This window comes from Ascaphus truei, chromosome 10 (assembly GCF_040206685.1).
Source record: "Ascaphus truei isolate aAscTru1 chromosome 10, aAscTru1.hap1, whole genome shotgun sequence".
Taxonomy (NCBI): Eukaryota; Metazoa; Chordata; class Amphibia; order Anura; family Ascaphidae; genus Ascaphus; species Ascaphus truei.
In genome coordinates, this window is record NC_134492.1 from 28,428,389 (window position 1) to 28,716,229 (window position 287,841).

At 46.7% G+C, this 287,841-nt stretch overlaps 11 protein-coding genes across 15 annotated transcripts in view; 5 read left to right on the forward strand and 6 right to left on the reverse strand.

Annotated features, from left to right (window-relative positions):
- The window catches only part of RAB3B (RAB3B, member RAS oncogene family), a 62,363-nt gene extending 37,166 nt beyond the window's left edge, over positions 1 to 25,197 (reverse strand). The window contains exons 1-2 of the mRNA XM_075616333.1: positions 24,797 to 25,197; positions 8,729 to 8,956 (exon numbers count right to left, since the gene is read on the reverse strand). Coding sequence (XP_075472448.1) covers positions 8,729 to 8,956 — 228 coding nt within the window. The 5' untranslated portion in view covers positions 24,797 to 25,197. The remainder of the gene's footprint in view (positions 1 to 8,728; positions 8,957 to 24,796) is intronic.
- Positions 25,198 to 40,923: 15,726 nt separating this feature from the next.
- On the reverse strand, positions 40,924 to 57,813 carry TXNDC12 (thioredoxin domain containing 12). Its single transcript, XM_075616334.1, has 7 exons — positions 57,546 to 57,813; positions 56,841 to 56,901; positions 47,724 to 47,776; positions 46,856 to 46,929; positions 46,219 to 46,288; positions 45,713 to 45,796; positions 40,924 to 44,826 (listed from the first exon to the last, which is right to left on the reverse strand). Exons 1-7 carry the CDS (start codon positions 57,649 to 57,651, stop codon positions 44,750 to 44,752), a joined length of 525 nt encoding a protein of 174 aa, XP_075472449.1. The 5' UTR covers positions 57,652 to 57,813; the 3' UTR covers positions 40,924 to 44,749.
- A 4,420-nt stretch (positions 57,814 to 62,233) lies between these two features.
- Positions 62,234 to 74,317, forward strand: BTF3L4 (basic transcription factor 3 like 4). The gene is made up of 6 exons (XM_075616335.1): positions 62,234 to 62,386; positions 65,126 to 65,186; positions 67,856 to 67,969; positions 69,264 to 69,465; positions 70,668 to 70,727; positions 73,946 to 74,317. The coding sequence occupies exons 2-6, from the start codon at positions 65,133 to 65,135 to the stop codon at positions 73,990 to 73,992; spliced, it is 477 nt and encodes a 158-aa protein (XP_075472450.1). The 5' UTR covers positions 62,234 to 62,386; positions 65,126 to 65,132; the 3' UTR covers positions 73,993 to 74,317.
- A 9,478-nt stretch (positions 74,318 to 83,795) lies between these two features.
- ZFYVE9 (zinc finger FYVE-type containing 9) lies at positions 83,796 to 123,237 on the forward strand. Of its 2 annotated transcripts, none has more exons than XM_075616336.1 (18): positions 83,796 to 84,078; positions 96,471 to 96,572; positions 97,558 to 99,497; positions 101,516 to 101,615; positions 105,403 to 105,579; positions 109,388 to 109,551; positions 111,664 to 111,775; positions 112,559 to 112,681; positions 114,036 to 114,191; positions 114,611 to 114,835; positions 115,633 to 115,715; positions 116,926 to 117,030; positions 117,796 to 117,946; positions 118,219 to 118,299; positions 119,025 to 119,187; positions 119,692 to 119,797; positions 120,552 to 120,728; positions 122,277 to 123,237. In XM_075616336.1, the coding sequence occupies exons 2-18, from the start codon at positions 96,503 to 96,505 to the stop codon at positions 122,436 to 122,438; spliced, it is 4,095 nt and encodes a 1,364-aa protein (XP_075472451.1). In that variant the 5' UTR covers positions 83,796 to 84,078; positions 96,471 to 96,502; the 3' UTR covers positions 122,439 to 123,237. The 2 variants fall into 2 exon arrangements, with proteins under 2 accessions (XP_075472451.1, XP_075472452.1); XM_075616337.1 differs by having other exon boundaries at positions 83,797 to 84,078; positions 96,471 to 96,544.
- A 4,407-nt stretch (positions 123,238 to 127,644) lies between these two features.
- Positions 127,645 to 171,626, reverse strand: CC2D1B (coiled-coil and C2 domain containing 1B). The gene is made up of 25 exons (XM_075616338.1): positions 171,545 to 171,626; positions 170,587 to 170,718; positions 169,362 to 169,500; positions 168,648 to 168,754; positions 168,266 to 168,430; positions 163,308 to 163,430; positions 161,281 to 161,569; positions 157,709 to 157,818; positions 154,580 to 154,655; positions 154,411 to 154,497; positions 153,270 to 153,391; positions 149,773 to 149,845; positions 149,322 to 149,434; positions 141,045 to 141,186; positions 140,264 to 140,436; positions 138,683 to 138,808; positions 138,014 to 138,072; positions 135,249 to 135,365; positions 134,783 to 134,856; positions 134,382 to 134,440; positions 133,082 to 133,133; positions 132,712 to 132,811; positions 131,429 to 131,522; positions 129,994 to 130,122; positions 127,645 to 128,936 (listed from the first exon to the last, which is right to left on the reverse strand). The coding sequence occupies exons 2-25, from the start codon at positions 170,653 to 170,655 to the stop codon at positions 128,928 to 128,930; spliced, it is 2,607 nt and encodes an 868-aa protein (XP_075472453.1). The 5' UTR covers positions 170,656 to 170,718; positions 171,545 to 171,626; the 3' UTR covers positions 127,645 to 128,927.
- A 4,023-nt stretch (positions 171,627 to 175,649) lies between these two features.
- ORC1 (origin recognition complex subunit 1) lies at positions 175,650 to 194,550 on the reverse strand. 2 transcript variants are annotated; one of them, XM_075616339.1, is made up of 19 exons: positions 194,434 to 194,549; positions 194,058 to 194,173; positions 193,504 to 193,628; positions 193,139 to 193,317; positions 191,578 to 191,953; positions 190,424 to 190,748; positions 188,951 to 189,046; positions 186,883 to 187,093; positions 186,406 to 186,503; positions 185,423 to 185,518; positions 184,631 to 184,871; positions 183,315 to 183,412; positions 182,526 to 182,627; positions 182,186 to 182,360; positions 181,798 to 181,905; positions 178,883 to 179,032; positions 177,584 to 177,703; positions 177,210 to 177,464; positions 175,650 to 175,996 (listed from the first exon to the last, which is right to left on the reverse strand). In XM_075616339.1, the coding sequence occupies exons 2-19, from the start codon at positions 194,153 to 194,155 to the stop codon at positions 175,802 to 175,804; spliced, it is 3,048 nt and encodes a 1,015-aa protein (XP_075472454.1). In that variant the 5' UTR covers positions 194,156 to 194,173; positions 194,434 to 194,549; the 3' UTR covers positions 175,650 to 175,801. The 2 variants fall into 2 exon arrangements, with proteins under 2 accessions (XP_075472454.1, XP_075472455.1); XM_075616340.1 differs by lacking the exons at positions 184,631 to 184,871; positions 185,423 to 185,518; positions 186,406 to 186,503 and having other exon boundaries at positions 194,434 to 194,550.
- Positions 194,551 to 194,559: 9 nt separating this feature from the next.
- On the forward strand, positions 194,560 to 201,579 carry PRPF38A (pre-mRNA processing factor 38A). Its single transcript, XM_075616342.1, has 10 exons — positions 194,560 to 194,774; positions 196,468 to 196,627; positions 196,760 to 196,881; positions 196,973 to 197,058; positions 197,669 to 197,776; positions 198,444 to 198,547; positions 199,131 to 199,157; positions 200,378 to 200,472; positions 200,765 to 200,813; positions 201,348 to 201,579. The coding sequence occupies exons 1-10, from the start codon at positions 194,645 to 194,647 to the stop codon at positions 201,388 to 201,390; spliced, it is 924 nt and encodes a 307-aa protein (XP_075472457.1). The 5' UTR covers positions 194,560 to 194,644; the 3' UTR covers positions 201,391 to 201,579.
- Positions 201,580 to 205,781: 4,202 nt separating this feature from the next.
- Positions 205,782 to 249,701, reverse strand: TUT4 (terminal uridylyl transferase 4). Of its 2 annotated transcripts, XM_075616344.1 has the most exons (31): positions 249,514 to 249,701; positions 247,736 to 247,776; positions 242,478 to 243,093; positions 239,004 to 239,140; positions 236,892 to 237,008; positions 235,626 to 235,803; positions 233,240 to 233,328; positions 232,200 to 232,251; positions 231,437 to 231,506; positions 231,002 to 231,128; positions 230,218 to 230,337; positions 228,299 to 228,517; positions 226,330 to 226,504; positions 225,258 to 225,964; positions 224,667 to 224,817; positions 223,591 to 223,677; positions 222,592 to 222,695; positions 221,476 to 221,533; positions 221,272 to 221,375; positions 217,454 to 217,543; positions 216,793 to 216,906; positions 216,201 to 216,278; positions 215,787 to 215,964; positions 215,585 to 215,632; positions 215,412 to 215,494; positions 213,244 to 213,359; positions 212,090 to 212,250; positions 211,808 to 211,908; positions 210,682 to 211,177; positions 209,773 to 209,943; positions 205,782 to 206,522 (listed from the first exon to the last, which is right to left on the reverse strand). In XM_075616344.1, exons 3-31 carry the CDS (start codon positions 242,995 to 242,997, stop codon positions 206,431 to 206,433), a joined length of 4,743 nt encoding a protein of 1,580 aa, XP_075472459.1. In that variant the 5' UTR covers positions 242,998 to 243,093; positions 247,736 to 247,776; positions 249,514 to 249,701; the 3' UTR covers positions 205,782 to 206,430. The 2 variants fall into 2 exon arrangements, with proteins under 2 accessions (XP_075472459.1, XP_075472458.1); XM_075616343.1 differs by lacking the exon at positions 247,736 to 247,776.
- A 7,067-nt stretch (positions 249,702 to 256,768) lies between these two features.
- LOC142503719 (uncharacterized) lies at positions 256,769 to 260,806 on the reverse strand. The gene is made up of 2 exons (XM_075616345.1): positions 258,411 to 260,806; positions 256,769 to 258,256 (listed from the first exon to the last, which is right to left on the reverse strand). Exon 1 carries the CDS (start codon positions 260,584 to 260,586, stop codon positions 259,159 to 259,161), a length of 1,428 nt encoding a protein of 475 aa, XP_075472460.1. The 5' UTR covers positions 260,587 to 260,806; the 3' UTR covers positions 256,769 to 258,256; positions 258,411 to 259,158.
- Positions 260,016 to 271,979, forward strand: GPX7 (glutathione peroxidase 7). Of its 2 annotated transcripts, XM_075616347.1 has the most exons (4): positions 260,016 to 260,966; positions 261,094 to 261,274; positions 262,908 to 263,169; positions 269,592 to 271,979. In XM_075616347.1, exons 2-4 carry the CDS (start codon positions 261,146 to 261,148, stop codon positions 269,753 to 269,755), a joined length of 555 nt encoding a protein of 184 aa, XP_075472462.1. In that variant the 5' UTR covers positions 260,016 to 260,966; positions 261,094 to 261,145; the 3' UTR covers positions 269,756 to 271,979. The 2 variants fall into 2 exon arrangements, with proteins under 2 accessions (XP_075472462.1, XP_075472461.1); XM_075616346.1 differs by having other exon boundaries at positions 260,017 to 261,274.
- A 14,774-nt stretch (positions 271,980 to 286,753) lies between these two features.
- Positions 286,754 to 287,841, forward strand: part of SHISAL2A (shisa like 2A) — a 21,773-nt gene continuing 20,685 nt past the window's right edge. Inside the window, 1 exon segment of the mRNA XM_075615511.1 lies at positions 286,754 to 287,125. Coding sequence (XP_075471626.1) covers positions 286,938 to 287,125 — 188 coding nt within the window. The 5' untranslated portion in view covers positions 286,754 to 286,937.

The following is a 287,841-nucleotide window of genomic DNA, read 5'->3' on the forward strand; positions in this document are numbered from 1 at the left end:
TCTCTCCTGGCAAATATACATGAAGCGAATGAACAGACAGTATTTATTATGAATTGCTACGGCTACAGTGAGGATTTCACATATGGATGGGCTGTAATGGTCTAATCTTTATTACTAACTAGCTGATATACCGGTGTTGCCCGGAATTTAATTTTCCCCTCTCTCTCTCACTCCCCATTCACCTCTCTCTCTCCCCCTCTCTGCCTCCCTCTCTGCCTCCCTCTCTCCCCCTCTCTGCCTCCCTCTCTGCCTCCCTCTCTCTTGCTCCCCTGTTCACAGCACTCCGGTCATCGTCCCCTGCACATGAATGCGACCCCCTCCCTTCCCAGCTCCGGTCCCCCCTTCCCTCCCCCCACCCCGTTCACAACTACGCCCCCCCCCTATTCACAGCTGCGCCCCCCCCTTTCAAATCTCCGATCCCCCTGCCTTCACAGCTCCCCTTCATCAGCACAGGGGAGGAGCGGGCAGTACAGTATTTATCAGCGAAGGAGAGGAGCGGGCAGTACAGTATTTATCAGCGAAGGAGAGGAGCGGGCAGTACAGTATTTATCAGCACAGGAGAGGAGCGGGCAGTACAATATTTATCAGCACAGGAGAGGAGCGGGCAGTACTGTATTTATCAGCGCAGGAGAGGAGCGGGCAGTACAGTATTTATCAGCGAAGGAGAGGAGCGGGCAGTACAGTATTTATCAGCACAGGAGATGAGCGGGAAGTACAATATTTATCAGCACAGGAGAGGAGCGGGCAGTACTGTATTTATCAGCGAAGGAGAGGAGCGGGCAGTACAGTATTTATCAGCACAGGAGAGGAGCGGGCAGTACAATATTTATCAGCACAGGAGAGGAGCGGGCAGTACTGTATTTATCAGCGCAGGAGAGGAGCGGGCAGTACTGCATATATCAGCGCAGGAGAGGAGCGGGCAGTACTGTATTTATCAGCGCAGGAGAGGAGCAGGCAGTACTGCATATATCAGCGCAGGAGAGGAGCGGGCAGTACTGTATTTATCAGCGCAGGAGAGGAGCGGGCAGTACTGTATTTATCACACAGGAGAGGAGCGAGCAGTACTGTATATATCAGCGCAGGAGAGGAACGGGCAGTACTGTATTTATCAGCACAGGAGAGGAGCGGGCAGTACTGTATTTATCAGCACAGGAGAGGGGCGGGCAGTACTGTATTTATCCGCGCAGGAGAGGAGCGGGCAGTACTGTATTTATCAGCACAGGAGAGGAGCGGGCAGTACTGTATTTATCAGCGCAGGAGAGGAGCGGGCAGTACTGTATTTATCAGCACAGGAGAGGAGCGGGCAGTGCTGTATTTATCAGCGCAGGAGAGGAGCGGGCAGTACTGTATTTATCAGCACAGGAGAGGACTGGGCAGTACTGTATTTATCAGCGCAGGAGAGGAGCGGGCAGTACTGTATTTATCAGCACAGGAGAGGAGCGGGCAGTACTGTATTTATCAGCACAGGAGAGGAGCGGGCAGTACTGTATTTATCAGGAGAGGAGCGGGCAGTACTGTATGTATCAGCGCATAATGGGAGATATTGGCATGTAAGAATGTATAATATCCAGCGGCAGATTGGAAAATCCGCCGCCCCTGGGCACTTACATGTGTCCTGCTGCCACCTTGGTGCCGCCCTCAACGTGATGGCGCATGGCGTCATTTGACGTCCGTCACGTTGCCGTGGCAACGAGATGCCGTGTGCCGTCACGTTGGGGCGTCTGTGGTGTCATTTGACGCTGGGATTCCAAAGGAGATGGAGGGCAGCAGCAAGGAGACTCCAGGACACATGTAAGTGCCTTCGCATTAGGTCCGATAGGCCACAGAGCGCGGCAAAGGCATATGTGGGTGGACATTTTTGACGCCCCTACATTTTGCTGCCTAGGCCCGGGCCTAATGGGAAATCCACTACTGTGTCCATCACTAAACTCCTCTTTAATTCTCCAGGTTACATTTTCCCAAATCACAAGCTGATTTTCACGGGGACAAAAACTAGCACACATTATCTACACCGAGATACAGGACAAAAATGCCCTTTTAGTGTCCGTCACTCCGCTCCTTTTAGTCTATCTCAGTCCCTCTTTTTATGCTTGGTTGATATACCCGTTAAGGGTTAGAAGTTCAGAACAATGGCTTCAGATAGAATTGTGACTGTGTTTTCATTGTCTGAATACTTCAAAGTCTGATTGTAAACTCAGAGCCAGCAGAGTCTTGGCAGGGTGTCCTTTCTGCACTATGCCTATTATGTACAACATTGTACAATATCTTACCTTGGGACATAGTATTCTGATAATCTTCTCAGTCTTGTTATTTCAGATTTCATTTTGTAACATTGTATAGCCAGAGGACAAATGTGTCTCAGTATTCATTTTTAGGTTGTATACTTATGGTTGCAATCTGTGATATATATATATATATATATATCAGCAGTCTATATCAGCAGTCTATATCAGCGCAGGAGAGGAGGATTTATATATATATATATATATATATATATATATATATACACACACACACATATATATATACAGCTGAACCCCGTTATAACGCGCCTCGCTATACCGCGATTCGGTTATAACGCGGTTTTCCCGTGGCTCCCGTTTAAAAAAAAAAACACACTGCACACACTGCACACACTCACTGCACACACACTGCTCATTGCTCACACTGCACACTGCACACACACTGCACGCACACTGCTCATTGCTCACACTACACACACTGACACACTGCACACACACTGCACACTGCACACACACTGCTCATTGCTCACACTGCACACACTGACACACACTGCACACTGCACACACACTGCTCATTGCTCACACTGCACACACTGACACACTGCTCATTGCTCACACTGTACACACACTGCTCACACTGACACACACTGCACACTGCACACACACTGCTCATTGCTCACACTGCACACACTGACACACTGCTCATTGCTCACACTGCTCACACTGACACACACTGCACACTGCACACACACTGCTCAGTGCTCACACTGCACACACTGACACACTGCTCATTGCTCACACTGCACACACTGACACACTGCTCATTGCTCACACTGCACACACTGCACACTGCACACACACTGCTCACACTGACACACACTACACACACACACACACACACACACACACACACACTACACATATACATAAATCAGCCTTACCTTGGGGATGATTGGTGAGGCATGTGGCTGCAGGGGGGGGGGGCGTGCCGGTGGGGGTGGTGCTGCGGTGGAGGGGGATGATGGCTGCGGGGGCCCCTGATGCTGCGGGGGCTGGTGGGATGGCCCGGTGCAGCGCAGGGGGGCATGGGGGGGGCAGGACGACCCTGCGCTACGGCAGGGCCAGGGGGCCCTGTATTGCGGCGCGAGGGCCCTGTGCTGCGGCGGGGGGGAGCCGGACCGGAGGGGAATCCCCCCTCCCATCTCCTGTCCCGCGGTGACAGGGGAAGCCGAAGCCGGAGGGGCATCCCCCCTCCCATCTCCTGTCCCGCGGTGACAGGGGAAGCTGAAGCCGGAGGGGAATCCCCCCTCCCATCTCCTGTCACGCGGTGACAGGGGGAAGCCGGGACCGCGGGGTAAATATGCACTGATCCGGCGGCCATTTTTTTTTTTAAATTAGCGCGACCCCGTTAGTAACGCGGTGGTCTCGGGGTGGACCCCGAGGACCGCGTTATAACGGGGTTTAGCTGTATCTTTATTTATATAGTGCCATTAATATACATAGCGCTTCACAGTAGTAATACACGTGACAATCCAACGCGTTTCGTCACGATTGTGACTCTCAAGGATAGATGGGAGATAGCTTGCTCCAGTCATGTGGGAGGGGAAGGGGTGTGTTTACCAAAGCTCTGCATTGACTGTAGCAAGCTATCTCCCATCTATCCTTGAGAAAGTTACAATCGTGATGAAACGCGTTGGATGTCGTGACGCGCTGTTTGGAGGCGGGGCCTAGAAAACGGATCGAGGAAGCCTAGTACACACGTGAGCGCTCTACTCTGCATTGTTTGCTTCGCCGGCTTTATTGCGGCTGGAACTGTGGCTGAGACGCCGGCCAGAGCTGACTGTGGTACTACGGAGGAGCATACCCCACTGAGTGACATCTTGAATTGGAGCAGATAAGCTTACCGTTTGAAATCCACTACACAGCAGATGAGTACTCCTTATAATTTTGGCAACCTGGTTCCTCTGGTTTAAATACTGACAGCATTTGACCCGTTCTCCTACTACCAGCACGTGCACACAGATTGTCTCAAACGAATGTGTTTTCACACACTATGTGAGTATATGTCCTGGTGACTACTCTATGTTATAATAAATATTTTTTATCAACAATATTATGCTATGGAGCTCGCGCTTCTTTTCTTTTTTTGTTCTATAGGTCATTTGTGATCAGGCTAGATCACGTAAGAAGCCTACTCCATATGGACTGTTTCCTGAAATTGGACATTTCATCTTCATCATTCTTGTGATTGGTTTGTTATTAATCATCACAATACATCACTGTGTTTTTTTTTTTATTCATTCAATTTGATTCACTTTTTCTATTTTTCACTGGCTATCACACATACAAATTTATACACTATTAGCGCTACTCTTTTTTTGTGTTGTTTATATATATATATATACACACACACACACAATACATATACACACACACCTTCTTCATTCAAATATTAATCGCACTGCCTCAAACTCAAAGTGGCGGAAAGGTGGGAACGGGTGCTCAGGAAGATGTATAGTGGCTCTTCTGTTGGTATGTGTAACCATACTATGAAAGCTTGAACAATAGACCCGGCTAAAGTGGGAAAGGTACTTGCCAATGTGCAATTCAGGCTGGCATGGCAAGTAAGGCCTCAAACCCTAAATATGGAACACACCAAAAAGCAATGGCCCTTATTCTCTGGAAGCTGGATTGTTCCTGGGCTTGGCAACATTCAGGAACAAGGCATGAAGGCCCAGGGTGGTAAGGATCCCAAGGGGTTAAACAAAAGCTGTCATTCAAACCTCAATCTGGCTGCCTACAACTGCCGTATTCTCTACAGTGAAGCAACACTGCAAGGACTGGGAGACAAGCTTAAAAAGATTCAATGGGATATTGTTGGCCTTAGGGAAGTCAGTAGTAAGAAGAAAGAAGAAAAGCGGTCACCAATTACAGAGGTACAGAATATGGAAGAAACAGTGGAGTAGGGTTTATCATTAACAAGAGATAAAGAAACAACATAGTGGAATATGAAAGCTTATTGCAAAGAGCAGCCAAAATCACCACTTAGTTGACAAAGAGATACAGGCTTCAAATAATCCAAAATGTATACCCCAACATCAAGTCCCACAGACAATGAAGGGGAAGACTCCTCAAGGTCATTATGGGAGATTTCAATGCAAAGATTGGTGCCCAGCAGAAAGATGAAGCATCAGTTGGTAAGTATGGTTACGGTAACATGAATGAACATGGAGACAGATTGGTAGAATTTGCAGAAAACTTCCACATAATGAATTTATTCTTCAAGAAGAATCCAAATAGAAAATGGATATGGAATGGACCCAATGCAGTAACAAATGAAATGGACTATATCCTAGCTCAGGGGTGAGCAAACTTTTAATGCCGAGCCCCCCTTTTTATCCATGAAATTTCTCGGGCCCCCCCTGCCTGATGTAATCAAAAATCACATGAAAAAAAAACCTTTATTAAATGGTATACAAGGTAAATACAAATATGTCTAAGGCCACACATATAGTGCCCGCGACGGCACCCGTCGCCGCTAGCGAAAATTGTATTTCGCTTTGCGGCGGCAGCGCGGGCGACCAGGCCATCGATTGGTTCAGGGGCTGTCACATGAGGCGACAGCCCCTGAAAAATCAAATATTAACGGCTTCACAACATCGCGTCGCTACGTCGCGCTTACTATAAGCGCATGCGGCGGCGGCGACAAAGCATTGTTTTCGGGTGACGTCGCATCGCCGGCACTATAAGCGCAACCTAAATACTTACATACTTCAACTTCTCGATCTTGCAAAATTAGGCTGCGTCCACGTTGCCGCGGAGAGCGGTGACATCACCAACTCTCCAAGCATGAGCACAGGGTGTCCTGCATAATTTTGCAAGTACGAGCGGGGAAGTGTTTACACTTTTTTTATTATTATTTCTGTACATTCATAGTATGACTGATATAGTGGCAGCCTACCCTTTAACTTGCAGAGGATCGCAGCGAAGCAGGTTGCCAGCGGAGGAGAGCAGGAACACAGCGCTATTGTAGGACAGAAACCGGAGGGAGGGGTTTTTGACATCATAGCGCTGGGGCGTGCTCCTCCCCCGTACCTCCAAATCACGTGGCGCCACCTGCTCTATTCTGTTCGTCCGCTCGCGCACATCTTCATGGCCACCCACGCACATCTTTTTTGCCTGCGCAACCAGGTTTTGCCGCACGCGCCGCGTCTAAATAATCTTGCGCCCGGGGCGCCCCCCCCCCTCAGTTTGTGCACCGCTGCATCCAATCACAACACCCACACACAATCACAACACACACAACCAACACTCAATCACAACCAACACACACTCAATCACAACATACACACAGACAACCAACAGGCACAGCACACACACACACTCAATCACAACCAACACAGACACAACACACACTCAATCACAACATCCACACACAGCACACACACTCAATCACAACACACACACTCAATCACAACCGACACAGCACATACAACCAACACTCACAACACCCACACACACTCAATCACAACAAACACACAGACAGACAGACAACCAACAGGCACAGCACACACACAACACCCACTCAATCACAACACACACTCAATCACAACCAACGCACACTCAATCACAACCAACACACTCAATCACAACCAAATTATGAAAATTGTGTCAGTGTCCAATTATTTCCGGACCTAACTGTATATACAAATATTTGCGTGGTCAATACAGGGAGCTTTCAAAAGAACTATTTATACCAAGGGCAGTACAAATGACACAGGGTCATCTCCTAAGGTTGGAGGAAAGGAGATTTCACAAGCAACAAAGGAAAGGGCTCTTTACAGTAAGGGCAGTTAAAATGTGTAATGTATTACCCATGGAGACTGTGATGGCAGATACAGTAGTTGTCTTCAAAAGGTTAGACATCTTCTTAGAAAGGAAAGGTATACAGGGATATACCTGTAAGTAAACATGGGAAGGATGTTGATCCAGGGAGAAATCTGATTGCTATTATTTGGAGTCAGGAAGGAATTTATTTCCCCCTCGGGTGTTTTGTTTGCCTTTCTCTGGATCAAAATACCGTAAATACAAATAAATATAGGATAAGTATCTGTCGTCTAAATTTAACATAGGTTGAACTTAATGGACCTATGTAACTATCTAACCCATTGTGTACAGAGGCTTCAGATTTTTCACAGGATTTAAGCTGTTTTCATGCCCGAGTATTAAATAAAAGCCAAATATGTGAGAGTATATAATTAACGTGAGCCAGATGCTGTTTGTGTCAATTGGATCACGCCCCAAAACGTTATTTGTTTAATTCCTCCAAACGTTATTGACGCTGAAAGCAATTGAGGCTACAGCATGAATCTCGCCATGTGCTTATTCCCACACTCACCCCCCTCACATACACCTATCTATACCGGAATTGATTAATTCAGTACATTAACTGATCACACCCATATCATATGTCTTAGCAAGCTCTCACAGCCCAAATCCACTACATTGTATATATATTTGTGTCACTTGGAGTGCTACTGGGTGTGTGACCTAAATAATGTACTCAACAAAAGGCAAGAGACCCTATGCTACATCCAATATGATTGTAATATTGGATATACTGTAGCATTGGGGCGCTTGTCCTTTGTTGAGTACATTAACTGAACAAGAATTCACATTTATTCATTATTTCTGATGGTTTAGTAAGAAACCGACCGCAAGATGAAGCGGAAATTCTTAACCAACTTTGACATGATGCACAGGGAAGTAGCATTAATACATGCCATTATAATATGTGCATCGTGTAACTCTAAGAAGCACACGCACACAGGCAAGGCTCTCTGCTGGATTCATATTTGCAGTATGAAAACGCCCCTCAATTGCTTCAGTGTTTACCATACAGTATAAGCAAAAAAAAAAAAAAAAGATAAGCCATTCCCAGAGCAGGTGTGCAGACAATTCTTCCTGATGAATGCAGATCAGATCAATTATGTCTTAAAAAATTATATTTATTAGATCCACAAAAAGGTTCCACATGCAGATAAACAGGCTCCAAAAACACGCAATGCGTGTACGTTTCCTGAGGGTGTCTTGTGCAGAGGTCAGCATTTTGACGGTGCGCGTGTCACGAGTTTGCTGGCGCGCGTGCGGGGGGCGCACGCGCTGCTTACACAGTGGCGGCTCTATGAAGTTAAATTTAAAAATACGAAAATGTCCCCCAGTCCGTGTGATCACTTTCAACAGTGTTTTTAGGCAACTCAAATTGACCTTCTTATTGATCAGATACACACCAATACGTTCCACACAGACACATCACACAATAGGGAGGAACTAAGGTTAGTCGAATCCCTCCCAAGTTACCATGTTACAAACCAAGTATAAAAAGTCATATGCAAATAGTGATACAAATATCAATCCCCCAAAGCCCTGAAACCCTTAAATACACTGAACGTGAGCCTGTAATCCCCCCATCCCCCATCACTTACCCAGATCTGCAGCTTCACCCTCTTGTCGTTCCGATAAACCGTCTTCACCTTGAAGTCGATGCCCACAGTGCTGACGAAGGCCGACGTGAAGGTGTCATCGGCATATCGGAAGAGGAAAGACGTTTTTCCCACGCTGCTGTTCCCGATGATCAGCAGTTTGAACATGTAGTCAAAGTTCTGGTCAGAAACGTCCCGATGTCCATATCTGGCATCTGTGGCTGAGGCCATCTGAAATAAGAGACAAGCGGTACTATATATCTATTTATAGGTAACATATACGCCAGGGGTGGGCAACTCCAGTCCTTAAGGGCCACCAACCGGGCAGGTCTTAAGCATATCCCTGCTTCAGTACAGGTGGCTCAGTCTTCGACTGATTAAGCCACCTGTGCTGAAACAGGGATATCCTTAATACCTGACCTGTTGGTGGCCCTTGACCACTGGGGTTGCCCACCCCCTGACATACACTGTGTTCAGAAAAAACGGGACCCTTTTAGTTTTTCATCATATCTTGCAGAAAAATCATTACATTTTTCATGAAAATGTAAGCAATTATAGGTCTGTCACAGTAGATTATTACGAGGTGACCAGACGTCCTGGTTAAGCCAGGACAGTCCTGTTTTTTTGCGGTTTGTCCCATGTCCCGACTTTTTTTAAACTGTCCAGGTTTTTTAGCGTTTGCCGGCGGCGCATGCACGATTGGTGCTTGCCAGCGGTGCATGAGCGATCGCGCTTTTCGATGGCGCATGCACAATCGCTGCACATGCACAATCGACGTGTGCTGGCGGCGCATGCGCAATTGGTGCTTGCCGGCAATGAATGCGCGGCCGGAAAGTGCCCGGTGTGCATGCGTGGCCACCACTTGCCAGCCGCTTGTGCCCATGCACGATGGGCTCTTGCTGATCACGCATGTGCGATGGACTCTTGCCGTTTGCGCATGTGGGATGGACTCTTGCCATTTGCGCATGTGCGATGGACTCTTGCCGTTTGCGCATGTGGGATGGACTCTTGCCATTTGCGCATGCGCGCTCGGCGTTCGGATGCGCAACATTTGTCCCGAGAAAAATATGGTCATCCTAATTATCACATTAAATAATTATCTGATAATCTAGTAAATATTCTTTGGCATTGTTGATGGCGTGAGGACTAGTGATGTACCAGGTACCGGGTACTACCCGGCGTTACCCGGTGGCTTTTTAGCTACCCGGAAATTACCCGGACCCGGCAGCTGGAAAGTGGACCCGGCGCTGGGTATCCGGGTAATGTCAGGGCTCCATACTGCACTGTGAGCTGGGACCATGTGACCGGAGCAGGAGAAGAAGCTTGTCCTATTGTGGAGCTCCCGCGCAGGCTCCACACTGACAGCTGATGCTGCCCCCCACACCTCTGCTTACCTGTTTCCTCCACCCCCAGGTAAGTTTTCTCCACCCCCAGGTAAGTGAAAATCCGGGTAGCCGTTACAAGGCGTCAAGTCCTCCGGGTACCCGTTACCCGGTTTAAAAAAAAATGCAGGACCCGGTCCAACACTAGTGAGAACGTCATCAAGTGCATAGTTACAAAAGGCTGTTTAGCGAAGAAGATATGCCCGTTATAAAAGGCTTGTCACAGAGCAAGACTTATGGTCCAAAACGCTGACATAAAATGTTAATGATAAAGGAGGCCGGAAAAAACGAATTAGTAAAATAACGTATCGTTAAGGAGTGGGAGCAGCTGGATCGACGCGTTATCGATTATGCAAATCAGACAGCGGCGTTCTCATCTTCGGGCGCGCGTTTCAGAAGGACGTTTGGAGCACACACTTTGAACTCAAACTTTATAGCAATCATAATGTTTCACATTAGATTACAACAGTTTAACACATTTCCGAGCTACGAAGGAAAAACTCCTATTTTTTGTTTAATGAACATGAACCTCCCGCAGGGTATCCGGTACTTGCTGACATAATACAGTGACATCAATTTAGTTCAACCGTTGAGTTGATGGTCTACATTGTGCTACTTATGTTTGCCCCATGTGCACCCGTTTGTGATTTGGGGAGTGTCCGAGAGAGTTTGGGATTCCCAAAGCATGTTATAATGCGAGGAATCCTTCATTTCTTGCCTTTCTTTTGCACGAACATAATCTGCCTGCCCAAAGGAAAATAATCTGCGTCTGATTAAAAAGCGGAAAGATAAAAATGGCGCAGCACGTCAAAAGTAAACTTGTATTTGCAATAATACACAGACCGCCATGGAAACGAAATTCATATATCCACCCACTGCTATATGTGGAGAAGTGCAATTGTGCAGGGAGATAAAGAATACATTTTCTATATATTTGATTAAAAGCAGCAATCCCCTGAAAATAAATTTAGAGTAACCTGGCGCGGACGTGTTACTCGGTCACTTAGGACACATGGCCCGAATATGAAGATGCTCTTAATATGTTTTCTTTTTGTTTGGTTTGTGTAGTTTTATAGACCCAGTATGAGGGCCGGAGAGGTCACAGACCTGGGAGGTCACAGGCCCAGGGCAGAGGAGGCCACAGCCCTGGGAGGCCACAGGCCCGGGGAGGTCACAGTCCTGGGAGGCCACTGTCTAGGGCAGGGGAGGCCACAGTCCTGGGAGGCCACAGGTCCGGGGCAGAGGAGGCCACAGTCCTGGGAGGCCACAGGCCCATGGCAGGGGAGGACACTGTCTGGGGAGGCCACAGGCCAGGACAGGGGAGGGCACAGTCCGGGGAAGGAGAAAGCACAGTCCGGGACAGGGGAGGGCACAGTGCGGGGAAGGAGAGAGCACAGTCCGGGACAGGGGAGGGCGCAGTCTGGGGAAGGAGAGAGCACAGTCCGGGACAGGGGAGGGCGCAGTCTGGGGAAGGAGAGAGCACAGTCCGGGACAGGGGACAGTCTGGGGAAGGAGAGAGCACAGTCCGGGACAGGGGAGGGCACAGTCCGGGACAGGGGAGGGCACAGTCCGGGGAAGGAGAGAGCACAGTCCGGGACAGGGCAGGGCACAGTCCGGGGAAGGAGAGAGCACAGTCCGGGACAGGGCAGGGCACAGTCCGGGGAAGGAGAGAGCACAGTCCGGGACAGGGTACTGTCCGGGGAAGGCGAGAGCAGAGTCCGGGACAGGGCAGGGCACAGTCCGGGGAAGGAGAGAGCACAGTCCGGGGCAGGAGAGAGCACAATCCGGGGTCAGGGGAGGACACAGTCCGGGGAAGGAGAGAGCACAGTCCAGGACGGGGCAGGGCACAGTCTGGGACAGGGGAGGGCACAGTCCGGGACAGGGGAGGGCACAGTCCGGGACAGGGGAGGGCACAGTCCGGGACAGGGGAGGGCACAGTCCGGGACAGGAGAGAGCACAGTCCGGGGCAGGAGAGAGCACAGTCCGGGACAGGGCAGAACACTGTCCGGGGAAGGAGAGAGCACAGTCCGGGGAAGGAGAGAGCACAGTCCGGGACAGGGCAGGGCACAGTCCGGGGAAGGAGAGAGCACAGTCCGGGACAGGGCAGGGAACAGTCCGGGGAAGGAGAGAGCACAGTCCGGGACAGGGCAGAACACTGTCCGGGGAAGGAGAGAGCACAGTCCGGGACAGGGCAGGGCACAGTCCGGGGAAGGAGAGAGCACAGTCCGGGACAGGGCAGGGCACTGTCCGGGGAAGGAGATAGCAGAGTCCGGGACAGGGGAGGGCACAGTCCGGGGAAGGAGAGAGCACAGTCCGGGGCAGGAGAGAGCACAATCTGGGGTCAGGGGAGGACACAGTCCGGGGAAGGAGAGAGCACAGTCCAGGACGGGGCAGGGCACAGTCTGGGACAGGGGAGGGCACAGTCCGGGACAGGGGAGGGCACAGTCCGGGACAGGGGAGGGCACAGTCCGGGACAGGGGAGGGCACAGTCCGGGACAGGAGAGAGCACAGTCCGGGGCAGGAGAGAGCACAGTCCGGGGACAGGGAGGACACAGTCCGGGGAAGGAGAGAGCACAGTCCGAGACAGGGCAGGGCACAGTCTGGGACAGGGGAGGGCACAGTCCGGGACAGGGGAGGGCACAGTCCGGGACAGGGGAGGGCACAGTCCGGGACAGGGTAGGGCACAGTCCGGGACAGGGGAGGGCACAGTCTGTGACAGGGGAGGGCACAGTCCGGGACAGGGGAGGGCACAGTCCGGGACAGGGGAGGGCACAGTCCGGGACAGGGGAGGGCACAGTCCGGGACAGGGGAGGGCACAGTCCGGGACAGAGGAGGGCACAGCTCAGGATAGGGGAGGGAAGGTCCTGCTTACACTTAGGATGTTGCTGACAGTATACATAGCTCTGTGCATGGGATATGATGAGCATTATGAATGCCAACTCCAAAGACCTTACCATCTAATATTTGATGTGTGATATTTCAGACCCACATGAGACCTCCAAACACCGGCATTCCTATGAAAATGACACTTGTGAGTTCTAAGGAGAATTAATAACAAATCACTTTTCAAATCGCTCTTATTTCCCTTAGCTTGTTTAGGGGCAACTCCACTCTTTCGCCCCCCAACCCCCCTTTATAGAGCAAATCTCTCTGCGAAGCACACATCTGGCGGCTCACGGAGCGAAGGGGTTAATTGATCATGCCCAGGGGCAAAGTAGTAATTTTGCTACCATTTAATCAAAGCCGCAGCTCCATTAATAAGCTCATTACATTTTGGATTATCCGTCTAATGATATTCATGAGCTTCCCAGGGTTTACATATGTAAATAAGGTCTGGGTGACACTGCGCTCATCAAGAGTTATTTATCTGAATTGGAGGAGACTATTTAACTCCTTCCGTGCCACAGGGCCTGACACACAGTGCAGAGCAACGCTCGTCTGCAACCTGCAGAGCAATGCATTGCCCCTCAAGCAGTGAAGGGGTTTAATATATATATATATATATATATATATATACACACACACATACACATACACATATATATATATATATATATAATTGTTTTACAATAAAATACAGGGAATTATAATACAATAAGTGCAACAAACATAAAAGCAGATCATAGGTAAGGGAATTCCTGCCCACAAAGCTTACAATCTAAGTCCCATAATAAAGATGTAAATGCTGTATGTAGATGCTTATGACCAACCTCTCCCATCCCTAAACATTACTACCAATGTCTTTATACACCCCCTGCTGTGCCAGAGACGGCCTTACTTCCCATGCTGTGCCAGACAGGCTTACTTCCCATGCTACGCCAGAGACGGCCTTACTTCCCATGCTGTGCCAGAGACGGCCTTACTTCCCATGCTGTGCCAGACAGGCTTACTTCCCATGCTACGCCAGAGACGGCCTTACTTCCCATGCTGCGCCAGAGACGGCCTTACTTCCCATGCTGTGCCAGAGACGGCCTTACTTCCCATGCTGTGCCAGAGACGGCCTTACTTCCCATGCTGTGCCAGAGACGGCCTTACTTCCCATGCTGTGCCAGAGACGGCCTTACTTCCCATGCTGAGCCAGAGACGGCCTTACTTCCCATGCTGTGCCAGAGACCAACCTCTCCCATCCCTAAACATTACTACCAATGTCTTTATACACCCCCTGCTGTGCCAGTGACGGCCTTACTTCCCATGCTGTGCCAGAGACGGCCTTACTTCCCATGCTACGCCAGAGATGACCTTACTTCCCATGCTGTGCCAGAGACGGCCTTACTTCCCATGCTACGCCAGAGACGGCCTTACTTCCCATGCTACGCCAGAGACGGCCTTACTTCCCATGCTGTGCCAGAGACAGCCTTACTTTCCATGCTTCGCCAGAGACGGCCTTACTTCCCATGCTGTACCAGAGACGGCCTTACTTCCCATGCTGTGCCAGAGACGGCCTTACTTCCCATGCTGTGCCAGAGACAGCCTGACTTCCCATGCTACGCCAGAGACGGCCTTACTTCCCAGGCTGTGCCAGAGAGGGCCTTACTTCCCATGCTGTGCCAGAGACAGCCTTACTTCCCATGCTACGCCAGAGACGGCCTTACTTCCCATGCTGTGCCAGAGACGGCATTACTTCCCATGCTGCGCCAGAGACGGCCTTACTTCCCATGCTGTGCCAGAGATGGCCTTACTTCCCATGCTGCGCCAGAGACGGCCTTACTTCCCATGCTGCGCCAGAGACGGCCTTACTTCCCATGCTGTGCCAGAGACGGCATTACTTCCCATGCTGCGCCAGAGACGGCCTTACTTCCCATGCTGTGCCAGAGACGGCCTTACTTCCCATGCTGTGCCAGAGACGGCATTACTTCCCATGCTGCGCCAGAGACGGCCTTACTTCCATGCAGCGCCAGAGACGGCCTTACTTCCCATGCTACGCCAGAGACGGCCTTACTTCCCAGGCTGTGCCAGAGACAGCCTTACTTCCCATGCTACGCCAGAGACGGCCTTACTTCCCAGGCTGTGCCAGAGAGGGCCTTACTTCCCATGCTGTGCCAGAGACGGCCTTACTTCCCATGCTGTGCCAGAGATGGCCTTACTTCCCATGCTGTGCCAGAGACAGCCTTACTTTCCATGCTTCGCCAGAGATGGCCTTACTTCCCATGCTGTACCAGAGACGGCCTTACTTCCCAGGCTGTGCCAGAGACGGCCTTACTTCCCATGCTACGCCAGAGACGGCCTTACTTCCCATGCTGTGCCAGAGACGGCCTTACTTCCCATGCTGAGCCAGAGACAGCCTTACTTCCCATGCTGCGCCAGAGACAGCCTTACTTCCCAGGCTGTGCCAGAGACGGCCTTACTTCCCATGCTACGCCAGAGACGGCCTTACTTCCCATGCTGTGCCAGAGACGGCCTTACTTCCCATGCTGCGCCAGAGACAGCCTTACTTTCCATGCTTCGCCAGAGACGGCCTTACTTCCCATGCTGTACCAGAGACGGCCTTACTTCCCATGCTGTGCCAGAGACGGCCTTACTTCCCATGCTGTGCCAGAGATGGCCTTACTTCCCATGCTGCGCCAGAGATGGCCTTACTTCCCATGCTGTGCCAGAGATGGCCTTACTTCCCATGCTGTGCCAGAGACGGCCTTACTTCCCATGCTGTGCCAGAGACGGCCTTACTTCCCATGCTGTGCCAGAGACGGCCTTACTTCCCATGCTGCGCCAGAGATGACCTTACTTCCCATGCTGTGCCAGAGACGGCCTTACTTCCCATGCTGTGCCAGAGACGGCCTTACTTCCCATGCTGTGCCAGAGACGGCCTTACTTCCCATGCTGCGCCAGAGACGGCCTTACTTCCATGCAGCGCCAGAGACGGCCTTACTTCCCATGCTGCACCAGAGACAGCCTTACCTCTGCCAGTGGTAATGTGGGAATTTATTTATCAAAATCTCATGGCTGCAAAACATGAGACATAAATAAAATAATGAGATGTTTACTTTTACTCAATCTGTGGCACTTTTTGCACTGATTGACACTTTGAGAGTGGACTGTCCATGGACAGTAGCTGGTAAGTGTTCATTTATGTTGCATACAGCAAGCAAATCTGAGAGTTCTGGCAAGTTCTCACTTCACTAGGATTCACTTGCTTGTGCCAGAATAACACAACCTGCAGAGAGCCTTGTTGTCAATACAGGCAGCTAAGCTGCTCACGTACACAGCTATGGGCCTCACCCACAGCTGCTCTTATCTGTACGATGTGCTGTACAATGTGACTTATGGTCTTAAGCCCAGATCCACAAATAAGTGCTATGCTTTAGCACGTCTTTACTCCCATTCATACGGGAATCTGGGCCTTAGCACCTTGCTGTAGATAAGTGCTTTGCAATGAGCTAAAGCCCTTCTGGCGGTGAAGGTGTTAATATAAATGCACGCGTCTCTCTCTCTCCGACAGGACCCGTCTCATTCACTCGCAGCTTGGAACAAGCACATTATAACAGGGGGCTGCATGACTTTATTACACAGCTGGTGCTGGGGCATTTAATGAATGGTCCCTGTAGTTTGCAAGATGATGTTGTACAACACAGGTTTCAAACTCAGTCCTCAAGGGCCACCAACAGGCCAGGTTTTCAGGAAATCTCTGCTTCAGACAGGCAGCTCAATCAGTCCCTGCTTCAGCACAAGTGGCTCAATCTGTCCCTGCTCCAGCACAGGTGGCTCAATCAATGGCTCAGTCTTTGACTGTGCCACCTGTGCTGAAGCAGGGATTTCCATAAAAGCTGGCCTGTTGGTGGCCCTTGAGGACTGTGTTTGAGCCCCCTGCGGTACAGCGACTCTCCCTGCCATTGGAAGGGGTACGAGCCGCACTGTGAGGTGGCAGGCCCCCAGGTCTGCGGGAGCTGCTTTAGTTTCAGGAGAAGGGTTACAGAGTTAGTGTTGCAGCGTCCGGAAACCCGGTGGGGGAGCAGCGACACGAGGACCGGGAGATTAACACACACAGATATAGGTTAAACACGGCGTTCATTTAGCGACCCCCCCTGCGAGTTAGCAACCCGAGATCTGCAGGAACAACTGCAAAAAAGCTACACAAAAAAGCCTTCCCAAACCTCTAACAGTTCTTCATTTACACTGAATAGAGCTTTCCAAACACAACAGGACTATAGGTGAAGATATGCAGCGTGGGTGCTGAGATGGGCAGCGTGGGTGCTGGGATGGGCAGCGTGGGTGCTGGGATGGGCAGCGTGGGTGCTGGGATGGGCAGCGTGGGTGCTGGGATGGGCAGCGTGGCTGCAGGGATGGGCAGCGTGGGTGCTGGGATGGGCAGCGTGGGTGCAGGGATGGCCAGCGTGGGTGCAGGGATGGGCAGCGTGGCTGCAGGGATGGGCAGCGTGGCTGCAGGGATGGGCAGCGTGGCTGCAGGGATGGGCAGCGTGGCTGCTGGGATGGGCAGTGTGGGTGCTGGGGTGTACTGTTTATGGAGACCAGTTTCTTAAGTGACAAATTTCCAGTTTTATTTCCTTGTGCGGAGATCTCGCCACCAAAGAGCACACCAGGGAGATTTTAAGTGGAAAAGGTGCAGATTTTTAGCAGTGAGACTAGATTGAAATATATGAGACCGACAGAAGATCAGGAAAGGATGACATGTCTGTTTGTGACTTTATTTTAAGCTTGACTCACACCCAAACCAGCATCTTTGTGACTTTGGAAAAGTCACTTACCCACTCTGGCACCAAAAGAATGTGACTGGAAGCTCTTTGTGCAAAGTCTGTCATATTCCACATAGAGAGCCACGGAAATTAGTATTATACAGAATAAAACCGAAGTATGTGTCCCTGGGACATGATACATGTGTATAGTGAATTACACATAAAGTGATATGTATTTTACATTCTAATATTCAAGCTCAACAGAAATGTTTCTTACTAACGCACATTTAGATACACAAGAAAAACATGAATTTATTCTCTATTTTAGTGTTTTGACCTTTTCAAAAACACCCAGTAAGGGTCATGCATCTAAAACAAATTAGCCCATCCGTACCTGTTGTCATACCAACGGTACACACTTTTGCTGTTGCTCATGGTAACATCATTTGACAAACTTCAGACATAGGATATATATATATCACCCAAATCCAGGTCAAATGAAGAAGACTCAGCACTCCAGATTGAAAAAAAAAAAAAAAAAAAATCTGTTCTGATAAGTTTGTTGGGGATAGTCGATGGACGGCAATCTTCAAGTCTCGATATAAATGTTTGATTAGATTCAAGTCAAGACTTTGACTGGGCCACTCAAGAACATCAATTCTCTTCTTGTTCAACCACACCAGTGTGGCTTTGGGTCATTTACCTGCTGAAATATGAATTTCCTCCCCCAGTTTCAGAATCTTCGCTGACTCAAATAGGTTTTCCCTCAAGGATTTGCCCGCACATCGCACCATCCATTCTCCCCTCTATCCTGACAAGCTTCCCCGTCCCTGCTGAAGAGAAGCGTCCCCATAACATGATGTTGCCACCACCATGCTGGACAGTTGGGATGGTGTTAACTGGGTGATGTGCCGTGCTAATTTTGCGCCAGACGTAACGCTTGGATTTGGACCAAAAAGTACATTTTTTTATTTGCGAAAAAACATATAGAGATGATACTGCAGACATGTGAAAAAAGGTTTTGTAGTCAGACGAGACCAAAATTGAACTTTTTGGTCTAAATTCCAAGCGTTACATCTGGCGCAAGAGTAAGGCCTAGGCCATGGTTTCTGCTGGCGAGCGGAGGCGCGCTGAGACTGAGGGAAAGCGGGTGCTTTCCCTGGCCTTAGACAGTGCGCCGTCCGTGGGCGTGTCGGCGGGTGGGCCAGTGACATCACGGAGCTGGTTCACCCTCATTGGGACGAACCGCTCCCGTGACTGGCACTGTGCTCCGGCAAGCGGGAAAATTTAAAATGTTCCTAAGACCTACGCTTCCGCGCGCTTGCGGAAGCGTAAGCGAGCCCCTACTAAAGTCGCTCTCATTGCGGCTGTAGGGGCTCAGTGCCAAGCGGAAGCGCGCCAAGCACTATCCATGGACGCGGCCTAACACGGCACATCTCCCAGTTACCATCATTCCAACTGTAAAGCATGATGGTGGCAACATCATGTTATGGAGACGCTTCTCTTCAAAATAGACAGATTCCCAACAAGCTCGGAGAAACCCCAAACATTACGCTTGTCTTCAGCAGGGACTGGGAAGCTTGTCAGGATAGAGAGGAGAATGGATGGTGGAAAGTACAGGCGAATCCTTGAGGGAAAACCTGCTTGAGTCAGCCATATTTCAGCAGGACAATGACCCAAAGCAGGAAGCCAAAGCCACACTGGAGTGGTGGAACAAGAAGATAATTCATGTTCTTGAGTGGCCCTGCCAAAGTCCTGACTTGAATCCAAATCAAACATTTATGGCGAGACTTGCAGTCCATCGACGGTCCCCAACAAACGTATCAGAACTGGATCAATTTTTCAATGACAAATGGACAAAAATGTCACCATTCTACTGTGCAAAGCTAGTAGAGACCGATCCAAAAAGACTCATAGCAGTAATTGCTGTAAAAGGTGTTTCGACCAAGTACTTAATGAGGCAATCCAAGGCAGTGGATTTTTTGGCGAATTCCTTTTCTTTTTTTTTAAATATAGGGTTGAAACAGGGGGTCTCTGGAGCTGAACCCTGTTAATTTCAGCTCCCGGGACCCCATGCTTCCGGAAATACTTACCTGCGAATTAGGTGTTGCTAGCAGCTCTCCTCGGCTACCAGGGTTCACAAAATGTCCGCTCTTCAGATGTTTCCCGGCCTGCGGGCCAATAGAAAGCCGTGATGTCATCGGTGCGGCTTCCTATTGGCCCATGTGACGCCGGAGCTTGAAAGCTTTACTTGCTGAGCCGGATCAGCTACTGACACTAGTTTGGAGGTAAGTATCTCCAGAAGTAGGGGGTCCCCGAAGCTCAAATTAACAGGGTTCAGCACAGGAGACCCCCTGCTTCAATTTTATTAATAAATTTTTTTTTTTAATTGCCGTCTTTGATTGCACCTTTAAGCAGCTGAATAATTACGCAACCAGTTTTTTTTACTCTTGTTTTTCCTTTGCTGACATTTAACCTCCTCTCCGTTCCACTGCAGCTTTGTAGCTTTGAATAAAAATAATTCGTTAGGAAAAAAATGGGCATACATTATGTGTAATTCAACAACTTGTGACATTATTGGTAGGGGGTGAATATTTCTTCTAACCACTGTATGTCCTGGGCACAACAGTGGGGTGTTCTGTACGAGAAGGAAGTGCGACCGCCTTCTTTATTGAACCATGGGACTGTAAGCAGGTCTCTGGAGGTGGTTCTGAGATAAGTGCTGTGTATAGTGGGCAGCGGCGGGCCCTTAGGCACTTGCCTGTGTCTGCCGCCTGTGTCTGCCACCCTGATTTCTCCTTCAAAATCCAGCGGCAAATTACGCCGCGGATGTCACCAACGTGACGTCGCACGGCAGCGCGTTACCATGGTAACACGGCATCATAACGTCATGTGACGTCGCGTTTGCCATGGCAATGAGACGCCGTGTGACGTCCGCAGCGTCATTTGACGGTCGATTTTGAAGGAGAAGCAGGGCGACAGAACAGAGGCGGCCGGCACAAGCAAGCAAGTAAGTCCTTCCCATTAGGTCCGATAGGCCAGAGAACGCGGAAAATTGGGGCGAACATTTTTGCCAGCCCAAAATGTTGCCGCATTAGGCCCGGGCCTAACGAGAAATCGGACACTGAAAGAGGGTGTGAGAAGCCTGCTCAGATAATTAGGCAACTTGCACAGAAAGTATTTGAAGGTGAGACAGGAAATATGTAGGTTGTGTCTGGACTCAAGGGATAGCCAACCTAGTCCAGTTAACATATCACAAATGTTTGTTACATAGTAAGACAAAAATGGCATATTGAGTTGTAAAGAATGTTACATTTGCTGAGAGGAATTTGGGGTGCTGCACCATACACTATATCCCCATAGCCTATAGATATACAGGCATAACCCCCATTAACGTACGCAATGGGACCGGAGCATGTATGTAAAGTGAAAATGTACTTAAAGTGAAGCACTACCTTTTCCCCACTTATCGATGCATGTACTGTACTGCAATCGTCCTATACGTGCATAACTGATGTAAATAACGCATGTGTAACAGGCTCTATAGTCTCCCCGCTTGTGCACAGCTTCGGTAGAGGTAGGGAGCCAGTATTGCTGTTCAGGACGTGCTGACAGGCGCATGCGTGAGCTGCTGTTTGCCTATTGAGCGAGATGTCCTTACTCGCGAGTGTACTTAAAGTGAGTGTACTTAAACCGGGATATGCCTGTATAGCAATATATGCAGCAAGCTTAAGCCTATTATAGGGGAACCATATTGAATGGTTTTGAAGCAAAAAGTGGCACTGTGTGCTCATTTGCATGTCATTTCCCAGAGTCCCTTGCTGCAGTGGAAGTACTGGGTGATAATGGTGAACGGCGGGGTTGCAGACCTAAGACATGCAAATGAGCATACAGTAATATTTCCATTTGCTATATGCTCTGCTGTAGAGGGTTTTTGTCACTTTTTTTACCCACCATAACGTAACTGTATACATAATATAATATATGTATACACACACACACACACATCTAAAATGGCACTTTATTAGGTTACATGAGGGTGACTTTCATTTCCTTACTGACACACTCTAGAATATTCTTGCAAAACAAGTGATTATTCCATCTTGAAGAGAAATTAGTAACATTTGAGAGTTGCTAAAGAAGCCAGCGCTGTCACCCTGCGTTTTCACAACATCCTCAGATCTCGCACACACAAGGGAAGGGTGTAGGAACTAGAAAACCAACAAAGCAAGGACAGACACCGGGACCCTGGCATTGTTCTGCTGCAGGTGGAATGCAACGGAGAGAAAAGAAACATACTCTGCTCCATATTCTCCTAATCTGCCTGTATCTCTCACGTCTGCATGAACGGCCTCATGTTCCCCATTGGCGGCTTTTTGAAGTAATAACTTTTTCCAATAAAATGTTTATTCCTAAATCTCACTGTTACTGGCTCTATGTGTACAGAGATTTCCAAACCTCACAGGTCTCTTCTTCACATGTACAGAGATTTCCAACCCTCACAGGCCTCTTTTTCACACGCACAGAGCTTTCCAAACCTGTCATCCTATGAGTACCCTCTTGTTTGGGCGACCAAGTCAGAAATTGATTCACTGACAAAAAGGACCAGATCTTGTTTACAGATAAACAAGAAAATTCACGGTGGGGATATAAAATGTTTAGAAATTGGACTGGATGCAGACGGTAGAGAGGTCGAACTTAAAGATTGTATTATTCATTTCTGATTTAAATATGAATTCATTCTTCTTACCCTCTGAGCTCTGGACCCCAGCTCTGGGTTTGTGGTTTAATCTCCTCATCAGACCTTCTCCATCTAGGCAGCGCTTATAGTGCCGGCGACATCGCTTGAAAACAATTGTATGGAAGCCGTCGCGTGCGCTTATAGTGGATGCGATGGCGCTACCAAAATCCTTGTAGTCACTAGAATTAGATTTTTGCAGAGACGGTCTCACCATGTCACTGCCTATAAGTCAATCAGATAGCTTCTACTGCACCCATAGATATTATCCATCACAAACATTTCTCTCATATTCCTTTGACACTCATTGTATAAAGCCATTATTTTTTATTATAGTTTAGAAACTAAATTGGGTAACCAAAACTAGATAGATATTGTCCTGGAACAGGATTGCATATTTTCTGTATATTTTTCTCTGCTTTCCCACTGCCAGCTCTCCCCAGGGAAGTAAGGCTGCGGACATAGTGCCGCAGCCCGTGCGGAGACACGCTGAGGCTGAGGGAAAGCGGGTGCTTTCCCTGGCCATAGTACTCGGGCCGTGGGGGGCGTTCCTGGGGGCGTTTCCAGTGACGTCACGGAGCTGGTTCGCCCTCATTGGGCTGACTGCCCTGTCGCGCAAGAAATCAGTTTTAACTGATTCCTCGCGCACGTGACACGTTCGCCCCGCCTCGACCCAACTCCTGCAGCCAAGGCACAGATCGCTGAGCTGCGGGAGCGCGCAGGGGAGGCGCGCACGGACGCAAGCGTCCATAGCATCTACCCCAAACTCGGTCTAAGAATACAGGTTTGCTGTGTCTGTAACATTGCTATGTGCTGCGTAGCGCACTGCACTGTAATTGTGATGTGATTTGAGTCCCATTGGGAGAAAAGTACTATATGAATGAAAGTTGTTATTATTATTATTAATAATGTCTTAGAGCTAACAAGGTTAAACTGAGCATCAGTCATTGTATAAATGTGTCATTAGTACATTCATACAAATTCTACATTTCTACTACATGTTTGTGGACAAATATTTTCCCATCTCTGAATTTGACTCGTTTTTTTTATTTTTTATTTAATGAGATGCTGTAAATAAAGCTGATAAATCGGGTGCTGAGGTCATTATTACATTTTGTAAAGTGAACAGCACGATGCCTCCTCTGGGTGTTATCTGAAGTGTGAAGATGCAGCTTTCTATCCAATCAATTACTGTACATGTCAGCTCCACCTTAATGATTTGTTATTATCAGATAGTGTTTTTTTACATGCATCAAATAATTGATTTTATTATTATTATTATTATTATTATTATAAGATTATTCCATTGAGTTACAGATTTCATTAGGACATCTAAATGTAGTGACAGTTACTTATACACACCTATTTTACATACGATGCTGTTATACTGTTACAGAAAAATAAATACGTGTTGACACCCAAAATCTGCAAAGCAGAGAATAATTACAAGGAGCCCGGACTAAAGAACTTACAATCTATTCTACATAAGGCACAGATCGTACGTAATACGCCGCGGTCCTGGCACGCCAGAGGCCCTACTGATGTACTACATACGTCATGGCAAAAGTGCTTGCCAATGATCGGACCGACCCCCTCCAAATTCCGTTTATAGCAGCCGGGGGCGGTCAGGTGAGCGCCCCGACCGGAAATGCCACCGGACCTCCAGCAGTGAACGTGGGTGACCCCACCGGTTAAAATCCCAATTCCCAGCTCCCTGTGACTCTCCCTGTGCCTCAGGCACCAAACAATATCAACTCCTCAGGACGGACTGTCCGCACACCTACAGCATTTCTATATACAGAGGAAAATGACATTAACCTCTCGGCACGAAGGGTTAATAGGAGCACCGCTTTGCAACATATTTAGAAATCAGCTGCAAAACCCTAGAGATGAAAATAAATAATATATATATATATATATATATATATATATATATATATATATATATATATTTTAAACCTACCTATTTGCTCTGAGGTCAAAGCAAATCAGGAAAAGACAGAGACAGAGGGGGTAAGACCTCAAAAGAACTGGACCCCTTATCACCTGAGAAGAACAAGCACAAGAGAGACACTGGAAATGGCCAGAGGAGTGATACAAACACATCCCAGCAAACATCCATCTCAATGTGCAGGGCAACGTTCGGGTCAGGTGTGTGATACAGAACTATCCCTGGGTCAGAGCCCGGAACCCTTGCCCTGCACTGGGCTTCTTCTGCAGGTGGATGTTTGGTAGATGTGCTCCTGTGTGAGAGTCTCAGGGGGATGAATCCCACACACAGAGCTTAATATATGGAGCCGTTTGTAAGGTGAATCCTTCTTACCTTGGGTCCTGCAGCTCTCCCAGCTCCGGATCTCAGCTCTCTCTTAGGTCTCAATCACGTCTCTCCCTCTCTCTCAGGTCTCAGTCACTTCTCTCTTTCTCAGGTCTCAGTCACTTATCTCCCTCTCTCTCTCTCTCTCAGGTCTGTCACTTCTCTCCCTCAGGTCTCAGTCACTTCTCTCTGTCTCAGTCACTTCTCCCTCTCTCTCTCTCAGGTCTGTCACTTCTCTCCCTCCCTCGCTCTCAGGTCTCAGTCACTTCCCTCCCTCTCTCTCTCTCTCTCAGGTCTGTCACTTCTCTCCCTCAGGTCTCAGTCACTTCTCTCTGTCTCAGTCACTTCTCCCTCTCTCTCTCTCAGGTCTGTCACTTCTCTCCCTCCCTCTCTCTCAGGTCTGTCACTTCTCTCTCTCAGGTCTCAGTCACTTCTCTCCCTCTCTCTCTCTCAGGTCTGTCACTTCTCTCTCTCAGGTCTCAGTCACTTCTCTCCCTCTCCCTCCCTCTCTCTCAGGTCTCAGTCACTTCTCTCCCTCTCCCTCCCTCTCTCTCAGGTCTCAGTCACTTCTCTCCCTCAGGTCTCAGTCACGTCTCTCTCTCTCAGGTCTCAGTCACGTCTCTCTCTCTCAGGTCTCATTCACTTCTCTCCCTCTCTGTCTCAGGTCACCTCTCTCTCAGGTGTCTGCCGGTTCTCTCTCAAGTCTCAGATCTCTCTCTGTCTCCGGTCTCAGTCAGTTCTCTCTCTCCTCTCCCTCCTCAGTCAGTTCTCTCTCTCCTCTCCCTCCTCAGTCAGTTCTCTCTCTCCTCTCCCTCCTCAGTCAGTTCTCTCTCTCCTCTCCCTCCTCAGTCAGTTCTCTCTCTCCTCTCCCTCCTCAGTCAGTTCTCTCTCTCCTCTCCCCTCAGACCGTTCTCTCTCTCCTCTCCCTCCTCAGTCAGTTCTCTTCATGTCTTGGACACAACTTTCCAGTCTCTGTTTAGACCTGGGAATAATCAGCTCAGGTTATAAGAATAGAAAGTGCTGTAGGGGCGTGGTCTGTGGTAATGACGTCAGAGGGGCTGTCCACCAGCATTGGCTCCGAATCCGGAAGATTAACCCCTTGGTTGCCGGGTTGATCAGAGATTGGATGTGATCTGAGGGAGAGCAACTCATACTGTGCTTTAATAAGCAGTGATACTGTGCTTTAATAAGCAGTGATACTGCGCTTTAATAAGCAGCGATACTGCGCATTAATAAGCAGCGATACTGTGCATTAATAAGCAGTGATACAGCGCTTTAATAAGCAGCGATACTGTGCATTAATAAGCAGTGATACTGCGCTTTAATAAGCAGTGATACTGCGCTTTAATAAGCAGCGATACTGCGCTTTAATAAGCAGCGATACTGCGCTTTAATAAGCAGCGATACTGCGCTTTAATAAGCAGCGATACTGCGCATTAATAAGCAGCGATACTGCGCTTTAATAAGCAGCGATACTGCGCATTAATAAGCAGCGATACTGCGCTTTAATAAGCAGCGATACTGCGCTTTAATAAGCAGCGATACTGCGCTTTAATAAGCAGCGATACTGCGCTTTAATAAGCAGCGATACTGCGCTTTAATAAGCAGCGATACTGCGCTTTAATAAGCAGCGATACTGCGCATTAATAAGCAGCGAGACTGCGCTTTAATAAGCAGCGAGACTGCGCTTTAATAAGCAGCGATACTGTGCTTTAATAAGCAGCGAGACTGCGCTCTAATAAGCAGCGAGACTGCGCTTTAATAAGCAGTTATACTGTGCTTTAATAAGCAGCGATACTGCGCTTTAATAAGCAGTTATACTGCGCTTTAATAAGCAGTGATATTGTGCTTTAATAAGCAGTGATACTGCGCTTTAATAAGCAGTTATATTGTGCTTTAATAAGCAGTTATATTGCGCTTTAATAAGCAGTTATATTGCGCTTTAATAAGCAGTCTTTAATAAGCAGTGATACTGTGCTTTAATAAGCAGTCTTTAATAAGCAGTGATACTGTGCTTTAATAAGCAGTCTTTAATAAGCAGTAATACTGTGCTTTAATAAGCAGTCTTTAATAAACAGTGATACTGTGCTTTAATAAGCAGTCTTTAATAAGCAGTGATACTGTGCTTTAATAAGCAGTCTTTATAAGCAGTAATACTGTGCTTTAATAAGCAGTCTTTAATAAGCAGTGATACTGTGCTTTAATAAGCAGTCTTTAATAAGCAGTGATACTGTGCTTTAATAAGCAGTCTTTAATAAGCAGTAATACTGTGCTTTAATAAGCAGTCTTTAATAAGCAGTAATACTGTGCTTTAATAAGCAGTCTTTAATAAGCAGTGATACTGTGCTTTAATAAGCAGTCTTTAATAAGCAGTAATACTGTGCTTTAATAAGCAGTCTTTAATAAGCAGTGATACTGTGCTTTAATAAGCAGTCTTTAATAAGCAGTACTACTGTGCTTTAATAAGAAGTGATACTGTGCTTTAATAAGCAGTCTAATAAGCAGTTCTACTGTGCTCTAATAAGCAGCGAGACTGCGCTTTAATAAGCAGTGATACTGTGCTTTAATAAGCAGTCTTTATAAGCAGTAATACTGTGCTTTAATAAGCAGTCTTTAATAAGCAGTGATACTGTGCTTTAATAAGCAGTCTTTAATAAGCAGTACTACTGTGCTTTAATAAGAAGTGATACTGTGCTTTAATAAGCAGTCTAATAAGCAGTGATACAGTGCTTTAATAAGCAGTCTTTAATAAGCAGTAATACTGTACTTTAATAAGCAGTCTAATAAGCAGTGATACTGTGCTTTAATAAGCAGTCTTTAATAAGCAGTTATACTGTGCTCTAATAAGCAGCGAGACTGCGCTTTAATAAGCAGTGATACTGTGCTTTAATAAGCAGTCTTTATAAGCAGTAATACTGTGCTTTAATAAGCAATGATACTGTTCTTTAATAAGCAGCGAGATTGCGCTTTAATAAGCAGCGAGACTGGGCTTTAATAAGCAGCGATTTAATAAGCAGCGAGACTGCGCTTTAATAAGCAGCGATACTGCGCTTTAATAAGAAGCGATACTGTGCATTAATAAGCAGTGATACTGCGCTTTAATAAGCAGCGATACTGCGCTTTAATAAGCAGCGATACTGCGCTTTAATAAGCAGCGATACTGTGCATTAATAAGCAGTGATACTGCGCTTTAATAAGCAGCGATACTGCGCTTTAATAAGCAGCGATTTAATAAGCAGCGATACTGCGCTTTAATAAGCAGTTATACTGCGCTTTAATAAGCAGCGATACTGCGCTTTAATAAGCAGTTATACTGCGCTTTAATAAGCAGTCTTTAATAAGCAGTTATACTGTGCTTTAATAAGCAGTCTTTAATAAGCAGTGATACTGTGCTTTAATAAGCAGTCTTTAATAAGCAGTAATACTGTGCTTTAATAAGCAGTCTTTAATAAGCAGCGATACTGCGCTTTAAGAAGCAGTCTTTAATAAGCAGCGATACTGCGCTTTAATAAGCAGTGATACTGCGCTTTAATAAGCAGTTATACTGTGCTTTAATAAGCAGCGATACTGCGCTTTAATAAGCAGCGATACTGCGCTTTAATAAGCAGCGATACTGCGCTTTAATAAGCAGTGATACTGCGCTTTAATAAGCAGTTATACTGTGCTTTAATAAGCAGTGATACTGCGCTTTAATAAGCAGCGATACTGCGCTTTAATAAGCAGCGATACTGCGCTTTAATAAGCAGCGATACTGCGCTTTAATAAGCAGCGATACTGCGCTTTAATAAGCAGCGATACTGCGCTTTAATAAGCAGCGATACTGCGCTTTAATAAGCAGCGATACTGCGCTTTAATAAGCAGTGATACTGTGCTTTAATAAGCAGCGATACTGCGTTTTAATAAACGATGATACTGTGCTTTAATAAGCAGTGATACTGCGCTTTAATAAGCAGCGATACTGCGCTTTAATAAGCAGCGATACTGCGCTTTAATAAGCAGTGATACTGTGCTTTAATAAGCAGCGATACTGCGTTTTAATAAACGATGATACTGTGCTTTAATAAGCAGCGATACTGCGCTTTAATAAGCAGCGATACTGCGCTTTAATAAGCAGCGATACTGCGCTTTAATAAGCAGCGATACTGCGCTTTAATAAGCAGCGATACTGCGCTTTAATAAGCAGCGATACTGCGCTTTAATAAGCAGCGATTTAATAAGCAGCGATACTGCGCTTTAATAAGCAGCGATACTGCGCTTTAATAAGCAGCGATACTGCGCTTTAATAAGCAGCGATTTAATAAGCAGCGATACTGCGCTTTAATAAGCAGTGATACTGCGCTTTAATAAGCAGTGATGCTGCGCTTTAATAAGCAGTCTTTAATAAGCAGTGATACTGTGCTTTAATAAGCAGTTATACTGTGCTTTAATAAGCAGTGATGCTGCGCTTTAATAAGCAGTGATACTGCGCTTTAATAAGCAGTGATACTGCGCTTTAATAAGCAGTGATGCTGCGCTTTAATAAGCAGTGATACTGTGCTTTAATAAGCAGTGATGCTGCGCTTTAATAAGCAGTGATGCTGCGCTTTAATAAGCAGTGATACTGCGCTTTAATAAACGATGATACTGTGCTTTAATAAGCAGCGATAATGTGCTTTAATAAGCAGCGATAATGTGCTTTAATAAGCAGCGATAATGTGCTTTAATAAGCAGCGATACTGTGCTTTAATAAGCAGTGATACTGCGCTTTAATAAGCAGTGATGCTGCGCTTTAATAAGCAGTGATGCTGCGCTTTAATAAGCAGCGATACTGCACTTTAATAAGCAGCGATACTGCGCTTTAATAAGCAGTGATACTGTGCTTTAATAAGCAGCGATACTGCGTTTTAATAAACGATGATACTGTGCTTTAATAAGCAGTGATACTGCGCTTTAATAAGCAGCGATACTGCGCTTTAATAAGCAGCGATACTGCGCTTTAATAAGCAGTGATGCTGTGCTTTAATAAGCAGCGATACTGCGTTTTAATAAACGATGATACTGTGCTTTAATAAGCAGTGATACTGCGCTTTAATAAGCAGCGATACTGCGCTTTAATAAGCAGCGATACTGCGCTTTAATAAGCAGCGATACTGCGCTTTAATAAGCAGCGATACTGCGCTTTAATAAGCAGCGATACTGCGCTTTAATAAGCAGCGATACTGCGCTTTAATAAGCAGCGATACTGCGCTTTAGTAAGCAGCGATACTGCGCTTTACTAAGCAGCGATTTAATAAGCAGCGATACTGCGCTTTAATAAGCAGCGATACTGCGCTTTAATAAGCAGCGATACTGCGCTTTAATAAGCAGCGATTTAATAAGCAGCGATACTGCGCTTTAATAAGCAGCGATACTGCGCTTTAATAAGCAGCGATACTGCGCTTTAATAAGCAGTGATACTGCGCTTTAATAAGCAGTTATACTGTGCTTTAATAAGCAGTGATACTGCGCTTTAATAAGCAGCGATACTGCGTTTTAATAAACGATGATACTGTGCTTTAATAAGCAGCGATACTGCGCTTTAATAAGCAGCGATACTGCGCTTTAATAAGCAGCGATACTGCGCTTTAATAAGCAGCGATACTGCGCTTTAATAAGCAGCGATACTGCGCTTTAATAAGCAGCGATACTGCGCTTTAATAAGCAGCGATTTAATAAGCAGCGATACTGCGCTTTAATAAGCAGCGATACTGCGCTTTAATAAGCAGCGATACTGCGCTTTAATAAGCAGCGATTTAATAAGCAGCGATACTGCGCTTTAATAAGCAGTGATACTGCGCTTTAATAAGCAGTGATGCTGCGCTTTAATAAGCAGTCTTTAATAAGCAGTGATACTGTGCTTTAATAAGCAGTTATACTGTGCTTTAATAAGCAGTGATGCTGCGCTTTAATAAGCAGTGATACTGCGCTTTAATAAGCAGTGATACTGCGCTTTAATAAGCAGTGATGCTGCGCTTTAATAAGCAGTGATACTGTGCTTTAATAAGCAGTGATGCTGCGCTTTAATAAGCAGTGATGCTGCGCTTTAATAAGCAGTGATACTGCGCTTTAATAAACGATGATACTGTGCTTTAATAAGCAGCGATAATGTGCTTTAATAAGCAGCGATAATGTGCTTTAATAAGCAGCGATAATGTGCTTTAATAAGCAGCGATACTGTGCTTTAATAAGCAGTGATACTGCGCTTTAATAAGCAGTGATGCTGCGCTTTAATAAGCAGTGATGCTGCGCTTTAATAAGCAGCGATACTGCACTTTAATAAGCAGCGATACTGCGCTTTAATAAGCAGTGATACTGTGCTTTAATAAGCAGCGATACTGCGTTTTAATAAACGATGATACTGTGCTTTAATAAGCAGTGATACTGCGCTTTAATAAGCAGCGATACTGCGCTTTAATAAGCAGCGATACTGCGCTTTAATAAGCAGTGATGCTGTGCTTTAATAAGCAGCGATACTGCGTTTTAATAAACGATGATACTGTGCTTTAATAAGCAGTGATACTGCGCTTTAATAAGCAGTGATACTGCGCTTTAATAAGCAGTGATGCTGCGCTTTAATAAGCAGTCTTTAATAAGCAGTGATACTGTGCTTTAATAAGCAGTGATACTGTGCTTTAATAAGCAGTGATGCTGCGCTTTAATAAGCATTGATACTGCGCTTTAATAAGCAGTGATGCTGCGCTTTAATAAGCAGTGATACTGTGCTTTAATAAGCAGTGATGCTGCGCTTTAATAAGCAGTGATGCTGAGCTTTAATAAGCAGTGATACTGCGCTTTAATAAACGATGATACTGTGCTTTAATAAGCAGCGATACTGCGCTTTAATAAGGAGCGATAATGTGCTTTAATAAGCAGCGATAATGTGCTTTAATAAGCAGCGATACTGTGCTTTAATAAGCAGTGATACTGCGCTTTAATAAGCAGTGATGCTGCGCTTTAATAAGCAGTGATGCTGCGCTTTAATAAGCAGTGATACTGTGCTTTAATAAACGATGATACTGTGCTTTAATAAGCAGCGATACTGCGCTTTAATAAGCAGCGATAATGTGCTTTAATAAGCAGCGATAATGTGCTTTAATAAGCAGCGATACTGTGCTTTAATAAGCAGTGACACTGCGTTTTAATAAACGATGATACTGTGCTTTAATAAGCAGCGATACTGCGCTTTAATAAGCAGCGATACTGCGCTTTAATAAGCAGCGATACTGCGCTTTAATAAGCAGCGATACTGCGCTTTAATAAGCAGCGATACTGTGCTTTAATAAGCAGTGACACTGCGTTTTAATAAACGATGATACTGTGCTTTAATAAACGATGATACTGTGCTTTAATAAGCAGCGATAATGTGCTTTAATAAGCAGCGATAATGTGCTTTAATAAGCAGCGATAATGTGCTTTAATAAGCAGCGATACTGTGCTTTAATAAGCAGTGACACTGCGTTTTAATAAACGATGATACTGTGCTTTAATAAACGATGATACTGTGCTTTAATAAGCAGCGATAATGTGCTTTAATAAGCAGCGATAATGTGCTTTAATAAGCAGTGATACTGTGCATGGTTTTACTAAATAATACTACAAAGTTATATAATATTTCACAGAAAAAAGTGCACATCATAAAGTATTTTACTCTGGGTCACTCAGTACATAATAAAGTAATATTACTCGGGGTCAGTACGTAATAAAGTAATGTTACTCTGGGTCACTCAGTACATAATAAAGTAATATTACTCTGGGTCAGTACGTAATAAAGTAATGTTACTCTGGGTCAGTACGTAATAAAGTAATGTTACTCTGGGTCACTCAGTACACCATAAAGTAATGTTACTCTGGGTCAGTACATAATAAAGTAATGTTACTCTGGGTCAGAACGTAATAAAATAATGTTACTCTGTGTCACTCAGTACATCATAAAGGAATATTACTCTGGGTCAGTCGGTAATAAAGTAATGTTACTCTGGGTCAGAACGTAATAAAATAATGTTACTCTGTGTCACTCAGTACATCATAAAGTAATATTACTCTGGGTCAGTCGGTAATAAAGTAATGTTACTCTGGGTCACTCAGTACATCATAAAGTAATATTACTCTGGGTCAGTCGGTAATAAAGTACTGTAATGTTACTCTGGGTCAGTACATAATAATGTAATGTTACTCTGGGTCAGAACGTAATAAAATAATGTTACTCTGTGTCACTCAGTATATCATAAAGTAATATTACTCTGGGTCAGTCGGTAATAAAGTACTGTAATGTTACTCTGGGTCACTCAGTACGTAATAAACTAATATTACTCTGGGTCACTACTTCCTCCCATACCTGGCCCTACTACCTCCTTCCACTTTACTGTTGGAAGTACTATCATTCACCCAGTATCCCAAGCACGCTGCCTAGGGGTCACAAGACTCCTCTCTCACATTCGCCCCTCACATTCACATATCTAAAACCTGTCGCTTTTTCCTCTGCAGTATTACAAAGATACGCCCTTTCCTCTGTTGCTCGACTACTAAAACTCTGACACAGGCCCTCGTTCTCTCCCGTCTTGATTACTGTAACCTCCTGCTGTCCGGCCTTCCTGCCTCTCACCTGTCTCCCCTACAATCTATCCTAAACGCTGCGGCCAGAGTCACTCTACCATTTCTGAAATCTGTCTCAGCATCTCCCCTCCTGAAATCCCTCTCCTGGCTTCCGATCAAATCCCGCATCTCACACTCCATTCTCCTCCTCACTTTTAAAGCTTTACACTCTTCTGCCCCTCCTTACATCTCAGCCCTAATTTCTCGCTATGCACCATCCCGACTCTTGCATTCTGCTCAAGGATGTCTTCTCTCTACCCCTTTGTATCTAGAGCTCTCTCCCACCTTAAACCTTTCTCACTGACTGCCCCACACCTCTGGAATGCCCTTCCCCTCAGTACCCGACTAGCACCCTCTCTATCCACCTCAAGACACACTTGCTTAAAGAAGCATATGAATATAAGAAGTATATGAGTAGCACCGTGGCTAATACTATACACCAGCGGTACGCAAACTGGGGGGCGCAAGATTATTTAGGGGGGGCAGGGCTGCGTGCGAGGAAACCTGGGGGCGGGCAGAGCAGTGCACGGGCGGCAAAGAAGCTCCGTGCTGGGGCTGTTTCTGTTCTGCCTTGCAGAGGGGGCGGGGCTTCTCTCTGCACACAGACACGCCCTCCTTCTCTTCCTGTCTGCTTCCCGTCCCAGTTTTCAGCAGCATGGGGGATCGGAGCATGCCCTCCCCCCCCCCCACACAGGTGAAATTGTGTGACTTATGATTATGATTGTGTGGGTGTTGTGTCTGTGTTGGTTGTGATTGAGTGTGTGTTGTGATGAGTGTGTTGTGTCTGTGAGTGTTGTGATTGCGCATGTGTGCTGTGTGGGTGTTGTGTCTGTGTTGCTTGTAAATGTGTGTGTTGTGATTGTGTGTGTGTTGTGTTGGTTGTGATTGTGTTGGTGTTGTGATTGTGTGTGTGTGTTGTGTCTGTGTTGGTTTTGATTGAGTATGTGTGTGTGTGTGTTGGTTCTGATTGAGGTTGTGTGTTTTGTGTGTTGTGTCTATGTTGGTTGTGATTGTGTGTGTGTGTTGTGTTGGTTGTGATTGAGTGTGTGTGTGTGTTGTGTCTGTGTTGGTTGTGATTGAGTGTGTGTTGTGATTGAGTATGTGTGGTGTGATTGTGTGTGTGTTGTGATTGAATGCAGTGGTGCGCAAACTGGGGGGGGGCACAAGATTATTTAGGGGGCTCAACGGCGTGTGTGGGCCGGCAGACGCTGTGCGCAGGAGGGCAAAAAAGCTGTGCGCGGGCAGGCAGCCGAAGATGTGTGCGGGCGGCCGAACAGGATAGTGCTGGTGGTGGCCATGTGATGGTGTGTGCGCACGCGCGGGGGCTTCAGAAGAACGGCGGAGGAGCACGCCCCAGCGCTGTAATGTCAAACGCCCCTCTTTCCGGTATCTGCTCTGCAATAGCGCTGTGTTCCTGCTCTCTGCTGGCAGCCTGCTTCGCTGCGATCCTCTGCAAGGAAAAGGGTAGGCTGCCACTATATCAATCATACTATGAATGTACAAAATGAATTAAACAAAAAGTGAAAACACACCATTGAAAAGAGAAATAAATAATAAATAATTCTGTAGGTAGGAGTTTGGATGACACTGTGGACAGCAAGCCAAAGAGCAGGGAAATAAGGGAGGGAAAGGGGGGGGGGGAGAGAGGGAAGAGAGGTAGTAAAGAAGTGGATGAATGCCCCCCTAAAAGTATTGCCTTTGTGCACGTACGCTCTCCCAAGCTTGGTGCTTGGGGAGACAAACAAAATTGACTTTGAAGCGCGCTCAGCAGCAGTCAATGCACACACACACACACACACAAAAATAGCCCTGATTCATGCCCCCTCCCGCCTCGTGCTTGCAAAATTATGTAGGACACCCTGTGCTCATGCTTGGAGAGTTGGTGATGTCACCGCTCTCAGCGGCAGCGTGGACGCAGCCTAATTTTGCAAGCGCGAGATGTTGAAATATGTAAGTATTTAGACATATTTGTATTTACATTGTATACCGTTTAATAAAGGTTTTTTTTCATGTGATTTTGATTATATCAGGCAGGGGGGGCCCGAGAAATTTCATGGATGCAAAGGGGGGCTCGGCATAAAAAGTTTGCTCACCCCTGCTACACGATACATAAAGCTTGGCCCCCTGCAGACGCACTTACCAGAACGCCCTCCTACTGTCTCTGTACGTTCTCCCTACCTACCAATTAGACTGTAAACTCTTCGGAGCAGGGACTCCTCTTCCACAATGTTACTTTTAAGTGGGCTCAGTACATAATAAAGTAATGTCACTCTGGGTCAGTACATAATAAAGTAATGTTACTCCGGGTCAGCACATAATAAAGTAATGTTACACGGGGTCAGTACATAATAAAGTAATGTTACTCTGGGTCAGTACATAATAAAGTAATGTTACTCTGGGTCACTACATAATAAAGTAATGTTACTCTGGGTCAGTAGGTAATAAAGTAATGTTACTCTGTGTCACTACATAATAAAGTAATGTTACTCTGGGTCAGTACATAATAAAGTAGTGGTCCTCTGAGTCAGTACACAACCCCTGACATTCAGATGTCAAAGTGTGATGGTCATAGGGTATAAAGAGGACCACTACTTTTTTTTATTTATAACCCCGGAGTAAAATAACCTTTTTTTTGTTATAATTTATTTTTTATTATTATTGTGAATCTTTTAAAATTAGTTCAAAATAGCTCTGCTCCATTATTTAACAGGAATTGAATGTATGTCCTGCCTGTGACCAGTGTCCCTGGAGTGTAACCAGTGTCACTGCCTGTGAACCTGCAGTGTGATCAGTGTCCCTGTCTGTGTCCCTGCAGTGGATGACGAAGTCCTTAGTGACAAAACGCGTAGGGCGTTTCCCAAAGCGGCGAGTTTGTGGCTGACATTACTGCACGAACGGAGAGAGTACCTTGGAGCTGTTGCTATTTTGCTTGGGACTGCTGTCGCTTCCGGTTTTGCAGTTGCCTGCTGGTGAGCAGTGAGAGCTGTGGGAGGTGTATCTGGAGGGAGTCTCTGACCGTGTTGCTGATTATTACATCATCTGGCTGCGGTGGCTCCAGTGCACCTTGCTGAACCAACGGATACACCAGAGGTGGCACCAACGTGACAGGCTGATACATTCCCTTCACAGCTTCAAGGCCATTGAATATATCTCATAAATGCTATTATTTTTTTCTCTGTTTGTGAGTGCGCTTTTTATATTTTACAATCCCATAAATACTGTTTTATTCTTTATCACACTAGGAGTGCGCCTGTTTTTTCTTCTTGTTTTCTGCATAAATCCTTGGGATTTGGTGATCCTTATATACGGGCAGCAAAACTCCAGTGGACTAAGTACATTTTTTGGAATTTCAACTGACATCTGTTTTTTATTTTATTTTTTATGTTTTTTATTTTTGCTATACATTCCAGTTGTTTTTATCACAAATTCGCCCTTTTGGGGATTCTTTGGTCAATAGCCTTGTTAACTCTATCTGATTTACACAGCTGATTTATCCTTATCAAGCTTCCTAAGGCGCTACTCCAATTTGTTTGTTGTGTATATATATATATATATATATATATATATATATATATATATATATATATATATTATTACACACACATTTTAAGTTACGGTGGGTGAAAAAACAAAAAAACTCCACCTTTAGCATATAGCCAATAAAGAAATTACTTGTGAGCACATTCACATGTCTTAGACAGGTCTGCAACCCTGCCTTTCAACCATTATCCCACTGCAGCAAGGGATTCTGGGAAATGACATGCAAATGAGTGTACCTCTGCACATGTCTCATAGACTGAGATTTTAGTGGGAGGCTGCAGGGCATGTGCTTGACCGCGTGATGTCACTTGCGCGGTGCGCACACGCGAAACCTGCACTCTAGTGCAAGAGACCTTGGGAGGCGATGGAGGCATGGCGGAGGCATGGTCAGTGACGTCACGCGAACGGTTCGCCATTATTGGCTGAACCGTTCCACGTGATGCTGATGTCACGCGGCCATCACGTCTCAAAACAAAATCTTTTGTAGCCTCAATTTCGTTGGTCCCGTGCGGTCGCACGCACTGTGGGCACCCGCGACGGACTTCAGGTATTTGTTTAGGCACCGTGCGCCATAGCAGTTGACACCACTATAAACTCAGCCTTACAGTGTCCCAGGTATGTGGCCAGTGTTATTGGGCTGAAAGAGGGGCTCACTGAGTAAAGACACTGACTGTAAGCAATGACACAGAGTTTGAATCAGGGGAGCCTGGTTCAATTTCCGGTGTCAGCTTCTTGTGACCTTGGGCAACTCACTGTATCTCCCTGTGCCTCAGGCACCAAACACATAGATTGTAAGCTCATCTGGGCAGGGACTGTGTCTGTAACATTCCTATATGCTGCGTACCGCGCACTATACTGTAATTGTGAAGCACTATAAGAGAAAAGCACTACATGAAATAAAGTTGTTATTATTATAGTGTCCCTGTTGCGTGACCAGCGTCCTGCTGCGTGACCAGTGTCCTGCTGCGTGACCAGTGTCCGGCTGCACTCCCCTTGGCTAAGCACAGTATCAGAGGAGGCTTTCCTTCTGTAACCAGCTCACATTGTGTTTACCTCTCTCTGCAGGTCCCTGTGACCCACAATTCTATAGCATGGAGTGACAGCGAGCGACCGCGTGTCCACCTCTATACACAAAGATGTCTGTCGAATCTCATCCTTTCAGCACGTAAAAGGTGCAGCCTGGGACACTCCAGGAGCACATTAACCCATGCACTGCCAGACACCCATTGCTTTGCAATGATTTTTTTCATTATTTATTTGGGAATAACAATATTTCTGTTAACCCCGTGGTTGCCTAAGGAATGCATTGCTGGACTGTGATACCAAGTACAGTACTTTGCTCTGCAATGTGTTGCTGGCTCCTCTGGCAAGGAAGGAGTTAAGGTGGAGCTGTGTCAAGGGCATTCTTGTGCAAAACTGATGCCGAGACATGTCCATCATTAGCATTGCTGCAGCATGGGGCTGTGCGTGCATCATTTGGGAATCTAGTTTGAAGAGCTTGCACTCTGATTCGTTGGGTGACAGTAGGTCAGGGGTGGGCAACCCCAGCCCTCAAGGGCCACCAACAGGACAGGTTTTCAGGATATCACTGCTCCAGCACAGGTGGCTCAATCAGTGGCTCAGTCTTAGCCACCTGTGCTGAAGCAGGGATATCCGGAAAACCCGACCTGTTGGTGGCCCTTGAGGGCTGGGGTTGGCCACCCCTGTTATAGAGCCTATCCTTCAAACCAATGTACTGTACCATATTATCCAACCAATTCAGTCCTGACTGAACACAGTGACTTCGATTTTTTTTGTTGCATCTTTTCATTGTATATTTCTAACTGGGACTGCACTTTATGGAGAATCCCTGTAAAAGGGGAGAAGACAACAAGTGATACACAAGGTGCCCACACGAGCTGTATCCAAGTCCAGGATTTACTCGCGGTTTTCACACAATATGATGTTCCATAGAATGTGCCTAGTTGGTCCTCTCAAATCCTGGAGCAGGCAAACGCTACCCCCTGCTGTTCAGAGCCCATTCTGCAGCCTTCTTTTGAAACTTCCAAGACAATCTGAATACTTTTGCCCAAGTGTGTAGCTTGGGGTTTGCCAATTAGCTTTTGTACTTTTTGTCATCTTGGCACAGAGTACTTTGCAGTCAAAACTAGGGTTGCCAGTTGACTTCTCGAAAAAAATACTGTACACAATGGTGAAAGGTGCAACATGCTTGAGACATCCCTCCCCTCCCTGCTCCATGCCGTTTCCTCCTCTCCTTGGCCCCACCTCCATGCTCCTTCCACCTCCTGAATGGCTGCTGCAGGCTAATGCAGCCAATCAGGATGGGGAAGCAGCCCAGCCCCATAGCAACAGCCCTGCTCTGGGAAATTTTGCAGCCCACCAAGCCGGTCACTATGTCTAGAGAGGCAATACCGGACACAAACAAGTCCAGTATTACCTCTACTTTTACTGGACAGTGTCCAAATACAGAACAGTCCAGCTCAATACTAGACACCTGGCAACTCTCTATGAAACGGTCCGAGTCATTATCAAGGATATCGAAAACAGACATTAATTACAGAATACACGCTTATGGTCAAAGGAGCCTGTGCGTACCTCACAGAAGACGCCTGTAGGAACACCAATGTTGCAGTGATCAGAGCGGAGACATGAAGTAGAACATTTGCCATCTTTAATGAGTGCTGCAAATATTATTTCCAAAAAATTTTCTTCAAAATCGTCATTATGGCTCAAAGTCATAACAAAATATTCAGCCAGGATTTATATTTATATATATATATATATATATATATAAATAAAAATAACACACCACTTGTAGTGCATTTGCATGTCTCAGATAGGTCTGCAGCCCTGCCTTTCCTTACTATCGCTTAGCATGCAGTGCTTCCACTGCAGCTAGGGATTCTGGGTAATGACATGTAAGTGAGCACAGTGTGTCACTCTTTCCACTTCTTATCCATTTTAACATAGACGCCTATAAAACGCATGCCTGCCGTCAAGTTTGTAATTGAACAGGTTTGAATATCTGGACGGGTCATTTACTGTATGTGCAGGGCAAATGTAAAGCAAATGAGCCCTTCCGGCATGAAATGGGTTAAATCTGCATAAAACCTGCACTTCAAATAGGCACTTTTCCTGCCAGCCAGGTGTTTCCAGCGTTACGTGACCCCAGACGCCGACGCTGTATCACCGACTCACAAACAAGACTATAAATAGTCGGAGCAAAGCCTCTTACCTGCGACCTGCTGTACATGAGCCGTTTGCATTTAATACGGGTTTCTAAGCAACTGATTGGAACTTTATTTATTATTTTTTTTTAAATGTCTCTAGTGAGGTTGGAAAAAAAAGCAAACCCGCCAGAGATCAGAGAAGCACAAACTGCTGAACGCGTGATTATTATTATACAGGCTGCCTTAACCCCTTCCCTGCCAGAGAACCCAGGAATGCAGTTTCTTATTATATTGTTCTGGCAGATAAGGGATTAGTCTGTGATTACTATGTATGGATTAACCCCTTCCATACAGCAGTGTTTTTCAACAGGGGTCCCCTGCAAGTTTCAGATCATTTGAAAATTGGACCAAATACAGAAGAGTTTACAATGTATCTCAGACGCGCTGTTAGAGAGGGTTGGGGTTCCTTACAATGCATCTGATCTCGGACGCGCTATTAGAGAGGGTCGGGGTTCCCGACAATGCATCTGATCTCAGACACGCTATTAGAGAGGGTTGGGGTTCCTTACAATGCATCTGATCTCAGATGCGCTATTAGAGAGGGTCGGGGTTCCTTACAATGCATCAGATCTCGGACGCGCTATTAGAGAGGGTCGGGATTCCTTACAATGCATCTGATCTCAGACGCACTATTAGAGAGGGTTGGGGTTCCGCGGAATTTCACAATATAATTATAGGGTTCCTTAACAAAAAACAGTTAAAAAACACTGTCATAGAGGTCTGCAATGTGATGGGATTAACTTGTGCGCAGTCACATGACACAAAACAGATTTTTATTTTAATAAAACTTTATTTTTTTTAAATTTTTTATCCAAGTCATACCAAAAAATACAGTCCAGTGGTCAGAGCAGTTCAGAAAGCAGGGAGGTGACACCCATCAGAAATCCGGCCCAGACTCCGGTGGTTTAGATCGCATGCAGGGAGCACACGTTCTATAAACGAATAAACAAGCCTCGCCATCATGCACAACATTAAGTGTTAACCCCTCGCTGCTCACTGTTAGACAAAGGGGCTTGTAACGTGTGGTGTTGCTAGGCCCGTCTGGCAACAAAACAGGTTAATAACCAAACTGAGTAATATAAAATACCTCAACTCTATGGAAGGAACTGGCCTCCGGTAACGAAACTCCTGAAGTGCCTTATACTAATATATGTTAAAAAGGTGCAAAATCACTTATTTTTACTACTTGTACTTTGTTTTGTGTGTTTCACGGGAGGGGGAAAGTGTAAAAAAAAATCCCCCCAAAATTAATAAAAGGGCACTTGAATTCTTGTAAAAATACAGACAAATCTTGTGCACCCAACAAAACTGTGCAGCGTGTAACTGTATGACTCACAAACTACAGATCCCACACAGGAATACGAGAGGCTGACCAGATGATCTCGGTTTGTAAGGTCACAGGGGGGAGAGCGGTGTATGTGCAAGTTTCTGAGCTTCTCGACAGATACAAATAAACACATTTCTCAACCTCCTTTCCCTTGTAACAGCTCTTTGTTTGGGAGTGTAATCGCTGAATGTGTATTGCGACTCCGTTTTGATTAAATTAACTAATTTTGAAAGGATTGCAACTTTTAAAATGTGAAAGAAAAAAAAAAAATCAGAGAGACGTGGCATAAATGTATTTAACTCGGAATCCAGAGGTCAGCCAATGGCAGCCTAGAGTGTCCTATATACAGTGCATGTCACTTACTGTACAGAGATGCAAAATCAGAACGTACCATCCCCATGCACACGTTATTACACTGCAGGGATTTGCATCTGCCCGGTCCAGCACAGGAGGAGTAAAAGCTGCCACAACACTAGCACTGAAGCACATACAAAGCAGCATTCATATTTTGGGGGAGGAATCCTCCACCCTGGAGAATGCTACATGTTATAGTTACACGCAGTATCTCTGTACACTTACAGTCTCTGTCCTTAAAAAAAATAATATTTTGCGTAAAACTGGCACTAAAATTGGACCTACAAGATGTGCTAGTTATGTGTAATGTCCACAATCAATTAACTCACTCCCGGTCTTAATAATCTATTAACCCCTTCCCTGCTGGTGGGTCATGCAATGCAATGTGTGGCAAGGAAGTAGATTAATCTCTAATTTGGGAACACAATTTATAGAAAACATTGTTTTTTTTCAAGCATCTTAAAATACTCACACTTTCTTTCTAACTCAAAAATTGATGCCGCATCCATGTCCCGTAATGTGTGCAGCAGCTGCTGCTCTGAAAGCAATTAAACGTATCTGCTCTGCACCTATGTATGATAAAGCTGGAAGTGCAGTTAGGCTCAGGCCCGTCCTCCCAGCAGCACGTGCAGCGACTACAGTCGCAATCGGCGGTCTGTAGGGGAGCGGGGTCATGACGGGGGGGGGGGGGGGGGTGCAGCCATGGCGGGGTATATCTGCCCTGCCAGTGGCTGCGCGCCGCCGTGTGACAGTGTTGCGGCACGGGAAGACATTCTTGTCTTCCCTGCTAGCGTATGCGTCACAGCGCTTTGCGCGCCCACACGGACACTGGGGCCTGCCCCATAGAGGGCTGTGGTGTGTGCGGGACGCACGGCGTTTCGCATACCGCCGTGACCACCGGGGACTCAGCCTTAGGCTGAGTCCAGAGACGCAGCCGTGCGGAGGCGCGGTGAGGCTGAGAGCGCGCGCCGTCCGTGGGCGTGTCTAGGGGCGGGCCAGTGACGTCACGGAGCTTGTTCGCCCTCATGGGGCGAACCGCTCCCGTGAGCGCCGAAACTAAAAATTTGTTAAGACACGCTTCGGCAAGCGTGCGCGAGCCCCTGCTAAAGCCGCTCTCATTGCGGCTGCAGGGGCTCACTGGTAAGCTTGCGCGCGCCTCAGCACGGGTCAGCGCTAACCATGCCCGAGGCCTTATACTCCAAACTACTCTATGATACAGCACGTTTTGTTTCTGTGGGTCGGGATCCCCAGCAACATACAAATAGCCGCTTAAAACACCGACATGGCTTTCACGTTATAGTATACCTTGGCATATATACATAAATATATATATTTATGTAACTATACAAGAATAGTACCGAGCATTTTTTTAAAATGTACAAAATACACGACCTGCGGAAATTACTTTAAAGAAACAAAGTTCCACATTTCTTGCAATATCCCGCGGACCACATCTGGTCATTTTCTGAGTATTAACTGCTTCACTTCCAAAAAGGAGCCTGCAGCCCAGGGGTGGGAAACTCCAGTCCTCAAGGGCCAGCAACAGGTGAGGTTTTCAGGATATCCCTGCTTCAGCACAGGTGGCTCAGAGGCTCAGTCTTTGAGCCACCTGTGCTGAAGCAGGGGTATCCTGAAAACGTGACCGGTTGGCGGCCCTTGAGGACTGCAGTTGACCACGTCCGCTGTAACCCAATGCATAGAAATATTATAACAGATGAATGCATTTCTGCCAGCAAAGGGGTTAAGGGTCATGTTGAACACGCAGGACAGCTGGAATACCAGGTCTTTACTAACCCACTGAGCAGGACATCTTATAAAAAGCAGTGCGAGCGCACATGTTATTTCTGGGCGTTTCAGTACAAAACTGGATTTTAGTGTCATTGCCAGGGCAACGGCCATATATATTACTCCCTGACCCAGAAACAAGGAGGCTACGCAGCATGTCCACGCCCCGTGCAGCTATTTACACCGTGATGTCACGGAGACCAAGATGATGTCACCGTCGCTAGCAGGCTTATAAAAAGCGCAGGCCGGGTACTGGCCCGGGTTGGGGATGATACGGGCCTGGAAATAAAACAAGATTGGAATTGAGGTAGACGGGATATGGGATTCAAAACCGAGCATTTCCCGTTTATCATACAATGTAGCCCGCATGTACTGCAATAAGGCACTCAGGCGTCCATTACCAAAACCTTATCGGGGAAGGGGGGCACCCTCGGCTGGCAAGTATACGTGGGCACTCTCCGCTGATAAAATCCTGCAGAAAGGTGTCAAAATAACAGTTAACCCCTTTGATACCAGAGGGGGTTGCAATGCATTGCTCTGCACGGGGATCCATTTGAGTTTCATGGTATGAGTCCACAGCCCCCCCCCCCCCCCGAAAGCCTCGAAATTTCTAACATGAAGATGAGAATACATTTTTAGTGTTAACACCATTCTTTTGTAGTCCAATTTTTTTTGTAAATGTCTGCAACATTAATGAATGTTGCAATAATATGCCACATTTCTTCCCCCCCCCCCCCCCCCAAGAAGAGGAAACAATAGAAACAAGAGCAGCCATCGTTAAGAAACCCTGCAGAAATAATTAGAGTTTAGATCCACAATTTTCAAACCAGAAAGCTCTGGAGGAGAAAGAGTAACCAGGGAAAGTTAAGGCAGTATTCTTCTAGCCCAGCTACGCCCGAATCTTTAAAAGGGCTTTACACAGAGGGCTTGTCACCCGAGGACACCTGCCTCCCCCTCATGGCTCCCGTCTTCTGCACCCGATTACATTGCTTTGCATTGGGGTTGGAGACCCCTGGCTGTGGGGGGGGGGGGGGAGGTGGAAGTGACCGGTCATATTCCGTGGCAGGTCGGTGTTGTGCGGGGGGGGGGCATGTGTTAGAATGTGGAAGTTGCGAGTTACAGTTCATCTCCAATCAGTTTGCCCAAGGAGTCTCCAGTGAGCTTCTCCTGGGCTTCCTTCATCCCATCGATGACTGGAAAACAAAACGGAATCAGATCAAGCAGAGGAAGGCGGCTGCAGCCGCGTCACGCCTGCACAGGTCAGCGCTCATGGCAGAATTTGGGACATTTGCAGAAATAGGCCAGATAGGGAGGAGTGGCTCAAATCCTGGTGTCAAGCTCCTTGTAACCTTGAGCAAGTCACTTTATGATTTTCGTGACCGAGACACAGGGAGATAGATTGTAAGCTCATCTGGGCAGGGACGGTCTGTATAAGTGCTGCGTACTATTATATTGTAATTGTGAAGCACTTGATCGCATTGGCAGAAAAGTGCTATATGAAAGATATTTTTTATTATTATTATTATTATTATTAGTATATCAGATAAATATCCAAACTGGGTTCCCAGCACTTATAGGTAAATAAAGAATTAATGTCACTTGGGTATGCCACAGAGAATGTTTTTACTTAATGATACAGTCATAACAGACAACACTGAGCAATGCACAGTGAGCGCACAAGATCAGCATATGCAAGCAGATGTGGAGAAGGATCAGACGGAGCAGGGGAGGAGTACAGATAAGGGTCCAAATTGCGACACCGTGTGCAACAGGGAAATACTACACAAGTATAAAACGGACAAAAAGGGGGAGGGAAAATAGGGCTAAGCAAGGGGAAAAAGTGCATTTTTATGTAGATATTTTCGAGGTTTTGGGGCCCCTCTCCTGTTCCCGCTGCACCACTTGCGCTCTGTTGCATAGATTTGTTAACTCTTCCCTATCCTTATTATATCAGATACTTCTTTATAAAAAGACAAATCTGCAGGAGTTCCACATTGTATCTTGGGATCAGGGTGGTACAGAGCGATGAAAGAGGAATCTCTGCATGCTGCAGCTTGCGAGATACAGATACCCACATACCTTGCTCCGCAGTGCTGTAGAAATACTTGTAACTGGGGTTTCCTTTGGAATTTGTAATCTCCGGGTGAACGTCACCCCTGGGATCTGCAATGCGAGGCAGGCAGGGCAGCGTGTTACTCGCAAAACAATTGTTCGTTTAAGAAAACAGAGAGTCTGTGTAGAACTTTATAACACGTGATACGGTGGTCTTGAGTTTGGTCCTGAATTCTGCGATGGCGTATTCATTAAAAAAAGGCTCCATAGCTTTAAATCACGCATACAGGAACAATTCTCAAATAAAAAAATAAATAAAAAAATAAAATGTAAAAGAGAAAGAAACGTTCCAACGAAAACCTGAAAAAGCAGTCCTGCTTTGTTAGGCAATGGTACAAGATTGAGAAATTACAAGGAAGTTAAAGGAGACAAATAACGATGACACACACAGCTTTCTGGTGACCTGGTTTTAACACCTTCTGTGCTGAAGCAGAAAGCAGCAAACTTCCAATAAATAATAATATCTCACCAACCCAGGAAAAGAATTCTAGGGATGTAGCCCCCATCAGGGCTAAAAGCGTCCTCCTTTGGCTCCTCTTCATCCTATTTAACACACACAAAAAAAAAAAAAAAAACACAATCGGCCATCAAAATTATTTACTGCAGAACAAACTCTAACCAGCAAACAATTTCCAAAGCAAAAAGGCAAACACATGAAATCGGCCATCAGGAATCCATTCTGGTGCAAATCCAATATCTGTATTAGTCCAAGAGAAACGTATATTTGTCACAAGTAACTTCTGATACTTTTTATTGGGGATAGATGCAAAGGCCTCTTACCATGTACAGAGTTTTCCAAACCTCGCAGGTCTCTTTTTCACGTGTACAGTTTTCCAAACCTCACGTGCATAGGTTCAGGATAGATCAGTGAGATTTCAAAAGCCCTGTACATTTTTGGTTCATTGAAAGGTATCACAAAATGACCTACGACAAATCTAGAACTCTGCGACCGCAACAAAAAGTAACGGAAGCTGCTGAAGTCCAGCACTACGCCTCCTGTGTAACCGGGTGTATACACAGATTAGAGATAGTGTGTTTATTGCAACATATTTGGTCCAAATGATGGTTGTGGGAACCCCCCCCAAAAAAACTCAGCTGTTCAGTTCTCACCTCCAGATTGACCATGACAAAGTTATGGGACAGCTCGGAGATCTCCTTCGACTCGGCAAACTTTGGCTTTAATGCTGGAGAAGGGGACAGGGGGAAAGGAAGAGGGTCAGAACCTCAGTGTTCTCACTGCCACATCAGAGACTGGAGCGCGGCACTTGTGGGTAACTCCTGACAGGAGAGTGTCCTGAGACCCTGGCTCACACCGGGTCGTGATCTGGTAAAAAGGTTCCAACCAAGGCAGTGATCCCTCAACAAAAATAGTATTCATATTTTAAACTGTTAGAAGTCTGCAATCTGACTGCGGGGGGCTCCCCATGTTGCTCCATCACTCAGAGATAAGGAAATAAGAGCGTTTTGAAGTGGGGCAGGACAAGGGAGAGATAAGGCAGAGGGTAGTGTGGTAAAACCACCAACGTTGCGAGTCCCAATATTTACAAGGTAAATAAATAATAATGGAAAGATTTGGACGGCACATTTAATGGGTAAGAAGAAATGCACTCTTCTAACATCCTTCACTGCCCTAAGGCAAGTTGTATATATCCTTTATTTATTGGGGTTATGTGCAGGGCGCCATAGATATAATATGCGTCACATGAAGGTATTGAAGATGCTGCTGCTGTGTCCAACAAAGTGAAAGCACTCAGTCATGTAACATCTCTATTACTCCTAACAATGATTTTGTAACTTCATATGTTTAACAGCTTACTAAACTTAGACTTGAAATCTGCTGTTGCTAGGAGCACCCAACTAAAATATTGTACAAATGCGGAGAAGCTAAAGCTGCAGGGATTGGTTAAGAGCATTTCCCCCATCATCCTCTGAGCCAGCGTCTGAGGGGTCTCCCCGAGTGAGAAGGTCGCACGGTTACCTTTGCATGCGCCACACCAGGTTTTGTGAATCACAAGCATCAGAGGTAAAGCACTGCAAACAGAGGGAAAGGATTAGCATAACACAGACGCTCTGCAGCCCTCTGCTACTGTAATATCCCTCCGCTCTGCAGCCCTCTGCTACTGTAATATCCCCCCGCTCTGCAGCCCTCGGCTACTGTAATATCCCCCCGCTCTGCAGCCCTCTGCTACTGTAATATCCCTCCCGATCTGCAGCCCTCAGCTACTGTAATATCCCCCCGCTCTGCAGCCCTCTGCTACTGTAATATCCCCCCGCTCTGCAGCCCTCTGCTACTGTAATATCCCCCCCACTCTGCAGCCCTCTGCTACTGTAATATCCCCCCGCTCTGCAGCCCTCTGCTACTGTAATATCCCCCCGCTCTGCAGCCCTCTGCTACTGTAATATCCCCCCGATCTGCAGCCCTCTGCTAGTGTAATATCCCCCCGATCTGCAGCCCTCTGCTACTGTAATATCCCCCCGATCTGCAGCCCTCAGCTACTGTAATATCCCCCCGATCTGCAGCCCTCTGCTACTGTAATATCCCCCCGATCTGCAGCCCTCTGCTACTGTAATATCCCCCCGATCTGCAGCCCTCTACTACTGTAACATCCCCCCGCTCTGCAGCCCTCAGCTACTGTAATATCCCCCGATCTGCAGCCCTCTACTACTGTAATATCCCCCGCTCTGCAGCCCTCTGCTACTGCAATATCCCCTCGCTCTGCAGCCCTCTACTACTGCAATATCCCCCCGCTCTGCAGCCCTCTGCTACTGCAATATCCCCCCTCTCTGCAGCAATCTGCTACTGCAATATCCATCCGCTCTGCAGCCCTCAGCAACTGTAATGTTCCCCCGCTCTGCAGCCCTCTGCTACTGTAATATCCCCCCAATCTGCAGCCCTCTGCTACTGTAATATCCCCCCAATTTGCAGCCCTCTGCTACTGTAATATCCCCCCGATATGCAGCCCTCTGCTACTGTAATATCCCCCCGATATGCAGCCCTCTGCTACTGTAAAATCCCCCTGATCTGCAGCCCTCTGCTACTGTAATATCCCCCCTATCTGCAGCCCTCTGCTACTGTAATATCCCCCCTATCTGCAGCCCTCTGCTACTGTAATATCCCCCCGCTCTGCAGCCCTCTGCTACTGTAATATCCCCCTCACTCTGCAGCCCTCAGCTACTGTAATATCCCCCCGCTCTGCAGCACTCAGCTACTGTAATATCCCCCCGCTCTGCAGCCCTCTGCTACTGCAATATCCCCCCGCTCTGCAGCCCTCTGCTACTGTAATATCCCCCCCGCTCTGCAGCCCTCTGCTACTGCAATATCCCCCCGCTCTGCAGCCCTCTGCAACTGTAATATCCCCCCCGCTCTGCAGCCCTCTGCAACTGTAATATCCCCCCCGCTCTGCAGCCCTCTGCTACTGCAATATCCCCCCGCTCTGCAGCCCTCTGCAACTGTAATATCCCCCCGCTCTGCAGCCCTCTGCTACTGCTATATCCCCCCGCTCTGCAGCCCTCTGCTACTGTAATATCCCCCCGCTCTGCAGCCCTCTGCTACTGCAATATCCCCCCGCTCTGCAGCCCTCTGCTACTGCAATATCCCCCCGCTCTGCAGCCCTCTGCTACTGCAATATCCCCCCGCTCTGCAGCCCTCTGCTACTGCAATATCCCCCTGCTCTGCAGCCCTCTTCTACTGCAATATCCCCTCTGCAGCAATCTGCTACTGCAATATCCCCCCGATATGCAGCCCTGCTACTGTAATATCCCCCCGATATGCAGCCCTCTGCTAGTGTAATATCCCCCCGATCTGCAGCCCTCTGCTACTGTAATATCCCCCCGATCTGCAGCCCTCAGCTACTGTAATATCCCCCTGATCTGCAGCCCTCTGCTACTGTAATATCCCCCCGCTCTGCAGCCCTCTGCTACTGCAATATCCCCCTGCTCTGCAGCCCTCTTCTACTGCAATATCCCCTCTGCAGCAATCTGCTACTGCAATATCCCCCCGATATGCAGCCCTGCTACTGTAATATCCCCCCGATATGCAGCCCTCTGCTAGTGTAATATCCCCCCGATCTGCAGCCCTCAGCTACTGTAATATCCCCCCGATCTGCAGCCCTCTGCTACTGCAATATCCCCCCGATATGCAGCCCTCTGCTACTGTAATATCCCCCCCGATCTGCAGCCCTCAGTTACTGTAATATCCCCCCGATCTGCAGCCCTCTGCTACTGTAATATCCCACCGATATGCAGCCCTGCTACTGTAATATTCCCCCAATATGCAGCCCTGCTACTGTAATATCCCCCCGATATGCAGCCCTCTGCTACTGTAATATCCCCCCGCTCTGCATCCCTCTACTATTGTAATATCCCCCCGCTCTGCAGCCCTCTGCTACTGTAATATCCCCCCCACTCTGCAGCCCTCAGCTACTGTAATATCCCCCCGCTCTGCAGCCCTCAGCTACTGTAATATCCCCCCGCTCTGCAGCCTTCTGCTACTGTAATATCCCCCCGCTCTGCAGCCCTCTGCTACTGTAATATCCCCCCCGCTCTGCAGCCCTCTGCTACTGTAATATCCCCCCGATCTGCAGCCCTCTGCTAGTGTAATATCCCCCCGATCTGCAGCCCTCTACTACTGTAATATCCCCCCGCTCTGCAGCCCTCTGCTACTGTAATATCCCCCCGCTCTGCAGCCCTCTGCAACTGTAATATCCCCCCGATCTGCAGCCCTCAGCTACTGTAATATCCCCCCGATCTGCAGCCCTCTACTACTGTAATATCCCCCCGCTCTGCAGCCCTCTGCTACTGTAATATCCCCCCGCTCTGCAGCCCTCTGCAACTGTAATATCCCTCCGCTCTGCAGCCCTCTGCTACTGTAATATCCCCCCCGCTCTGCAGCCCTCTGCTACTGTAAAATCCCCCCCGCTCTGCAGCCCTCTGCTACTGCAATATCCCCCTGCTCTGCAGCCCTCTGCTACTGCAATATCCCCCCGCTCTGCAGCCCTCTGCAACTGTAATATCCCCCCCGCTCTGCAGCCCTCTGCAACTGTAATATCCCCCCCGCTCTGCAGCCCTCTGCTACTGCAATATCCCCCCGCTCTGCAGCCCTCTGCAACTGTAATATCCCCCCGATCTGCAGCCCTCAGCTACTGTAATATCCCCCCGATCTGCAGCCCTCTGCTACTGTAATATCCCCCCGCTCTGCAGCCCTCTGCTACTGCAATATCCCCCTGCTCTGCAGCCCTCTTCTACTGCAATATCCCCCCTCTGCAGCAATCTGCTACTGCAATATCCCCCCGATATGCAGCCCTCTGCTACTGTAATATCCCCCCCGATCTGCAGCCCTCAGTTACTGTAATATCCCCCCGATCTGCAGCCCTCTGCTACTGTAATATCCCACCGATATGCAGCCCTGCTACTGTAATATTCCCCCAATATGCAGCCCTGCTACTGTAATATCCCCCCGATATGCAGCCCTCTGCTACTGTAATATCCCCCCGCTCTGCATCCCTCTACTATTGTAATATCCCCCCGCTCTGCAGCCCTCTGCTACTGTAATATCCCCCCCACTCTGCAGCCCTCAGCTACTGTAATATCCCCCCGCTCTGCAGCCCTCAGCTACTGTAATATCCCCCCGCTCTGCAGCCTTCTGCTACTGTAATATCCCCCCGCTCTGCAGCCCTCTGCTACTGTAATATCCCCCCCGCTCTGCAGCCCTCTGCTACTGTAATATCCCCCCGATCTGCAGCCCTCTGCTAGTGTAATATCCCCCCGATCTGCAGCCCTCTACTACTGTAATATCCCCCCGCTCTGCAGCCCTCTGCTACTGTAATATCCCCCCGCTCTGCAGCCCTCTGCAACTGTAATATCCCCCCGATCTGCAGCCCTCAGCTACTGTAATATCCCCCCGATCTGCAGCCCTCTACTACTGTAATATCCCCCCGCTCTGCAGCCCTCTGCTACTGTAATATCCCCCCGCTCTGCAGCCCTCTGCAACTGTAATATCCCTCCGCTCTGCAGCCCTCTGCTACTGTAATATCCCCCCCGCTCTGCAGCCCTCTGCTACTGTAAAATCCCCCCCGCTCTGCAGCCCTCTGCTACTGCAATATCCCCCTGCTCTGCAGCCCTCTGCTACTGCAATATCCCCCCGCTCTGCAGCCCTCTGCAACTGTAATATCCCCCCCGCTCTGCAGCCCTCTGCAACTGTAATATCCCCCCCGCTCTGCAGCCCTCTGCTACTGCAATATCCCCCCGCTCTGCAGCCCTCTGCAACTGTAATATCCCCCCGCTCTGCAGCCCTCTGCAACTGTAATATCCCCCCCGCTCTGCAGCCCTCTGCTACTGCAATATCCCCCCGCTCTGCAGCCCTCTGCAACTGTAATATCCCCCCGCTCTGCAGCCCTCTGCTACTGCTATATCCCCCCGCTCTGCAGCCCTCTGCTACTGCAATATCCCCCCGCTCTGCAGCCCTCTGCTACTGCAATATCCCCCTGCTCTGCAGCCCTCTTCTACTGCAATATCGCCTCTGCAGCAATCTGCTACTGCAATATCCCCCCGATATGCAGCCCTGCTACTGTAATATCCCCCCGATATGCAGCCCTCTGCTAGTGTAATATCCCCCCGATCTGCAGCCCTCTGCTACTGTAATATCCCCCCGATCTGCAGCCCTCAGCTACTGTAATATCCCCCCGATCTGCAGCCCTCTGCTACTGTAATATCCCCCCGCTCTGCAGCCCTCTGCTACTGCAATATCCCCCTGCTCTGCAGCCCTCTTCTACTGCAATATCCCCCCTCTGCAGCAATCTGCTACTGCAATATCCCCCCGATATGCAGCCCTCTGCTACTGTAATATCCCCCCCGATCTGCAGCCCTCAGTTACTGTAATATCCCCCCGATCTGCAGCCCTCTGCTACTGTAATATCCCACCGATATGCAGCCCTGCTACTGTAATATTCCCCCAATATGCAGCCCTGCTACTGTAATATCCCCCCGCTCTGCAGCCCTCTGCTACTGTAATATACCCCCGCTCTGCAGCCTTCTGCTACTGTAATATCCCCCCGCTCTGCAGCCCTCTGCTACTGTAATATCCCCCCCGCTCTGCAGCCCTCTGCTACTGTAATATCCCCCCGATCTGCAGCCCTCTGCTAGTGTAATATCCCCCCGATCTGCAGCCCTCAGCTACTGTAATATCCCCCCGATCTGCAGCCCTCTACTACTGTAATATCCCCCCGCTCTGCAGCCCTCTGCTACTGTAATATCCCCCCGATCTGCAGCCCTCTACTGTTATATCCCCCCGATCTGCAGCCCTCTGCTACTGTAATATCCCCCCGATCTGCAGCCCTCTGCTACTGTAATATCCCCCCGATCTGCAGCCCTCTGCTACTGTAATATCCCCCCGATCTGCAGCCCTCTGCTACTGTAATATCCCCCCGATCTGCAGCCCTCTGCTACTGTAATATCCCCCCGATCTGCAGCCCTCTGCTACTGTTATATCCCCCCGATCTGCAGCCCTCTGCTACTGCAATATCCCCCCGCTCTGCAGCCCTCTGCTACAGTAATATCCCCCCCGCTCTGCAGCCCTCTGCTACAGTAATATCCCCCCCGCTCTGCAGCAATCTGCTACTGCAATATCCATCCGCTCTGCAGCCCTCAGCAACTGTAATATCCCCCCGATATGCAGCCCTCTGCTACTGTAATATCCCCCCGATATGCAGCCCTCTGCTACTGTAAAATCCCCCTGATCTGCAGCCCTCTGCTACTGTAATATCCCCCCTATCTGCAGCCCTCTGCTACTGTAATATCCCCCCTATCTGCAGCCCTCTGCTACTGTAATATCCCCCCGCTCTGCAGCCCTCTGCTACTGTAATATCCCCCTCACTCTGCAGCCCTCAGCTACTGTAATATCCCCCCGCTCTGCAGCCCTCAGCTACTGTAATATCCCCCCGCTCTGCAGCCCTCTGCTACTGCAATATCCCCCCGCTCTGCAGCCCTCTGCTACTGTAATATCCCCCCCGCTCTGCAGCCCTCTGCTACTGTAATATCCCCCCGCTCTGCAGCCCTCTGCAACTGTAATATCCCTCCGCTCTGCAGCCCTCTGCTACTGTAATATCCCCCCCCGCTCTGCAGCCCTCTGCTACTGTAAAATCCCCCCCGCTCTGCAGCCCTCTGCTACTGCAATATCCCCCTGCTCTGCAGCCCTCTGCTACTGCAATATCCCCCCGCTCTGCAGCCCTCTGCAACTGTAATATCCCCCCCGCTCTGCAGCCCTCTGCAACTGTAATATCCCCCCCGCTCTGCAGCCCTCTGCTACTGCAATATCCCCCCGCTCTGCAGCCCTCTGCAACTGTAATATCCCCCCGCTCTGCAGCCCTCTGCAACTGTAATATCCCCCCCGCTCTGCAGCCCTCTGCTACTGCAATATCCCCCCGCTCTGCAGCCCTCTGCAACTGTAATATCCCCCCGCTCTGCAGCCCTCTGCTACTGCTATATCCCCCCGCTCTGCAGCCCTCTGCTACTGTAATATCCCCCCGCTCTGCAGCCCTCTGCTACTGCAATATCCCCCCGCTCTGCAGCCCTCTGCTACTGCAATATCCCCCCGCTCTGCAGCCCTCTGCTACTGCAATATCCCCCCGCTCTGCAGCCCTCTGCTACTGCAATATCCCCCTGCTCTGCAGCCCTCTTCTACTGCAATATCCCCTCTGCAGCAATCTGCTACTGCAATATCCCCCCGATATGCAGCCCTGCTACTGTAATATCCCCCCGATATGCAGCCCTCTGCTAGTGTAATATCCCCCCGATCTGCAGCCCTCTGCTACTGTAATATCCCCCCGATCTGCAGCCCTCAGCTACTGTAATATCCCCCCGATCTGCAGCCCTCTGCTACTGTAATATCCCCCCGCTCTGCAGCCCTCTGCTACTGCAATATCCCCCTGCTCTGCAGCCCTCTTCTACTGCAATATCCCCCCTCTGCAGCAATCTGCTACTGCAATATCCCCGATATGCAGCCCTCTGCTACTGTAATATCCCCCCCGATCTGCAGCCCTCAGTTACTGTAATATCCCCCCGATCTGCAGCCCTCTGCTACTGTAATATCCCACCGATATGCAGCCCTGCTACTGTAATATTCCCCCAATATGCAGCCCTGCTACTGTAATATCCCCCCGATATGCAGCCCTCTGCTACTGTAATATCCCCCCGCTCTGCATCCCTCTACTATTGTAATATCCCCCCGCTCTGCAGCCCTCTGCTACTGTAATATCCCCCCCACTCTGCAGCCCTCAGCTACTGTAATATCCCCCCGCTCTGCAGCCCTCAGCTACTGTAATATCCCCCTGCTCTGCAGCCTTCTGCTACTGTAATATCCCCCCGCTCTGCAGCCCTCTGCTACTGTAATATCCCCCCCGCTCTGCAGCCCTCTGCTACTGTAATATCCCCCCGATCTGCAGCCCTCTGCTAGTGTAATATCCCCCCGATCTGCAGCCCTCAGCTACTGTAATATCCCCCCGATCTGCAGCCCTCTACTACTGTAATATCCCCCCGCTCTGCAGCCCTCTGCTACTGTAATATCCCCCCGATCTGCAGCCCTCTACTACTGTTATATCCCCCCGATCTGCAGCCCTCTGCTACTGTAATATCCCCCCGATCTGCAGCCCTCTGCTACTGTAATATCCCCCCGATCTGCAGCCCTCTGCTACTGTAATATCCCCCCGATCTGCAGCCCTCTGCTACTGTAATATCCCCCCGATCTGCAGCCCTCTGCTACTGTTATATCCCCCCGATCTGCAGCCCTCTGCTACTGCAATATCCCCCCGCTCTGCAGCCCTCTGCTACAGTAATATCCCCCCCGCTCTGCAGCCCTCTGCTACTGCAATATCCCCCCCGCTCTGCAGCCCTCTGCTACAGTAATATCCCCCCGCTCTGCAGCCCTCTGCTACAGTAATATCCCCCCCGCTCTGCAGCCCTCTGCTACAGTAATATCCCCCCCGCTCTGCAGCCCTCTGCTACTGTAATATCCCCCTGCTCTGCAGCCCTCAGCTACTGTAATATCCCCCTGATCTGCAGCCCTCTGCTAGTGTAATATCCCCCCCGCTCTGCAGCCCTCAGCTACTGTAATATCCCCCCGATCTGCAGCCCTCTGCTACTGCAATATCCCCCCGCTCTGCAGCCTTCTGCTACAGTAATATCCCCCCCGCTCTGCAGCCCTCTGCTACTGCAATATCCCCCCCGCTCTGCAGCCCTCTGCTACAGTAATATCCCCCCGCTCTGCAGCCCTCTGCTACAGTAATATCCCCCCCGCTCTGCAGCCCTCTGCTACAGTAATATCCCCCCCGCTCTGCAGCCCTCTGCTACTGTAATATCCCCCCGCTCTGCAGCCCTCAGCTACTGTAATATCCCCCTGATCTGCAGCCCTCTGCTAGTGTAATATCCCCCCCGCTCTGCAGCCCTCAGCTACTGTAATATCCCCCCGATCTGCAGAGCTGCTCCCAGTGACACTCATCTCATTAATTTCATAACTACCCCAGCATTGCAGAGCAAGGCCGGGTGCGAGATGTGCTGCGTTTTGACTTGTCGGCGTCACCGCCTCAATGTCTTATGGATCAGCCAGGCACATTTATTAAAGCAGCATGCGCACACAGTGGGGACAGGGATTGTGCGAGCCATCTACACGTCCCCTTACATACAACTTACTGAATAAAAGAGCAGCTATTCATATTATTGTGATTGCCATTTAACCTCCTTGCTGCTGCAGGGCTGCACTCTACTGTTGTGTAACCCAACTGATCGTATCACTTAACCCTGTCTCTGCCAGAGAGGCCTGGAATACACTACATGTTATTTGTCGTGATTAGTATTTTTCTATCTTTATACCGCACTCCGTGTGCTTCAATTATATTGATTATCATCATGTTCGTTGAGTGCCATGTGGCACTGAGCGTGTCACCCTGCTGCTCCAAGTGTCACCCTGCTGCTCCACGTGTCACCCTGCTGCTCCGCTATGCGTTGCAGAAAAGTCAGTAAGTGAAGGTGTTATATGCAGGTACAATAATGAAACTGGTCCTGGGGAGAGGAATACAAAGTGCAGGGACCCCCACTGTCACATTACCTGGCTGCTGCCTCCTGCTTCCCATCCTCCAGGGTTCTCCAGTTAATGTGATCCCCGAAACCTGCAACACAGAAAAATATTCTGACGTTAACCCCCTCTGCTGCCAGAGGTGCCTGCACTACTACGAGAGGCAGGTCCTAAAACAAAATGTAGCACCCCCAAAAAAATCCCAGATACTACCCCTAAAGAGAACATCAGGGGAACTAAAAAAAACAACAACAAAAAAAAAACACCTCAACCCCAATAACTGACAGGACCCCCTAGAGAGCTTGGACCTAAACTGCCAGAGCCCCCCAAACCACAGACCCTATAATTAAACTCCTAGAGCCACCCCAACCACAGACCCTATAATTAAACTCCTAGAGCCCCCCCAACCAGACCCTATAATTAAACTCCCAGAGCCCCCCCAACCACAGACCCTATAATTAAACTCCTAGAGCCCCCCCAACCACAGACCCTATAATTAAACTCCTAGAGCCCCCCCAACCACAGACCCTATAATTAAACTCCCAGAGCCCCCCAACCACAGACCCTATAATTAAACTCCCAGAGCCCCCCTAACCACAGACCCTATAATGAAATCCCAGACCCCCCCCCCCCCCCCAAAAAAAAAAAACTTCACAGCGACCACCCCCACAAACCCCTTGGCCCTGAGGGGGGGGGGGGGTTCATTGCCCCGGTGTGGAGGGGAGAGAATTCAATTACCCCGGGCGAGTCCGTCCTCAGCGGACACCAGCAGGGTCAGACCGAGCAACAGCAGCAGGAGGCCGGTAAGGGGGGGAACCGAGCCCCGGGGAGAAAAAGGCCGCATGTCCGGGAGAAGCTGTGGGCAAATAACCGGGGCCAGGGGGGTGGAAGTGATGTGAGACGGATGGAGGCGGCACCGGAGGAGGAGGAGGCCCCCGCTTGTCACTCATTAATATATAGGGACACGCCTATGTAATTCTATAGGCGAAGTGAAGTGGAAGAGGCAGAGGCAGAGGCAGAGGCACCCTGTAGGAATATATGGGGGAAATCTATGGGAGAAAGAGTTCGTTGTGGGTGAAAAATAAAAACGGGTCTCAGGTGCCCCCATACAACATATGCAGTCTGGTACATCTCACCCCCTTATTTATATCACTCTATTTATAGCACCCCTTATTTATATCACTCTATAGCACCCTTTATTTATATCACTCTTATTTTAGCACCCCCTTATTTATATCACTCTATAGCACCCCTTATTTATATCACTCTCTTATTTATCACTCTATAGCACCCCTTATTTATATCACTTTTATTTTAGCACCCCCTTATTTATATCACTCTATTTATAGCATCCCCTTATTTATATCACTCTATAGCACCCTTTATTTATATCACTCTTATTTTAGCACCCCCTTATTTATATCACTATATAGCACCCCTTATTTATATCACTCTCTTATTTATAGCATCCCCTTATTTATATCACTCTATAGCACCCTTTATTTATATCACGTATTTTAGCACCCCCTTATTTATATCACTCTATTTATAGCAACCCTTATTTATATCACTCTATAGCACCCCTTATTTATATCACGCTTATAGCACCCCTTATTTATATCCCCTTAAATTATATGACTCTTATTTATATCACCCCCTTAGTTATATCACTCTATCTGTAGCACCCTCTTATGTATACCACGTTACGCACAGCTCCCCATATAATAGTGCTGCAGTGACATTGACAGCTCAGGGTTTGTGTCAGTCTCCCAGCTGGTAATGTAATGTAAAAACAGCACCAAATTTAGTAAAGAAAATATTGTACAGTTTATTGTCTGGCGAGAAGACTTTAATAAATAAACCCCTTATTAGAAATCTTTAGATCTATTGTATGTGTAGCTCTCTTTCCCGTGTCTAAAGCCTCGGCCATGTTTCCTGCTTGCTGGCGGAAGCGCGCTAACGCGCGCTCCCGCTCAGCACTGAGCCCCTATAGCTGCAAATAGAGCGGCTTTAGTAGGGGCTCACCTATGCTTCCGCAAGCGCGCGGAAGCGTAGGTCTTAGGCCTCGGCCAGGCTCCCTGCTTGCTCGCTGAGGCACGCTGAGGCTCAGGGAAAGCGGGTGCTTTCCCTGGCCTTGCCGTTGCTTACCGCACGCGCTGTCAGGGCCGTCAGGGGGCGGGCACGTCACTGGCCGGGGGCGGGCCAGTGACGTCACAGAGCTGGTTCGTCCTCATTGAGCGAACCGCTCACGTGACCGGCTTGTCGCGCCGGCAAGCGGGGGAATTTTAAATTCCCCTAAGACCTACGCTTCAGCGCGCTTGCGGAAGGATAGGTGAGCCCCTACTAAAGCCGCTCTAATTGCGGCTGTAGGGGCTCAGTGCTGAGCGGGAGTGCGCGCTAGCGCACTTCCGCCAGCAAGCAGGGAACATGGCCGAGGCCTTAGGGGAATTTAAAATTCCCCCGCTTGCTGGCGCGACAGGCCGGTCACATGAGCGGTTCGCCCAATGAGGGCGAACCAGCTCCGTGATGTCACTGGCCCGCCCCCGGCCAGTGACGTGCCCGCCCCCTGACAGCGCGTGCGGTAAGCAACCGCAAGGCCAGGGAAAGCACCCGCTTTCCCTGAGCCTCAGCGAGCAAGCAGGGAGCCTGGCCGAGGCCTAAGGCTGAGTTCAGGGTGGCTTCTATGCGACGCGCGCGCAGGTCCGTCGCAATTTCGGTTGTTCGGTGGGAGTGTTCAAACTGAAAACTCCACCGGCGGCAAAGTGCAGCGTTGACGCTGCTACGCTTTGTCGCTACAACCCGAAATGATATTTGGGACGGCAGTCGCGTCATGTGAGCTGATTCAGCGAACCAGCTCTGTGACACGTTGGTGCCACGCCCCCAAACGCCACGACCCATCTCCTGTAGCCTGGGCACAGATCGCCGGGCTGCAGGAGAACACGGGGGAGGCGCGCAAGGACGCAAGCGTCCGTAGCAGCCACCCTGAACTTGGCCTTAGGGAAACTACCCGTGCGGCTTACAGAAGCCCTAGGCCTCCGCCTCTGGGAGCCCTGGTCTTGCTTCTCTGATTACAGCGCCTCCACCTGACAGGGATCCTAGCGCAGCAGGATAACCCCTCACAGGAACCAATGTAGCCAGTAAACACACACATGGTATATATATATATATATATACCGGTATATATATATATATATATATATATATATATATATAGTATTTACTAAACACACACACACACAATACAACACAGTATAACAGTACCACAGTACAGCACAATAATAATACAGGGTATATATCCCCCAACGTACTTAGGGTGCGGTGGCATCAATATCCCAGGTGTCCTTCCCCAGTGTCAATCCCACCCAAGTGTAGGGAGTAGTGCTACCCCTGTGGACCGTTGGTGCACTTTACCTCTCTAGGCACTCCTGTACCCAGGTACCGCTGAATGGACAAAAGGATCCATCTGTCGTACTAATATACCTCTATTAGGATTAAAATTCTCATTTACCTCTATTAGGAGGGAGAAAGACCACATTGGATCTATATCCAGCAGAATGAAAGGACCTACTAACTTGGGAAGTGGGGAGGGGCGGGCTTAAAACCTGGGAAGATATATAGAGGTATATTAGTATTTTGTCTGGTAGTGTTAGGACTTGCGAACAGGTGTCTGCCTTGTCGTGGCTCGCAAGCTTACAACGCTTTGGCCAAAGGGTTAAACTAAATGACCCTTTTTCAAGAGAATATATAAGTATTTTACTGTGTATTTTTGTCATGTTGGATGTAGCATTGGGCTTCTCTATCGTCTGTTGCCTTCCCTATAGTTCCACAAGTTGGGGGCCTAACTGGGACCTGGGGGGGGGGGTGTATCTGGCCTAGTCCGGGAGCCTCTTGCACCCGGACACTACCTACTCCCTTGCAGTCCCTGCTCCGACTGGCGTGGTCCCTGGTTTGCTCCAAACCTAATGCTTCCCTGCCGTGGATCCTGCAGCCCTATTGGCTGTGCTGCCCCACCTTATCAACAGCCCCTGTGGCTGCTGGGATGTGTAGTCCCTTGCGGAACCTGTAATGAGCGCATTAAAAATGGTGGCCCCTGCTTGCCGGGTACACCACGGAGCTCTGGCGCTCCTACTAACCCCGCAGCCTCCACCGGCATGGCTCCCTGCACTCCGCCTGCAGCTCCGGTGACACCCGTGCGCCTCTGCAGCCGTTCCCCTCCCCGAGGACCAAGAAGTAAAGGGGAACCTGGCTACACACATATATGTATATGTGTTATCTTTATAGATTTGCCAAATATATTTATATATATTTTGTTTTTCAATGTCTGCCTAGTTTCTCAATGTATGCTATACAGTATACAGAGGGTTAAATCAGGCCTGTAATATTATAGGAGAGTAGTTAAACTTTGTTCTTATGTATTTAATCAGGTAATTATACCTAAAACTGTACACACCCAGGTGTGTCCTGAAGCGGAGTTCTTAAAGCCTTACTAATAAAACTTTCTTTACATCGTGACAGACATGTATGACAATAAAGAATTGCATGTTACATATAAATTGTGATTCCCAATGGATTCCACACCCACTGCTGCCATCCTCACAAACTGTATTGCTCTGCTGGTTACCGTAGGTTAGATCAGGGGTGCGCAAACTTTTCCCCCTGCACCACCCCCCCCCCCCGCCTGCTCTCCTCCTGTGTTCGCACTCCACCCCCCCCACCCCCCCGCTTGGCTCCGGCATCAAATGATGCCACGGGTTCAAGCGACATCACGTGACCCCGCTGTGCCATTTGACGCCGGGTTACCATGACGATGCGTCACTGGAAGCCAAGGTAAGTGAGTGACAGAGGCCTTGTGCAGTCCCCTGGAAAATCTTGCGCCCCCCAGTTTGCACACCCCTGGGTTAGATAAGGGGACAGGGTTGTCACACAGCATTTCCCAATGTCATAAAAAAGGTCACAGTGCGATTCAGGGCTCAATAAACAGCCAGCATGTCAGAGGTCCTTTAACTGTGGCATCACAGTTGATTTCCCCACTTTTCTTCGTACTGTATATAATTTCATCACGGTTACACTGACGGTGTTTTGGGTCAGCAGGTGTCAAACCCCAATGTTCAGGTGCTTGTAAGTTTTGAATAATAAATTGAATCATGCCGAAACGGCTCTAGGTTTTGCAGGGCCCTAGAAAATAGTTTAATAGAGGCCCAATCCCCAATGCAATATAATGCAGCTTTATGCAACATGTGAAGAAGAGACCTGTGAGGTTTGGAAAGCTCTGTACATGTGAAGAAGAGACCTGTGAGGTTGGGTAAGCTTTGTGCGATATATTATCAGTATCTCTGCAGGATCAGCACAGTCATTATTATATCTGTTTATCCATCACTCCCCCCATGAGGGGCCCACACTGCACGTGACCGAGAGACCCCCAACTTCAAGGCACGAGTGACGTCACCATGACAACCCACCGCCCCGCCTCCTGCGAGGGGCGTGTCCGTGCGGCAGGCGGCGTCCTGACGTCACATCCAGTCACTCTCCCGCCGGCGCCATCTTGATCGCCTCGTGCAGCCGCGGAGCTCTCGGATCAGGTGAGGCTCCCCTCCAGCACCGCAAACCCCCCCGGTCTCACCTCCCTCCCAGCCCCCCGGTCTCACACGCGCACCCTCCGATCTCACGGGTGCGACACCCTCCGGTGTCCCGGCTTTCCCTGGGTCGCGTACCCTCCGGCCTCACCCTCCGTATCCCGCGGCCTCCCGCCGGTGTATTTGTGCAGAGACGGTATACACAGGGGTGTGTATGCAAGGGAGCTGTGTATATTTATAGAGCGAGAGAGGAGAGCTATGTATCGGTGTGTACGTGATGATCCCTGTATGCATGGTGCAGCATATAAGGATGTACAGGTATATCTATAAAATATTGTGTGTGTGTGATTTATAACAACGCGCGGTGTGTGTGTGTGTGTGTGTGTGTGTGTGTGTGTGTGTGTGTGTGTATATAATGCATTTGAAGGTGCATCTGATCTCCTCTCCACCCACACAAGCCTCCTTATTAATGTATTTTTATGTTCTATAACCTCCCTTTTGTGACCTTGTATTGTATGTATACCGGGATGTAAATGCAGTGTTCTTTGCACATGCTTATATCACCGTACTGTATATATGTGCAGAGCCATTGAAAATTGGCCTGTGTATATGAGCAAGGCGATGTGTTCACTGACTGCAGTTCTGAGTGTGTGAACAGATTAGTATACAGTTACAGCGCTATTTATATCTATGCAATCAATTATGCAGTGACCGTATACCTCGATATAGTCAGTGTTACGTACATTTTCTTTGCTCCTCAACACTTCAGGCCCCCCAAAAGTGTATTTGTATCAAATGAATCGAGCAAAAAAATAGGAGCAGCTCCAGGAACATGAAAAAAATAATCTGCTGCATGTAAAGCTATAGATCACTGGTTTCCAACTTTTTTGGGTTAAGGAACCCCTATGTGAAATTCTGAGGAATCACAAACAGCGCACCTGAGATCAGATGCCTTGTAAATTCTTCTGTATTTGGTACAATTTTATAATGACCTGATAATTACAGAGAACCCTTTAGCGATGTCCGTGGGAACCCAAGTGTTTCTAGGAACCTTGGTTGAAAAATACTCGTAAAGAGTGCATTTAGGACTGAGCGGTGCAAAAAAAAAATGAGTATAACCACAAAGATACTAGTCAGCTGACTGCTATAATGTCTCCTGATGTCTAAATAATGTTCAATAACTATTTTTTTTTCACATTCTGCTGCGTTGGTGCTGTGAACTATTACATTTTTGTATTGAATGAATGATGAATATTTTCTGCCCATCCGGATCGGTGTTTGTCAGTTTGATCTTTTTGTGCAGTCGGAAGTTGTGGTTCTGAGCGTAACAGCAGTGTCATACCAAACACTGTACACTGCATGTGCACTAAACAGAGTTTTGTAATGCTTAATAGAAATGTCACAATTACTTTTCCTGTTTATGCCCCAAAGTTCAATTCCAAAATCACATCAAATTCTACAGAATATTCATTACATAGTGTGTTGGGATTGATGCATTCGAGTTCCTCCTACATGAATGAAGAAGGGTGTAGTGAGGCGTCCCTTCTTACACGATTCACCTTGGCTGCATCCAGTGTTTAGTTAAGCATAAAATAATTTGACATCTAACTTTTGAAAGTGAATACTGTTATATATTTAGTTCTTGCCAGTCCTCAAGTGCGCCCAACACATCATGTTTTAAGGATATCCCAGCTTCAGCACAGGTGGTTCACTCTGAGCCACCTGTGCTGAAGCAGTTATATCCTTAATGCATTACCTGTTCCGGGGGGTCTTTAGGACTGGACTGGACTGGAGTTGAGCTCCCCTGATTGCTAAATCCAAGTAATTTTTTTGTAGGTGTGGTATAGCAGATACGTGACTCAGCTTGTCATTTAATAAAGTGTGTGGATTTTCCATCACTTAAATGAGTGACTGTGGTATTCCTGCTTTACATTGGATGTAATATTGCTGCGCCAAACACCTGCTCTCTAACATCAAAAATCATCTGGAAATGCACCTGTTCTCAATGACTACCAATCACTAGCCTACAGTATACGCTATACCAGGGGTGTGCAAACTGGGGGGTGAGATTTTCTGAGGGGGTGCGGCGGTTACAGAGGCCCCGCGCTTCCCCGAAGGCATTAAATGCCGGGGGGCCGTGCGAGGCCTCTAAATTCCCTTACCTTGGTGTCGGGCCAACCCCGGTGTCATTTGAAGACTGGAGGGGGGGTGCAGGGGGAAAACGTTTGTGCACCCCTGCTCTATACCACTGGTTTCCAACCTTTTTTTTGTTTAAAGACCCCCAAGTTAAATTCTGAGCAACCCCCAACCCACTGACCAGAAAATTGCAGGGAACTCCTTTAGGGATGCCCGGGGGACTCAAGGGTTAAATACCGCTCTATGCCAACGCTAACCAATGCATTCAGATTTACTGCTGATTCTGTGGCTCTTCCCATATGACACACACACCCAGAGGGTATAAGCTCTTTGGGGCAAAGACTCCTTTCTCCTGATGTTACATTTGTCTTCATGCATTTATCTCGGCTGCATTATTAACTTCACTGTGTTGTAATTGTAATGTTTATAAACAGTGCTGAGTTCTAAATATATATAATAAAAATACGTAGTATTTCACAGGCTCCTTCAGTAATAAAAGGATTAGTGTAAATGGCACATTGATCTTCATAGAATAATGTACTGTATCAATGTTTTGTGTGGCATGTTTATAATGTAAACTAAAAGCCTTTCACTTATCCTTTGTTTCAGGTACAATATGAATCAAGAAAAGTTAGCAAAGCTTCAGGCGCAGGTCCGGATAGGGGGCAAGGTATGAACTCAAATATTTATTGCCTTTTTGCTTTAAACAGTTAAAAGAAGTAAAAAAAAAAAAGTAATATCTTTGTGCTGGGACATCCCTTTGTTTCTCAAATGTTGGATTTTAATATTTACCATCTACTTTTTTAATGTATATCTGTTAAATGGCATATGTTGTGTATACTTCCCTTTGCCAACTGATCGTCCTGTCAGGTAAGTGGGCTGATGGCTTCCTGTTGGTCATGACATGCCACGGTTTGCACAGGAGGTATAGGTGAGGATACATGAACAAATAAGTGGGTATTTTATTAAGAAGGGTAAGAGCAGAAGTTGTTCTCGATGCTTTTTCAGTACTGCTGCTTCATGAAAACTTCCTGTACCTGAAAGTTCTATTAAATCATAGCCGCAAATGTAGTCATTTGCTATTTGATTTAGTGGTAACGCATCATGTAAGTGTTAGAAAAGCCTCTTCGCGATATAATATTCAGTAATCAGGTTTCCAGTTTAAAATCAGCATTCTTTATTCTTCAATCAGCTTTCAGCAGGGATACAGTAGACTATATACGTCAGCTCAGTTTAACGTATCTGAAGGTAGTGTCTTATGCCATATTCAAAGTGATTCTTAGGCTGAGTCCCCGCTGGCGCTGTGCGCGCTCATGCTTGGAGAGCACTCCAAGCATGAGCGCCGGTGTCCTGCATTTACTCGCGCGGGGGACATTGCTGGTAGTTGAGCACGCGGGAAAGTATAATTTTTTTGTTTATCTAAGCACAGGTGAGCGTGTGTGCCCGCGCACAGTGTGAGCGGGGAGTTAAATATATCTATATATGTAAGTAACCGCTACAAGCGCCGCCCACTCAGCGCTTATACCATTAGAACAAAGAGACATAAATCACTCGCTGGTCTTAGCTAACTAGACTAAATGACATACTTGTTTCTCACGAAGCTAAAACACACTGATTTCTCAGGAAGATAAAGAACTAAGAAAACTATACATCAGGATGTAAAGCAGAATGAGAGAGAGAGAGAGACGAAATCTGAGAACAGGTCATACCTGTCAGAATATAAGTTATAGCTTATAGACAATGTATGGGAAACCAGGAAAGGCATCTTATCACTAAAAATGTCCTGTTTTCAAGCTGCCGTAAAATCCTTCATGGGAAAACCAACTTCAAAAACATTTTAACCTATTGTGTGCTGAATATTTATTGCTTAATAGAGTAAATAGAATAGAATAGAATATCCTACTTAATAGAGAAGAAAACATATATATAAATATCTATATCAGTAAGCTGTTATCGATTTTGAAAAAATACCCCAACAAAGCAAAATTAACATAATAGTTCAATGTCAGATGACTACTTTCTTTTTAATGGGTTCTGGAGATTTCTTAAAAAAACTGACCCGTGTGCTGTCGTGTTTATTAAATATAAAAAATATTTTTAGAAAGTTTTGCTTCTCACCCCTTTCATTCCCCCCCCCCTTCTCCAATCTGTTATCAATTGGAAAAAATACCTCTGCAAAATGAAGATACCATTACAATGTCAGATGACTACTTTTTTTTTAATGGGTTCTCTTGAGATGTCTACCAAAAACTGTGACCCTTGTGAGGTTGTGTAAATTAAATGTAAAAAATATTTTTAGGAACGGTTTTGCTTCCCTCCTCCCTCCCTCCCTCTTCCCCCGGCCATCCATCCTACTTTTGGTTCCCCCCTCTCCTTTCCCCCCCCCCCCCCCCCTCTAAAATGTAAATCCATGTTGAAACAAGTTGCTCATATGGTGGTGAGATGCAGCCGACAAATGGTGCAGTGTGTATCTTTATTACCAGCTGAATGTGCGTCTGCACACGTTACTCTACCCTTCTCATTAAACGTGGTGTGTTATTTGGGAGGAGTTGCCATGGCTGCGCTGGGCTCTGGAGTTCTGCGCACGCATTAGCTGGGTTTCAGTCAGTGCGGTGGCTTCATTTATATTTTTGTTTTGCCTGTAATTTATACAAATGAAAGCAGTTAGCCATGTAACATCTCTATGCTTTTGCACTTACCATGCAAATACACTGCTGGCCTTTCTAGAAGTGGTTCTCTAATAATAAAGATATGGGGCGGGGGGTTCAAACTAATGTCACAGTCGTAAACCTTTTTTTTTTTTTTTTTTTTTTTTTTTTGTCATTTTACGGCTGGGAATTTATGCATTGGGTTAATTTCTATAGTATTCGTTTTAAGAAGAAAATAAAAGTAAAAATAATAGCAGGAAATGTCCAGTCCCCCTTCTCTCCCCCCCCCCCCCCCCCATAGTCTATTTTAACTACAGATTGCACCTCTTTAAAATGGGTATTGATGGTCAGTGCTGGCCAACACCCACCACAATACCGTGGAAACGAACCCACTGGAGGGGAGATCCCGGGGGCAAAACCTGTATAAAGATCGCTAACGGGTTGATGTGGCGCTGTGCGTTTTTTCCTTTCTTATTTATTACTTTTTTCCCTGTATTGTAATTGTATAAAGCGCTGCGTTCACTGACACTGAATAAATGTAAACATGCATAGCACAGCCTGCGACTTCCGGGGTGTAATGTGAGGGATATCTCCATAGTATTATAAGAACAGTGGGAAGAAAATCCGCGAGTTTTGTGCCCTCAGATCTACGCGTTGCGCCTCACCTTTCCGTGCTTCTCCCCCACCCCAGGGTACAGCCCGCAGAAAGAAGAAGGTCGTGCACAGGACAGCAACTGCAGACGACAAGAAACTTCAGAGCTCTCTGAAGAAACTGGCAGTAAATAACATCGCTGGCATTGAGGAGGTACAGTCTGATAGGGCTGCAGCCCTGGGAGGAGGAAGGGCCTTGTGGGGAAAGGCTCTGGCCTTTGGTGTGGGAAACCCCTATTGAAGCGCTTTGTAACCTGTGCACCAAGTAAATAAACTGTAAGCTGTGCAAAGCAGGGTTTCATTGCCTGAAATGTTTGATATATAATAGTAAGGTGAGTTGCATTCTTGTCTAGGAGAGAGACCTGCTTAATAAGTAGACATTTATTGCTTTTTTAGCAGTAGTATATTGTAGGTTCTGGCCAAATATTCAACCTTCGCAATCTATTTGCCTCTGACGTAATCGTCGGACGGTAACTGAAACCTTGTACTGCCTTCTTGGGCCATTTTAGTCACAAACTAAAATATTTAAACATTTTCAGGGCTTTGTGAATGGGATAGATGGTATGGTGAGTGCAAGAAATCAATTGACTCTGAACAGCTGTTCATGAGCTGGATGACATGCACTTTGCTCCTTACTATAATTTATGATGCAAGCTTTGGATACATACAAGCAATGCGTGTTTGTTCTTTTATTCAATTCTCTGGCTGTCCACATGAGGATTCTCTGCTGCTTCATGCATAAAACATTATTTAATATCCTGATTTGGACATTCAGTTCCACCTCTGGCCACTGTGTCACTTGCACTTTTTGTCTTCGGAGTCTGCCCTGCATATAACAACCATGAATGTACAGCTAGCCTTCCAACCCAGAGCTGGCTGCGCATGAATGTTTTTGATGTGTAATTGTAAAATGTCACATTTACTGAAGCTCAAGCATACATTCAGCTTGTGTTCCCATAATTTATTTCATCGATAAGTTTAGTTATTAAAATGCTATTGCTGAGAAATCTCCCGCCTCGGCTTTTGATCAGCTGTAACGCTAAACCCGAACCCAGGAGGAAGACCGCACTCTGTCTCCTGGGGGCCCCGAGCTGCCTGTCACTTCTCAGGTAGTTAGAACTTGTGTGTGTGATGTGTTACTTTGTATTACAATGCCTGTTGGGCCATTGCTCTAACTCCTGCAATCTGATTGGGCCGTACAAGGACCTTTCCTGTATACGACTCCAAATAAAAAAATTGATCTGTGTTCCCTCCTTCAAAAAAATAACACTTTTGGGCAGTGGCTGCACTTTTTATATTCACTTTGCTGACGGATGAGTTTTCAGCCATGTGCTTGGCCCGAGCTGAGCTTTTCTGGCACGGTATTAACAAGTAATCTGTGAGTATGGTGTGTGTTGTGCGGCCTCTGTGCTCAATACTTCTTAACGTGAGGCTTATTTCCCACGCAGGTGAATATGATTAAAGACGACGGCACCGTTATCCATTTCAACAACCCCAAGGTCCAGGCTTCCCTCTCCGCCAACACTTTCGCAATCACCGGCCACGCAGAAGCCAAACAGATCACAGAAATGCTACCGGGGATTCTCAGCCAGCTGGGGGCCGACAGCCTCACAAGTCTCCGCAAGTTAGCCGAACAGTTCCCCAGGCAGGGTGAGTGTCCTGGCTCTGGTCAGGCCATAGGGTGACGCTAGGTAGCATCGGAACTATGAGGAAATGTGTCTCCTATTGTCTGTTTCCTGAGATCGGCCAGGCCCACTCTTCTTATTCTTCTAAACTTCGAGACAAAACAAATACAGTATTCACAGCAGCGGATTTTTAAAAGTAAGGCTAATTAAGCGAATTACCAAACAAGCGGTTACATGTGACGTACAAGTGGATACTTTGATGCACCTGTAAAGAGTTCGGGACTCCTGTTTTTGAAAATCAACTGAGAATGAAAGTCCCCGCTCTCAAAATATACCAAAAATACGGCTAGATTGACGTAATGAACTGAACGGGAAACAATTCTTTAAATTAACATCAGAAGTAGCATCTGATGAAGGGGTTGGTACCCCGAAACGTGATGTTACCCAGCTCCGTTGGTGCAATGTCGCATTCCCTTTTTTGTATTTTGTACTTTTTGAGTAATGTATGTTTTTGAAATGTTTTTAACACAAGTATATTTTCTGTTAATCGTGTTTCAAGATATTCCTGTTTTTGGTATATTTTGAGCGCAGTCTTTCATTCTTTGGTATATGCTTGTAGGTGGGGTCGGGGGACCCCCACCGTAGACACTGGTATCCTTGTATATTGGTTTACTATTTTATAGCTTTTGTGCGTGGGTATTTCTCTCTCTTACTGAGGAAAATAATCTGAATTGCAGGCTTAATCCAGCCGGTTTAAAGACAGATTTGCATGTTATGTTTGGTTTAGTATATTAAAACACAGCAACTGATTACTACCTGGGAAGATTAAATACGGAAGCATTTAGGAAAGGCTTCCTCTGAGCTTGATCTGGGTTTGCACGTTCCAAACGTTGCTCCTAGACTTGGGATCTGATGGTTATTTGTTCTTTCCTGTCAGGAATCTGCACAGAGATCGGATGTGAGATCACCTCTGTCTATAATAACAGATCATTTCAGCAGATCCTGCATTAGCCTTCACTTATTGTTCACAGCAGATTCCTGCGTGGTAAATTTTGGAATGAGAGGCAGATTTGCATCATTATATAAGGATAAAAACAAACCTCGCGCTTCCACCCGTGAATTCTGTTCTCTCTGCCACGGATTAATGTTCCTTCACTTAGTGCTAATGTTTCTGTGGTAATGCCACAAAAATAAAACGAGAAACCGTGTCGGTTCTTTTCTCTGCAGTTTTGGACAGTAAAGCACCCAAACCCGAGGACATCGATGAGGAAGAAGACGATGTTCCTGGTAAGTATGTGCTGCTTGGAGACAATCTATTGTATTTCTGCAGCTTCGTTAATTTCAGGGCCGTTTGCAGCCATTCAATAGTCTTGGATATATTCAACTTAAAGTACATGAAGGAATTCACTGAGCAATCAGCCGTTATGTCAAACTGAAAGTAATTATGAAGCAACTTTATTATATACGTTTTTAGTACGAGACGGAGGACAGATTCCATACGGTATTGAGCTAGATTAAAATGTTGGCTATTCCAATTGCTGAATCTTAAGAGCTGTGAAAGAGAATGAATCAGACCCGAAGGGACCACAGAGATGCAGAAAGTAAGGGAGACCACATGATCCGCACATGATATCAACTTCTATGTACCTGCCAGCGGACTTAAATTTGAGAGCATCTTATTGGGAGGGGACACATGGCGAGGCAATGTTATCAGAAATGCAGGGTGTAAACACAGGCAGAGAGTTAGGTAATGGTTTTAAAGACAAGCTGATGCCCATCTGGCTAAACACTGGCATCTTGAATCCTGAGTTGGGAAAAGATGTTACACTCGTGGTGGTTTCAAATTTTTTTTTTTGGTTAAGGAGCCCTGTGTGAAATTCTTAGGAACCCCCAGCCCTCTCTAATAGCATATCTGAGATCAGAGGCATTGTAAGAAACCCCAACCCCCTCTAATAGCGTGTCTGAGATCAGATGCATTGTAAGAAACCCCAACCCCCTCTAATAGCGTGTCTGAGATCAGATGCATTGTAAGGAACCCCAACCCTCTCTAATAGCGCGTCTGAGATCAGATGCATTGTAAGAAACCCCAACCCTCTCTAATAGCGCGTCTGAGATCAGATGCATTGTAAGGAACCCCAACCCTCTCTAATAGCGTGTCTGTGATCAGATGCATTGTAAATTCTTTTGTATTTGCTACAACTTGCAGATGACCTGAACATTACAGGAACCTTTTGGGGGACGCCTGGGGAACCCAAGGGTTCCTAGGAACCCTAGTTGAAAAATATTGCACTAGCGATTTAGGAGTAGGAAGGAGAAAAGTAAAGTGAGTGTTGGACGGGATCATTATAGCGCTTCTATTAAAGATGAAGTCTAATGTTTTATTTTTGTGTGTTTTTTTTTGTTGTAATGCTAGTTTTCCCCCAAAGTAATTTTTTGGGGACTATTGCAATGTAAACCACGCAGAGAAATAGTGGATATATAGACACCAAACCACGCAGAGAAATAATGGATATATAGACACCAAACCACGCAGAGAAATAGTGGATACAGCTAAACCCCGTTATAACGCGGGTCTCGGGGTCCACCCCGAGACCACCGCGTTACTAACGGGGTCGCGAGAAAAAAAAATGGCCGCCGCGCTTTAGCGCATATTCATCCCGCGGGACAGGAGATGGGAGCGGGCATGTCCCTCCGCTCCCCGCTTCCCCCTGTCACCGCGGGACAGGCCGCGGGGCAGGAGATGGGAGCGGGGATGTCTCTCCTGTCCCCGCTTCCCCCTGTCACCTCGGGACAGGCCGCGGGGCAGGAGATGGGAGCGGGGATGTCCCTCCTGTCCCCGCTTCCCCCTGTCACCTCGGGACAGGCCGCGGGGCAGGAGATGGGAGCGGGGATGTCTCTCCTGTCCCCGCTTCCCCCTGTCACCTCGGGACAGGCCGCGGGGCAGGAGATGGGAGCGGGGATGTCCCTCCTGTCCCCGCTTCCCCCTGTCACCTCGGGACAGGCCGCGGGGCAGGAGATGGGAGCGGGGATGTCTCTCCTGTCCCCGCTTCCCCCTGTCACCTCGGGACAGGCCGCGGGGCAGGAGATGGGAGCGGGGATGTCCCTCCTGTCCCCGCTTCCCCCTGTCACCTCGGGACAGGCCGCGGGGCAGGAGATGGGAGCGGGGATGTCCCTCCGCTCCCCGCTTCCCCCTGTCACCGCGGGACAGGCCGCGGGGCAGGAGATGGGAGCGGGGATGTCTCTCCTGTCCCCGCTTCCCCCTGTCACCTCGGGACAGGCCGCGGGGCAGGAGATGGGAGCGGGGATGTCTCTCCTGTCCCCGCTTCCCCCTGTCACCTCGGGACAGGCCGCGGGGCAGGAGATGGGAGTGGGGATGTCCCCTCAGGTCGCCGCTTACCTCAGAACCATGCTGCCTGCATGGAGGTTGTAGCGGGGGGTTTCTTCTCCCCACCGCTGTCCCCGGTGCTCCCGCTGCCTGCGCGGGAGGAGGGGGGGGAGCGGGTGGTGGTGCTGGTCGCGGCCCGTCTGTGTAGAGTGAGAGAGTGTGTGTGTATGTATATATGGGAGAGAAAGTGTGTGTGTGTATATGGGTGTGTGAGTGTGGGTAAGTGTCTGAGTGTGTGTGTAAGTGTGTGTAAGTGTGTGTAAGTGTGTGTGAGTGTCTGTGAGTGTCTGTGAGTGTGTAAGTGTGTGTGAGTGTGTGTCTAAGTGTGTGTAAGTGTGTGTAAGTGTGTGTGAGTGTGTGTGAGTGTGTGTGAGTGTGTGTGAGTGTCTGTGAGTGTCTGTGAGTGTCTGTGAGTGTCTAAGTGTGTGTGAGTGTGTGTGAGTGTCTGTGAGTGTGTAAGTGTGTGTAAGTGTGTGTGAGTGTGTGTGAGTGTCTAAGTGTGTGTAAGTGTGTGTGTGTGTGTGTGAGTGTGTGTGAGTGTCTGTAAGTGTGCGTAAGTGTGCGTGAGTGTGCGTAAGTGTGTGTGAGTGTGCGTGAGTGTGGTCAGTGTGTGTGCAGTGTGTCAGTGTGAGCAATGAGCAGTGTGTGTGCAGTGTGCAGTGTGTGTGCAGTGTGGCAGTGAGCAATGAGCAGTGTGTGTGCAGTGAGTGTGTGCAGTGTGTCAGTGTGAGCAATGAGCAGTGTGTGTGCAGTGTGCAGTGTGTGTGCAGTGTGGCAGTGTGAGCAATGAGCAGTGTGTGTGCAGTGAGTGTGTGCAGTGTGCAAAAAAAAATGTAAAAAAATTTTTTTTAAAAATTTTTTTTTTTTTTTTTTTTTTTTTTAAAAAAACGGGAGCCACGGGAAAACCGCGTTATAACCGAATCGCGGTATAACGAGGCGCGTTATAACGGGGTTTAGCTGTATATAGACACTAAACCACGCGGAGAAATAGTGGCTATATAGACAGGACTTCTATGGTGGCCTGACTCCGATCAGGGTATAAATGGAACGTATAGCTAGCGCTGCTTCTATAAAAACTAAGTCAACACTTAGCCTTTTCTATGTTTTTTTTCCCCCCCAGATCTTGTAGAGAATTTTGATGAAGCGTCAAAGAATGAAGCAAACTGAGGGGAAATGTGGCAGATGCTTGGAAGCGGACATGACTTGATTTAACTAAATGAAAATCGGCTGTGTGGTTCTAAAGTTTTACGAGCAAACATCACGTGTTAATAGTCCCATAATATAAATATTTTGTATTTTAACAATGCTGTTTCAGCATTTTCTCGCTGTTTATTTTGCGTTTTGCACTTACCCCCAGGACTGGCCCCTTTGGACAAAGTGACAAATGCTGGCAATGCTTGTCTGCTTTGAAGAGTGGCTTGGAGAACAGAAGGCTCTGATAATAACACTTTATTTCTTTCCCCCATATGTAGAAATAAAACACCTCTTTAGATTTGGTGTTTTTTTTTTTTAATATATCCTGCCGTCGAAATCTTGACACTTTCGCTGGCAGTGTTCAGCAATGCATAAGGGGAGTAAGGGCAATATAGGCATTAAGCTGGAATACAAAATATCTTAATATGAATCTTAAAAAGAGACCAAGGCCTGATTATAGTGCGTGCGATGCGTGAAAAGTGCAGCAGCTAAGAGCTGGCCATAGTGCGCGCGGTGTGGAGCGACTGCATGGCAGATTTTTAAAAAGACGTTTTTTCGGACGACGGCCGCGTCACGTGAGTCGTTCAGCCAATGAGGGCGAACCAGCCTGGTGACGCGTTCGCCACGCCTCCCCATCACCTCTATCTAAAAGTGCACACATCGCTCGAACGACAGGGGCGCGCAACGCCATCTATAATCGCAGCCTATACCTGATTAGTAGGGACCACATAGATGCAGAAAATAAGAGAAATGACAGGCTCATGGTCCTCACCTGACATCATCTATGTATCTGTTGTTGGGCTTAAAACTGATTTGCGAGCATCTTCTTGGAAGGGGACACACAGAAGCAAGTAGAGAAACCGGTTTCGGTTGCACAGTTAGGAAATGGTTTAAAGACAAGCTGTGGTCCACCTGACTGCAAAGGGTTAAATATAAAGCAGTGATTAAGATTAGGAAAGAACTGGAGAGTAGCCAGTCTGACCCAACCTGGCAGAGATTAGGTGGGCTTCGAAGGGTAGTTAAATGTTTCTTGTGGATGTTTCTGCATGAGCTATTAAGACCACATATATTTGACATTGAGACACGATTTCTGCTTGTTCAATTTATTACTCGTCATAAAGGGGAGAGGGAATGGGAAAGTTGTCTCCGCATCAGCCTAATATATTAATAATGAATATTTGTGAAAATAATAAAGTTGTTTATGGTGCAAATAGTGATAAGAGATTGTAAACTATATACAGACAAAGAGTCCCTAATGAATGCACTCATAAAAAAATTTGGTATGATAGTTGTTAATTTAAAAACCTTTTAATTAGACATATTTATTCAATTTATTACACCCCACCTCACCCCCTTAGTGAGCTACGGTGTCGTGGTTAAGGTGTTTAAATACTCGATCTTGTGGATTCTTGTCCAGATGAACGACAGTGGACCGGAAAACAGAATGTACCTTTCCCAGTAAAATACTTCAAACTGACAGCCAGTTGCTGTGGCACTTGATAGAGGTTGCGCAGTGTAATAAAGTCTCTACAGATGAGTTGGCCTTTAAGCTTTCCTAGCAGGGTTCCCATTTCTGAAAAGGGTGTGGCATGTGGAGGCCCCCTTGCTGCGTTCAGTAAAGAATCGAACCCCAGCAGAGAGGCTTGTCATGGTGTTGGAGGCAAGGAGTGGGTTCAGCAGCTTTGGGTATTAAAGGGCAGTCCTGACCAAGATGGAAATAAATTAAGGACTGATATTTTTAATTGGTTAAAAGGTGCTGATTGACTTAAAAAAAGGATAGGTATTAAAAAAAAATGACCACTTTGGATAGTTTTTCATTCTTTAACTGTCAGTGATGTGTTGGCTGTGTTTCTTTGTTGGCAAAGTAATCATGGAGCAATCATTCGTGAATTCAGTGCTCCTTACAAAAAGTGACATCCATTTTTTTCACAAGATAGAAAGATTCAATCTCCCATTAAAGCTGCAGTTCAAGCTGTCGTTTAAAAATAAATAAAAATGTCATTCAATATGTGCATCAATACAATCTACACACTGACCAGTGATTAGCTAAGTTGTTGATCGATCCGTTCGCCTGTAATATTCGGCTCGGGGTTCACTAAATGCATCATGGGTACTCTTCTGCTGCACTGACAGCCAAAGTTCTGTGAAGATCATGTGACCAGGCAGGCACTAGATTCAATTGGTTCACTGCTAGGGAGGGCGAGGCTCAAAGGTGATGTTTCAGGAGTGGAGGGGATGTGACTTTGTAAATGGTTGCTATAGGAACAAAAATGCTTGTTATATTAGAATACATTAAAAATGTCTAACATTTATTTAAATGCTACAAGTATTTTCTCATAGTACAGAACTGATTTATTAAAATAAAAAAAAAACCGTAGGGAATTGCTTGAACTGCAGCTTAAAGTAATTGTCTTATTTCTCTGCGAGACAATAATACAGAGTTTAAAAAAGTTTGTGGTGTAAATTCTCAAGCCGTGTTAGACTGTTGCAAGTGCTTAATATTTAATTTGTATTACAGCAAATTGTCCGGGTGCTCCCAAGCATGTTATGTTATAGTAAAGATGGTAAGTGTTGTGCACACATTGAAAAAAATTGCTCTTGTAACAATCTGATATCTTAAAAACGAAACACGGCATTTCTCAACCTTTTTAAATGTTTTGGTTAAAGCAGCAAAACATGCAAAATCTTTTTTTTTTTTTATTATAAATAAATCGGTTCTGTAGTATTAGATAAATCTGCTCTTTTTTTTTGTTCTCGCACCATTTTTTTTATTAAGGGGTTGGAATACAGAAGGGAAAAGGGGGTAGGGGAAGTACATTATAATCAGCAGTAACTTAACAAAACAAAGAACTTTACATAATGTATATTCGGAATCATAGTTTTTGACAGAAACTGTATAGATCAACCAAATTGGGGAGGGAGGAAGGGAACCTCAATGGGGACTTAAACATGACAGTTTTCAAGGTGGGGTGGGGGGAGAAGAGGGAGAATCTACACCCAAAAAATTATATATATATATTATGGGGGGTTGGGTATAGGGAAAGATATTGTAGTGTTCCAAAACTACACCTCTACAAGAAATTGTGTTTCTGCATTTGTATTTCTGTCCCTGAGATCATTTCTCCTTTGATCCCATTGTTTAACACTGTAGCGCTTTTGTAAAAATGCTATCTCTGGGTTCCGCCCCAAACCACCTTCCTGTGTCAGTCATGGTTCCCACACCTGGGCAAATTTATATGATTTTTATTCTAGCTATGCTATAATTCTCTCCATTTAGTAGTCGTTGTCAAGTCTGTTTATTCCAACAGGCAACAATAGAGCATCTTGTGGCCAGTAAAATATGTAGTATTAGTTTATAATAGTTTTTGGGTACATTGGGCGTGGGTCTGCCCAACAGGGCCAGCCATGGCTCTGGGGTCACTGTCATTTAACCCAAAGAGTAAATATGTTCAAAAACTTGTCACCAGAGAGGGGCCATGATTGGACACGTCCACCATATATGCAAAAGAGATCCTCTCTGTCCACAACCTCTAAAACATAGAGGGGATATTTTGATATTGATGGCATACAATCGTATTGGTGTAAGATACCATCACACCATTTTTAATAAAAACTTATAATCTTTTGGTTGCTACAACAACCATTTAGAAAGTCATATCCACTTCCTTCTTTGAAAGTGGCTCTACCGTGTTTTTAACTCCTACACTCACAGATCACACAGCCACCTCCAGCAGTAAAGGAGTTAAAGCTGCAGTTCAGTCAATATCCTGCATGTGTGTTTTTTTTTAATAAATCAGTTCTGTAGTAAGAAAAAATACTTTTAGTATTTTCTGTTTTAAAAAAAACAACTTTGAAAGACTAATTTTCTTGTATTCTATTTTAACAGCCATTTGCTAAGGCACTGCCCCTGCATGTCCTGTCACAAGCCCTGGCACACCCCTTTGTCAGCCCTGCCCTCCCTCTAGCACATGACAGTGCTGGAATGCTCATGAATATTCATGAGCTTCCACTGACAGACAAGCAGAATATAAACAGATCCCTTCACTAATTATGTCACCAAATTTCGACCTATCAATACATGGAGAAGGAATTGACCTGCAGCTATACAGTTCTTTAGGTAATTAGAGATTGCACACATGAAACTATTGAAGTAAAAAAATAAAAAAGACCGAACTGCAGCTTTAAATTGCTGAACAGAAGAAACTGCTATAAGGAGAGAAAAAAAATGTTTTTAAACAAAGTGGTCAGCCCTGGTACAGAATGTTCTGTTGGGAGCTGTCCAGCCTTATTAGCCGCGTGATCATGATATAAAACCTTTGGCTATGCCTGCAGATAGTGATCACTCCCAGGTTCCTGTTCCTCTTTGCAAGCAGGGCTCTCACGTCCATTCCTAACCTATTTGGTTGTGCAAACTGAACTGAGAGCAGCATACAAAGTATTCCTGGGAATCACGTGTGAAAACAAACCAGCTAATTGGCACTGCACCTCTAAATAAAAGTTGCAAACCTCTGTAAAGAGGGTAATGTTTGCAGAACATCCACTTCCCTGTAGTATCTACGCCTGCTAATAAGATATCATGCCCCAGTGTGTCCCCTTGCGTTCTAGCAGACAGTGAACATATGGGAGAGATGTAAAACCTCACACAACACAGATTTAACGTTAACTTGCTGTAAACTGACAGCCTGCTGCTGCCTGTGAGACTAACAGACTGGGTATACTAAGGGAAAATACAGAAGTTGGATGCATATGGCTGGCCCTCCCTCAATTATGTGTTTGTATGTTTTAACGGTGCAATCCCACCCAAAACGAATTTGAGATAAATTCGTGAAAACACAGGCGATTAAACGCACTGACTGAAAGTCTTTTTATTTATAGAAATCAAAATGCACTGGTTTATAACAAATGTTGTTTTAAGTATCGTCACTATATTAGGGAGACACTGGCTCTCCCAGAATCCCCTGCCTGTGTTGTCCACACTGTTTATTGGCTCTTCCTTCTAAGTCAAGGCAGTGACATCATGAAGCTGGAATGAAAGCTGATTCCCTCTGCCATGTTGTTCGATCATGTTATATTTTAGGAGGGACTTTTTCTCACTTGGGCTGGGTCCATGGTCGGCGAGACCGCGCGCGGCGCGATCACAATGCCTTCAGGCAATGATCGTGGCTATAGGCCGCGGGTGCGCGGTGCATGCACAATAGGATAAATTTGATTCTGCGGCGAAACGGCCAGGTCCTGTGAGCGGTTCGCCCAATGAGGGCGAACCTGCTCCGTGACGTCACGGACACGCCCCACCGACACGCCTCCACTTCGCGTCTACCCAGGCCACAAATCACTGCAGCTGAAACGCGGGTGACATCATGCGCACGGTAGCGAGCGCGTGCTCACCATGGACCCAGCCTAAGAATGATCCCTGGAAGGTTAGGAGAGGGCTTCAGAAATGTGGACGTTTTAAACTAGAGGACTGAATGTGTGTGTTCCAGTCGGTGAAGAGGTTTAAAAGTGCAAAAAAATAATTATTGGCACTAGTAATTACAAATGACCCTCACTGGTCACTCCAATGTCTCCAGTTATACATAGATACAGCCAGAAAATGACCCTCCTGTTGGTGAGAGGACAGCATGAGTGGACACTGCATTAAACATTCCCAGCATGGTGACTCTGCAGATCACTTTAACCCCTTTTCTGCCAGAGTGGCCAGCAAAGCACCATCACAATATCCAACACAGGGCATTGCTGGCCGCGCTGGCGATAATGGGGTCATGTATGTCAGTGGTTTCCAGTGTCGGAGAGCCTGACTTGCAGGTCACTCCCTGTGTGGGATTTATAATTACTCTGAGTTTATTACTTTTACGAGAAATTGACAGGTTTTCTGTTTCAGGACCATTTCCCCCCCATCACTGCATTCAGTTTAACCTCTTCACTGCTGGAGGAGCCCCCATCGCATTGCTCCAGTTTCTCTGTGGCTGGAGAAAGTGATACAATAGTAACAGAACTTCATAATCATAGCAGCAACCAATTGCACAAGGTGTTACCTGGCTTTCATTTTAACCAGGATTGTAAGTGCTTTCATTTTCTTCCAAATTTCATATAAGGTACAAAGTGAGAATGGGATTATACGTACATATATAACATTTAAACATGCTGTTGTTGGAGTGGTCGGGCACGCAGTGGATGGGCGTAGAGGCGGACATTGCAGCGAAGTGTCCTGGTGGCGGAACGCCAGGTGCATTTTGGTCAGGCAGCAAAACGTCCTAGACCGTGAAGTCAGAGGGTTAAACCAGAGGTCAAACACCAGCTATCACTCAAACCCCAATCTGGCTACCAAAACTGCCAGACTCTCCAGTGAAGCAGCCCCGCAAGGACTGGTAGACGTGCTTAAAAAGGGTGAATGGGTTATTGTTGGCCTAAGCCTAAGGCCCCGCTGCGTACGGCCGTCTTGCTTGCCGGTGAATTTTTTTCTGGGGGGGGGGGGGCGGAGTGGCGTGGACACGGGTGGGGGGGGGGCACGGCCATGACATGAGGGGGCGGGACCATGACGTGAGGGGGGATTGGTTCCCTTGCATGCCACGTGACGCGGCACTCGCCAAAATCACAAGCTCCTTGTAGCTCCGGCTGGCTGACGCGTCACAGCACGCAGTCAGCCATGCCGGAAGGAGCCAGCGGGGACCTCAAGAACAGAGGCAAGCAGCTGGTGGTTCGCGGCCGTGCGCGCCGCCGGCCGCAGCGGGACCAAAGCCTTAGTGAAGTAAGAAGAAAAAGTTAAAGGGCCTCATAAAGCTCAGAAATGGACACCTTTTATATTACAGAGGTACAGAATATTATTTATTTATAACATATTTTACCAGGAAGTAATACATTGAGAGAGTTACCGCTCGTTTTCAAGTATGTCATGGGCACAGAGTTATGATGACAAATAATACATATAATAATACATGATTACAAATACATAGTTACATAAGTGAACAGGGTATACAGTACATTATATACAAGACATTGCATGCACAGTTAGAGATAATATATATTATAGGCCTATGTAACAGTTACAGACCAGATTAAAATGTGAGACCGCTTTAGTTTTGAAAGAACTTAGCCTGGTGGCGGCTGTTAGAGTCTCCGGTAGATTGTTCCAGTTTTGGGGTGCACGGTACTATGGAAGAATCTGTTGAGTAGGCTTCATCATTAACAAGAGATGGGCAAACAACATAGAGGAGTATGAATCGTTCATTTGACAAATAAATAAAGGCTTAAAATAATCCAAATGTATGCCCCAACATCAAGTCCCACAGACAATGAAGGGGAAGACTTCTACCATGAAATCAGCTAACTTAACAACAAAGGAAATTGACACCTCAAGGTCATTATGGGAGATTTCAATGCAAAGATTGGTGCCCAGCAGAAAGATGAAGCGTCAGTGCATATATATGTTTACGGCAACAGGAATGAATTGGAAGACAGATTAGTAGCATTTGAAGAATGTAAAAAAATCTATATCGATTAAATCTTTATGAAAAATCCAAATAGAAAATGGACATTGAATGGAAACAATGGAATAAAAAATTAAATTGAGTACAAGAAACATGTAATTAAAGACTGCACCATCCTTAATTGTTTTGACACAAGAAGTGATCACTGACTGGTTCGCTGCAAATTACATCTTAAAGTGAAGACAGAAAGAAGAAAACTGATTAAAAAGAAGACAAATGCAATCAACACCAAGAACCTGAAGTATAACAAAAGCGAATTCCAACTAGAGCTCAAAAGCCGCTTCAGCGTACTCGAGAAGCATGAAGATAATTTAACAAACAATTATGAAAAACCTATGAAAATAATCGCTGGAAGCACTGAAGAAAACTGGAGGAAAAGCTGCCATAAAACAAGTTAACAAAATAGCAGATGAGATGAATCAATTATTGAGGAAATGACAAGAAATTAAGTCATCCCAAGACGCAAGAACACAAATTGAATATACAGAGCCGTGCAGGATGATCAACAAGCTTACAACGACGGATGTCAGAAAATTGAACTGCAATATGGTAAGGAAGACTATCGAAGATAACAATAGTTTACCGAAGACTAAGCAGTGTTTTATGATTGGGACGAATCAAGCACTCAAGCACGAGGATTAACACTAAAAGACTCTGCTTTTATCATAAAGAGAGTTGAAGACTTCTACAAGAAATGGTACAACAACACCTGTCATAATCAAGCAGATGGAGAGCGAGAAGAAGCCACCACTGATATACCATGTGTCCTTTCAGAAGACGTAGCAAAGTCAATAAAATCTATGAAGATTAGTGAGACCCCAGTGGAAGATGGAATGCCTACTGAAATCTTGGAGGAAGCTAGGGAAGAATTAGAGACAATCTGTGCAGTGCTCTTCACATGTTGCTTATGGAACATATCTATATTTACTGTATCCTCATCCATACGAAAGAAGATAAAGAAGGCCTCAAGAACTACAGACCTATCAGTCTACTTCAATTAAACGATTGTACGAAGCTACTCATTAATCGACTGCAACGGATCTAGGACTTTGTCCATCCTAGAAAACAGGCAGGATTTCTCACAGTGAATACAAGACAATGGGCCGCATCCAAGTTGTAGAAGTGATGTCTTGAAGTAATGTGTATGATTTACCACTCGCCTTAGGCTTCATAGGTGACTAAAAATCATTTGATTCTTTCTACACCTTGGCCATTCTAAAATGCATTAAGAAGACAACATTGACATTAGAAGGGACATAAACCATTAGATTAAATGAAGATACAACCAGGAATAAGATCAGCAAGGAGTACGACAGGAGGCCTTTCCCACCAACACATGACATTTTGTTCCAGACATTAAATTAGGGGAAAAAAAGGAAGCAAAATCAACAGTGAATTCTTGAGTCACATGCGATTTGAAGATGATATTGCTATTTTTGCCAGAAGTCCAGTAGACATCCAGCAACAAATTAGAGAAATCACAAAAGCAAGTAAGAAGGTGGGCCTCCATATGCATCTCAGAAAGACTATAATGATGTTCAATAAATGTGGCAACTCTACAAAGATCAAAATAAATGAAATGGAACTAGAAGTTGAAGACTATGTCTACCTTGGTCGGCAAGTATCAATGGATAGGAGCCTTATGTATGAAATCAATAGGAGAATGAAGATGGGATGGAGCGCATTTGGAAGAAACAAGACAACTTTTTAAGGGAACCTTCTATGTTGCCTCAAAAGGAAAGTGTTTGACCAATGTATTCTGTCCATGCTCACTATGGACGATCATTGGGGAGGCTTTCATCCAGCAGCAAGGTGGCAAGGGCTGAAGATGATGATGACTTATGCATATCATGTACTTCATTATTAGCGGAGGAAGGTCCTCTTGGAGCATGTGTGCTTTGTTTGTGGTTTTTTAATACACTTATTTGGTTATCTATTTCTGAGTGCTGCTTTGTGATTTCTATCTTGGTGGGGATCGCGGTATTGTTTTATATATATATATATATATATATATATATATATATATATATATATATATCAAATATATATATAAATAAATTAGTATTTCTACTAATCCCATTATTGATATATTATTCCAGGTGCGTGTATATTAATCATACTGCATATTATTCACGTCATATCATTTTACATTCTTTTCTATCACAATTATTATAGATCATAATTATTATAAGTCGTATTATGTGGTGTTTCTCCTAATATTTGTACACCGCACTCCGTGCCTCCTCTTCTCCTGCGGCCGCCTGCAGGGCCCTCTCCTCCCGGGCAGGGGGCGCTGACAGACCGCTGCTCGGCTGAGGCCTTCCCTCCCTCTTCTCCTCTCGTCGGGCCCGGGACATGGCAGTGACAGGAGAGCGGGAGGGAGACAGAGCCGGGCCGCAGCGCAGGCAGGAGCCCGACTGTGGGGACAGGAGCCCGGCTTGCAGGAAGTAGCAGGCCAAAGCCTGAGGCCTTGTGTGGGCACCCAGACCTGCCGTGTCCCCTCAGGAGTTTGCCACCCACCGAGCTGCTCCGACCCGGAGCTTCTGCAGTCCGCCCCGGCATGAGGAGGCAGCGGGTGAGTGCGGGGAAACAGGGGTGCGGTTTACCCCCTCATGGAAGTATCGGGGCAACTGGCACACAACACCGCAGGGCTTCTGGGACATACAGGGGTAATTAGTGAACCTCACGCGCGATCTTGGAGGTAAAAGGGGCAAGTAACTCCTTGTCACCCTCTGTAGGGGGGGAGGGGGTGTGAGAGAGAAGAAATAACCCCCTTTCTGGCTTAGGGTATCTGAGACATACAAGGGGTACTTGATACTTTGTTAGTGATTGGGTATTTGGATATGTAGGTGGCAATTAATCCAATTGCTACTCTCCGGGTCCCTTCAGGATATTTAGGGGACCTGTGCGTTATCAGTATGGGGGTGGGGGCAATTAGTTGAAGTACTCAGGATTTTTGGTACAGACTGTTTCCCCCTGTTACATAAACACAGATAAATGCTGCCATATTATTGCTCCACACACTCTCCTGGAACTGCAGGGTCTGGCAATACATAATGACCCTATTAGCACCTTTTTTAATGCTTATTTTTCTCATGTATATGTGTGTGTGTAGGTAACAGAGCAGATGGCACACAAATACAGATGAAGACAGGTGTACACTGTGTGTGTGTACATATATATATATATATATATATATATATATATATATATATATATATATATATATATATACTGATACATATATATATATATGTAGAGGTATCAGTACCGTGTTAGCCGAGCTTTAATAATCAAAAATAAATAGACTATACCGTTCTGTGGCTAACGAATATACACACACACACACATCACAAATAATTTCCTTTCCATGGAAACCTCCATTAGACACTTGATCAGGCTCCTGGTGCAGATATCATTTCTGCCTATAGCAGACAAGACTTTGAAATATATATAATCCATATTGTATCAAGCTGCCAGCTGAAGGCCCTGAGCTACCACCAATGAGAGCATGAGAGACAGTGGAGCATTCAGTACCCAGAGATGTTATTGTATAAATGTAGTACATAGTATACACTGTGCAGGATGTGATACCTGTGAGTGGGCGCTGCTGATTCTTCATAAATATCACCTGGGTTCGGAGACCTCACAAGTATCCAGCTTCTATGTCTGAGTCAGAAGAGGACACTTGTGAGGTCTCCAAACAGAAGGCACTCCTGTGTGTAATTAAATGGTATCACAATCTATAAAAAGTGTAATTACAGCATATAACATGTTTTCACTTGTCCTAACTGACATCAATGGTCCAAATTGCTGCAAAACTTGTGATTTATTGTAGTCAAGATTTAGACACGGTATACAGGGTCCTGTATATTGGTTCAACAGATATAGATGTATTTTTATTGAACTAACATATTCATGTGAGCATACTGCCCCATGCACAGAGGATAATCCCATGTGTCCGTGTAAAGCTAAACCACAAATAATTGATCGGAGATCTGTGTGAGTGAATGAATGTAGAATTGTTTACACAACAGCCCACCATAGCCTGTTAGTATATATTTTGTATGCAGCATAACTATTCTTTGACTTGTTTCTGCATTTCTTGCTGTCTATCAGGTTAGAGCTGTGATCTCTGTTGTCTCTCTCTTGCTACTGATGGTTGGGGCTCAGACCCTGCAGTTGATGAATTTATGACATACTGTTCTGGTGGTTATATACTTACTTTACATATGCATCAATATATTTGCTCTGTAGCACATGTACATTTGCCATATTATATATAAATGTCCCAAATTTAGAACGGTGTATTTGCAACGTAGTTCTGAACATCAGAATCACATTGTTACCATTGGCTTGAGTGCAGTGTTATTTCCATGCTGCATCACACGCATGCATGGCGACCTTTTTGTAGGTCATTGTTTGCATGAGGTCATTTCGCCTCTGCGTATCTTATTATATATGGGTGGGTCTTGTTTGTGGTGGATGATCAGCACTGATGTGTACCCCTCTCCTGCGGGGGAAAGACTTGTTTTCATTCTGCTGAGTATGCATAGAGTGGAATCTCTGAAATGCCAAGTGCAGGAAGTAAGGCTGTTTCTGAGCAATGAGCCAGTATCATACACCCAAGTGCAGAGACATCGTTCAAATGGACCCCTGGTGTGAACCCCTGTGAGAATCTGCTCGTTGGCTTTTAATCCGTTATGATTCGCATATTTCTGCATGAAGGTCCATTGAGCTCTTGGGAATTCATATATATTACCAGTGTTAAGTCAGTAGGAGTTTCCATGAGATAGTGTCACCATAACACTTGAATGAATAACTCCCTATATGTATCTCGAAGAGTAGTGGTGTTGCGGCCTCTGCCACACACGCTGTGACCCTAGGCGCTTCACTGTGTATCCCTGTTTCTCACCTATCGTGGGATGATGATGAGGTTAATTTTTCCCCTTTTCCCTTTGTGTATGATGTGGATCAGAGCTACCAATGTTCTGCCCAGATTGTACCATAGAGTTGTTTGCCTGAAAGCTACTGAAGTACAATTATAGAGAATTTCAAAAGACGATATGAAAGTTAAAACCTGCCAAGGGAAATGTCCTGTGTATGTGGAAGGTGTCAAAAGCTTAAACATGCACCCACAATTCTGCACCTTTTTGTGTTTTAAACCTCAAATAACAAATAATAATAATCTTCACAAATATGTGGTGAACGCATAACGTTCCCGCAAAGTAAAAACATAAATATTATGGGTAAGTTTCCTCCGTCTCCATTTTGACTGACGCTTGTTGTTGATGTGAAGTTACTGATTACTCACAGCCCATCTCCAGGAGAAATATAGAAAAATAAGTAGCGCAGGATTTAGTTTACAAGGTCAGTGATTGTACATGGTGTATAATTCATACAGCTGCCTTGGTGATGGGAGGCAGCATGTCCAGCCACAAAGTGTAAGTAAGCGCTTGGGGTAACACATTGGGAATATAAGCAACAGTACATATTTAACATTAAGTACAATAACGGTCTGCAAACCCATTCCTTTATTTGACCCACCTAACTGATTTAAAAAAAGAAAAGAAAAAGCCCGCCAAATACTTGTGTATATCGTCGTTGTAGAGGATAAACTCATTAATTGCATTTTTGGCAAAGATACACTAAATGCACTTCCTGACTTGGAATTTCTTGATATTTTGATTAATGAGTTTTTCAGACACCTAATCTTCATAATTTTCATATCAAAATACCTTCCTTTTTAAATACAGAATGTTTCCTGTCAAACAGAACATTTAATCGCTTTTTCCTCTACTCAAATAATGTAGTTAATTACTTTTACCGCTACAATGGCGACATGTCCTTAATGTGCCTTCACAAATAGTGATAAGAATAACTTTAGAAATCACACAAATATTTGTTTGAAGGCTGGCGCAACAAAATATGTGATTATGACAGATTTAATAAGTGCAATATAATGCATATGATCATATTGTGTTTGGTTATATGGGTAAGTTTATCCTTATTTACATTAGAGGTGGCCACGTAAATGTCTTCTGAAATATACTTCACGTGTGTGTGTGTGTGTGTGTGCACGCGCGCGCGCACTCGTCACCAGCAATTGTTCACTAGTATCAGGGGAGTGGGTTTTTCATGCCTTTGTAAACATACATACAGAACATTTGCACATTAGTGACTTGGATAGATAGATTCAAGAGATTGCTGCACTGCCTCTAAAACTTGTTCTCTGTTTAGTTTTTTGGGGGTTTTGCTTTTCTACCTCTGTATTTGCATTGGTTCGCTGCCAAGGTGAATGTACCCAACTCTTTTTGGTGTCTGCTTAAATACAAGCAATGGTGTCTGTCACATTCAGGCACAATTACACACCGTGAATTTTCCCAGCAGAGGCAGCTGTGCTTTTCTTATTTTGTAGTAATGACTGTTGATTGGTTATTTAGAATTTATGGAAAAATTAGCCTGCTTTTGTTCACGTGTCCATGTGTATTTCTTTACCTTTTTTTTAAAGGGAATATTCACATGTTCTGTATGAGAAATTCTGTCATTTTAATAAAGTCATGCAGTGACATTATATATGTTTGGTACAAGTCAGAGCAGAATCTGTCCTATCTATCTACAGTATCTATATGAAGGGAGAGTCTGCAGGCATGTGCTCCGTTAGTAATTAATGCCACAAAACCCTGTGTTTTATATAAAAATATATAATAATAATTCAGTTCTTTAGTATTAGATAATGCTGTCTGCATTTATTTTATTTTTTTAACTCCTATTAACATTTGTAATTATTTTTTAATGTATTGATCATCCTGTGGTTGCTTCAACAACCATTTAGAATGTTATATTCACTTCCTCTTTTGAAACAGAATCTGGCACACCTTTTTGAGCTCTGCCCTTTGGCAACAAAGTATCACAAATCAATCCAGTTGCTGTGTTCCAAACAGCAGACCAGTATATTACTCTGAAAGCTGTAACAATAATGTGTTACACTTTGCAATATAATGTTACATATCAGCTGCAGCATTTCCCTGACTGCAGCACAAAGTCAGAAGGCGGCCACTCATTTAGGCACAGAATCAGGATTTATAACAGGAGCACCAAACAATTCCCAGCGTAGGAAAGAATGTATAATTATACATGGTCACGTGCTTTACATATAAACATAAGGGGGGGGTGTAGTATTGCTGCTTTAAGGGGAGATGCCAGGCATTGCATGTTACAATTGCTGGCGCAACATCTGTGTTACTTTGCATTGGCTTCATGATAATTGTAATAACAGAACCCCTTTGTATTCCGCGAATGGAATGTTGACGCCCAAGTGATCCTATGTCTATAGTATGTGATACTAAGTGTGAAGTGTGCACACAATTGCTTCAAATACAAATATAGGATAAGTATCTGTCGTCTAAATTTAAGGAGCAATCCAAGCAATATCCTACGTGTTTTTTTTAAAATAAATCCTTTCTGTAGAATTAGAAAGTACTTACTATTTTTTTTTTCAATTCTTAATACCATTTTTAATGAGTTTTTTTTAATATACTGAGCATCTTTTGATTTCTATTGCAGGCTTTAGCCCACCTCCCCAGCAGTGCAAGATTTTTGCAACACTTTCCTGTTTGTGATAATTTGTTGCCAATATTGCCAGTACAGTAGTTTGCCCTATAACCTGTAACAATAGATAATGTTACCATCGTAATATAAGGCCGTGATTACACCAAAAATCATGGGCAATGGTGCACGTATGAAAAATAAAACCAATACGAGTGTACATACATAGCGCCACGTAAGCGCAGCGACGTACTGCAAAGCGTTTGTCTCCTCAAGCGATTTGAGATTGTGTTATTCACACACGACGGCCGCATCACGTCATTTGCATGGCCAATCACAGTGCGTCATCAACCAACCAATCTGGCCATGTCTCCCTGCATTAGTGCTACAAATCTCTTTGGCATTTGAACATGTAGCACGGCGACGTCTCTACGATGACGTCACCGGATCGCTTTGCAGCTCTGCAGTTTTTGGTATAATTAAGGCCTAAGAATACATTGTAGCTGCTGAGTTACCCTGACTGAAGGATTGATTTGAAACTGAAAGGCAGACATCTGAACACTGGGAAACAGGATTGTGCTGATTGATCACTGGAGAACGAATCGACTGGCAGCATAGGTAATTAGTTTTCATTAAAGGTAATCAAAGGCTGCATATATTAAAAAAAAAAAAGGGCCACCATGTTAAATAGTTTCATAGTAGATGAGGTGTAAAAAAAAAAAACGACAAATGTCCATCGAGTTCAATCTTTTGTTATGCCAAGCCAGCTGACATTTTTTGTGATTTTATTTTTATTTTGTATATAGCATTGACGCTGGGGGTCTCCAAAGCTGAACCCTGTTCATTTCAGCTCCGGTGGCCCCCTGCTTTCTTATCTCCGAATTACGTGCCAGTAGCTGCTCTCCTCAGCTGCATAGGTTCATAATATGTTGGCTGTTTTCGAGTTCTGCGGGCCAGTAGGAAGCAGCACTGTTATCGGAGCGGCTTCCTATTAGCCCATGTGATGCGGGAGCTTTAAACTTTAAAGCCCAACTTGCTGAGCCGGAGAAGCTACCGGTACATGCTTCGGCGGTAAGTATCTCCGGATGCAGGGGGTTTAGCGCCAGAGACCCCCTGCTTCAAATACATAAATAATAATAACTTAAAAGAAAAAATATATATTTTAAAAAAATCGTTTTCTTGGATTGCTCCTTTTTAAGAGTTTTTTTTTGTTTATGGTAGAAGGACAGACTGGCACTATAAATACAACACACCTGACTCACTCTAGTAATCCTGCCAAACCCAATTATAAAATAAGATTTATGCATGCACCCTCCAAGTCAACTAAGAAAAGGCGCAGGATTAGAGAACAGAGAAGCCCAGTAAAAGCCAACCTAAACTTCATGTGACCATGTTTAGAATCTTTTCTAGAATGAGCTTCGAAATGAGCTAAGAAATACTTGTTATCTTAACAAGCAAAATTGATGCTTGTCATGAACGGCACGCCTGTGAGCATGTGACTGGTATATGTGACAAGGGTTAATACGCAGCTATCTAGCTGAACTAATCTTCACCTGCGCAAGATCCCTCAAATAAATAATATCCCCCCAACAATCCGCCACAATATCTTTACTTCGCAGCCACAACCAAATAATTATCAAATATTAATTTGCAGAGTCTTTGGTCCCTGTTTACTAAAGAGAATTTGCACTTAAAGCTGCAGTTCAGTCAATATCCTGCATGTGTGTTTTTTTTAATAAATCAGTTCTGTAGTAAGAAAAAATACTTTTAGCATTTTCTGTTTTAAAAACAACAACTTTGAAAGACCAATTTTCTTGTATTCTATTTTAACAGCCATTTGCTAAGGCACTGCCCCTTCGTGTCCTGTCACAAGCCCTGGCACACCCCTTTGTCAGCCCTGCCCTCCCTCTAGCACATGTCAGTGCAGGAGTGCTCATGAATATTCATGAGCTTCCACTGACTAACAGAAGCAAATAAAAACATATGCCAGCTCTAATTATGTCACCAAATTTCTCCTATCAATACATGGAGAACGAATTGACCTGCAGCTATACAGTTCTTTAGGTAATTAGAGATTGCCCACATGAAACTATTGAAGTAATAAAAAAAACGAAGAAAAAAAAAACACTGAACTGCAGCTTTAACGCACAAAAATCTGTTGTAGCAAAATGTGTCAGAAAATGTAATTTATGGTCTGCAAAACAAGCAAATTCAATCAGCCAAAAGATATACTTATTAAAGCTTAGATTTAACATACAGAAGTAGTACAGTGCTTAGGTTACAGAAAAAGATTCTTACAAGATTATGCAGTATAAAATGCAGAGAGTTTCTTAATAATAATGATAAAATAAACAGAAATCCCTGTACGTTAACACATGGCAATATCTACTTGCTCCAAGGAGGTCGTTGTAGATTGGAATATGCAAATTCACGTATCTTTTTCACATCAGACACTCGTTGAATTCTGATCTCATGATTCAAATGCAGGGTTTATATTCTAAAACCCTGTCCTGAAAAAAAGCATTAACACCTTTCTTTTGACTTAAAAACGTTGCCTGAATGTATTAGAGACTCCATAACTTCACTTCTATAATAGATGAACGCCATCTTCACTGTTGCGTCTGTGTTCTTAATATGCGCACTTGGATATGAAACATGACACCTTAACTTTTACATGAGAACAGATATCAGAGATCATACATAGACAACCCTGTCATTCTTGGTAACATTTGATCCTTGTGAGCGCAACTGTTACAGATATTCATTTGTCATTCTTGCGAATCGCTGTCGGACCCATGATTTCATATTTAGTAACTTGACACAAACCTTTGGGCTGTCGTCTAGTCCACACCCCCCTGGTATTCCACTAATCACCCTAAGAATGCCTTTCAATGTACATTTAAAAGGTTTTTGTTTATCCCCCCCCTCCCCCCCCCCTGGCATGGAAGAATTGTGACGCCATATTTCATTCCCACCACTTACAAACCAGACACCGACAACAGATACTCTTATTCCTAATTCAACACACAAAACTAGGCATGGTCTGTGGTTTGCCGGCCATAAAAACAATTCATGTCTTTTAAAGGCAACCTGGAGCTAAAATTAACCTTCTTTTGTGCCAGATTGATTAAAATACTTACTACCTTGTGATATTATCGTGACAATGGTTTTCTATTACTTAGTTTTAGCTTATTAAACATAACTGTGATTAGGTCCGTTAGGTCGAACGTTGAACTGCACCTTAAAATGGATCAGTGAATATTAATAATAATAATAATAATACTGCTGGTGGGATCGGTTGTAACGTGTGGATTGATGCCAGTTAAAGTCACTAAGTGTACACCGTGGTTTGGCATACAATGTTTGCTATATTTCACACTCCAAGGAGAACGGCACCGTTTTTTTTTACTGCCACAAATTCCTTTCAACCTTCTAATTTTACACATTGAACAGCTGGTGAAAAACAAAGCGCCGTGTAGGGAAGAGATTCAGTGAGCGGGCACCAGCCGGGGGGCAGTGTAACATGCCGGGGCTGTGCTCCAGCCGGGGGGCAGCGTAACATGCCGGGGCCGTGCCCCAGCCGGGGGGCAGTGTAACATGCCGGGGCTGTGCCCCAGCCGGGGGGCAGTGTAACATGCCGGGGCCGTGCCCCAGCCGGGGGGCAGTGTAACATGCCGGGGCCGTGCCCCAGCCGGGGGGCAGTGTAACATGCCGGGGCCGTGCCCCAGCCAGGGGGCAGTGTAACATGCCGGGGCTGTGCCCCAGCCGGGGGGCAGCGTAACATGCCGGGGCCGTGCACCAGCCGGGGGGCAGTGTAACATGCCGGGGCTGTGCCCCAGCCGGGGGGCAGTGTAACATGCCGGGGCCGTGCCCCAGCCGGGGGGGCAGCGTAACATGCCGGGGCCGTGCCCCAGCCGGGGGGCAGTGTAACATGCCGGGGCCGTGCCCCAGCCAGGGGGCAGTGTAACATGCCGGGGCTGTGCCCCAGCCGGGGGGCAGTGTAACATGCCGGGGCCGTGCACCAGCCGGGGGGCAGCGTAACATGCCGGGGCCGTGCACCAGCCGGGGGGCAGTGTAACATGCCGGGGCCGTGCACCAGCCGGGGGGCAGCGTAACATGCCGGGGCCGTGCACCAGCCGGGGGGCAGCGTAACATGCCGGGGCTGTGCCCCAGCCGGGGGGCAGCGTAACATGCCGGGGCCGTGCCCCAGCCGGGGGGCAGTGTAACATGCCGGGGCCGTGCCCCAGCCGGGGGGCAGTGTAACATGCCGGGGCCGTGCCCCAGCCGGGGGGCAGCGTAACATGCCGGGGCCGTGCACCAGCCGGGGGGCAGTGTAACATGCCGGGGCCGTGCCCCAGCCGGGGGGCAGCGTAACATGCCGGGGCCGTGCCCCAGCCAGGGGGCAGTGTAACATGCCGGGGCCGTGCCCCAGCCGGGGGGCAGCGTAACATGCCGGGGCCGTGCCCCAGCCAGGGGGCAGTGTAACATGCCGGGGCCGTGCCCCAGCCGGGGGCCAGGGGCCAGCATAACGTGCCAAGGGCCATGCACCAGCCAGGGGGCAGCGTAACGTGCCAGGGGCCAGCGTAACGTGCCAGGGGCCAGCGTAACGTGCCAGGGGCCAGCGTAACGTGCCAGGGGCCAGCGTAACGTGCCAGGGGCCAGCGTAACATGCTGCTCTTCACATTTGGTGCAAACATTTGAAAATCTGTTTCCTATGGAGTCAAACAGACGGTGAAAATGGCAGAGCAGGTGTCCCAAAACCTCAGCAATTCCTTTATATTGCATTTCAAATCTGTATTAGTAACCGTCACTGCTACCCTGTTATAATCCTCTTTCAAAATAGCAACACCAGGTGAATTAAAAGATCCGACTAAGCAAATGGTGCCTTCGCCAATCTTCAGCCAAACCGTTCCGAGCTTTTTTTTCTATATTGATGAGACTTTCAGCACATACATATATTTTATTATTTTTGCAGGATTCTTCTTTATTTCTATCTCGATTCCTTTCTATGACCGGAAGATAGGATGCAGCTTTTGAAATGTCAGCTCTGCTCCCCAGTGACCCAGTAAATCTTTGTTCATCGCTCCAGGAAATGACCACTTAATGCATTTGCTGGTTTCTGATGTATGTGGCTTCTTTCAAGAAGAATGAATCACAAAAATGTTGGCACTCACGAGGTGAGAAGAATATAAATGTATGACATAAAAAGAGCATTGACTCCCATCATGGACTTGGCTGGCCGTGCACCCCTGGCAGTGTATACCTCCGTATTGCCACTGCTCCTATCCAAGTGTATTATTCTTTCAAGAAGAGTCAGAGGACACATTGAATTACTTAGGAGCTTGTTCCTCTTTAACTGTTTGAGTGCCACCGGTGAAACTAAAAACATTTTAAGGTGTTTTTGCTCTCACAAGCTTGTTTACTGTTGTTTTTTTTTTGTTGCTGCACATAAATATTATGGTTTGAAGCTCACTCATCCTACTTTTAAATGTCAGGTTTTGCTAAGCGCCTGTGAGTGTTTAGTCTATAAAGACATTTCTCCCTCCATTAGAGAGGTTCGGAGAGCTTTTTGCAGGTACAGTAGTGTTAGGACAAAGGGGGGATATGTTGGCGTGGTTTGCAAGCTTAGGCCGCGCCTATAATAGTGACGTCACCCGTCGCCACAGACAAAAGTTATATTTCGGCGGGCGGCGGCGTCGCGGGTTTCCAGATGTTTGATTGGTTCAAGGTCTGTCACATGAGGCAACGGTCCTTGAAAAATCAAATTTTGCCGGCTGCCAGTTTTCGCTTCGTCGCATTGTCGCCGTTGCGCTTACTATAAGCGCACGCGGCGGAATGCATTTGATTTTGGGCGATGTCGCAGCGCCGTCACTATAAGCGCGGCCTTAACCTGTTTTGGCCAAAGAATGTAACTAAATGATAGTCACCTACGAAAAGAAGAACAGATGAGTATTTAACTATATAATTTGTCATGTTGGATGTACTGAGGCTTTGTATCCTTTGTTGTATTACATGTGGTCACAATCGCAGTAAAACTCCTTTTGAAACAAATATGTGTGGTGGGTTTGGGTTTGGAGCTTACAGGGGCTGTGTGTGTTTGTAAATAAATATTTCCCCAAATCTGTGTGTGGGTGTTTCAAAAGTCAAGAAAGGTAATAATTTTAACAAAAATAACATGAACCAAACGATTGAGAATTGAATCTGTAGCCAGCATTACTCAGCATTGTGATTAGAATAGTGAGCTTGGCTCGTGGATACAGAGTAATATTCATATCCATGAGCGGAGAGCATGGTACCTGCTGTGTGTGATTGCCGTTTGGCAGAATTAAATTGCTGCCGTTTCCTGTGTTTGCAGCTGCTGCGATTACATTTCTATGATTTTATGAGTAATTTCTACAGAGAATTCAAAATCGGGTAATAGTTTAATTTTAGCCAATGTCATTATTTGGACTAAAATGGTTTTAGTCAAGTGCCTCAGAAAGATCGAAACGGGGACACGTTTTATTATCATTCCTCTTCCATACCCAGATTGGCAGAAATATGTTGAAGGTTGCCCAAAAGTTCGGTGTCCTAGAAAAAAATATCCAACTGAATGTTCTCACAGATTTTGTATTTTTTTTTAAATTGTTTTGTCGTGTGAACTGTGTCTTTCTATCATAGACAAATAAATATAATTTATTTATCAAATGTTTTACCAGGAAGTAATACATTGCGTTACCTCTCGTTTCCAAGTATGTCCTGGGAACAGAGTTATGATGACAATACAGGGTTACATTAAATGACCAGGGTTATACATTCAATTTTCAGAGCTTTCATTAACAATTGGAGATAATATATGTTTTTTGGAATTGTAACAGAGCATTTCAAACATCAGGAAACGGCTGACACCCTTTGGCTGCCGCCTTTTGGGGAGACTCGTGAGGTCTCATATCAAAGAGTGTCCGTGACTGTAGTGATTGTTTCCAGCTGTTAACAAAGCCACCCAGCAACAATGCAGGGAGAAGAGGTGACGAATCCCAGGTTTTCCAAGCTGTCCGTCTTTTCTTGACGACATTAACCCTGTCCAGTTTAGTGACATGGTATATGGGGATAGATTGAGGGGGAGATATTGTTAATTTGAGGGACCTTTTGCAAAGGTGAAAAGTGGGCCAGCTTGCAAGTTGTGTATTAACCCTTGTCCCGTATGCAGGTCACGTGCTCACAGGTTTAAATAAATATAGATGTATCATTTTACTGAGGCATGAAAAGATTATAATGCTAGCTGTAAAGGTATTATTTATACAATGGATTTAAACACATGTTGGAGCTCATTTTGCAGCTATGGGTTGTCGTTGCGCCTGGCACAGACTTGCGTTTCAGGATGCATGCAGTTGGAGGATTCTTGTTCATTGGTGACAAGTCCCTGCTCTTGTTTTGTAGGCCCAGAGAAAAGACTGAAAGGTTTCTGACAAATGGAGAACTATTTTGAGGAGGAAACATGTAACCTGGACAAGGTATTAGATGAGTTTGAAAAAAATGAAGGTACAGTATATCGAGTTTTCCTTTTTATATCCTTCCTGCACACAAGAAAACAAACAAACAGAACAGATAGTATGTGATCAGTGAGGATGTCCTGCTTGTGGGAGCCCGATTTCGGTTGCGATTGTGTTTGTATGGGACTATCCTAGGTAGGACGTAATGGCAATGATATATTTGATGGGTTGAGGCTATCATACAGTAATCAGACCTTTTGGGACCTGGTGGAGTACATGGTAGTTTTTTTTTATTACTGATCACCTCCCTTTTATTGAATTTGTAACATGCCTCATTAATTGCTGGTTAATGCACAGCGTTGCTGTAATCAATCACACGGTAAATTAGCACCGTTTGCTCCTAGACTTGTGCAGCTACTTAATACTTTGTCAGTGTCTCGAGACATTTGTCAATGCTTCCCGCAGGTACTTCCGTGACCTGAAAATGTCCATGGCCTTTTAACAAACGTGTTCCTCGCAGAGAACCAATGTCCCGAAATAATCAGATTCATCCCATGTTAATCAAATTCACTTTCAGAGGAGAAGCGAGCCAGCCGTTCTGCTCAAGATGTTTGTCCCTCCCACCCTTTCCCATCACGTTGTCGTGTTACCTAAACAATCAGCTGCTGTCTTCTACACACTGGATAAAAGGCTTCCTGCGTGTTAATATATAGAAAGCCATTACTTTGTTCTGTATCAGGATAGAGCTTGTTCACATTCTTTTCTGTTGTAATAACCACTGTGCAGTGAGGGTGATTAGGACTGGAGTTGTATAACGTATCTTAAAAATTTAACTCTTTATGATGGAATTTTGAAAAAACTTTTACGGGGTTAAAATAAAAAAAAGTTCTAAATTTGTATAAACATGCAACATTTAATTCCCCCCCCCCCCCCATTTTTAATTTAGTTAGAAATCGTAAGGATTAATTCCTGTTCTTTCTTTAAGAGACACTTGATCTGCTAACAATATCAAACATTTGTTTTTTGTTTTTCAGCGGAGACGGTTTCTCCCAGGTTACTGGATACGAAGTGGAACCAGATCCTAAATCCTCCTTCCCTTCGAGTTACCGATAGTCCAGCGCTTGGCAATGTCAGCAAGTCGATCATTACCATTGATGCGAACCTTAAGGTTAGATCACCCAGCCTGTCACCACCTCTCAGTTTCCCCTGTGCCAATGGAGAGATTGGATATGAAGCCCCAGAGATGCCCACGATGGTGACCAGTGACCCCAGCATGGGAGACGACCAGCTGGCTAACAGCAGTGGTCAGCCTGAAATTATGTGCAGCACTGCTGCTGAGCGGGGAGACGACTTGCATGAAAATGTGTCTGGTTTGGCTGATGTTACACTGAATAATAACTGTGAGAAACGGACACTGCTAGGTGAGAGTTTGTCCGATTATAACAATCCCACGAGCCTGTCTCTCATGGACTCTCTTTACTTTGGTCCGGATAGCGAGACGCCTGCGCATGACCAGCTAAGTGTTACTGGCAACAATGAGAAACTAGGCATACAGTTAGATCAGCGCATTGTTGACTGTAGCACAGTATTTAATGTTTCCGCTGATACTGAAACCAGTGCATTCTCCCACGCACACTTAAAGAATAGTGTCAACATAAGTACAGACTCTACTCTCTCTGAACCTGGCATTGCAGAAGTTAATATAACATCGCAAGGACCTGCTGTTGAATCCATGGTGTTATCTGTCACAGCTGAGCATTCCATACGCCGAGCCCTTGCCCAGAGTACAGAGCATGATGTTAAGACGTCCTCTTGTCAGTCCGGTGACCCAGATATGAGGAGGTCACCTGTAGATGGAACATTGAGTAAGCGGCAGCTGAAAGCGTGTGTTATCAAAGAACCTGTCAATGTGACTGACCGAGAACACTTGACTGATGCTGTTGAATGTGTTACAGATGAAGAGGGTCTCCACCGCAGTGCATCCTCCGAGCTTGTGGTGGAGCAATTCTCTGACTTGTGTGCGATTAATGGGGAGTTCAACAAGACAATCTATATAGAGGCTGATGGAGAGGATGACAAGTGTCCGGAGATGGAGCACTGTCATGCAGGTTGGCAGCATGAGAAGGTGGTTGATGCTAATGTCTGCTTACAAGGCTCGTGTATGGAGGATGTGGAGAGACAAAACCTCTCTGAGACCAATGGAACAAACACATTGATGTGTCTATCCAACGGGTGTGATTCCTATGGAATGCAGAACCCCGCTGTAGCTCATATCCCAAAGAGTTTACCATCGAAAGAAGACTCTGTGACTGAAGAGAAAGAGATCGAAGAGTGCAAATCGGAATACTACGCCAATATTTACGAACAGCAGAGAGGAGATGCCACAGAGGGGAGTGGACTTGTGTTAAACAGCAATGGTGACCAAATGAAGAACCACTTGCACAGTCTTTGCAATCAAGTCCCATCTGTGCATGGGCAAACATCACCAAAAAAGGCCAACAGTGTGCAATCCCTCAGTGTCCCCTATGGTGGCGCTCGGCCCAAGCAACCAACCCATCTCAAGCTGCCAATCCCAAAGCCATTGTCTGACATGTTGCAGTGTGACCTAGTCCCCCCAAATGCCGGCTGCAGCCTAAAAAATAAGAATGATGTGTTGAACAAGTCAAATAAAGGCGATAACCTGGCGTCAGATGCCCTTCGCACGGAATCTGTACTGCGCAGCCCTGTCACTGACACAAATGGTGAACTCCCTGGAGACTACAGGGGCCCCGGCAGCCCGTGCCTTGCCTCCACGGACAGCCCAGATAACGACCTCCTCGCTGGGCAGTTTGGGGTTCCGGTCTCCAAGCCATTCAGTACTCTGGGGGAGGTGGCTCCAGTCTGGGTACCAGATTCCCATGCGCCCAACTGCATGAAGTGCAAGATCAGGTTTACGTTCACCAAAAGGCGGCACCACTGCAGAGCATGCGGGAAGGTAAGTGCTAAGCTGCCCACAATTTCCTACCTGGGCAGAACCCACCACTGACGTGTATATCGCATGTAATCGCTCATTCTGATGCTGGCAAGCTTTGCTGCAGGCCATTTATTCAGGAACTATTTCACCAGGAGAAACACAGGGTGTGTGAGGAATGATGCCTCGTATTTTGCAGGTATGACATGACCCTTTTTATGTATCTGGTTTTATTGTTTGTGTTTGGTGCCTAACCCCTTTACTGAGTTTAAAGAGCAAGAGAGACATTGGGATGCCATTTACACACAGTAGTTGTTTATACCAATTTATTAATCGCCTTCACTGTGCCCGCTGTCGGACCCATTGCCATGCCACTGATTAGACTAAATCCAAAGATCTGACCCGTACCCACCAACCAAGCAAGCTGTGAATGCATCTGACCCATAGCCCGACCATAATGTTCCTACCCCTGCCCACCACAAGACATATTAACAATTATTCTATGCTCTTCAGGTGAAATGTTCCATGTATAACCCCACCATTCTTTTACTAACTAATGTACAGCGTCCTGGATAAGGGATCTATGTAAATGTTATAAAAGATTAAACACCTGCCCTGTTTTAATCCTAAAGTGCAAAATCTAAAATTCCACACTGCTTTGTTCTGCTGCGTGTTGTTTTCCATGGGTGTTTGTGAAAAGAAAGTTATTAATTGAGCTGCGATTGATTACCATTGGTTTTAAAGGGTTACCAGCAGAGAGAGTGTCCTTAAGCCGAGTCCCCGGAGGTCACGGCGGCGCGCGCTACGGCGTGCGAGCCACACACCACAGCACAGCTCTCTGTGAGGCAGTGGCTGCGTGCGTGTGGGCGCGCAAAGCGCAGTGACGCGTACGCTGGCAGGGAAGACAATAATTGAGTCTTCCCGTGCCGCGATGTGGTCACGTGGTGGGCACGCAGCCAATAGCAGGGCTGATATGCCCCGTGATGGCCCCCTGCTCCCCTACAGACCGCCGATCGTGGCTGTAGTCTCTGCACACACCACCATGCTGCCAGGACGCTCGTGCAACAGGAAGGGCGGGGGCCGGAGCCTTAATCTCAAACCCTGCAGATCATTCAGATCCATGCTCTTCCCTTGCCACAGACAACACGCTGTTTTTTGTGTGTGCAAACACTACAGTTTTACTACCGTTAGTTGTGCATCAGTCACTCTGGGTACCAAAACAGAAATATGGAGGAATCTGATTATTATTATTATTATTTTTTTGCTGACTTTTGTGCATTTTGATGGCGAAGGAAAACACGGATTTGGGATGTTAACTGTCTCAGCTTATGTCTCTAGCTTCATTATCCCTGAAAAATTATCTTTACATTCATTTTAATTTCTTTATTACTCGGTTCTATTTTGTAATGTGTTTTTTTTAAACATAGATATCGATGTGTAAACAATAGTGTGTTTGTGTGTTTGTGTGTGTGTGTGTGTGTGTGTGTGTGTGTGTGTGTGTGTGTGTGTGTGTGTGTGTGTGTGTGTGCGCGCGCGCGTGCTCACACAAGTGAAAACAGGCACTCCAAGACTTGGAAAAACAAAGTTGAATACAAAAGAATCAACGTTTTAGCTCCATATGGCACATTTTAATAAGGCTCCGTAGTGAGCCGAACCGCGATTTTCTTTTGTAATAAACTTTATTTGTTTTTCATAGTCATGGAGTTCCTGTTTTCCCTTGTTTCTATCCCTACATTTTGCAGTTTGACACCCCACCCCCACACTCACACATACACCCCCCCCCCACCCTCACCCCCTCCCCCACTCACACCACCACCCTCACACACACACCACCACCCCCCCACACCCCCACCCCCTGCCCCCCCCCCCACACACACACTGCCCTGTTTTCTGTGCTCTATTCAGTGCAGTACTGCCCATGGGGTTTGCAACATATAAATAAAGTTTCTCTATATATTTTTTCCCTCTTCTCATTACGGATGGTTTTCCTGTTGCCGGTTATACGGTGAGTAATGGTTTTCTCTCCCTCCCATCTTCATTAGGTGTTCTGTGCAACTTGCTGCAGCCTCAAATGCAAACTCCTGTACATGGATAAGAAGGAGGCCCGTGTGTGTGTTATCTGCCACTCAGTGCTCCTCAATGGTGAGTGCGTAACCCTAGGGGTGAATGCAGGACACACTATGTAAGGATGCTTTGCACATGCTTCTTCCCACCAGGCCTGAGATGGGACAAAAGCTGTGTGTTAGATTACAGGGGTGCTCAACTACAGTTCTCAAGCCCCCCAACAGGTCAGGTTTTCAGGATATCCCTGCTTCAGCACAGGTGGCTCAGTCTACAACTGAGCCTCTGATTGAGCCACCTGTGCTGAAGCTGGGATATCCTCAAAATCTGACCTGTTGGGGGGCTTGATGACTGTAGTTGAGCCCCCCTGTGTTAGAAGCAGGAGGGATAATAGTACGCAATGTTGAGGAAGCATTTCTAATATCAAAAGAAAGGAAGGTCAGCCCGGTCAAGCTACGAAGATCCTGTGTCCTAAGAACATTTCCCAAATATTACCTTCTTCCCATACGGATTAATGGAATGATAAACCAAGAGCATTATAACGTATTCATCATGTAATGGCTTCAACTGCACAAATCCTTTCTTCTTTTTGATAGATGATAAAAAGTTGACATTTCCACATGTTTGTTATGAATATTTAATACTTTCCAGGGCCTCCAAGGTTATTTTGCAATCCTGCTTTTAATACATTTCCCCTGTTAAATATGCAGTGCCTCTGAAAAAGACATGGCACCTGTTTAAATATGCAGCAGAAAAAATTGTACACAAGAGCAATTTGCAACCATTTTTACACTATGAATAAAAATGACAAGCTAATGTCGTCAAAACTTGAGTTTGTGTCGCCTGTAAACAAATGGAATATTAAAGGAAACGTTTGGCTTTTTAAAAATTCTTTGGAAATTAAAAACGTTTTTTTTTTTATTGAGGCCTATGAATGTGGGGGAGGTCTTTCAAACGAGTGTTTACTCAACCTCTAACCCAGGGGTGCTCAACTACAGTCCTCAATCTCCCCCCCTTCCCCCTCCCCCAATAAGTCAGGTTTTTAGGATATCCCAGCTTCAGCACAGGTGGCTCAATCAGAGGCTGTCTTCGACTGAGCCTCTGATTGAGCCACCTGTGCTGAAGCAGGGACTGATTGATTGAGCCACCTGTGCTGAAGCTGGGATATCCTGAGAACCTGACCTGTCGGGTGGGCTTGAGGACTGGAGTTGAGCATCCCTGCTCTAACCCATCCTGTTTCTTTAGAGGACCAATAAGAATGTGGGGGAGGGGGAGGGGGATTTGCCTGTGAAAACTCCTGTTCAAATGCACATTGATCACACAGCCAGAGGAAATCACCCCCCCCCCTCATATCCCCCCCATGTTTCAGCTACCAAGGTTTACAAATGCACTTGATACAATTATTTGTTTGTATATCTTTTATATAGCACCGACAGCTGTATTTAGCACTTTACAAGAGAGAGAATGCAGTGAGTTATACTACAATAAGTGCAGCAAATAAGATCAGACAATAGGAAAGGAATTCCTTGCCTCGGAGAGCTTACAATCTAAGTGGTATGTTGGGAGGCTTACAGAGATAGCAGGTGAGGGAATAAGTGCAGTAGATGGCAGTGCTTGGCCACAATGGTTGATATGAGTGACTGTGGGTGTGGGAAAGTAGCCATGGGTCTAGGCTATTGAAATGCTTAATTTAAGTAGTGAGTTTTAAGGATTCACTTAAAGATGGGCAGAGAAGGTGCTTGGCATATACTGAGTGTGAGGGAGGTTCTCAGGTGAGAGGCAGCCAGGGGAAAAGGGTTTAAGGTGGGAGAGAGCAGTAGAGGTGAAAGAGGTGGAAAGGAGACAGTTATGGGTAGAACGCAGGAGACGAGCAGGGGCATAACGACAGATCGAAGCTGGGAGGAGCAGATGAGTGGGGAGCCTTGAAGGTCAGGAGAAGAACTTTGTGGGTGATACAAGTCTTGATGGGAAGCCAGGAGGGGGATTTAAGTAGGAGATGAGCAGAGGCTGTTTTGGGAGAAAGTGCAATTATTCTAACAGCAGAATTTTGGATAGAATAAAAATGAGAATGTTGTGAGGCAGGGAGGTCTCTTAGCAGTATGTTACAATAATCCAGACGGGAGAGGATAAGGGCAAGCATTACAGTTTTAGCAGTAGTGTGACAGAGGAAAGAGCGGATATTGGCAATATTACAGAGGAAGAAGCGACAAGGTTTAGTTAAACCGTGAATGGAGAAGGAAAGGGAGGAGTCAAATGTCACTCCTCGGCAACGTGTTTTGGCGACAGAATAGATTTATGGTGATGGGGAAAAAAGGGGCTGTCCGGCAAGGTTTAGGGGGAAAATATGAGGAACCGAGTTCTAGCCATATTAAGTTTTTAAGGCGGTGGAGTGAGATCCACGAGGCTATGAGGAGGAGGCAATCTGAGACTTGGGACTGGATACTAGGTGTGAGGGTCGGGCTGGATAGCTTTATCTGCGTATCGTCTGCATAGAGATGATATCAAAGGCCAGAAGAGTTGATGAGGTCACCAAGTGGTAGTGTGTAGATAATAGGCGAAGTCCCACAACAGAGCCCTAAAGCCGCGTCCATGCTTAGCGCGACGCAAACAAATGGGCGTGCCTCAATGAGGATGGCTATAGAGCGCGATAGCGCGGCCGATTTTTCGTGCGTCAAAACAATTCGATTTTGTCGTGTGACAGCCGGGTCACATGAGCGGTTCAGCCAATGAGAGCAAACCAGCTCCGTGACGCCACGTCTCCACCACTCCTCCCCATCGCGTCTCCACCTAGGCCACAAATCGCCTCTGCTGCAGGTGCGTGCACGCCCCACACACCGTCGCGCGCGCCTAGCATATCCTTGGCCTAAGGTACACCAACAGACAAGTCAAAAGAAGACATGTTGGCAACAGAGACCGAAAATTTGCGAGGGGAGAGGTAAGAGGAGAACCAGGATAGAGCTTTGTTACGGATTCCAAGAGAGTTTAGAATATGAAGGAGAAGAGGGTGATCAACAGTGTCGACGGCAGCAGAGAGATCGAGTAGGGATTAGTAGGGAAAAATGACCTTGGGGTTTGGCTTCATGTAAATCATTGCCTACTTTAGTGAGCACAGTCTCTGAGTGAGCTGTACGAAAGCCAGATTGTAAAGGGTCCATGAGGGCATGGGAATTAAGGAAGTTGATCATATGAGAGAACACGAAACGTTCTAGCAGCTTGGAGGCAAAAGGCAGGAGGGATGCAGGTCGGGTGTTAGTACGGCATGTAGGGCCTTGGGTGTTATTTCTAAATGATTAGAAATCTAACTCTCTTTATACACGTTGCTGCCATTTGCTCATTTCGGTCCTATAAAAGGACCTTTAAAGGCCTCCTCAGTATCATGGAGTACAGCAGGGCCCCGCTTCTCGGCGCTTCGCTTTTTGGCGATCCGCCGATACGGCGGCACCGAGAAGGGGGCCGCCATCTTTGATTCCCAGTCGCGCATGCGCAGAACGGGCGGTTGCACCGGCACGCATGCGCAGACCGGTGTCTGCGCGCGCATACCGTAGTTTGCGCGGGCAGACCATAGGCCGCGCATGCGAAGAACGACGAAAACGCCGTTCTGTGCATGCACAGAACTGAAAATCGCCAGATCCGCTTTCTGGCGATTTTCACTATACGGCGGGCCCCTGGAACGGAACCCGTCGTATACCCGGGGCCCTGCTGTATGTCCCCTTTCACACTGCAAAGGTCTATGTAAAATGGGTAGTTCCCAGTGTTTTATATTTTTCGGATTGCCTCTGGTTGCGGGGTGGGGGGGGGGGGGGTTGAGCGTGTGAGACAGTTTTCTTCCCAAGCTCCTGCTGGTTTACTCTCCTCGTGTCCGTTTCAGCTCAAGCCTGGGAGAATCTGGTGGCCGCCTCAGTCCAGAGCCCAAACCCGAACAATCCTGCGGAGTACTGCTCTACTATCCCACCCATGCAGCAGGTGCAGGCCTCGGGGGCCCTCGGCTCCCCCCCTCCCACTGTCATGGTGCCAGTGGGAGTTTTGAAGCACCCAGGAGCTGAAGGTGAGTCCTGAGAAGGTCATTTGTTAAATGGTTTTTGTAACCCGTTCACTGCCAAAAGCAATGCAGGTAGCAAAGGTGGTAAACCCCATTGGAGGTTAACCCCTTTGCTGCCAGAATTGTTTGCAGCCCACTTCATGGCACACCTGTCTGGCAATGAAGGGGTTACAGCTGCATTGCATGTTGTAGTAAGAAACCTAAAGCGGAGCTCATCATGTTTTTAACTTCACTTTCCCAGTCTCTTTCCGTGCTTTATATTTTATAGTGGGTTTTCTGTTTGGTTGTTGCAGTATGGCAGGGAAGGGGTTAATGTCCTCTGGTTGTGCTTATTCCAGCCTCACATTAGCTGTGTTACTTCCTGGTAATTCCATTCAACCCCTTGCGGCATTTGCTGCTGTATTATACAGTTTATATTCTGTCTATATCAGGGCTGGCCAACTCCAGTGTTCAAGGGCTACCAACAGGTCAGGTTTTTAGGATGTCCCTTCTTCAGCACAGGTGGCTCAGTCAAACACTGCAACAGCTGTGCTGAAGCAGGGCTATCCTGAAAACCTGACCTATTGGTAGCTCTTGAGGATTAGGCTAAGGCTAAGTCCCGCTCCCTCAGTCAGCGCGCCCGCACTGCAGACAGGCGGGGCGCTGACAGACAGACAGCGATATGCGGTCTGTAGGGAGCGGGAGCCAGGGCTGGAGTGGGAGGGAGGGCGTGGTTTAAGCGGAGGGACCCGCTACCCCCCCGCCCCCCCACACCTCGGGCTCGGGAGATGCTGCGGGCTCACACGCTGACTCTCATACACACACATACACACACATACACACACATACACACACACATACACACACACACACACACACACACACACACACACACACACACACACACACACACACACACACACACACACACACACACACACACACACACACACACACACACACACACACACAGGCAAGCACTCACGCACTCAGGCACACACATACACAAACACAGACAGGCATACACACACACAGGCACAGACAGGCACTCACGCTGCTTTCCCTCCACACTCTCCTCCCCGCTCCCCGAAGCCTCCCCTCCTCCCGAAGCCTCCCCTCCTCATTGTCTCACAGCCACACCACGTAACGCGTAGAAGCTAGGGATTACAATTCTCTTGAATCCCCAGCGCGATGACGCGTCACAGCGTGTAGTGAGCTGTGCAGCCAGGGGGGACTGGGACCGGCTCGGGAGGATTCCCCTGCTGGTGGGGAACGCTCGTGTGGCCGCCCGCGCCGCCGGGCGCAGCGGGTCCCAGGCCTTAGAGTTGGCTACTCTTGGTCTTTACCATTACACTGCAACTGGGGGGAGGAGTGTGTGCTAGTGGGAACAGCTCTGGCTCTGAAGTGGGAGTGTGTCACCTACTTGTGCAAAGTACAAAACAGATTGCACATTTCTGGAATGGGAGATTTATACCTGTAAAATGCTATGTACGGTTACATAGGAACACAAATCTTACTTTTAAGCTCAGACATGCACCCATTGAGCCGTTTTGTGGAATGCATTACAATGCGGAAGAGAGAATTGTTTAGAAGTTTTAAATGAAGAGTGTTAATTCAAAGTTTGTGCGATCGTGATGTCACATGACCCCGCGACGTCATTTGACGCGGGCACACAGGTAAGGGGGGCGTGAGCACTGGGGGAGAGCTGGCAGGGGGGTGCAGCACCAGAAATTTGCGCACCTCTGGCTTAGGTCATTCGTTTTGAATAAAGGTAATCCAAGGCGGCATGTTTTTGTTGCGCTGCTTGGATTGCCTCTTTAAACAGCAGTGTTCTCACTACCAAACCTTGAGGTCATTCACGTACAATTTAGACCAATCTGAAGAGGTTCAATTTATGACAACTCTTTGTTTTCTATCCTTCAACCAGTTTTCAATCCAGGTGCAAAGATCTTCACCCAGACCAATTTCCTTTATTTTTTACCCTAATCTCTTGTGTGGCTTTTGCAAAATCTAAATTACCGGATTAACGGCATTGCCTTGGCCTAAATTCCTACTTACCACCTCAAACTAATACGGTTGGTTAAATATGAGCTATTCCTCATAAGTCCATACTGACTATTACTAATACTGTACACATTTTTTTAGTTGAAATGTATTCATTAAGCCCCCACTATTAATATCAGGCTTATAGGTCTGTAATTATCTGGTTGTGATCTAGCTCCCTTTTTAAATATAGACACCACGTCTGTTTTACGCCAATCTTGTAGTAGTGAGTCAGTAGAAATGTAGTCCTTTAATATTAAATAGAATGGTCTGGCTATGACTGAACGTATCACTTCTTAAGAGACCTTGGGTGCATGCCATCAGGGCCAGGTGCTTTTATTTACCTTCATTTTAACACGTTGCCGTTGCACTTTCTGTGGTACCCAAATGTTGCTTAAAGCTCCAGTTGTCTTTTTTTTTTAATTTATTTTTTTACTTCAATAGTTTCATGTGGGCAATCTCTAATTACCTTAAGAACTGCATAGCTGCCGGTCAATTCGTTCTCCGTCTTTTGATCGGCAAAGTTTGGCGACATCGTTAAATATGGGGAATGTAAATCGTTGCTATAGGAACAAGCATGCTTGTTAAAATAGAATACAAGAAAATTGGTCTTTCAAAGTTGTTTTTTTTTTTCAAACAGAAAATGCTAAAAGTATTTTTTCTTTCTACAGAACAGATTTATTGAAAAAACCACACATGCAGGATATTGCCTGAACTGCAGCTTTAAGTTGAGGTTGTGGTTTCTTCTTGTAATATATTTGCAATTGGTCCCTTCACGGTGTATACAGAAGCAAACCATTTGTTTAATACCGCTGCCTGGATACTGGAATGGTCCTATATTCTCCTTTCTAATATTTTTGTTATTTGTGTTCTTAAAGCTGCAGACCAAGGAAAATCCTACATGTGTGTTTTTTTTTTTAATAAATCAATTCTGTTATGAGAAAATACTTGTAGCATTTAAAAAAAATAACCCCAACTGTAAATGACATTTTTTTTATGTATTATAATGTAACAAGCATTTTTTATTTCTATAGTAACTATTTATTTACAAAGTCACATCCCCTTCCTCTTCTGAAACAAGCTCTGGCACATCCCTTGTTCAGCCCTTCTCTCTGTCTCTGTCTCTCTCTCCAGAACTTTGCATTTTTGGTCCTCTTCTGCTGCACTGACAGCCATTTAGTGAACCCCCCCAGCCGAATCTTTGCCTATCGATCGGCAACTTAGCTAGTTACTTATCATTGTGTGAATTGTGAATTGTGTGAATTGTATTGATTGATGCACATATTAAAGGAAAAAAAAAAAAGTCGTCATCTTGGACTGCTGCTTTAAATAAGTTTTCAGGCTTGATCTTACAATCCATTGGAATCCTTTATTTCATTTTAAATGTTTGCTAACCTGACTGCAATTTGCCTTTTAATTCTGATATGATGCCTCTGTCCCTTCTAACGTGAATCTAAATTCCGGCCTCTTCCTTTCTATTCCTCTGTTTATTTAGTCACATTGATTTGCATTTGTGTCTAATATATTTATTATCCAAGGTAATAAGTCATCTGACTATGGTTTAAAGATTGTCCATTTATCTTCCATCTTTTGCTCTTGAATGCCAATGTGTGTGGGCTCAATTAGCTAATTATGATTTTGTTTAATGTTGGACACACCTGTAACCTTGTTCCCCTCGAGTGCCGCCAAAAATCCCACCAGAGGTGGCTGCATGATGCACAGTTTTCAGTTTGATAGATTTGGGTGTAAACACAAGGTGTTGTAATTCTTTTCCTGCCCGTTTCCCCGAAAGTGACACAGCCCAGGGAGCAGCGGCGAGTTTGGTTTGCAGATGGAATCTTACCCAACGGAGAGGCAGCGGACGCAGGAAAAGTGACCGGGGCTCCTGCGGCGGGGACGTTAACTGTGTCACATGATGCAAGCAACCCCACACCCAGCAACTCTCCACCCCCAGAGGTAAAGCAGAAGGATCATGTGCTCTCATGCTGACGCTTTGTTTGATCTTGTTCGGTGCAGTACTGGAAATAGAATCATTCTGGATTCCATGTGTTGAGCATCTCAGAGGCGGGAGCTCACTGAACTATAATTACCTGCTCTTGGAAGCTTTACTAAAACCTGGAAATAAAAATACATTTGCAGATGCCTTCTGGGAAAGGTTTTCAAGATGTCCGCTTACGCTAACCCCCGAAACACTCAGTCTAGCCATTCAACTGCCATTCTCGCTCTGGTAACTCGCATTGCTGACTTGGCTAATACTGGAGTATAGGTTAGACTTTGAGGTCTATATCGTCTGATGTGGATTTTCCCTGGTAGTCAAATTATCTTCATATTGATTGTGGCCTACCATGTGGTCATTCTTACCTTGATCTCTGCCTTGATCGTAAGCTGTCACTTAACTCGTGTGCCAAGTGACTTAGCTTGCACTGTCAGTTTGCTCTGGTCATTAGAGTGTCTGTTCGGATTTTTGACGTCATTCCTTCTGCCCGCGGCCTCTGTGTGATTGGGGCTTGTTGTGATGAGACTCTCCTGTCTGAGTTGGCACATTCTAGCTGGCAACTGAGAAACTGTTGGCGGCCCTATTTTGGATGTCTGTTCCTAATGAAACGGCTTTTTCACGTAGAGCACTTGGCAATTCATGCTCCCGCTCAGTATTGGGCTTACCGGACAATTGCAACATTTGGACTGATGGATATGTAACTTTTAATACCCAGACTTGTCCGGGACTGTTACTTTTGTTTTCTATTTACCCTAATTATTCATTTAATGTCTAAACTATCTTGTTAAAGAACTGTGCCCAGTGATCTCTGAGGCCCATATTCACTGAAGGGCGCTACACTACCCTAACTCCCATTGATTTAAACATGACCTTTAAAACCCTCCAAAGTGATATAGAAAAAGAGTCACTGGCCCAGACTGCTGGAGAACCTCTAGATGGAATTATTCTAGTTCTTCAAATCGCAAATAACCTTTTGGAAAAAGGTTTGGCTTCTGCTACTCAAGTTCTTATATCTGTCAGGGCACTCTCTCCAGAACCTACAAAATGATCCGCTCCGGAAGGCTCTGATGAAGTAATACAGAGCGGAGTAGTACAGGTTTGAAATTGCATTTAATCAAGTCATTCTTATTCTATTGAAATCTCTTCCACTTAAAGCCGTTTTCCTGCTTAAGGACAGATTAGGTTTGACTAGAGTGAGTTCTCAAGTCTGTGTTAGTAAGGAAGAGATCTGTAAAATGTAACTCCTGAAAAAACACTCGTTAAATGTTCTATTTGAGTTTTCCTATCTTTATTGTCTGTTTTTAATGTTGCATATTTTTATTTGCCCTGGGTCATTGCAAATGTATATTTCAGCCACTTGTCCCTTTTTTATCTGTGTAATTTGGGATTTTCCACAGAAATTGGGTAGATGTGAAAATCACTCAATCATTCGTTCTAAGAATTGTGAAAATATCCAGAAAATTCACTAGGTTTGACTTAGATTACCAAAATCACCCCCGCTCCCTGAACTGAGAGCTCCAGGAAAAGTACAGTACAATATTACATGTTTTGACCCCTTATTTTTTTCTGTAACAATTAAGTAATAAGAAATATATCATAAATAAACCGTTTAAGTGCTTTTATGATGTTCCTGGTACAACCCGGGCACGCCAGAGGCCCAATCAATGGATCAGGCACATAATGGCAACATGCTGGTTTTCTAGGGGAGAATCAGGCAGGTGCTTCTACTGAGAGGTCGGGCACGAATTGTTTTTTTTATTACATTTTTTTTTTTAAGTGGAAGCCCACACATCATCCGGGAAGTGAGGTGGCCATGTGACCACTCCTTCAGCGATCAGATGACTGCAAATGCCAGCGTTCTGGTGCCGCTGTGCCCGCAGTTTTAATGCCATCAGATCCCACAGATGGTAGTTAATTGTTTAGCTTTAAATACATGTTTCATTTTCAATCAAACCGATCCTGCTGCGGTTTTTTTTCTTGGTAGAGGGAAGACATTACTTGTAGTATGTGCTGTGTATGTATCTGTAAGCATGTTCTCACTCCCCTCCTGTGTTGGCATGTTTATTTTCTAGGCTGAGCACACATCTGAATTCTGCAGCAGTATAACTCAGGTTGGCAGTGCAATGAACCTTATCCCAGAGGACGGCCTTCCACCTATCCTTATCTCTACCGGGGTGAAAGGAGGTGTGTTTGGGAGACAAACTTGTCCAATTAAAGGAGTTGCCGTGGGGGGGGGGACAGCTGACCCTATAACACAAGACAAAGGAATATAATGGTGTTCCCTGCAGTGCGTTGCAGTCGCCTCTTAGGCTTCGATTATACCAGCTCCGCGCTTGGCGCCCGCGTTCTCTTGACGTCATCAATGTGATCTGGCCGAGCGACATGTACTCTGCAGACAGGTGGCAGCCTGCGGAGACAGGGAGGCGTGGCCGTGAGCGGTTCGCCCTCATTGGCTGAACCGCTCATGTGATGCGGCCGTCGCTTGCAGAAAATAAAATCCCAGGTCTGTTCTCTGGTCTGCCGCCCTGCAGTTTCTGTCTGCGCGCGCTTCGCGCTTGGTATGTAAACTGTTATTGCATTGTAGCAATTTGTTATTGCTCTGCGCGGCCTGTCGTTTTTGGTATAATCTCGGCCTTACAGCGAAGTGTTTACAGCTTCAGCTGCTCACACCCCTATCCAATAAAAGTCACACGTATTTCTTGATGTAGTCTCTAACAAGGCTTGAGCTGTCTGCAGCGAGACACTCCCATTTGTGTTCTATAATTATCGCCATGTACATTTTTAGGCCTGTAACCACTTTAAAAACGGCTAAGACTTCAGCGAAATGAGCCCGGTGTAATTAAATGTATGTTTTCTTATTGATATTGGGGTTTACAATATGTATATAAATATACTTTTCTGAGGGATTTTCAGTGTTTCCCCTGAATATAATAGTGCCTTACGCTGATCCCCTTTCTCTTCCTGCAGACTACGCTGTAGAGGAATTTCCCTCCCCGATGTCCGCTATGCAGCAGCTGGATGATGGGGGACCTGATCCTCTCGTCTTCGTCCTCAATGCAAATCTACTGGCCATGGTGAAAATTGTAAACTGTAAGTGTGCAAGCGCTGTGTAAACCTGCTGGGCTGCTTTGCCGAGGATGCTGCATGTGTTTTTATACAGTAGCTGCTTCCTGTTAGAAGACTTGTTAATCCAGTTTAGTTTGCTGCTGTAACACATTGTTGTAGCAATAAACAACACCGCTAACTTACTTAACTTTTTGCTAATAATGACATTTCTTTCAAATTCATATTGTTCCAATGATACGGTCTCACTTTACAATAATGACTTTCTGGAAAGGATCCCACCGTTACGGTATTGTAACGCTGTGTACAGTAGGTATGTAGCATGCAGAGCAATGTGTTACATTTCCCTTCACTTAAGGATTTCAACAAATACATTCACTGCAGGACTTGAGCTCCAAAAAAGAGATCCGTCTGCCTAAATACAAGCTCAAGACGGGTCACAGAGTGAAGATACCGCAGACACAATAAACCAGTTGCAATGTAACTAGGTCAAAGTCCTAGCAGCTGTATTAGTTCTGTGAGGTTTGGAAATATCTGTGTACGCTATAATCACATCTGACCCATTATCACAACCCAAAACAAGCCTCATGAGATATATCATCAACATTAGTCTCTTTGCCTGACCTTTTCCTGAATCGTATAGAGGAAAGACAAACAAAACATATTCTCCTGCAGTAGAGACTGGCATTTATCTTCAGTACTGTACTACAATAGCTTACTTTTACACTGTGCCAACTGGCACACAATTAATATGCAAGCAGAACATCACCTGGCATCAAGGTAAACATTTGTAGAACCGAGAAGCACTGAAGAACTTGCAATGTATCTAGTGAATAATTCAGCGATTCGTTTGAACCTATTAAAGACCATGGGATACTTTTAGAATGTTCTTCTGACGCTTTGACACTAACATGCTCTCAGGTACTAATAGATATTACTGCTGTAATAGTGCAAAGGGTTCTATTTTAACACTCACATTTTTAAAGTTCTATGTACAACACTGTGCACATCTGTTATTGTATAAAAGTAAAAAATAATTTTAACCAGTAAAAATATCCATCACTACACACACACACACACACACACACACACACACACACACACACACACACACACACACACACACACACACACACACACACACACACACACACACACACACACACACACACACACACACACACACACACACACACTATGATTTATATTACAAATGTGTTATGTCAAAATTAAATCTGCAAACTAAGATGCAATTAGTGATGTTTAGTTGAGGTAGCCCTGTAGCTCCCCTGGGAGAGAAGAGGTTAGGGTATCTCTGCAGGGAAGCGCTAGCGGGATGTGCTCTAAATGCCCTGTATTCTATCTACCCCATGTCCTGCAGATGTGAACAGGAAGTGCTGGTGCTTCACCACTAAGGGGATGCACGCAGTGGGTCAGGCGGAGATTGTCATCCTGCTGCAGTGTCTGCCAGATGAGAAATGTCTGCCCAGGGATGTGTTCTGCCACTTTGTGGAGCTGTATCGGGAGGCGCTGGCAGGTACGGGAGACTGTCCTCGGTTGGTATCTGTGGGCACGGAAGCGGTTGCCTGGTGTACAGTGGGGGGAAGATACGGGGTACAGGGCTGTGAGACAGGGAATGGCTTTAGGAACTGGAGGATGAGAAAGCCCTTGCCCATTGTAAGAACAGAGGGGATATCAGAATAGCCGGGTAGCCAGCACCTAGATAAGATGGGCTGGAGTGAACACTTTGAGGCAGATTTGAGAGCGTAGGAGAGTGAGAGTTGCAGTTGCACATTATATAATTCTGTACTATATAGTGTTCTCAAGTTTCACGACACACTTCTGTCCTCTAAAGAAGAGCCCATGTGGAAGTGTTGCATGGTCCGGGCGGGAAAAGGTGGAGTCCGTACTTCCTGCAGCTGAAGTGCACGTTTCCTGTGTCTCTTCCTGTCCCAGGGAACGTGGTGGTGAACCTGGGACACTCCTTTCTGAGTCAGAGCTTCCTGGGCAGTAAGGAACATGGGGGGTTCCTGTATGTTACCCCCACCTACCAGTCACTGCAGGACCTGGTGCTCCCTGCACAGCCTTACCTCTTTGGACTCCTCATCCAGAAGTGGGAGACCCCGTGGGCCAAGGTGTTCCCCATCCGACTCATGCTGCGCCTGGGAGCGGAGTACAGATGTGAGTATGAGAGCGACTAATACACACGTGACAGGCACTCAGGAGTCTACAAGTTGCACAAAGAGCATCTTTCCCTCAGTTCATCAGAGAGTCTAACATTGAGTGACCCTCATTTGAATCCAAGAGTCATTGTCTCTTGACCTTGCTTTAACTTCCTGATCAGAATGTAAGCTCTTTGGGGGCAGGTATAGCAACATTCTTTGTACAGTGCTATGTATACGGTCAGCACTAGATGAGAAACTATTATTGCTTACGTTTGGCATAAACCAACTCACATTGGTGACTCATCACGGATAATTTGGGCATTAATAAAATCAACCAAACTTTTCCAAGTGATGTTTACCCAAATGGATTCCTCATAATAAACTGAGAAGACACTACTTTACAATACGTGTCAGAAGTGGATCCCCAACCACCAGCCGGGCATCTGTTTTGGGTAGTTTTGATTGCACTTTCCCGTGTCACCCAAATAAAAAGGTTGTGGACTCCGTCAATAAAAAATACCTGACGAAGCAACTTTATTTTAACTGTGTATTAAACATTAAGTCCTTCACACTTCTAGTACTGAAGAGGATGGATCTTGTTCTACAACAATTTTATTAACATTAAAGCCCTGATCAGCATTGTAACAGCTTCTCCCAAAATAAATGGTTGCTTAACGCATGTAAATTTAAAAAAACCAGGGAGATGCCTAATAAGTAATGTGATTAATGAAGGGAACGGTGTTAAAATAACTCGGTGGGCTGTGAGTGGGAGGACCGTTTCTGGTGACCGTTTAATTTCCTCTTTCCTCCTAGTGTACCCGTGCCCGCTGTTCAGCGTCAGGTTCCGGAAGCCTCTGTTCGGAGAGACCGGACACACGATTATTAACGTATTAGCTGTGAGTGGCCAAAACTTTGCTCAGAACTGTGACAAACTAAAGCCAATGCAGAAAAGTACTGTCTGAAAAGGAGCACGTTGTAGGTTATTTAACACAACTCCTATTCGAGATGCATTGAGTTTCCCCCGAACTCTACTTCGTCACATATTCAAAAGATATGAAAGAAGTCAAATCCGTGACACCGTGACACTGTGAGCCTTCTCTGGTCAGAAGGGAACACTGAGGAGAGCACTTTCTGTACCTCCAGTAGCACGTTGTTTTCTAGTCCTATATTCCCAGTGTTAATTACATTATAAGTATGTTGAGTATTTACCATTCTTGTTGGTACCATGTGAGCGTACAAACTGGTATTGATCTTCAGATCGGGAACTTCCTGATTCCAGCTGCTGTTCATGTGAGGTGCTGGGAGTGTCCTCGCTGAGCTGGGCTGCACCATTTGTTTCTCTTTGGCATTAAAGGATCCGGCCTGTGAAGCATCCTTACCTTAAACAGCATCTTCACTTAACTGGCTCCTAAGAAAGGCTCAATCCCCTTATTACAGGGGTTCTCAACTCCAGTCCTCAAGATCCCCCCAACAGGTCTGGTTTTAAGGATATCGCTGCTTCTGCAGAGGTGCCTCAATCAGTCCCTGCTTCAGCACAGGTGGCTTTGACTGAATCTCTGATTGATCCACCTGTGCTGAAGCAGGGATATCCTGAAAACCTGACTGGTTGGGGGCTCTTGAGGACAGGAGTTGAGAACCCCTGGTTAATGTAACTTTCACTTATTTGTATCCTGGGACAAAAGAATGGCTTGTTCTTCTACGTCACAGCTGAATTACAGCATAAAGCATATCGGCTACTCCTGTTTATATGTCTGACACATGATAGCACCATAATTATTTTACAAATAAAGTACAGAACAAAAATAACTCTAGTTCTGAGGACTGCCAAACAATGCTACTCCCAAAAGATATTATATTATGATCTTATACATAAGATTGTAAAAATCCTGCGAACCTTTTGATCACCGTGGAAATGTTAAAAGTTTAAAAATATGTATTTTGTTTAACCCCCCACCCCTAAAAACAGCTCCATTTAACCTAATAAACATGCCACTGCCCTGAGGTCACTTTGCCCAAGGAGGGGAGTGACCTATAAGCTGCCCCTGTCAGCCCATTGTCCGTGCCTGACCCCTACTCTTTCTCTTCCCTTGTTTTCCGGTTCGCAAGGACTTCAGAAATTACCAGTACACGCTGCCCGTGGTCCTGGGTTTGGTGGTGGATATGGAAGTCAAGAAAACCAGCATCAAAATCCCAAGCAACAGATACAACGAGGTACAATGTGAAACAGACACTATTTCTGCTTCCTGTGCCTGGTGGGTAACGTCTGATGTGATCATCATGTTCTATGCTGGAGTTCAGCCACGGCTAAGTTGTACTTGTTTTTTAACACAGTGTTTGTGTAGATGTGATCGGATGCGGCTCCTTTTAATAAACCTGAATTTCCGATCAATACAATAAACCGGGGATCATCCGCTCCAGTACTCAAGACCCCCCCCCCCCCCCTAACAGGTCAGGTTTTCAGGATATCTCTGCTTCAGCACAGTCTTCGACTTAGGTGGGTCTTGAGGACAGGAGCGGCAAGCCCCTGCAAAAAAACACTCACCGGTGCAATGTGTGATGTGCTATTTTTTGTCTCCTTTCTGTAAATCTTGGGCATGTTCTGTACGAATCGTCCTTTTCTGCTTATTTTTCTGACGCCAAATATTTGTATTTTTTTTTTTTTTTAAATGCTTCCAAAACAAAGCACTTTTTTTTTTTAAACGGTCAATATTTGTGTGTTTAATATTTTATTGAGCTTTATAAGGAAGGAAAATGAGCATAACAAATAAACATTGAACAAAATTATACTTGGAACACAAATGTAGAAAACATGTATCAGTTAGGACATGAAGAAACCGGTCGCAAGAGGAATAACGATGCTATATCTTTTGTAATTGGACAGACTGTTGTTTATTTCAGCTGTTGTGATTAATTAGTACCCATAGCTTCTCCTACACTGAGACCGTTTTCTCTATTCGATCGCCTCCTGATCGCCAGATGATGAAAGCCATGAATAAGTCTAATGACCACGTGCTGGCTGGGGGCTCCTGCTTCAACCAGAAAGCCGACTCTCACCTGGTATGTGTGCAGAACGAGGACGGGAATTACCAGACGCAGGCCATCAGCATCCACAAGCAGCCACGGAAAGGTGAGGGAGGCGCGGCAACGTAACTCCTCAGTGCCTGGGTACCGCTCTTATTCTGCACGGCTTTCCTGGCCCCTCTCAAAGTGAACGTGCGGAGAGCGCAGATGCACTCTGCGGTTATTATAGAAACACGTTCCCTTTTTGTTTATTGCGGTTGTATAATTTCACCCTACGTATATTAACCTTTTCACTGCCAAAGTGGCCTGCAACCTCCGGCAGTAAAAGGGTTATTTGAGAAGCCCCATGCTTCTGACCTGCATTCAATGTCATTCCAGTGACCGGCGCCAGTTTCTTTGTCTTCAGTGGAGCACTAAAGACTTCTTCAGGATTTCTGGCCAAGTCCAGTATTGTGGAAGGTAAAGAGGCTTTGGTAATAGGTTGGTGCCGGTGATGCGTTGTCAGGTACTCATGGTCTTCCTATAGGCGTATGTCCACCTATACCCTACACTTCAGTTACATGCACAGGTATACATTACCCTGCTTATTTGTATTTATTTTTCACTATTTACTGGGTTTCACTTATATCATGGACTGCATAGTGGTGGGGGTGTGTGGTGTGTCCGTCTTCTGACGTCACCAGGGGTTCACCCCGCTTGAGTTTCGTGCCCTTTTTGGTGGCACTGGATGTAGGTTAAATGTATTTTGGTTCATTTTGTAACTGGGTTGGTGCTCTTGATAAAGGTTCTATTGGGAGTCGAAACGTTGAGAATAAATGATCACCTATTTGAACACAGGAGTGTGTGCGTGTGCGTGTGTGTACGTGTGTGTCTCCAACGTTTATGGTCACCACTGGCACGTTATGTTGGGATATTTTGCAGTATGAGCGGATGCAATAACGTGTGTGTGTGTGTGTGTGTGTGTGTGTGTGTGTGTGTGTGTGTGTGTGTGTGTGTGTGTGTGTATGTGTGTGTTCTGACGACTGTATGGGGTGCACTGCAAATCGGCATACTCTACAGTGAGGCTGTATTATACAGAAGGATCCAGAGGCATGTCCTTATTTTGAGTCTGTCTGTCTGTTTGTTTTTTCCCCCCTACTGCTCTGTGACAAGTATGTAACGTGTCTCCTACTCCCGTGTCCCAGATGGGGTGATGGTTCAGATCACGGCCGAGAGCATGGACGCGCTGAGACAGGCCCTGAGAGAGATGAAGGATTTCACCATCACCTGTGGGAAGGCTGACGCAGAGGAGAATCAGGAACATGTGCATGTGCAGTGGGTGGAGGATGACAAGAACTTCAACAAGGGGTGAGGGAGCTGCGGGGGTCACTCACTGAGTAATAGGGGCAGCTAGGACCTAATGTACTATCGATTTAACAGAAACCACTATGAGTGCTCTCACTCATGATTACAAGCAACAATGCGTTCATTGCCACTAGATTTTTTTTAAATAGTCTTGAGCGCCGTGCACGCACTGAGTGGCCAGTGACACTGCGAGTGTGCACTCACTGAGTGGCCAGTGACACTGCGAGTGTGCACTCACCGAGTGGCAGGGGACACTGTGAGTGTGCACTCAGTGAGTGGTATTGCCCCTCCCCCTGTAATAAGCTTATTAAACAATTTGCAAAAAAAAAAACATTTCTCCACCTCCTCAAAATAAACATGCAACTCTATTTCGGTAATAAGCATCTCTGTGAACTTCCAACGCCTTTAGGCAGTGAAGGGGATAATTCCTCCTAACCCGTCACTTTATCTTATGTAGTTACTTCCAGCTGTAACCGCCTCACTACTTTCCTTCACCTTTTGGCGCAGGGTTTCCAGCCCGATTGATGGCAAATCCATGGAGTCTGTGACCAGCGTCAAGATTTTCCATGGCTCAGAGTACAAAGCGAATGGCAAAATCATACGCTGGATGGAGGTATGAAAAGTCACTGACTTGTAATGGGGGCCGGAGCCCCCCGTGCCTGTATATTTGTGCAAACGCACGCTTATAAACAGGAGCGATTTACATAGGGGCTCCTTTATTTATTGTTATCTCATGAGTACAGGAGAGGACCTGCCCAAAGTCACCGGAAAGAAAGTGCAATTAAATCATTCAATCCAGGGTTCTCAACTCCAGTCCTCAAGCCAGAGCCACTGATTGAGCCACCTGTGCTGAAGCAGGAATACCCTGAAAACGTGACCTCGTGGGGGGTATTGAGGACTGGGGTTGAGACCCTCTGATTTAATCACATCATTTTGTCCTATTGCTTTAAACTTGAAATGGTTCTGCTGCAACATCGCTGTGCTGCTTCTCTAAAAATCCCTGTTTCAGTTCGGGTTTGGCTGGTCCCTTGTGTTCAGCTGCGTCAGGCATTTGCTCAATACAGAACGCCGACGGCGAGTTTGGAATGTAATTTCCGTGCATCAGTTTTGGACATCTGTGATACTTTCGCCATCTTTATTCTTCTCCGCGTTTCTGTACATGTTTGCGGGACTTGCCAGTTAAATGCTGATCTAGGTTACCAGCCTCAGACCGAAACGCAGGGATATAAGCCTGGTATTTTGGCCGATAGGATGTGTGGGATCTCTATACTGTGTGTTTGCTTCCTCCTTGTTACAGGACATGGCAACATTATCTGTCGGTTACCTAATTTGCCCTTATTTCAGCCTCTCTCTTATGCCCTTCTCAGGTATTCTTCCTGGACAGTGAAGAGCAGCAAAGTGGCCTGAGTGACCCCGCTGACCACAGCCGGCTGACTGAAAATGTGGCCAAGGCTTTCTGTCTGGCGCTGTGTCCGCACCTTAAGCTGTTGAAGGAGGATGGGATGACGAGGCTAGGCCTGCGGGTCACTCTGGACTCTGACCAGGTGAGAGTTCACGCTTCTAGAGATTTATTTATGTATGTATATCTTCATACAGCGCCATCCACGTACATAGTGCTTTACATACATGTAATACACATGACATAACATTATAACACAATGGAAATAAGCGCTTTATACGTAAAATAATAGGAAAAAGAGTCCCTGCCCCGAGGAACTTACAATCTAAGTGGTAAGTGGGTAAAACTTAGAGACAGCAGGAGGGTGTTCTTGTACAGTAATTGGCTCTGCAAGGGGTCAAGGTCGGTGATGTATAGTATGTCAGCGGAGCTACCCATATGCTTTATTAAGGAGGTGCGTTTTTAAGAAAGGTCCTAAAGGTGGAGAGAGGGATGAAGAGACGATGTGCTCCTGCCTTTTATTTACAAACATAAACGTTCATGTCTTGTTAAACAATAGAGAAAATCTTCCCCCAACGGGACAGGTAGACAGCAGCACAGCAATAGACGAGGAGAGGCTGAGGTGAATTAAAAATAGACTTTAATCAGACATCGTGCTGACAGGTCCTCTGATGCATTTCGGTCCGTGGGACCTTTGTCACTTTGTTACTTCGGGGTTTACGCTGCAGACGGATTGAAGGCATAGAGGATCATCATTTCATCCTCCACACCACACATTCACCAACCGTGAGTCTTTCTATCTCGGCGTTTTGGAGCTCATTCTGAGCCAGCCGCTGGGAGAGACATCAGGTTATATTTTCATGCTGTTTCTATACAGCTGTGTGGCATGATTTCTATATGACTACCTCTCTAAGGCTTACAACACAACCCGCTATTCTCTACTGAGCACCTAAGGGGTTAAGAATCTTCTTGACCTGTGTATACCATTGTTAAACAATAGCGTGTTCCCTGGTCTTACAGCATCATAGCCGCTGCACGTTTAGTAAAATGGTGCATTGTATTATATGAACGTAAAGAAAGAGGAGAACCAGGTAAAGCAACTTGGGATGCCCCTAAAAAGGGGGTCTAGGGTAAAGGAGAGTGGGAAAAAATGGGTGCTACAAGAAAGAAATACTGGTCAAGGAGTAGCAATATGCAAAAGGGAGCCAAGCACAGCAAACGATCGTAAAATTCACAACGTAGCAAAAAAAGGTAATTTAATGACTAAAGAGTCAGAGGTGCATCCAGAAATGACCTTTTTTGCTACGTTTTGAATTTTCCAATCGTTTGGTGCGCTTGGCTCCCTTTTGCATTGTATTATAAGTAATTTCTAACTTTGTTGCAGGTTGTGATATCTTTTTAATGGACCAAAAGGAAGTTCTTCTGAGATGTTTTTCAGATGCATTGTGACGGTAAATCTGAAGTATAGATCTGAGTGCGTCCTAGTCTTGTGATAAAATAACATACATGGGATCTCTCGTGCTGGGGCGTTTAATTATAACGCATTAAATTGTGAATCAACATCTTATTTTCCTTTTTATCCTGCAATGTTTCCTTTACTAAGTTAGGAGTCTAATGGAACAAGCGTGATGGTCAAACGTGCAATGTGTTTGTGCATCAACCTCATGTTCATTGTAACTGTTCTGTGTTGCAGGTGGGATACCAAGCCGGAAGCAACGGGCAGCCCCTGCCCTCCCGATATACCAATGACTTGGACAGTGCCTTGGTACCGGTGATACACGGAGGCACGTGTCAGCTGAGCGAGGGGCCCGTCACCATGGAACTCCTCTTTTATATCCTAGAGAACATCTCATAGGAAAGACGTCCGTGTCTCCTCACAAGCTGCCACAGACCGATCCATTTGCACTTTAAGCGCGGAAGATCCATCTTTCTTTTCTTTTGCTAACACTAGTATTAGGTCAGGGTGCGGGGGAGAGCGGGCACGGGAACCAGAACTTTCTAAACCTTCTATGCATCATCAGCAGAGAGAATCTAGCTGGGATATTTCTGTTCCTAATGCCTTGGGTGAAGCAGCATCGGAAGTATTCAATTCCTTTGGCAATGGAGGAGCCTGGTGGGGTTAATCCAGAAGGGGGGAGACCCTCATTCTAGGAAGCAGAAGAAACCTAAATACAATCAGGAATCACACTCGGACCTCATCTATAGCATCATGTCGGACCTTCCTGCTCGCCTTTTCTTTGTTTATGTTTTACCGTACTGAAGTTTACATCGTCGCGCCCGGAGCCTTTTACCGTTTGGTTTGTAACACACGTAAGATGCATGGCAAGGAAACCTAGTTCTACTGCCGGAGATATTTATATCGCAATCGCTCGTCCGGGAAGCAACGACGCGCATGAATTCCGCCCGCTGACAAAACTGCTGCCTCTGCTTTTCCAGGAGCAGCAGCCGCATACGTTTGGTGAAGTTCAGAGGCGCCCCCGACTTTATTCCCATCCCTCCCGACTTTATTCCCATCCCTCCCGACTTTATTCCCATCCCTCCCATGTGGAGCTGGGGGATAATTGTGAGGTTTTTTTTTTCAGTGGGGGCTTGTGTTGGAACAGTGCATGTTATACAGCAGGGGTGGACAACTCAAGTCTTCAAGGGCCACCAATGGGTCAGGTTATCAGGATATCCCTGCTTCAGCACAGGTGGCTCAGTCAATGAGTGAGCCACCTGTGCTGAAGCAGGGACATCCTGGAAACCTGACCTGTTGATGGCCCTTGAAGACTGGAGCTGGCCACCTCTGTTGTGTGGGAAAGGAGCCGCTGTATTAGGTGTTGCTGTTCTAACTGTCCCTTCTGCAAGTGAATGGGTTAGATTGCTCTGCTTGTTCGTCTGCAATGGAGCATACCGCGCTATACAATTATACTGAGCATCTCTCAGGACAATAAGCAGAGCGCTCTGGTAGTGCAAAGAGTAGCCAAAATTTGCAGAGCATTGCTCAGCCCGAGCTGCTGATTTTCTCAGACGTGGGAATTGGAGACGGTATTATGAGGACACGTCCTATTTGACGCCCTCCAGTAATATTTGTGGCTCTCCACGTGGGCATACTCTGTTCTGTTTTTAGTGACGGTTTCTCCTAAACAAGTAACGCACCTTTTATTTGTTTTCCGGTATAGAGAGATTTTTTTCCCCCGTATTCCATGTTTTTGGTCGTGATGCAGCCAGACTGCGCGAGCTTCATTTCCATCCTATATTTTTCATTAGAGCCAATGTTTTCTTTGACGTGTGAAACAGTTTTATTCTCACGCTGCCGGATACATTTGCTCATGACAAACAAACGCGGTGTGGTTTAAACCTAGAATTGGGACAGGACACAGTTTAACACTATACACAACTGATTTACTTAAATCGGACTAAAATGAGCCTAGTTTTAAAATACCTAATTTTTTTCCCACATTTCCCGGAGTATAATATTTTTTTCTCATCATGGTTTAAATTTTTTTTAAATTTTTGTTGCTGAAATCCAGTTGCCTTTATACGATGAGTTTCAGGAGTGAGATTGCATTATAAGTACTGTATAGATGGCCAGTAAATTCAGTTATAAACTGATACAAAATTGACAAATCATGCAATTGGACATTTTTCCTCCTTATAATTTGCTTTTCATCAAAATGTTCTGTGTCCTCCTCCCCCCCCCCGACATGTAGACTGATCCGATTTCCTCGTGTTCATGGCTGTCATTGTCGATTTGTTATATTTTCTTATTTCCCTTGGGATTTAAACAGTGTTGTAACACTAGTTCTATGTAAATTCACATTGGCTGTCTCTTTTAAAACCTTCCAGAGGTGATGGGTTTCACTGTTCTGCTACAAACCTACTGAGCTGAGCCGGTATCTCTGTCCCGGATTAGGTGCTTGTTCCATAATTGACATTATAGAAGTTTATTATAGGGTTAGTGGTGCACACCTTGTGTGTGATAAGTCACTTGTAGAGGAGGGTGAAGTGACTTCTAGCCATTGAAGCATTTGGACAGCCTCTTAAAACAGAATAGGGTAGAGCTGCTGCCCCCATTAACTAAGCTAAGTGTAAGAATGGTGGTTTCCCAATTAACATTGAAGTGGCTCGCCATATGGAACTGTCTGGGAACGAATGTGTTTGATAAATGGAACATTTACAAGAGCTGTCTGGACAAAGGAGGGAGATGATTGGCTCAGACTGTTGCCACAATTCTACTGAGCCAATCAGTACCCATGTCAGAGGTATGAGCATAGCCGTTTGGAGCTTTCTGATTGGTAATGTAAAATAATGCTGGAACCAGGAGTTGCATGTTTAGTTGCTGCCTGTGATTGCTGCATTGTTTCAGCCATGCGCACTGGGACTTATTCAGTAAACTGCCAATCTGGGGCTATCGCACAGAAAAGCCCTATTCTGTATCTGCCGCTCTCACAGTGTACAGAATAAGAGGTCCTCATGTCTAAGGAAAACCTTGAACCAATACTGATCACAATTTATTTAGAACTGGGGATTCCGTTCCATTCTCAGCCATGTATACAGTGCAATCCCTGTGTCATTAGCTAATTACATCAGTGTTCCAGCTTCTTAATCATCCTGAAAAATATTCATAAAAAAGGCTGCCTGATATATAATTATAAAGCACTTTAAAAAAAAAAAAAGTTCAAAATACAACCCTCTGTGGGTTAAATTCTACCTAATCACATTTGCTGGCTGAAAATACTTTAAACACTAAGGGAGCGCTTATAGAGGGTCTTCTCTTTTATATTGACGTGTTGGTTGGATGGAGGGGGGGAAATAGTGTAAAACCGGACCAGCAGTTTTTTCTCCCCTTCCCCCCCCCCCCCCCATTCTTCTGAGTTACACTTTTGAGTTCTAGCTATTGACTGTTTGCTGAAAATCAAAGTATTGAGCTATAAACGGACCTCCGATATACGCATTACGTGGCTGAGGACCTTACTGTGACTTCCCAATATTTCAGTATTGAATAAGACAACTGGGAGAAAAATGCATAATATCTATCTTTTAGTTGAGAAGCCAGAAATGTGGCTAGAAAATAAAAACATGGTACAGCTGATCTAGAACTTTGGCCAGAATGGTGTGTTTAACAGGTGCCCACATTATCATGCACGCCCACATTACCCAGACGTACTCACATCAGGCTTTAGAATAACCCAGAGAATATGCAATTAATAACAATGTGTTACCGATAGCTTAAAAGCATGGTCTGTAGACAACATAAAGATTGATGTTAATAGGCAGTGAAACTGGCAGGCCAAGAGTTGCACATTTGATGTTCTGGAACGTTTTGCTAATAGTTGTAGGCGGTGAGTTGGACGTCAGTATGCGCAGCTGTCCGCTCTGAGCGGATTCATACAAATTGTTATTACCGTTTCCATCAGCACTCTGGGCCGAGTCCCATCCAGATACATATCTGGGTATCAGCTCGTCACTTCGACACCTCTGCTGTGGCGTATCCCACAGGCTAGACAGATCCAGCTGGTGTGTAAATACAGATTAGTCATTTGTATAATCACAATTATCCAATACTATTGAATCCTGAAACAGTTGGAGCCTATATAAATATTTCCTACATGCCTTTGTAACTATGTCTGTGTTGGGCAATTAAATATGCCATCTGTGTTCTCACTGTCCTGTGTCATGGATCCTGTTTCTTCTTTTGTGTGTGTCCGTGTCCAGTTCATGGATTCTCATGCTGTATATAAAACGTCCATTTAAGTGCTAAAACGAACTCACATCTTCGTTCATAAATGTATCAATTTGACTCTTGCAGTAGTGTGTACCTACTAACATTTCTCAAAACCCTTTAGCCAGTAGGAGATGACTGTGAGAGCCAGTGGAAAAAGTCTGTTTAAAAATAAATAATCTTTAGTTTTTTTCCAGAGTTCATTTCCATTGACCATGTCTCACTTATGTCGGCCTACAACACTTTCTTGCAGACAAAGATGTGTGCATATTATAATATGAGTTTGTCCCTTTCTTTTCTGCATCTGTTTCTTTTCCTTCGTTCCTATTTACAGCACAGAAGGATATAAAGTGAGCCTCAGTGCTGTATCTTTGCATATCGGGCTATAGCGCCACTTGGTATGAGTTGCTCCTCCTATACAGTGTAGGTAGCTACAGGTTACAGCGTCCTATCTGATGCATACAGCAACCACTGGGAAACAAAGACTGCAGCTGCAAAACGTCACGTGGATGAGTAAGACACTGCACCTGTATGATATATATTAATATAAATGGTTATTACAAACTGGTGGGACATAGAAGTGTTCCTTTTGTCAGTTAATTTATGCAAAGACAACATAATAAAATGCAAAAAAATCAGACACTAACGCACAGCTCTGCAAAGTATGTTTGGCAAATGAAAATGTTAGCATTCCTTTACAAGTGAATTCAGACACGTGGCGACTTATTGCATGGTTATTGGATAATAAAGAAGTTGCCTGTTGCATGTTAACATTTTCTGCATAAAGTCACTTACATGTACTGTAGGTGAAATTGTACGACCTCACGTATGGAAACACCGCTACACATGAGATTTTATAGATGCAATTCTTTGGTTCCGTTTCATTAGAGGGGATAAAATAATTCACTCGTGTAATTGGGGCTCCTCTTACAATGTGAATCCCAGCTTTACGCGCTTCATTTATTCCAACTGATGTAAGCAATTCAACATTAAGGGTGAGGGCAGGGGCAGGCCAAGCAATGCAGGCCAGCACCACAGGAGTTAAATCACCCTACAAAATCCCTAAATTATACAGCACTTGTTCTCATGCAACGCAAAATCCATTTGCCAACAACTTGCTTCAATCATAGAGTAACACTCATTATGTAATATGAATTTGTTTTGACGATAAAATGTATTTCTTTAATAAAAAAAATAAATATTTTATTTTATAATGCAAAAGTAACGTTGTGTTTTCTGCATCCAAAATACCTTCTGAGACCAGACGCACTGACTCGGACGTCATCTCAGTGTTGGCTGACATTTTTCCCTTTTGGAGATGAGGGCGGAAAAAATACCCCACACACATATATATATATAAGGTGCACCATATAAATTTAATACCACGTACCAACATCTAAATCAACTGCCAGATATGTAGTAAATACAGGTGGCTCCCTCTAATTAACAGTCTGAATAATGACACTTTACACAGTACAGACAGCTCTTTATCCCAACTATGGAAAAATAAATAAAATGCATGAACCCATTCCCTGCCAAAGGGGCCTGTCATACTGCTTTACATTGCGGGCCTCTCTGGCAGTGAGGGGGTTATATGCATATGGATTTGCATTTCTTATTCACACACAGCCCGTTTTTAAACTAAAAGGCCCACAGAACAGACAAAGCTTTAGCTTACATTGTACCAGACAGAACGCTGAGTGACCAGTAGCTAACAGACTGAGGGTTAAAGGCACTTAGAGGGAAAAGTCATGAATTTTACTCAATTCCAGTAAAACAATAAAAACATTAACTCTTGACTGCTACAGGGGTCAGCAACCTGATGTGTTGCAAACTCCTGGCAGACGAGGAGTTAATACTTGCAGTGCTGGGTGCTCAGCCCGGGGTGGAAGGAGTATCAAAGTGAAGCTGCTACAGACACGAAATTCTAATACTCATTTTGTGTGTGTCATTTTTGTACTTGTGGTCAGATGGCAAAGGAGCCTCTGGAAGTGAAAGGGGTTAAGTGACCTTGCACCTGATTGAGATTAAAACACAAATGTGTTACATATTTGCAGTGCACATAAAGGGGCAAATTGCATAAGTTCAGCACCCACTGCCGCTTATGCAAGTGTTAACCCTGTTTATGCCAGGAGACCAGCATCGTATTGCTTAGCAGCCCATGACTGGTCCCTCAGCTAGCAGAAAGGTTAAGCAGAGTTTTGCTGCAGGGTATTGTGAATCTGGTATCAGACACGGAGGATTCCAAAACCCAATTGGCGTTTACATTCGACACAAAGACTGAGTCTGTGCCCGCGCCTGGCATTGTGCGCCGCGTGCAGGGCAAAACTTTCGGATTATGTGGTAACGTATCCTGAACAGCGGAGGGGGCGGGTCAGAATCCGTGTTTCAGTGCTGCAGGCGTCCTGCAATGTTACAAACAGTTTATTAAACGCAGCTCTCATCTCCCGGCGGTTTGCGTTGTTCTGATGGCCCAATCCCCAGGATCAGGCGCATGTTCTGCGCCACGGTCTTTGGTGCGTAACTCCTTCACTGCCGAGGGACTCGCGACATATTGCCGAGTGATGTGCTGCTGGCGGTGAAGCGGTTAAAAATAAATGAGCCGAGTCTTCACGTACAGGATGGTTCCTGCCCCGGAAATCACTGCGTCTATTAGGAGGGAGAAACACTGGTGAGCATATGTATCTATCTGCGCACGATCTGCTGTGTCATGGTACCGACAGTGGCCAGCACTGCAAAGCAATAGATGCAGGAACAGTGTCCGCCCCACTAGCAGCAAAAGGGTTAAACAAACATTATTTATTTCTTCTGTGACTATTAAAAAAAATAAAACATCACCACTAACTTTATACATCAAACATTATTATAAGTTTCCCTATTGCTTATTTCCCTCCCTTAGGAGGTGCAGTCCCACAGTCAGAAAGTTCAATTTCTTAGGGGCCTCTGACAAACAAACATTCATTCATTCAATCAAGTGTTTTATTTACCACCCTTATCCCACCCTGTCCTTATCAGAAAACCGATGGGGGGGGGGGGGGTCTCCGGAGCTAGCAAGGTTTCAGTGATCACGGAGTTTCACAGCCGATAGGAAGCAGTGACGTTATCTGGTTTGGCTTCTTATTGGCCCATGTGACGCGGGAGCTGTAAACTTTAAATTCCAGCAAGGAGGCAAGTATTTTGGGGAGCAGGGGGTCCCTGGAGCTGAAATTAATGAGGTTTAGCTCCGGAAACCCTGTCTAAAACTCGTGCTAAAAAATGTGAAACGGCTTGAATTGCAACTTTAAAATAACATTTTACAGTAATATAAATCGCTTGCAGTTCTACACATGTGGTTTATCTATTAATGTATTCCATTAACAAGATGCTTTGAGATCAATGGAGAATTAAAAATAATACTTAGAAGTTCAGATTTAGTAAGTGGTGCTAGGCCAAAAGACACCATCTAGTCTATTTAGTAAATAGCCTGTGAAAGGGTATTCGTTCAGCAGGCAGTGTCCTATGGGACAGTGGCAGCCATAATAAATATGGGCCATCATTTTTATTTCATGTAAAAAATAAACACAGAGGAAGAGAAAAGAGATAGATATATCTATATCTATCTCTTTATCCAGGATCAACAACAAAGTTACAAGGCAGGATCTATTCCACATACGAGATGAAACCCGGTGCTATGAACACACATTGCTGGTAATCAGTGTTATTTTACCTTGTGAGGGACCTGTCCCATAACCAGCCACTTCTCGCTCACTGTCTGGAGGTCCTGGCCGCTGAGGGGTTCTCGGAGACGGACTTTCACCTCTAGCTTCCCCCCGGTCGCTTTCCTTCCATCAAACACCTGAAATAAACAAGTTCCCTGTGAGTCCGAGTGTGCAATCTCTGCACCTATATCCGCTACACTAGGGTTGCCAGATGTCCCGTATATACGGGATTTTCCCTTATTTCATTGACTTGTCCCGGAAAGGTCTGTCGGGACACACAATTGTCCTGTATTTTAGTGCCCCGACGTGAAATTACTGTAAGGAAATCAGTCATCAAAACGTAACAAATTTTTTCTTGAGTGCAATAGTTCCCTTTTCCGATAGATGTTGCTTATATAAATGATTAAAATAATAAAGTTAGGACACTGCCTGGCCATCTCATAATACCATGCCACACCCCTAGAGGCGTTTCTCAGCGCGCGTCTCCCCCGAGCCGTCTAGAGCAGAGATGATAAAAACCAGAGAATATAGCGGTCAAGCAGGAGGTACCATTCAGCTCGAAGCGTTTGCAAATCATTCATCCCTCTTTATGAAGTCGCACTTTCATACTGGATTTTGGCGTCCGCCATTATAAAAAAATGAAATACGGCAACCGTGCGCTACACGAGCAACAAACGGACGCGTCTATCAGCTACACGAGCAGCACACGGAAGCATCTTCATATGGGCGGCAAGTTTAGACTTGTGCCATTGTCCCTTTATAATTAGAAGGGCTGGAGATGACGTCACCTCACTCAACACAGTACAGGCCACTGCGGCAGTAAAGGTGTTAATAGAGAGGATAGTTGTATTACTCAGTTTCCCGGAAGTGAGCGCAGAACCCCCGGGATTGGTGAGAAACTGGAGCACTGCTGAAAGCTGCCGGTTGAGTGCAAAATAAAATCAGAGCATTGTAATTATCTGGGTTGCTTCCAGGAAAGAGAATCTTATGCATTGAGAGAGTTTACAGGAACAACTGCAGATACGTGCAGAGAAAAGCGAGACGTTTGTGTAAAGAGAATGCACCCATTGTGCAAGTATATTAAAGAAGCAGAATGAATGTGTTCATGCCCAAGGCAAAGACAGAACATCTTCACCTTTATCATTCCACATGAGGGGCAAGTTACAGACTTATTTGGTCGCACAGTAAACTTGTATTCCCTACAAATCCTGAGCTCCAAACACAGTCAGGATAAGGAGCTCTGTCAAGGATCAGGAATTGTGAAAACAATACAAAAGCAGAGTTCTAAGAATGCCGCACAGCCCGGTAGATGGCGAATTCCCTGAACCCCCCCGCCTGCTTTGCACAGAGAATGTGTTTGTGGGCGAGTCTGGGCTGAGCTCTGGGCACCGCTGACCGGCACTCAGTCTGGAAACCCCGGGGTTTGCCCAGGATTTATTTTACCTCCACAATCTCCCGGATTTCACACTGCGTCTCCAGCTTGTCCAGTTTTACATTCGCGCTCCCCACCTGCTTATCGCTTCTCAGCAAAAACACGCTGCGTGAGGACAGAAGAAAAATTAGCTGTCATGCAAGGAAGAAACAGGAAAAATACATAAATACCACAGCGCCTGGGACTTACACGTAAAATATACTTCATATATTCCTAGAAACGTTTATTCTGGTGTTTGCTAGATTTTTCTGCACTATATATCTGACACAAAGCAAATACATTGAGGTTCACTGCATGTATAAACAATCCCTGCAAACTACCGAAACTACTACACTCACTGCAGGCAATTCTTCAACCTTCCCAGCTTCTCTATTTAGCTGGAGGTTTACAGTGTGAAACAACAAGAGCAGGAATCCTATCGTGGAACGGTCAGCTCTGAACATTCCAATGACAACCAGCTAAGAATCCCATTGTGGAACGGTCAGCTCTGCACATTCCAATGACAACCAGCTAAGAATCCCATCTGGAACGGTCAGCTCTGAACATTCCAATGACAACTAGCTAAGAAAAAACAAAAACTAAAAACACAAACAAAGCAAAGAAAAGCTTTTGGATAACACAGAATCTTGTCTCACATTGTTTCAAAAACCCTTTGTGTGACTGATGTGTATGTAATGTATATCTTTATTTATATAGCGTCTTTTATGTACATTGTGCTTCACAGCAGTAATACACGTGACATAATATAACACAAAATGGAAATAAGCGCTTCAGACATAAAAGTAACATTAGGAAAAGCAGTCCCTGCCCAGAAGAGCTTACAATCTAAGTGGGAGGTAGGAGAACTTACAGAGACAGTAGGCGGGTGTTCTGGTAAGTGCGTCTGCAAGGGGCCACGGTCGATGCATGAGGTGTAAAGTATCAGTCACAGATCTACCCAAATGCTTCCTTAAAGACGTGTGATTTCAATGGGGCTTAAATGTGGGGAGAGAGGGTGCTAGTCGGATATTGAGGGGGAAGGGCATTCCAGAGGTGTGGAGCAGCGAGTAAGGTTTTAGGCGGGAGAGAGCTTTAGATACAAAAGGGGTAGAGGGAAGACATCCTTGAGCAGAACGCAAGAGTCTGGATGGTGTGTGACGGACGTGTGTGTGTGTGTGTGCGCATGTGTGCGACTGGTGTGTGTGCGCGCGTCTCACGCTAAATTAGATAAACCCAAAGACACACTTTCCTGCTGCTGATCACACACACTGACCGCAGGAAATCGCCATTTGTACGCAGGTGAAACGCTCCTCACCCCTTGTGGAAAATTTCAAATTTGATTCCTTTGGCCTGGACGACCCGTTTGAAACCTCGGTGATTCCGGTTTATGTTCAACTTAAAGTGCTGCTCATATTCTGCCAGCCACAGAGAGGAGAGGAAAGAGGCATTATATTAATAATACAGATCAGAAGTATATAAGAGAATAGTAATAATGGTAATGATAATAATCATAAAAAGATACATTATTTGCAGTGACTAAAATAGGATGCAGATAATGGATGAACCCCTCTGGCAGCGAGAAAGGCCAGCAGCGCATTGCGGGGTATGTGGTTATATTGCTACGTGTTGGAGGAGTGAATATGCTCTTAGCTCGCTCCTCCCTACTGATTGGTGAATACATTTACCTGGGGAGTTTGTGTTCTTAATCACCGAAGTTTTATTTTTCTGTGCTTGCTCCTGAAAAACAAACAGAGATCGGATCAGTACCAGCGGAGCTGAAAAGACCCCACCTCCAATGTCAGCCTCATGCATTTATACTCGGAAACACAGCGGATTTGGAAGTCCCCAGTGAGGTCTCCACTGCAGCGGCTGTTACCCTGTAACGTCCCACCGTTGCTCACAGTTCCACTGCGGGAGCCAGAACTATTTCAACTGGGCCGACATCAGACACTAGAGCAGGGGCGGCCAACTCCAGTCCTCCAGGGCCCCCACCACGCCAGGTATTCGGGATATCCCTGCTTCAGCACGAGCAGGGGCATCACCAATACCTGACCTGTTGATGGCGCTTGAGGAATGGAGTTGGTCGCCTCTGTGCTAGAGGCGAGAAACTCTGTATTTCATCGTTGTGAAGCAGAGCTTGAGAAGCAGTGAGAATACCGCAAGAAATAAAGACATTAAGAGATTATCAATGCTACTAATTAGATCAGCAATGTAAGGAGTTTATTTTCTCTGGGAGCCTAAACCTCTCCCAGCGAGGGGAGTGCGAGGGTAGTGTAAAAAGAGGATTGATATACAAGTATCTTTTGCACGTGGTTTAGTAAAATGATGAGTACACAAGACGCTCAGAGAGAAATTCACTTAAATGAACATCACTAATAATATAACATATAACTTTTAATAGTGCTTACTTAAAACATATATTACCGATTGTGAGTGTAACAGTAATTATCAAATAATAGTGAAACTGTATACAGTACCAAAAATTCCTTCTCAATAGACACTGACAAACACAATCATTTGTCAGCGATGGGAAGTAAATTTACCAAAGAGCATTGGTCAGTGCTAACTTTGGTTACAATAAGGTGCAACTGGTTAATCAATTATACCTATACTATATCTCCACTTTAACCCCAAAAGGAGGGGAGATACCACAGGAGCTATACACTGCCTTATAATATATAGAGTGTGAGCGAAGTACGGGTGGATAGAAGATGCCCCACCAATTATTAACACAGACACACACCCCTATTGAATAAATCCAACGAGGATGGATTTAAAAATAATAATTATTTTATTAACCCCTTTGCTGCCCCACGTGACTGCAATGTCCCCGCTTTGCAATGTGTTGCAGGCTCGCCGTGCGGTGGTTAGTGACATCACACCCGCCGGCAGCGTGCGGAGTTACAGAGAATCAGGAATCCAGCACAACAAGTAACACAAACCAAAGAGGAAATGACAGCGCCCCAATATATAAACGTTACTCACCGTGCTGGGGTAGGGGAACTCGAACTTAACAAACGCGTCCAAATCGTTGGGTGCGACCCCTGTGAGAGGAACAGAGTCACACACGGGAACCTTAATACCCAGAGATACCGTCACTGAACAAAGCAAGGAGCAGCATCTTCTGGTATGTACTGGCCTTTGCAGTGGGACTGAGGGGGCCTAGTTTCCACCTGAGGGTCACCATGGACATCTCACTATTTTCCTATGCCACTGGAAATAAGAATGAGTGCAAGCTCTTCAGCCCACACTGACAAATGCTAATATTCTATGACATTAGGAGACTAAATTAGCCTGAATAATATTTTACATAAAGGCTGAGAGACCGTGTGGGGCACAGGGGAGTCACAGGGGAGTCACAGGGGAGGCACAGGGGACACACTCACCCGATGGGGCTGGCAGGTTAACTCCGCGTACGATGATCAGAAGCATCTCTGTGCTGCTCAGCTCTGAGAAGATCCTGGTAGAACAAAGGCATGTATGGTCAGACCCCTCCCACCACGCTCCCAATGGTCAGACCCCTCCCCCCACGCAGCCAACACCCAAACTCCACCCCCCACGCACCCAACATACAGACTTTGCCCCCCCTCTGACGCACCCAACAGCGTCCCCCCCACGCAGCCAAAGGTCAGACCCCTCGCCCCCAGACACCCATACCCCTCCCATGCACCCAACACCCATACCCCTCCCACGCACTAAACACCAGGAATCCCCCCCCCCCCAATCAACACCCTCCCCCAATGCTCCCCCCCACACACACACAGCCAGCCACCCCCCACGTCCCCTGTTGCCGGCTGCTCCATTAGCAGAGAAGTTCTGTTCACAGGGCTCTTATTGTACAGAGTTTGCTACCTGACTATTTTCAGTGTCTTATCTTCGAAGTGATAAGGGGGGGGGTCCAGTCCCTGCGCCTGCGACAGATGCAGGATTTCACAGTTCTTCTTGCAGTCTTGGGCCATCTTTTCAAACCTGCCAGGGGGGAACAAAGACTTTAGTGAGGTCCCTTCCCATGGGGCGCGCGTCCTGTCCTGCTCTACACGACAGGTCCCTTCCCATGGGGCGCGGGCGCCTGTCCTGCTCTACACGACAGGTCCCTTCCCATGGGGCGCGGGCGTCCTGTCCTGCTCTACACGACAGGTCCCTTCCCATGGGGGGCGCGCGTCCTGTCCTGCTCTACACGACAGGTCCCTTCCCATGGGGCGCGGGCGTCCTGTCCTGCTCTACACGACAGGTCCCTTCCCATGGGGCGCGCGTCCTGTCCTGCTCTACACGACAGGTCCCTTCCCATGGGGCGCGCGTCCTGTCCTGCTCTACACGACAGGTCCCTTCCCATGGGGCGCGGGCGCCTGTCCTGCTCTACACGACAGGTCCCTTCCCATGGGGCGCGGGCGTCCTGTCCTGCTCTACACGACAGGTCCCTTCCCATGGGGCGCGCGTCCTGTCCTGCTCTACACGACAGGTCCCTTCCCATGGGGCGCGCGTCCTGTCCTGCTCTACACGACAGGTCCCTTCCCATGGGGCGCGAGCGTCCTGTCCTGCTCTACACGACAGGTCCCTTCCCATGGGGCGCGAGCGTCCTGTCCTGCTCTACACGACAGGTCCCTTCCCATGGGGCGCGGGCGTCCTGTCCTGCTCTACACGACAGGTCCCTTCCCATGGGGCGCGCGTCCTGTCCTGCTCTACACGACAGGTCCCTTCCCATGGGGCGCGCGTCCTGTCCTGCTCTACACGACAGGTCCCTTCCCATGGGGCGCGAGCGTCCTGTCCTGCTCTACACGACAGGTCCCTTCCCATGGGGCGCGAGCGTCCTGTCCTGCTCTACACGACAGGTCCCTTCCCATGGGGCGCGCGTCCTGTCCTGCTCTACACGACAGGTCCCTTCCCATGGGGCGCGCGTCCTGTCCTGCTCTACACGACAGGTCCCTTCCCATGGGGCGCGCGTCCTGTCCTGCTCTACACGACAGGTCCCTTCCCATGGGGCGCGGGCGTCCTGTCCTGCTCTACACGACAGGTCCCTTCCCATGGGGGGCGCGCGTCCTGTCCTGCTCTACACGACAGGTCCCTTCCCATGGGGCGCGGGCGTCCTGTCCTGCTCTACACGACAGGTCCCTTCCCATGGGGCGCGAGCGTCCTGTCCTGCTCTACACGACAGGTCCCTTCCCATGGGGCGCGCGTCCTGTCCTGCTCTACACGACAGGTCCCTTCCCATGGGGCGCGCGTCCTGTCCTGCTCTACACGACAGGTCCCTTCCCATGGGGCGCGGGCGCCTGTCCTGCTCTACACGACAGGTCCCTTCCCATGGGGCGCGGGCGTCCTGTCCTGCTCTACACGACAGGTCCCTTCCCATGGGGCGCGCGTCCTGTCCTGCTCTACACGACAGGTCCCTTCCCATGGGGCGCGCGTCCTGTCCTGCTCTACACGACAGGTCCCTTCCCATGGGGCGCGGGCGCCTGTCCTGCTCTACACGACAGGTCCCTTCCCATGGGGCGCGGGCGTCCTGTCCTGCTCTACACGACAGGTCCCTTCCCATGGGGCGCGCGTCCTGTCCTGCTCTACACGACAGGTCCCTTCCCATGGGGCGCGCGTCCTGTCCTGCTCTACACGACAGGTCCCTTCCCATGGGGCGCGAGCGTCCTGTCCTGCTCTACACGACAGGTCCCTTCCCATGGGGCGCGAGCGTCCTGTCCTGCTCTACACGACAGGTCCCTTCCCATGGGGCGCGGGCGTCCTGTCCTGCTCTACACGACAGGTCCCTTCCCATGGGGCGCGGGCGTCCTGTCCTGCTCTACACGACAGGTCCCTTCCCATGGGGCGCGCGTCCTGTCCTGCTCTACACGACAGGTCCCTTCCCATGGGGCGCGGGCGCCTGTCCTGCTCTACACGACAGGTCCCTTCCCATGGGGCGCGGGCGTCCTGTCCTGCTCTACACGACAGGTCCCTTCCCATGGGGCGCGCGTCCTGTCCTGCTCTACACGACAGGTCCCTTCCCATGGGGCGCGGGCGCCTGTCCTGCTCTACACGACAGGTCCCTTCCCATGGGGCGCGGGCGTCCTGTCCTGCTCTACACGACAGGTCCCTTCCCATGGGGCGCGGGCGTCCTGTCCTGCTCTACACGACAGGTCCCTTCCCATGGGGCGCGGGCGTCCTGTCCTGCTCTACACGACAGGTCCCTTCCCATGGGGCGCGGGCGTCCTGTCCTGCTCTACACGACAGGTCCCTTCCCATGGGGCGCGGGCGTCCTGTCCTGCTCTACACGACAGGTCCCTTCCCATGGGGCGCGGGCGTCCTGTCCTGCTCTACACGACAGGTCCCTTCCCATGGGGCGCGGGCGTCCTGTCCTGCTCTACACGACAGGTCCCTTCCCATGGGGCGCGGGCGTCCTGTCCTGCTCTACACGACAGGTCCCTTCCCATGGGGCGCGGGCGTCCTGTCCAGCTCTACACGACAGGTCCCTTCCCATGGGGCGCGGGCGTCCTGTCCTGCTTTACATCGCAGGTAACAACACCTTTTAATTAAATATATTAAGAACAGTAACGTGCAGCGATACAGATACTAATCTGACGTCTCCTAAACAGATCCCGCCGACGGCGCCCGAGCTCCGCGCACGGTTCACTCACCGGGTTGTCTCTGCAACGTTTCCCATCTGTGTAAACTGCTTGGAATAGCGCAGGCATTTCTAGGAGGGAAATACAAATCACAGCAGGAGGAGGAATTGAGCGAGGTCTCAGCACTGGGACGGCCAAATAATACCGTGCGTTTTAACAAGCGCCTAAAATGTAGAACCTTTCATAGGATCTGTAACACGGGATACAGGGAGCAGCGGCTCAGGGAGGAAAGACACTGACTGTAAACAATGGCACTGAGGTGTGAATCAGGGGAGCCTGGTTCAATTCCCGGTGTCGGCTCCTTGTGACCGTGGGCAAGTCACTTTATCTCCCTGTGCCTCAGGCACCAAAATCAGAATGTAAGCTCATCTGGGCAGGAACTGTGTCTGTAACCATCCTATATGCTGCGTACCGCGCACTACACTGTAATTCTGAAGCGCTTTGAGTCCCATTGGGAGGTATATGAAATAAATATATTATTATACTTATCTGCCTGCATTGTTTTATATTTTTGTCGGTAGAACAAAATGGCTGCAATTTCAGCTATAGGAAATAACCGTTCTGCTGAGGTCTAATGATACAGTGTGTATCATACAATGCAAACACGAGTCAGCGCGAGTGGTCAGTGCGAGTGGTCAGCGCGAGTGGTCAGCGCGAGTGGTCAGCGCGAGTGGTCAGCACCTCGTGCTGCTCCTGCAGCAGTTTCAGCAGCTGAGTGTACACGTCCTCCGAGTTCTGCGGCGGCCGCGCGTCCTCGTGCTCGATAACAACAAAGCCGTTGTCGTCGTCCGTCAGGGGGGAGGGCAGCTGGCGAGACACAATAAGACCACAGGGTGGAATGGTCAGCCAGAGGGGTTCAGAAGATCCGTCCTCCCCACCCCTATCCCAGTGAGTATTTGCACCCGGGCAGGTACACATCTATTCAGCGCATTTAGTTTTAAAGCCCAGAAACCCCCACACATTACAGGTTACTTTATGACGTTGAATGGGTTACATGGCAACATCAAACCCTAGAGGGGGGTCTCTCGCTTTCTTTAGATTAACTGGGGGGTCTCTGAGTAACAAAAAAAAGGTACGTTAGCTTTGACGCAGATAATGCAGAATAAATAAGTAATTCAGCATTAGGTGATACCTTTTTATTTGGACTCACAATTGATATTATAAGAAACTTTCGAGAGTTCTCTCTTTTCCTCATTGCTGGAACGGAGTAAGAGAGGAGAACTCTCGAAAGCTTGTCTTATAATGTGTGTGTGTGTCTTTATTTATATAGCGCCATTAATGTACATAGTGTTCACAGCAGTAATACACGTGACAATCATATAAATAACAAATAATACAAATAAAACATAAAGGGAATAAGCGCTTCAGACATTAAAGTAACATTTAGGAAAAGGAGTCCCTGCTCTGAAGAGCTTACAATCTAACTGGTAAGTAGGAAGAACGTACAGAGACACTAGGAGGGTGTTCTGGTAAGTGCGTCTGCAGGGGCTAAGGTTTGTGTATGAGGTGTATAGCATCAGCCACGGAGCTACCCATATACTTCCTTAAGCAGGTGTGTTTTAAGGTGGGTCTTAAAAGGTGGATAGAGCGGGTACTAGTCGGATATTGAGAGGAATGGCATTCCAGAGGTGTGGGGCAGTCAGGGAGACAGGTTTAAGGGGGGAGAGGACTTTAGATACAAAGGAGGTAGAGAGAAGACATCCTTGAGCAGAACGCAAGAGTCGGGATGGTGTATAGCGAGAAATTAGGGCTGAGATGTAAGGAGGGGCAGAAGAGTGTAAAGCTTTAAAAGTGAGGAGGATATAATATATAATAGCAATTTAGTCCAAATAAAAAAGTTATAACCTGATGCTGAAGTACTTATTTACTGTGCTCTATCACAACTGGACTAACACGGCTATTTCTATTTCATTCTTCGATGCAGAGAAAGAATTGTAACTTTTGCGCCATTGCGTCTGCGCTAAATGATCCTAGTTTATGGTAAGAGGGAAAATAAAAGAGAAGGACAGACCCTACAATCCCCCCCACAAATACTCTCCAAATCCCACACGGACACACAGGGCAGAACAGGGGATACAATGAAGCCGAAATAAAGATGCCTAAGCATCAGATCAACAGCAAAACGACCTTGTTATACAGATGACATGATCTCTCCTACATTTAACCCTTTCTCCACCCCTCTGGCAGTGAAGGGGTTACAGGACAGCAGACAGGATCGGGTAGGAGTAAGAGGCTCCCAATCAGAGCTGGATATATTCTAACCTTGGAAATGTCCACGTGTCCTCCGCTCTTCACGAGATCGATGTTCGCCTGCAGGCTGTGGGCAGCTCTCATGTGCAGTTTGGCTTGTTCCAGGTCGTTCTTCTGCTTGGCCTGAAGAGCAGCTTTCCTGCACTGGTCCCTCCTGTTCTCCAAGAACTCCAGCTGCTCCATCGCTGGAAGAGACCCGGGATGTGATCAATGTTAGGGGTGTCACTGAAAGGGGGGGGGGGGAGGGGGGTGAACTCTCTGCTGCTTCCTACTGATTTCTGTACAAACTACAAAGTTCTCCTTTTTAAGGCTCTCCACTCCTTCGCACCTCCGTATATCTCGCCTCATACCGCTCGTTAAACACACCTCCATATATCTCCCCTCTGCACCTCCCAAGGTTGTCTCCTCTTTGCACCTACTACCTCTACAGCCTTTCCCGTCTTAAACCTTGTCCCCATCTATTGTTCTAAGGAACGCTCTTCCACTCAATATTCATCAAGCACCTTCACTTTCCACATTGAAACCCAGCTGAAAATCCACCTGTTTAAAGAAGCATCTCATTAAATGTTCCACGCCTCTAATACAAACTCCCGATGCACCTGACCCAACTTCTAATAATGCCCTTTTACTACCAATGTGTCTGTAAGCCTCCCAACGTAACACGTTGATTGTAAGCTCTACGAGGCAGGATCTCCCTTTGCATTAAGTTGCACATATCCCAATTTTTTGTAATTAATTTACCTTGTATTGTAATTTTGCAAAGCGCTGCGTACACTGGTCATTAGAATGATACCTGCGGGAGGAAGCTGCTCTCCGGACGCTGCTGGTGCTGGGGTCACAGCTGGTTTGGGTTTCTTCGCCTGGTTCAGAGAGGTCTCAGACAGAACCACGAGCGGCTTTACAATCTGAATTGGAGGTTTTGCTGGACGTTCATCCTGGAGTAGATAAGATCAATACTCAGCTTCCAACCTACAACCAGTGACTTTACTTAACTATTAAGCGTTGTGCCCAGTGGCACCGAGACGCAGTGTTGTGCCCAGTGACACCGAGACGCAGTGTTGTGCCGTGACACCGAGACGCAGTGTTGTGCCCAGTGACACCGAGACGCAGTGTTGTGCCCAGTGACACCGAGACGCAGTGTTGTGCCCAGTGACACCGAGACGCAGTGTTGTGCCCAGTGACACCGAGACGCAGTGTTGTGCCCAGTGACACCGAGACGTTGTGTTGTGCCCAGTGACACCGAGACGCAGTGTTGTGCCCAGTGACACCGAGACGCAGTGTTGTGCCCAGTGACACCGAGACGTTGTGTTGTGCCCAGTGACACCGAGACGCATTGTTGTGCCCAGTGACACCGAGACGCAGTGTTGTGCCCAGTGGCACCGAGACGTTGTGTTGTGCCCAGTGACACCGAGACGCAGTGTTGTGCCCAGTGACACCGAGACGCAGTGTTGTGCCCAGTGACACCGAGACGCAGTGTTGTGCCCAGTGACACCGAGACGCAGTGTTGTGCCCAGTGACACCGAGACGCAGTGTTGTGCCCAGTGACACCGAGACGCAGTGTTGTGCCCAGTGACACCGAGACGTTGTGTTGTGCCCAGTGACACCGAGACGTTGTGTTGTGCCCAGTGACACCGAGACGTTGTGTTGTGCCCAGTGACACCGAGACGCAGTGTTGTGCCCAGTGACACCGAGACGTTGTGTTGTGCCCAGTGACACCGAGACGCAGTGTTGTGCCCAGTGACACCGAGACGCAGTGTTGTGCCCAGTGACACCGAGACGCATTGTTGTGCCGTGACACCGAGACGCAGTGTTGTGCCGTGACACCGAGACGCAGTGTTGTGCCCAGTGACACCGAGACGCAGTGTTGTGCCCAGTGACACCGAGACGCAGTGTTGTGCCCAGTGACACCGAGACGCAGTGTTGTGCCCAGTGACACCGAGACGCAGTGTTGTGCCCAGTGACACCGAGACGCAGTGTTGTGCCCAGTGACACCGAGACGCAGTGTTGTGCCCAGTGACACCGAGACGCAGTGTTGTGCCCAGTGACACCGAGACGCAGTGTTGTGCCCAGTGACACCGAGACGCAGTGTTGTGCCCAGTGACACCGAGACGCAGTGTTGTGCCCAGTGACACCGAGACGTTGTGTTGTGCCCAGTGACACCGAGACGCAGTGTTGTGCCCAGTGACACCGAGACGCAGTGTTGTGCCCAGTGACACCGAGACGCATTGTTGTGCCGTGACACCGAGACGCAGTGTTGTGCCCAGTGACACCGAGACGCAGTGTTGTGCCCAGTGACACCGAGACGCAGTGTTGTGCCCAGTGACACCGAGACGCAGTGTTGTGCCCAGTGACACCGAGACGCAGTGTTGTGCCCAGTGACACCGAGACGCAGTGTTGTGCCCAGTGACACCGAGACGCATTGTTGTGCCGTGACACCGAGACGCAGTGTTGTGCCCAGTGACACCGAGACGCAGTGTTGTGCCGTGACACCGAGACGCAGTGTTGTGCCCAGTGACACCGACGCAGTGTTGTGCCCAGTGACACCGAGACGCAGTGTTGTGCCGTGACACCGAGACGCAGTGTTGTGCCCAGTGACACCGAGACGCAGTGTTGTGCCCAGTGACACCGAGACGCAGTGTTGTGCCCAGTGACACCGAGACGCAGTGTTGTGCCCAGTGACACCGAGACGCAGTGTTGTGCCCAGTGACACCGAGACGCAGTGTTGTGCCCAGTGACACCGAGACGCATTGTTGTGCCGTGACACCGAGACGCAGTGTTGTGCCCAGTGACACCGAGACGCAGTGTTGTGCCCAGTGACACCGAGACGCAGTGTTGTGCCCAGTGACACCGAGACGTTGTGTTGTGCCCAGTGACACCGAGACGCAGTGTTGTGCCCAGTGACACCGAGACGCAGTGTTGTGCCCAGTGACACCGAGACGTTGTGTTGTGCCCAGTGACACCGAGACGCATTGTTGTGCCCAGTGACACCGAGACGCAGTGTTGTGCCCAGTGACACCGAGACGCAGTGTTGTGCCCAGTGACACCGACGCAGTGTTGTGCCCAGTGACACCGAGACGTTGTGTTGTGCCCAGTGACACCGAGACGCAGTGTTGTGCCCAGTGACACCGAGACGCAGTGTTGTGCCCAGTGACACCGAGACGCAGTGTTGTGCCCAGTGACACCGAGACGTTGTGTTGTGCCCAGTGACACCGAGACGCAGTGTTGTGCCCAGTGACACCGAGACGCAGTGTTGTGCCCAGTGACACCGAGACGTTGTGTTGTGCCCAGTGACACCGAGACGCATTGTTGTGCCCAGTGACACCGAGACGCAGTGTTGTGCCCAGTGACACCGAGACGCAGTGTTGTGCCCAGTGACACCGAGACGCAGTGTTGTGCCCAGTGACACCGAGACGCAGTGTTGTGCCCAGTGACACCGAGACGTTGTGTTGTGCCCAGTGACACCGAGACGTTGTGTTGTGCCCAGTGACACCGAGACGTTGTGTTGTGCCCAGTGACACCGAGACGCAGTGTTGTGCCCAGTGACACCGAGACGTTGTGTTGTGCCCAGTGACACCGAGACGCAGTGTTGTGCCCAGTGACACCGAGACGCAGTGTTGTGCCCAGTGACACCGAGACGCAGTGTTGTGCCGTGACACCGAGACGCAGTGTTGTGCCCAGTGACACCGAGACGTTGTGTTGTGCCCAGTGACACCGAGACGTTGTGTTGTGCCCAGTGACACCGAGACGTTGTGTTGTGCCCAGTGACACCGAGACGCAGTGTTGTGCCCAGTGACACCGAGACGTTGTGTTGTGCCCAGTGACACCGAGACGCATTGTTGTGCCGTGACACCGAGACGCAGTGTTGTGCCCAGTGACACCGAGACGCATTGTTGTGCCGTGACACCGAGACGCAGTGTTGTGCCCAGTGACACCGAGACGCAGTGTTGTGCCCAGTGACACCGAGACGCATTGTTGTGCCGTGACACCGAGACGCAGTGTTGTGCCCAGTGACACCGAGACGCAGTGTTGTGCCCAGTGACACCGAGACGCATTGTTGTGCCGTGACACCGAGACGCAGTGTTGTGCCCAGTGACACCGAGACGCTGTGTTGTGCCCAGTGACACCGAGACGCTGTGTTGTGCCCAGTGACACCGAGACGCAGTGTTGTGCCCAGTGACACCGAGACGTTGTGTTGTGCCCAGTGACACCGAGACGCAGTGTTGTGCCCAGTGACACCGAGACGCAGTGTTGTGCCCAGTGACACCGAGACGCAGTGTTGTGCCCAGTGACACCGAGACGCTGTGTTGTGCCCAGTGACACCGAGACGCAGTGTTGTGCCCAGTGACACCGAGACGCAGTGTTGTGCCCAGTGACACCGAGACGTTGTGTTGTGCCCAGTGACACCGAGACGCAGTGTTGTGCCCAGTGACACCGAGACGCAGTGTTGTGCCCAGTGACACCGAGACGTTGTGTTGTGCCCAGTGACACCGAGACGCAGTGTTGTGCCCAGTGACACCGAGACGCAGTGTTGTGCCCAGTGACACCGAGACGTTGTGTTGTGCCCAGTGACACCGAGACGTTGTGTTGTGCCCAGTGACACCGAGACGTTGTGTTGTGCCCAGTGACACCGAGACGTTGTGTTGTGCCCAGTGACACCGAGACGTTGTGTTGTGCCCAGTGACACCGAGACGTTGTGTTGTGCCCAGTGACACCGAGACGTTGTGCCCAGTGACATCGAGACGTTGTGTTGTGCCCAGTGACACCGGGACGTTGTGTTGTGCCCAGTGACACCGGGACGTTGTGTTGTGCCCAGTGACACCGGGATGTTGTGTTGGACCCAGTGACACCGTTGTGTTGCGGACACACATCAGATCTATCCCTGATGAAGAAGCTTGCTCAGCTTCGAAACGCGTTGGATTATATCTATATACATTTTTATCCTATGTGGTACCTTTAGTGTATTTGTTTTGCCATTATTGTGTGTCCCAGCTATTTTGAGCTTTTAATTGGACTCATGCAGCCCCTGGCCCAGCCGCTTGGACTTGCCCTGCACATAGCTGCGTCCCTACGGGTGACGTCATACTGGCGCTCGTCTACCGGGACTGATTCCTCATGCTGAGCAGTGTTTGACCTGACTGCGTTCGGGACTATCTTCTCGTGTGCCCACGCCGACAGCAATACAACTGCTTGGAGCCAACTTGTTGCTCGCGCTGAACGTGGGAGACAAGGATAGATGGTCCGGGCTGTTTCCAGTTCCACTCTTTGGATCATCCGGCTGCAGACTGCTGATACCACGCCAGATACAGAGGGCTGCTAGATCTTGCCGTGTGGTAACATTTGTGTGTTGATACACGTAAATGCCAATGTTATATGTTTTAAATGTACGCACATTACTCACCAATTTTACTTACATTTTGATCTTGATATACTTCACTATTTGCGTTTTGCGCTTTTTTTCTTGTCTCCATTTCTAGATCGTGAGAGTGCCGAGCCACTCTCTATTTAAAGCTGCATACGCCCACTACCAACGGTTTTGTATGGTTGTATATATATATATATATATATTTTTTTTTTTCACTTCCACAGTAGGGTTGTGCCTTATAATCTTCACTCAATGTTCAGTGTATAAACCAATTTATAAGGAATTTTATTTATAGACACTGTCTTTCACACATTTAAGTTGTTTTGGGGTTGCGCACTATATTCTTTGTACACATCAGATCTGCCTGTGATGACTTATGATTTTTCCATCACTAAATTTGTAACAATTGTTCCTATATATTTGTGTTTACAACATGATGGTAATTTAAGGGGCCATTTAGTGAGGGCGTTACACATTTACATCTCTTAGATAGAGAAGTATGGGTGTATGGGGTTTCATACTGCGCATCCATTGGTGACGTACACACTATTTACGGTTTGGCAGTTGTATGGGTCTATTTTACTGACTCTGTTACAGTTTGCCTGTAGGGGGAATTCTCAGTGTCGATCGGTGAATGCAGCTATCTGACTGCACGGACTGCGCACACATTTATATCCATACTGCAGCGGCTGATTTATACACGCCAATGCCAACCGGCACATTTGTTTGGGTGGGAATTTATGGCGAGGCAGACATGCAGATTTTGACGGCCTACGCCAGGCCTGCACAACATACGGTACGCGTGGGCACATGCGGCCCACCTTGACTCACTGTGCGGCCCGCGATGACTTTGGGGAGTAATATTCATTGTTATTACCAAGGCCGCAGCCAGGCTGGGAGAGCGCTTGCTGGCGCTCGAGCGCCGTGACGTCAGGTGCTGGGCGATTCCTGGCGAGCGTGTACCGGGTCTGTTACAGCATTACCTGTGCATGTGCACGGGTTCTGTTACAGCATTACCTGTGCATGTGCACGGGGTCTGTTACAGCATTACCTGTGTGTGTGTACGGGGTCTGTTACAGCATTACCTGTGCATGTGCACGGGGTCTGTTACAGCATTACCTGTGTGTGTGTACGGGGTCTGTTACACATTACCTGTACGTGTGTGTACGGGGTCTGTTACAGCATTACCTGTGTGTGTGTGTACGGGGTCTGTTACAGCATTACCTGTGTGTGTACGGGTTCTGTTACAGCATTACCTGTGTGTGTGTACGGGTTCTGTTACAGCATTACCTGTGCGTGTGCACGGGGTCTGTTACAGCATTACCTGTGTGTGTGTACGGGTTCTGTTACAGCATTACCTGTGCGTGTGCACGGGGTCTGTTACAGCATTACCTGTGTGTGTGTGTACGGGGTCTGTTATAGCATTACCTGTGTGTGTGTGTACGGGGTCTGTTACAGAATTACCTGTGTGCGTGTGCACGGCGTCTGTTACAGCATTACCTGTGTGTGTGTACGGGTTCTGTTACAGCATTACCTGTGCGTGTGCACGGGGTCTGTTACAGCATTACCTGTGTGTGTGTGTACGGGGTCTGTTACAGCATTACCTGTGTGTGTGCACGGGCTCTGTTACAGCATTACCTGTGCGTGTGCACGGGGTCTGTTACAGCATTACCTGTGCGTGTGCACAGGGTCTGTTACAGCATTACCTGTGCGTGTGTACGGGGTCTGTTACAGCATTACCTGTGCGTGTGCACGGCGTCTGTTACAGCATTACCTGTGCATGTGCACGGGGTCTGTTACAGCATTACCTGTGTGTGTGTGTGTGCGGCGTCTGTTACAGCATTACCTGTGTGTGTGTGTACGGCGTCTGTTACAGCATTACCTGTGTGTGTGTACGGGTTCTGTTACAGCATTACCTGTGTGTGTGTACGGGGTCTGTTACAGCATTACCTGTGTGTGTGTGTACGGGGTCTGTTACAGCATTACCTGTGTGTGTGTGTACAGGGTCTGTTACAGCATTACCTGTGTGTGTGCACGGGGTCTGTTACAGCATTACCTGTGTGTGTGTGTACGGGGTCTGTTACAGCATTACCTGTGTGTGTGTGTACAGGGTCTGTTACAGCATTACCTGTGCGTGTGCACCGGGTCTGTTACAGCATTACCTGTGCGTGTGTACGGGGTCTGTTACAGCATTACCTGTGCGTGTGCACGGGGTCTGTTACAGCATTACCTGTGTGTGTGTGTACGGGGTCTGTTACAGCATTACCTGTGTGTGTGTGTACGGGGTCTGTTACAGCATTACCTGTGCGTGTGTACGGGGTCTGTTACAGCATTACCTGTGCGTGTGCACGGGGTCTGTTACAGCATTACCTGTGCGTGTGCACGGGGTCTGTTACAGCATTACCTGTGCGTGTGCACGGGGTCTGTTACAGCATTAGCATTGATACATTGTTGCTAATTCACTGCCCCTTTTCGTATCTTTTTAAATTTCTTAATTGCACTTTTTTTTCCTGTTTTTTTAACAGAACTGCATTTGAAATTTGTATATAAATGTGTGTTTTATAAAAGCAAAAGTCAATACATTCTAATTTTTATTGTGTTTTATTTTAAATTGGATTTGAATATATATTTTCAATGTGACACAGAGTTTCTTTGGAACAGATATATCACCAGTCCCAGAAATATGAATGTTGCCAGGATCATTTTGTTACATTGTATCATCCTCTCATCTAGCTAGAGATTTAAACAATCTTGGGAAATTACACTGATGTCCATAATAGCTGGAATGTCCCGCACAGTATAGGACATCTCCTGAGAAACATCCCGTATTGTACAGGATATCCCCTGAGGAAAGTTCCGCAAAGTATAGGACATCCTCTGTCTGAGGAACGTCCCCTCACAGTGTAGGACATCTCTGAAGAAACATCTCTCACAGTATGGGACATCTCCTGAGGAACGTCCCTTATAGTATAGGACATCTCCAGAGGCATGTCCCACGCACAGCAAAGGACATCTCCTGAGGAATGTCCCTCACAGTATGGGACATCTCCTGAAGAACGTCCCCCGCACAGTATAGAACATCTCCCGAGGAATGTACCGCATAGTATGGGACATCTCCTGAAAAACGTCCCTCACAGTATAGGACATCTCCCGAGGAACGTCCCGCACAGTATGGGACATCTCCTGAAGAACGTCCCCTGCACAGTATAGGACATCTCCCGAGGAACGTCCCGCACAGTATGGGACATCTCCTGAAGAACGTCCCCCGCACAGTACAGGACATCTCCCGAGGAATGTACCGCACAGAATAGGACATCTCCTGAAGAACGTCCCCCTCACAGTATAGGACATCTCCTGAAGAACGTCCCCTGCACAGTACAGGACATCTCCTGAAGAACGTCCCACGCACAGTACAGGACATCTCCCGAGGAAAGTCCCGCACAGTACAGGACATCTCCTGAAGAACGTCCCACGCACAGTACAGGACATCTCCCGAGGAAAGTCCCGCACAGTATGGGACATCTCCTGAGAAACATCCCGCATCGTACATTACATCCCCAGAGGAAAGTCCCGGACATCCTCTGAGGAACGCGAGTAGGGGGGATTGCATGAAGACGGCACAGTGCATAGAATTGTGATCTTCATTAATCCCTGCGGAGTTCCCACAGGACGGCAGAGAAATACGAAATAAAGGCACCCGATATTTACCTCCCTCTCGTCCTCCCCCTCCTCTGCGTTTGCCAAGGTTTCGGCAGCCTCCAGCGCTCTCTCCACACTCCCCTCCCCCTCTGTGTGCTCCACGCCGGGGAGTGGAGGGAAGCCTGTGATGGGACCACAACATACATTTGTATAACCGCACAGCGCAGGGACGGGTCACTTTGCAAACAAGGCCACTGTTTATTGATGGGTTACAACCAGGGGGTGGCCAACTCCAGGCCTCAAGAGCTACCAACAGGTCAGGTTGTCAGGATATCCCTGCTTCAGACCAGGTGAGCCATCTGTGCTGAAGCAGAGATATCCTGAAAACCTGAACTGTTGGTAGCCATTGAGGACTGGAGTTGGCTACCACTGGGTTATATGAAAGCAGCAATGAGTTGCTGGCCTCTGGCAGTGAATGGGTTAAGAAGTCAAGTGAACGGTTCCCAGCACAGGAACTTACCAGGAGGGACCGGGAGCTCGGCCAGGTTCACCTGTCTGCCGGCCTTCTGAGCCCGGATGGCATCCTGGTATTGCTGGAGACAAAGGGGACTGGTTACAGATCAGACAAAGAGAAGCGGGGACAGCGTGCGATTCCAACGGAACAGCTCACAGTGCCACTGAGAAAGCGGGGGGTGTATCAGTAAGGCCTCAGTCCCAGTGATCCGACCGCCATGGCGTGCGCGGCACAAGCAAAGAGACGGCCTTCTATGGGGTGGGCCCCAGTCAGTGTGTGTGCGCACGCTTACAAAGCGCGATGGCGCGACTGCATGTAGAGAAGACAAGAATTTTGTCTTTCCGTGCGGCGACGGCGTCACATGGTTGACTGCCAACCAATCATAGTGCAGATACCCTTCCCACCTCCTCGGTATTTACATTAAATCAGATTAGGCAGGTAATAGCACTAAAACTATTCATTCAAAGCACTTAAAAAAATATAATACTTATATTAGTAATTGTGCCACAGTCTGCCCCACGATATTGTATTCTCACACTGCGGGAGCCCCTAATGTACATCGTCCCAGTCTGCCCCACGATATTGTATTCTCACACTGCGGGAGCCCCTAATGTACATCGTCCCAGTCTGCCCCACGATATTGTATTCTCACACTGCGGGAACCCCTAATGTACATCGTCCCAGTCTGCCCCACGATATTGTATTCTCACACTGCGGGAGCCCCTAATGTACATCGTCCCAGTCTGCCCCACGATATTGTATTCTCACACTGCGGGAGCCCCTAATGTACATCGTCCCAGTCTGCCCCACGATATTGTATTCTCACACTGCGGGAGCCCCTAATGTACATCGTCCCAGTCTGCCCCACGATATTGTATTCTCACACTGCGGGAGCCCCTAATGTACATCGTCACTGTCTCCCCACGATATTGTATTCTCACACTGCGGGAACCCCTAATGTACATCGTCCCAGTCTGCCCCACGATAATGTATTCTCACACTGCGGGAGCCCCTAATGTACATCGTCCCAGTCTGCCCCACGATATTGTACTCTCCCACTGCGGGAGCCCCTAATGTACATCGTCCCAGTCTGGCCCACGATATTGTATTCTCACACTGCTGGAACCCCTAATGTACATCGTCACTGTCTCCCCACGATATTGTATTCTCACACTGCGGGAACCCCTAATGTACATCGTCCCAGTCTGCCCCACGATAATGTATTCTCACACTGCGGGAACCCCTAATGTACATCGTCCCAGTCTGCCCCACGATATTGTATTCTCACACTGCCGGAGCCCCTAATGTACATCGTTCCAGTCTGCCCCACGATATTGTATTCTCACACTGCGGGAGCCCCTAATGTACATCGTCCCAGTCTGCCCCACGATATTGTATTCTCACACTGCGGGAGCCCCTAATGTACATCGTCCCAGTCTGCCCCACGATATTGTATTCTCACACTGCGGGAGCCCCTAATGTACATCGTCCCAGTCTGCCCCACGATATTGTATTCTCACACTGCGGGAGCCCCTAATGTACATCGTCCCAGTCTGCCCCACGATATTGTATTCTCACACTGCGGGAGCCCCTAATGTACATCGTCCCAGTCTGCCCCACGATATTGTATTCTCACACTGCGGGAGCCCCTAATGTACATCGTCCCAGTCTGCCCCACGATATTGTATTCTCACACTGCGGGAGCCCCTAATGTACATCGTCACTGTCTCCCCACGATATTGTATTCTCACACTGCGGGAGCCCCTAATGTACATCGTCCCAGTCTGCCCCACGATATTGTATTCTCACACTGCGGGAGCCCCTAATGTACATCGTCACTGTCTCCCCACGATATTGTATTCTCACACTGCGGGAGCCCCTAATGTACATCGTCCCAGTCTGCCCCACGATATTGTATTCTCACACTGCGGGAGCCCCTAATGTACATCGTCCCAGTCTGCCCCACGATATTGTATTCTCACACTGCGGGAGCCCCTAATGTACATCGTCCCAGTCTGCCCCACGATATTGTATTCTCACACTGCGGGAGCCCCTAATGTACATCGTCCCAGTCTGCCCCACGATATTGTATTCTCACACTGCGGGAGCCCCTAATGTACATCGTCCCAGTCTGCCCCACGATAATGTATTCTCACACTGCGGGAGCCCCTAATGTACATCGTCCCAGTCTGCCCCACGATATTGTATTCTCACACTGCGGGAGCCCCTAATGTACATCGTCACAGTCTCCCCACGATATTGTATTCTCACACTGCGGGAGCCCCTAATGTACATCGTCCCAGTCTGCCCCACGATAATGTATTCTCACACTGCGGGAGCCCCTAATGTACATCGTCCCAGTCTGCCCCACGATATTGTATTCTCACACTGCGGGAGCCCCTAATGTACATCGTCACTGTCTGCCCCACGATAATGTATTCTCACACTGCGGGAGCCCCTAATGTACATCGTCCCAGTCTGCCCCACGATAATGTATTCTCACACTGCGGGAGCCCCTAATGTACATCGTCCCAGTCTGCCCCACGATATTGTATTCTCCCACTGCGGGAGCCCCTAATGTACATCGTCACTGTCTCCCCACGATATTGTATTCTCACACTGCGGGAACCCCTAATGTACATCGTCCCAGTCTGCCCCACGATATTGTATTCTCACACTGCGGGAGCCCCTAATGTACATCGTCACAGTCTGCCCCACGATATTGTATTCTCACACTGCGGGAGCCCCTAATGTACATCGTCCCAGTCTGCCCCACGATATTGTATTCTCACACTGCGGGAGCCCCTAATGTACATCGTCCCAGTCTGCCCCACGATAATGTATTCTCACACTGCGGGAGCCCCTAATGTACATCGTCCCAGTCTGCCCCACGATATTGTATTCTCACACTGCGGGAACCCCTAATGTACATCGTCCCAGTCTGCCCCACGATATTGTATTCTCACACTGCGGGAACCCCTAATGTACATCGTCCCAGTCTGCCCCACGATAATGTATTCTCACACTGCGGGAACCCCTAATGTACATCGTCCCAGTCTGCCCCACGATAATGTATTCTCACACTGCGGGAGCCCCTAATGTACATCGTCCCAGTCTGCCCCACGATAATGTATTCTCACACTGCGGGAACCCCTAATGTACATCGTCCCAGTCTGCCCCACGATATTGTATTCTCACACTGCGGGAACCCCTAATGTACATCGTCCCAGTCTGCCCCACGATAATGTATTCTCACACTGCGGGAGCCCCTAATGTACATCGTCCCAATCTGCCCCACGATAATGTATTCTCACACTGCTGGGCTACAACGTTATAAAATGCATGTTCAGCTATGAAACAAGCAGTGAAAGGATTAGAGAAGTGGTTACATGACATGTTATGTTAAATAACCTGTGCAGCCGTAGTGATAAGGCAGCAGTCCCCAGAATCCCCCCCCCCCCAGTCCTTCTCCTACCCTCCTCTCCCTCTCCCCCCCTCCGCACCTTGACGATCCGCTCGTGCATCCTCGCCTTCCTGTCGTCTCCGCTTCCCTTGGCTTGCTGTGCTGCAGCTCTGTACCTCTCCATCCGCTGCTGCAGGGCTGGTAACACGGAGCTGGCGGCACCTCCAGGAGCACAGGGAACAGTTAAGGAGCTACTACCTGTCACCCACATTAACTCTTCCCAGTCAGAGGCCTGCAGAGGGTTACAAAGCTCCGCTCTGTCTCAGTTTAATCCAGTTCACTGCCAAATAGTAATGGCAAGGAATTGCAAATATAAGAAAGAGACGGGAGAATATATATATCATAGGAAAAAGGTGAATTATGTGTATCCAGTATCTCTGTATTGTATCCCAGAATATAATGTAACAGGAGATGTACATTTTCTGCAGGGCTCTCTGTGGACCCTTAATTAGAGATAGAGACCTATTGGGACCTGCAGGACATTCCCAGATTCCGGAAGCATCGGCAGTGGAGGTTTTTGTTGCAGAGATGAGATGTGTGCCAGTTTAACCTCTCTTGTATGCCCTTTATTAGAGATTCATATACATCATAATTAGCACGTAATTAGCACGTAATTAGCACGTAATTAGACGTGCAGCCTGGGATGGGGCCCAGCGCTCTCTCTGCCTCGCTCCTTATTTAAAGCGGGATTCTTTATTGTAGTTTAGATTTTTAGGACATTTTATTTGCTTGTTTCCTACAACTTTTTCTGTACAAAAAAAAAAACCACCCCTCTAGATTTCCGTTTATCCCTCGTCCCCTCACACAGTATCATCGTGTCCCAGTATACTCCAGAACAGCGGTGCGCAAAGTGGGGGCGCAAGATTTTCTGTTACAGAGGCCCCGCGCTTCCCCGAAGGGATTTAAAATAAATGCCGGGGATTGCGCGAGGTCTCTGTAACTTTTCACTTACCTGGAGTTCCAGCGGCATGTCTCTGTGGCAACCGGCAAATGACGCCACGGGGTCATGTGATGTCACATGACGCCGGAGCCGTGTAGGGAGGGGGGCGCGAGCCAGAGGGGAGAGGAGACAGGGGGGCGCATGTTGGTATGTTTGCGCACCCCTACTCCAGAACATTCAAGACCGGCCTCCCCCTCCTCTACAGAATACGGGACCCGCCGCCTCCTGTTCCCCCTGTCACCTGGAGTGTTAGCAGTGCTGGGCTCAGTCGGGGGAGATAATGCTGCCTGCATGGGCGTCTTGGGTCCAGCGACTTCCACGTCAGGACCTGGAGGAAAGAATAATGAGCTTTTCTCACACGTACTCTGAGACCGCACGGTGTCACGGGATGAATGTGACGCTGTACTTACCGTCAGGAGCTGGAGGCATGTTACTGAGATCCACAGGCTGCCCACTCTCCAGCGCTTCTATCACCGCGCTAAATTTCTACCGCAAGGGAAAAGACAAATCTCATTAAAGCACAATGTTCTCCCACCCCGTGATGTCTCCGCGCCCGCTTTCTTTGCAGGTTGCGATTTCTTTTATTGGACCAACATGGAAATGACACGGAACATCCAGGAATTATTCCCAGGCTGCGTTAGTCAAATGTATCAAAACCTGCAGAGTCCCATCTGGTCCTGCGCAGGAATTATCTGGTCCTGCTCAGGAATGATCTGGTCCTGCGCAGGAATGATCTGGTCCTGCGCAGGAATGATCTGGTCCTGCGCAGGAATGATCTGGTCCTGCGCAGGAATGATCTGGTCCTGCGCAGGAATGATCTGGTCCTGCGCAGGAATGATCTGGTCCTGCGCAGGAACGCAGGAATTATCTGGTCCTGCGCAGGAATGATCTGGTCCTGCGCAGGAATGATCTGGTCCTGCGCAGGAATGATCTGGTCCTGCGCAGGAATGATCTGGTCCTGCGCAGGAATGATCTGGTCCTGCGCAGGAATGATCTGGTCCTGCGCAGGAATGATCTGGTCCTGCGCAGGAATGATCTGGTCCTGCGCAGGAATGATCTGGTCCTGCGCAGGAATGATCTGGTCCTGCGCAGGAATGATCTGGTCCTGCGCAGGAATGATCTGGTCCTGCGCAGGAATGATCTAGTCCTGCGCAGGAATTATCTATTTTTTTTTTGAGGATCAGCAACAAATAAATTAATTAATCTGTAAATACAAATCTATTAGTTCTGTGACAGAGCGATGCATCCAGCCCCAAAAAGGCATTTTCAGACTAATCCCAATGTGCAGAGAAGCTGCTTCCCTTTGATTTCTTTTTTTAGTACCGTTTATATGAAAAGAGCACATGGAACCGAGCGGGGAAAAGAGCACATGGAACCGAGCGGGGAAAAGAGCACATGGAACTGAGCGGGGAAAAGAGCACATCGAACCGAGCGGGGAAAAGAGCACATCGAACCGAGCGGGGAAAAGAGCACATGGAACCGAGCGGGGAAAAGAGCACATCGAACCGAGCGGGGAAAAGAGCACATGGAACCGAGCGGGGAAAAGAGCACATGGAACCGAGCGGGGAAAAGAGCACATGGAACCGAGCGGGGAAAAGAGCACATGGAACCGAGCGGGGAAAAGAGCACATGGAACCGAGCGGGGAAAAGAGCACATGGAACCGAGCGGGGAAAAGAGCACATGGAACCGAGCGGGGAAAAGAGCACATGGAACCGAGCGGGGAAAAGAGCACATGGAACCGAGCGGGGAAAAGAGCACATGGAACCGAGCGGGGAAAAGAGCACATGGAACCGAGCGGGGAAAAGAGCACATGGAACCGAGCGGGGAAAAGAGCACATGGAACCGAGCGGGGAAAAGAGCACATGGAACCGAGCGGGGAAAAGAGCACATGGAACCGAGCGGGGAAAAGAGCACATGGAACCGAGCGGGGAAAAGAGCACATGGAACCGAGCGGGGAAAAGAGCACATGGAACCGAGCGGGGAAAAGAGCACATGGAACCGAGCGGGGAAAAGAGCACATGGAACCGAGCGGGGAAAAGAGCACATGGAACCGAGCGGGGAAAAGCGCACATGGAACCGAGCGGGGAAAAGCGCACATGGAACCGAGCGGGGAAAAGCGCACATGGAACCGAGCGGGGAAAAGAGCACATGGAACCGAGCGGGGAAAAGAGCACATGGAACCGAGCGGGGAAAAGAGCACATGGAACCGAGCGGGGAAAAGAGCACATGGAACCGAGCGGGGAAAAGAGCACATGGAACCGAGCGGGGAAAAGAGCACATGGAACCGAGCGGGGAAAAGAGCACATGGAACCGAGCGGGGAAAAGAGCACATGGAACCGAGCGGGGAAAAGAGCACATGGAACCGAGCGGGGAAAAGAGCACATGGAACCGAGCGGGGAAAGAGCACATCGAACAGAGCGGGGAAAAAGAGCACATGGAACCGAGCGGGGAAAAGAGCACATCGAACCGAGCGGGGAAAAAGAGCACATCGAACCGAGCGGGGAAAAGAGCACATCGAACCGAGCGGGGAAAAAGAGCACATGGAACCGAGCGGGGAAAAAGAGCACATGGAACCGAGCGGGGAAAAAGAGCACATGGAACCGAGCGGGGAAAAGAGCACATGGAACCGAGCGGGGAAAAAGAGCACATCGAACCGAGCGGGGAAAAGAGCACATCGAACCGAGCGGGGAAAAGAGCACATCGAACCGAGCGGGGAAAAGAGCACATCGAACCGAGCGGGGAAAAGAGCACATGGAACCGAGCGGGGAAAAGAGCACATGGAACCGAGCGGGGAAAAGAGCACATCGAACCGAGCGGGGAAAAGAGCACATGGAACCGAGCGGGGAAAAGAGCACATGGAACCGAGCGGGGAAAAGAGCACATGGAACCGAGCGGGGAAAGAGCACATCGAACCGAGCGGGGAAAAAGAGCACATCGAACCGAGCGGGGAAAAAGAGCACATCGAACCGAGCGGGGAAAAAGAGCACATCGAACCGAGCGGGGAAAAGAGCACATCGAACCGAGCGGGGAAAAGAGCACATCGAACCGAGCGGGGAAAAAGAGTACATCGATAAAGAGCACATGGAACCGAGCGGGGAAAAGAGCACATGGAACCGAGCAGGGAAAAGAGCACATGGAACCGAGCAGGGAAAAGAGCACATGGAACCGAGCGGGGAAAAGAGCACATCGAACCGAGCGGGGAAAAAAAGAGCACATCGAACCGAGCAGGGAAAAGAGCACATCGAACCGAGCAGGGAAAGTTCCTCCTCTCTGCAACAGGACATGCGGCAGGAAAGACTTTGGCTGCTACAGAAGCCTTTTTGAAAGCAGTCAATCACTGCTCTGCTTTCCGTCATCGCGCCTCACAATGCTTTGTATAGCGCATGGCATTATGGGGCGTGACTTTGTGAAGCAGAGCAGGGACTGACAGCTCAGACAAGTGGAATCTCGGCACACTGCAGCCTCTTTTCTAGACGTAATGGTGTATTGCACATGGGTTTATCACTTCAGGGACACATGTATATCTCTCGGGATGTACCTTGCTAATCTTCATATACTCCTTTGCCTGGTCCACGTCCCCACTCTGTTTGGCTCGGAGAGCGGCCATCTTGTATTCTCTCTGTCTTGTGAGCAGCAGGATTCTGGAGCCTATGCAAAACAAATCACATCTAAATCACATACATACATACATACATACATAGCTCATCATACTATATACATCATATACTGCAGTTATCATCACAATATATACTGTACAACACATACTACTGTTATCACCAGATATATACACACATACTGCTGTTATCACCAGATATATACACACATACTGCTGTTATCGGAGGCTCGTGGCGGGATCAGATCCACCTGAGACACAAACTCTGATATGATTTGTGCCGGAGTTATTAGGGGAGTCTAAGTAAATTCAGTTAGCGGTTATACAGGTAATTAAAAGACTCCTAGAAAAATGATATTTTGCTGCTGTTGAAAACGGCCGGTGGATTTGACAATAAAAGTGCATTATTAGAATGAAATAAGAAAGTAAAAGGACCAAGTGAGGCTGAGGACTAAAAGGAGTGTGAGTATTCAAATAAAGAGACAGCTAATGGCAGGTGCAGCACCTGTGGTATTTGTGGAGGGAGTGCCCGGGGTCACGGGTGTGTGTTGGGGGCTTATCCTACCCTGTACTTTGGCCAGAATATGCAACATAACCCCAATTAGAATGAAATATGAGAAATAGTTTAAGATGTGAGGGCCCTTATGCAGCATGGTCTAAGTGATAAGAAACGGTCAATGATTAGCAACTATCACTTGTGAGCACATTCACATGCTGGGTGGCCAGGCGGCTTCTCCAAAAATACTGGACACAATGGTGAAAGTTGCGACGCGTTTGAGACACAAAGACACACAGAGACACACACACACACACACACACACTCTCTCTCACCACTCCATGCTGTTTCCTTGTCTCCTTGGCCACACCCCCAGGATCCTGACACCTCCTCCTGATTGGCTGCATTACTCAGCAGCGAATCAGGATAGAGGAAACTGCCCCTAGCAACAGCCCTGCTCTCTCCTTGCTCAGGGTAATCCCGTGGCCCCCCAAGCCGGTCAGGTCACTATGTCCAGAGAGGTAATACCGGTATACACATACATGTCCAGTATTACCTCTCATTTTTTTACTCTACCGTGTCCTGTCCTAATACAGGACAGTCCGGTTCAATACTGGACACCTGGCAACCCTACTCACATGTTTCAGACAGGTCTGTAACCCCGTCTCTCCCTACTATCTCTTAGCATACATCACTTTCACTGCAGCCAGGGATTCTGGGTAATGACATGCAAATCAGCACTCACAGTGATTCACTCTTTGCTTCTTCTCCATTTTAACATGGACCCCCATCATCTTTTTCATGTCGCATTACACAGCTTTTCAGCACATCCTGGGTTATAGAAGTGCCCATCCAGTAAACCTACTCACAGACCGCTCTAAAGCGATCCATGTTAAAATGGACAAGATGCAAAAGGTGACACACTGTGTGCTCATTTGCATGTGATTACCCAGAATCCCGGGCTGCAGTGGAAGCACTGTGCCAAGTGATAATGGGGTAAGTCAGGGTTGCAGACGCCTGAGCCTTGAGAATGTGCTCACAAGTGGTATTTCTTTTTGCTGTACACTGGAGGGTTTTTGTCACTTTTTTACCCCCCATAACCTTTATAATGTGTGGTCAAACGTGATAAAACTTTGAGTTTTGGTGAATTTGGATGAACATTGATCTGGTGTTTTGTGCTGTTAGCTGTCACCCGGCAGCACTCCAGTACATTATAAAACATAATGTATATGATTGGTTGAGCTCACATAACCCATGGAAGGGTATGCATATGATTGGTTGAGCTCACATAACCCATGGAAGGGTATGTACAGTATGTGATTGGTTGAGCTCACATAACCCATGGAAGGGTATGTCCAGTATTTGATTGGTTGAGCTCACATAACCCATGGAAGGGGATGCATATGATTGGTTGAGCTCACATAACCCATGGAAGGAGATGTATATTCCAAATACACTCTTTAAACATTTAGAAATCCCTGTTTTTCTCGCTGTCAGAACAATCTTCTAAGTCAATTGTCAACATTAGGAAACTGTTTGTTCATTTAGCAATATTTACTTTGATTTACACAACCCTCTTTGTTCTGTCACTAGGTAACTATGTTCCTTATCTTTTAAGACCAATCTCTATTGTATTGTCTTACTAACTATTTAACTAACCTTTGATTCCAAACTCTTGCAATCATTAAACATACCAAGTTTCCTAAATAACATAAAACATTTCTACGCCTGCCTGTCTTCAGACTGATTTATAGTCTTATCTTTGCAGAGGCAGCTAATCATTTTCCAATATAAATTTCTAACGTAATACTAAATTACTTATTTTAACTAGTTACATGCTGAATAAATATGTATATTGACAATATAACAACTATTATTTAGGCTTGAAATCGTCCTGTCTTCATATATGATTGGTTGAGCTCACACTAACACACGGAAGGCGATGTATACAGTGGTGGGATTCAGAAATGTTAGCTACCGGTTCTCTCTCACATTACCGCCCTTTCATAGTGAAAAATCACCATAATCAGATCTCCCCCTCATCACCATCATCATCAGCTTCTCCCCCTGATCATCATCACCTTCTCCCCCTCATCATCAGATCTCCCCCAGTCCCTCTCACATCTCCCCCCCCAGTCCCCCTCAGCATCTTCAGATCGCGCCCCCCCCCCTCCTCCATGCCTACCTGGGTGGACACAGGCACGGGAAGATGGTATATGTCGACGGGTCCTAGGCTGAAAGAATTAGTCCGTAGAAGAATCACTTGTGGCAGAGCAGGAGCAGAACAGCATGAGGTGAGGAGTGCGCTCTAGCAGCAGGACACTGGAAGTTCCGGGTCAGGCTGCTAGATGGCGCTTCTCCCCTGCAGTCCTGCTCTGACATAAGTGATTCTACTAGCGGCTAATGTACTTGGGTAATTCCCGTAACAGGTTCCCACGAACCTGTGCGAACTGGCTGAATCCCACCACTGGATGTATATGATTGGCCGAGCTCACACAACACATGGAAGGGGATGTATATGATTGGCTGAGCTCACACAACACATGGAAGGGGATGTATATGATTGGCCGAGCTCACACAACACATGGAAGGGGATGTATATGATTGGCTGAGCTCACACAACACATGGAAGGGGATGTATATGATTGGCTGAGCTCACACAACACATGGAAGGGGATGTATATGATTGGCTGAGCTCACACAACACATGGAAGGGGATGTATATGATTGGCTGGGCTCACACAAAACATGGAAGGGGATGTATATGATTGGCTGAGCTCACACAACACATGGAAGGGGATGTATATGATTGGCTGAGCTCACACAACACATGGAAGGGGATGTATATGATTGGCTGAGCTCACACAACACATGGAAGGGGATGTATATGATTGGCTGAGCTCACACAACACATGGAAGGGGATGTATATGATTGGCTGAGCTCACACAACACATGGAAGGGGATTTCTGCATACCCAGCACTGTCTGCCCACTCTCTCACCGGTGGCTCCGTCCTCATTAGATGTGGCTCCTTCCCCAGAGGTGTTGGCGCCTCCCTCGCTGACTTTGGCCACGTCCTCAGCATCCTCTGATGTACTGCAGCTGACAGCGGATGCTATGGTTGCTGTGGGAACATGGCTCTGGTCTCCTGGCCCCTCTTCCTGTGTGGTCTGTGCAGGGACTGGGGCTTGTGAGTTTGCTGCAGGATTCCCACTGGACACAGGGGGCGGTATCTCCTCCTCGTTCACAGCCTTGCCCTGCTTCACCGCCCTTAGCATGGACTCCAGCGTCTGCCGAAAGGAAGAGAAACCAAGTCAGCCGGGCCCCTGAGGGCCCCTCCTGGGTCACTACGCGACTTACTGAGGATAAAAAGCAGGGGGACGCAGTTCCCACGCTAGGAACGAAACGCGTAGGGTTAACATTTTGTGCACATATTGGCTACATGTTAGTGCTCTTTTATGATACATCAAGTCTCTGATCACTGACTTGCTAAAGAGACTGCTGGAGTAACAACATGGCACACAAACCTGGGATTCCACCACAGGAGCAGCAGCTCCACTGACGGGTGATTCCAAAGCCAGGAGGGAGTTGCTGATTAACTTCAGATTGTTTGTATGATAACATATCCACACTGCCTGATTTTATCTGCTACATTGTAAGTAACCACATTTCTATTGTGTATAAAAGTGCCTTTTAGTACTTCACTATTGTGGCTTCTTTTCATTCTATTTAGGACTACAAGAAGTTGGAACTTTGTTACCATCTTGGACTTCTTCCGTTATTGGTTATATTATTCATTCATTACTGGTCAACCTATTTGCGCCCTTTATTCATTTTTATATAGCAGTGGAAGTGCTGTGTGCTGGGTGATAATGGTGAAAGGTGTGGTTGCAGACCTGTCTATGACATGCAAATGAACATACAGTAATATTTCCATTTGCTATTTGCTTTACTGTGGAGGGTTTTTGTCACTTTTTTTTATCCATCATAACTTAAGTAATATATATATATATATATATATATATATATATATATATATATATATATATATATATATATATATATATATATATATATACACACACACACACACACACACTTCAAAAGGAGTGCTATTGGGTATGTGACAATGTATAAACTAATAAAGTATTTAACTACATTGTGTCATGTTGGATGTAACATTGGGGTTCTCGGTCTTCTGTTTATACATTGTCACATACTCAGTAGCACTCCTTTTTGACATAAATATATATGATAAGGTGGGTCAGGGTTTCAGCTTACAGGAGTTGTGTGTAGATTTTAATTGGTAAACAAGTGTTTGGAAGTCCTGAAATGCCGCTGTGAATGACCTGTCTATCAACACTTCTTCCTCATATTACAGAGGTGAATAAAACAATCGCAGAGATCGTGCTCGGACTTGCAGAAAGAGGCACACCTTGGCAAGCTTACAATGCTTTGGCCAAAGAATTGAACTAATTGCCGCTCACGTATGAGAGAACAGATAAGTATTTAACTATTTGATTTGTCATGTTGGATGTAGCATTGGGATTGTCTGTCTTTTGTTTAGTTCACAATTTTTACTTCATCTTCCCAAGGTTTAAATTCTGAGCTGAAAGAAAATATCTGGGTGATCCGGAACTGGGTGCCAGGCGCTCTAAAAACGCAAGAGCGCCAGGCGCTCTAAAACGCAAGAGCGCCAGGCGCTCTAAAAACGCAAGAGTGCCAGGCGTATGATCTGTATACAGAATGACAGCAAATAGTGGCAAAAACGTGGTTAGAGATTAGTACGAGGGGACACAGTGTGAGACCCGTGCATATCCCTGTGCCTCAGGTACTAAACATTAGATTGTAACCGGTTTGGTTCAGGAATTATTTGCTTCTGTAGATGTTATGTATAGTGCTACATACAAATACATGAGCAAAAATACAATGTATCATTGGACACCTTACCACTGAGGCTCAGTATGCCTGGTGTGAGGCACCATAACGCCTAATATAACCTGCCCCAGCTCCCAGCATTAGACAAACCTTCAGGCCCCGCTCATAGCGCCTGGCTTTGGCGCTCTCTTTAGCCTGTGTGGCATTGCTGATGGCTATCTTGTAGTTGCCGATTCGCTCCTCTATAATCTTCAGCAGCTCCCCTGCTCCCACCTGCAGAGATAACACAGGTTAATGTCGCACACAGATCTGAGCAGCAACGACGAACCTTTATAACACCTGCAAACAAATGCTTGAGAGACAGAGAGGTGCAATGTGAAGCCATCTCGGGCAGAAGAGGATACGTCCGGCTCAGAGCAGTCAATGGAAATGATGCCCAAACACTGGAGGACTACAGAGAGAATACCAAAGTGTCCTCAGCACTCACAACAAGGATACATTATCACAGGGGTACCGCTATGCTCCCAAAAACAGAACAGTGATGGGGCAATAAATACAGAAGTATTTCATTGGCTTCCTACCTAATAATTAGATTGTAAGCTCTTCGGAGCAGGGACTCCTTTTCTTAAATGTTACTTTCATGTCTGAAGCACTTCTCCCCTTTATGTTATTTGTATTATTTGTTATCTGATTGTCACGTGTATTACTGCTGTGAAGCGCTATGTACATTAAATGGCGCTATATAAAGATATACATAGTCAACGCACTAAAAACAATTAATAGAAAATCACAGTGGAAAGTACTACACATCAAGCAAACTGTAGTACAAAAAAAAAGTGGTAGAAGACAACAAAGCTGCAGATGAGAAGTAGAACAATATATGATACGGATCCACCAGTTGCACAGGCAGCCGGGGCGCTGACGCAGGTGCGCAAAGGAAAAAAATGCAGCATGTGACGCCACCAACGGTAAAAAAGCAAAAACGGGCTCAAAAACGCTGGAACCGGCAGGGAGGGAGGGGACACCAAAGCTAAAGAGGGGCAAAAACAAAAACAATAAGATACCCGCAAGGGGGACAACGTTTCTGGGTGACAGATCCCTTCTGAAGGCCCTTTCCCACGTGCCCCTAACGCAGGGGGTGTTCAACTCCAGTCCACAAGGCCCCCAACAGGTCAGGTTTTAAGGATATCCCAGCTTCAGCACAGGTGGATCAATCAGAGGTTCAGTCGAAGGCTGAGCCTCTGGTTGAGCCACCTGTGCTGAAGCAGGGACTGATTGAGCCATCTGTGCTGAAGCAGGGATATCATGAAAACCTGGCCTGATGTGAGGGGGGGGGGAGTGGCGGTTTGAGAACTGCAGTTGAGTACCCCTGCCCTAACAGACCATGGTATTTCCCCTTCGACCCCTACACACAGCGTTTTGAAAGGGGGAAAAAAAAAGGTCCTTCGGAGTCTCCCTCAGTCAGCCTCAGCCTTCTGTGATTGCCAATGTGGGAGAAGTAGAAATCGCGCAGCTTCTGGTGCGTTACGGGGGGATATGCCGTGATATTCTGCACCGACGCAGCATCCTACGTTGCATAATAACCCAATATTGTGCGATATCTCCTGCCCTCTTTAATCTAATTATGCCAGCAGGCCCGTCAAACAAGTCTTCGTGCAACCGTATGCAGCAGCGCTCTGCAAACAATTCCGGGAATGAGCACGTTTTGCAAGAGCGGGCGACACCCACATTAAGCCGCCCCACACACAGCCGACTGGTACCTTGCGACACGACACAGACATATTCAGCCTGGAAGCTGGTCTCCCTCTTCCGTGCTGAGTTTAGTTTGCAGGCTGCTGTATTATTCTGCCTGTTCCCGCAGAGAGACACAAAACCCAAAACCCAAATGCAGCAGGCGGCAAACACAGCACGATCCCTTACTGTGCGGGGCGAGGGGCACTCTCGGAAGGCAGGAGCGGGATGGGAAAAAAAATTGTACAACGCAGGAAACCGGGAGACGTGGAAAGGAAGCAGCTCAGCAGAACAGTGTGAGCTCTGTGTTACAGGCCGGGGAAGGCCCACCAAGTGAACGCCGCGTGTGATGTTTACATCTAGGGAACCATGTCATTTTTTCCAGGCAAATTAAGATATTTATTTTTTAAAGAAGGATCTTTCAAACGTATAAAGCGAAGCAAGATTAACTCTTTCAGTGCAGTCATCTATGTATAGGCAGGTATAAGGCTGAAGGAGCGGCTCAGTGAGTAAAGACAACAACAGTTTGAATCAGGGATACCTTGTTCAATTTCCAGTGTCAGCTCCTTGTGACCTTGGGCAAGTCCCTATCTCTCTGTGCCTCAGGCACCTAAATCATAGATTGTAAGCTCTATGGTACAGCTGTATTACTTAGTGCATGGTTGATTTAACCATGTATCTATTGCTCTTCTTTTTAATCACATGTACTCACAAATTCCACCTGGTGGGACTTCACCCTGCAAGCAACACTCCATCATCTCACTCCATCATCTCACTCCATCGTTGAGCCCATATTGTCTGAAGCTCTTAAGGCAATTCCGTTGTGGCTGTGTATCAATTGCGCATGGTTATCATGACAATCGAGACGCCTGCTGTCTACTACACTTCCTGGTTGGCCGTCATGACTACCGTACACAAACCATCTCCTGCTCCTCTGACTCGGCGTGGAGGATGTCAGCGCCTATGTGAGAGCTTATACACCCGGGCCTCGGGTTGTCTAGACAACCTACAACAAACGTCTCCTGCTGTTCCTGACTAGCGTCGTCGGACGCCCCACATGACCAGTGCTGCTGCAAGTCTCCAACCAATCAGCACTCGCGGCTGCAGTTTCCACCCCCTGGTGACGTCAGTGTGGGGGGGGAATATGTAGTTAAAGCGCGAACAGAAGACGCACACAGAAGCATCCCTCTTACAGCAGCACTAAAGAGGTTACCAGCGGACTGTCAGTGAGAGATTCTCTGCACCGGATGTAACGTTATTTGCATTTATTTGCCTTGGCTTTGCCACAGATTACTCCCTGCCGGTGTGTACACGATTGATGCTCTGGACTTGTTGACTGGTTGTTGCTCCTTATTGCTCTGTTAGTTATACACTGCCCATTTAGGTTTTCATTTTTCTCCTACCGCCGGAGGTGTTACTCAGAGCACCCAACTAGGGTTGAACTTGCTTTCTAATGAACATATCCCGTAGGGATCACACTGGCTGTCCTACTTTTAGGGAGTTTTTTTCCACAGAGTGTAAGGGAAGTACCTCTGATCGTTTTGATCTCTGGGAACGGACTTAAAGAAGGGGAACGTTGCCCCCCCTTATTCCCCTGCCCCCCCCTTTCCTCGTCTTTCCCTTTCCCCTACCCTTACCCCGTTTTCCTCCCTTCCCTCATGTTGCTTTCCATATAGCTGTGGACACACACACTTTATTTAAATATTGATCCTATATGTTCACAGTTATTTGCTGTCAATGTGTTTTGTGTATACACAATTTTTACCATATTAAATTCAATTTGGCATATCCCCATTATTTTCGGTATTTCTTCATTGTATTGTATTGTATTGTATGTCTTTATTTATATAGCGCCATTAATGTACATAGCGCTTCACAGCAGTAATACATGTGGTAATCCAATAAATAACAGATAATATAAATAACAGATCATGGGAATAAGTGCTTTAGACATTAAGGAAGAGGAGTCCCTGCTCCGAGGAGCTTACAGTCTAATTGGTAGGTAGGGAGAACGTACAGAGACAGTAGGAGGGAGTTCTGGTAAGTGCATCTGCAGGGGGCCAAGCTTTATGTGCCATGTGTTCAGAATAGCCACAGTCCTATTCATATGCTTCTTTAAGCAAGTGTGTCTTAAGGTGGGTCTTAAAGGTGGATAGAGAGGGTGCTAGTTGGGTACTGAGGGGAAGGGCATTCCAGAGGTGAGGGGCAGTCAATGAAAAAGGTTTAAGGCGGGAGAGGGCTTTAGATACAAAGGGGGTAGAAAGAAGACATCCTTGAGAAGAACGCAAGAGTCTGGATGGTGCATAACGAGAAATTAGGGCTGAGATGTAAGGAGGGGCAGAAGAGTGTAAAGCTTTAAAAGTGAGGAGAAGAATGGAGTGTGAGATGCGGGATTTGATCGGAAGCCAGGAGAGGGTTCATTGAGTGCTGGGAACTCTCCTCCTATTTTGTTCATATCATACAGCTTGTATACAAGCTATTGTATACATATAGATGTATAGCTGCATACTGCGCGCTATAATGTAATTGTGAAGCGCTTTGAGTCCCATTGGGAGAAAAGCGCTATATAAAATAAAGTTATTATTATTATATTACTATTACACAATTATTATACAGACACTAATAAGACAGCTCAGTATTCGCTGGGGGAGACTGTGGACCCAGTAAAATATATATACACAGCATGAAAACGAATTCAGAGGGATACAGAAAAAGAACACTATGATATATATATTTTTTTAAATAAAACAAAAGGGAAATAACTTAAAAAGAAACAAAAAAAAAAACCTTTGAAAAACACAAATGAGAACAGATTCTCACCCACCGGTGTAACTACTGCAAAGAACGTCGCAAAAAAACGCACAGCAACGAAAATGGAGAAAGACACGTAAAGAATAAGACTACTTTTTAGAGGGGAAAGTGAGAAATCTAGAAGATTTGAGTTTTGGGTAAAACAGAATAAAAACTAGTTCATAACAATGAACGATTATGGGGCGATTCACGGAGTCATAAAGTTAGGAAGTTGCCGGGTTTCAGAGGTAGTGTGCGCAGGTGGAGGCATCGTGCCAGAAGGGAGTTGGGAGGAAGAATAAAGCTATAGTGTGATACAAAGCATCTATTTACCAAAGGATGTGCGGCGGAACAACACTGACACAATGTGTACAACCACAAGTCACGGCATTGTTCATCCACTGCCTTGTACCCGTGACCCCAAAGAGCTTGTTTCTCAATTCCAGTCCTCAAGCTCCCTCCTCAACAATATTCCTGCTTCAGCACAGGTGGCTCAATCAGTCCCTGCTTGATTGATTGAGCCACCTGTGCTGAAGCTGCGATATCCTTAAAACCTGACCTGTGTGGCCATGACTTCCCAGACTTACCTGTGCTGTGTGTTGCTGCTCCGCTGCTGCAGACAAGAGGGGCTGGACAGACTCTGCAGGACTCTGCTGGTCAGGGTTAGATCTCTCTGCCTCCTCCTGACAGTCGGAAGGCAATTGCTCATCTGCCTCCTCCTCCTCCCCTCCCACGACTTCCTGCAGCTCTGCCTGCGGAGAGAAGCACAGGAAGCCACTCAGTGCCGCCAGGCAGCAACCAGAGAACGATTTCATCGGATGGACAGGACCCAGCAATGCACCATCAGCACCAGAGGACAGACAGAAGAAGCCATGTACATATACAGAAAACTTAAAGGGACCATCAGTTCCTGTCTCTACCAGCACTGAGGAGTTTAAACAGAGGAGTGGTTGGGAGAGGAGAGATTACCAGCAGATCATCATCATCTTCCAGGTCCTCGTCTTCATCGTCTTCCTGATCACTGTCTCTCATGCAGTCCTGTGCCATCTTCTCTATGTGATCCATGGGGAGCGGGGCTGCACAGACACACAGGGTTATTAGTGGGATGGAGGACGGAGGGCAGACAGAGACCCACGTGTGAGAGAGGAGTTAAGGCATCTACGAGGTGGGAGCCAACACACACATTTGTGTCAAAAGGAGTGCTATTGGGTGTTACCAAATATACTGTATACAAGAAGAAAAAAAAGCCCCAATGCAACATCCAAATGACAAAGTATATAGTTAAATACTTAGCTGTTTATCTTCTCATACAGTAAGTAAGGTTCATTTAGTTAAACTCTTTGGCCAAAGCGTCATAAGCCTGCAGCCACGTCACGGCATGACCAGTATGCAGCCACGTCACGGCATGACCAGTATGCAGCCACGTCACGGCATGCCCATTCTGCAGGTCCTAACACTACCTGTGAAAATTCTCATTGAGAATACAGTACTACTGTATTCTTGTAGCAAGTTCTAAAATGATTAGGATTTCTTTTAGCCTCAGATAACTTTGCAAGCAGATTTCCTTACATTTGATGTACAATATTAGTGTCTTTGTGAAATAAAGTGCTAATAAAACAGAAATCGGTGCAGTGCGGTGCGACCACCTGCCTGACACAGAATATAAATATATACCACACTCACCTTTCCCTTTGGGCTTTGTCTTCAGTGCCGGCTTCTCCCCCGTCAGAGCCGCGAGCTCAGCTTCCAGGTCCCCATCATCACAATCATCCGTCATCCCCAACATCATCTCCTCGGGACTGAAATCTGCAAACAGCCCCAGCTGGGCCAGGGAAAACACACGGAGGAGTCAGCAACACAATGCGTGCAAATGTAATGTGGAAATTAAATGGTTAAACGTGTTGGCAGGTAAAGAGCTCTGTCTGCATCTCTGTGTCACCTGCACACAACGACTCACGGCTGGGAGTCTCGTCCCTTACAAAGCAGGTTTCGTGGAGTTTTGGGCGCCTTTTCACCGTGCAGTCCCCCCCTATACCTGTAATTCTGCAACTCTACAAATTGCTTGAGTCCACTGTAAGAATCTATTCTTTACACAGAATATATTATATATATATATATATATATATATATATATATATATATATATATATATATATATATATATACACACACACACACACACACACACACACACACACACACACACACACACACACACACACACACACACACTGGTCGACAAATCACCAAACAATCTACTCGCCGAACAAAAAAATCTACTCGCCACCTAGTACCACACGTGTGCTGCTTGGGCCAATAGGAGCTCGCCACGATGTTAAATCCACTCGCCCGGGGCGTGCAAATGTTAGAATAAAGATGAGTTCAGAGGACTGCATGTAATGGGCCACATGACAAGGATACGTTTCAAGGACAGGCTGACTAGGTCTGAAAAGCTTCAGCACAACTGTTATTATTAAGAACTCATGTTGGTCCAGTGAAAGTTATCACAATCTCCGCCCAACCCCAAACGCAACAGTTCATATATGTGTGTGTGTGTGCGTGAGCAGATAGAATTATGTTGTGTAATATAAATATATATATATATATCTCAACTGTAAATATTACTGTATGCTCATTTGCATGTCTCAGACAGGTCTGCAACCCTGTCTTTCACCATTATCTCCCAGCACACAGCGCTTCTACTGCAGCAAGGGATTCTGGGAAATGACATGCAAATGAGCATACAGTGCCAACTTTTGTCTCAAGCTCGTATTACACAAGCAAATCCTTAAGCCAATGCATACTGCTTTAAACACAGCTTTATACATACAGTACATACATGTGAATATGAGGGCATATGTGAGTGTATATAAATAATTACATGTGTATATGCGTGTTGTCACTTCACCTGCTTTGCTGCGGCAGCTCCTTGGCCCTTGGCCTGGGCACGCTTTTTGACGGGTCTCCTCCCCAGCATCGTGGCGCAGTGCAGCACGGCCCCTTCACCCAGCTGCAGCGATTACCGGATATCACAAGATTCCTACAAGGAGGCAAAGAGGTCACGGCGACAGGCGAGCAGGACTGACCAATGTCACGTGTACAATGGGGGAAGGCTTGTTACTAAAATTGGGCCTGAATCTTACTCCTTCCGCCGAATCACCATGTCCCTGATACGCAACGTGAAATCATTCACAGAACGTAGGGAGAGCACAGTAATAATACCCAGTAAACGACAACCACCCGTCATACAACTGGGGAAAGGGCTCTCCTGGCCTCATACTACCATTATAATGTGAATAAAACTAACTCCAGTATCACCGACTAGGAGCACAACTGTTAGAAAGAATTCTGTAGGACTAGCTGCTGATGTATACAGTATGTATAGGTATATATCAGTATACAGTATGTATAGGTATATATCAGTATACAGTATGTATAGGTATATATCAGTATACAGGATTAGAAATCACTATCAGCAAAGTAACAGTGATTATGTGTCACGGCTGAGAGCAGTCGCCGTGTCACGGCTGAGAGCAGTCGCCGTGTCACGGCTGAGAGCTGTCGCCGTGTCACGGCTGAGAGCTGTCGCCGTGTCACGGCTGAGAGCTGTCGCCGTGTCACGGCTGAGCTGTCGCCGTGTCACGGCTGAGAGCAGTCGCCGTGTCACGGCTGAGAGCAGTCGCCGTGTCACGGCTGAGAGCAGTCGCCGTGTCACGGCTGAGAGCAGTCGCCGTGTCACGGCTGAGAGCAGATTCTGTTCGATATAAGAAGAGAATATTCATTATCTTGGGATACAAAGTATTCAGTATTTTGTCAAAATAGAAAGAGAATTGGACAATAATAGTCAGGCTCCTAAGGACACTCACCGGTTCGGCAGTCCAGGGAAGACGAGAAGTGTGTAAGGCGGAGGGGGGAGAGAGAGAAGACGGAGGGGGGGAGAGAGAGAAGATGGGGAGAGAGAGAAGACGTGGAGAGAGAGAAGGGGAGAGAGAGAGAGACGGGGAGAGAGAGAGAGAAGACGTGGAGAGAGAGACGGGGAGAGAGAGAGAGAGACGGGGAGAGAGAGAGAGAGAAGACGGGGAGCAAGGGGGGAGAGAGAGAAGACGGGGGAAGGGGGGAGAGAGAGAGAGAAGACGGGGGGGAAGGGGGGAGAGAGAGAGAGAAGACGGGGGGAAGGGGGGAGAGAGAAGACGGGGGGGAAGGGGGGAGAGAGAAGACGGGGGGGAAGGGGGGAGAGAGAAGACGGGAGAGAGAGAGAAGACGGGGGGAAGGGGGGAGAGAGAAGACGGGGGGAAGGGGTGAGAGAGAAGACGGGGGGAAGGGGTGAGAGAGAAGACGGGGGGAGGGGGGAGAGAGAAGACGGGGGAAGGGGGGAGAGAGAAGACGGGGAGAGAGAGAAGACGGGGGGAAGGGGGGAGAGAGAAGACGGGGGGAAGGGGGAGAGAGAAGACGGGGGGAAGGGGGGAGAGAGAAGACGGGGGGAAGGGGGGAGAGAGAAGACGGGGGGGAAGGGGAACAGAGAAGACGGGAGGAAGGGGGGAGAGAGAGAAGACGGGAGGGGGAGAGAGAGAAGACGGGAGGGGGAGAGAGAAGACGGGAGGGGAGGAGAGAGAAGACGGGAGGGGGGGGAGAGAGAAGACGGGAGGGGGGGGAGAGAGAAGACGGGAGGGGGGGGAGAGAGAAGACGGGAGGGGGGGGAGAGAGAAGACGGGAGGGGGGGAGAGAAGACGGGAGGGGGGGGAGAGAGAAGACGGGAGGGGGGGGAGAGAGAAGACGGGAGGGGGGGGAGAGAGAAGACGGGAGGGGGGGGAGAGAGAAGACGGGAGGGGGGGGAGAGAGAAGACGGGAGGGGGGGGAGAGAGAAGACGGGAGGGGGGGGAGAGAGAAGACGGGAGGGGGGGGAGAGAGAAGACGGGAGGGGGGGGGAGAGAGAAGACGGGAGGGGGGGGAGAGAGAAGACGGGAGGGGGGGAGAGAGAAGACGGGAGGGGGGGGGGGAGAGAGAAGACGGGAGGGGGGGGAGAGAGAAGACGGGAGGGGGGGGGGAGAGAGAAGACGGGAGGGGGGGGGGGAGAGAGAAGACGGGAGGGGGGGGGAGAGAGAAGACGGGAGGGGGGGGGAGAGAGAAGACGGGAGGGGGGGGGAGAGAGAAGACGGGAGGGGGGGGGAGAGAGAAGACGGGAGGGGGGGGGAGAGAGAAGACGGGAGGGGGGGGGAGAGAGAAGACGGGAGGGGGGGGGAGAGAGAAGACGGGAGGGGGGGGGAGAGAGAAGACGGGAGGGGGGGGGAGAGAGAAGACGGGAGGGGGGGGGAGAGAGAAGACGGGAGGGGGGGGGAGAGAAGACGGGAGGGGGGGGGGAGAGAAGACGGGAGGGGGGGGGGGAGAGAAGACGGGAGGGGGGGGGGGGAGAGAAGACGGGAGGGGGGGGAGAGAGAAGACGGGAGGGGGGGGGAGAGAGAAGACGGGAGGGGGGGAGAGAGAAGACGGGAGGGGGGGAGAGAGAAGACGGGAGGGGGGGAGAGAGAAGACGGGAGGGGGGGAGAGAGAAGACGGGAGGGGGGGAGAGAGAAGACGGGAGGGGGGGAGAGAGAAGACGGGAGGGGGGGAGAGAGAAGACGGGAGGGGGGGAGAGAGAAGACGGGAGTATGGAGAGAGAGAGAGAAGACGGGAGGGGGAGAGAGAAGACGGGAGGGGGAGAGAGAGAGAAGACGGGAGGGGGGAGAGAGAGAAGACGGGAGTATGGAGAGAGAGAGAGAAGACGGGAGTATGGAGAGAGAGAGAGAAGACGGGAGTATGGAGAGAGAGAGAGAGAGAAGACGGGAGTATGGAGAGAGAGAGAGAGAGAGAGAGAAGACGGGAGTATGGAGAGAGAGAGAGAGAAGACGGGAGTATGGAGAGAGAGAGAGAAGACGGGAGGGGGGGAGAGAGAGAAGACGGGAGTATGGAGAGAGAGAGAGAGAGAGAGAGAAGACGGGAGTATGGAGAGAGAGAGAGAAGACGGGAGGGGGGGAGAGAGAGAAGACGGGGGGGGGGGGTAACAAAGTAGGCAGGGGTGATAGCAAAGACTGGGGAAGGGGGGGGAGGAGGCTGTACCGGGGAGTAGGGATGGAGGAGGGTGGGCTGTAATGGAGGGTGGGGAGGAGGGGGGGCTGTAATGGAGGGTGGGGAGGCTATACCGGAGGGTGGGAAGGAGGGGGGGGGCTGTACCGGAGGAAAAGCGCCCGGAAGAGCTGAGCTTGCTGTCAGACAGCACGTGACTGTGAGCAGAGCGCATGCGCGGGGCGGCGACAGAGCCAGGTCATGTGATCAACTGCAATAATGTGTCACTTAACCAGGGCACTGCCACCTTATACCGAGGGACACGAGGGGGCACTGCCACCTATACCGAGGGACACGAGGGGGCACTGCCACCTTATACCGAGGGACACGGGGGGGCACTGCCACCTATACCGAGGGACACGAGGGGGCACTGCCACCTATACCGAGGGACACGAGGGGGCACTGCCACCTTATACCGAGGGACAGCGCGAGGGGGGGGGGGGGCGGGGATACTGCCACCTTATTCCGAGGGACACGGGAGTCCACTACTACTTTACACTGAATGACATAGGGGGCACTGCCACCTTATACTGAGGGACACGGGGAACTGACACCTTATACTGAGGGACACAGGGAGAACTGACACCTTATACTGATGGACATAGGGGGCACGGACACCTTATACTGAGGGACACAGGGGGGACTGACCCCTTATACTGAGGGACACAGGGGGCACGGACACCTTATACTGATGGACATAGGGGGGACTGACACCTTATACTGAGGGACACAGGGGGGACTGACACCTTATACTGGAGAAACACGGAGGGCACTGCCACTTCATACTGAGGGACACGGGGACTGACACCTTATACTGAGGGATACGGACCCCTTATACTGAGGGACACAGGGGGGACTGGCCCCTTATACTGAGGGACACGGGGCACGGACACTTTATACTGAGGGACACAGGGGGGACTGACACCTTATACTGAGGGACACAGGGGGGACTGACACCTTATACTGAGGGACACTGACACCTTATACTGAGGGACACAGGGGGGACTGACACCTTATACTGAGGGACACAGGGGGGACTGACACCTTATACTGAGGGACACTGACACCTTATACTGAGGGACACAGGGGGGACTGACACCTTATACTGAGGGACACAGGGGGACTGACACCGTATACTGAGGGACACAGGGGGGACTGACACCATATACTGAGGGACACGGGGGACTGACACCTTATACTGAGGGGCACAGGGGGACTGACACCTTATACTGGAGAAACACGGAGGGCACTGCCACTTCATACTGAAGGACACGAGGGGAGCACTGGCACCTTATACTGAGAGATACTGGGTGTGTGCACTGCCACCTTAAACTGAAAGGGGGTATATGAAGGGGGGGCTGCCATCTTATACGGAGGGACACTGCCACTTTATATAGCGACACAGGGGGACATTTCCATCTTATACCCCAACCCTCTCCAATAGCGCGTCTGAGATCAGATGCAGTGTAAGGAACCCCAACCCTCTAGAATATCAGATGCATCGTACATTCTTCTGTATTTGGAACAATTGTCAAATGACCTGAAAATTGCAGGGAACACTTCACGGATGCCCGGGGATCCCAGGGGTTCCAATGAACCCCTGTTGAAAAACACAGGGCTAGTGCAAGAAGTAGAACAGAGCGAGTTGAGACAATCATTGCTTCATATTGGATTAATAAAGGTAATCGCAACAAAAATACCATGACCTGGATGGAGTAAAACTACAATGGCGGGGCACACACAAACAGCACTGCAGCATTTGAATTTAAGGAGGACACCAGTGAGGGGGAAGTTGCACCAAATCTCATGATAAAAAAGAAGGAGGATTCCCATTTTCTGTTCCTTCTTTCTTTAAACAAACTGCATACCCAATTAAAAAAAAAAAATACAAATCTTTATTATTAAAAGTTCATTAAAATTCGATTTGGCCAACAGCTTAAATACAATATATACACGACGAGGTGTCACAGTGCAGAGCGTCTGTGGTAATGAAGCATTTAGAGCACAGGGCAGGATGTGCCAGGTTACTCCTCCTTCAGGGCGTACATAATGTCATCCTGGCTGACGTTGAGTCTCACTCGCAGGTACAAGTCATTCCTGCTGGGTTCCACCAAGAGGAGGCGGGAGGCTCCGAGCCGGAGACACACTGCCATCGTCTCAGACATGGAGGGCGGCTGCAGTCCCTCTATCCTGCACAATGCAATGTGCTGGCGGCAAACCTGAAACATACAGCTCCGGTTACCTCCAAACACTACCACGTTGCCACCATAACCGTGACTGGTTTGCAACCCAATGCCAGCCTCGTAATACAGAGCCAACTACAAAGCAAAGGGTAATCTAAGCCAAGAGGGTAACTCCAGAGATGGAGTAGGTTGGATAGAAAGACCCCCACAATAACGTGCACTCGCTAGTCTGGTGCTAGAACGGAGGCCAAGGACCACAGAGTAGGGTAGGTGGATATAATCCTTAGCCTCCGTTCTATCACCAGACTAGGGAGAGCACGTTATTGGGAGCTAGATTACCCTTTGCTTTGTATATTACCCGCCTTAGTGCACCCATACGTCTATCCTTTGAAGCTGAGCGATTGTCTTCCCCCCTATCCATGTCCTACATAGAGCTAACTACCAAGATTAAAAGGATAAAACATACCCCGGTGTGGATTACTAGCTAGATTTCCACAATCCAGACTGGACAAACTATCACTAGAAAAAGTCCCTGTTAAAGACCTGGAACCTAAAATGGGAGTTTATCCTGCTTATTTATTGGCGAACATCCAGAATAAGTTTAAGGATCATGGGATGTTTATATGGGGAACATGTAACAGGACGGACATGTGGGACAACCAGAGGGGAAGAATTTCATACTTTCATTGTGCAAGGTGTTGCAGGCACCTCTGTTCTCGAACAGGCTGAACATAAAGGGTAAAGTAGTCCAGCACTAATTCCTTGTGCGTGGGAGACCCATTACCAATTCCACTGGTGTATGTAAACGTGAGGGGAATCCCTTACAAGGTAACACTGGACATGACACATACATTGCGGGAAAGTGTAGGAGTGTCAGTGATCTCAGTGTGAAGTAGAGGGGGCGAGTATGTTGTGAGGGGTGTTCATAGTTTCTGACTCAAGGGGTTCTCAAATCTCATCCTCAAGACCCACCCAACAGATCAGGTTTGCAGGATATCCCAGCTTCAGCACAGGTGGCTCAATCAGTGTCTCAGTCTTCGACAGCCACCTCTGCTGAAGATGGGATCACCTTTAAACCAGACCTGTTGGGGGGGAAGGGGGGTCATGAGGACTGGTGTTGAGACCCTGGTCTTACTCCATACTGCTGATGGGGCAGATGTTAATGGGCAGTTCAGGGATGCATATATTAATACTGCATCAAAATAAATACACCTGCACCTAACATGAAGCTGAAAAAAACAAAATGCACCTGTTGAAAAGTTGCCTCTTCCAGCCCAGACCTGCGGAACTCGGAGATTACGGCTTTGAGGAAGGTCTGCTCCAGCACAGACGAGCTCCTGATTGCGATAATGTAGGGCGAGGAGAACATTTCCTCCAGTGCTTCAATCACATGGGACATCCCCACCAAGGATGGTCCGCTCTTCTTGCAGGAGAACTCGCAGATCTCCGTCGCTCTGCGGCAGATATCCAGGCAGCGGCGTGCGTCACCCGACAGCGCAGCCACCTAAAGAGGAGATCAGCAGGTCACGGTCATACACCCCCAGGCAGGTGAGAGCAGATTAACCCATTGGAGACAAAGACAATATGTAGCTGACACAAAGTTTTGGTACAGTATGTACTCACCTTCCTGGCAACCAGCTGGATGGCGTCATCCTCAAATGCTTTGACGTGATTCAGGCGAGAGGTGATTATCTGTTGTAGCTGTTTGTACGCGTACGGCTGGAACGACATTCTGGTGAGACCCTGGAAGGTAGAAGGAATTTCAGTGTGATCAGGAGGAAAAAAAAAAAAAAACTAATAATGATCACGCTCACATACGCACAACACGCATGTTTACAGAAAGGGTTCCTAAACCATATTGCTGGCCACTTCATTGTTCACAATCAACTGGGGGACCACCATAATCACGTACAACTCTGGTCATCCAGATATTTTATATACATAGAAGATGCAAAAATAAAAATCTCATCTACAAATCAGCATTCCTAAGATATACATAATGTAACGTATTTATGTAAAATATAAATAATGTAGCATATGACTGCAAAGTGGACAGAAGTGAATTTAAAAGGCTTCGGGGACCACTGGCGAGTCCAGGGATCCTTTTTGAGAAACAACACTGCAGAGCAGTGCGCTGCAGAGCTCCCGGGCACTGGAGCAGAGCAGTGTGTTGCAGGGCTCCCGGGCACTGGAGCAGAGCAGCGTGTTGCAGGGCTCCCGGGTACTGGAGCAGAGCAGTGTGTTGCAGGGCTCCCGGGCACTGAAGCAGAGCAGTGTGTTGCAGGGCTCCCGGGCACTGGAGCAGAGCAGTGTGTTGCAGGGCTCCCGGGCACTGGAGCAGAGCAGTGTGTTGCAGGGCTCCCGGGCACTGGAGCAGAGCAGCGTGTTGCAGGGCTCCCGGGCACTGGAGCAGAGCAGTGTGGTGCAGGGCTCCCAGGCACTGGAGCAGAGCAGTGTGTTGCAGGGCTCCCGGGCACTGGAGCAGAGCAGTGTGTTGCAGGGCTCCCGGGCACTGGAGCAGAGCAGCGTGTTGCAGGGCTCCCGGGCACTGGAGCAGAGCAGTGTGGTGCAGGGCTCCCAGGCACTGGAGCAGAGCAGTGTGCTGCAGGGCTCCCAGGCACTGGAGCAGAGCAGTGTGTTGCAGGGCTCCCGGGCACTGGAGCAGAACAGTGTGTTGCAGGGCTCCCGGGCACTGGAGCAGAGCAGTGTTGCAGGGCTCTCTGGCACTGGAGCAGAGCAGTGTGCTGCAGGGCTCTCTGGCACTGGAGCAGAGCAGTGTGTTGCAGGGCTCTCTGGCACTGGAGCAGAGCAGTGTGTTGCAGGGCTCTCTGGCACTGGAGCAGAGCAGTGTGTTGCAGGGCTCCCGGGCACTGGTTAAGATGCGTGTGTACAGAACCCAGTAAAAGACACCCAGGTCCTCACCAGCCGGCTGGCCACCCTGTTCATCATGATCCTCTCCGGCAGGTCCATGGTGTTGGCAATTGCCAGGACGATCAGCTTGGCTTGTTTCCGCGTAGGCCAGTCAAACAAGCTGTACATGACATTCTGCTTCCGGGTCCACAGCAGGTCCAGCTGGGGGAGAAGATGCACCGACATTACAGACCAGAGCAGGAGTACAAAGCAGCTAAATAACTCCATATACTGCAATACACCTCTCCAAAACACCCACCATCCAATACCCGAGAGCACTCAACATGCACCCCTCTAAACAGGTCAACCAACAGAAATGATGAAATAATCACCTTTTGGCTGTATAGTTTTATTGTACACAATACCTCAGAACACGCACAGTGTTACGGGTTTCTTTATTAACACCCAGTGCGCCGCGTGCCTCTGTTTTTTTCGCTGCATGGTAAGTTCGCCTTGGGGCGTTCCCACACAGGAGTGACCGGGAGTACCTCCACGTGTCCAGCAGCAAGGGGCTTATTCTACTGGACAACGCTTGACAGCACGAGCGCGGCGCCTCTGCTTCCATTAAAGTTACAAAGGGCGTTGCCCAGTCCTCCCCTACAAAGGACCCCCTATTTATATGACCCAATTAGGAAGACACTGCCACAAGTTTATCAATATAAAACACTTGAGATTGCAAGTAGCCTGGAGGTTTAGAAGGCTCTATAATCTCACACGTATGAAGGGCCCGTGTGTTGGTCCTTGCAGAAATACCACAACCGTACAAACTGAAAAATTTCCAGTAACAATATGGCTACTAGACCTTTGAACTATAAAAATGAGGGGGGGGGAGGGGGAGGCGAAACCCTGCACTATTTCACTAATTAAAAAAGCCTACTGTGGGAAGCAATCCCAATGCAGAAACCTACTCCTGCCGAGAGATCCTGGCAAGCGGAGACCAAGCGTGACGTCACATCCGCCCTTACCACAGTGCACACCGGGAGTGTCGGACGTGAACGAGTACACGCGCCGGGGACTGTCTGCCCAGAGGATCAGGATTTCGTACAATTACCTGTATTATATTTTAAAATGTGAGTGCATTTGAATTTTGCTACTTCGCTCTGAAAATATACTTTTTAGATATACTACACTATGCTAGTCTTCATCCTTTTTGCATGACATGGAAGGAGAGATTACCCCACGGACATAGCAACGTGCTGAAAACTACAACCGAAGGTTGCTCGTTTCAGAAAGAGAAAGAGTCTCTGTACTGCTTGATTTCTGGGGGAAAAGTGTGAGTGCTACTATCTTACAGCCCTACATATTCCAGATACATATACACAGGTCACACTATGTTATGTCTTTTCATCTTTTCATGACCATGCTGTGAACATCCTGCTCTCCCCTTGCTGTGGAAGAATACAATCAGGATATTTAAAGCAGCATTTAGTTCAAAATCCTATACGTGTTTTTATTTAATAGATCCATTGTGTGGTATTAGATAAAACTTTTTAAAGCGTTAATGTATTAACAGTCCGTGGGTTGCTATAACAACCAATTAGGAAGTCACTGCACTTCCTCTTTGGAAATAGGCGGCCATATTGGTTGCTCTGGGAAACAGGAGCTTCGCTGTTCGGTCACGAGAGCGGATCGGTTGGCATCTTAGATTATTACGGCATTGCCGTAAAGGGAGATGGCATCGGGCAAGAGGAAATGATCCTTCAATGATTCAGCAAGCAGATTCCAAAAAGTTTGAGCTGCCTGGTATCAACATTTTGGTCAATATAGGAACAGCTCTGTTACGGTTACGCCTTGTAGATATACCCATCTGGTAACAATGGTAATTCATTTTAAATTCGTGTCACAGGTGTTAAACACATGGTAACTTCATTTCATCTTTAAAAAAAAAAAAAATGTAAGCAAAAGGTGAGCTCATTTGTATGTCATTTCCCAGAATCCCTAGCTGCAGTGGAAACATTGTATGCTAAGCGCTAATGGGGAAAAGCAGAGTTGCCGACCTGTCTGAGACATGAATGTGCTGACAAGTGATATTTGTATGCTCTAGTTCAGCTATAAAATAATTGATGCCTTTCCATTGTACACCATTGTTTGCACATACATTTGTATGTGTATATATTGTTTCTCTTTCCATATCTAAAATTGTAAGTCTCACTTGCATTTGTGTAACCTTATTGTAAAAATGCTGAACCCAAACTCTCCCTGTCACCCCTACTCTCCCTGTCACCCCTACACCCAAACTCTCCCTGTCACCCCTACACCCACACTCTCCGTCACCCCTACACCCACACTCTCCGTCACCCCTACACCCACTCTCCCTGTCACCCCCTACACCCACACTCTCCCTGTCACCCCTACACCCACACTCTCCCTGTCACCCCTACACCCACACTCTCCCTGTCACCCCTACACCCACACTCTCCCTGTCACCCCTACACCCACACTCTCCCTGTCACCCCTACACCCACACTCTCCCTGTCACCCCTACACCCACACTCTCCCTGTCACCCCTACACCCAAACTCTCCCTGTCACCCCTACACCTAAACTCTCCCTGTCACCCCTGCACCCACACTCTCCCTCACTGCCACCCCTACACCCACACTCTGCTGCATTGTCAATAACACCACAATCTAGTAAACCCTGCTCAATAGGAAACATCTTCAACTCTGATCTCGCCTGCATTCCTCACATTCAGGCCTATAGAAGATGTTGGGGCTTTACAAATAAACTATCATTTTTTTAACTTTGTATTTGAGTGAAAGCAAGTTATCAAAAAATCTGAAATTACTACATTTTGCACAAGGGTGTTTAGAATGACATTCATAATAAGAGATCATTATAATACTAAGGATTTGTTTTCACTTCGGGTTAGTACGAGGTCAGACACACTTCTTATTTATCCTAAGAGAGTAGTGTCCCGTCCCTCACCTCGTCCACCAGCAGGACAGTGGTCTCCCTTTTCGGAGCTGGGGTGCTGAAGCGCTTGTCAAGCAGTGCAGCAGCGTGGTCTGCGGTGGCCTTTTGACCCGTCAGGAGCTGAAAGTAAACACAAGTAGCTGTAACGTCACTTCCATGTCAGACCGGTCAAGGCAGCGTTGTGTGTGTGCGTGTGTGCGCGCGCGCATCGTGCAATAGGGCGCTGCAGAGGTTGGGTTACCCTATAATCACCTACTCAAGTATCATGTCGGTAAATAAAACCATAGCTGGATGGGAGTGTTTGAATCTGGATGCAATAAGTGTCACTTGAATAGGAGCAAGAGGCTTTAGTACTTTCTGTGCAGTGACCAGTGACATGGAATGAGTGAGGCGGTCTCACCCGCAGGATCTGCACGTAGGCCTGGTGAGGGTCAGTGAGTTTCATGCCGTTGATCTCAATGTACTGGAAGGATGGCAGCTCCTCCTCCTCTTCCACAGCACGCTGCAGGCACCGGATCACCTCGTGTACTGTGGCCGTCTTCCCTGTGCCTGGCACACCGGAGATGTACATGCACCTACAAGTGTGCACACAGCATGAGCACAGGGCGCGCACGGCATGCACATGCACTCTCCTGCTGCCCGGGTCTTCCTCACCCCCCACACAGGTTGCACCCCCTTGCCCCCCCATAGGTCTCACTCACCCCCCTGCCACACACACACACAGCCTAGGTGTCACTCACCCACCGGTGCTGTCCAGCAGTTTGCTCTCCACAAAGTGATAAATATCCTGGAATTCCTGTTCCCTGCAGGGAAGCGAGTCCGGCACAGCGGAGACATGCAGCCTGTCCACCGAAAAAGGGGATATGGCTAAAGAGCACTGCAGGAGTTGGGTTACCAATAAGCATGGATTTAACCCTTTCTCTGCCATAGAGAGGGCGTTAAACCAGTTTCAAGCATTAGGTCGCATCTGTCCCCATCTTTAAGATTCAAAGAAAACTGCCCAGTAACCTGGAAAACACTAGTGATCCAGACGCAGTGCCAGTGTGGAATAACAGACACTCTCTGTATGTCCGGCAGCTTACAGCTTAAATAGCAAGCGCTTTGGGTCAGGGAAACCATTTAATAGGTTTACTTTAATGTGTGGGACGCTGTATTATATTATCCCTCTCCTGCAGATGAGTTTCTACTGGCCTATCCTGTGAGGCAGCGGTGCGCAAACTGGGGGGGCACAGGCAGTTGCAGAGATCCCATGCAAGGCCTCTGCAATCTCTACTTACCGAGGTTCAAGTAACGCTCGGCTTCGGGACGCGTGACCAAGGCAACGCGGCGTCAAATGAGACAGAGGGCTCATGTGATGTCACGGTTGCCTTAGTAACGCAGCGTCAAATGACGTGACTGCGAGGTAAGGGGGGGCGCAGCAAAATAAGTATGCGCGCCACTGCTGTGAGGTGCTGTGTACACAGCTGAGAGTGGCCTGCGATGTATAACCAACAAAGGGGATAAAATAAGCATTAATTGTGTTTCCTCACCGGACTCTGGCCTCCTCCAGCACGCTGCCCGGCTTCCTGACAGGCTGGCTCCGCTCCGGGATTCTGGGGGTCGCCATTCGAGGGGTTCTGGAGACCGGCTGACGGGATAAAACATAACAAAAATATCACTTACAGCAATAACCGCAGCAAACACAATGTATTCAGCCGCCACGAGACACAGCTCTGCCAACACAAGCACAACAGCTGTGTAATTCACAGTCACAAGACCACATCTCAGCAAAGCGAACTTCAACACCCACCCCCCTGATAAAATGAGACCCAACTGTAATATGGTAAGAATGTGTATGCATGTATTTGTAAGGGGCTTTGGATAAAAAGGCATAGTATAAACACATTATTATATCAGTGCAAGAAAAGGTGACAGCACGGATTCAGAAACTCGTCTGTGACACGCAGAGCCCTGTGTCGCAGGCTCTCTAGACAGTGAGGGGGATATGGAAGTCGAACGACATCTGAAGAGGAAAACAAGAAAAAACACAAAAGCGCACCAAGATGAGAGATAGATATTGTATTAGCAACAAATAATAAAATTAGTAACTTACATATAAAATTTCTTTAATAATCCCCGATTCTGGTGTCTATCACAGGAGTAGGGCATCACATAGGAAGTATGAAGGGTAATCTCAGTTCTGAGAGATCAGACCCGCGCGCTGGGGCTGTCTCTGTTCACTCTCCTGTCCTCCACGTGTGGTAGCGTGGTGCGGAGTGTAGCGCGCATGCGCAGGAACCGGGGCCTTCAATAGGTGTCCTTAGGATGCCTGTGTTTTTGATAGCATAGAAATGATCGGAAATAAGCAGGAACGGTACACTTGAGTGTGTACTGGTGATGGGTAGTAAAACCGCCAGCCACAACAGTCGCGACGCGTTTCGTTTAACAAAGTAAACTTCTTCAGGCAATATTGTGGAGGACAGGAGAGTGAACAGAGACAGCCCCAGCGCGCGGGTCTGATCTCTCAGAACTGAGATTACCCTTCATACTTCCTATGTGATGCCCTACTCCTGTGATAGACACCAGAATCGGGGATTATTAAAGAAATTTTATATGTAAGTTACTAATTTTATTATTTGTTGCTAATACAATATCTCTCTCTCATCTTGGTGCGCTTTTGTGTTTTTTCTTGTTTTGCTGATATTGGTATCACCATCGGGGTTCCGGTGGAGACCACATTTGGAGGTGGGGTAGACACCTCATAAACACAGAAGCAGCAAGAGAACTGAGAGGGACCAACACTCCAAGTTTAAAGAGCCAGAGCGCGGACTGAACTTTTCATTACTGGACATCTGAAGAGGCTCACAGTTTTATTGGGGGTCTTTCCAGGGGTCCTTCCAGAGGATTTCCGTGAGGAAGTTGGGGTTCTGGGTGCAGCGACTCCTCTATTCCTTCCCCTCCTGGGAGACCCTTCCTCATGTTCACTCTCCCCCTCATCTCCCTCACTGCTGCTGGAGATGCAGTTTGTCTTAATGGGAACAAAATCCTTATCTTCATCCTCGTCCTTATCCTCATCTTCGTCCTCTACGTCAGAGTCTGCTAAAATCCTAATCAGAAACCAAAAACACATCACCGACCTGTCATTGTACAATAGCAGCATCACTCTTTGTTCAGAGAGACACACACAAAAGAAAAACATAATCAACTTAACATGGGAAATGTGAACATTTAGCGGTTTTGGGTTCAATGGATAAGAAAGTTTATTTTTACTGGTGACTAATTGATGTGGGATGTCGTCAGCCAACAGTTTCCTCCAGTCCTCGCCCACCGTACCCCCGTTACGGAGTCAATTAAGAAAAAGTGTTGAACTGAGGGGAGGGCCCTCTGCCAGGGTGAGGCCCAGTACAGCAGTGTGACATCACACACATTGCAGCAGCCAAAGGAAATCAAACACCCATGTGTCACCAACAAACGCAAATTACGATTAGAAATACTTACGGGTATCTTAACCTGGTTCTAAAAATGCATCAATAACAGATTTAACTGTCAACAACATTTCACTGCGTTTGGTTCCAGGTGTGAGCTTGTCTCACCTCCCTCCCCTTACTGGGAAGGCCCAAAGCTCCGGCCTGCTGAATAAGCGAGTAACTTTTCTTACTTGAGCTGCTGCCGGCTTCGCCTGTTAGATTCCCGCGTGGATTTCCTGCTGGAGCGAGGGGTTTGTGGGGCGGTCCCGTCCTGCTGTTCTTGTGACCTGTACATGGAACACATTATAAAGCAGAATAAACCTGCAAGTGTTTATTAATGTGAAAACCTAAAACCTGTAAAGGGCACCCCCCCCCACCCTCCTGCACGGTCCCTGCACTAGCAGCGGGAGTTTCCTTCGCTGTGTTTCTGTGAGGAGCATAGCGTGGAGACGCTCGGGATTCACCTGGAGGTCTGATTACCACTGATGGCAGAAGCTGATCCAAGCTGCAACGCCTTTGGCGCAGACGTTGGCGGTCGTGTGGCGTGTACCCTCCCAGAGGACAGCTTACATTTGGGTAATATAGCTCCCCCCTGCCTAGGTCTCACTCACCCCCTGCCCCCAATCCAGCACACCCCCCAGCAGTTTACTCTCCACAAAGTGATACACATCCTGCAATTCCTGTTCCCTGCAGGGAAGCGAGTCCGGCACAGCGGAGACATGCAGCCTGTACACCGAGAAGGGGATATGGCGAAAGAGCACTGCAGGAGTTGGGTTACCATTTAGCGTGGATTTAACCCTCTCTCTGCCACAGAGAAGGCGTTAAACAGGTTTCTAGCATTAGGTCACATCTGTCCCCATCTTTAAGATTCAAAGTAAACGGTTCAGTAACCTGGAAACCGCTAGTGATCCAGACGCGGTGCCAGTGTGGAATAAAGGACACTTGTACTCCCTGCAAGTCCGGCAGCTTACAGCTTAAATAGCAAGTGCTTTGGGTCAGGGATTCCTTTTTAATAGGTTTACTTTAATGTGTGGGACGCTGTATTATATTATCCCTCTCCTGCAGATGAGTTTCTACTGGACTATCCTGTGAGGTGCTGTGTACACAGCTGTGAGTGGCCTGTGATGTATAACCAACAAAAGGGATAAAATAAGCATTAATTGGGTTTCCTCACCGGACTCTGGCCTCCTCCAGCACGCTGCCCGGCTTCCTGACAGGCTGGCTACGCTCCGAGATTCTGGGGGTCGCCATTCGAGGGGTACTGGAGACCGGCTGACGGGATAAAACATAACAAAAATATAATTCAGCAACAACCGCAGCAAACACAATGTATTCAGCCGCCACGAGACACAAGCACAACAGCTGTGTAATTCACAGTCACAAGACCACATCTCAGCAAGGCGGACTTCAACGCCCACCCCACTGATAAAATGAGACCCAACTGTAATATGGTAAGAATATGTAACCATGTATTTGTAAGGGGTTTTAGATAAAGGCACAGTATAAACACATTATTATATCCGTGCCTGAGAAGGTGGCAGCAGATTCAGAAACACGTCTGTGACACGCAGAGCCCTGTGTCGCAGGCTCTTTAGGCAGTGAGGGGGATATGGAAGTCGAACGACATCTGAAAAGGTGCATAGGATCTCACAGTTTTATTGGGGGTCCTTGCAGAGGATTTCCGTGAGGAAGTTGGGGTTCTGGGTGCAGCGACTCCTCTATTCCTTCCCCTCCTGGGAGACCCTTCCTCATGTTCACTCTCCCCCTCATCTCCCTCACTGCTGCTGGACACGCAGTTTGTCTTAATGGGGACGCAGTCCTTATCCTCATCTTTGTCCTCTACGTCAGAGTCTGCTAAAATCCTAATCAGAAATGAAAACACATCACCGACCTGTCATTGTACAATAGCAGCATCACTTTTTGTTCAGAGACACACACAGAAGAAAAACATAATTAACTTAACATGGGAAATGTGAACATTTAGCGGATTTGGTTTCAATGGATAAGAAAGTTTATTTTTACTGGTGACTAACTGATGGGAAATGTCGTCAGCCAACAGTTTCCTCAACTCCTCCCCCATCGTACCCCTGTTACGGAGTCAATTAAGAAAAGAAAAAAGTTGAGCTGAGGGGAGGGCCCTCTGTCAGGGCGAGGCCCAGTACAGCAGTGTGACATCACACACATTGCAGCAGCCAAAGGAAAACAAACACCCATGTGTCACCTGATTATTAGAAATCCATATATTATCTATATTTAGTAGGATAGCAATCAATTATATATATATATATATATATATATATATATATATATATATATATATATATATATATATATATATATATATATATATATATATATATATATATATACACAAATATAGCTGTATGCTCATCTGCATGTCTTAGGCAGGTCTGCAACCCCGCCTTTCCCCATTATCACCCAGCATACAGCACTTCCACTGCAGCAAGGGATTCTGGGAAATGACATGCAAATGAGCACACAGTGTCACTTTTTGCCTCAATAACCACTTTTAACATGGTTCCCTATAGGCTTAAGCTTGCTGCATGGTCACAGCTTTGAGCACAGCCAGGGTTAAGGTGCATACCCAGAAAACCACCCACAGACAGCTGTTTCGACCTTGATGGGTCTCATCAGTGTGGGGTTGATTTTACTGGGAATGCAAGAGAGGCTATGGGATAGGCTAAACCATAATACTGAGTTAAGTTATGGTGAGTAAAAAAAGTGACAAAAACCCTCCACAGGAAAGCAAATATGCAAATATAGCTGTATGCTCATCTGCATGTCTTAGGCAGGTCTGCAACCCCGCCTTTCCCCATTATCACCCAGCATACAGCACTTCCACTGCAGCAAGGGATTCTGGGAAATGACATGCAAATGAGCACACTGTTTTTTATATATATATATATATATATATATATATATGTTTTTTATATATATATATATATATATATATATATATATATATATATATATATATATATATATATATATATATACATATACACACACACACACACACACACACATATATATATATATTCAGCACTCAATAGGTTAAGATGTTTTAAATTGTTTTTCTCATAAGGAATCTTGTGGGCTGTTTGAAACTAACCGTATACAATGTTATTGGTATCAGGGACAACTTGAAACCAAGTCGTATGACGCACATTTTAGTGATAAGACTTGTTGTAAGTTTCCAATGTTCTTAAAATAAAGGTACTTTATGACAATGACAGAAAAACAAATATTAAAACAAGTAAGCAATTTAGTTGGCAAAAGCGCGTTAGCTGAGACAGTGATTTATATCTCTTTGATCTAAGGGTATAAAAAGTAGTGGTCGTAGGCATAAGATACCGCCTTCTTAGATACTTGCTACATTGAATAGAAGCATCTAATATGTATCCTTGCTAAAAACGCCGAGCTGATTGAAGAAATAAAGATTTGAACTGCAAACCGGATTCCGGATTATTATATCGTTGAAGTTTATCTAACATCACCATGTTTACAAACTAATGCAAATTACGATTAGAAATACTTACGGGTATCTTAACCTGGTTACAAAAATGCATCAATCACAGATATAACGCCATCAACATTTCACTGCGTTTGGTTCCAGGTGTGAACTTGTCTCACCTCCCTCCCCTTACTGGGAAGGCCCAAAGCTCCGGCCTGCTGAATAAGCGAGTAACTTTTCTTACTTGAGCTGCTGCCGGCTTCGCCTGTTAGATTCCCGCGCGGATTTCCTGCTGGAGCGAGGGGTTTGTGGGGCTGTCCCGTCCTGCTGTTCTTGTGACCTGTACATGGAACACATTATAAAGCAGAATAAACCTGCAAGTGTTTATTAATGTGAAAACCTAAAACCTGTGAAGGGCACCCCCCCCCTCCCTCCCGCACGGTCCCTGCACTAGCAGCGGGAGTTTCCTTCGCTGCGTTTCTGTGAGAGAGGAGCATAGCGTGGAGACGCTCGGGATTCACCTGGAGGCCTGATTGCGACTGACGGCAGAAGCTGATCCAAGCTTCGGCGCAGACGGTCGTTTGACGTGTACCCTCCCAGAGGACAGCTTACATTTGCGTAATATACTCAGCAACGCCATTTTTACAAGGCTGTGTGTGTTTGTGTGCTACCTCGTTTTACATGTGGTTTTAACATCTGCACATTAAATACGCTTTTTTGTTTTGCTTCTTTAAGAGCGTTTATCATGTAATCCTTCTGGTCAGAGCGCACGCGGGGCGGGCGGGGCAAGGCACACACACACACACACGGCACCAAGTCAAATCTGTGGCTCCCTATTTCAGAGCACAGTTTCATACCGCACTACTCCAGTGACAGACATCTGGGCACTGCAACCATTAAACTGGTTTATTACAGGGTGTTATATGGCAACCACAGACCACGTATCTATAGGTACTAGTGGATTAGAGTCAACTTCAAGCAAGGGGAATAATTGTAATAGAGCAGTATGGGTTTTAGTGTTTCTCTCTTGCCCATCATTACTCATTCTCTCTGATCTAAACACAGGGGTGGACAAACATTGCTAAACTTAAGGATCGGCGTGTGTGACCGACGGACACCGACCCCATTGGGAGCCGGAGCGGGCAGAGTCCTGAAGCTCCCCCCTCACGTGCCTCTGCCCCTGCTCGACCACACAACACTTCTCACTGCATGGTGGTGACTTGACCTGTGAGTCAATGCCACGGCGTGCCCCCATGCCACGTTAGTGAAGCAGAGCAGGATCGGGGGCGCTGTTGTCGGTCGCGGTGGCGATTGACAGGCCGGTCAGGGCTGCTTCTCGGGTGTCACAGGGGACATTTGGGATTTTTCCATCCCGGTCTAAACACCAAAACGCTTCTGCATTCCCAACATAGATCCTACACCTCAATATATACATATATATTTTCCTTACATAGCACCTACACCAGGGGTGGTCAACTCCAGTCCTTAAGGGACAATAACTGGTCAGGTTTAAGGCTATCCCAGCTTCAGCACAGGTGGTGCAGTCGAAGCAGGGATATCCTGAAAACCTGACCTGTTGATGGCCCTCGAGGACTGGAGTTGGCCGCCCCTGACCTATATCATCTATCATTTTACAGAACCAAAATTTCATGAAGAATCCCATACATGTATTCTCACATAGGCCTCTCCACACCAGGAGGCTCCCGCTGGGCATTACCTTGTGCAAGGCTTGAGTGCGAGTTTATCGGACCTCTGCTCCTCGATTTGGCCTTCCTCCATCGTGTGCTGCATGCGTCTGGATGGAGTCAGCCTCAAACGGTCGCTCGGGCCTTGCCCGTCCCGGGTGGGTTTCAGGGCCATGATGCAGAAGCCCCCGGACTCCTCCAAGTCGCTGCGTGTCTTCTTGGGAGGGGAGTCGGGGAGCACGCTGAAGGCCACCCTCCGTTTGGGAGCCGCAGACGCCAGAGTGTCGCTATCGTCACCGAGCAACTGATTCAGGATGTCCTGCCGGGTGAACTTGGTGTTTGGAGACTTCACTGGACCTGAAGATTCAAGGTGGGCAGAGTCTAGAAGCACATCCTATCCATATACAATACTAAGACCCTCAATGCTAGGGGTATGCACCAACTCTACAATATGGAATTACACCTATCATTGCTGGTGAGCACGCACCACACCTGCTCCATCTTATTAACCCTTCACTGTAGGAGGAGCGCACAACACTTAACCCAGTCATTGCTAAAAGATGAGATGCACTGTATCTTTTATGAACAATGTATACCAGCATTGCATGCTCTAGGTGCACCCTGAAAATGCTGTCATTCAAAGCGAGAGACCACCACTAAGACCTATAGCTACTGCACCATATGCAATGTCATGACAACTACTGACCCTACAGTCTGTTGCAAGGATCCTCTATGACCCTATAAAAGGTCCCCTCTTGATTTTCTGCTCACAGAGATGTCTGGGTTCACTGCACCTTTCTACACCAAGTGAAACCAAAATCAGGGGCCCATGGAAGCTTTTCACCTAGAAACAAATACAGTTGCACCTACTCGTTCTGCTCCTCAGGAAGACCCAAAACAGACCTGATTTTCAGCATGACCAAATTAATTGTCAAACACAAGAAGGTACTTAGTTTAAATGTGATGGTATATTGGTTAAACCTCAAACTATGGCCTAGCCACGCAGTAAAAAAAACATTTGTAGACAATACCAGAAGAGTCCATGGGCCCTTATTCAGAAAGCTGCAAGTGCCGACTCAGCGCCATTGCACGGAAAGCACTATTGAAGTCAATGGCGCTATCTCAGCTTACAGAATAAGTGCCCATGCCCAAGCTGTGCAAACATCCCAAACAGAATACCACATACTACTGAGCTGCAGCTTCTTCCTGGCTCCAGGTGTGCTGGCCCCACCAGAGACCTTCTGTGCCCCCCTCTCTTTAGAATGGGAGTTCTTGGAGGCTGAATGTCTGGACTCTATTTCCGCCTTGTTTCTCTGTGCCTTAGAAGCGCTGCGGGTGGCTAGTCCGTTCTCAGCAGTTCCCTGCTCAGCTGTGTCCCGCTCTGGCGGATAGAAGTGCGGCAGCGGCCTACGAGTTGCGTGTCCATTCCTCTCGCCTTCCTCCTGGAGCACTCTGCTTGTTAAGGGTTTGAAAGCCTTCCCGTTCCACGAGAACTTCACAAAGAGAACGTTAGCCTTGTTCACCTGCGCAGGGAAAGTGTCTTCCGGCTTCAACTGTAATACCTAGAGAGGGAGAGGATGGGAGGGGGGTGATTTATTACTTTTTATATGTATGGTGCCAGACTTGTACCCAGCGCATCACATTAGACGCACAGACTTAATTTAAGATCCAGGCAACATGTACAACGAGCAGAAAACATGGAAGTCAAAACTTGGAAAAGGTTCGATCTGGTCTAAAGAGCTTACAATCTATGGTTAAACGTACAGAAACAGTAAGAATGTATGCAAGTACAGGGAAGAAGTAAAAACTATTTGGCGAGAGTTTTCACTCCTTCCTACAAAATGCTGTTTGTAAATGAGCCTTAAAGAGGTAGAGGGGGAGCTAGATAAACACTAATCTGAAGAGACATCGGGAGAAAGGAGTCAGAGAAGGAGCTGAAACACCAGAGACCGATCTTCAGATTAACAAAGTTAACCGCTTGGCTCCCAGGGGAGTCTGCAGAGAAACGTACTCAATAATATAAAACTCTTCCATTTTTCTTAGACAAAATATCAAGGTAGCAACCACGAACAGTAATATTTAATAACAACTATATTCCTTCCTCTCCCCGCTCTGTGTCCAAATCTTTTAGAGCTACACTGTTGGGCTTCTATACTTGCAAACAAATGTATATTCGTAGTCATATAATTGTCAGTGTTTTGGCTCTCAGAGACTTACCTGAATACCACTACAGTAGTGATATGGATAGAGGATGAGTGGCTCAGTGAGTAAAGACACTGATAGTGTCAGCTCCTTGTGCCCTTGGGCAAGTCACTTTATCTCCCTGTGCACCAGGCACCAAAATCATAGATTGTAAACTCATCTGGGCACGGACGGTGTCTGTAACAATCCTACGTGCCGACTACTGCGCACTATACTGTAATTGTGAAACGCTTTCAGTCCCGTTGAGAGAAAAGAGCTATATGAGATAAATCGATGTAGAAGGGAGAAAGATGGAGCACTGCAAAAATTGGTAGAGGGCTGGAGGCAGGTATAAAAATAAAACTATTAGGCATATTATCCAAAAACCATACAAGACAGGGGTCCTCTAACGCGTTTCTCTCCGCAAAGAAGCTTTATCAACGAGATAAAGTTAATGTTGTTATTATATATGGATTTGATCGGACACTGACTACCACTACTTCCCTGGTCAGGGAAATACCAACCAATAGCCAGGATCCCGCTCACAGAGGCTCCGGGGGTTGTACCTTAACAAGTCCAATAATGGTCTCTGCATCAATATCATTATCACAGGACGGGGCCTCATACAGGAAGATCTCCCGTGGGTGGGACTCTCTCCCAAGCAGATTCCTCTTCTTTATGGGAACCTCTTCGTAGCGCACAAACCACTCCACAATGGCATGTTTGCTGGCGTCTTTCTCCGTACCTGGAAAAGAACGAGAGGAGCTTGTCGGAGAAGCGATAACATGTTTACGTGCAAGTGCGCTCTACTCTGCGTGGTGCTTCTGTATTCGAAACTCACAATGTACACGATCGGCAGTATAGAGAAGAGTAGCGCGCGCGCACACACACACACACACACACACACAGAGGGGAAAACCCTGCTGCTTACCATCATCGTACAGCCCGCAGAGCTTTGCCACAAAGGGCCTCTCTTCGTTCTCCCCTTCTATCAGGACAACGTCCCCTGGCGTTATCGTGACATCCTCATCAGTGTCCGATTTCAACACGAGACCCCTAAAAAGGAATAGCGACTTCTATAACCAGCTTTATACACGCAAAGCATGCGGCTCCTATTGGCTACCCGACTCCTTTGTTATACCTTCAACCTCTTGCCCTGCCCTAAACATTTTTGTGCATTCACCTTTACCACTTCTGTCAAGGGGCTGTTCCATGAATCTACCACTGCATCATTTTTGGCAACTTGCTATATTTATCAAGTGCCTCAGGAAGGAACCTGGGTAGCCATTCCCTGGCTAGTCAAGGTATCATGTCAGGACATGCAATAATTGTAAATATCATAATATTAACAAGCACGCTGCCTGGTGGGGACATCCTGAGTATCAACACACCATGTGAAAGCAGTATTAATCCCTTTTTCATTTGGAAGCATGTTTGCTAACCGAAATGAAGGCTGCAGTGTTATGTGAACAACGTGATACTCACCCGTATTGAAGACTCAGCACTTTTCGGTCCTTGAGAATAGGTCTCCCAGCCCATGCGTAAACGCGGCGTCTCTTCACGCGTGTATAATACTTGGTCATGCTCTCTGTATTACAGATCTGTGTGTAGCAGATAGAACACATGCATTAGAAGGATACAGTCACATTACTTTGTATATATATATATATATATATGCACAAATATGAATGTGTACGTAGTTATACACTGATATATATATATATATAACACACACACACACACACACACACACACACACACACACACACACACACACACACACACACACACACACACACACACACACACACACACACACACACACACACACACACACACACACACACACACACACACACACCTCTGATCCCCGGTCTCTGTGTCTCTCGTCTGCGTCTGATCCGTAGCCTTCAGACTTTCCCGCCAAAACCGTCACAGGTAAGCGCGGTGACGTCCCTAGTCAAACCCTCGCATGGGAGGGGCTCAAAGGCGGAAGTGACGTCAGTGGGTCAGCGCCTAGCGGCGCCGGAAGTGGTGCCCGTTGAGTCGGTGTGACTTGAGCCTCCGGTAACATGGCGAACCGCACGGTGAAGGACGCGCACAGTATCCACGGGACCAACCCGCAGTATTTGGTGGAGAAAATCATCCGGACCCGGATCTATGAGTCTAAGTATTGGAAGGAGGAGTGCTTCGGCCTGACTGGTGAGAGACCGCCACCTGTACATATTATACACACAGACTATATATTAGTCTATCTATCTCAATATCTTATGCATACACTGTAATATATATTATACAGTTTGTATGAGATATATCTCATACACAGACTGTATAATATCTCAATCTCTCATACATACACATATATCATGAATACTGTAATATATATATATATATATATATATATATATATATATATATATATATATATATAATGCATACTGTAAAATTGTATACAGTGTATGAGAGAGATCTACGCCATTACTGTACATAGCGCTTAGCAGTAATACACGTGACAATCATATAAATAACACATAATCGGAAGAAGTGCTTCAGACATATATATATATATATATATATGTAACATTTAGGAAAAGGAGCCTACAATCTAATTGGTAAGTAGGAAGGATGTACAGAGACAGTAGGAAGGCGTTCTGGTAAGTGCGTCTGCAAGGGGCCAAGGCTTATTTATGAGGTGTAAAGTATCAGCCATGGAGCTAATCATGCTTCCTTAAGCAGGTGTGTTTTGAGGTGGGTCTTAAATGTGGATAGAGAGGGTGCTAATCGAATATTGAGGGGAAGGGCATTCCAGGGGTGTGGGGCAGTCAGTGAGAGGTTTAAGGTGGGAGAGGGCTTTAGATACAAAAGGGGTAGAGAGAAGACATCCTTGAGCAGAACGCGAGAGTCGGGATGGTGTATAGCGAGAAATTAGATCTGAGATGTAGGGAGGGGCAGAAGAGTGTAAAGCTTTAAAAGTGAGGAGGAGAATTGAGTGCGAGATGCGGGATTTGATAGGAAGCCAGGAGAGGGATTTCAGCAGGGGAGACGCTGAGACAGATTTAGGAAAGAGTAGAGTGATTCTGGCAGCAGCATTTAAGATAGACTGCAGGGGAGACAGGTGAGAGGCAGGAAGGCCGGACAGCAGGAGGTTACAGTAATTGAGACGGGAGAGAATGAGGGTCTGACATAGATCTATATCTATTGCATACACTGTGTAATATCCACAGTGCTCTCTAGCTCAGTTATGCGCACATGTGAAAGAGAGCTCTAGATATTGCACTGTTTGATATATTTGACATATATTGTTTTATATATATTGCAGTGTGTGCACGAGATATAGATCTCTCTTACACTGTATAATATATTATAGTATGCATGAGATAAATAGATCAGTCTGTATACCATCCTATCATACGCTATATCATTTTAGGAGAGATCTGAAGGTGGACAGATTTTTTTTTGTTAAGTTCCGTTCGTAGGGGAGACAGTATGTGTCAGACTGAGGGTAAACCTGACATTTTGATGGGAGTTTTAATTGAAATGGAGAGAAGTGTGCAGAAGAAGGCTTTGATAGAACAGACGTTGTTCATTCAACAGTCAGTGAAGAAAATTTCCTCGTATCAATCAGATCTGAGATACCAGCCCACCACAAAGCAGTGAAAGAAAGCAGGTCTCGACTCGCTATTCTTTACCGTAATTGTCTAAAACAAAAGCATAACACAATTCTCTTTCCTCATAGTTTAGGGAAATAGGATTGAGAATGGTTACAGCTTCAGCATTTCCATTTATATAACTGCTGGCGTTCTCCCGGGCCAGGGTTAGCTGCCTGTTTAACATGTGAATTCCATGTACAGTCGGTGCACAGATCATTGAACTATGATGTCTCCTGTGTTGTCAGCGGAGTTGGTGGTGGATAAGGCCATGGAGCTGAAGTTTGTTGGAGGAGTTTATGGTGGAAACATAAAGCCCACCCCATTCATGTGTCTGACCCTGAAGATGCTGCAGATTCAGCCAGAAAAGGACATCATTGTGGAGTTCATAAAGAATGAAGACTTCAAGTGAGTGTGTTGGGTGGGAGGTTTATATAAACAAACGTCTTCTGTTCATAAATAGTTTGACCCTGTCCTGTGATGTGTCTGCCTGCTCTTTGTGACCAGTTTATACCCAGCCTTTCTGCCTCTGTCTGGCAGGTATGTGCGCATGTTGGGAGCTCTGTACATGCGACTGACAGGCACTGCCAGTGACTGCTACAAATACCTGGAGCCACTGTATAACGACTACAGGAAAATCAAAACTCAGAACCGGGACGGAGGTAAAGTCCTCACGCAGCATAATCTGCAATATAAATCGGATGAGGATGGATGTGTATTTTACTATGTATAAACAATTTCTCTCCGTCACAGACTTTGAGCTGATGCACGTGGATGAATTCATAGATGAACTCCTACACAGTGAGCGTATCTGTGACATCATATTACCGCGCTTACAGGTACTTGCTGCGTTTGTTATACGATCTCGTCACAACAATAACGTCTCTTAACTCATGTCCATGATGCTTTTAACCTTTGTACTCTGTGGCTGATTTTCTGTGCTGTAAAATCACTCCATCTTGAGTGGGATTGTGTACTGGAGGAGTTAGATGTGTATATAATTTTGAACAGAAATCCCACATCATTATATACACATCGCTCAGTGGTGATATCACAGCCTGAAGTTTGTGAAACCAGGTCAAAGCCTAATATCCGCTCCTTGTGTCTTTGAACAAATCACTTTAGCTCCATGTCACTCAGACACTTAGATTGCAAGCTCTTCAGGTCAGTGACTGGTCCTAGTATTGTATACACTGCCAAGTATTGACTACATTATACAGTATAAATATACTTGCCTAAAATTCTCACGTTACAAAATACTTCATTCTAAGAGTTGCCATGTGTAGCGCTTACAACACAAAGGGTATTAAAACAAGGCCAGCAGCGTGGCACCAGGTAAGCAGGGATAGTGCAAGGAAAGATGCATGCAATACATCTCCACATTCTGAAAGAATGTTACACGTGTGAGTGCTCTCACTGTAACTCAACTGAAGTGTGTGTGTCCCGCAGAAACGCTATGTGCTGGAGGAGACGGAGCAGCTGGACACACGAGTGAGTGCGCTGGAGGAAGATATGGACGATGTGGAGTCCAGTGAGGATGAAGAGGACGATGACAAGGTTTGTACAGTGACACCAGCAAGGCAAATTTGAAGAGAGGGTTTGGATTTCTTGTTAACGCTGTTGAGGTCTGCTGCTTGTACATGTAAAGGAGGTGGTCAGCTCTTCTGACAAGCACATGGGAGACATACAGAGGGTCAGCAGGGTACTCCTCTGCTTGCACTCCCTGTTGCACCATAACCACCGTACCCAATGCACATTACCATTCTTACATTTTAATCACGCTTTGGATTTCAATATTTGCCAGACAGGGAGCCCACAAATGTCTTCAAGATGATCGGAAAGATTCACAGTAAGAAAAAAAACATTCTTGTTCATCAGAACTAGACGTGATTTTGAAAACAAGAAATAAAGGGAGGCTGTGGGAATATATTCACAATTAACTTCGCTAAAGGTGTATGGAGTTAGTAAGAGGGATGCAGTGGTTGTAACTAAGAACATGTTGTTAATTATGTGCTATATAAGCTAAAAAGAGCCCCATGTTTTCATAAAATGATGCCTTCATATTGAAGTGTTCTTTCTTCTTTGAGGAAGTAATGTTTCACATTTGAGTCCCAGCCACACGGAGCCGTTTATAAGGAGGTGACACATGCCACACGGACACTGCATCGCATGTGAATCGGCCTCACTTTTAGCCGCTGACATTTGTGGCTTTTGTGTTCCGCAGGGGAGAGAACCTTCCCCAGATCATCACAGGAGAAGCTACCGAGACCTTGACAGACCGCGCAGGTCCCCGTCTCCCCGCTACAGACGCAGCCGCTCACCGCGGAGGTAATGTACTGGGGGGAGGGTGTCTGCTTCACTTTTAGAGTGATTTAACGTCGCCGCCAAGTGGTACCTCGTTCCCCTGCATTTAACTTCAACTTTTGCGCGTGTTTTTTTTCTCTTATTAAACAGCACATCTCGCTTTTTGCCCTCATAGTATAAACTGCTTCAGCACAGGTGGCTTAATCCGAATTTGCTTGAGCCACCTGTGCTGAAGCAGGGATATCCTGAAAACCTGACCTGTTGGTGGCCCTTGAGGACTGGAGTTGGTCACCCCTGAACTATATAATAATTTATTATCCGAGGGGGTTCAAACCCAGCCTTGGCTGTTCTAGGCAGTGTGAATATATCTTGGCAGGTCACAATCTCCCTGGGCGGGAAGGTAAGTTCTAATGTTCCAGTGCAGCAGCAATGTGCTGTCAAGATTCCACACCAGAGGTGGCTGGCTTAATGTCCTTCAGTGTCATTTGGTGTAGAAGGAGCTGTGCAGAGATGAGCTATTCTAAGCATATCTGTATTATCCTTTGCATGAGAGAGTGGGGGACAGCACTTGCACGCATGGTTAAGGATAACTTCTTGTGCATTTCAGGCGCAGTCGCTCTCCGAAGCGGAGGAGGTAAGCAACATCTATGCACTTGCACTCAGCTGCTGCAATAACATTTTAACGCCTCACCTTTTACTTCTCTCTATTCACCCCACTCATCATTCTGAAATCCTCCAGTAGCATTTTGGAGAAGTTTTGATGTAAGAGCGTTTTCTTTCAGGGATTGGTAAACGACCACTATTGTGGTTTTCTAAGGCTGTGCTTATAGTGCCCGCGACACGTCGCCGCCCAAAAACAAAACAATTGACTCCAGCGCTTATAGTAAGCGCGACGGTGGCGGAGCAACGTCGTGTCTGGAAAATTGGTAGCCGGTTAAATTTGATTTTTCAGAGGCTGTCTCCACGTGACAGCCTCTAAACCAATCAATCGCCCTGTCGCCAGCGACGTAGCTGAAAGTTAAAGTATAACTTTCGCTACTGGCAACAGGTGACGTCATCCATCCCGTCGCCGTCGCGTGCACTATAAGCGCGGCCTAAGAATTGCTCTATAACTTGTCTCCAAACTTGCTGCAGTCATTTGTCAGGTAGCTGCAAGACGTGATTAACAAGAGCAGTGTGTCAAGTGATATTTATTAATGGGCTTTTCATATTACACACACAATCCCTGCAAGCCCAGAACTCAAACCCACCACACACTTGTGTCAAAAGGAGTGCTACGCTGTAGGTTTTGGGTCCTGAGCTTGCAGGGGTTGTGTGTATTTTTCAATGTTAAACAATTATTTGGAGGTTTGGGACCTCCCCTCCCTGGTTTTAAGCTCACTCATCCCACTTTTAAATAGCAGGTCTTGTTATGCACCTGTGAGTGACCAGGTTATAGAGACACTTCTCTTTCCATTATCAAGTGGTTGCAGGTAGTGTTGGGACCTCTTAATAGGTTATAACCTTGGCATGGTTACAGGTTTAAAAATACTTTAGCTAAATAATATGACTAAATGACCCTTGTGAGATGAGACAGATAAGTATTTAACTACATAATTTGTCATATTGGATGTAGTTCTGAGGCCTTCTGTCTTTTTTTGTTGTAGCTTTTCACATTAACCGTAAAAAAATGTTTAGGGCCTGACTTTTGTCATGTCACATTCTTAAAAAAAAAAAAATAGTGGCGGTGTTACCATGGCTGAGCGCTTTCTAATGGTCACAACCCCAGCATATGGGATACGGAATCTGTTCTTCCTGGCACCATTCTGCTTCCTCCACGAGCTCCCTCCAGTGATTGTATTTCTCTGTTCCCAGCCCTTCTCCCCCTCGTCGGGAACGACACAGAAGCAAAAGCCCCAGACGGCACCGCAGCAGGTCCAGAGAGAGACGGCACCGATCCAAGTCGCCAGGTAGCAGATACATTTAGGCTTCTGCGTAAGCCCTGTCCATGCTGCAGCCGCCAGCAGAGTCCTGTGCTGCACATTGGTGTATAAATTTACATATGTGTCAGGATTAGTCCAGTTTCCTTCCAGCATTTTTTTTTACATCCAAAAAGTTAACCCCTTTACTGCCAGAGGGGGCTGCAACATGTACATTGCTTCTTTGGCAGTGACGTAGATCTATTAAACGGGGAACTATTGCAAACCTCACAGAATGACGTTTTTTTTTTTAAATTTAAAGTTTCTCTGCTTTTTCTAATAGGACATCATCGAAGTCATAGACACAGAAGTCATTCCAAGTCCCCTGAGAGGTGAGTGCCTTACTGCAGGTTGTGAGGATGACGGAGCTTCTGCCCCAAATGTTCTCCATTTTAATTTAAAAAAAAAAAATCACTTTTCCTTTAATGGTACAAACCTCCAGCGCTGCATTAAGATTTCTCTAGTGAAGGAAGAAGTTCACTGATGCTGCATCTTCCTTGTCCCATGCTCTGCTGTATGAGATTAAGGCAGCCGGCAAAAGCTGTGGGAGAATTCACATAATGAAATGGATATGAAGCGAAATATGACACGCCCGCTGGGTTTTCCTGTGCATGTCACTACCCAGAATGCTTGTCTGTGCCCTAACCATTGTACGACATGGAGCAAATGAAGCCGTTTGGGGAGCTGTAGAAGTTATTCGTGGGTATTCTGCTCAGAGATCCTGTGACCAAAATGTCTGATTTAGTAAACTGGGGTAGATCATCCCATTTTGGTTGCAATTAAACAGATTGTTAAAAATTACTGTTGAACGGCTTCTCCAGGGGCACGTAAAGCAAAGTAAGCCATTTGCTTGTTTTTTGTTTCAGATCAAAGAAAAGTCACAAGAAGAGCAGGCGGGGGAACGAGTAGCAGGAGATTAGTACTTCGGGGATGCCAACAGCGGAAACTTTTTTTTTTTTTGTATATAATACATTTCCAGAACTTTGCCAAGTTTGGTTTCTGTAGCAGATCTGTGAAATCACATTGGCAAAATATTGTCCTTTTTTATAAAGTCATTTGCTTCTCCACAATTTTTAATAAAGACCTTAGATGACTTGTGCTCTGTGTGAAGGTTTGTCCTTACAAAAAGCTGCGGGTCTCGGAGAACAATCCGCACTTAATGCCTTTTTATTTTCAGATATTGACCTGTTTCACTCCATATTAGAGATTGGCACCTCCGCCCTTACACGGGAACCATGGAACATATTTCATAGCAGTTTTGTGACACGGCTGCTAGCGGTGAAATTGTTCAACTGGTTTCATACTTTAAAAAGCTGTTCGGAGCTAATATTTTATGTCATGATGATAGTGTATACCCAGGAGATACTTGGCAACCAGGCCACGCTCAATGACGTTCTCCTGGTAAAATAATTTTATAAAGGGGCATTCATATATTTAAATAGCTAATGCAAATCTTTTCGAGCCGTGGACACGAACATTCTCTTTATCCCGATTTAAAAAAAAAAAAAATATGTAATACATTTTACCCAATTAGTACCGTTTTACTTGGCCAGTTTGGAAACACTTGTCTGGTGAGTGACTACCAATAAACTGCATTATAGCTCTAACCTGAACAGTGAAACCGTGTGAAGCGGTCAGCAGGAGTGTGAGGGGCACATCTATTCTTGTCCCAACTACTAATGCTAGGCCTGTAGCGTATACATGATACGGGCAGGGCAGTGCGCATTGGACTTGACCAAAAACAAATTACCGCTGCAGTCACATGGGGGAAGCGAATAGACTGGAAATTATGATTTTCACGGACCTGGTATCGCAAACCAGTTAATACGGACATTTTCATTTGTAGTAAGTGCAAAGTGATCTTAAAGCCACAGAGCAAGCAATATCCTACATGTTGTTTTTTTTTTTTTTTTTTAAATCAGTTCTGTACTATGAGAAAATACGTGTAGCATTTAAAACAAATTTTTTTTTAATGTATTATGTAACAACCTTTTTTATTTCTATAGCAACCATTTACAAAGTCACACCACTTTCCTCTTCTGAAACAGGCTCTGGCACACACCTTTTTGAGCCCTACCCTCTAGCAGTGCACCAATTCTATCTAGTGAAAGCCTGGTCACATGATCTTCCCCACAGAACTATGCATCTTTGGTCCTCTTCTACTGCACTGACAGCCATTTAGTGAACCCCTGAGCCAAATCTTTGCTAATCGATCAGCAACTTAGCTAATTGCTTATTGTGTGGATTGTATTGAGGCACCTATTAAAGGGGGGGGGAGAGAAACCGCAGCTTGGCTCCTGCTATAATGAGAACAGGACAGCTCTGTAGAGACAGACATGGCTGCACACGCACTTTTTGCTTCTGGTACACTGCGTTCTAGCAGACCATGTGGCGGGGAGTATTAAGGGCACATATCCTGGCACCTGTGTACAGATACACTGGCAGTCTGGCACCCCTGCCATTTCACCGTTACACAGACTGAGGTAGGATCGTGGTGGGATGAAGATATGCAGAGTGTACAAAGGGTATTTTCCAAGCAGCGGGAGCTTCACACTGATATAGTTTATTGGGCAGTGCCCACCAAGCATTAGTAAACCCAGCCTCCAATTATCTTTGGGACCCACCAGCAGGGATATGGATGAGGAAAATCCCATGGCATATGAAAAGCCTGCACAATCTGGGAAGGCGATCTAGGACATTTGGCCACGACCGGCGGCGCTCCGCCACCATACATGTCACCGCCAGGACAACTCACCGGTGGGACACCTGCCCGCAGTGCGCTCTGACACGCCATCTTTAAATGTCCCGCACCGGACATTTAAAGATGGAGTGGGCGGTCTAGGACTTGGAGCGGTCCTGCACGGGACATTTAAAGATGGCTTGTCGGAGTTGGCACAGGAGTGAGTGGTGGGACATTGCCATTTAAAGATGTCAGAATGTGTGTGGCATATGGCGAGATGCTCTGCTGGCAGGTGTCCCAGCAGCAAAATGTATAGCAGCAAAGCAGTCACAGCTAAACATCCCATCCCGCTGCAACCATTAGTAGTTAGGGTAATGGATCTATAAATTGAAATCTGAGTCAACATTTTAAAGGGTGGCTCCTGCATGCTAATCTGCACCAGAGCACCAAGTATCTCTTTACTAATATTCCTCAGGCATAAAAGCCCCAACAGTGTCACCCCACAGACCTCAAGAATACTTTTGCAAATGGAGAAGGCGTCAAAACCAGGTCATGTTTCATAATGGGTTATTTTAATTATCCAGACAGACCGGAGCAATGAGATTAGCATTACAGCCAAACCAAACAGGTTTTTGGAGATGCTAAAAGACAATAACATGACCTAAATTATTGAGGCACCAACAAGGGAAGTGGCATTGCTGGATTTGGTAATATCAAACAATGTAGAAGTAATAACAAATATTCAAGGCCGGGAACATTTGGGAAGCAGTGATCATCACATGGTCTCATTTGGAATAAATCATCAAAAATCATATGGGTTCCACAGAGACTAGGAGCAATCTGAGCAATAACCTACACGTGTTTTTTATTTAATGTATAAATCAGTTCCGAATTACTTCCTGCATTTTTTTTATTCACCGCCGTGCCATTTTTAAAGAGACAGTCCAAGCAGCACTTAAAATAAATAATGTTTTCTTTTAATATATGCAGCCGAATCGATCAGCAAAGATCCTGCTTCCCAGGGTTCAATAAATGGCCGCCTTTCAATTTCAGTCTGTTAGGCTGCAATTATAGTGCCGGCGACGCTACCGTCGCGTCAAAACAAATGCATGATGGAAGGGAAGAAAACATAATTATGCCCCTTTACAAAGCACTAGTAAGACCACACCTTGAAAATGGAGTACGATTTTGGGCACCACTCCTTAGAAAAGACATTATGGAAATAAGAGCCAGAGTTCACAGAAGAGCCACCAAATTAATAAAGGGAATGGACAGTCTAATTTATGAGGAGAGGCTAGCTAAATTAGATTTGTTTACATTAGAAAAGAGGCATCTAAGAGGGGGATATGATAACTGTATACAAATATATTCGGGGACAGTACAGGGAGCTTTCAAAAGAACTATTCATCCCAAGGGCAGTACAAAGGACTCGGGGCCATCCCTTAAGGTTGGAGGAAAGTAGATTTCACCAGCAAAAAGGAAAGGGTTCTTTACAGAAAGGAAAAAAGAGAGATCCAGCGCTACACGGATTTCAATATAATGAATTTATTGTGCCACACGACGTTTCGACCAACAGGTCTTTTTCAAGTGACAAAACTTTTGTCACTTGAAAAAGACCTGTTGGTCGAAACGTCGTGTGGCACAATAAATTCATTATCTTGAAATCCGTGTAGCGCTGGATCTCTCTTTTTTCCTCAGTGTACTTTGGAAATTCCTGGCAGGTACTTCCTTGAACCAGCAGCACCGGTAAACTGTATGTATTTGTTTATATATTGTGGTGTGCAGCCTTAACCCCCCTTTACATTGATATTCTTTACAGAAAGGGCAGTTAAAATATAGAATTCATTACCCATGGAGACTGTGATGGCAGATACAATAGATTTGTTCAAAAAAAAGGTTGGACATCTTTTTAGAAAGGAAAGGTATACAGGGGTATACAACATAAGTAAACATGGAAAGGATGTTGATCCAGGAAATAATCCGATTGCCAATTCTTGGAGTCAGGAAGGAATTTATTTTGCCCCTTATGAGATTTCATTGAATGATATGTCACTGGGGTTTTGTGTTTGCCTTCCCCTGGATCAATAAGGAAGTATAGATATAGGATAAAGTATCTGTTGTCTAAATGTAGCATAGGTTGAACTTGATGGACGCATGTCTTTTTTCAACCTCATCTACTATGTAACTATGATTACACATGTCATAGTGTTCGGTTTTGGAGAAACCTTGATGTAAAAACACTTTTTTTGCGCTGGGATTGGGTTTATTTTCTTTAAGATGCTGAATTCAAATGTAGGAATCCCTACATCATTGCCCTCCTCTCTATAACATCCTCCCCCTCTCTAACATCCCCGACCCCATGCAGAATGTCTTGTAAATCGTTACACATTTTCACAAGAGTTAGGAGAATGGACAGTCTGAGTAAGCCCAGCGATTACTATCTGATGTCAGTTTCTAGGTCAGTCTCTGTTATGTAATATTTGTCATATTTGCAGTCGGGTGTCCTGGCCTAAACTTACAATCAAATAACGGTTAGAAAATGGACCAAATACAGCACCAAACGGAATTAATCACTAAAGTTATGCAATGCCAATAAATAACAATGATAGGAGTTACAAGATTTTAATGGTATTCTCAGTTTTATTAAAAATGAAGAAACCATTTATCCAAATATGTTACAATTTGCAGCTTGAAATTTTATTTAAAAAAAAGTTCTTTACATTTCACGGGACAGAGAATCTGTGATAAAATGGCCTTTTAGTACCAAAACAAATTACTTTTTCTTTTAAAAGAGTTTTGGCACCTGCTTCGGACCCAAATAATAAAAGTGACATTTAAAAAAATTACATTCCTTTCTTTTTAAATTCTCTTTTTAACTAAAATATATACATTTACAGAGCTCGAAGCAGCCAATGTATGAACAGAGCTAATAGAAAATAAAGAACTTAATTTTATTTAAAAAATGTTTTTGTTTGTTTGTTTTTTTTAATACAGGTTTATTGGGATAAAACGCAAGGCTCCCCTTAAAATGGGGTCATGAAATAAAAGAAATTAGCATCACTCGGAGGAGCGATTTCAGTAAAAACTAAAGCTCGTCTATTTACAAATTATACAGGTTAAAATCTCTCAAATTCCCGAGAGGCAAACATCCTGTTTGTATGTTACAGAGCTGCACGGTCGGCCCTTGGGCTGCAAACCCATTAAATACTCGAATATTCAAACACTCTGCTGTGAATCAGAACCGGATGGGGGGGTCTGATCTGTTGGATTCACTTCTTTTGCTGGATGAAGTTGGTGTTTAGGTGAGGGTGCCCTTGAGATAAGACTGGGAAGCGTGGTCCGTTCTGAATCAGTGAGCCAGCTGAAAGACAAACAGTGAGAGGAGATGGATTCAAGTGTAGAAGCCTGCTCAGAAAATGCCACTTTATTTGACAGGCTCTTCTACCATTTAATAAAACAACCTGAGAGTTCTCTAGAGACAGAATTTATACATGTGCTCTCCCAAGCCTTAATATTTATACTTAAAGAACACACACCAGGATTGGTCCTAAGATTGTGTGTATATAGATAGATATCTATATATAGATCATGATACAATGACGATATTCAGTATTTTAATAAACTGGCACACAAACAGCTGATTTGAATTGCAAGTGTGCCTTAAAAATACAAAGAATTGTTTATATGGTGGGTCCAGAAAGTTGTGTGTGTACAGAAAGAGTTCTCTCAAAACAACCCTTTCTGGGATGATGGGGGGATTGAAATATGACTTCTTCTGGCAGCACAAATAGACATTCTAATGCATCTTGAAAGACATTCTCTCTGGTGTTCTGCAGAATACCAGCGGGTGTAGCCAGGACGATAGTCCAAAAGTTTGTGCAAGTTTACTAAATATAAAATATCACTGGTCTAACAACGAATCATGAGAATTACAGATGAATCTTTGTACTATAAATACAGATACCACTTGTGGAGCATTTGCATGTCTCAGACAGATCTGTAACCCTGTTTTTCCCCATTGTCCCTTAGCAAACAGTGTTTCCACTGTTAATGACATGCAAATGAGCATAGTGTGTCACTCTTCACTGCTTATCCATTTTACCATGGAGCGCTATAGTCTCATGCCTGCTGTATTACACAGGTTTTCTGCACAGCCTGGGTTAAAGAAGTGCATAGCCAATACCATAACTTTTTTAGATAAATCTTTGTAACAGTTGCAATTAGCCGATTAAATTAATACCAAGAATGACAGGTTGGTCTATGTTATATGGAAGAAGCAGTTATCCAGCCACACGGGCTCAATCAAAAGGTGATTTATTTAAACACAAAAACATCCAACGTTTAGACTGCCACGCAGTCCTTGTCAAGGAGGGGGCCCGTGTGTCGGGATAACTGCTTCTTCCTTCGAGACTTGCTGGGGTACTACAGGATTCTCCCCATTTCCACGAACACCGGCAGTTTACCTTCTAGTTGATTATTGATGAGATGTGTGCCTGCAATACTCTTCGTTCTACCTGGTCTACGTTCTATCTCGGATATCTGTTTCCTCATTCAAAATTCAAAGTTGTGTGGGCATATTTGATATCTACGCGTGTATGATAATTATACAAAACACCACAGTGAAGATGGCGCGCTTCAAAATATGATATAAAATGAAGTTATGACGTATTTCATATATTCAGGCAGCTTTCAATTGAAAAGAAAAACATTGTTTCTTCTCTAGCCATAAAAATGCCCCTGGCTGCAGATTGATGAAAGGACGCACCCAAAAGGTGGGCTTATGTTGTTTTCAATTAAAGAAGTTTTAGGATTAAAAAAAAAGGAATGTATTTAGAAGATGAATTTATATTTCAACTAAGGTTGGGACACATGAAATCTCATTCTCAACTCAAGACCCAATCAGGAATCTGATAAATGTTATGCGTTATATTTTCTTGGTTTACCCTTTTATTTTTAAGAAACTGTTCTTCATTTATTGTACTGTATGTTTTTGTAATCTCTCTGTAACCTAAGGACTATACTATTTTGTATATTAAATGTAATAAATATGTCTTTGGGCCCTTTTTGAACTTTGCACACTTTGTAGAGAGTAATTACATTTTTGGACACATTTTGCTACAACAGATTTTTGTGCGTTAAGTGCATATTTATTTTAGTAAACAGGGTTCAAAGAATCTGCAAGTGAATCTTGATATCTCTTTGGTGGTGGCAGCGATTGAAGATATATTTGTGACAAGTTGAAGGGAGATATTATTAATTTGAGGGACCTTGCGGGGGTGAAAATGAGATCAGCTGGATCCTTGTCACATATACACGTCACGTGCTCACAGGTGCGCCGTTCGTGACAATATATACACATAACTTTTTTTATACAGATCATTAGTAAGATCGGTTTATACCACCTGAGACCTGGCTGAGGTTTTTTTGCTTCTGTTCTAAGGGTGATAAATAGGAAGCACTAAACCTTACACAGATGATCAACCTGTATTCAAATGTCTAGTGTCTTATTAACACTGCAGATGATGCATATAAAGAGTCCAAAGTCTCCCAACTGCTTTATGTACAGAATGTCATAATACAAATAAATATAAATCATTCATAAAGCCCTAGTTCCACTAAGCCAGTGGTTCACAACTCCAGTTCTCAAGAACCAACAGGTCCGGTATTAAGGATACCCCTGCTTCAGCACAGGGGGCTGACTGAACCCCCTGTGCTCACGCGGAAATATCCTTAAAACATGGCCTGTTGGAGGTTCTTGAGAACTGGAGTTGGGAACCCCTGATCTAAGCTATATATACTGTAGTTTCTATCAAGTGAAAGCACTCGGCCTTCTCTAGCAGGGCTCTTGGCTGGATGATAACGCAGGGTATATTTTATAGCTTTAAATATTCAGGTCCAATATTTTAATCAGCAAGAAGCACTATAAAAAATGGCATGCAATATGCATTATCTGCTACGGTCCCAATGGGCTAGTTAGGGGCTCAGATCTCAGTCCGGAGAGAATGCAGGTGCAGTGCCACTGTTTCCACTTAGCAGCAGAAAGAGACAGGGGGTGATGTCACTTTAGAGATCATTGGCGAGTACGGGGTTCAGTTCTGGAGACCATATAATGTGTGGGATCACCGTGAAAAGGAAGTTTAACCCTTTGAGTGCCAGAGGGACCACGGCCTCTGCGGCACTTGGGATCACGTGACCATTTCTCCCTGATGATGAAACGGAAGGGGAGGGGTCATACCCTACCTCCATCTGCCCAGATCGCTACAGAGCTCAGGATGCGATGTCGCCTAGCACAAGCAGCGGGGGAGGGGGGACATGCGTAGCTACCTCATGGGGAACGCAGGGTGTCAGAACCCATGCCATAGGGCACGCAAAGGGTTAAGCAGCATTCTGATCTACTCACTGGGAGAAAAAAAAAATATGTCCTTTCTATTTACCATTCCAAAGTCATTTTGCTGCAGATTCGTAGTAATCCCACAATTTTACATTCTGTTCTTAAATCTTTAACATCCCCCCCACCCCCCCAAGCTGCCAGAGAGGATGACAACACATTTTACAGCAGTGCTTTGTGGGTCACTGGCAGGAAATGGTTTATCCCGCGCAGCCGACGGTACCTGGAGGGTAGAAGGGCTTGGAATGGAATCCGCCGGGTGCCTGCTGCAGGAAATTCTGGGGCAAGTTGTAAGGCCACGATGCTGGGAGCAGGGGGAAGTGCGGAGGGGTGCGGCGCTCCCAGGGAGTAGAGGGAGGGGTCAGTTTTCCAAACTGTCCTTGGAAACCTTGATCTAGTAAAGAGGGGAAAAAAGCAGTAAGTAAGCAGGACTGGGATGGAAAGAACATGTGATATACACAAACTGATCCAGCATGACACCACGCATACCTTATATAAACTGTCAGATTGCCCAGATCCCTTATTGTAAAACCTCTGTCTATCCCAAACACTTCCAATTCCTTTACTGTATTTGCCTCCATCAGCACTGCTGGGAGCCTGTTTCATGCATCCACTGCCCATTGTATTGAAGTATTTTGTATGCCAGCCCCTTTGTGAGTTCTCTGCCACATTAGTTAGACAGCAAATGCTTTGCAATATGTCCTTCTTGAAGTAAAGGGTTATAGAGGAAGAAGGTTGACACACACACACACACACACACACACACACACACACACACACACACACACACACACACACACACACACACACGCTCTATGCCGTTCATCATTCCTACTTTAAGGAAGAACATTCACGTTTCTAAACCATTCTGCATTACTTACTACTTTCTATGACTCAGATACTCAAACATATAGGGAAATCCCCTTATCTGCTATGTATCAAGCGATCTTTATATCTTCTTATATTCGGCATATCTATTCATCTCATTCTCCGTGTATCAAAGTGATTTCTATTATCTACCAATGACTATTTCTTCTGTGTACCTAGGTAACGTTGTCTCTGCTTGTACTCATTGTATCAGTGGTTTGTGCACGCACAGCAAAAGATTGCAAAAGTCACTGAATAGATTTACCTGCGTTTCCCACTGTGCCATTGCTCACCAGTGCGTTAGGAGTAAGAGAGTTGTGCCAGGGTCCCTCGTGGGTGGAGTTGGGGACCCCCAGGGACCTGACAGCAGGCTGAGCAAAGATGATACTGGGATCGTTCAGGTTGACAGCGCTCTGGTTAGAGGTGGAGGGGTTGCCGCCAGGCCTCACTGGGAAGGTAACACCGCCGGAGTGAGGGGGGTTTCCCAGGGAGGGGCGCAGCACAGGGCCGTGGATGGGCCATGAGCTGTTGGGGAGCGGGATCTGGGGGTGCATGGGGAGTAACCCAAGGTTGTGCCGGGCAGAGTAGTGAGAGGGGGGGGAGTGTGGGAAGGTAAACATGGGCCTCTGAACCTGGTGAGGATTCTGTGCTGGAGTCGGTTGCTGCTGACCGAGCTTTGTCTGTGGGGGCTGCGTCGGGTTTGTGGGATTTTGCGGGAACGGCTGAGGCTGCGGAGAGTAGGACGACTTGTGGGATTCCGACTGCAGAATGAGAAACAGCTGCATTGTTACAGAGAACCGGCAGATCGGAGCCATCTGATTACACGAACAGCAGAAATCCAAACCACGAGACATTTACCTCTCCATGCCAGCGAGGTATTTCCAATATAATGGGAGCAAATTCTGAGGCTGTCATTCTCCGTGTATCTAAAAATTGAGCAGGTCTAAGGAGCGTGCAACTTCCACGCTATTTGTAATTTACACGTATTTACCAAACATCAAACCCTTCACTGACCGAGAACCTGAAATTCGTTGCAAGCCTATATAAAGTCAGCGCACTGTCGGTCCTTCTTATTGGAACAATGTTATGTTAAAAAAAAACAAATCTGCTGTTTGGGATCTCCAACTTGTCTCCCTGGATTACTAATTTCTGATCATTAGCAGCAGTGCTATTCATCTCAAACAGAACTATACCGGGTTATATAACCCCAATCGCCTCTTTAAATGTTAGTGACTGCATCTCCCACCTCTTAGTTGTCGAGTTATAGTATTTGTGCCCTGAGGCACACACCTGACAGATGCTGCAGTGTTGGCCGTGTGTGTGATACGAGTATCTCAGGCCTCTTGCAAGTCAGATCAAGCAGCAAACAAAGAAGCTGTCGTAACACTCACCGACTCCGAGACCTGCCGAGTGCGAGCCGGATGCTCCAGCTGCTGCTGCAATGGGGTGAGGACCGGCTGGGGGTTGATCATGCTGCGTAAGAGCTGAGACACTGTAACGGACACACAAGCACAATCAGTAAAACAGCATTCCATGAAACTGCCCAGCACGCACTGTGTGTGTGTGTAAACATGCAAAGAAACCTGCACACACACAGCACAGCAGTGTCCTATATGTTTTGCTAGCGCCTTGATGATGTGAGAGGTTAGTGAATGTGCAGGCCTGTACGTTACCCAGGACGTTGTTGTTCTTCTGTCGGACTTGCTTGTTTTCAGTGCAGTCCCTGCGGACATGCCCCACGTCCCCGCAGGTGAAGCACCTCTTCTCTCTGGGGTCCCTTTCCTCTTCCTTTACATCCTTCTCATCATCTTTCTCGTTCTCTTTCTTCTTGAGCCTGGGGATAGAAAGGTGAACACTTTGCAGCATCCTTTTCCCCGTGCGCTATTAAAAGGTGCAATTCCAATGTTCCTTTCATTCTGGGTTCTGTGACTAGACCAGTGTTGATCTATTACAGTGTTAGCTCTCTCCTCCATCATTAAACATGAGTTTAGGGTTACACTAAATCCTGTTACTGGCCATATCAATATGTATTGTTTTCTGGTTCCTGTCCCATCTCTCTCCTCCCTGCAATATACTGCAGTGCTCGAGAACTTATACAGAGCTGTACAACAGAAAGGGACAGCACTCTGTACATGTACCAAAATACATGGTGTAGTTGCCTTGGCAACCACATGTACACTTCCTGGGAAGCCATGGTGTGGTTGTCAACTTGTCATAGTGACCATCAACAGCGCACATCCACGCCGTATGCGGACTTTACCCGCCCGTTTGGGCGGCGCTATTATCCGATGTCAGATGCAGGAGAGACCCAACCGTCATTCCTTGCACATTCCCCCCCCCCCCCCCCTTTATGTTCTTCCCGTTGTTTTCCCTTTCCCCACTCCCGTCCCCTCCCTCTCTCACACGCCATTAGGCATATATCTGTTTGTAGATTTTTACCCCTAGATGTATGTAATCTTGTAGCATTTGTCACTGTGTACATTTCATACTAGTGTTTCGTTACAATATAAATCTTTTTTTTTGACATATCTTTAGTGTTGAATATTATTTTGGCATTCATTTATCTTTCATTGAGTGCTGGGAACGCCCACCAATTTCCTGTATTAGTTTTGGGAAGGTATTGGGTCCTTCCCCTTGTTCCCGTGCACCTAACATACTTGCTCTTTATTTTAAGATTGTGGGTGCTGCCTATAACACCATACTTTTTTACATTAAGTGCAGTGATCAAAATCACTAGATAATATACCCTCAAAATAACACAACCCCTTTGCTTGTATCCAACCCTGATGGGGATAACCAGTATAGCCGCCTCCCTCGGGCCTCTCACCTTCTACGCTTGGGACAGTCCTTCATGTAGTGCCCTATCTTTCCACACACACGGCAGCACCTGTCGTTAGGAGCCAGCTCTCCGTCTGTCAGCACTTTGGAGTCAAAGAAGTATTCCTGTGAACACAAAGAATAATGTTCTCTCTGTTGCAGGAGGAGATTGCTAGGCTGCAGGCTGATATAGGTAGGATATCTGTATTAGCTTTCCCCACATGGGCACCACCTGAGAGACCACTGCTGCCTAGATACCTCCCAGGAGGAGGGTGGTCTGGATTACTGTGGGCTCTGGGAGGGTGAGGGATGTAGATCGCAGACACATCCTGCAAATTGTGATGCTGCACAACTCCTATGCTAAACTAGCAGGACAGAGCTGTACCACAGAGGCACCTACTGCAGTGGGGGAGGAGGGCTCTGGAATCAATAGAAAGGAAACAGGAAAATGGGACCCCAGGAAAGGAGTCACCTCCTCTTGGGGGATTCCATTATATGAGGTATAGATTTGGGAGCAGGTAGTGAGGGAAAGAGGAAGGTGCCTACTCGCAGCTACAGCTCAGAGACATATTCTGGGAATTGTTAAAGCAGCAAAACAGGAGGGAGAGGTAATGACCTGGCAAGGGATGAAGTTAGGGTAGAGCAGAAGGAATTTAGGAGTTAGGCAGGTAGCATCCTCAACAGACTTTCCTAATAAAAATAAGAGCAAGTGCTGTCGAGAAGAGAGGGAGAGTGCGTGAGTCACTTTGGGTAACTCTAGAAACTGAGACGGTTGTCATCTGTACTGGGGTGATCTAGACTTCCAGGGCAAGAGGACTAGTTGGTCAGGGGGTTACATAGTCACATAGTTGAAGAGGTTGAAAAAAAGACATATGTCTATAGAGTTCCACCTATGTTAAATTTAGGAAACCAAGATCCTCATGCCATATTTGTATTTACAATATTTTGATCCAGAGAAAGGCAAACAAAAAAAACCCCAGTGAAACATCATCATCCAATAAAGTCTCATAAGGGGAAAAATAATAATTTCTTCCTGACAGTAATGGCAATCAGATTTCTCCCTGGATCAACATCCTTCCCATGTTTAATAGAGGATATCACTCAGATTGCAATTAAATAAAAGAATTATGGGAGACTTAAGTCTATCAGACGGGCACTGGTGTGAGTCTGTTGCAGGTTCAGCCAAAAGCAGATATCTCCTGGATTCCTTGCAGGGGGCATCTCACTAACCCACCCGCAAGGAAGCAATACTAGACCCAATACTTACAAATGAGGACAGAGCATCAGATGTAATTGTGGGTTAGAGTATAGTACCAGTGGTTCCAGTGACCACCAATCAGTGTGGTTTATTACAAAGACAGAGGCAGAGTCATACACAAAAACGAACGGGTTACATCTTAGGAGGGCTGACTTTTCAGTACTGGGAAAATATTTAAGGGATTGTTTGGCAGGGGAGAGGTATCTGGGTGCAGTGCAGGAGCAGTTGGAGAAACTAAAATATGCAATACTAACAGCAACAGACCTTTGTGTCGGGCAGGTTAGTAATAGCACATGGATAAGAAAGCCGATATGGTTCTCTAGGGAGGCGACAGGTCTGGTTAAGGCTAAAGAGATGGCTTTTTGGACATATAGACACGCACAGAAGGTAGAGAACTCAATCAAGTTAAGCAGAATGAGGCAAAGAATTAGATGTGCAAAGGCCCAAGCAGAAGACAAAATAGCTCAGTCAGTAAAGGAGACAAACCCTTTATAGGTATATAAGTGAAAGGAGAAAAAACACAGCAATAGTCAGTCATGTTGAGGAAGACCAAGTATAGCAGAGCAATAATAATAATCATCAACTACTCAACCAGGCACTATTAGCAGGTCTAGTTCCAGATGACTGGAGAACAACTTGTAGAGGGAAAAACAGAGCTGGTAGCATTAAAAGCCTCTGCTGAAACTCCACAACATAACCCCCTGAGGGCCCTGATATTATGGCAGAGTGAAAAGATAGAGCCTGTGTGATGTGGAGAATAAGATCTCTAGTATTGATGAGGACTGATTGTTCGACAGCTGTCTGTAGTCTGTGCCACTAGGACTTTCACTAGGCACAATGTGCGTCAGGCCCTGCAGCAGCTCAGGGGACAGTCGAGAAGAGCAAACATTACAGGGAAAATACACACGCTGTTAACTCACCGCTTCCCACCCGTGCAGAGGGTAGTAGGGGGTCCCAAACAGTTTCCTCCCATTAATAAAAGCTTTCATGATAAAATTAGTCACTAGTAAGAAAAAGGAAAAACACAAAACTAATTACAAAACAGACGGATCTCGTGACAAGTTACAGCGAGCAGCGCGGGGAACATGCTTACTTTTTCTAGAGACTCCAGCACCGAGATTATGATTCAGGTCAAAAGGATCTAGACAGAAATATAGACGCAGCAATGTTATTAACGGTGTTTAATATGCTTTCTTCTGCAATCAATGTCATCAAAGATCTCGTAGCAGCGTAACAGTATAACAATGCAGAGTATGACCTTACACATCCATCTATATAACAAAAACTCAGTATACCTTCAATTGCGATGCATTTAGAAGTCCACTGCTTTTCAAATGTGGTTAGTAGCTTTTTCTGCCGAATACTGATAACATGTTCCTTAAAATCAAACTGTTCTGTGTAGAATCGGAGTAACCCCAGCCACAGCTCCCCAACAGTCTCTGTGTTCTTCCCCAGAGCAGGAAACCGGCCCCTCTGTGAGCAAAGAGCGGACGATTAATTTGCAGAAACATACAGATACCGGCTGAATTTGAGCTGCTGCCGAGAATGTATCTGGGAGACACGCAGTGAGCTATCCAAGCACCCAAAATAAACAGAAAGAAGCATGGAACACCGGCGCCTACTAACACTGGAAAGATTTGCAGTAGGATTGTGCAAGGCGGGCTTAGTTTGCTGAGATAATAGCTAAGGAAATATATAAGGGTACTCACCAGATCCTCCTTGTTATCAAAGAAAAAGGCATTCCAGCCATCTACCATCCTCTGCGGGATCTGGAGGCCATCGAATATCTGCATGTATCGGAAGAAAAGGAAATATGTTCCAGGCAACTTTAACTGCATGATTAGTTGTAATAAAAGGTTTTTCTTTTGTCAAAGTGATTTCTATGATACGGATTTCTAACTCAGCCCTGATTACTGCAATACTGGGATGCCTAAAGAACTCTCCCTTGGGTTAGGTGCGCGTCCACAGCTGGCAGTATGTAATGAATATTGCATGGTATGTGTTGACGTGCTGTTCAGAGCTGGGATTTGAGGTTTGACTGTGAGACAATGGTTGAGATACCTATATATTTTTTAAATTGTGAACAAAACATTAAGAAATGGTAGAAAATGAGTTACGTGGCCAAGTGCTTTCTCCTTGATGTGACTCCAGTACATGCTGCTAAATAGGACTGCACATCTGGAAATGTGCCGCCTGATGTTTCAGATCAGAGATCTGCTAAAGGCCTCTGGTAACGTCTTCCCTTTACAGTGTGATGTAGCATCCTCCCAGAGTTCCTCCCGTGTCCCCCTGCCCACGTACCTCCTGCAGCACCGGGATGACAGGCGGGTTTCTCTGCTGTAGAAAGTACAGCACCATGAGGATGTAAGCGTACGAGGATAAGCTTCCTCTGGACGCATCACCGATGTCACAGCGCTGGGGAGGAGTAATAGTAATAATAATATCCGTTTGACACGTGCCAAAGGAATCCTAAGCTATCAGCAACACTAACCTCTGAACCAACAGAAGAAACTGTGCAGCAATGTGCCCAGACCTTCCCTAACATGGAAAAGCGGCTTCATAGCAAATCATATAGCGCCCAAAGAAGGATAAAAACCCATGTGTCGCACACCGTGATGCACTTAATATATTAATGTGTGTTGTATATAACTCTGACAGTGGACGCAGTGCTGTACATAGAATAAGCAGGCACGAGTTCCTGTCCCGGAAGAGTTTACAATGTAATCCTGCGGTCTTAGGCACAGGGAGATAGTGACTTGCCCAACGAGACGTTGGGATTTGAACGGGGGTCTCCCGCTTTCAGAGCAGTGACATTATCACAAAACTACACTATTAACCCTGTCAAGAACGAATAACTTGTAAATAATGCTGGAATGCGCCTTCATATTACCGCACAGAACCCGCTGCGGTTCGCACGGCAGGCCATACCTGCACTAAAATAAAAATGCTAAAGAACATTTACCTTGGCAAAAAATTTGATGGTGTATCCCAGATATTTTACTCGTGGGTCAATGGCTGCGTAGGTGGCCAGCATCCTGGTGTTGTGCTGAGCCTGGAAATGAAGCAAATACAGAAAGAGACTCTGTTATAAGCACTGGGAGCGATAAAAGAAATGTTTATCAACAAGAGGTTTAATCGATGTCCTGACTATTGCTCCAATGTGAATCACCTGCAGAGTTACACACCCCATCATTCCAAGAAGTATATGCAATAGGAGACACCTGCAGAGTTACACACCCCATCATTCCAAGTATAATATGCCATGTGAGACACCTGCAGAGTTACACACCCCATCATTCCAAGTATAATATGCCATGTGAGACACCTGCACAAGTACACACCCCATCATTCCAAGAAGTATATTCAATGTAAGACACCTGCACAGGTACACACCCCATCATTCCAAGAAGTATATGCCATGTGAGACACCTGCACAAGTACACACCCCATCATTCCAAGAAGTATATGCAATGTGAGACACCTGCACAGGTACACACCCCATCATTCCAAGAAGTATATGCAATGTGAGACACCTGCACAGGTACACACCCCATCATTCCAAGAAGTATATGCAATGTGAGACACCTGCACAGGTACACACCCCATCATTCCAAGAAGTATATGCAATGTGAGACACCTGCACAGGTACACACCCCATCATTCCAAGAAGTATATGCAATGTGAGACACCTGCACAGGTACACACCCCATCATTCCAAGAAGTATATGCAATGTGAGACACCTGCACAGGTACACACCCCATCATTCCAAGAAGTATATGCAATGTGAGACACCTGCACAGGTACACACCCCATCATTCCAAGATGATATGTTCCAGGCCAATTATACTCCATTAGCAAAAACGATAGAAAATTATTTTAAAAGGTGGAATAAGAGTGTTATCTTGTGGATAGAGAGAATCAATTGTATTAAAATTAATATATTGCCGAAGCTTTTGTATTTGTTCCAGACTATCCCTGTGAAATGTTTCCAAGCAGTATATTGCTATGCTTCAAAGAAAAATTAATACATTTATTGGGGAATTTAAAAAACCAAGGACCAACACTAAAACATTGCAAAGACAAATCACAAAGTGGACTTGGGCTACCAAACATCAACAGATGCACTTACCAGAACTCCCTCCTACTGTCTCTGTACGTTCTCCCTACCTACCAATTAGACTGTAAGCTCCTCGGAGCAGGGACTCCTCTTCCTTAATGTCTAAAGCACTTATTCCCATGATCTGTTATTTATATTATCTGTTATTTATTGGATTACCACATGTATTACTGCTGTGAAGCGCTATGTACATTAATGGCGCTATATAAATAAAGACATACAATACAATACAATACAAATATTATCTCGCTACACAAGTGAATGCCCTTTTTAAATGGTTTCACTGTACTAAAAATAAACTCTGGGTGGAAATTGAAAATAATTATTGTAAAGAAATAGATGCAAATAAGGCTCCATAGCTTAGGAAGACATCAGCCTAGAGGTCTCTACGAGCATCCCACTACTGGCGCAGCACTAAGTGCTTGGGACGAAATTTCTAAAGATGCGAGAATCTCCACGTTTCCATCCCCTCTAACTAAAATATTTGGGAATCCAGATTTCCCCCCAGGGCTTGACTCTAGTGGGTGTAATTAGGCTGGGAGATCTGATGGATATGGGTAAGACCAGATGTTTTGAACACTATCAGGACCAGATCGAAAATAAAGAAATGGAAAGATGGCAATATATGCAAATTTTACATTATATGAATGGGAAAAAAAAAACAAATAATATTTTACGGGTGCCGAGTTTTTTTGAAACAGTGCTGGTCTCGCGGGATGCAGATGGTCACAACATATCGTACATCTATAGAGCATTACTAGAAATTAATATTGAAACTAAACCAGGGTTTGTACCAGCCTATGAAAAAGAACTAGGTAGGGTGTACTCTGAACTCGAATGGACGCAGATGTGAAGCAATGCCAGCTCTTCCTCGATATCAACGACTATACTAGAAAATGTATATAAGATAAGGAACAGATGGTATTACACACCACAAAAACTGAAAGAATGTTACCCAGGAACTTCCAATAAGTGCTGGAGAGATTGTGAGGAGGTGGGAACAATGCTTCATATCTGGTGGGAGTGTAAGATAATAGAGCGGTTTTGGGATATATTACAGCAGATTTTTAATATTACCAAGATCAGAATCCCAAAAGACCAGAGTATCACACTGCTAAACAGAGAAGGAGTCATGGGGCACAGAATTAGGAAATCTTTATTAATACACATGCTAAATGCAGCAAGATGTGCCATCCCTGCCAACTGGAGGCACCCACAATGGGAGTGGAGAGAAGGGGAGGTCATGAAAATGGAACAACTATCAAAGATAACCACTGACACTAGGTAAAAATGTGACCGCCATTGGCTGCCATGGTCAGAATTTACTGCTAATAGAACACTGTGAGAGGATCTGAAAGTGGACACATTTGCCATAGTGAGAATGATAAGGATAACCCGGACTACTATTTATGGGATTGACTTGTTTCTAGTTTTTATTTTATTTTTTCTTGTGTTTAATTACAATAATTTATTATTTATGTTTGTTTTATTATTACTAATGTTGTCAGTTGTGTTATTGTATACCCGGTACTCCAATACAGGGGTGCGCAAACTGGGGGGGCGGGGCAGTTATAGAGGTCCCACGCTCTCCCCCCAGGCATTTAAATTAAATGCCGGGGGACCGCGTGAGGCCTCTGTAACACACTTATCTTCCAGCGATGCCTCGTCATGGTTACCCGGCGTCAAATGACGCTGCGGAGTCACGTGACGTCGCGTTACCCCATCATTCCAAGAAGTATATGCAATGTGAGACACCTGCAGAGTTACATACCCCATCATTCCAAGAAGTATATGCAATGTGAGACACCTGCAGAGTTACATACCCCATCATTCCACGAAGTATATGCAATGTGAGACACCTGCAGAGTTACACACCCCATCATTCCAAGAAGTATATGCAATGTGAGACACCTGCAGAGTTACACACCCTTTCATTCCAAGAAGTATATGCAATGTGAGACACCTGCAGAGTTACACACCCCATCATTCCAAGAAGTATATGCAATATGAGACACCTGCAGAGTTACACACCCCATCATTCCAAGAAGTATATGCCATGTGAGACACCTGCAGAGTTACACACCTCATCATTCCAAGAAGTATATGCCATGTGAGACACCTGCAGAGTTACACACCCCATCATTCCAAGAAGTATATGCAATGTGAGACACCTGCAGAGTTACACACCCTTTCATTCCAAGAAGTATATGCAATGTGAGACACCTGCAGAGTTACACACCCCATCATTCCAAGAAGTATATGCAATGTGAGACACCTGCAGAGTTACACACCCCATCATTCCAAGTATAATATGCCATGTGAGACACCTGCAGAGTTACACACCCCATCATTCCAAGAGGTATACATATTTTATTCTACAAATAGCTCTCATTTTCCTTAGTCACCAAGACCACAAAGGTGCCATTTCTGGGAGTCTCATACAAATATCAGACATTGTGATTTGCCTAAGAATTGCTTCTTAGCCCCGTAACCTCAGTCAACCTTGAGCCTCTTACAAGCAAACACCTACAGGGGCCAGTATGTAATGTATTGTAATACTTCACGTTTTTATGCATGATACGGCACTTAAACCCCTTCACTGACCGGGCAAATCTGCCCTTTTAATAATAGAGTGTCAAAGGAGCATTTACCAAAAACTTACCAACGTATTGTACAAGCTGATATCTCCTTCTAAACCACTCTCTCGGTGCTCAAACTTCACTATTGGGACCTTGGCGGTGGTGATAGGCAAAATGTTTTTTAAGCCTAAACATGAAAAATAATAATACGCAGAATTATAAAAATGGAAAAGAAAAAAACATTTGTGCAACAAAAATGCTAATAGTAATAATACATATATCTCTACCTGGATGTCTTTTAAGAACTTTTGCCAAGCCTTCAATTATTTCCCTGCAGTTTAGCTTCTAAGGAAGAAAAAAATATTGAATATTGGTTAAAAAAACACCCCCATTTAACCAAGAGAGATATAGATATAGATATATATCTATATATATCTATATATAGATATATATGGACACGTGACCATGGCAACGCGGCGTCAAATGACACAGCGGGGTCATGTGACGTCACGGCTGCATTGGTAACGCGGCGGGTCACATGACGTGAAGTCATTTTACGCCGCGCGAGGTAAGGTGGGGGCGCAGGAACTGAGGGAGCAAGGCAGGCGGGGGGGGGGGGGCAGCAAAATAAGTTTGCGCGCCCCTGCATTAAACTAGGATAGTGACCCAGCACAAAGACTTCTAACTTCCAGTTATTTTAAAGGAGCTGGAATTGTACTGAAATACTCCGATCATTATACACTACGCCAGCGGTGCGCAAACTGGGGGGCGCGAGACTTTAGCAGGGGGGAGCGCGGCGGTTACAGAGGCCCCGCGCTTAGAGCACGAGACCTCTGTAAATGTACTCACCAGCTTCTTGTCCACGCATCTCAGCATCAAATGACGCCCGTTACCATGGAGACATGACGTCAAATGACGCAGCGCGTCACGTGATGTGACATCACATGACCCCGCAGCGTCATCTGACGCTTCGTTGAAGAAAAGGGGGGGGCGCGATCGAGCAGAAGAGCAAGCAGGGGGAAGCAGCGCAAGAGGTTTGCGCACCCCTGCACTACGCCACGCGCAAAGTGAAGAGCTACTAAAATACTGCATTGTCTAGATCAACGGTTCTCAACTCCAGTCGGCAAGTCTTCCACTGAGCTACTTATTGAGCCACCTGTGCTGAAGCAGGGATATTCTGAAAACCTGACCTATTGGTCGCCCATGAGGACTGAAGTTGAGAACCCCTGATCTATATAAGAAAACATGTCAGCAAAAAACAAAAGGATGTGATGTTTTAGAACAGAGCGGAAAACGCCCATTATCTTCGATAGGAATTTCTGTGTGATTGAGCCCCAATGATTAATTAACAACCCCCAAACTCTTTCACACAAGAGCAGCAGGTACGACATGTTCTTTCTTACCTCCGCGTTCTCATGGCCCTCTAATGTCATGCAGATGTCAAGGTCACTGTCACGGAAGCCAAAGCCGTTCTTAGAAGAGCCAAACAAACACAGCCTGGCTTTATCTAACAGAGACATTGAACAAACATGTGAGTCTAAAGTACTGCAAGTCGTCAGGGTGGTTCTCATGTGAACATATTGCTGTTAACCAGGAACGCAGATATTTGGAGTTTCATTTAAAGCTTAGTTGTCTTTAGTTAAAATCATTGTCAATGTAAAAAATAAATAAATGCTCCTTTTTCTATATAGTGTGTTACTCACAACACACACGCACGCACGCACGCACACTGCTAGAATTGATCCAACCGCCCTCCAGTGGTTTTTTTGGTTAAGGAACCCAAAGGGAAATTCCTAGGAACCCCGAACCCTCTCTAAACCCGCGCCTGAGATCATATGCATTGTAAATTCTTCTGTATTTGATACCGTTTTCAAATGAACAGAAAATTTTAGGGAACCTTTTAGGTTCCTAGGAACCCTGATTGAAAAACACTGCTCTAATGTGCTTGAGCGTGTATTACATTGTGCATGGTGGCATTTCTCCCTACTGATATGTTGAAGGTATTATAATCTTATACTGTTTTACAGTTACATTTAGAAGAAAAAAGGGAGGTGGCATCTGCAACACATTGGGTGCATCCAAAGGGGTCACCCTATAAATGCATTGCGCGTATAATATTTTCTCCCTTAAACAAGGGCTGACGACTGCCCGGTGTGTAATGGGCAGCAAAGTGCTGGGCAAAAGTGCAGTGTGTGGTTCACTGGTTAACACGTGCGAGTTACAACAAAGTGAAACCCTTCTGTACTGGTCAAGTCTAGATCTGCATGGCTGTATTATGTAGGGCTAACAATGAATATAGGATGTTACAGTAGTTAGTGACAATATAAAGTATACATTATATTTACATATGAAAACAGTTACAGGACAGATGTGACCAGACGATCTCCAATCTCCCTACTTACCATTAAACTCCTTCCGAATAAACCTTTCCAGATATGAGAGGATCTGCTCTCGGTTTTGTTGCTCACAAACGTTTGGGGATAATTCATCTAAGGGAGGTAAAGATAATATGTTTGTATCTAAATCCCGACCTCCCCTTCCTCACACAGCCTGTGTGTTCATTGTGTGGGTGTCAAGAACACAGAACATACTGCAGTATAAAGCAAAGAAGACTGTTTCCATATGCTTCCTGGATTTGTATTAATCCCAGTGTTTATTACAGTAATCCCAGCAGCAGTGCAGCACAAAACGACCTCTAATGTAGTTATTTTAAGGAGCTGGAATTGTACTGAAATACTACAATCATTATACACTACGCCACATGCAAAGTGAAGGGCTTCTAACTTACTGCATTATCTATTCTAGATCATAAAATTTAGCAGCAAAAACTATAGGACATGAGGTTTTGTAATTAAGAGGAAGATAACCAGACCGGGGGTTGGTGGGGGGAGGGGGCGGAGAGGCGGCTTGGTGGCGCAATGTAGATGGGGGAGGGGGCTTGGTGGAGCAGGTAGACAGGGGGGGCTTGGTGGAGCAGGTAGAAGGGGGGGCTAGGTGGATCAGGTAGACGGGGGGACTTGTTGGAGCAGGTAGACGGGGGGGGGCTTGTTGGAGCAGGTAGACGGGGGGGGGGCTTGTTGGAGCAGGTAGACGGGGGGGGCTTGGTGGAGCAGGTAGACGGGGTGGGCTTAGTGCAGCAGGTAGACAGGGGGCTTGGTGAAGTAAGTGGTTATTTTCGGACATAAAATTCTACGTTTCATGTTTTAGAGGATTTCCCACCAGATTAAGAAATGTACTTTTAAAAGCACAGTCACTTAAATCACAAGTCTAACTTTTAACAACCTGGTACCTATGATAGGGCGGCTTTAATACCATCAGTGTATAGCACTGTGAGCTGCAAACAGGGTCAGAAAATGCTTATGATATTTCGAGCCCAAAGCTGCTTCGTGTTGCAAACTTTACAAATGTCTCAGGGTCTTTCCAGAACTTTTCTTTAGAGGACCCAGCTTCTCTTCCTTCAACACAAACACCAGCCTACCATAGCACCTCCTGCACACTTTGTCCAGAATATCACGGAACCTGACGGACATGGGGGGCAGCGGCTTCAGGTCAATCTTCTTGAAGTCCTCGGGACAGTCGTCCTTGGAGTGCCCATCCCGCTTGCAGATGCTGCACACTATGGTGGGTGGCTGAGTATGGAGAGAATCATGCGCATGGGAATGTTCATCATGTGATAACCCCAGCACTTATTACACAGGCTCAGATATATGTGTATGCGTGTAAACATACTAATAATCCTAAACATATTACAATTACTCCACTAATCATTTTGGAGAAAATCTCTCTCTCCAAAAAATTTTTTTTCTTAAAACTGCAGACGCACTTACCATAACTCCCTCCTACTGTCTCTGTACGTTCTCTCTACCTACCAATTAGACTGTAAGCTCCTCGGAGCAGGGACTCCTCTTCCTTAATGTTACTTTTATGTCTGAAGCACTTATTCCCATGACCTGTTATTTATATTATCTGTTATTTATATGATTACCACGTGTATTACTGCTGTGAAGCGCTATGTACATTTATGGCGCTATATAAATAAAGACATACAATACAATTGCTGCCCCCTTACCTTTCCAGAAGTCAAAATAAACACGTCGAAGACGTAGTGTAGCTCGGCCTCGCTGAGGTTTCCTTCATCTTTCGAGGCTTCATGATGAAGCGAGGTAACAAGTGTGCAGTTGCCAGGGCAGTTATTATCCAGGGAACAAACTGTTCCTACATCACACCTTCCTTCAGTAGTATCCAGCAATGTTTGTACACCTGGACCATCGTTTCCATTACAGCTGTGGCATATTTTATCTTCACCTTCAAAATGTTCTACTGCCTGCTCTTCCTCATCCACAGAATTTTGATCCAGTTCAATGCGCTCTTTAGGAGCAAGGGATAGCTCCTCGCCCAACACGCATACGGAAACGTCTGCATTGTCGCTGTCCATTGCCAGTCTTTGTATGGCGTTGGTGACCTCACTTTGGGAAGTACACTCGATCCCATTGCATTCCACCGTCTTGCCCCCTGTAAGGCCACTCCCCTTTTCTCCCGCTTCCTCTGAGTTTCCAGTTTCTGGGAGGCTTCCGTTAGCCACATGCTCTCCAGACATTGATGCACTTGGGACGATTAACTTCCCCCCGTTTCTGGTGTCCGTTTTGGATTTGCTCCGGTCTTTGCTTTGTGGACATGCAAAATATTTGTAGGCCATTCTAAACCGCTCCAGAATGTACTCGTACACCATCTGGCTGTTAAGACTCCTTGCAACGTTCCTCTTTATTGCAAAAGGATCTAGAAATAAATAGGACAGCATAAACCCAAAGCAATTTCCCTCCAAATGCTGATTTTCTTTAAATTTCATGCCTGTGCAGGTTCTGATACCTGTTAATAATTTGTATTCTAATGCGTAAACGTCGGTTTGAAGCCTTGGAAGCTTGTGCAGAAGAAAACCTATGAATTCATTTCGGTTGTCCGATAAGACACGATATGGCTCCTAAAACGGCGTATTAGTTAAGGGAGAGACGTCATCTCGTGGTAGCATCACTGCATTAAATATAGGTGAATATTCAAGGTAAATACGGTCTTATATCTCAGCCCTTTATTAGAAGAGGGTGTCCGTGTACATTGTCTCTGGCAGTGAAAGGATTCAATCTTACCTTCAATGGCTATCCGCCTTCTCGGCCAGTTCTTGTTCTCCCTGGTTAATAGATCTTGCACCCGCACACTGATGACGTGCTCCTCCATCGCAAACTCCAGTGTGTAAAACTTCAAGAGCTCCAACCACAGCTGCCCGAGGGACACCTGGTGAGGCCGCTCAAACACCAAAGGGCACTGCAAAGAGTGGACACACAGCTACTGTAAGAACACAATGTCCGGTCAGTTCAGAGCCCTTGGAGCAGAGTCATGTTCAAGGCCCTAACTTGAAACGGAATATTCTGCAGTGTGCAACAAGAAAGGCAGGGATCCCAGCGGCCAATGCACATACAATACAGGGGGGAACCACATGAAGTGACCAGTGTCCCAGGGAGGTCCTTTCTCCACTCGCTGATGCAATAAGCCTTGGAAGAACCAGAGAGGGATTAGAGACCAAAGAGCTGTTCAAATGAACCCAGCCTAATTTACTCTAGCCTCTTGAAAACATGTCTGTAATGAGCTCTGCCGTCTACTTTTGTGTCTTTAACAAACAACCCAATATCCTATATTATGGGAGTGTGAGAATCATGTATTTATTTTTTTACATGTTGTATTTGGTTTGTTTGTGTAACATACAGAAACTAATATTGAATAAAAATGTATTTGCAATGGTTTTTCGTTCTGTTTTTAATTAATTTAGAAAAAAAGACATCAGTAATATTCAGTTTTTACTCTGTGGGGGAAAAAAAAACAGGCAGCTTTTTAAATCCTGTTCCTAGTGTGTCTGCTTTATGGTGTCTGTCAGTCAGATAACATCCGATAGTCCAACTCAAGAATCCAACAGATAAATCTTACTGTGGGGAAGGAGTTATTACTGTGGGTAACGTGGGCAAAATCACCAACTAACCTAAACATACATTCTCTGAATCGGGAGAAGCTGTCGGAGCGGGGTGAGGGAGTCTAATAATATTACTCTTTATCCTTATATAGTTCAGATGCTGTGTAAATGAAGTTTAAAATCTCTCAAATTTTACATAACAGCATATATACACAGACACACAGAGACACACAGAGACACACAGAGACACTTATGGTGGGTGAAAAAGGCGACAAGAAACCTCCACCGTATAGCATATAGCAAATAAAAAGATCACTTGTGAGCACATTCAGGTCTTAGACAGGTCTGCAACCCTGCCTTTCACCATTATCACTTAGCATACAGTGCTCCCACTGCAGCAAGGGATTCTGGAAAATGACATGCAAATAAGCACACGTGTCATCTTTTGCCTGAAATCCATTTTTACATGGAACTCTTATAAGCTAATGCTTGCTGTTAACACAGCTTTTAAACACAGCATGGGATTAGATGCAAAGCCAGTGAACCCACTCACAGACCGCTGTTTCGACCTTTTGGGTCTCATCAGTGTGAGGTTGGTTGTACTGGTGGCTTTGCAATTTTCAAGGCTGGGTAGGTACATACATACATACATACACTAGGGAAATACAACCCATAAACCTACATTTCCAAACTTCTCATTCCAGTGACTTGATGTCATTTTTTTAGTGCAGATGTGGAACACAGGAAATCACGACATTGGTCAAGCAAAATGAAGTTAGGAAGATCATTTTTCACAATAACAATAATTATGCTCAGGCTATTTGGGACAGTAAATATACGTGACTGGAAATGCTGCTTTCAAGACCAAGGCAGAAAAACAGGACAATGCTGCTGCTGCTGCTGCTGCATGACAGATTGGCCAATGACTGGGGACATAAAGACCCTAGAATTTGCCTCTTGGGGACACAGTCCATGTGTCCAGATCTCAGCACAGAGAATAGGAGACAATATTAGAGTAATTGGCACTGCAGTCTTACCCCTTCAGTGCCGTTGCAAAGTGTCGCAGGCCCATATTGCTCCGATTGGCTTAAACCTGCCCATGCAGCCCCATCCCATTCCCTTCCTCTGTAATAGAACGAAAGACTGGGTCCCACCTTTCCTTGCTTTATCTTGTTCTTCCGGTTATCCGCTTCAGACCCTGCGCTCTTCCGGTTGTTCCCTCTCTGCTGCTCAGCTCTCGCTCTCCCGTCAATGCCCGACGAGTTCTTGCTCTCGCTGCCGCTTGCCGGTTTGCATTCCCACTTCAGGAATCTCTCTTCCGACACACCCTTTAGATGGTATTCGTCCTGCTTCTTGAACTCGAAGCCTTCTATCTGCCAACCGCAAAGACATGGCAAGCACGTTGTGAACAAGACACGGATACTGTACAAGAAGAAGTGTAAAACAATGCCTCTGCGCTTGGTAAAACCACTGCAAATTACATTCCCCAAGCAGAATTAAAGCTGCAGTTCAGGCAATATCCTGCATGTGTGTTTTTTTAATAAATCAGTTCTGTAGTTAGAAAAAATACTTTTAGCATTTTCTGTTTAAAAAAAAACAACTTTGAAAGACCAATTTTCTTGTATTCTATTTTAACAAGCATGCTTGTTCCTATAGTAACGATTTACATTCCCCATATTTAAAGATGTCGCCAAACGTTACCGATCAATAGACGGAGAACGAATTGACCGGCAGCTATGCAGTTCTTTAGGTAATTAGAGATTGCCCACATGAAACTATTGAAGTAAAAAAAAAAAAAGACTGAACTGCAGCTTTAATTAGCTCTCTCAAATCTCACAAGGGGGCTATGTACCAAGGCAAAAGTGAGGCAATTCTGGGTGTGAGAAAACAAACTCCACGAAAAAAAAAACATCCTACTAATGTCCTCCCCCTCAGAAATATACCCCGTTTGCCTTGACACCTGTGTTGCATATTGTTCAACCTTGAGTGCCAGAGCCCACTGAGATACAGTACTGGTTAGAACTCGTAAAACAGCAGTAGCTGTAGTGTGCACAGAATTGCACTAAAGTGAACTGAATGACTGCTCAATATGCAGTCTATTGTTGTTTTGTGACAAAGCCCCATAAAGGAGAAATCCAAATGCTTCGTTTAAACATTTTTAAAAAAGAATTTTTTTTAGTCAGGATTGAAGCAGGGGGTCTCCAGAGCTGAAACCCATTCATTTCCACTCCTGGGACCCTCTCCTTTCGCAGATACTTACCTCCGTAGGGTGTGGAGGTAGCCACTCCAGCTGAGCTAGTTCAAAGTTAAAATGTAGCACACGCATCACGTGGGCCAATAGAAAGCCAAACTGGATGACATCACTTCCTATTGACCAGCAGGGCATGGGAGCTTTGAAAAACGGCCATTACTTGATCCCCATAATGGCAGCTAGCTGAGCCGGAGCAGCTACCAGACCCCCCTACAGAGGTACAGCTCAGCCCCCTTATAATGCTGAACTTGGGGTCCAAAGAATCGCATCGTGTTATAAGCGGATCGCATTAAAAATAATGTACAATTGTATGCATTGTCCAATAAAGTATTTAAAATACCAATAATCGTGTTGTAAAGTATTCATAAATACGCAAATTAGGAGCCACGCTTGCATCGCGTTATAAGCGGATTCGCGTTGTAACGGATCGCGTTATAACAGGGTTGAGCTGTATCTTCCTTTGGAAGCAGGGGGTCCCTGCAGCTGAAATTAGTGGGGTTCAGCTCCGTAGACCACCTGCTTCAAATCCTGTGTAAAAGAAAGCCGCTTTAAGCGTGTTACTTTCCAGGGACTGTCCTAATACTTTAATACCCTGCAGCTTTCAAGTACAGCAGTCCCGTCTGGAAGAGATTCCGGAACAACAAGGAGCATGAAGCAGCTGTGCCAACATGTACACTGCAGGCTGCCTCTAATGTGCGCTGCAATCGATCAAGAGAAAGGGATTCAAGAGAAAGGGAGTTGGGGATGAGATGTTTCCAGAGATCAAACAGTAGGAAGTAGGGATAAGCCAGACAGGCCTGCGCCGTGGACACATCTGCTTACCGACGGTCCGAGGTATACGGGGAGGATTGGTGGCTTTCTTCTCTGAAGGAAAAACATGACCATTAAGGCAAAAGAGTAAGAGGGGATTCCACCTTCCTCCTGGCAGTCGATGTGGCAAAGCTGAGAGGGACACAAAGCAAGACGCGAAACGTTAGATTTCCAAAAGCTGCATCCCAGGAAAAGCGGAAATAGTACGAGAAAGAAACGTGTCCCGCTAATGGAGAAGTAAAGAAACAATTCTACACTGAACTCTTAAGTTTGTTTGAATGAAATGACAAAGTAAAAATAAAAATAATTTCTCCGGTCGGATGCTGACCCATTAGATTAATTTGATATCGTTTTTTTTGTAATGATTTGTAACAGATTTGGGGTAATCGGGAAATAACAAATGTATATCTGTTGTTGAGACTAGAACAGGGGTGGGTAACTCCATCACTCAAGGGCCACCAACAGGTCAGATTTTCAGGATATCCCTGTGTCAGCACAGGGGGCTCAATCAGTGGCTGTCTTCGACTGCACCACCTGTGGTGAAGCAGGGATATCCTGAAAACCTGACCTGTTGGTAGCTCATGGACTGGAGTTGGCTACCCCTGCACTAGACCAATGTTTTTTAAACATGATCTGAAGAAACATGAAAGGGGGGACGGTCAGCAGCGCTGCCCCTCTCGCACGATAACCTATCTGTATTTTTCCAGACAGGAATATTTTAGTATAGACGAGAGAAACCCTGAAGCAGCCATATGTCTCCCGGCAGGGCAGGTCCTGACCTTGAGGTGCAACTCACCCTTGCCCAGTAGCGGAATGCCAACACCAGCGGGATGAAAGCAGGCTCCAGCTTGCCCACCGCTGCCAGTAAGTCGGTGGTAAGGCAGGCAGTGTCATTCCCGGCACTCACTTTGCAGGTTAATCCACTGAAAGTACAAGACGCAGGTCACAGGAGCAGTAACTTCTACAGGAATTCTCTTTACAGATGCAACATACACACAAACATTTCCTGACCTGCAGAAATACTAAAACGAACATGTCATTCCTTTGCTGCTAGAGGGGCCTGCAGTGCTCCTGGCAGCAAAAGGATTTGTTTCTGGTTTTTCATTTTATACAGAGCAGTATGCAATAAACTGCAGTCTAGGTCTGTTCATTTTGATCTCTATCCTCATTTGTCATTTGTCAATGTTATGAGCAGACTCTGAAGTATGGCAACGCATACGCGCATACATACCTTTTCTTATCTTTGCAAAACACAACAGGAACCTTAGCATGGAAATCGGACTCCACGTCTGTGTAATGAGCTGAGCACAGAGGAGATAAGATTCAGTCACCGAGACATGCAATTTCCAAGCAGTAAATTCAAGCCAAATTCAAGCGATGATGGACCTATCGCATTTCCTTCTCTTTAACTTGCAAATTAACATTTCAATGCACTAATTGGATAATTACTGACTACGGTGGACATTGACGTATCAGAAAAATCATTTTTAGCCTTTGTGTGCAATAACGTATTATATCCTACACAGCTGTGTGGAATGTATCCAAGCTTTACTTATGTTTGGCATGACCGTAAGAAAGACCGACAGGTTTATTGGATTCCACGTTGAGTATATAAAGAGACTAGGTAACTAAACGGTATTGCGACCTAAGACAAAGCTGCCCACAGGTCCTTCAATCCGTGGAAAAGATTTCTCTGTTGCTCTGTGGAGAATGTTAGAGAACAGCCGGTGCTGGGAGAGTTAAAACTGTACTTATACTACTTGTGAGTAACTACAGAGGTCGAGTACTATAAATAAATTCTCTATTCTGCAAGCAGAAAATGTTCGTAGTCTCACTAAAGCTTTGTAATAGGGATAGCTTGTTCTCTCTCAGAAGGTTAAGCTCCCTCGTATCACATTACTATCTGACACAACGAGCACAGCAGACTGAAATGCAAAATAAGATTGATTTGGAGAGAGCGGGCGGATTACATTGAAAGAACACAAAAATCTTACCACAGTTTTTTAAAATGTCAAGTACTTGTATTAAAACATCTGGCTGGCTCATCTAAAAACAAAACAACACAAATAAAAGGGTTACTCAAAGTCAGCTGTACAAACAAAGATATTTTGTCTGGTCGTGTACTGTAAGTAATACCTTTCTGGTGTTTTTTCTAAAATATAAAATGCTGCATTTACTGCACTTTATATAATGAAGAATGCCCCAAATATCCTATAATCCAGGGGTGCTCAACTCCAGTCCTCAAGATCCCCTCCCCCCAAACAGGTCAGGGTATCCCAACTAAAGCACAGCTGGCTCAGAGGCTCAGTCTTTGACTGAGCAACTAATTGAGCCACCTGTGCTGAAGCAGGGACTGATTCAACCATGTGTGCTGAAGCAGGGATAGCCTTAAAACCTAACCTTTTGGGGAGTGGGGGGGGGGTTAGAGGGGCTTGAAGACTGGAGTTGAGCACCCCTGCTATATTCCAAATAAAAATCTTTAGGGGCATTCATACAAATAACAATCTTTGTAATCTTCCCTAAATTCCTTTTTAATTCAGCCCTGATCATTGCAATTTTGGATTTGATGCTGACATTTCGCTCAGTAAGTTTTGAGCTTCAAAACGTGTCCCTTTATATGTTATGCACACGATGCGTGTGTTATTGTGCTTTTCACGGTTATGCTTTCTAAAGTAAAAAACAGCTAAAATGGCACCCGTGGCTGGGTACTAAGTGTATTCCCACACTAATATACGTCACTAAAAGGGACCACTACCCTACTTGGAGAGACAAGTGGAGGATATTTATCATTCCACATTTTCATGCAGCCATCTCTTGGGTGGAAGTCTAGCAAAACTGATTTGTCCAAGAAGAGCCAGTGCAGCTAAAATGGGCAAAAAAAAAAAACCGGACAAACTGATGATCAACCCAGTACACTGTTTTGTTCCAAGTTGGATACTACCATTTACCTGGGATAAAGTCTCATCCATATCAATGCATGGCAAAATATACATCAATACAGCACAATTGCAAAACCCGTGAGAAACATACACACCTTAAGAGGAAACTTTATATCTATGTTAATGTCACTTATTTTAAAAGCAAATCCAGTCAGACAGGAACCGTACATTCGTAGAGAGCACTCTGGAGAAAAAGAAAAAACACATTTGTCTTTCTAAACACGTTTTCGACATAAATAAAAGATCACAGTAACAGTGATAAGAAGTAGCAGCAGTCATGTACTGGATAATGTTCACGGAATGTGCACGGACTGCAACATTCAACAGGAAGTATTTGGCATATGATCATAGCTCACAGTTAGGACCCTTTCCTTGAGTTGGGACATTCCCCACGACTTTAGGACAGTTGGAAACCTTCACATCATACCATATCAGCCAACTATCCGTTGAAGTATGACACTATCGCAGGAGTGCTCATTATCACTATCGCAGGAGGGCTCCCTCCCCCTCCCCCTCCCCCCCAACAGGTCAGGTTTAAAGGATATCCCTGCTTCAGTACAGGTGTCTCAATAAGTCCCTGCTTCAGCACAAGTCGCTCAATCAATCAGTCATTATATATGACTGCTATGTGTAGAAGTGCGGGACACTGCACTTCAGCACAGACCCGCATTCTCATATTAGACCGAACGTGTAACAAGTATTCAGGAGCAGAAATTTGTGACTACAAATAGAGATCTATATCAGGTTTTATTTCTAGACAAATAATTTGTGGATTTTCGGATTGTGGGGTCTGCCCCTGCTGTTGTAATACTATCCTCTGAACTCAAAGGCTTAAAGCTACATTTACACATACTTAAAGGAGCACTCCTGGCAACAGTTTATTTTTTTTTTACATCTATTTTTTTAATAGGTTTTAAGGATGGCGTCTCTGGAGCTGAACCGCGTTGATTTCAGCTCCGGGGACCCCCTGCTTCTTGAGATACCGGCACCTCCTTCCGAAGTTAGGTGTCTCGCAGTTTAAAAATATCCCACATCACGTTGGCTAATAGGAAGCCGCAAGGAATTACGTCACAGCTTCTTATTGGCCGCAGGACGCGGGACATTTAAAGCCGCCAAATTGATAGCAGCCCAGATGCGGCTAGTCTGCTATCGGCATCCCCAAGATGTAAGTATCTTTGGAACAGGTCATCTCCGGAGCTAAAAATCAATGCAGTTCAACTCCGGAGACCCCCTGCTTGAAACTTATAAAAACAAGTATTGCCAAGAGTGCTGCTTTAATATTCCGCCTGGTCTGCTGACAGTTATCTGCATCTTAATGAGCATCATTACACAGCACTTAATAGTTTGATCACTGTAACTTGAGGAAGATGAAGCTGGCAGCATGATAAGAAGCTGCCACATGTGCAAGGCACAGTGCATCGCATTCATCACCTGAAATCGAGTGTGCTGCAATATGTAGCAATGCGGAGTCAGCTGCAGACTTCCAACAGGGAGTCGTTTCTACCAAACAGGGTTGAAACATTAAGTTATACCAGTGTTTTTCAACGGGTGTTCTTAGGATCCCTTAGGTTCCCCGGGCATCCCTAAAGGGTTCCCTGCAATTTTTAGGTCATTTGAAAATTGTACCAAATACAGTAGAATTTGCAATGCATCTGATCTCAGAAGCGCTATTAGAGGGTTGGGGTTCCTTACAATGCATGTGATCTCAGACGCGCTACTAGAGAAGGTTGGGGTTCCTTACAATTAATCTGATCTCAGACACGCTATTAGAGAGGGTTGGGGTTCCTTACAATGCATCTGATCTCAGACGCGCTACTAGAGAGGGTTGGGGTTCCTTACAATGAATCTGATCTCAGATGCGCTATTAGAGAGGGTTGGGGTTCCTTACAATGCATCTGATCTCAGATGCACTACTAGAGAGGGTTGGGGTTCCTTACAATGAATCTGATCTCAGACACAGAATTTGAAAACTGAGCTACTGATTGAGCCACCTGTGCTGTAGCAGGGATATCCTAAAAACCTGACCTGTTGGCAGCTCTTAAGGACTGGAGTGGACTACCACTGTATTAGGACTGCAATTATCCGGGTAGAGCATACAACAAAAATAATAGTAAACACTTCTACATTCAGAGCACAACCGTCCAACCCATACAAATTGTTATAGCAGCAAATAGTATTAATGAGTTTGACAGAGAAAACAGTAACAGAGGCTAAATATATTAATGTCCATTATTAACCCCTTGGCTGCCAAAACAATGCATTGCAGGCAGCCAAGCAGTTAAGATGGATAAAAATTCAACCTCCATGGTCTGTGTGACCTAACACTGGGAGGAATAAGACGCTTGTTTCCTACTTTCCAAAGAAGCCTCCGGCACGGCCGCTATCACAGACCGACCCAAACGTCCCACGTTCTGAAGTGTCCTGACTCACTGAGCTTGAGGGACATTTGGGTCTGACTCGATACTGCCAATTCTTATGTACCAGGTAACTTCATCTGGATGATCTTCTCCGTGTCGCCCACGATTTCCTGGCGGCACCTGAAGTCTTCCTCGGATATTCCGTGCTCTTTCGCCACATCTATTAGCGCCACACTCAGCGCGGCCACCTGGGATGGGAACGGGGAGGGGAGATTCCGCAGCTCATTCTCCTCCTGCTTTTCCTGGCAATTAGAAAAAGACAATAATAATAATAGCATGTTCTTGTATAGCGCTGCTAGTTGTACGCAGCGCTTTACAGTGATATTTTGCAGGCACAGGTCCCTGCCCCGTGGAGCTTACAACCTACGTTTTTGGTGACTGAGCACAGGGAGATAAAGTGACTTGCCCAAGGTCACAAGGAGCCGACACCGGGAATGAAACCAGGTGACCCTGCTTCACACTCAGTGCCAGTCAGTGTCTTTACTCACTGAGCCGCTCCTTCTCCTCGTGTCATGGGGCAATCCCATATAGCAAGCAAAAAAAAATCCCCAGCTTCTTTACAAAGATCCAACTCCACTCTCAATTATTATTTCCCCTCTTCATTTGAATGTTATCTGGTCATTATTGTTCTTTCCCTTTAATCTCTGACTAATGATGGCAGCTGAATGCATTTAAACACAAAATCAGAGAGAGAGAGAGACTCTGGAGAGATAATCTCCCTGCACACACAACAGTTTACAAACAGGGTTATCACAACAGAGCTTAGGTGAAAATTGTATAAACACTCAACAAAGTATTTGGTTGATCTCAGAACGGTACATTGATTTTTATTCAATATACAAAAAAAAATGTTTTAACAAACATTCTATGTCTCTGAATTATCACAGCTGTAAAGTGCTGAAGCTGATATAAGGGGACAAAAACCAACCCACTTTGACACATTAAAGATGGCAGCCTCCACTATATTGTCCTCCATCAAGACCCACTTCTTTTATTATTATTTTTTACACAGGCATTGGTATGTGAATGTGAAAGGAAACGGGTCATCTCCAGCACCAGGTTTCCCTTCTGTGCGAGAGACTTAATGTAAACTAGAAAGATACTGAAGGATTTGGATTTCACAGTTAGGGCCGAGGATAAAACTAGAAATCGGGGTGGCACTGATTGAGCCACCGGTGTTGAAGCAGGGATATCCTGAAAACCTGGCTTGATGGTGGCCCTTGAGGACTGGAGTTGGCCACTCCTGACCCAGATGTAATAATATAGTGTTTAAGGAAATGGACACAGAGGGAGACTGCACCTTTACTACTCAGTCTTAGCTTTTACTTACCATGATATTCTTCTTATGACGTTTCTCCTTTATATGCTTGTGAGCTCCCTGGACGTTTTCAATGTGAATGCTGCACAGTCTGCATAGATACTGGCAGTTGGCAAAATCGGGGGAGCGCTGAAAAATGTAAAAGTGGGAGGGGGGGTAAACACCCTGATTAATTAGAATAACAACAGACTCATATCAAGCTGATGTTCCCATTATGTTTGGAGGTAATCGTCCACTCTTTTCTACCCCACCTCTGTAGCAAGTCTTTGGTCACCTTGCTCACAGAGCCTGGAAGACATGAAGAACAGCAGGGACAGATTTACAGCCACTCAAGCACTTACATTTACCAATTCCCTCCATTGGTGATCGGGAGCAAAACCTAAAGCTTCTGGATTGCCTTGCTCACCTGGGACAGTGCCAATTGGCAAAGGTCCGTGCGGGATCACAAACAGGTCAGAACTAACTATAGACCGTATTCAAAGTTTGTTAAGATCACCAAAACAATGTAGTTGTTTTTACATGAAATATCACAGATCATACTTATAGAACAGGTCCCTATTCTTTCTCAAACATTGCGTTGTGTCATATAAACCGGTCCCTGCTGGGCCTTCCAGAAATAACTTCAGCAAAAAACTGCGTGTGTAACTTTGTACATGTGGTTGACGGGATCATGCAATGCTGGTAAAGCTGTATGCGTTATATTAATCCCATGCCTCGGGCTCTCTGCAGCGGAGAGGTAAAAGCACCATCCCTTGATTCACCTGCAAAACCTCTCTTTGCAAGAACACATACAGACTCCAAAACCCCGTATGGAAAATGATAAAGAGACACAGACACTTTCCTGCAATAGTGATTGTGTCAAGTATGTCCTCTGCTGCCCTTCAAACCTCAGTAATAACCAAGGGAAGAGTCGTTCCCCATGCAGGAATTACTTCCCTGGCAGTGTTTAGCGCTCATTATCTAAGACAATTCTGTGGCTTCAGTAAGAATTTAATTATCTATGTAAAGAACCTTTAAACAGTAATAATAATAACAACTTTATTCCATACAGCTCTTTTCTCCCAATGGGACTCAAAGCGCTTCACAATTACAGTATAACGCGCAGAACCAAAGCATGGTTACAGACACAGTCCCTGCCCCGTGGAGCTTACAACCTATGTTTTTGGTGCCTGAGGCACAGGGAGATAAAGTGACTTGCCCAAGGTCACAAGGAGACGACATTAGCATCGTTTTATGCTGTTGTATAAGGGTGGTCAACTCCAGTCCTCAAGGGCCACCAACAGATCAGGTTTTCATGATATCCCTTCAGCACGGGTGGCTAAATCAGTGGCTCAGTCTTCAACTGAGCCACTGATTGAGCCACCTATGTTGAAGCAGAGATATCGTGAAAACGTGACCTATAGGTGGCCCTTGAGGATTGGAGTTGCGCACCCCTGCTGCAGTATGCTCATTAAGGTGTGCCGGATGGGACCAAACCATAACGTAGTTATTAGTAATAAAATTGAGCAAACTCAGATGCTGCCTAAACACCTGCGGTATCCCAAACTGCAAAACACATTAAAACTGGTGTTCATGGCGCAAAATGAATGTGAATATAACAGTGCAATAAACCCAGTGAATATAAATAGATACTGATATCACTTATACTGCAACACCATGGAACAGGCACACGTGCAGAGCAGGCAGCGGGGCCAAAGCCTTACTAAGTAGCGGCTCATGGAGTAAAGACACTGACTCTGTTAACGACACCGAGATTGAATCAGGGGAACCTGCTTCAATTCCTGGTCAGTTCCTTGTGACCTTCGGTAAGTCACTTAATCTCCCTGTGCCTCAGGCACCAAAAACAGAGATTGTAAGCTCATCTGGGCAGGAACTGTGCCTGTAATAATCCTATGTGCTGCTTACAGCGCGTTATACTGCAATTGTGAAGCGCTTTGCGTCCCATTGGGAGAAAAAAGCTATAGGATATAACGTTATTATTAGTGTAATAAAACACACAAGTGTAGCCCATACAGTCAAACACCTTATACCTCCCCACACACATCATGGAGATCAATACAGAGAGACTACAGTCCTGAGGGTACACAGAGCAGTTAGTGGGAGGCACTGCCCTACGTATGTTACCTTCTCTAGCCGGAAGATGTAATCTCTCTCCAGCCTCTCTTCGGCCTGTTTTAGGCCCAGTTCCTCCTCTGCCAGGGCAGAATCTTCTGTTCCTACATGGACAGGCTCTGCGAGGGAGGGGCTCACCGAGGCTTTATCTGGATGAGAAAATATATGCCCCCGAAGATTAAGGGGTTAACAAACATCTGTGCTGTCCTGCAAGAAATACTGTGAAAGGCCACAGAAAAAGCCACCTTCATTGTGAGTGCCACTTTAATGAGGAAGGGGCTGCAAGGAGTATGATCAATTAAACGGATATCTTAAGTGTACAGGAAAATAACTCAACAAGCTGTGCGATACTCACTTAGTAACAATAATATGCTACAGTAAATAAACAAAAGAAATACCGGCGCCTAATGAGTCAAAAAATAATGGAATCCTGGATATCCAGTAGAAATAGTTCCAGTTCAACACTATATACTGGCGTCACAATAAAGCAATAGCACTCATCCACGTAACACCTTCTCTACCATTGTCAACATTTGTTTTCAAATGTAAAATGTATATCATCGATATGTAAATTTAGGGCCAACTTATGAGAAGCACAACAAATATATGTACAGAACCCACTGATCAAAGTATTCAGGGGCTAACACCTAACTGAAGAAACAATTCCAATGTTGCAGCGATTAAGGCGGAGTTATGAAGCAGTTGATGTTGAATCAGTTTCCTGCCAAAACTGACCAATGAAAGGCTCCTTTGTAATATCCCCCAGAATGTTTCTATTTTGAAGAAATACTGAGGGGAAAAAAAGTGAATTTGCCAAGCACTGCTTTACATCTCAGCGCAGGCGCTTATGAATCACTGCAGCATTCTTACATACGTGAGGTCGGAGGCCCTGATCAAAGCTGTATGTACTTGGTATGTGCAAACAGGAGAGGTAATGCACTGAAAAGCTTTTACTGTATGGCACTTCCAACAAACGCTGCTCCATGCAACGGCCCCTCCAAAATACGCTGCCCCCTACAACGGCCCCTCCAAAATACGCTGCCCCCTACAACGGCCTCTCCAAAATACGCTGCCCCCTACAACGGCCCCTCCAAAATACGCTGCCCCCTACAACGGCCTCTCCAAAATACGCTGCCCCCTACAACGGCCCCACCAACGTACGCTGCTTCATACAACGGCCCCTCCAACATACAACGTCCCCTCCAACATACGCTGCTCCATACAACGGCCCCTCCAACATACGCTGCTCCATACAACGGTCCCTCCAACATACGCTGATTCAAACAACGGCCCATCAAACATACGCTGCTCCATACAACAGCCCCTCCAACATATGCTGCTCCATACAACAGCCCCTCCAACATACGCTGCTCCATACAGCAGCCCCTCCAACATACGCTGATTCAAATAACGGCCCATCAAACATACGCTGCTCCATACAACAGCCCCTCCAACATATGCTGCTCCATACAACAGCCCCTCCAACATACGCTGCTCCATACAACAGCCCCTCCAACATACGCTGCTCCATACAACAGCCCCTCCAACATACGCTGCTTCATACAACGGCGCCTCCAACATAAGCTGCTCAATACAACAGCCCCTCCAACATACGCTGCTTCATACAACGGCGCCTCCAACATACGCTGCTTCATACAACGGCGCCTCCAACATACGCTGCTTCATACAACGGCGCCTCCAACATACGCTGCTCCATACAACGGCCCCTCCAACATACGCTGCTCAATACAACAGCCCCTCCAACATACACTGCTTCATAACAACGGCCCCTCCAACATACGCTGCTCCATACAACAGCTCCTCCAACATACGCTGCTCAATACAACGGCCCTTCCAACATACGCTGCTCCATACAACGGCCCCTCCAACATACGCTGCTTCATAACAACGGCCCCTCCAACACATGCTCCTCCATACAATGGCCCCTCTAACATACACTGCTTCATACAATGGCCCCTTCAACTGTTGCTCCTAAGAACAAGTTTAACTGCATGTTACCTTTATTTACTCAGCTGTCATCCTCTTCACTTCCGTGAATACCTCAAGCAATGTTACTGTAGTGCTTAACCCTTTATGTGCCAAATGCGGTGCATCTGCCCCCTACCCCCACCCCAAAATCGGGAACAGAAGAGGAAATGAGCCTCCAATCTGAACTTCGCTTATGGAGGTCGTGATCTCCCCAAGAGATATCATAAGGCACCAGTATGCCCCTTAATATGACGCTGCACCAACTTCATGGGGCCTTCATAGGGTTAAAGGTGCAGGCCCACTCATTCCACATGCCACATTTTTAAATGTACAAAAATCCATGCCACTTTTTTGCATGTGTTTTAGGATTGATTTTCCATTTTTTGCATAGCGTCCTAACAATGTTTGCCTATGGGATTTTCTAAAAACTGCTCCATAAAACAAAGCCCCAATTACTTTCACCTCACTTGTGTGTCTGATCCCAACAAAGCTGTGTGTATTGTATGTTGTGTAACCATCATGGTAGGCCAGCATCCGTTACGCCAATAAACATCTCAAAGGGGAAGGTGTTACTTGGCCGAGTGCTTACACTTTTCTGCAGAATTACTATTTGCGGACAACTGGGACGCCCCCTGTAAAGGGTTTTTCTGGCATCTGTTACTTGGATTCTATTTCTCAGAGGCACAAAGGAGTAGGACCAATCCTTCCCATCACAGACACACAAGCACGTTGTGTAGAAATGCTGGCGGCTTTACTGGCTTTCTTATACTTAAGGCAGCCGCACTTAACATTTCCTTTTCCATTTCCATCCTGAGCGCATATGCTTCATTGCAAAATTATTTGATGGTTCCCAGTATTTGAGTACTACTATTAAAGATGGCTGCCACTGTGTCTTTCTAAAAACTGCACAACTGCTCTGATCACTGCAACCGTGGGATTTCCACTGGTGGGTACATGCACTTATGGCACAAGGATGTTAAATGTATCGACTAAACCAGGGGTGGCAAACTCTTTCCTCAAGGGCCACCAACAGGTCAGGATTTCAGGATATCCGTTTCAGCACAGGTGGCTCAACCAGTGGTTCAGTCTTTGACTGAGCCACCTGTGCTGAAGCAGGGGCTGATTGAACTACCTGTCCTGAAGCAGAGATATCCGGAAAACCTGACCTGTTGGTGGCCCTTAAGGTCTGAAGTTGGCCACCCCTCGACTAAAGAATGAGCTGGATATTGTTGACGATGCGCCTTGTGATTTCAGGACTCGGTGGGAACACGTCGTTCATGAATATTCAATAAAACTTATTCAACTCACTCACTCACCCAAAAATTCGATAACCTCAGAAAACGATTTGGATAAGAACCCTGTGTGGCATATTCTGGGATACATGCAGATCAGGTTTATGTAGTTATGTTTTACAGAACTAATACAATTATCCTGATAAATAGCAGAAAAGAGGAATTCCATTGTAGCACAATGTCAGTACATGAGCCGTATACTCACTCATTTCCCTAGCTTTGACCGTGGATTTCTGCTCACTCTCGGGTGGGCGTGGGCTCAGATCTGTACGTGCGTCCACGTTCTGTGTTCCCGCGCAGTTTTCCGGGGTCTCCTTGAGCCCGGCGGTTACATTCTCTTTCCCAGCTAGTTCTTGACCTCCCTGGGATTTTGGAACCTGCTCCTCTGCTCGTGTTGGTTTTGAGTTTCCCACCGGTAGCCGAGAGGACTTCTTCATTTTTGAATGACTCTGATCTTGGCGATCCAGTTCCAAGTCCTTTGCAGTGCAATTAACAGAGTTCTCTCTGCAAGTTTTCAGGTCTCCCAATACTGCGGCGCTGGGCTCGGACGGTTTCCCCTTCTGGCTACTGACGGGAGAGCTGCCCTCGCCGTCTCGGACTGGTTTACTGTCACCTCTGTGTTTGTGCTTCTGGTTGCTCACAACTCGCACACCTTTGCTCTCCGCACGGCCCGCGCGCGCTGGCTTCCTCGATTGGTTGTTTGTGGTTTTTGAGGCATCTTCCATTATTGCAGGATTGGTGTTGGACAACCAGAGAAGCGGCTTCCAATCACTGCAGCTTTCTCAAGTCCACACCTCGGACAAAAGAACCCACTGGGCTGTCTGGGGGGAAACAAAGCAAGTCTGTTCATACTATTGTACTTCGTAGCAGCAGAATTAAGCATACAATACAAAGCGATGCGTTCCACAGACACAGGTAAGTGTGAAATTGTGCATACAAAAGAGCATTAGTGGAAGCTGGATTGGATATCAGGTACATTAAAAAGGAGCAGAACGTGTGTTTTTTATAATAGGTTTGCAGCAGGCGGTGTTCGGAGTTGAACCCCGTTTATTTCAGCTCCGGGGACCCACTGCTCCCCAAGATACTTACTACCATAGTGGGTACCGGTAGCATCTCCATAGTTTTAAATGTCCTGGTCCCGCGGGCTAATATGAAGCCGCAGGGGATGACATCACAGCATGCCATTAGCCCCCGTCACATTTTAGCCGCCATTATGATCCCCACACACAGCCCAACCAGAGCGGCTACTGGCACCCTACGGAGGCAAGTATCTCAGTAAACAAGGGGTCCCCGAAGCTGAAATGAATGCAGTTTAGCTCCGGAGACCCCTAACTTCAATCCCATTTAAAACAAACACTTGGAAATAATTTAGCAGTCTATTTGGCTTCCCTAAGCCAAGATTTGACTGCTTCAATTTTTGGGAAATCCATTGCAACTTGTGTTACTTAGGGGGCCTCTGAATGGGGAACTGTTTGTCAATCAAGAGTGTTCTTTACCCTTATCTCACCCTGTCTTTACCAGAGAATCGATAAGGGGGCGGGGGAGAGAGAAGGTCACCTGAGAAAACTCATGTTGAAAACAAATTGTGTTATGAGGTAAAAAGGGAGCAGCCAGAGGAAAACAAAACCCCTCCCGAGTCTGCGGTCGCCATGTTTATTAAACGGACGCAAGCAGAATACGTAGAAATGCGCAAGCATGCATCAGCAAGGGACCGGTTGAAGTTTGAAGGTCAGCGAGATTATTTTAACAAGCTACAAATAAATACAGCTGCAGGGAACTTTGAAGAATTGAATAAGGTCTATTGACAACTGACCATCCCTGAAGACAAGACTAGTGCAAATATGATTACCTGGGCAAACCCAAATCTGCTAAAACACAAAGACCATCCATCCTCCGACACTAAGCCACAGAAAGGAGATAACAGGAAAATGCTGACGTGGAGATACAGTTGGGGCGTGGGAGAAATGGAGTATGTGTGACGTAAGAATGAAGAAGAGAAACTGGGCTTCATCAGGTATATACACCAGTGTTTAAGGAGAGAGCATTGTCTTGGCTGGGTGTTTGCTCTCCTCACACAGAGGCAACATTGTACAGGTGCCAGGTGCTCTGATCTCCAGTCCTCAAGAACTCCCCCCCCCCCCCCACCCCCAATAGGTCAGGTTTTCAGGATATACCAGTTTTAGCACTGGTGGCTCAATCAGTGGCTCATTCTTCGAATGGAGTTGAGAATCCCTGTGTTACACTAAGTGTGTGCTGTGCTTATTAAATCAAATCTACTTTGAGAAACATCTGTGTTAAACTCGCCTTCCTTCAACCCCTCAGTGCCTCAGAGGGACCTGCACCCCATTGCAAAGCACCCAACGGAAACCGTACAAGTATATATTTCAAACAACTAGGAGTTGTCCGATTGTCTAACCCATGGGGTGCTTGTGACATTTTCTAAGGGGGGGAGGAGGGGCGCCACTTTTAACACAAAATATTATCATACCTTACAAGAGTACGCTACTGTGGTTCATTTGTCAACATAGATAGAGATAGAGAGGTACGTTAGAAATGATTTAACATGATATTTATTTTCGTTTAACGCCACTTTTTAAACGTATTTTCTTACACACGCCGATAGGTTTTGGATGACGGGTGGGACGACACTACTAATAACATGGTTATACAGAGATACATACCTCCTTAAGTGCTGCTGGTATCTCTGTGGAGTTTAAATGTCCCGGTCATGCAGGCCAATAGGAAGCTGCGACAGATGACATCACGGCTTCCTATTGGCCAGCGTGACATGGTACATTTCAATACCGCCATTTTGTTAGGCACACAAGTTCCCTGGATGCAGAGATACCGGCACTCCTACAGAGGTCTGCATCCCGTCGACTGAGCCACCTGTGGTGAAGCAGGGGTATCCTGAAAGCCTGATCTGTTGGTAGCTCTTGGACTGGAGTTGGCTACCCCTGTTCTACACACATTAGAGAAGTGCTCTGCCACAGCCAGGCTCCCCTGCCAAGACTGCAGTGTCCGGCCTTTACACAAGCCTTGATACAGACGCCTCATTCATCCCCTGTAACCAGCCAACAACCGCAGCTCCAAACTAAAGCAATTACCCTCAAATTTCCCACAGCCGCGGATAGCGTAGGAGAGGTCACAAGCAATCTGCGTTTCCAAAAACAGCCTGGCTTCTGAGATACTCTAACACACGTAAGGTGCATCCCCTCCTATGTGTGGTATACAAGGTATTTTTGCACAAACACCCGTATAATCAGAGTAGCTGACTCAATGCACTTGCTGCTTTTTGTTAAGAGCCCATACCCAACTGCAGAATGAATGCAGCAGCAATGCCAGTTACACTTATCAGGGAGGTCACACAGCATCTGTACACACTCCAACTATTTAAAGCAGATACCCCCTTAAAACCTGACCTGTTGGTAGCCCTTGAGGACTGGAGTTGGCCACCCCTGGAATAGAAGCTATGTGAGAACTATAAGCAGTAGATAAGAAACTAGGCCTCATGCACAAAACAATGTAGTTGTCTCCTTGCAACTTAAAAGCAGCGATTCCAGGTAGTATATATATTTTTGTATCCACCCTTTTATAGGATGGCAAATTAGGGGGTCCATGGAGTTGAATCTCACTATTACAGCTCTGCGGACAGGAAAATCGCGACTGAAATCTGCCACGTCATGCAGGCCATAGATGGCCCTTTATAACTTGGCACAAAACCAGGAAGGAACGCGGGTACCGTTACAGTGTCGCTCAGGAAACCGGAGTTGAGCTGAAAATTGCAAGGTTCTAGGGACCCCCTGGCTCCCACCCTGTAAAAAATGAGGGTTTAGGCAAGGAGAATTGGCGCCTTAATGTCCAGTGTCATGCTTTATAAATGTCCCCAGGGAGAGGTTTCACCACGCAATGCTCTACTCCTGTCAGTACACAGAGTGCAACTTCACAGCAGCAATATTGATTTCATTTTTTTTATTACAGGATTGAAGCAAAGGGTCACCGCAGCTGAACTGTGTTAATTTCAACTTCAGGGACCCCCTGCTTCCAGAGATACTTGCCTCTGTAGGGGGTGTGGGTATCTCTCCAGTTTAAAATGTCCCGGTCATGCAGGCCAAGCCGCACCGGATTGGCCGGCGCGATACGAGACATTTAAACGCTGCCATTATGTTACGCACACAGTTTCCCTGACTGCAGAGATATCGGCGCCCCTATGGAAGAAAGTATCTCAGGAAGCAGGTGGGGGGGTGCGGGAGCTGAAAAAAATTAAATAAACGGAAAAAAATAGAACAAAAAAGAGAAACCAGTATTGCTTCTTTAAGGCTAGAATTTGGTACATTTTCTGAGAGCCTGCCAGAAATGGGGACAGCTATTCTATTTTTCACTCATTTAAAGAAAAATGTCAAAGGCAGTGTTTTTCAACCCAGGTTCCCCGGGGATCCGTAAAGGGTTCCCTGCAATTTTCTGGTAATTTGAAAATTGCATCAAATACAGAAGAATTTACAATGCATCTGATCTCAGACGCGCTATTAGAGAGGGTTGGGGTTCCTTACAACGTATCTGATCTCAGACGCGCTACTAGGGAGGGTTGGGGTTCCTTACAACGTATCTGATCTAAGACACGCTATTAGAGAAGGTTGGGGTTCCTTACAATGCATCTGATCTCAGACACGCAATTAGAGAGCGTTGGGGGTTCCTCAGCATTTTACTTAGGGTTCATTAACCAAAAAAGGTTGGAAACCACTTGTCTTAGGTGTTTCAAACTTGTTGTTTTTTTAAGCAAATATTACTGAGACTTTGGTAACTGAAGAGAGAGCTAACCAATCTTTCTGGTCTGATCTCACATACACAAGCACCTTTTTCAGCTGGTTAAATGTCATGTGACAGAAGTGAAACCCAGTGCTTACAACCTGCTGATAAACAAAACTCCTTCACTTCCCTTTTTTTTAAAAAAAAATTTACTTTCCTATTTTTCTAGATACTTTGTGCTTGAGATTTGCATCTCGCAGAAATAACTTAGCGCAAATACAGCTGAAACAAATCTAAAGCTGAAGCAGCCAGCGGTGGCACCGGATCTGTTTACAGACAGCAGCAGTGGAGAGTCCCAGTCACATAGCAATGAAAGGTGATCCTGACACCATCAGCAAAAGAGACTACACTTTAAAAGGTGCAGACCCTCTCATTCATCCACAACAATCCCCAACTCCAGTCCTCAAAGGCAACCAACAGGTTAAGGCTATCCCTGCTTCAGCACAGGTGGCTCAGTCAACGACAGCCACGGATTGAGTCACCTGTGCTGAAGCAGGGATATCCTTAAATCCTGAACAGTTGGTGGCCTTTGAGGCATGGAGTTGGCAACCCCTGCTTTAGAGAATAGTATCACAGGAAGCAGGGGGTCCCCAGAGCTGATATTAGTGCAATTTAGCCAAATATGAAACGCTGCTTTAAATGGAGTTGGTAGCTAACCTTTCTGGCCAAAATGTGAAAAGGCTTCGGATACATCCGACCTAAAGTACGGAAAAGACAACAACAAATAAATGGAGCTGGAGTGTTATTTGGGTCAGTCTGGTTGCAGTCCCAGTACCTCCTAATTTGGACTGTACCGTCGTAACCTCCCTGCTGATGCAAGAGCCTGTAACAAAGTCCCTGCTGAAAAAAAAACATATCTGCAAGTGATTTACTTGAGCTCCCTGGGAATAGAGGGTGTTTGTTATTTACTAAAGTTACATTACAGCAAATGTATCAAAGGAAACACGGCTGTTGCATTTAATTGGATTTCTTTTCTTTGATAAACCTCCTGCAAGTTTTCTCCAGTTTTGCAGTCAGAAGAATTTAGTCAATACTGTATACAACTGGCACAGAGCATAAGGGACACTCAACACAACTGAATACAAGGATACACAACGGACCATGAAATATATGCAGCAAAACTTTATGCACTGAAACACAACAGAGTCACAACAGCATTGCACAGAGACATCACACACCGAGGTACACACATTATCATCACTAAGAAAGAGTAGCAACAACATATTGCACAGCATCACAACACACAAACAGAACTTCAAAAAGAGATACACAGAAACAGTACAGCGCTTCTTAAACAACAACATAGTAATGTAAACCGAGGAATACACACAGATACAGTACGACACACAAGCTCATGTCTTTTACACCAGCCAAGTGAGAACAGGATTACAAAACAAACGTCTCACACAGCTATGTAACTACAGATATACAAGACACAACTTCCCAGCCACATCACAGTGGCATCACACAGATACACACACCCCCTGACAATGCAAACACAGCGACACATCACACAGATACACACCTCACACAATGTAAATACAGCGACACACACCTCCCCACGCAATGTGAACAGCGACACATCACAGATATATACACCTGCTAACACAATGTAAACAGCATCACATCACACAGATACACACACCTGCTGACACAATTTAAACAGAGACATATCACACAAATATAAACACCCCCCCATACAATGTAAATGCAGCCACAAATCACATACACCTCCTCGCACAATGTAAACAGTGATACATCACACAGATACACACACCTGCTAACACAATGTAAATACAGCGACATTACACAGATACACACACCTTCTCGTACAATGTAAACAGAGACATCACCCAAATACACACAATGTAAACACAGCAACACATCACCCAGATATACACACCTCACAATGTAAACACAGAGACATCACACAAATACACACGTCCTGATGCAATGTAAACACAGCATCATCACACACACACACACCTGCTGACAATGTAAACCGAGACACATCACACAGATGCACACACCATCTCACACAATGTAAACACAGCGACATCGCACATACACACACCTGCTGACACAATTTAAACAGAGACATCACACAGATACACACAATGTAAACACAGCAACACATCACCCAGATACACACACCTCACAATGTAAACACAGCGACACATCACACACGTCCTGACACAATGTAAACAGAGACACATCACACAGATGCACACACCATTTCACACTATGGCGACAACAACAAAACCACATTTCACAGCCAAATAAGGAGGAACACAATAACTAAGCCCAGGGTCCTTACACACACAGTGACACACCCACCCCGGGCTGCTGCAGTCACGCTCTGGGCCCCGCACATCCCTGCTCTCTCCTGACCCCGGGCCCCGGGCCCCGAGACAGAAACCGGGAAAGGCACGTACCAGAGTCCGGGGCTGAGCAGGCCCCAGGGAGACGATAACTGACGAAGCTTCCCCGGGCGCCGTTAGTCCCGAGCTGTGTGCGGGTCCGCCATGTCCGGCTCCTCCCGCTGTGCAGGCCCCGAACACACAGCTCACTCCGCCGCCATGTCCGCCGCGCACAGCATTGTGGGGCCGGGGGAGGAGCCGCGGCTGTCATTGAGGTAGAGGGGGACAACCGTGAATGACAGGAGGGGGGAGAACGGTGACTGATAGGGTGGGGGGGGGGAGAGGGGGAACTGTGACTGACAGGAGGGGGGACAACCGTGACTGACAGGAGAGGGGACAACCGTGACTGACAGGAGAGGGGACACCCGTGACTGACAGGAGGGGGGACAACCGTGACTGACAGGAGGGGGGACAACCGTGACTGACAGGAGGGGGTACAACCGTGACTGACAGGGAGGGGACAACCGTGACTGACAGGGGGGGGGGGGACTGTGACTGAAAGGGTGGGGGGAACTGTGACTGACAGGAGGGGGGGGGGGCTGACTGGCAGGAGGGGGGGAACTGTGACTGACAGGAGGGGGGGAACTGTGACTGACAGGAGGGGGGGGACTGTGACTGACAGGAGGGGGGGGGAGAACTCTGACTGACAGGAGGGGGGGAGAAACTGTGACTGACATGAGGTGGGGAACTGTGACTGACAGGAGGGGGGGACTGTGACTGACAGGGGGGGGGACTGTGACTGACAGGAGGGGGAACTGTGACTGACAGGAGTGGGGATCTGTGACTGACAGGAGGGGGGGAACTGTGACTGACAGGAGGGGGGGGGAAACTGTGACTGACAGGAGGGAGGGGGAACTGTGACTGACAGGAGGGGGGAACTGTGACAGACAGGAGTGGGGAATTGTGACTGACAGGAGGGGGGGGAAACTGTGACTGACAGGAGGGGGGGGGGGAAACTGTGACTGACAGGAGGGGGGGGGGAAACTGTGACTGACAGGAGGGAGGGGGAACTGTGACTGACAGGAGGGGGGAACTGTGACTGACAGGTGGGGGAACTGTGACTGACAGGAGGGGGGGAACTGTGACTGACAGGAGGGGGGGAACTGTGACTGACAGGAGGGGGGGGTCTGTGACTGACAGGAAGGGGGGGACTGTAACTGATAGGAGGGGGGGAACTGTGACTAATAAGAGGTCCAGTGAATGTGACTAAAAGGAGGGGGTGGTTGTGACACGACAGGACGGTGACAAGTGTGACTCACAGAAGTGTTGGGGGGGGAAAGATATCACTGACAGGAGGGGGGCAAACAGAGCTTGGGAGGGAGGACAGGCATCAAATGCCACAGCATGTGCATCCTCAATTACTCATTTATAGCGTCACGTCAAGAACTGGCCTTAAAATTACCTTTGTGAAACTCCTTAATCTTTTAACTCAGCTACTAAACAAACACGCCACAGAACAGTTTATTATATGAGGAATTGCTAGGCACAGAGTATATTCCATAAGCAATAGAGAAAAAGATACTCCTTGTGTTTATGCAAAAAGAAAACTCCCAATGTCTGTATATAGATAATTTTCATGAGTTTGCTTTGCTCCCTTTGCCGCTCAGACACACATTCATATAATAAATATACATTGTTTTGTCATTTCTTGAAATTAACACCCATTTGTGGTTATTTATTTTCCCGACTATGGCCCCTGGCGCTTCCCCAGCTGTTACTTGCAAAGCCTTATTGGAAGACGCAGACGGTCGGAAAAAAAGCAAAACAAATAATGGCCCATGTTTACTAAGTGATGCTATTCCAAAAGACCCTTTCCTGTGCTGAAAGGCACCTTATAGCCTATTCAAGAAAATGGGTCTGGAGGTATCGTCTACTATTACTGTACTTTGTTAATATGAAGAAAAATAAAAAATGGATAGAAACACTGCATACCAAGGAATGGTCAGGAACTCGCCAGATGTAGAAAAATTATATAAAAAATTATTTTATTGGATCATAATAATAATAAAGACAAAAAAAAATCCTCCCCCGTGTTTCACACCAAATGGCGCTTTTTCAAGGAGTAACGTTGGGAGAGGAGTCGCTTGATCTACCCTCTCCACAGATATGACATCATAAGAGTAAAAATAAAAAGACAGCTGAAAATAATCAGTATACATCAGTGACACAATTCATCCCTGCATAAATATCTTCCAATATCTCTGGAAGGAAGTGATGTGGAGACCAGTTGTGTGCTCTAGTTGTATGATCCTGTTGATCATGTTATCTTGCTTAACAAACTCCGGTGCTCTCGAATAGGGAAGCATGCTTTAAACTGGGTTCATTCCTACCTATCAGGTAGATCCCAACATGTGTCCACATAAGGCTCCAACTCCAAACCCCTGGATATCACCTGTGGTGTCCCGCAAGGCTCTGTTCTGGGGCCCCTACTCTTCTCAGTGTTCGTCAATGATCTTCCTACAGCTTGTAAGAAAGCCTCAATACACATGTATGCAGATGACACAATCTTATATGCACACAGCCATAGCCTCTCCAACCTTGAACACATACTTCAATCTGACTTTTTGAGACTTGAAAATTGGATATCCCAAAACAAACTGATTTTAAACACTGACAAGACTGCAACAATGGTATTTGGGACCAAGGCTACATTTTTAAAGCTTCCAATGACTGAGCTCAAGATCAGAACCAAACGCTAATACCACCCTGTTACCAGTTTTAAATACTTGGGCATATGGTTTGACTCCTATTTAACATTCAGGATGCATATTGATACCCTGACATCCAAAACCTATGCCAAACTCTGTGTACTTTACAGGTACAAATCCTCCCTAAGTTTGCTGGTCAGAAAGCGTATTGCACAGCAGATGCCAATGCCAATTATCAACTATGGGGCCATAGTATACGGCTCGGCACCCCAAACCCACCTTAGCAAACTTGACACCCTCTGGAATTCAATTTGTCGTTTTGTTCTCCAATGCAACTACAACACACATCACTGCGAAATGCTCAAAGAACTAGATTGGTCATCACTTGAGTCTAGGCGCAAAGTTCATATTTCCTGTCTTGCCTTCAAATACTTTCTGGGCAAGCTACCCAGCTACCTGAACAAGCTCCTCACCCCTACCACATGCAGCACTTATCATCTGAGGCAGTAGTAAAACAGAAACTGTAACGCTTCCCAAATTCAATCAATAAAGGCGCACATATGCCGTGTACAAAAAGGATGCAGTGATATAAAATATAAATATGTGTTAATACTGGCCCTGGGTGGTTTGGATGCAGCTCTACCCGATGAAGAATCTCCCTGGATCTTTGAGGTAGGTGGTGGAACAGGTGTGGGGAGCGCAAACCATAAAATGAAGAATAAAGAATATACAGAACAGTTCAGAACGATCCAATCAGAAGCTCTCAAAGACTAAATGCACACACTCTCAGCCCTCCACGTTCATGGCCTGACGAAGCACGTTTTCTGTGCGAAAAGCGTAGCCTGCTGAACGTGGAGCTTTTTGGACACTACAGGGCTCCATACTCCCATAACTTCACAGTTCCCTCTCTGCTGCCGGACGCGGTATCCAGCGTCACTGTGAGGAGAAACGAGGAGCGGAGAACCCGCAAGGCCTCTCGCCATGTGAGTGTTTTTTTAGCTTTTTTATTGTTTGCATTAAACAAAGTGTGTTATATTTGTAACCCCTATTCTCCTTGATGTCTTTGTGGGACTGCGCTCACCACGAGTGCTAGGACGCCCTGTGGAGAGACAGACCCAGAAGACACTGAAGGAAAAGATACCACCTATGGGTATTGACTCACACATGGCCGTGTGAGTCACCATTTATTATTTTTTTATACCATACACCATCACTCTTCTGTCTGCACGTTCACTGGGGCAGCTACTGCAATTTGCAAGGAGATTTTAAAGACACTTCTACATGTGGGGACTCACACATGGCCGTGTGAGTTGGATATTTATTTATATCTATTTGTACACCATCATCTCTCTCACTATATGGTGTGTATTGGATACCACTACGGGTTTAAGATACTCCACAGAGGGTTAAACATTATTTGTGTTCGCCCTTACTACTCTCAACTGTGCATGGTTTGACTGCATGCTTGACATCCTTTTCTCTATACAGTGATTCTACTGACAACTTTTCTGTATATTCTTTATTCTTCATTTTATGGTTTGTGCTCCCCACACCTGTTCCACCACTTATCATCTGAGATCTGACTCCAAAAGACTGTTCATGGTCCCAAGGTTCAGCAAAGTATCCGTCCGCTCCTTCTTCTCTTACCGTGCACCTCACAACCGGAACAATCTTCCGGAGACTCTCACCGCCACCATCAGGCCAAGTACTTGCAAAACTAAAGCTGTCTCACATTTTAATCTGATCTGTAACTGTTACATAAGCCTATAATATATTATTTCTAACTGTGCATGCTATGTCTTGTATATAATGTATACCCTGTTCACTTATGTAACTGTATTTGTAACCATGTACTATTTGTCATCTTAGTTCTATGCCCAGGACATACTTGAAAACTAGAGGCAACTCTCAATGTATTACTTCCAGGTAAAATATTTTATAAATAATTAATGATCCAGTTGCTAAGGCCCATTTAGCACTTAAGTTCATGAAGGTTCCTAAAAAACTAGAACTATCGGTACCTAATTACGATGACATTTATAGTATTATCCTAATGACTACTTCCGTAAATTGGTTTATTTTAAATGCGATGCAAAATCCCTCATCAACAATATAACAAAATCACATCATAATTGATTTTCCATGGGCCTTCCTGCGGGTCCGTCTGGTGCAACGTCGGTGACAGCGCCCTCGATAAGCAATACCGGGTTAGGAAAATGATGCGGATACTTTCCTCGTTACAGAGGTGTTGCAGGAATCATGTGACGTACATAGAAACCCTACAACTGTATTCATGCTTTACATGTAATGTTTCTGCTGGAGTGGTTCATTTTTGCGAACTGCATATTGTTGTGAAGGAACCAGTGGTACTATTTGCATATGCATAAGATATGTATATATGATATGTATACTATATGTACATTGTGTTCAGAAAAACCAGGACCCCTTTTTTCCTGAACACAGTGTATATGTATAATATATGCATCTATATAAGATTATACGGATGTGTGTTTGGTATACGTAGTGTTCAGGACAAGAGGTTGTTTTTTCTGAACACGGTATATGTGTGCAAGACGTACAATATGGAATATATATATATACACACACACACACACACACACACTTCATCTTATTATAAAATATGTATACAAAACTAAAGGGGACAGCGCGGGCTCCATAGTGTAAATAGTAAACCGTTTATTTTCAGTGCTAAAATCATTTCACTCACAGAATCTCAATAGAACAAAAGGACAGAAGCTCTGTATTCCTGTGGTTCGTCTGCCGATTGGGAGCTTGCAACTTGAGAGCGTGCTCAGTTCGTCCTTAGGGCCAGCTCAGACAGAAAGCGATGCGATGTGCGCGCGCACGTCTGTCGCAATTTTGGGTTGTGCGGTGGGAGTTTTCAAACTGAAAAATCCACCGGCGGCAAAGTGCAGCATTGTTGCTGCGACATTTTGCCGCCACAACCCGAGTTGAAATTTGGTGCTACCGTCGCGTGACGTGAGCTAGTTCAGCCAAGAGGCAAACCAGCACCGTGACGTGTCCGTTACACGCCCCTGCCACGCCCCCAAACGCTGCGACCCAACGCCTGCGTTTGAGCAGAGATCGCTGGGCAGCAGGAGCGCACAGCGGAGGCGTGAATGCAAGCACGGTCCCGCAGCAGCCTGTCTGAGCGAGCCCTTATGCGCTGTCCGGTAGTCTAAAAGATGTGCGTCCACACTCTGGTCCCCCGGCCCAATAGTAACCACACCTCCGGTTCCACTCTCCACAACTCTCCTCTCTTCCATGGTATACAGCAGGAATTAAAAGCAGGTTTCAGGCTAAGCCAAGAGCGTCAACACCCGTACGCGTTTTGTCGCTAGGGTAATGGCGACTTCAGAGGATAGAGAGTGGTGCAATCCTCATGACTCATATGGTCCATGTTAATTCATTAATAACTAATCTTCACTCCACCCAGTTCCATGAATGATGAGTAAAAATATGCATAAATTGGCTTTAAAAATGCAACACTTACACACAAAACCACATGAAAAACAACTTGGTACATAATTCATGAGACAGGGGAGAATACAGACTAAATAACCTAAAGGTTAAATATGTATGTTTATACACGTCACTCAGATCCTTGGGAGAAGTTACATCCGCTATCCTCATAGGGAATAGTAAATTGAAGTTCAATGTATTATTACCTATGAGGGTAGCGAATGCACTTTCTCCCAAGGATTCGAGTTTCTATTCTGGCGGCCTTGGTGAAATTACACCTCTGTGGTTTATCCTCTTGTATGCACAGCCGGTATATTGGGGTCTCATTCTTACCTATATGCTGGTACTCCTATTGTTTTCTGTAGGTCACATTTATACAAAAACAGCATAATAGAGCGCATATCTCACAAATTATTCTGTATACGGTCTTAGATTATAATTATTCATATATTCTACACTTTTGTACTTCACAATACATCGATATATTTTCATATTTGGCACAATGCATCTTTTTTTCAGAACGCATTTCTGTCCCACTTGTGTGCTTCCTTTGCATACACTATATATAGTTATGTGTATGCACCTCTGGCCACACTTTTAGTCTGTTTGTGCTCCCAGTAGTGGTTAGTATATTTTGTTTATGCATTAAGGCATGTATACTGTATGTATATCTTTTTGCACAGCTGAAGAGGGACCTCATGTGGACATAGTCTAAATCTGCAAATGAAAAGTTTACCGAGAAGTTCTGAATATATACGAGAGCAGTGTGTGTGAAGCAGTGTATCTGTAAAAGAGCTGTGTGTACCTGTATGAGGAGCAGGGTATATCTGTATGTGATCAGAACAGTAATATATCTGTGTGCATGTATATATATATATATATATATATATATATATATATATATATATATATATGCATCGTTGTAGTACAGTATGCATACATGTGCGTATAAATGGATGTGTACTTGTGCAGAGTTGTGGGTATGTGTACACGTGCAGTGCTGCGAAGTGTGTATGTGCACATATGCAGTGTGCATGGGTAAATGTTCAGACCTAAGTGTATGTGCATGACCAGGGAGATCTCCCTTCCCCTCCCACAATTGCCCAGTACTCACACAAATAACAACAGAAAACCAGGTCTGAAGGTACAATGCCGCAGCTTTTTATTTAAACATTACATGATTGGGTAAATGCCACCCCCTGCCAGAGTGCTCGCTCTAAGGGTGAAAGGTCAAAGGTCCTTGAACCGATGACCCGGACATTAGTGCGAGCAAGTTCCCGGAAGTCACATTTAAATGACCCTCGCCCACTCGGCTTTACCAGCAGAACCCTGTCTGGCTGCGACAGAGGCAACATGAAACACAACCCTATAGGGGTATCAAAATTAAGATTAGACTCCCCTCCATCAAGGAGCTGCAGTCCTCATTATTATCATCACCACCACCACATCTCTTTGTAAAAGTATATTAAACTTCACGGGTGTGTGGGAAATTGCTGGTAGGGAGCGGACTGACCACAACGCCCCACAAGCTGGACTTTATGGCCTCCCCGCGGCGCCTCCCTGTCCCTGCCGCGTCACCCCGTTCTCACCAGAGGGAAGGAGAGGCCAGAGGGTACCAGAGAGGTAAGAGTGGAGCCTGGTCCCCTGGTCATGGCAGCGCCTCGCTTAGGGCTACTTGACAAGGGATGAAAAAGATAAACTCTGGTGCACGAAGTGAACGTAAAATTAGACAGTGGTGTAGATTACCCAGATTAGAGGTCCTCAAAAAGGACAAGCATGTGTGTTCAATCAAATAATTTGCACATTAAAAATTCTATATAAAACATGGTGGACCTTCAATTGCTGAACGGCAAGATAAATATAAACAATGATAAAAAAAAGTCTCCTGTGTCCTTAAGTTAAGTCCAGATATCCAGGTTTTTGTAAATGAAGAAATCGTTGATCTTTAATATTTCTTTGTGGTGTCCGGTTACCGCTGTTTGTCCGGTATAAGGACTGTAGAGATGTTTATTAGAATTGTTTCCTTCACTATGGAGTTTTTCCGTTCCTCACAACGATAGTTGTGAAGGTGGCGTCACAGACGTTTTTTTTAATATATTTTTCGCTAGTTCTTAGAGAAGACATCTGCATCAGTCAACCGGATTTGTTGCGAGTAATCCTCCCCTCTCCACAGAATTCTCTGGGCCCGAATCAGTGCCTGGTTCATTTGGCTGATGCTCACGTTTTATATTTGTATGGGGCGACTCGGTGGGACAACTTTAGACCTCTCACCACTCATTAAGTGCTGGAATACAGCAATGCGCTCAAGGTGGATCGACAAGACGACTGAAATGTCTTTTGAACACTATTCGAGCGATGTCCTCCAACCTGTTCAGTGGGACAACTAATGTGTTAAGTTTTTCTCGTTAGATAAATTCGCCCAAGTCGCGCCCCTCCGGACGGGTAGACTCAACCGCCAGAATGTCCCTCCCGTTTGTTATTCTTTGGCACATATACACCAATTCCAACGGCACCACACTTCGATCCATTTCCATCAGTTGTCGGCTTCAAAGGAATGGGTCACGCGTGAGACGTGTTCAGGAACGTTCCAGCGTTGCGTGCATAGGCTTCAACGGATGCTCCAAAAGCTGCAGGGGTGTGCAAATTATTTGATTGAACACATATGCTTGTTGTTCTTTTGAGGACCTCTAATCTGGGTAATCTACACCACACTGTCTATATTTATGTTCAGTCCATGCGCCAAATGACCCTTTGAAGTTAAACTTCTTTGCGCACACCTACCACATGAGAAAAATTCCCTGGCAGTAAATGGACTGCGTGGTGACGTCACTGCTGCCAGAAGAGACCATCAGCGACGTCAGTGTTGCCAGCTTCCAACAGCAGCAGTAACCGGAGAGGGGGAAGAGGAGGGAGGCAGGGGGTGGGTGGGAGACAAAGAGACAGAGAAATAGGGGGTGGGTGGGAGAAAGAAGACGAGAGAGAAAAATCTGTCCGCAGCTCTGCTGGGGGGGGGGGGGGGGAGGGGGGGAGAGAATGGGGGCTGCTCCGGCCCAGAAGACTCAGACAGAGACAGCTCGTCCAGTGAAGATAAAGACAACAACTCTGGATCCAGTGGATTCTGAACACCCCCCTCCCAAAGAGTGCGCCGCCGACACACACGGTCACCAGTCCTGTGCCCCGGCTTCCCCGAAATCTCCTCTTTGGCCGGGAGATCTGTCCGCCGTGTCGCTGGAGCAGAGGGGGGGGGGGAAGGAGAGAGGGGGCTGGCCAAGGCTTAGCAGCAGGACACGGAGACCACCCATCCCCACAGACAGACACAGCGACACACAGAGGAAAAAAGACAGAGGGGGGCGGGGTAGGGCGCGCATGTTGGGGGGGGTGTGGGGGAGCGCGCGGGGTAGGGAGGCGTACGGCATGTGTTTCCCTATTGGGGTACCATCCCATCCACGGCACCATCTTTTCCACGATTACTGGGGACGCGGCCCTCCTGACCAGCCTGCCGCCCTGCTCCCCTAAACCTACGACCACCCTAGTAAAAACACTTGACTCGCGAATGCAGACCCCCACAAAAGGAACACTCGTGCCGGAAACGGCAGTTGTGGAACCGGCACTGGGAGTCGTTAAAGGACCAACAAACACCCAATTGGCTACCGCCCGGTGTGCTGCTACTGGCTCCACCGTCGATCCCCCTGCTAAAGGACGATGGCCCCTCTGCCCTGGCCAGCTCTAACCAAAGGTCTACATCCTTCATGTCCCAAGAAATCTGCTTGTGTATCGCCTTTCTTTGCCGGAACTGCTCGTCGTAAGCCCACCAGCCCATGCCTCCGTACTTCCGATAAGCAAACCCAATCATGTCCTGGTATTTAAAGAGTGACGAACACAGGTGGGGGGCTTTCTCCCCGATCACGAAAGCCAAGATGGTAAAGGCCTGAGACCAATTAGAAAAATTACGTGGAAAGAGGCGCCTCTCCACATCCGCTTTCTTGGCCCCCTCTTTTTTGAACGACCTCGCCAGCGCTTCCCTGTAGCCGTCGAGCAACGGCAGTAACTCCACGTAATCCCCCGCCCAAATCTTCTCTTTGATATCAGCCGACAGATGTATGTCCAAAGGAGTGGCGTAGCACGTGTAAACGTCCCCGAACCACATGTCCGACCCCCTCACTACGCCCGCCGCTGCCCCGGCTCCCAATGCCGCCGCGGCCCCGGCTCCCAATGCCGCCGCTGCCCCCAACGTTGCATCGGCGCTAGAAAGCGCCGCCGCCGCCGGCTCGGTAACTGGGGTCGCTACCCGCGCCTCCAGGGCTTGTAGTACCAGCCTCAAAATTGCAGCCAGCTGCAATGCTTCAGCCACGCTAAGTAGCGCCACCTCCTGGTCCTGCGTGCCAGGGGCCCCTGCCCCAGGAGCGATCGCCCGCTGTGATGCTGCCAGCGCCATGTCACCCTCCGTTGCGCCCGCGCCCCCCAGCGTCACGCTAGGAATAACACACAAGGCCAAATCCCCCTCCTCTTTTATACTAGCCACGAGCCTCGGGGGAACCTCTGAAAGATGTGGGGGAGACACTGCCCGCCTCTTCCGCGCCATTCTCTGCGCCACCAACCGTCTCTTGCCGTTTGCCGGCGCAACGTGTCTTGCCACCTCCGGTTCGTCCTCGGGCAGCCGCCCCGAGCCATTCACGCCTTGCAACACCGCCACACCGGCCGCTGGCGAACGATTCACCGCCTGCCGCACGCTGCTGCCGCCGGCACCCAGTTCCCCACCGCCTGCACGCGGCTCCCGGTCATGGCTTGGGCTGCTCCCATCGTCCGCTAACGAACCGGCGGCGGCACCGTGGCCTCCCCCGCTCTCTGCATCAGGCGCCGCCAGGCCGAGCAGCCGGTACAGCTGCCGTGCTAACCACCCGTCCTCCCGGGTCAGCGCTTCGGCCTGGAGCCGTTGGACGCGTTGCGCGAAGGACATCGCTGCTGGTTAGATCGCTGGCAGGGAGCGGACTGACCTCGCGGCCGGACTATATGTGACCTACTGCTCCCGCCCCCTGATCGCGTCACCCCCCCCCCCCCCCCCGAGAGAGAGGTCAGAGGGCACCACGGGGCTGGGGAGGGGATAATAATAATACGAGAAGGAAGCGTGGCCCCAATGCATGGCGACCCCGAGGCAGTGCAAGGGTTTGATTTGCATGCATCCGCCCAGTGCTGTAGTAGCTCAGCCCCTCTGCATTAGCAGAGCGCCTCCCCTCTGTGTATGAGAGTACATGTGCAGGGTGTGTGTATGAGAGTACATGTGCAGGGTGTGTGTATGAGAGTACATGTGCAGTGTGTGTATGAGAGTACATGTGCAGGGTGTGTGTATGAGAGTACATGTGCAGTGTGTGTATGAGAGTACATGTGCAGGGTGTGTGTATGAGAGTACATGTGCAGTGTGTATATGAGAGTACATGTGCAGGGTGTGTATGAGAGTACATGTGCAGTGTGTGTATGAGAGTACATGTGCAGTGTGTGTATGAGAGTGTGTATGTGCCATGTACCTCGCAGTGTGTCTCCTGATGCTGCTCCTGCCCCCTTCCCTGCAGAAGGACCGGGACTTCTACACCTACAAGGTGGTGAATATTAGGGGCAAGCTGGTGTCACTGGAGAAATACCGGGGCTCGGTGAGTGGGACAGAAACTCCCAACTATCCCGGGCCAGATACCCCAACTAACCCGGGCCGGATACCCCAACTAACCCGGGCCGGGGGCAGATACATACATGAAGCACTACCTGCAGACCATTCCTCTCTGAGAGTAGGGGTGGTATGCCATAAGGGATTTTGGGGTTCATATACTGACCCTAGGGGGTAATACTGGGAGGGAGGTGTCAGGACTCCCGCTGCTACATGTGCCCTCTAAATGGTAGTTCACTTTTCTCAACCCCTTACCCTGAAGGGGGTAATGCTGCCCTGGGATAATATGTGGGAATAATATGTTGCACTGTATTAGGGTGTCTTTTACCCCTCTGGTATCACACGGGTTAATGCCATTAGTCCGGATTCCTTCTGTTGTGTGCCTCTTCCAGCATTACAGGGGGTTAACTGTGTGCTCTGCAAAATACAGGGGGGGGGGGGGGGGGAGAGGTGTAGACGTGGCATGTATGAGTTACTGCTGGCTCTGTATATACATTGTATCACTGTGTTGGGGTTTAACGGTGTGTGTCGGTGGGATGGGGGGAAAGAGTGTGTGTTGCTACCGGCTCATATATTATCTCACAGGCTCAGTGAATTAAACACACACATAACTGGAGTTTAGTACAGTACAAGTGTTTTTTTTACACAAATCTTTAGCTGCAGTCCCACCTGATACCAGCAGGACTAATGATAAGTAATATACATATTGGGTGATAATCAGCCGATTGTCTAATTTAAAAATAAAAAAGCAAGTATTTAAAAACCGTGTTTGAATATCTGGAAGTGCTCCGTTATTTTGGGCCTGGAATGAGTGGTGAGAACACTGCGTGTGAAGTGGATGAATCTGGTTTCAATCTCAGTGTCTGATATTAGTGACTCAGGAAATTAATTAATCTCATTGTTTCTAATAGTCATCAAAATGTCTCATTGGGTAAGGACTCATTGACCTTGGGTAAGGACTTCGTTTACTGTGAAACTATGCACGTGTTAAAGCAGCGACAAGGGGCTTTTTACTATGGGTGAATGCCAGCGTTATTTTTGACGGCAACATTTAATTTGCAAATGAGGAATTACTGACCAATTACATGCTATTCACTAACCTCCGATACCCGGAGATATCGTGCAACCGCCAAAAGATAACGCCAATTCTTATGACGTATGTATATAATGTCTACTATAGGCGTAGGCAAGATAAGACTGACCAACCTAGAATAGATCATACAAATACATTAATATAATGTGTGTAGTGCACAGTAATAAATTAACCCCTTAGTGGCTAGCTAGTCGTAGTGCATCCATTAAGAACGGGCTACTAAAGGTGTAAAATTTACACACAGTATGGATGGGATGCTTTTGTGTTTAATTTGTAGGGTGTTTAAGTTGTATGTTAACCCCCTTCCTTTGCAATGACTTGGTAGCGTCAGGCATCCAAAGAGTTAAACCATGTTGCATCACTAGCGCTGATTTAACGCAGGATTCTAGGAGTTAATGCTTCTTTCTCTCACTGAGTTAATGTCATGCCTGAATATCGCAGCCCACATATGACTATGGAATGGGGGATTGTGAGGCCCGTGACGCTTCCCCCCCTGACATTGCCAGCCTCTCCTGCCTTCTCCCCTCAGGTGTCCCTGGTGGTGAACGTGGCGAGTGAGTGCGGCTTCACGGACGCTCATTACAAGGCGTTGCAGCAGCTGCAGCGAGACCTGGGCTCCTCCCACTTCAATGTGCTGGCGTTTCCCTGCAACCAGTTTGGGCAGCAGGAGCCCGGCAGCGACCGCGACATTGAGAGCTTCGTCAGGAACAATTACAGAGCCTCCTTTCCCATGTTCAGCAAGATTGCGGTCAGCGGCACCGGGGCAAACGCCGCCTTTAAGTACCTGATCGGTGAGTGGCGCCAGCTACACAGTACAGAGCATCCAGAACATGCTGCAATACATAATGTGCACAGTATCTATAATCTATCTAGAGAGAGCACTCGCTCACAATGAAATAAACAGTTCTATATATAGTCTCTGAGGATTTGACAAATAGATAATGTGGAAGAGCAGCAGGTATAAATGATCCTAGGAATAATAAAAGGCCAACATAGTGAAGTAAAGCGTTTGATGTATCCTGTAGCGCAAAAAGTGAAGGGCTACTTACAATGGAGCAGATTTTTACAAGCATTGTCTGGTAACAATCCCAGCTTTGTAATACAGCCGTGAGTCCTCACGTCCCGGAGTCTCTGCCCATCCTGTTCAGTCTCGGGCTGCGATGTACTACAGCCGGTGACTCCAAATCCCTACACACTGTATGTTTTCTGGCAATAACTATGTCAATACAATGTGAATGACTGCGTTGCTAATCTTGGAAAATAGGTAAGCAAGTGGCCCTACGCGTTTCGTCTCTGAGAGACGTCATCAGGATTCCCCTGATGACTTCTCAGAGACGAAACTTTATTATAAAGCTGGGATTGTTACCAGACAATGCTTGTAAAAATCTGCTACATTGTAAGTAGCCCTTCACTTTTTGCGCTATAGAATACGTCAAACGCGTTACTTTACAATGTTGGCTTTTTAAAAAATTATTATTCCTAGGATCGACATCAGGATAATTTATACCCGCTCTTCTACATTATATATTGGCAAATCGTCACAGAGACTATATATAGAACTGTTTCTTTCATTGCGCCTGATATATATTTAACTATATTATTTGTGGGTTTTTGTGTTAAACACCAATGCATTGTGACCACACACACACACACACACACACACACACACACACACACACACACACACACACACACACACACACACACACACACACACACACACACACACACACACACACACACACTGTGCAGAGTATATCTCCTCTTTAGCCTTTGTTCATCCACTGCTGGATAAAGGCCTCCTCCATGATCTTCCAGGTACTGCGGTTGCAATCCTTCTCCATGTTGCCCCAACAAATTTCCTAATTTCATCTTCCCATCTTAGTTTTGGTCATCTTATTGGTCTTTTGATAACCTTTGCAATACAGTCAAGTCCCATCTTTGTCCCAATGCTGGTAATTTCTTCTTGAGATATGTCCAGACTTAGTTTTTCCCCCTAGTGATGATGTCAGACTTTTTTTTTTGTTTAATTTAAAACCCATTCATTATTTTTTGTAACGTTTGCGTACGTTGCTAACTGCAGACCAGGAGACGGATCCGCATGTCAGAGTGAGGGAGTATAGTAACAGACTCTTAACCTAGGATCTAGTGCCTGGACAGGTAAGAATGGTCCGGTCCAGTTTCTGGGATCGTAAGCAGGGTGCGGCAGCTAAGGCCTCGGGCATGGTCAGCGCTCACGCGCTGAACAGTGCTGAGGCGCGCTGGTGCTTACCAGTGAGCCCCTACAGCCGCAATGAGAGCGGCTTTAGTAGGGGCTCGCCTACGCTTCCGCAAGCATGCGGAAGCGTAGGTCTTATACAAATTTTAGATTTGGCGCTCGCCGGAGCGCAGGGCCGGTCATGTGAGCGGTTCGCCCAATGAGGGCGAACCAGCTCCGTGACGTCAGTGGCCCGCCCGCCAACACGCCCCGGACGGCGCGCTGTCTAAGGCCAGGGAAAGCACCCGCTTTCCCTCAGCCTCAGCGCGCCTCCGCCAGCAAGCACTATCCATGGACGCAGCCTAAGTCAGGGCCACGGTACCAAACATCAGGGCAAGAGAAACAGGACTGGACACGGGTAAAGCAAGTGAAACAGACGGTGTCCCGGCGCACAAGGGTTGGAATACCTTGCTCGGGCCAAGGCTGGGAGCAACTGACTGTTATTTAAGGACCTGGGGCGTGTGCATTACAGTTTCAGGAGAAGGCTAACTTCCTGATTCAGTGGCCATCTTGGTGAACCCAGCGAAGTCAGAGGAGCGTCTCTGTTGGTGCACCCTGGCGAATCCTCATTTTCCCAGTCTCTGTGGGTAATACCCAGCATTCATTTCTCCATACTTGTCTAAAGCTTCTGAATTATCTTTGCATTTAGGGTCCAAGTTTCACATCCATACTTGAGCACAGGCTGGAATACACTGGTTGAATTTTTGTGAGGCTTCGGTGTGGTCAGTGTCTTAAGTATGCGCGCATGTGCCGATTCCGCTGCTGGAAACTTTACACTTCCGGCCACACTGAGGATGCAGTGGCCATCTTGGGTACTGGCAACCTGCTGATAGTCTGGACTTCCTCAAGGAAGTTGCCAGAGCATGGTTTCCTGTTCATTCTTGTCAGTCTCAAGCATTCATCCTGTTTGCCTAAATCCAGCCTTGACCTGAGTCTGGGACCCCTAACTCTGATTCTCTGCTGCCTGCCTGGACCCCAGCCTGTGCCCCCGACATCGCTATCCTCATTCAGGACTCTGTCTCTCGCTTCTGGTGATCCTATATCCTACGTCAGCCCTGAGGGTCCTCTTCCTGTTTTGAGACGATCACCATTAAAACGCTTTCCTTGAGGCACAGTGGAAGAGTCCCTTGAGGGATTATCTTTGTTTCTTTCAAATGCGTTCCATTAATCTTAACTCCCTACTGCTGTCCAAGGTAGACATTGTTTATGACTTCTATTAAAAAAAAAAAATGATTCATCTTTGCAGAATTGACACATTTGTTGAACATCACTTTGATCTTGCTGAGATTCATATGGTCGCCCACCTTCTTAATTGCTTCGACTTCTCTGATTTGATGCTAGAGGTCTTTTGGCAAAAATAAGTCATCTACAAATCACAGGTGACTTAAGTATTCTCCATTGATTCCTTTCTCTTTCCGTTTCAATGTCTTTTTAACGATACTTCCAGTGTCGCTGTGAAAAACCTTGGTGACATGGTTTCTCGTGACACATTCACTTCTTCAACATTTTGTCTTCTTAATGCATTTAAAACGGCTAGGTGTTGACAGAATCCAATGCTTTTGTGCAATCGATTCATTCTAAACTGATTGGCAGATCATATTAATTACTTACTGGACAACGTGGATGTGGTCCATTGTGTTGTATCCACCATGAAATCCTGTTTGCAGCTGATTAGTGATTATCTGCCTAAAAATCTTGTATTTGATTGGAAGTAGATTCTTCTTGAGGCCTTCTTTGTCTCCTTTCTTATAGATGAGGATAACCATGACATTGCTCTATTGTTCTGGGATTTTCTTGACCTTCAAGCAGCATGTAAAGAGTTTTGCAAAGATGTTCTCTACTTCTACAACTTCTTTTAAGAATCCAGTTGTAATTGCATCTTCCCCAGGGGTCTTCCCATTCTTCATGGATTTGGTTGCCTTTGCTACTTCTGGAAGGATGCATAATTGTTTTTTTTCTTTTTTTTTCTTCTGCTTGGTCTTGATCTGCTTCATTTATGCCCTCCTGTTATTTATCTGTGTCCGTATAAAGAGAGTTGAGGACTTGCGCACTTTCTTGTAGAAGTGCACACTATTTGATTGTTGATCAATCATCTTGTTTGAATGCAGTACTTTGGGCAGAAGCAATCATGTCATGGCTTTGTCTTAATTACACTTTTGTTATCTTTGGTAGTCTTCTTCAGTCTTAGATGTCTATAAACCTCCGGCAAGTGCAGATGGTATGACCGAGAAATGAAATAACACAATATAGTGTATTATGCCGGAACACAGGTAGGTATATGGTTAATGGTAGGGAATATACTCGGCATATTCCCCCAAATAATAAGCATTTCCCAAACCAGTGGCAAAATATCCCAATGGTAGTTTGATTGGTTTGAAACTACCAGCGGTGAAACGCGTAGTGTGATCAGCTGAGTAAGTGAATGACGCATTCACCGTGGATACGAACATCCGTGCTTCCAACCCGGAAGTGCAGGAACCGTGCAGAGAGACGCCATGATCGCGAGGGAGGAGGCAGTGAGAGCGCTAGCTTCCAACCGACCCATTCTTTCACTTTATCCATGCTTTTTATGTATGTATGTATGTCTTTATTTATATAGAGCCATTAGTGTACATAGCGCATCACATTAGTAATACACGGGGTAAACAAATAACAGATCACGGGAATAAGTGCTTCAGACATAAAAGTAACATTTCGGAAGAAGAGTCCGGGTAAGCTCCGGGCAGCTTACAATCTAATTGGTGGGGAGAACGTACAGAGACAGTAGGAGGGCATTCAGGTAAGTGCATCTGCAGGGGGCCAAGCTTTATGTATCGTAAATAGTATTTATATTTTATATTTTGACACTGTGATATAAAAGATAAAATTCAACACTTCTCACATTTAAGTATAATTTTAGTCTGCACTATTCGGTCTTTTCTCTTTGGTTCGCTTTGGAAAAGTCCTCTCCCCTCAAACTACCAGCAGGATATTTTGCTACTGATTTGGGAAATGCTTATTATTTGGGGGTTATATGTGAATATATTCCCTACCATTATCCACATACCTACCTTTTAGGGTTCGGGGATACTACACTATATTGTGTTTTCCATTTTTCAGTCATACCCGCTGGTTTCAGGACATCTAAGACATCTTTGAAGAATTGAGGAAGCAATTCATAGGAGGGGTTTGAGCAGCAATCAACGCTTATGTTATTATCTTTCATATATTTCTTTCATTCTTTGTATCACCTATTCACTTCAATTATTGACACGTGTATGTGCACAGGTGTTTTAGGTTTTAAACTTATACCAATCACTGCAGGGTTTCACTGTATATTTATGTTCTTTCACTTGGTATAGGTTCTCTGAAATTTGTTTGAAGACCCAATATTTATGTTTTAGTTTATGCATTATTTTTGGGGTTCAGAGTGCCAATTGTAACTTTGTTTTTTCACAATATACAGTAGCTGTTGCAAATTGCCTTGCACACGTGTTTATTCAATTTTTCTGCAATATTTGCTTGGTCTGATATCTGATATTTCCTTATCCTGTTTTTTGCAGGTCCTATCACTACCTGATTAAAATTCTCATTTACCGCTATATTAGGAGGGAGAATGATCTTGGGTTTGGGGTTTCTTGAGCTTGCTGGGATTCTGTGTGTTTATTAACTTTTTCCAGCTGGTCTCGGCTGTTTGGAGGTTAGTGGGCCCCCCCAGGGTTTAAGCTCGCCCCTTACCACTTTCCAAGTTAGCAGGTCTTTTTCATGTTGCTTGGTTTGGACAGATCCATTGTGATCATTCTCCCTCCAACTATAGAGGTAAATGAGAATTGTAATCAGGTTGTGTTAGGACCTGCAAATTTGGTCATGCCTTGATGTGGCATGCAGGCTTGTGACGCTTTGGCCAAAGGGTTTAACTAAATGACCCTTTTTCAAGAGAATACTGTATATAGTTATTTCACTGTATTTTTGTCCTATTGATGTAGCTTTTGTGGGCTTTTCTGTCTTTTGTAATATACATTCGTCCACGCCCAGTAGCACTCCTTTTGACACGTGTGTGTGTGTGTATGTGTGTATAGTGTGTGTGTGTTAAAGTATTCACATGCCTCTCGAGCAAGCTGAATCGTTTGTCAACTCTAGTTTAAATTCTCTGCCCTTATCTTGAGGTTTTGTTTACATCATTTTAATCTGTTTAATTTTGTCCATCTTCGCATTAAGATCGTGATCACTTCTTGTATCAAACCAATTAAGGACGATGCAGTCTTTAATCATATGTTTCTTGTAGCCAGGATATAGTCCATTTCATTCTTTGTTCCATTTGGTCTACTCTGTGTCCATTTTCCATTTTTATTCTGCCACATTTAACATTGAGAATCCTATGGACACTCTTGACCTAAGGGAACAATCAAGGGGTTTATCAATGAGTCGGCTGCCAATAGGACCTTTCTCACAGTTATATCAATAACTTGTGCAGCATTATATAACGTGCAGACTGTACATATACATTGCTCCACATGTTATATATCTACTTATAACGTGGAACAATGCTTATTTATAAGACACAGAGTATGTATAGCTGTAACACTCAAAAGAGATAAAAGGACATACTTTTTATAAATAAATACAAACAATGATATATACATTCTATAATGCAGGGTAGGGGTAAGAGCATCACACACTGGAGAATAAAAGGTCATTGCTGTCTCAGAGCTTACACTCCTAAGAGTAATTTGGGAGACCCAGAGAAAATAGTTCTTCAATTTGCCTCAGTCCTCTCATGAAACATAGTAACTACATAGTCTATTTGACAGAATGATGGAGTCATTTTGGGTTTCCAGGATGTTGGGTTTTAATTGAGCAATGTGTTGCAGTCTGTTCTGTCACAGAAAGGTTAAGGGATGCAGTTAATTATTCCACTGTAATTGCTATCCAAATCTTGTAATAGTAGGAGCTTGTGTTTTTTCTGCCTTCTCCCAGAATCCTCCTTGAAGGAGCCAGACTGGAATTTCTGGAAGTATCTTGTGGGGCCGGACGGGAAGGTGGTGAAGGCCTGGGGTCCGATGGACTCTGTAGAGGAGGTGAAGCCTCACATCACAGAGCTGGTGAGGAAAATTATCCTGAAGAAGAAAGAGGAGCTGTGAGACCACTTCCAAGGCCAACATCCGAGGAGCTAAGGGAGCAGGAAGAACACAGGATTTGTATGGAAAATGATAAACCATGGCTGTGACGCTGACCAATCAGAACTCCCCATTCTGTGTCCAGGCTCCTCCCACACAGAACTTTCCTGCTCTGATTGGCTGAGGCTGTTGCCTTGGTTACACTGTTCCCACATCCTGTTAAATATTCTATATAGAATGTTACATACATCTCCATGCAGTGCCGTCTTAAAACATGGGCACGCTGGGCAGTTGCCCGGGGGCCCCACGAGCATAGGGACCCCATGCTAATCTATGCACAGACCAGAATTTAACACTAATTTTCCGATCACCCGCCTCAACATTCAAATCTCCCGCTAACTCGGTAGAAGGAGAAAAATTACGACTTGTAGCGGAGAGTAGGCAGGGCTCAGTGCACTGCTTTGCCCGGGGGCCTATAATGCTGTTAAGACGGCCCTGTCTCCATGTTACAGTTTAGTGTCACACTACAACCTGTAGTAACCATATAGCTCATGATTTGGGCAGGTCCCATGAGGCTGCAGTACAGAGGATGACACCCTGCATTCTCAAAACATGTTAGGGAATCAGACTTGTCCTGGAACAGGATTGTGTTTTCTTTCTGTCTTCAGGCAGCCAGAACTCCTCAGCCTAGGTGTTGCAACATGTTGCGACCCTTGTGGGTTTCTTGGCTTCAGCCAGTTGCCTTGGCAACCCTCCTGCCTTTTTACCAGGATGGACTGCTCCCCCTCCCCTTGCCAGGGGGTATTGTCCCAGTTAATTTCCCATCAGCCCAGACCAGCATCAAGTTATTGATTTTTACCTATCCCTATATCTTGCATTTATCCCACTTCCCTCATAGCTCTCCCTTCCCCTCCATTGCTCTCATGTCCCAGTGTTCCCTTGGTACTTTCCCCCCCTTTTTTATTTGTATGTTGTCGCCCCAAATAAACACTTCAGCAAGTAAGAAGGTTCCCTTGCTTGATATATGGGATTGAGTTACTGTAACCTGCCTGTCCCTACGCATCTATCAGGGTGTGCTTGGGCCAGAACAAGACTCCTCATTGTCACATCAATAAACTGAATCCTTTAGTTACCTCTGGCAGTCGGAGTGAAGGTTTTCCTCTGGTCAGCAGCCATGTTTTTTTTTTTTTGTCACTGCTTGAAAAAAATCCACCAAATATAAACACATCTCTAAAGTGCTACAGCAGAAAGAAAAGAACTACAATGGAAAGCAGAAAACATATCTTGCAAGTTTAAAGTAAGATCATTTTGTGGGCTGTGATACCTTTTACTGGTTAATCGTATAAGTTTTTCTTGCCCGTAAGCTTTGTGCTGACGGTGGCGTGTAATGTTACAGTAACGCTATTTAAAACAACGGTTAAAGAGGACGCACATGATATTTAGGTATGCCCCTGATGAAGAAAGTAGAGTGCTTTCGAAACGCGTAGGGTTATCGGAGGACAGGTGCAGGGTCAGTGCTGTGCATTTTGTCTGCTAGAGCCTCCTGGAGAAGAATCGGAGTGTAACCCGGAAGTACCAGGACGCTCACACCGTCAGCAAAGGAGAGATGGGAGATACAGGAGCTGAAGCCTAAAAATGAAATGCTGAGTCCAAGTGCTGAGTGCAGCACCCAAGGATGTGTGTGGGAATCATTCCCAAAGTTGATGTATTTTTTTCCGTAATAAAATCTGCACCATAGAGGGGTGTTTGTGCTCTTCTCATTTCTACAGTTTTTCTTCTAAATACATGAGTTTGGGAGTACTCTTGAAGAAGCACCCACCCAGATTTGGACGATTTGGCTTTTTTTACCGTGATCAATTACAATTGGTGATTTCTATTATCGTTTATTTTTTACATTGGTAATTTTTTGTACATTTTTAGTGCTTTTTAGCATTTTTCTATGATATTTACGTATATTTGTGTGACAACGCGTAACAACATCTGTTATATCTTTACATCGATGGATGAGCGGATAAAATCCTGAGGCTGGAGTATTGTCCTCAGGTATCCGTGTTGAGTATTAACACACACACATAGGTATGAATAGGGTTGTTAACACCTCCCCTTAACATGCACTCTATGGGGTAGAATTCCCATCGGGGAGCAGAACTTTTGTCTTGTGCATAACGTTCGAGACTGCAATCTTGTAACATTCCTATGTTCCATTTAATGGTATCGCAAAGTATCTCGCTTTTTCTGGGACCAATATGGTTCAGGTTACAGCAATAATAAAATGTGTGGGTTTCGAAGACCGATAACAAAATGTTACTTTGTGCCTACGATAAACTGCCTGTTACTTTGTCTGCAATAAGCGTCCTGTTAGACTGCGCTTATAGTGCCAGCGACGTCGCGATAAAAAACAAATGCATTGCCGCCGTCGCGTGTTCTTATAGTAAGCGCGACGCGACGGAGCGCCGGCTTGGTCGCGATCGCTGGAAGTCATCTCAATTTGATTTTTCCAGCGCCCGTAGCCTGACGTCACCGGCACTATAAGCGCAGCCTTACTTTGTGGCTCTGCTGCCTCTGCATTGGAAGACGGCTGTCAGTTCCCCGTCGGCCTCGGCTCAGGTGATTATTTCCTTGCAGAAATGATCTTTTTTGACAGATTTCAGTGGATGTTTTGGATTTTCTGCAAGTTCTAAAAAGGAACAAACAAACGTGTAGAAACAAGAATGTAAGAGACCACGAAACAAGTCATTCAGGACAACACTCCAGGGATACGCGCCTGCTAGGAGCAGTGGGAGAGGATGCGACAGTGACCTGCAGCGCTTAGGGCGGAGCCACCAGCACAATGCGAATAGGAAGCAGGGATTTAACCCCATAGAGGACGAGTGCATTGGTTGCAAACATGACAGGTTTCTGGTAAAACTTTCTATGTCTAAAGTGGCAATTGCCAATCAAACTACTACTGCGATTCCCGGTGATTAATCTGTGATGTGTTCATGGGAACACGGTGCCACTGCGTTTGTATTTAGAAACTGAACATTCCACTTTGTTAACAAGTCCCTCTCCCATTATGTTTTAGGAGTAGACTTGTGCACCATCCTTTGTAAAGTGACTCCCAGAAGGCTTTGCTCTATTATTTAACAAGTTTTTAAAATAAAAATTCTTTAAACCCGGGACATAGTTCCACTGCTTTTTGCTAAAACATTGGCGATCACCAAATAAGTGACACTGAAAAGTACCCTGGATAAGGGCACAGGGATAATTCACATGTGAGTGAGACAGGTACAATTAATGAGGATAATAATGACAATTATTATTTGCCCATGAAGAGGAAAACAACCTTGTTACGGATAAGATTATCTGCAGAACCAATGGTTAGTTGGGTGGATTGTTGCAGCTTTCAGATTTGTAATGATCATAATGTGCAGATTTGCTATAAGAACTTGTGTATTTTTCCACTGGGCTTTCTGGATATAAAATGAACATTTGTGTGCAAACCTCTACCACAGATTTGCAATCGGGCGATTTTAATTCCCCCTGCATCCCCAAATTGCACTGATTTTGGTCCGTACAGAGTAACATTTCTCTGATTATTAGCGTGTTAACAGTACTACCTGTGCTAGGAGCTCTCATGCTGTTAACCCATTTAGGGCCACATGCGTGAAAGTGTTCAACTACTTAACCGCTTCTCTATTGCTTTTGATTTCAGGTGTGTTTAATAGCTATTCAAATTCAACCTTGCCCCTAATGCCTGAGAACCACAGAGGGGATTGGTATGAGGCTAAATATCTGTAATACAAATAGCCAAGAAGCATAATCCCAGCTGCAGGGCGCGCTGCAGGATTTTAGGCTGTATGTGGGGACATGTGCACCTTGGAGTGGGGAGAGTTTAGGGACTCTGCTCTGTGTATTTGCCGTTAGTAGCACCGTTTAGAAGACTATTCTTCCCTCATGATTTCTTTTGATCATTCCTGTGTTTTTGGAGATGTAGGAGCATTAGGGAGGAGGTGATGTCACTGTGTATAATTGCTCAGACCTCATCGAGAGTCTCCTGTCCAATGCTGGAGGCGAAGTCTCTGAAGGACAAAAAAAACCCCAGAGGAGGTGCAAGGAAACTCAAGTGAAATAGTGCAGGGTTTATAAAACTTTACCAGGGAGAGTAACTGTACATGTTTATATAGTCGGGATGAGAGGAGGGGGAGATCTGTTCATGTACAGTCGGGATGAGAGGAGGGGGAGATCTGTTCATGTACAGTCGGGATGAGAGGAGGGGGGAGATCTGTTCATGTACAGTCGGGATGAGAGGACGGAGAGATCTGTTCATGTACAGTCGGGATGAGAGGAGGGGGAGATTTGTTCATGTACAGTCGGGATGAGAGGAGGGGGAGATCTGTTCATGTACAGTCGGGATGAGAGGAGGGGGAGATCCGTTCATGTACAGTCGGGATGAGAGGAGGGGGAGATCCGTTCATGTACAGTCGGGATGAGAGGAGGGGGAGATCTGTTCATGTACAGTCGGGATGAGAGGTACAGTCGGGATGAGAGGAGGGGGGAGATCTGTTCATGTACAGTCGGGATGAGAGGAGGGGGGAGATCTGTTCATGTACAGTCGGGATGAGAGGAGGGGGAGATCTGTTCATGTACAGTGGGGATGAGAGGAGGGGGAGATCTGTTCATGTACTGTCGGGATGAGAGGAGGGGGGAGATCCGTTCATGTACAGTCGGGATGAGAGGAGGGGGAGATCTGTTCATGTACAGTTGGGATGAGAGGAGGGGGAGATCTGTTCATGTACAGTCGGGATGAGAGGACGGAGAGATCCGTTCATGTACAGTCGGGATGAGAGGAGGGGGAGATCTGTTCATGTACAGTCGGGATGAGAGGAGTGGGAGATCCGTTCACGTACAGTCGGGATGAGAGGAAGGGGAGATCCGTTCATGTACAGTCGGGATGAGAGGAGGGGGAGATCCGTTCATGTACAGTCGGGATGAGAGGAGGGGGAGATCCGTTCATGTACAGTCGGGATGAGAGGAGGGGGAGATCTGTTCATGTACAGCCGGGATGAGAGGAGGGGGAGATCCGTTCATGTACAGTCGGGATGAGAGGAGGGGGAGATCTGTTCATGTACAGTCGGGATGAGAGTGGGAGATCCGTTGATGTACAGTCGTGATGAGAGGAGGGGGAGATCCGTTCATGTACAGTCGGGATAAGAGGAGGGGGAGATCTGTTCATGTACAGCCGGGTGAGAGGAGGGGGAGATCTGTTCATGTACAGTCGGGATGAGAGGAGGGGGACATCTGTTCATGTACAGTCGGGATGAGAGGAGGGGGAGATCCGTTCATGTACAGTCGGGATGAGAGGAGGGGGAGATCTGTTCATGTACAGTCAGGATGAGAGGAGGGGGAAGATCTGTTCATGTACAGTCAGGATGAGCAGAGGGGAGATCCGTTCATGTACAGTCGGGATGAGAGGAGGGGGAGATCCGTTCATGTACAGTTGGAATGAGAGGAGGGGGGAGATCTGTTCATGTACAGTCGGGATGAGAGGAGGGGAGATCCGTTCATGTAGTCGGGATGAGAGGAGGGGGAGATTCGTTCATGTACAGCCGGGATGAGAGGAGGGGGAGATCTGTTCATGTACAGCCGGGATGAGAGCGGGGAGATCTGTTCATGTACAGTCGGGATGAGAGGAGGGGGGGATCCGTTCATGTACAGTCAGGATGAGAGGAGGGGGAGATCTGTTCATGTACAGTCGGGATGAGAGGAGGGGGAGATCTGTTCATGTACAGTCGGGATGAGAGGAGGGGGGAGATCTGTTCATGTACAGTCGGGATGAGAGGAGGGGGGGGATCCGTTCATGTACAGTTGGGATGAGAGGAGGGGGTGATCTGTTCATGTACAGTCGGGATGAGAGGAGGGGGGGGATCCGTTCATGTACAGTCGGGATGAGAGGAGGGGGAGATCCGTTCATGTACAGTCGGGATGAGAGGAGGGGGGAGATCTGTTCATGTACAGTCGAGATGAGAGGAGGGGGAGATCCGTTCATGTACAGTCGGGATGAGAGGAGGGGGGAGATCTGTTCATGTACAGTCAGAATGAGAGGAGGGGGAGATCTGTTCATGTACAGTCGGGATGAGAGGAGGGGGGGGATCCGTTCATGTACAGTCGGGATGAGAGGAGGGGGGAGATCTGTTCATGTACAGTCGGGATGAGAGGAGGGGGAGATTTGTTCATGTACAGTCGGGATGAGAGGAGGGGGAGATCTGTTCATGTACAGTCGGGATGAGAGGAGGGGGAGATCCGTTCATGTACAGTCGGGATGAGAGGAGGGGGAGATCCGTTCATGTACAGTCGGGATGAGAGGAGGGGGAGATCTGTTCATGTACAGTCGGGATGAGAGGTACAGTCGGGATGAGAGGAGGGGGGAGATCTGTTCATGTACAGTCGGGATGAGAGGAGGGGGGAGATCTGTTCATGTACAGTCGGGATGAGAGGAGGGGGAGATCTGTTCATGTACAGTGGGGATGAGAGGAGGGGGAGATCTGTTCATGTACTGTCGGGATGAGAGGAGGGGGGAGATCCGTTCATGTACAGTCGGGATGAGAGGAGGGGGAGATCTGTTCATGTACAGTTGGGATGAGAGGAGGGGGAGATCTGTTCATGTACAGTCGGGATGAGAGGACGGAGAGATCCGTTCATGTACAGTCGGGATGAGAGGAGGGGGAGATCTGTTCATGTACAGTCGGGATGAGAGGAGTGGGAGATCCGTTCACGTACAGTCGGGATGAGAGGAAGGGGAGATCCGTTCATGTACAGTCGGGATGAGAGGAGGGGGAGATCCGTTCATGTACAGTCGGGATGAGAGGAGGGGGAGATCCGTTCATGTACAGTCGGGATGAGAGGAGGGGGAGATCTGTTCATGTACAGCCGGGATGAGAGGAGGGGGAGATCCGTTCATGTACAGTCGGGATGAGAGGAGGGGGAGATCTGTTCATGTACAGTCGGGATGAGAGTGGGAGATCCGTTGATGTACAGTCGTGATGAGAGGAGGGGGAGATCCGTTCATGTACAGTCGGGATAAGAGGAGGGGGAGATCTGTTCATGTACAGCCGGGTGAGAGGAGGGGGAGATCTGTTCATGTACAGTCGGGATGAGAGGAGGGGGACATCTGTTCATGTACAGTCGGGATGAGAGGAGGGGGAGATCCGTTCATGTACAGTCGGGATGAGAGGAGGGGGAGATCTGTTCATGTACAGTCAGGATGAGAGGAGGGGGAAGATCTGTTCATGTACAGTCAGGATGAGCAGAGGGGAGATCCGTTCATGTACAGTCGGGATGAGAGGAGGGGGAGATCCGTTCATGTACAGTTGGAATGAGAGGAGGGGGGAGATCTGTTCATGTACAGTCGGGATGAGAGGAGGGGAGATCCGTTCATGTAGTCGGGATGAGAGGAGGGGGAGATTCGTTCATGTACAGCCGGGATGAGAGGAGGGGGAGATCTGTTCATGTACAGCCGGGATGAGAGCGGGGAGATCTGTTCATGTACAGTCGGGATGAGAGGAGGGGGGGATCCGTTCATGTACAGTCAGGATGAGAGGAGGGGGAGATCTGTTCATGTACAGTCGGGATGAGAGGAGGGGGAGATCTGTTCATGTACAGTCGGGATGAGAGGAGGGGGGAGATCTGTTCATGTACAGTCGGGATGAGAGGAGGGGGGGGATCCGTTCATGTACAGTTGGGATGAGAGGAGGGGGTGATCTGTTCATGTACAGTCGGGATGAGAGGAGGGGGGGGATCCGTTCATGTACAGTCGGGATGAGAGGAGGGGGAGATCCGTTCATGTACAGTCGGGATGAGAGGAGGGGGGAGATCTGTTCATGTACAGTCGAGATGAGAGGAGGGGGAGATCCGTTCATGTACAGTCGGGATGAGAGGAGGGGGGAGATCTGTTCATGTACAGTCAGAATGAGAGGAGGGGGAGATCTGTTCATGTACAGTCGGGATGAGAGGAGGGGGGGGATCCGTTCATGTACAGTCGGGATGAGAGGAGGGGGGAGATCTGTTCATGTACAGTCGGGATGAGAGGAGGGGGGGGATCCGTTCATGTACAGTCGGGATGAGAGGAGGGGGAGATCCGTTCATGTACAGTCGGGATGAGAGGAGGGTGAGATCTGTTCATGTACAGCCGGGATGAGAGGAGGGGGAGATCTGTTCATGTACAGTCGGGATGAGACAAGGGGGGGATCCGTTCATGTACAGTTGGGATGAGAGGAGGGGGTGATCTGTTCATGTACAGTCGGGATGAGAGGAGGGGGAGATCTGTTCATGTACAGTTGGAATGAGAGGAGGGGGAGATCTGTTCATGTACAGTCGGGATGAGAGGAGGGGGAGATCTGTTCATGTACAGTTGGAATGAGAGGAGGGGGAGATCTGTTCATGTACAGTCGGGATGAGAGGAGGGGGGGGATCCGTTCATGTACAGTCGGGATGAGAGGAGGGGGAGATCCGTTCATGTACAGTCGGGATGAGAGGAGGGGGGAGATCTGTTCATGTACAGTCGAGATGAGAGGAGGGGGAGATCCGTTCATGTACAGTCGGGATGAGAGGAGGGGGAGATCTGTTCATGTACAGTCAGAATGAGAGGAGGGGGAGATCTGTTCATGTACAGTCGGGATGAGAGGAGGGGGGGGATCCGTTCATGTACAGTCGGGATGAGAGGAGGGGGGAGATCTGTTCATGTACAGTCGGGATGAGAGGAGGGGGGGGATCCGTTCATGTACAGTCGGGATGAGAGGAGGGGGAGATCCGTTCATGTACAGTCGGGATGAGAGGGGGGAGATCTGTTCATGTACAGTCGGGATGAGAGGAGGGGGAGATCTGTTCATGTACAGTCGGGATGAGAGGAGGGGGTGATCTGTTCATGTACAGTCAGGATGAGAGGAGGGGGTGATCTGTTCATGTACAGTCGGGATGAGAGGAGGGGGTGATCTGTTCATGTACAGTCAGGATGAGAGGAGGGAGAGATCTGTTCATGTACAGTCGGGATGAGAGGAGGGGGGAGATCTGTTCATGTACAGTCGGGATAAGAGGAGGGGGAGATACGTACAGTCAGGATGAGAGGAGGGGGAGATACGTACAGTCGGGATGAGAGGAGGGGGAGATACGTACAGTCGGGATGAGAGGAGGGGGAGATACGTACAGTCGGGATGAGAGGAGGGGGAGATCCGTACAGTACATAAATGGTATTAATAAGTTGCAGGATGGAAGCATTTCCCCTAGAAAGAGGAAGGCTGGAACAAGATGTCAGGCTCTGAAACTGGGGAGTGTGAGGCGCACAGGTGTTCATGTACAGTCGGATGAGAGGAGGGGGAGATCTGTTCATGTACAGTCGGGATGAGAGGAGGGGGGAGATCTGTTCATGTACAGTTGGGATGAGAGGAGGGGGAGATCTGTTCATGTACAGTTGGGATGAGAGGAGGGGGTGATCTGTTCATGTACAGTCGGGATGAGAGGAGGGGGAGATCCGTTCATGTACAGTCGGGATGAGAGGAGGGGAGATCTGTTCATGTACAGTCGGGATGAGAGGAGAGGGAGATCTGTTCATGTACAGTCGGGATGAGAGGAGGGGGGAGATCTGTTCATGTACAGTTGGGATGAGAGGAGGGGGAGATCTGTTCATGTACAGTTGGGATGAGAGGAGGGGGTGATCTGTTCATGTACAGTCGGGATGAGAGGAGGGGGAGATCTGTTCATGTACAGTTGGAATGAGAGGAGGGGGAGATCTGTTCATGTACAGTCGGGATGAGAGGAGGGGGAGATCTGTTCATGTACAGTCGGGATGAGAGGAGGGGGAGATCTGTTCATGTACAGCCGGGATGAGAGGAGGGGGAGATCTGTTCATGTACAGCCGGGATGAGAGGGGGGAGATCTGTTCATGTACAGTCGGGATGAGAGGAGGTGGGAGATCCTTTCATGTACAGTCGGATGAGAGGAGGGTGAGATCTGTTCATGTACAGTCGGGATGAGACGAGGGGGGAGATCTGTTCATGTACAGTCGGATGAGAGGAGGGGGAGATCTGTTCATGTACAGTCGGTTGAGAGGAGGGGGAGATCCGTTCATGTACAGTCGGGATGAGAGGAGGGGAAGATCCGTTCATGTACAGTCGGATGAGAGGAGGGGGAGATCTGTTCATGTACAGTCGGGATGAGACGAGGGGGGAGATCTGTTCATGTACAGTCGGGATGAGAGGAGGGGGAGATCTGTTCATGTACAGTTGGGATGAGAGGAGGGGGTGATCTGTTCATGTACAGTCGGGATGAGAGGAGGGGGAGATCTGTTCATGTACAGTCGGGATGAGAGGGGGGAGATCTGTTCATGTACAGTCGGGATGAGAGGAGGTGGGAGATTCTTTCATGTACAGTCGGATGAGAGGAGGGTGAGATCTGTTCATGTACAGTCGGGATGAGAGGAGGGGGGAGATCCGTTCATGTACAGTCGGGATGAGAGGAGGTGGGAGATTCTTTCATGTACAGTCGGGATGAGACGAGGGGGGAGATCTGTTCATGTACAGCCGGGATGAGAGGAGGTGGGAGATCCTTTCATGTACAGTCGGATGAGAGGAGGGGGAGATCTGTTCATGTACAGTTGGGATGAGAGGAGGGGGAGATCTGTTCATGTACAGTTGGAATGAGAGGAGGGGGAGATCTGTTCATGTACAGTCGGGATGAGAGGAGGGGGAGATCTGTTCATGTACAGTTGGAATGAGAGGAGGGGGAGATCTGTTCATGTACAGTCGGGATGAGAGGAGGGGGGGGATCCGTTCATGTACAGTCGGGATGAGAGGAGGGGGAGATCCGTTCATGTACAGTCGGGATGAGAGGAGGGGGAGATCTGTTCATGTACAGCCGGGATGAGAGGAGGGGGAGATCTGTTCATGTACAGCCGGGATGAGAGGGGGGAGATCTGTTCATGTACAGTCGGGATGAGAGGAGGTGGGAGATCCTTTCATGTACAGTCGGATGAGAGGAGGGTGAGATCTGTTCATGTACAGTCGGGATGAGACGAGGGGGGAGATCTGTTCATGTACAGTCGGGATGAGAGGAGGGGGAGATCTGTTCATGTACAGTCGGGATGAGAGGAGGGGGGGGATCCGTTCATGTACAGTCGGGATGAGAGGAGGGGGAGATCCGTTCATGTACAGTCGGGATGAGAGGAGGGGGAGATCTGTTCATGTACAGTCAGAATGAGAGGAGGGGGAGATCTGTTCATGTACAGTCGGGATGAGAGGAGGGGGGGGATCCGTTCATGTACAGTCGGGATGAGAGGAGGGGGGAGATCTGTTCATGTACAGTCGGGATGAGAGGAGGGGGGGGATCCGTTCATGTACAGTCGGGATGAGAGGAGGGGGAGATCCGTTCATGTACAGTCGGGATGAGAGGGGGGAGATCTGTTCATGTACAGTCGGGATGAGAGGAGGGGGAGATCTGTTCATGTACAGTCGGGATGAGAGGAGGGGGTGATCTGTTCATGTACAGTCAGGATGAGAGGAGGGGGAGATCTGTTCATGTACAGTCGGGATGAGAGGAGGGGGTGATCTGTTCATGTACAGTCAGGATGAGAGGAGGGAGAGATCTGTTCATGTACAGTCGGGATGAGAGGAGGGGGAGATCTGTTCATGTACAGTCGGGATGAGAGGAGGGGGGAGATCTGTTCATGTACAGTCGGGATGAGAGGAGGGGGTGATCTGTTCATGTACAGTCAGGATGAGAGGAGGGGGAGATCTGTTCATGTACAGTCGGGATGAGAGGAGGGGGTGATCTGTTCATGTACAGTCAGGATGAGAGGAGGGGGAGATCCGTTCATGTACAGTCGGGATGAGAGGGGGGAGATCTGTTCATGTACAGTCGGGATGAGAGGAGGGGGTGATCTGTTCATGTACAGTCGGGATGAGAGGAGGGGGTGATCTGTTCATGTACAGTCAGGATGAGAGGAGGGAGAGATCTGTTCATGTACAGTCGGGATGAGAGGAGGGGGGAGATCTGTTCATGTACAGTCAGGATGAGAGGAGGGGGAGATACGTACAGTCGGGATGAGAGGAGGGGGAGATACGTACAGTCGGGATGAGAGGAGGGGGAGATACGTACAGTCGGGATGAGAGGATGGGGGAGATCCGTTCATGTACAGTCGGGATGAGAGGAGGGGGGAGATCCGTTCATGTACAGTCGGGATGAGAGGAGGGGGAGATCTGTTCATGTACAGTCGGGATGAGAGGAGGGGGAGATCCGTACAGTACATAAATGGTATTAATAAGTTGCAGGATGGAAGCATTTCCCCTAGAAAGAGGAAGGCTGGAACAAGATGTCAGGCTCTGAAACTGGGGAGTGTGAGGCGCACAGGTGTTCATGTACAGTCGGGATGAGAGGAGAGGGAGATCTGTTCATGTACAGTCGGGATGAGAGGAGGGGGGAGATCTGTTCATGTACAGTTGGGATGAGAGGAGGGGGAGATCTGTTCATGTACAGTCGGGATGAGAGGAGAGGGAGATCTGTTCATGTACAGTCGGGATGAGAGGAGGGGGGAGATCTGTTCATGTACAGTTGGGATGAGAGGAGGGGGAGATCTGTTCATGTACAGTTGGGATGAGAGGAGGGGGAGATCTGTTCATGTACAGTTGGAATGAGAGGAGGGGGAGATCTGTTCATGTACAGTCGGGATGAGAGGAGGGGGAGATCTGTTCATGTACAGTCGGGATGAGAGGAGGGGGAGATCTGTTCATGTACAGTTGGAATGAGAGGAGGGGGAGATCTGTTCATGTACAGTCGGGATGAGAGGAGGGGGAGATCTGTTCATGTACAGTCGGGATGAGAGGAGGGGGAGATCTGTTCATGTACAGCCGGGATGAGAGGAGGGGGAGATCTGTTCATGTACAGCCGGGATGAGAGGGGGGAGATCTGTTCATGTACAGTCGGGATGAGAGGAGGTGGGAGATCCTTTCATGTACAGTCGGATGAGAGGAGGGTGAGATCTGTTCATGTACAGTCGGGATGAGACGAGGGGGGAGATCTGTTCATGTACAGTCGGATGAGAGGAGGGGGAGATCTGTTCATGTACAGTCGGTTGAGAGGAGGGGGAGATCCGTTCATGTACAGTTGGGATGAGAGGAGGGGGAGATCTGTTCATGTACAGTCGGGATGAGAGGAGGGGGAGATCTGTTCATGTACAGTCGGGATGAGAGGAGGTGGGAGATCCTTTCATGTACAGTCGGATGAGAGGAGGGTGAGATCTGTTCATGTACAGTCGGGATGAGACGAGGGGGGAGATCTGTTCATGTACAGCCGGGATGAGAGGAGGTGGGAGATCCTTTCATGTACAGTCGGATGAGAGGAGGGGGAGATCTGTTCATGTACAGTTGGGATGAGAGGAGGGGGTGATCTGTTCATGTACAGTCGGGATGAGAGGAGGGGGAGATCTGTTCATGTACAGTTGGAATGAGAGGAGGGGGAGATCTGTTCATGTACAGTCGGGATGAGAGGAGGGGGGGGGATCCGTTCATGTACAGTCGGGATGAGAGGAGGGGGAGATCCGTTCATGTACAGTCGGGATGAGAGGAGGGGGAGATCTGTTCATGTACAGCCGGGATGAGAGGAGGGGGAGATCTGTTCATGTACAGCCGGGATGAGAGGGGGGAGATCTGTTCATGTACAGTCGGGATGAGAGGAGGTGGGAGATCCTTTCATGTACAGTCGGATGAGAGGAGGGTGAGATCTGTTCATGTACAGTCGGGATGAGACGAGGGGGGAGATCTGTTCATGTACAGTCGGGATGAGAGGAGGGGGAGATCTGTTCATGTACAGTCGGGATGAGAGGAGGGGGAGATCCGTTCATGTACAGTCGGGATGAGAGGAGGGGGAGACACGTACAGTACATAAATGGTATTAATAAGTTGCAGGATGGAAGCATTTCCCCTAGAAAGAGGAAGGCTGGAACAAGATGTCAGGCTCTGAAACTGGGGAGTGTGAGGCGCACAGGTGAGGAATTCCTTCACGGAAAAGGTAGTGGGCACACAGAGCTGCCTTCCCAGCAGAGTCAGTGCAGGCCTAGGCAGTCAAGGAATTACAAACTTGTTGTAATGGACACGGGACTCCTCGGGGTGTGACAGTGATATGAACGTTACAAAGATCAGTTACAAAACAGTGCCAACAAAAACCAGCCATGCTGCTAGCCACGGTGGGTTTCTGTAACCCTTTCAGTGCCAGAAGGCCAGACTGAAGAGGGCACGTGTCCCCCAAAAAACAGATACAATGTTAATATTTCAATTAGACCTACACAATCTTAGCATGCGCAAACCCCAGACTCCCAGTATTATGTATACATTTCTTTGTGTCAGTTGAAGGCTATTGGGAAAGTGACCTCAAATATACTGCAGTAAACAAAGACACGAACAAAAGGGGAGATATTTTGCTCAAACCAAACAGGGTAATATTATAGGGGGGGCCTCCGAGGATATATACATAGAATATGAATGACTCATTTGTTGTGGGAGCACAAAACAGAAACAATCCTATAGGGGTGCAGACCTCTAGGCTGTATACGAGTCGTGATGGGGCATAATAAAACGCAGCGTTTACTGATCAGTTACAATAAAATAGAAATGAATGTTATATTTTAATAGTGCTCCATTTTTACGTGAGTGCCACCCCAGAAATGGCAGTTGAATACAAACATACAGAAGACTTCTCACATGGACCCACATCTAAGTGAAGATATATATAAAATCAAAGCTGATTTATCTGGCGATAATCTCCAATGTGGCTGCATGGTTCCAGTAAAAACAAAAGGGTAGATTTCTGTGTGTAAGAATCCGTGCTGCGGGTACTCCCGCTTCCAGCGCCTCCTTACCTTGTCTCCGTGCCGCCCAGGCTCCCCGGTGGCGTGCCACACTCCTCACGGCCCCCTCCACGGCTGCTCGCGCAATTCCGGGTCGCGCGCGTCACCCTTACGGGCGCGCGCGGACCCAGGCTTCCATTTACTGGCACCGTGCGCCTGACTCCACCTCAGATGCTGCGCGCGCATCACACGCTTCTCTGCCTCTGCTCCAACAGGTCCGCCCCCCAGGCCCTTCTCTCCTATCAGGCCCTTCCCTGGCCCGCTCCTCCCCTTGCTCTGATAGGTCCGAGCCTCCCAGGCACTTCTCCCCTATCAGGTCCCCCCTCGGGCCGCTCCTCCGTTCCTCCCCTTCCTCTGATAGGTCCCAGCCCCCTATTTAGTGTCCCCTCACCATTAGCACCTTGCTCTGCATAGCTTCTGTACCTTGGTGCTGTCTGCTGTTGCCTGGCCCCTTTTGTCTTTCAGTTCCTGTTCCTGTCCCTGGTTTTTCTGCTGACCTCCCTGGATCTTGACCTTTGGCTTTGGACTTCGTTTATGCTGCTCTCTGGAACCCCTTGGATTTGGCTTTGGACTTTCTACCCTGCAGACTTCTATATCCCCTGGACACGGCTTACGGACACTCTACTTCGCTGCTCTCTCCACTCCACGACCCAGGCTTACGGACACTCTACTTCGCTGCTCTCTCCACTCCACGACCCAGGCTTACGGACATTACCTTTCTACGCTGGAGTTGTCAAGTACGGTACCTTTACTATTTTTGTTACCTGGACCACCTACGCTACTTCCACACTCCGGCCGTGCCCCCGTTTACTGCTAGGTGTGTGGTATTACTCCTTTCCACCTCAGTCCCGGGGTCTCGTCTGGCTTGTGGGTAGGCCGAGCGTTACACTATGTTTCCATAATTCTATTGCATAATTAGCCTGTCAGACTCTTAAGTTTTAGCATAGTATGAGAAGTAGATAGAAAGAAGGAATTAGGGTGATGAAAAAATAACAAGCGACAGTCATCCCCATAGAAAGAAGATCACTACTTAAAAAAAAAATATATATATATATATTATATCTTTATTTTTATATAGCGCTATCCATGTACATAGTGCTTCACAGCAGCAATACACGTGCCATAATAGAACACATAGTGGAAATAAACGGTTCAGACAGGAAAAAAATACGAAAAGGAGTCCGTAGTCCGAAGAGCTTACAATCTAAGTGGTAAGTAAAGAGAATTTACAGAGACAGTAGGAGAGTGTTCTGGTTAGTGCATCTGCAAGGGGCCAAGATCAGTGCATATGAGATGTCTAGCATCAGCCAACAGCGCTACACATTATACTTAAACTCATCTAACTGTGGGAAAGCAAATATGTTTGTCAATATAATATTTTCTTTACCCTTATCCCATCATTTCCTTAATAGAGAGCCAATAAAGATAAGAGAAGGGGGCTCTGTCTGTGCAAACTCCTTGATAAAGGGCGTGTTGCCCAAAACGCGCAGGTGCGTTGCATTGCTGCTACCGAGGAGTCAGTTATGATCCACTCATTGAATAAAGAATTTTATTTTCATACGTGGGCCTCCTCCGTTTTTCTGGCAGTGCTCTGCCTTTTTTCCTTTCCTTAAAATGAAAATAAATCTGATTTTATATGAAGATACAGAAGATATTACAGATACAGAGGAAATTATCCCTTGTTGCTCAGAACGTCACAAACAAAAGCACAGAGTGATGGCTTCATTGTGTCTGTGTAATAATCCCAGCACTGTCTCTAAGAATACTTCATTAAAGAATAAAGTATTCATATGTTTTATAAGCGTGGAGGAGAAATGATACATGTTAATAGCTCATGTTACTAGAAAAGTACAAACGTTCAGGAGCAATATTACAACTCGCCCTTAAATGATATGATTTCAACCTCTCATTTGGGGTTTTTAAAGCAATTCTTCTTCTTTGGGCTCTGTCCTCCACGTGCAGAGTTTCCTCTGCTCATATTTTCTGTAATCCGCAGGTAGCACAGAAAGGTGATGTTTCTGTAAAGATAAATCAAGAAAAGAAAGCTACAGTATAGACCTGTCTAAATATTACACACAGCTGTATTATTATTATGGCCACAAGAGGGAGTCAGAGATACACAGTGAGCAGGCAGGGAGCAGGGTTCTGTAAGTGTCTGAGCATCAGCTGTGGTCCTGAGGAGAGCAGCCTGAGAATGCTCATGTGAGGGTCTCACACATTGTCTGCACTGGGAACTCTGCAGCTTGGGCTTTGGTTAATGGGACACAGGGCTTAGGATTTCTCTGCTCTCCTCTTGGTGCATCTGTCTTTTCATGTGTTTTGCTGTCTGAGGGACCGATGGCGATGAGTGCGGAGTGCTCCAGTTATACCACAGCAGAGAAGGTGCTGGTGGGGGCTTTCAGCTGTCCCAAGGCGGACAGCGACATGGGGGCCGTATACTGCTGTGGATTTAAGGACATCAAGTATTGCTGTGACGATCCCAATAGCTTCTTCCCATATGAGCACAGCTACATGTGGTGGCTGAGGTAAGGCTGCAATTACTAGTACTGTTATCATTGGTTTTAGATTGTAAGCCCTTCAGTCCAGTATTAGCCTAATACTAGTAATAGATTGTCAGCCTTTCAGTTCAGTACTTGTATTATATGTTCAGCTTTTCAGTACAAAAGTCAGTTCTCTTACTGATATTAAACTGTAAGCTCTTTGGGCGAGGAATGTTGGCTTCTCTTATCCAGAAATATACAAATCCTCACAGTAACCCCCAGAGCAGAAATGACTTGAGAAACACCCTACTCTGTGTATAATACATATATACACTGCTCTGTGTATACTGTAATGCATATATACACTACTCTGTATATAATACAGATATACACTGCTCGGTGTATAATACATTTATAGACTGCTCTGTGTATACTGTAATGCATATATACACTACTCTGTATATAATACAGATATACACTGCTCGGTGTATAATACATTTATAGACCGCTCTGTGTATAATACATATACGCTATATGACAAGACCCCTCCGGGCAGCTCCTCCATTTGCAGGACGCCCACGGCAGCAGTTTGACATTAAAATCTGAGACCTCCGAAATTCTAGTTTATTTAACGACTGGGAGGTTTCAAAATATCTCCTACAGGATCATTATATCAGACCCTTCAACAGCTTGTGAGCATAACATAGGTATAACAGGTATTCCAGTCCCATGCAATACCCAGGGAAGTCTCCTAACCCGCA

Bases quoted from the DNA above. Each gene is read 5' to 3' on its own strand.
- TXNDC12 (XM_075616334.1), bottom strand. From the start codon at position 57,651: ATGCGGCCTTTTTCTCCCCGGGGCTCGGTTCCCCCCCTTACCGGCCTC. The intron at 46,930-47,723 runs GTAACCGTGCGA...CCCCTTCTCCAG, and splicing joins CTGGTGTGGCGCATGCAAAG to CATTAAAGCCAAAGTTTGCC. The intron at 44,827-45,712 runs GTATGTGGGTAT...TTTGTTTTCCAG, and splicing joins CTACAGCACTGCGGAGCAAG to TCATCGATGGGATGAAGGAA.
- BTF3L4 (XM_075616335.1), top strand. From the start codon at position 65,133: ATGAATCAAGAAAAGTTAGCAAAGCTTCAGGCGCAGGTCCGGATAGGG. The intron at 67,970-69,263 runs GTACAGTCTGAT...TTTCCCACGCAG, and splicing joins ACATCGCTGGCATTGAGGAG to GTGAATATGATTAAAGACGA. The intron at 70,728-73,945 runs GTAAGTATGTGC...TTTCCCCCCCAG, and splicing joins GGAAGAAGACGATGTTCCTG to ATCTTGTAGAGAATTTTGAT.
- ZFYVE9 (XM_075616336.1), top strand. From the start codon at position 96,503: ATGGAGAACTATTTTGAGGAGGAAACATGTAACCTGGACAAGGTATTA. The intron at 114,836-115,632 runs GTGAGTATGAGA...CTTTCCTCCTAG, and splicing joins CCTGGGAGCGGAGTACAGAT to TGTACCCGTGCCCGCTGTTC. The intron at 119,798-120,551 runs GTATGAAAAGTC...TGCCCTTCTCAG, and splicing joins AAATCATACGCTGGATGGAG to GTATTCTTCCTGGACAGTGA.
- CC2D1B (XM_075616338.1), bottom strand. From the start codon at position 170,655: ATGCTGGGGAGGAGACCCGTCAAAAAGCGTGCCCAGGCCAAGGGCCAA. The intron at 153,392-154,410 runs GTGACAGGGGGA...GTGCTCCTGGAG, and splicing joins CAGCACTGCTAACACTCCAG to GTGCCGCCAGCTCCGTGTTA. The intron at 135,366-138,013 runs GTGAGTGAACCG...CCCCCCTGGCAG, and splicing joins AACGTTGCAGAGACAACCCG to GTTTGAAAAGATGGCCCAAG.
- ORC1 (XM_075616339.1), bottom strand. From the start codon at position 194,155: ATGACCAAGTATTATACACGCGTGAAGAGACGCCGCGTTTACGCATGG. The intron at 193,629-194,057 runs GTGAGTATCACG...ATTCCTTTTTAG, and splicing joins GTGCTGAGTCTTCAATACGG to GGGTCTCGTGTTGAAATCGG. The intron at 182,628-183,314 runs GTGAGGAAACAC...TTCGGTGGACAG, and splicing joins CTGGAGGAGGCCAGAGTCCG to GCTGCATGTCTCCGCTGTGC.
- PRPF38A (XM_075616342.1), top strand. From the start codon at position 194,645: ATGGCGAACCGCACGGTGAAGGACGCGCACAGTATCCACGGGACCAAC. The intron at 194,775-196,467 runs GTGAGAGACCGC...CTGTGTTGTCAG, and splicing joins GGAGTGCTTCGGCCTGACTG to CGGAGTTGGTGGTGGATAAG. The intron at 197,059-197,668 runs GTACTTGCTGCG...TGTGTCCCGCAG, and splicing joins TCATATTACCGCGCTTACAG to AAACGCTATGTGCTGGAGGA.
- TUT4 (XM_075616343.1), bottom strand. From the start codon at position 242,997: ATGGAAGATGCCTCAAAAACCACAAACAACCAATCGAGGAAGCCAGCG. The intron at 232,252-233,239 runs GTGTGTATGTTT...TTTTGTTTTTAG, and splicing joins ATATAAAGTTTCCTCTTAAG to ATGAGCCAGCCAGATGTTTT. The intron at 216,279-216,792 runs GTACGTGGGCAG...CGATACATGCAG, and splicing joins TCATCCCGGTGCTGCAGGAG to ATATTCGATGGCCTCCAGAT.
- LOC142503719 (XM_075616345.1), bottom strand. From the start codon at position 260,586: ATGTCCTTCGCGCAACGCGTCCAACGGCTCCAGGCCGAAGCGCTGACC.
- GPX7 (XM_075616347.1), top strand. From the start codon at position 261,146: ATGTACCTCGCAGTGTGTCTCCTGATGCTGCTCCTGCCCCCTTCCCTG. The intron at 261,275-262,907 runs GTGAGTGGGACA...TTCTCCCCTCAG, and splicing joins TGGAGAAATACCGGGGCTCG to GTGTCCCTGGTGGTGAACGT. The intron at 263,170-269,591 runs GTGAGTGGCGCC...GCCTTCTCCCAG, and splicing joins CGCCTTTAAGTACCTGATCG to AATCCTCCTTGAAGGAGCCA.